Genomic DNA, 277,999 nt, shown 5'->3' with positions numbered 1-277,999 from the left:
AAATACCCCTGTAAAGCCTTGAACAGACTGTTGGGGCAAGTGCTGTTGGCGAGCACCTATGAAGGCCAGCACAGCACACGACGGGGTGGGTGGCAAACACCGTGGCTAGCCGCCTTTGTCTCCTCAGTGCTGATGTTTACACACTGCACCAGATACTGATTTGAGGCTGAATCGACCTCGATGAGGCCCAGGAGTGGTTAGAAATATTTGCCGTTATATGTCGTGAGTAGGAATCGAAATCGGGTTGCAGGGAATCGTAATGCAATGTGCTAACCACTACACTACCGCTTCCCAATCTGCAATACACACAACGCACACAAATTCACACACTCGTACACCTCACACACTCTGCAGGGTAGGGAGAGAACATACAAACTGCAACACGGAAAGGCGCCCAAGTCGGGAATGGAACCCAGGCCATCTTTGCTGCGCTACACAAGCGTTACCACTTTCAGGCCACTGCATACACCAGGAGGGTGAATGTCATTTTCTATCGCCTCCACGTCGCCGCTTCACTGACATCACGGCCCACACCTCCACAAAGACAGACACCTGGTGCACCTAACCGTGGCCCTGTGACCCAACGACTCCAGCGAGCTCTCACCTGACCCGCAGCCAAGAAGGGAGAGGGCGCGGGGCTGGCAGCACACCGCGGTGAGGATGCGTGTGACCTGCAGCACCGTGCTGGGAGGAGTCTTCACCGTGACGCAGCGCGCCAGCCGCCCGCTCCCCTCCAGCGCCAGCAGCAGGCTGCACCATCACACGGCAACATTAGCATGACGGCATCATCGCAGTCACATCACCATGCAGCTAAACATTATGATGATATGGCCATCATCTTGGCAACATCACAGAAACATTACCAGCGTCATGGCAACATCATAATCATGGCAATATCAGCCTATCCCGGCAATTCCCTCATGGCATTACTCCCTTCAAAGAATGATCACCGTCACAGTAGACCTGTGATCAGTTATAACTGCAAGTTCCAGCAGCACTGTTACAATTTCAATTATGTTTCTCTTGAAATTATTTACAAACTGCACATTTAGAGTAATTGACTGAAGACTTTATTTCAGCTGGCAAGGGCCATTGGAACTCCATATCAGACCCCAGGTCTGCCTGACAGCAGCACTGCCATCACAGCAACATGTCATCGTTCCCATCACAGCACCATCTGCATCACAGCCCTGGCACCATCTCCTCATTATTAGGAAAGTGGGTTGTTCGCGGTTGTGGTTCAAGGAAAGTGCGTGCGGTTAGGACCCTGTGGCGTCACCTCTCCGTGAGGTTGCCGTGGCGATTCTCTGCCAGCTGAGCCAGCACCCGCAGGACGGTGCAGACGATCGCCTCCCGCTGCCCTCGCCCGGGGCCCCCCAGCAGCCCCGCCCCCCCTCCCCTGCTCCGCACAGCCCCCGTTCGCTCCAAGCCATCGCCACACGGCTTCAGCACCTGCACCAGCCTCTTCAGCAGGGGGTGAGGTGCGCCTGGCTCCCCCACGATGTTTCCCAAGGCCCCCTTCCCCAGAACCGTCTCGGGTTCCTGAGGCAACGACGACAACTCCTTGGCGATGGGGGCGGGCGCGCCGGCGAGGAGGGCAAGGAGCGTCTTCAGCGCCGCCTCCGCCTCCTCCTCCAGCACCAACGCGTCCACCGCCGCAGCCGCTGCTGCCTCGGCGTCCGTTTCCATAGCAACCACGGCCGGCTCCTCGCCAGGCCTGGAGCGGGAGGTGATTCGGGCCAAGGCGGCATCGGCGTAGCGGCCCAGCCGCAGCTCGATGAGCGGCAGGAAGTGCGACAATGTTTCGGCCTCACGACCCACGATGCCCCACTCCAACAGGTCTCCCTCAATGCGACGCGGGCCGGTCGGTCCTGAGGTCCGAGATCTGCTGAGTGGACTGAGAGGGCCGGTGGGGTGCAGTAGCCGGGACAGGCCGTTCAGGGAGAGCACCATAGCGGAGCGGACATCGCCAGGGTTGTCATGACCAGCGGCATCGGCAGAGACCGCACCTCCTCCTCTCCTGGCGTAAAAAGGGTGGTGGTGAGAGGTTACACAAGCTATGTCGTGTACGTGCATTTATGTCTGCGTGTTTAAATGAAAACGTTAATTTGTATGCATGTGTGAGTGTGCGCCTGCATGTAAATGTCTGTGTGGGTGTATGCCTGGCCTACCACAAGTGCCGTGGTGACATCACCGCCACTTAGTAGCAAATGGCAGCTGTTGTTACGTATGTGTATGCATACACATACACGCACACATGTGGGGAGCGGTAGTGTAGCGGTTTTCGCATTGTGCTACGGATCCGACAACCTGAGTTCGATTTCCAATTATGTTGCGATGTATAAACGTCAACACTCGGGAGACAAAGGCGGCCGGGCATGGTGCTGGCCACCCATCCCCTTGTGTACCGTGCCGGCCTTCATAGGCATTCGCTAACAGCACTTGCCCCAACAGTCTGTTAAGGCAATTAGGCGGCTCTCTTTGTCTTTGTCTCACCGAGCAGCCGAGCTCACAGGGAGATGGGCACACACACCAGGCACGCGGAGAAGCTTATCCACCAGCAGCGCACCTGCACAAACAAATACAAGCAGGGTTCCAGCCAGACCTGGGGTCAATAATAATTACAATTATAGCTGCAATGTCAACTGAAACTACAATAACATTGTTGGTACAAGTCATTATGAATGGCGGCACTGCATCCCGATACCGTGTTTCGTTCCGGCAGTATTAAAACACCGTATTCCGGCACTACGTACCATTCTGTAATTGTGTTTTTAGCGCTACATTTCAGCACTGGGTCATCGTAGTCTGTTACCGTACTGTTCCAGGACTGTGTATTTTTATGGTACTCTGTTCTGCTGTAGCAATGTTCCATTTGTGTTCTGTTCCGACACTGTTAAATGTGGCACGTGGAATGCGGTCAGATGACGAAGGCTCACCCTGGCTCCATTGGCGCTTGATCACCCACGTGCCGCGCCCATCCTCCGAAGCCTGCGATTTCCCACAATCCTTGATCTGCTTCTTCTCTGCACACACAGATAAAAATTCAAGATTCCCCCATATATCCTGAACAGACTGTTGAAGAAAGTGCTCTTAGTGAGCACCTGTGAAGGCCAGAACAGCTCACGAGAGGGTGGTGTGGCTGAGCACCATGCCCGGCCGCCTTTGTCTCTCGAGTGGTAATCTTTACGCATCACACTAGGTACTCATTCAAGGTTGAGCTGTTTTAGGGGAGGCCAAGGACTAGTTCATATTTTTGTCACTGATGTTGGCTGCAGGTGGGAATTGAACTTCGGCCGCTGGATCAGGAGCACACACGCACATGCAAGCTCCATGGCCGTGAGTGGCACTGCTTGCAAAACAGGACAGATTGTGTTTAAAACCAGCGGAGATTGTGCTGGTGATGGTGACTGGCGACAGCAGCGTAAAGAAGGGATCACACGGGGGGTGGGGGTGTGGTGTACACAGTCAGCGGAGGAGAGCATATAGGGAGACAAACCTTCTGCTGCATCCGCCCGAGTGCCACGGCCAAGTGAGGAGTCTGCACACGGCGACGATGTGCCCACTCGTGGACTAAAGAAAAACAGAAATACACAGCGCACAGACTCAGCGATATTAGTGTAAAACACACACACGGTAGAGGCATGCTCAAGCAACACAACAACACACAGCACATATACACACTGCAGAAACATAACAATACAGTAGACAGCCACAAAAAGCAACAACAGGAAACAGTTGAGTCTCACACCAAGCAACGACAGCAGTACACACTCTCTGTACAGCAAGGCCGTAATCTCCATATGTGTCTGTTCAAAATGTTTAGCGTACTTCCCGACATGCCATGTGGGGGGGGGGGGTGCTCAATAATGCATATATTTTTTTTTGCACGGCAAATGAGCTGTGAAGTCAAATCTGTCATGTGACCCGCGCATGTGGAAGCGTAACGCATTGTAGTGTAGTGGTTAGCGCGCTGCGCTACGAACCCGGCGACCCGAGTTCGATTCCCGCTCACGGCCACCACCGGTGACGATTATTTTAACCGCTCCTGGGCCTCCCCTAGGTCGACTCAGCCTCAAACGAGTAACTGGTGTGGTGTGTGAATATCACCATTGGGGAGATAGGCGGCCGGGCGTCGTGAATCCAAGTCCTGGGCGAAGCCGGGTAGTCAAGCTAGTTATACATTTTATTGGGGGGGACACATCCCCCCCAATATTCAAATATGCTCAAAATGTCCCCCCCAATATATTGCTCTAAAAAATATTTTAAAAAATAATTGCGATGCTATGTAAATAAAAATAACAATTTGCTAAACCTTGGCCACAATATCTGGACTTGTCTTCATATGACAATGCATAGACTTCTGTTGATTGTGGTTATGGTTGTACTTTATGAATCCCTAATCTCCGCCATTACATACAATGAAACAAGAAAAGGTAAAAAAAGAACAGAGCAATGTAATACAAAACACTATTAGACATTATTGTAAAAAAATAAGAAAAAGTCCATCCCATGTGTTAGTGAATTTTTTAATATTTTAGGCAGGAAATTCGTTTTCAAATGTACATTTTTTTTTCTGGGGGGGGGACCCCAGACCCCCTGGAAGATTTGGTCCCCCCAATGCTAACTCCATGGCTACGTCCTTGCTGTACAGCAAGAAAACAAGGCACCAGAGTTGGGTGTCAAATATAATTACAATCACGGTTCTGGAGAGGACCAGGTGTCAGGCTGTAGAGGAAGGGGACTTATTTTAATTCCTTGCACAAGTGCTCATTCCAACCGCACGTTACCACCGACTAGAACAATACAACACACACATCAAAACCTATCTCACACGCAAGCACGGACGCACACAAACAGTCCCACATGCCTCGCGACGCCGCTTACCTGCCAGCGGTGAGGCCAGAGCCACCCCAGGGGGAACGCGGGCTCCGTGTGCCCCGCTCCAGCACGTACAGGCGGTTCTGCAGCGACTTCGTCTCGGCGTCTTTGAACTGCAACTGAGACTTCAAGCCCTCCACCTACACAGACAACATCGCCGTGGCATGGAAACGTCTGTGATTAGGGCTCTTGCGTGAGGTCAGCATAAGGGCTATGAACAAGTTAATGGTGGGAGCAGAGGTACAGCTGGTGTTAGCCTTCGGGTTAATGTAAGGGGCAGAGTTAGTGACAATTTTTAAGAGTCAGGGTTATTCTAAGTGGCACAATTTTAGTATCAAGGTCAGCGTTAGTGTCAGTGTAAGTGTCGGTGTCAGCTCGTGTCAAGTGTGGGGTGTATGTTAGTATCAGCACGTGGGTTCCCGCTGCGGCAGTGTCTGCATCTGTTCCGTCGTCCTTGTGTCATCACCATAGCTCACCTGCTTGCGGAGGTGGAGGTCCCGCTCACGCTGCTCCCGCTCACACTGGCCCGTGGCGAGGGTGGCGTCCCTTTCGAGTCTCTGTCGCTCGACGCGTTGCTCTTCCTGGGCGGCCTGCACCGCTTGCAGGGACTCGCGGAGTATCCGTACCTCTCCCTCGCGCATGTACAACTCCTCCTGCAGTCGTGCGCACTGCCGCATGCACGCAATCAACGGGGAGTGCAAGGCCAGTGTTAATTTAGTCAGCATTTTCTATTTTACTTTTTTAGTTTTCACAATGCTCTATAGCTTTCTTGTGTGTGTATATATATTTCTCCCAGATGTGTTTTAAATTGTTCAGTTTTCAGAGAAGCGACCGGCACGTAATAATATTTTGTTTTATATTGTGTCGATCATGCAAATTGCATCTCACAATCACTGAGGAACTACAGATAAGCTGGAAGGCAGCCAGTCGATAAGCCAACGCCAATAATTGCCCAAGCTATTAAGTTCTATATATATTAAGATGTTTTGAGCCAATTCATTATTATACGTGGAGCTTAACGATTACGCCAAACAACACGTGGTACAACCCGAAAAGACACGAGCCATTTTTTGTCATAGTCTCGTCGACCACAACCTGTGGAACATTAGTCAAGATTTCGGTCAATAAGGGTGGATTCAATTAGTCTCGCCGACTAAAGCGGTTAATGTTTATGGTGTTTCCCCAAGGCGGGGGGAGACATTGATATAACAGTATTTGTACCCTGGAGTTAAAATTAACAATTGTAAGGAGGCCAATATACAGAACGAGCTCACACCAATTGAAACCTGCCCCCGGGGCGACCGCGTCTCTCACCTTGTCCCTCCACGACCGTCCCTCCTGTCTCAGAGCCTCCACCTCCACGGGCCCTTGACCTTCCGAGGGGGCATCGGCCGCGGCCACCACCGCCGCCGCGGGCCGTGGCGGCCCAGGGACCGGCAGGGCCCAGGGCCCAGGACCCTGCGAGCCGCGTGTTGGCCCAGCGACGACCGGGCTCCGCAGCCGAGGGAAGGTCGCCGCGACCCGCGGTGGCTCTGGCTGCTGACTTGGCGCCTGCGAGTCCAGCAGATTCAGCTGCTCGAAGTCGGAGTCGGACAAGTTCAAGTCGTCCGGGAAGGGGTCGGTGGCCGTGGGGCCGCACGGCCGCTTGACGGGAGGGGGGCCCCCCTCCCGCGACGCGGGGGGCTCGCCGCCCCGAACCCTCGCAAAAGTCCCCCTCATGGCGCCAGGAGACGGGGTCCCCTCGGGGGGGGGGGGGTCCCCGCGAGGTCTCCGGTGAGGGAGCCTGAGCCCTGAGCCGGGTCCCAGCTCACAGGCGTCGGGTCACTTGTGACCTGTCGCACACGAGTACAGCGCGAACTGCATTGAGCGACAGTTCGCGTCGGTGTCGCCTCAGGCCGACGGTGTCCACTTGAGGCCGCCTCGAGTCGAGCGAGGCCGCCCCTGCCGACAGGGGGGGGCAGGGGGGGCTGGTGACGGGGGGGGGGGCTGGTGACGAGGGGGGGGCTGGTGACGGGGGGGGGCTGGTGACGGGGGGGGGGCTGGTGACGGGGGGGGGGCTGGTGACGGGGGGGGGGGCTGGTGACGGGGGGGGGGCTGGTGACGGGGGGGGTGACGGGGGGGGGGTGACGGGGGGGGGGCTGGTGACGGGGGGGGGTGACGGGGGGGGGGCTGGTGACGGGGGGACTGGTGACGGGGGGGGGGCTGGTGACGGGGGGGGGGGCTGGTGACGGGGGGGGTGACGGGGGGGGGGTGATGGGGGGGGGGCTGGTGACGGGGGGGGGGGTGACGGGGGGGGGGCTGGTGACGGGGGGGCTGGTGACGGGGGGGGGGCTGGTGACGGGGGGGGGGGGGGCTGGTGACGGGGGGGGGGCTGGTGACGGGGGGGCTGGTGACGGGGGGGGGGGGGCTGGTGACGGGGGGGGGCTGGTGACGGGGGGGGGGTGACGGGGGGGGGGCTGGTGACGGGGGGGGCATCTACCTGGTTGAGAGCGAGCAGGGGGTGAACTTCGCTCCTCCACCGGCCGCTCCACTCGCCCCACAACTCACCGCTCACCCCTCACTAACTCCACCACTCACCCCTCACTAACTCCACCACTCACTCGCCCCACCGCTCACCCCTCACGTACCCCTACACTCACTCACCCCTCACGCACCCCTACACTCACCCCTCACTCCTCACGCACCCCTACACTCACTCACCCCTCACGCACCCCTACACTCACCCCACCGCTCACCCTTCACTCCTCACTCACCCCTACACTCACTCACCCCTCACTCTCTCCACCACTCACCCCTCACTCTCTCCACCACTCACCCCTACACTCACCCCTCACTCCTCACTCACCATTCAAACCCAGCAGGCCGCGGCTCGCCTGCGATTGGCGGCGGGCTGGTCACGTGGTCTGAGGAGACGCGCCTCATTGGACAGAAAACTCAGCAAAACATGGAAACCAAAGAAACTTCAGCGCGCACTCAAACAACTCCAAATCTGACCTCCACAACGAATCAGAAACTTGCGCTTTTGTGTTCTAAACCCCAAGGGGTTTAACTGCGCCGTGTGTGCCTGACAAACAACACAAACACAAGAAACAGCAGTAACAAGAGTAATTCAATAAACTGGTTAAATTAAAGACTATAGCTTTCAAAGTTAATATTGACGTTTTGGGTTCGGCTACTTCATGGTCTGACCAATATCTGAAAATCATCAGCGTCGTTGTGGAGAATAAAAATGGCATAAACAAGCAGACTATCGCTTCCTCCATATATGTTATTATGTGTCTTCGCTAACACAAACAAACATATTTGTACACAACCCATGCAGCATTGATTCAGGACCAGCAAACCTTTGGACCGGTTTCAATCTGTTGTGTTTTTTTAATGACCCTCCACCACCTGACACGGCCAAACATGAAAATGTCACGTGGTCTAATTTGTTTTAGCTCACACCTGCTAATTTGAAGGACAATTCTCATACCTTTACAGTGCCCTACCTTATTACTGACCAATTCAGACCTTATTGGTTACCCCGTGCCCTTATACATCTGAACGTTCATCCAACAAAGTCCCATCACAAGGGAGAAACACAAACAAATAGACACAAACATTGTTGATCGTATTGAAACGGCTGTACACCGTATGGATCTTAAAACTAAATTTCCCTGTACAAGAATACGGGGTAAACCGTGTGGGTTGACAGCTATAAATTCTCAGTCTGACGATTAAAATAATCATGAAGAAACCACATAGACCCAAACAACTCATGAAATTACAATTTCAAGCCTGTCCATAAACCAAGAAAGTCATTAATCAGGTGGCTGCGTGGCCGAGCCATCACATTGAGAATCTGAGTTGGAATCCGGGGTTCGGCTGCCTGTGATTAGACCAGGATCTCAAGTGTCGTGAGTTCATAGTCTCAGCCTGGTCTCCATTGACTTGCATAGACTCACAGAGAGACCCACACACTTGTATAGACTCACAGAGAGACCCACAGACTTGTATAGACTCACAGACTCACAGGGAGACCCACACACTTGTATAGACTCACAGAGAGACCCACACACGTGCATAGACTCACAGAGAGACCCACACACTTGTATAGACTCACAGACTCACAGAGAGACCCACACACTTGCATAGACTCACAGAGAGACCCACACACTTGCATAGACTCACAGAGAGACCCACACACTTGTATAGACTCACAGAGAGACCCACACACTTGCATAGACCCACAGAGAGACCCACACACTTGCAAAGACTCACAGAGAGACCCACGCACTTGCATAGACCCACAGAGAGACCCACACACTTGCATAGACTCACAGAGAGACCCACACACTTGTATAGACTCACAGAGAGACCCACACACTTGCATAGACCCACAGAGAGACCCACACACTTGCATAGACTCACAGAGAGACCCACACACTTGCATAGACTCACAGAGAGACCCACACACTTGCATAGACTCACAGAGAGACCCACACACTTGTATAGACTCACAGAGAGACCCACACACTTGCATAGACTCACAGAGAGACCCACACACTTGCATAGACTCACAGAGAGACCCACACACTTGTATAGACTCACAGAGAGACACACACTTGCATAGACCGAGTTGTGATCAAACTGAGTTCTCAAGTGTCGTGAATTTATGGCCTCAGTCCGATCACAACTCCACACATGCAAAAACCACCACAATAAATTTGGCTAAATTCCAATTCTAATCTTTAAAAAATATATTAGTTTTATTGTCATGACATAACCATTACTGTACTCACCGATGACAGAGCAGCTGGGAAAGCGTGGCCACAAATGTGTGGACCAGATGTCACCTACATTTATCTCAGAAGTAGTTAAGTGACATCTACTTCCATGGGCCGTCCTCTAGCTAGCACAGCACGGAGGGTTCTTTGTGTGATGGGGCATTATGCAAATAACACCATAAAAATACAATCTTGGAAAACACAAGCATAAGATAACACGAATCTTATAAAACATAAATATAATAAAACATTGAAAAACAATGACAATGCATAAGGCATTCATTGTCGAAGTGCAAACTGGAAATGTCAGTAATTTATAACGTTTGAATACACCTGTATTTACGTGTTTGTTATGCACTTATTAGCCCAGTAAATATGCAACGTTGAGCCAACATTTGCATGTGATATATTTGTGCCAGAAAGGCGCGCCACTTATTTAAAAAAATGTTTTACTTGACTTGGTAGGAACCATTGGCCCAACGTTGGGCCAACGTACCATTTGTATTGGCAGTTGATACCTTGGGCACCCTTGCAAGCAAGAAGTGCCATCTCCAGGGCTTTTTTAAATAAGTAAAATGTTTTCACAAATAAATATGATACAACCTAAAACAATAAACCCTAGACATCCAATTGATCAGCTTCCGTTCAACCTAAGCTCTCTAAGCCACAGCATAATGGTTTTGGCACTTTCGAGGTTGTGTAGGTGGGGAGGGAGGGAGGTAGAAACTTCCACAGATTTCTGTCAATGGGTTTTCCTGATGCCGGGGGATTTCCACAGGGGTCCGTCCAATAACGGGGACCGGCGCCAGGGCGAGGGGGGGTAGAGACAGGGTTGAACCCCCAGTCTGCCCTAATGATTCTGATTTCCCCAACCGTTATCCTCCAGTCTTCTCTGCCAGTTCTGATCCTCCATTCTGATTCCTGATATACCCATGCTTGATTCCCCACCCCTCCAATTTGAACCCCCCATCCCTAAACCCCCAGTATTGATCCCCGAGTTTGATCAGTTATTCCGAACCACAAAGTCTTAATTCCCTATTCCCAATTCCCCAGTCGTGATGCTCAGGTCTGAACTTCCAGTCAGATCCCTCATTTGTGATGCCCCGTGGTGGCGAGATGTTAACTACCTCGCCTGGTATGCAGGAGCCCGTGGGTTCGATCCCGACCCCGACGCCTGCTGCGTATTTGGAGTTTGCATGTCTCCGGGTCCTCCGTTCCCCCCCCCCCCCCTGTGTTTAGAGTATTTGGCTGCTATAAATTTACACGTGATAAGCCACTCCATTGACCTATCATTTGTGGCCAGGTCGCTTCTAAAAAAAGAGTTATATAGCTACATGGGCCTTACCTGGTAAAATAAAAAGAGTTTACAGTTTAAAACCACCAGCATGATCACGGGTTCCTGACCTCCTACTAAAGCCATCAGGACCTCCTCCACAGATTTTGGACTCCATCTATCGAGCCTGTACCCAAATCCCCCTTTCCGGACCCCATGCCCGCACCTTATCTGTTTGCGCGCACAGCACCCTTCATCGCCCCGATCTCAGGGGTCATAGGGGGCAGTAGAAATCCGCGGCGGCACCTACGTAACTTACCGCCCGTATATCTAAGATAACGGGAGCCAAGTCAGCCAACCCCGTTGGGGGGGGGGGGGACTTCCGCGGATGTCTGCAGGGAGCGCGGGGATGGAGTAGGGGGGGGTCTCAATGGCTCCATTGTTGTAAATGCCCCCAGCCTCCCGCATTGCCTCTCGCATTGCCTCCCGCATTGCCTCTCGTCCCCTCCGTCTCTCCCGCATCTCTGCTCCATCTCTGCCGACCAGCGGCGACTCCTCCAGATCGACTCTCCGTCGACTGCGAAGTTACAGGTTCGATACGTGACACACACTCTCGCTCATTGGCACACCACACTACTGCTCTTCCCTGGATCCGTTACCAGCATGTGAGTTAGGGAAAGTGCTGTTAGCGAGTACCTATTAAGGCGCACGAAACCACACCGACCGCCTTTGTCTCCCCAGTGCTGAAGTTGACACAATGCTGAGTCAACTGCTTTGGATATCACGTCAATGATGTTAGCCGTGGCTAGGAATCGAACCTCGCTTATTTCGGGGCGTCGTGCGCGACTGACTTCTGATAGACACATAGACACACAGATACACACAGAAGACACACAGACACACATAAGACACACAGACACACAGAAGACACACAGACACACAGACACACATACACACAGATACACACAGACACACACATACACACAGATACACACAGACACACAGATACACACAGACACACACATACACACAGATACACACAGACACACAGATACAGAATAGGCACATTTGCATTGAAAACACACAAACACGCAAAAATACGCATATACTAAAAAAATGCAGACACAAACCCACATTCCTATTCTGTCCATCGCACACACTGACACATCGACACAGCACATGTGACAAAGACACGCACACACAAACTACGGCGGCGTGAGCGCCTGTTAAGCAGACAGAAATGTATAGATATTATTAAAATAGCTCCATTGTTCATTCGGTAAAGTCACGTAGAAAGAAATGTAATTAAATAATAGAATACGACGTTTCGATTGCAGCACAAGGAACCATCATCAGGTACAAATGGATGAGATTATGTTATATTTCCAAGTTTACCATGTTTATTTTCACATCCATTTGTACCTGATGATGGTGGCTTGTGTTGCAATCGAAACGTCGTATTCTATTATTTAGCGTCTTTCGACGTGACTTCACCGACAGACCCACAGAGTAACTCCTGCACTCACGAAAGCTTCGAATCCAGTTGTAGCTCCATTGTGTTCATGTCGTGGCAGGGCTCGCGTTAGACTATGGGGTTATAGATTACAGGGCTAGAATTACGGCTAAAGTTACGGGTTAAAATGTGTTAAGAGTATGGATGTGGCCTGTATGCATGTTGAACTTCTTTTGCACCGTACATAGCCAACCGTGCACATCGGAGGTGCGCAGGAAGGACAATGCACAGTGTTAGGAGTAGGGCTGGTGCGAGAGATAGTGGTAGGGCACGTGCTAGAGCACCTGTGAGTGTGGATATGGCTCGTGTTAAGGCACGTGTTAGAGTATGTGGGAGTATGGATATGGCTCGTGTTCGTGGTAGGGCACATGGTACGAGTGGAGTGGTTGTGGCTAGTGTAGGGGTGGTGCGAGTGATGTGGTTGTGGCTAGTGTAGGGGTGGTGCAAGTGGGGTGGTTGTGGCTAGTGTAGGGGTGGTGCGAGTGGTATGGTTGTGGCTAGTGTAGGGGTGGTGCGAGTGGTATGGTTGTGGCTAGTGTAGGGGTGGTACGAGTGGAGTAGTTGTGGCTAGTGTAGGGGTGGTGCGAGTGGTATGGTTGTGGCTAGTGTAGGGGTGGTGCGAGTGGAGTAGTTGTGGCTAGTGTAGGGGTGGTGCGAGTGATGTGGTTGTGGCTAGTGTAGGGGTGGTGCGAGTGGTATGGTTGTGGCTAGTGTAGGGGTGGTGCGAGTGGTATGGTTGTGGCTAGTGTAGGGGTGGTGCGAGTGGTATGGTTGTGGCTAGTGTAGGGGTGGTGCGAGTGATGTGGTTGTGGCTAGTGTAGGGGTGGTGCGAGTGATGTGGTTGTGGCTAGTGTAGGGGTGGTGCGAGTGGGGTGGTTGTGGCTAGTGTAGGGGTGGTGCGAGTGGTATGGTTGTGGCTAGTGTAGGGGTGGTGCGAGTGGTATGGTTGTGGCTAGTGTAGGGGTGGTACGAGTGGAGTAGTTGTGGCTAGTGTAGGGGTGGTGCGAGTGGTATGGTTGTGGCTAGTGTAGGGGTGGTGCGAGTGGAGTAGTTGTGGCTAGTGTAGGGGTGGTGCGAGTGATGTGGTTGTGGCTAGTGTAGGGGTGGTGCGAGTGGTATGGTTGTGGCTAGTGTAGGGGTGGTGCGAGTGGTATGGTTGTGGCTAGTGTAGGGGTGGTGCGAGTGGTATGGTTGTGGCTAGTGTAGGGGTGGTGCGAGTGATGTGGTTGTGGCTAGTGTAGGGGTGGTGCGAGTGATGTGGTTGTGGCTAGTGTAGGGGTGGTGCGAGTGGTATGGTTGTGGCTAGTGTAGGGGTGGTACGAGTGGTATGGTTGTGGCTAGTGTAGGGGTGGTGCGAGTGGTATGGTTGTGGCTAGTGTAGGGGTGGTACGAGTGGTATGGTTGTGGCTAGTGTAGGGGTGGTGCGAGTGGTATGGTTGTGGCTAGTGTAGGGGTGGTGTGAGTGATGTGGTTGTGGCTAGTGTAGGGGTGGTGCAAGTGGGGTGGTTGTGGCTAGTGTAGGGGTGGTGCGAGTGGGGTGGTTGTGGCTAGTGTAGGGGTGGTACGAGTGATGTGGTTGTGGCTAGTGTAGGGGTGGTACGAGTGTTGTGGTCGTGGCTAGTGTAGGGGTGGTACGAGTGATGTGGTTGTGGCTAGTGTAGGGGTGGTACGAGTGGGGTGGTTGTGGCTAGTGTAGGGGTGGTACGAGTGGAGTAGTTGTGGCTAGTGTAGGGGTGGTACGAGTGGGGTGGTTGTGGCTAGTGTAGGGGTGGTACGAGTGGAGTAGTTGTGGCTCGTGTAGGGGTGGTACGAGTGGGGTGGTTGTGGCGAGTGTAGGGGTGGTGCGAGTGGGGTGGTTGTGGCTAGTGTAGGGGTGGTGCGAGTGGTGTGGTTGTGGCTAGTGTAGGGGTGGTACGAGTGGTATGGTTGTGGCTAGTGTAGGGGTGGTACGAGTGGTATGGTTGTGGCGAGTGTAGGGGTGGTGCGAGTGGTGTGGTTGTGGCTAGTATAGGGGTGGTGCGAGTGGCAGGTCACATGGCTCGCGTTAGTGGTAGGGTTATGGATGGTCCATGGCCAATATGAGTGGCCAGGCTTGTGGCATTGTTTGGGCGTTGATGTGCTCCAGAGTTCACTGCACGCTCAGCGGTTGACCCCGCAGACAACAAAACACACACAGAGACAAAGCAAACAAACCCAAACCAACATCAAACACAAGTGGCGCGGGTTTGTGTTTGCAATGGACAAACACTGATGGGAGGCCCCGTGTCCTTTAATGTTACTGTCTCCCCAGTCCTTGTGTCCGCTGTCCCCTCCCGTCTCCTCCTTCTGTTCCCATGGCCTGATGCCTCAGTGTCTCCCTGTGTCTCCCTGTGTCCCCATGTCCTCTTTCAAAAATGCCACGCGTGGTGTGTCGTTGCTGGTGCTACTAGTAATCCAATGTCTCGCAATGACTCTCAGTGTCTCCTCGTGTCTCCTACGTCTCCCTGTGTCCCCATGTCATTCAAAAAGGCCAGGCGTGGTCGTTGCTGGCCCGCCCATACTGGACATCTGTGAAAAAAAAACTTCATAGCTCATCGGATTTCTCCAGTCTAAATCAAGATTCTGATTCTGTTGTTGCTGCTGCTGAATTGTTCTAGCTGTTTCTCCCTCGTGTTCCCTTATCTCTCTGCAGGCCCGGACTGGCCTTTGGGCAGTCCGGGCAAATGCCCTTTGGCCTGGTGCATTCCGAGGGCCGGTGGGCCGGTCTGTGTGGGGAAATTTCTAAAGTGATCAGAGTAAAAAAAATATTAATTGAAAATGTTTTGTTTATTTAAATATTTTATTATCTCAAATATATATTACTTATTTACGCTCTCAGTTGGCTCTAAGTCCCATCCAGCAGCCCTAAATATTCCTTCTCACCGGCTCATTTTTTTTTTGGACCAGCCCAAATGGCCCAATGCAAATTCCAAGTCAATTTGGGCCAGTGTGTTTACAAATGCCTGGGCTGATTTTTAGTCGCAGTCCGTCACTGTCTCTGTGCCTCTCTGTCTGTCCCCAGGGCACGCCTCCATTCAGGATGCCCGCCCTGGTGGTGTCGCCGCTAGTGCTGCTGGTAAAACACTTTCTCGCCGTGTCTCCCTTGACTCCCCTTGTCTCTGCGTCTCCCCGTCTGTCCCCTTGCCTCCCCGTGCGTCTCCGTTCAGGATGCGTCTCCTGATCGTGTCGGCGCTGGTGCTGCTGGCCGTGGTGCCGATCCTCGCGGCGCCCCCCAAGGAGAAGAAGGCCCGCAAGAAGCCGCGCCCCACGGAGCCACCGCCGCCGCCGCCGCCGGAGCCCGAATACGTTGTCGAGGCCCCACAGGACCCCGTGCCCGACCTCAGCAACTACGACGACCTCCTGAATTACGACACCGAACTGCTGGCGGAGCCCAAGGTTAGGGGTCTGGGCCAGGGGAGGGGGGCACAATATGGAGAGCGGGTACAGTTTGACCCCTGATCCAAACTCTGACCCAATCATTGACCTTAATATTGATCCTCACACAAATATAAATAGTGTTGCTCTCAAGACATGAACAGTAGCCCTCTAACCCCACTCGCAAGTCTGACCCAGAGACGGAACCTAACCCTGATCCCAATAAATGAACGCAGCTTTGACCCAGATGCTAAGGGTAACCCCAACCCTGATCCCAAGTCTGACCCTAACCCTGATCCCAACTCTGACCCTGAGACTGATCCCAACTCTGGCCATGACCCTCAACAGCCTCATCTCTGACCATCATCCTAAAACACTAATACTCAACTTTGACCCTAACCCTCACCATAATGGATGAAGAATGGCATCAGCCCTAAATATGAAATTGACCCTGGCCCTGATTCCTAACTCTAACCCTGCATTCTAACAGGCTAACATAAACACCTGACCATGATCCAAAAACCGACCCTAACTTGAACTATAATAGCAACACTCTGACCTGGCTGTTAACTGTGCTGTGAGGGCCCAAGGTGAAAGCATCAGGGCACTTGACATTCGGCCCTAACCCGGACTCTAACTTCTCCCCCGCTGTAGGAGGAGGCCGGGTTGCTCATCCCGAAGACGGAGGCACAGCCCAAGGCACCCGTGACCGAGAAGCCAAAGACCGCACCGCCCCCCGCCGCGGGTGGAGCAGGGGGAGCAGGGGGACCAGGGCTGTTTGGCCAGGAGGCACCAATAGGTAATTGTGAATCTCTGGTGTGGTGGTGGTGAAGGTGGTAGTGGTTGCGGCGATGGTGGTGATGATGGTGTTTGTGAAAGCGGTGTGGATGACGGTGGTTTGCGGTGATGGTGGTTTTTACAGTGATGGTGGTTGTGACGGTGATGATGGTGGTTGTGGTGATGATGGTTGTTACGGTGATGGTGGTTGTGGTGATGGTGGTTGTTACGGTGATGGTGGTTGCGGAGATGGTGGTTGTTACGGTGATGGTAGTTGCGGAGATGGTGGTGTAAAAGACACAAATCCCTGAACACAAACACAGCGCTCCTTCAACTCTAAACCCTGACGCACTCAACTCCTGTCGCCACCACCCCCATGATCCCTCTCTGTGCACCCCCCTGCCCTCTCTCTCCGTGCAACCCGTGTGCCGCCCCCGTGCCAGGCCTCCCCACGTGCCTGCTCTGTGTGTGCCTGCGTGGCTCCGTCTACTGCGACGACAACGACCTGGACGCCATCCCGTCGCTCCCTCGCGACACCTCCTACTTCTACGCGCGATACAACCGCATTGGCACCGTGCGGCTCGCCGACTTCCAGGGCCTGAGTGAGAGGACCGGGCCCGAACATAAGGGGGGGACGGTGGTGGTGGTGGGGGGCGACAGCGTAGGGCGCCAAAGCACAGGAGCACGCAGATATGGGGCAAAGACAAAGACCCCCTGTATAGCCTTAACAGACTGTTGGGGCAAGTGCTGTTAGCCGCTAGCACCTTTGAAGGCCGGCGCGGCGCACGAGGAGATGGGTGGCCAGCGCCACGTCTGGCCGCCTTTGTCTCTCTAGTGGCGATGTTTACACATCGCACCATTTGATGCTGAGTTGACTTAGGGGAGGCCCAGGACCGGTTCAAATATTCACTACTTTTATTGGTCGTGAGCAGAAACAAAACTCAGGTTACTGGGTTTGTAGCGCAGTGCGCTAACCGCTACACTACCGCGTCCCCCAACACAGAGACAACAACAACCGCCATCGCCTCGAAGTGGCGGTGATGTCAGGTACACGAGTTAAGATATCCTGGTGCCCAGATAAAAAAAAACAAAGATCCCCCATGTATAGCCTAAATAGATTGTTGGGGCACGTGCTGTTAGCGAGCACCTGTGAGGACCAGAACGCACACGAGGGGGTTGGTGGCCAGCCCCATGCCCGGCCGCCTTTGTCTCCCTAGTGGCGATGTTTACATACCCACCAGGTACTCATTTGAGGCTGAGTAGACCTAGGGGAGGCCCAGGACCGGTTCAGGTAACTGTCACTGGTGTTGGCCGTGAGCGGGAATGGAACTCGTGTCGCCAGGTTCGTAGTGCAGCTCGCTGACCGCTACAATACCACTCCCCACAGACACACACACAAACAGACACACAGACAGACACACACACACAAACATACACACAAACAGACACACACACAGACACACACAAACAGACACACACACACAAACAGACACACACACACAAACATACACACAAACAGACACACACACAGACACACACACACACAAACAGACACACACATATAAACAGACACACACACACACACACACACAAACAGACACACACACACAAACAGACACACACAAACAGACACACACACACAAACAGACACACACAAACAGACACACACACATAAACAGAGACACACCGACATGGCACCCTCAGACTCCTGACCCGTGATGACCGCCTCGATTTTCCTCTCCGTCCCCTCCGCCAACGCCGCCCCCCCCCCTCCAGCCCGTCTCAAGCGCATCGACCTGTCCAACAACGAGGTGGCCAGCGTGGAGACCGGCGCGCTGGTGGGGCTGGTGGCGCTGGAGGAGCTGAACCTCGGCAGCAACCGCCTGACGGCAATCCCGGCGCTGCCCTCCTCCCTGCGTCAGCTCGACCTGCAGCACAACCAGCTGGTCAACAGCGGCCTCCCCGTCGACGTCTTCAGGGTTGCGTCCCCCCCCCACCCACCCCCAACTCCTTCACAGACCCCCAGCTCCTGCACGGCTGCGTAACGCTTCCCCTAGCTCAGGGGTCGGCAACCAAAATAACAAAAAGAGCCATTTATTGTTCAAATTCGGTAAAAGAAAAACCTCAATACTATTTTCAAGAGCCGCAATGCATGTGGTCCTTAATAAATAACGTCACGAAGCAGTCCTTGAAGTGCCACACGCAGTTCAGAAGCTTCAGGTTGCTGACCCCCTGCCCTAGGTCGACTCAGCCTTGAATAACTACCCGGTGTGGTGTGTCGAGGTCGGCGTTGGGAAGACGACGGCGGTCGGGCGCGGTGCTGGCCACACCACCTTCCTCGTGCAGCGTGCGCGCTAACAGCACTTGCCTATCAGTCTGCAGTGCCCATACGGGGATCTTTGCCTCTTGTATATGTGCGTGTGGGCCTGTCTGCCTGGCACCAAGGACTGGCGTGAGTTGGCCGACGAGCCACATCACCACGTGGCACGCACCCAAGCACCACCGCGGCTAATGGGGGTGACCCCTGGTGGCCTCTTCCTCTGCTCTACGTTTCTTTCCACGGTACCATCGGGATAATTAATCAACATCAGCGTGTGCCAGCGGCCTCGAATGCACAGCTATCGATCCCAGTTTGAGCCAGACAAGTGCCTACTAGCCTGGTACAAGCGATGTGGTGATGTCACCGCCACTCAGTGTCAATGGTGGTCGCGATTGTTTGCTGTTGTGCACATAATTCTTCCAGATTTTAAAAATGTCACTGCGGCACAGTGGTTAGCGCACTGGGCTACAAGCCCTATGACCGTGCTCAAGGCTACCATCAGTGAGTCATGTCTCAACAGGTCCTGGGCCTTCACTCGGTCGACTTGTTATGTAGCGAGTACCGGGTGTGGCGCTTCATCGGTTATCACTAACAGCATTTGCCCCAACAGCATGCGTAGGCTACATGGGGGATCTTTGCCTTTTTGCAGGATATGAATCTGCTCACCTACCTCTACCTTGGCAACAACCGCCTCGACCACATTCCCGTGCCATTCCCCATGAGTCTCCGCGTGCTGCACTTGCAGGTACATGGGCACCTACACAGATACATGGGCACCTACACAGGTACATGGGTCCATGGGCAGGACATGGGTACGCAGATATATGGACACCTACACAGATACATGGACACCTACACAGGTACATGGGTCCATGGGCAAAACACGAGTACACATGGGCGAAAATACTCCGGTGCCCAAGCAAGGGGCACGTATCCCACCTTGGGCAGTTCCTAGAGGCGATCCAGCACGCCTGACAGCCCGCCACGCTTTGTCGCCCCCCCTCCCCAACACAACCCGCCATTTCTACCGCCCCCCCCCCCCCACAGTACAACAACGTGCAGGAGATCCGAGACGACACGTTCTGCAGCACCAAGCAACCGATTATGCGTCGCGTCCTGGAGGACATCCGCCTGGACGGCAACCCGGTCAACCTGAGCCGCACACCCAACGCCTACGTGTGCCTGCCTCGGCTGCCCACGGGCCGCACGTACTGACACCACCACCACCACAAGCACGACAACAAACATCAACAACGCAAGAACACAACAAACATCAACAGCACAACATCAACAACGCTCACGTGTATCTGCCGTGCCTGCCCACGGCCTCACACACTGACCAACACCACAACAAAAAGAACCACAACACGAGATGTTAACTGCCTCGCCAGGTATGCAGGAGGTCGTGGGCTCGACCCCGACCCTGTCGCCTGCTGTATATTTGGAGTTTGCATGTCTTTCCGCCCGTGGTCGCGTGGATTTTTCTCCGGGTCCTCCGGTTTTCCCCTCCACATTTAAAGTCGACGTGCATTTAGGGTATTTGGCTGCTATAAATGTCCACGTGATAAGCCCCTTTGTTGAGCTATCATTTGTGACCAGGTCGCATCTGAAAAAGAGCCATAGAGCTCAATGGGCTTGAACCTGGTAAAATAAAAATAAAAATTGTGATTTGAAAGTTTGTGTTGATTGTTCACATTTTGTTTGTTATTGCCTTTTTTATATACTGTACACAGTATTTGTGTATTGTATTTAAAAATGCAATTTAGATAAAGTTACAATGCTGTAAATGCTCGAAATTAGTTTCAATAGAAAACGGATGTACCAGTGTGTTGTCCCACAACCCCCGAATTAGGCCGGTGTTGTGACGGCACATTATATCAGGGCCAAGGCTCAAGATCACAAGGACCCACGATCCGCTAGCCATGCTCCTTCAAGCGGTGCTCCATGCCGTGTTGTGGTTCCGACCCTTGCCCAGTGGAGGGACATTTGGGTCACTTTCCAAGTTCCTTCACATGCTCCATGTCGTGTTTTATGGTGCACCCCTGGCAGAGAACACAAACCTCCCCTATCACTCGTCTGTCGCTGCTACTATACTACGTTGGCCACTCTTTCCGTGAGCTTCATCCGTTGATTCCTCCACACGCATTGAGGACTCGGTCAATTAGAGATTGGTTGAACAGAGTCGTGTGGACTCTGTAGGTCACAACAACACACCCACTCACCACACTTCAGATCACAACAACACTCACCCACTCACCACACTGCAGGTCACAACAACACTCACCACACTGCAGGTCACAACAACACTCACCCACTCACCACATTGCAGGTCACAACAACACTCACCCACTCACCACACTGCAGGTCACAACAACACTCACCCACTCACTACACTGCAGGTCACAACAACACACTCACCCACTCACCACACTGCAGCTCAAAACAACACACTCACCCACTCACCACACTGCAGGTCACAACAACACACTCACCCACTCACCACACTGCAGGTCACACCAACACACTCACCCACTCACTACACTGCAGGTCACAACAACACTCACCCACTCACTACACTGCAGGTCACAACAACAACACTCACCCACTCACCACACTGCAGCTCACAACACACTCACCCACTCACCACACTGCAGGTCACAACAACACACTCACCCACTCACCACACTGCAAGTCACAACAACACTCACCCACTCACTACACTGCAGGTTACAACAACACACCCACTCACCACACTGCAGGTCACAACAACACACCCACTCACCACACTGCAGGTCACAACAACACTCACCCACTCACTACACTGCAGGTCTCAACAACACACTCACCCACTCACCACACTGCAGGTCACACCAACACACTCACCCACTCACTACACTGCAGGTCACAACAACACTCACCCACTCACTACACTGCAGGTCACAACAACAACACTCACCCACTCACCACACTGCAGCTCACAACACACTCACCCACTCACCACACTGCAGGTCACAACAACACACTCACCCACTCACCACACTGCAAGTCACAACAACACTCACCCACTCACTACACTGCAGGTCACAACAACACACTCACCCACTCACCACACTGCAGGTCACAACAACACACTCACCCACTCACCACACTGCAGGTCACAACAACACTCACCCACTCACTACACTGCAGGTCGTAACTTCCCTTTCTGCTTCTTTCCTCGCACTAATCCATTGTGGAATTCCATCTGACATCATCATCATTGCCGTCGCCGCTATTCCCAAATTCTTACAATAACCTTGTCCAGTTCAAGAAACGGGTCACACTGTTTTCTTTAACAACTTTGGTAGTGCTGTTTATTACTGGGGGTTTTTTGTTGTTGTTGATGTTTCGGGCCTTTGGGCCTGCGCTCACCAATTGTGTTTATATAAACAACAACAACAACCATCACGTGAATTTCGCCCTGCAAGGCGCCACGGCCTCTGCGCCACGTTCCATCCAGTGCATTGTGTAGCAGTGGACGTGCTCTGCTCCATTCTTCTGTTAGGCAGGCGCCGTGTCGCCTTGCGGTGTGCGCCTGACACAAAAGTGTGGCTTGCGATCCGCTCCGCGTTCCGTCTAAGCTTGCGCTCCACGCCATGTTGTGTTGCGAGCTCTGCACGGTTGCACGGGGGACTTGCAGTGCCGGATTAAGCTCCTGCGGGGCCTGTAGCATATGATATAAAGGGGCCCTACATAAAAAAAAACATTTAAATATTAAAACACAATTTTTTTACTTGCACAATAAAGTAATTGTATTTTTCATTTGCTATACAGCCAGATAATACTGCAAATCGCTAACCTTAAACACCCAGTCGTTCATAGAAGTTGAAGGCGGTATAGTACTATAATAATAGAGCAAGTGCAGAATCACTGAACCGGAATTGATAGCCTGAAAGCCCGTAGCATATGTAGCTACTTTTGCGACTGTGATCATCCGGCACTGGGGAGTTGTGGGGCACAGGAACAGGCACTAGGCAGCAAAGATCAAAACCCGAATAAGGAAAGTCCAGAAGCGGACGATTGACAACCCGCATCTCTCACGCGTGGAGGTGCGCACATGTGGAACAGAGGGGCGGCTGTGCTTCAATACGTGCAGGGCATGAGATGCAAATCCTGGTTCAGATGACATGGGATTTGTTTTGTTTTGGCTTTAATATAAAAAACAGATTTTGATTTGTGTTTACCGTAGTACTGTACTCTTTAATGTGGTTGTAGTAATGCGGGCAGCAGAGGGCAGTGAAGTCAAATCCGGGTTGCGTGTGAGATGCCCTCATGCAGCAGAGGAATTACAAAAGACGAAACAGCTGAGTACATCTCACAGCGCGACCCTTACATCACGTTTCGAACGTCGTCAGGGGAACTTTTTAACGCCGGCCGCGAACCAAGACGGCGCGTTGTATTTGTGCGGTTTAACACACGGACCATAATTTTATTATGTTTTATTTTTATTATTTTATTATTTCCCTTCTACGTGACTTTACCGAAAGAACCAAGAAGACACGGACCATAATTTGCCAGGGGCGGCCTGCCACATATTCGAACCGCGAACCACCCTGCAACGAGCTGCGAACGCGCTACCGATGGGCCGTGTTCAATCTGCAATGCGTGCCGATCGCACACGCCTTTAAAACTGTCACATTAAACGTTAATTTGTCCCCTGTGGAAAAACCAGATCCCGTGTCCTTCATTTTGTCGTCATTAGTCGTCCTCTGGTGTCCCGACCTCTCGGCTGCAGCCGTCTCTCCAATCACAACGCCGCACGGAGTTGCCTTCCTGTGTGATGGGCAATGGGGTTCCTTGTGAGCAGCGGTAACCAAGAACACCAGCGCATGTCACCATTAACATGTTACTCAAATTGGCTCCAACCACCCCATACATTGGGATCTTCCGTGGGGGGCTAAAGACTGCCACCCACCAGAGTCTGCAATGTGAGGATGGGGGGCATACCCCCCCCCCCCGCTGCGCCCCTGCCAGTCCCCGCGTGGCCCAAGTGTCGTGGTGGTTGAATGGGGTCCGAAGGTCCCCCCCCCACCCCCTCCATTAGCACCCCATGTTCACGTGGTCCCAGACTTAACACCGCTCGAAGGGACTCGACCCCCCCCCCCCCCCCCGTAATCCCAATCATCCGTTGCCCTTCTCCTTCCGGGCATTCCAGCCCTGTGTGGGGGTCTGCGGGCTCCTTGAGATCTACGGGGGGTTTCGTGTGGGGTCCACGGACCCTGCTTAGAGTCTGTGCCGTAGCCCGCGGAGGTGCCGGCCACAATTGCCGACTCACACAGAGTCTGCCGCCCCAGTGGCGCGCTCCGCGTAAGTAAACATCCCAAGCCTCCCGTACACCACGTGACTTCTTGTGTGACCGCCCCCAACTCTGGATCCCTCCCCTCTCATCTACACGACTCGAGTCCCCGCCCCCTGTGAAAACAGACGCTGCTCCTCCGTGCAGCAGCGTCGAGGCCCCCATGTAGCCTCTCCCTCCGCGTCCCTCCTGACCCTGTGCTCCTGTTTCTCCATTCCTTTCCCATTCTCTTCTCCTTTCCCACACCTCACCCCCCCCCCCCCCCGACTCTACTCCCCTTCCCGCGGAGCGCCGCCAACGCGTACAAACAGTCGCTGGTTGATGTCAAAGCGACACATTCTTCTAGGACGAGGGCACGGCGCAGAGCTTGGGGTGTAAGGGCCCTGCACCACCTCCCTGGTGAGCGTGGGACACGTTGGCGAAGTTGGCCGAGGACGTAAGTCCAGGAATCCGTCGCGGGTTCCGTGTCAGCTCCCGTGCGCTTTAAAGGTAGCACGGTGAAGGCGGAGCCCTGCAATTACTTGTTCGCTACACTGCTAGCGGCAGTGGTTGGAGCCAAATATTGAGAGTGGTATTTGGCCTACTCTTCCACACGTAAAGTGTTGTCTCACGGCATTGTTGATGACATTACAGGGTCGATCTTGGTGAAGAATTTGAGTTTCGTTTGAAGACTCTGGCAGCTTTACGGGAAAGGCATTGCCGCATCGCCTGTGGGATTCTTGGCATCAGTCGGGGGGGGGTGTCTTCATGGGGGTCCGTGGCCCCTCCCTGTCGGGGGGGGGGGTCATGCGTGGTCCTGGTGAGAGCCTGTAGGGGTCCTCGTGATACATGGTCCCACTTGCTTGGGGGAGGCCTGCCGGGCTGTGGAAGAACCAGTTGGACTCGCGGACAGTGAGGTTCATAAGCCACTTTTATTGAATGAATATGGAACAACGACATCGCGCGGCGGTACAGGGGGTCATCGGCTTTACGTGGATTTATAATAAATCTGTTATAACTTTACTCACACAAGACCGCCCCCCCCCGCCCATATACCCCCATGGTCACACGTTTCTTTGTATGCAGGTGTGTATGTATACAAGTGTGTACGGTGGGGAGCGGTACACATAGTGGTTAGCGCGCTGCGCTACGAACCCAGTGACCCGAGTTACGATTCCCGCTAACTGCCAACGTCGGTGACTCAGCCTTAAATGAGTACCTGGTGCGGTGTGTAAACATCGCCACTGGGGAGACAAAGGCGGCCGGAAGTGGTGCTGGCCACCCACCCCCTCGGTGTGCCGTGTCGGCCTTCATAAGTGCTCGGTAACAGCACTTGCCCCTACAGTCTGTTAAGGCTATATGGGGAATCTTTGTATTTGTATATATTTGTATGCATACAGATGTGTGGATTGGAGTGGCAGGTGTACATATGTGTTCATCAGGAACACGTACAGGTGTACTGATCTATGTGTATGTACAGGTGCTGGAAAGCATGTATGCAGGTTCGTTGACACGTGCGTGCAAGTTTGTACACATGCATGCACAAATATTCAGAGGTGTGTGTGTGTGTGTGTAACACGGCTTCAACACTCAGTATTTCCCATCACCATCGTCATCCCCATCATCGTCATCATCACCAGCATCACAACCATCATCTCCACTGTCACGTGCTCACCAACTCACCCACCCAGACTCTCACCTGCTTCCCCCTCACCTTCCTCTCACCACCCTCACGTGCATCTGTGCCCCCTGCTCTCAACTGTTACGTGATCAGCTTCGGGGTCCCAGGTGTGACCGTCGCCCAGAGACCCCGGGGATCAGATCCCTCGTAGGTCCCAGGGCCCTTGGGGTAGGACGTACGGGTCCCCACGGCAGACCACAGGGTCCCCAAAATGGGGCTCCAACTCCTGGGGTCAGGATCTAATACCCTCTGTTCCACCGGCACCTGCGACCATAGCCGTGCCGGGGCCGTGTCGAGTCGGCTTGGTGCGGCTCAGGAAGTGCCAGGTTGTCTTTTCCACTGCGGAAGCCGAGCCGAGTCGTGCCACTGCCGTCGCATGCGATAAGCACGAGACATCAGCGCCTGCACGTTAGGCTGGATGGGACGCAGGGTACGCCGACAAGGATCAACCCCGCGCCTGGTGCTGCTTGGGGCACGAGCCTACGTTGATATGTCTCGCGAGGCCAGCGTGGCACGGTTTGGTTCCGGTCGGGTTCGGCAAATCACCGGTGGGAAAAAACAAAAACCCGTACCGTGAGAGCCCCACGCTGGCTCAGCTGTGCCAGTGGAAAAGGGGTATTTGGGTCACAGGACGAGGTTCGGGGGGGGGGGGGAGTGATGCTCGGGGTGGGACCCTGGGGTGGGACCTGCTTGCCTCCTGCGGTGGTTCTGGGATGGGTTTCCTGGGCCGGGCCCCCAGGCTGAGCCCCCCCCCCCGCCCTGCCCCCGCCGGCCCTCTGCGCCCCTCACCCCCACCTCTACTTGCGGAAATTCTGGCTGAACTGCACGGCAGAGCGGCTGGCCACGCAGCGGAAGGCAGAGGGCGGCACGTCCCAGTAGTTGACGGGGTTGTCGAACAGGGAGATGCCCGAGTAAAGGACTCGCTTGGGACTCGCGCCCTTGCTGCAGAAGTCGTCCGATTTCACGGCCGCGATCTTGTTGCTGTGCAGGTAGACCACCTGGCGGTGGAACAGGCGAGCACAAGGGAGACGAAATAGTGAAGGCGACAATGCGCCACGCAAATAAGAAAAGAAATTGGATTTTTATATGTTTTTGGGTGCATGCCACAGCCGCCCACACGCATAATTTCACCAACATTGATTTTCAGTGAAAGAAAAACTCTGGACTGGTTTTTACAATTCATTATCTCATCAGGAGAGTCAGACTCGCTGGTGAGCTGCCAGATGTTTATAGGCAAGACCGTGGGTCCGAGTTCGACGCACAATTCTACAACACAACACAATCATATCGAGTGTCGTAGTGGGTAATGTAAGTCCCAACACAGATAAGCACACACTACGTCTCCTTCACATATATGTCCCTCTGCGTGGGATAGGAATGGAGAACCCTCTGCAAAGGATCAGGAGAGACAAGGAGAGGAAGGGAGAGGCATCATGACGGCCTTGACACTGCTGCACGGAGGAGGAGCAGCGTCTGTTTTCCCAGCGGGCGGGGAGAGGGGAGGGGTTCAGAGTGGGGGTGGCCACGCACAAGTCACGTGGCTTACGGGAGCTGTTTTAGAGATGACGAGCAGCAGTCGGAGAGGACGTCACAGAGGAGATGGAGTGATGGAATCAGTTCAGGTCCTGGAAGGAGTGTTGCATCATACGATCACGAAAGATGGTTTTGGCTTTGCGAGGCCTTAATCCAGCAGTGGGTTGATCATGGCTGATGGTGATGATGGCTGATGGTGATGATGGCTGATGGTGATGATGGCTGATGGTGATGATGGCTGATGGTGATGATGGCTGATGGTGATGATGGCTGATGGTGATGATGGGTGAGGGCAGTAGTGGTTCTGGCTCACTGGGAGCCCACTGAATAAATAACTATTGTGCCTCCTCCCAGCTTTTAAAATGTTAAACTCCGAGTGAGATGAGAGAAAAAATGTAGACAACAGAGTTCGCTAGGTGAGAAAAGAGAGATTTAGACAAGATGGTGATGTGAGAGAGATGAGGGGTGAGGAAGTGGGAGGGTTTGTGAGTGAGCGGAGGGGTTAGGATCTGGGAGGGTTGGTGAGCGGAGGGGTGAGGGTGTGGGAGGGTGGGTGAGCGGAGGGGTGAGGGTGTGGGAGGGTGGGTGAGCGGAGGGGTGAGGGTGTTGGAGGGTGGGTGAGTGAGCAGAGGGGTGAGGATCTGGGAGGGTTGGTGAGCAGAGGGGTTAGGATCTGGGTGGGAGAGTGGGAGGGTGGATGGGTGGGACGGTGGGAGGGAGGGTGGATGGGTGGGAGGGTGGGAGGGAGGGTGGATGGGTGGGAGGGAGGGTGGATGGGTGGGAGGGTGGGAGGGTGGGTGAACGGAGGATTGAGAGTGTGGGAGGGTGGGTGAGCGGAGGGGTGAGGGTGAGGGAGGGTGAGGGAGGGTGGGTGAGACTCACCTGCAGGTGCTTGAGGAAGGCCAGGCCAGGGGGCACCTGCGTTAGGACGTTGCTGTCCAGGTGCAGCTCCCTCAGGTGTGGGCAGGTCTCCAGGCTTCCATTCTGAATCACCTTGATCTGGTTATAGCTCAAGCCCAACCTTCACGGTGGACACACGGGGAGAGATATCACTTCACACAGAGATACTCTCTCCACACAGATACTCCACGCGGTATGATGTGTGGTTTAGTGTATGACGTGTGGTCTAGTGCATGATGTGTGATTTATATTCTTTGGGTCTTTCAGTAAAGTCACGTAGATAGGTGTTTTGAACCTATCTACGTGACTTTACCGAACGACCCAAAGAATATGATTTCCTGCAGTCACGAAAGCTTTAAGTGAAGATGTTTGTGTGATTTGGTGCATGATGTGCGGTATGCGGTGGTACCGGTGAATGAGCGGGTATCGGATCAGATCCTCTTGCTCCAGAGCGGTGATCTGGTTGTGCTCCAAGTGCAGCTCCTGGATGGAGTTGGGCAGGTCTGAGGAGGGGGGGGGGGGCGGGGGGAGAGGAGACAGCGGAATGGGGGCCATGGGGTGGGTGGGAGACAATGGGAGGGGGGGGAGACAATGGGGTGGGTGGGAGACAATGGGGGGGGGGGCGTTGGGGGTTTGGTTGGGACAGTACAAGCTTCAGAAAGTCTGCTACTGGTGTGCTAAAGCTTTTATAAAAAATTCAAATTGTCTCCGGTTTAAAATGTTCTGAACTCATACACAACTCCTTATATGGGCACATGGCGGCGCTACCTTAGCAGTGGGCGGGGCTACCCGAGTAGTGGGTGGGGCTACCTTAGTGGGAGGGGCTACCTGCGTAGTGGGCGGGGCTATCTTAGTGGGAGGGGCTACCTGCGTATTGGGTGGGGCTACCTTAGTGGGAGGGGCTACCTGCGTAGTGGGTGGGGCTACCTGCGTAGTGGGTGGGGCTACCTTAGTGGGAGGGGCTACCTGCGTAGTGGGTGAGGCTACCTTAGTGGGAGGGGCTACCTGAGAAGTGGGCGGGGCTACCTGCGTAGTGGGCGGGGTATACATGAGTAGCGGGCGGGGCTACCTGCATAGTGGGCGGGCTTACCTGCGTAGTGGGCGGGGCTACCCGAGTAATGGGCGGGGCTACCTGCGTAGTGGGCGGGGCTATCTGCGTAGTGGGCGGGGTTACCTGCGTAGTGGGCGGGGTTACCTGCGTAGTGGGCGGGGCTACCCGAGTAATGGGCGGGGCTACCTGCGTAGTGGGCGGGGCTACCTGCGTAGTGTGCGGGGTTACCTGCGTAGTGGGCGGGGTTACCTGCGTAGTGGGCGGGGCTACCCGAGTAATGGGCGGGGCCTATAGGCAGTGAGCGGCATCAGACTCAGGAGGAGCGACGGAGTGAGAGAGGCGGCGAGAGAGAGAGGGAGGGAGGGGGGCTGCGGGCTCACTGCTGAGTGTCCCCCCATCCACCCCATGCTGAGTCTGGCGAGACGCGAGGCGCCGCTCACCTTTGGGGATGCGCGCGAGCTTCGAGTCGGACACGCGCACGTACACGAGGCGCTCCAGTCCCTCGAAGGCCCCCACCTCGATCCCTGTCGACTGCAGGGGGTTCCCTCCCATCTCTGCCAAAGGGGAAGGGGTGCGGGGATAAAGGTCGGAAGAGGTCAGGGCCAGAGTAGGTGGGAGGGTGGGAGGGGGTGGGGGGGCCCGAGGGGTGCGAGTGTACGGGAGGGGCCAATGCGAGATACAGGTGAGGCCCAGGTGATGTGTGAGAACCAGCTGAGATCAAGGTGAGGCCCAGGTGATGTGTGAGATCCAGCTGAGATCAAGGTGAGGCCCAGGTGATGTGTGAGATCCAGCTGAGATCAAGGTGAGGCCCAGGTGATGTGTGAGATCCAGCTGAGATACAGGTGAGGCCCAGGTGATGTGTGAGATCCAGCTGAGATCAAGGTGAGGCCCAGGTGATGTGTGAGATCCAGCTGAGATCAAGGTGAGGCCCAGGTGATGTGTGAGATCCAGCTGAGATCAAGGTGAGGCCCAGGTGATGTGTGAGATCCAGCTGAGATCAAGGTGAGGCCCAGGTGATGTGTGAGATCCAGCTGAGATACAGGTGAGGCCCAGGTGATGTGTGAGATCCAGCTGAGATCAAGGTGAGGCCCAGGTGATGTGTGAGATCCAGCTGAGATCAAGGTGAGGCCCAGGTGATGTGTGAGATCCAGCTGAGATCAAGGTTAGGCCCAGGTGATGTGTGAGATCCAGCTGAGATACAGGTGAGGCCCAGGTGATGTGTGAGATCCAGCTGAGATCAAGGTGAGGCCCAGGTGATGTGTGAGATCCAGCTGAGATCAAGGTGAGGCCCAGGTGATGTGTGAGATCCAGCTGAGATCAAGGTGAGGCCCAGGTGATGTGTGAGATCCAGCTGAGATCAAGGTGAGGCCCAGGTGATGTGTGAGATCCAGCTGAGATACAGGTGAGGCCCAGGTCGCTGGTGATATGCAGGTCATTTGCAGGTGAGTAAGGTACAGGTGGAGTTCAGGTGAAGTGCGTTTTACAGGTGAGATCTCAGTGACGTCGAGTAAAGGTGAGGTTCATGTGAGGAGACAGCAGAAGCGGGAGCAGCTGAGAGGTGAGGAGCAGGACAGAGGTGATGTTTCCGGTGAGGAGCAGGCGAGATGATGGTGAGGAGGTGAAGGCGACTCTATACCACACATCGTACACTCGACCAGGATGGCCAAACTCCCATCATGGCATCGAGGAGGGTGCTGTACCTTGGCTCGCCAGGAGACGGCGGTACAGCAAAATGCGGACTAATATCACCTGTCCCTTGTGTATGGGATCCAGTGTTGCCCTCTCGCACACGTGGGGCTTCTCCAGGTGCTCGCACGTGTGTACACATTCATTGGCTGAAAACGTCTTCATATCTAGAGGACCGCAGAGCTTGGGGCGATCACCGACAGCGCCGGCTCCGACCGGCTGGCTACTGTTGCTGCCTTCATCCCCGCCTCTGGTCCCTCGGCGAGTATGCGAGATGTGATTTGCACGAGCTACAACGACGCTGCTATGTAAAAAGAAACCCAAGAGAGGTCGGTGAGGAGCAGGAGAGGAGCAGGCGAGGAGCGGGGGAGGAGGAGGAGCGAGGCCTCACCGAGCGCGTGGAGTCTCTTCATGCCGGAGAACGCGTCCTTGGGGATCTTCTTGATGTTGTTTTCGTGGATGCGGAGCTCCACCAGGGAGGGCGGCATGGAGCCGGGCACCTCGGTCAGCTGGTTGTGCGAGATGTACAGCTTGTCCAGGCTCGAGAGCGGCGCAAACGCCTTGGGGTGCACCTTGCTGATGAGGTTGTTCACCAGGTACAGCGCCTACGGGCAGGAGGAAGGGGAGAGAGGGCGGGACGGCCCCGATTGCTCGATTACTCACCGCGATGCGGAGGTTCACATTCTCAAGCTGATTGTGTTTGGCACCAGTGGAGAACTCAAAGAGACCTCCAGGATGGAGACGTCTCATTTGCAAGAGTGAGCTGAGGCATCAGGCTACTGCCAATAGGAGGGCAACGATTGCTGCTGCTGCTGCTGCTGCTGCGTGTGTGTGTGATACCAAATGAGCAATTTGCGGTGTCATATTTTTTGAGATGGCAAATCTGGGACCATGACGCCGACAACGCAATAGCCTCCTACTCGTTTCGAATGACGTCATGGGGATCTTTAACGTCCACTGCGAGTGAAGCAGCATCACGGACACGGTCAATGCCACTCAACCGCAGAACTAACCAGGGAGGCCGCTAGATTCGAATTGCGACTCTCTGCAACAATGGCGAACGCAAACCTGTCAACCCATATGGTTTACCCCGTATTCTTGTACAGGGAAATAGAGTTCTCAGGTCCATACGGCGTACAGCCGATTCAATACGGAAAATACAATGTTTGTGTCTATTTGTTTGTGTTTCTCCCTTGTGATGGCACTTTGTAGGATGCACGATGAGATGTATAAGGGCACGGGGTGACCAATACGTTTAACACGTAGGCTTTCGCAACCAATATCATCCATAATAGAGGTTTTTTTGGGTTAGATCGCGTAAATATATACATTTCTTTCTTTGCTCGATGAATGAGCGTCTTAATAAGAGCAGATTTCTGTGCGGGGTGATGGTGTGGTTTAGATATGTGGATGACACATTGGTGGTCTGGCCATATGGCAAAGATACACTGAACGCATTTCTAAATCATCTCAACTCGCAAAACCCATCCATCCAGTCCACCAGGGAAGTGGAAGCTGACAGAAATCTGCTCTTATCCAGACGCTCATTCATCGAGCAGAGACGTGTCAGATGGTGACAGTCTGAGAAGTGAAATTCAACATGTTAAAGAAGCGCTGCAAATTAACAGTTACAATGATGCACAAATCAACAGGGCATTGAATACCAAAACCAAATCAAATAACGAGCATTGAAACTGGCCAAGTAGTTAAACGATCAAAATACCGTACATTGCGGGAGTAACTGATAAACTAGCCAGATGTTTGGAAAAACAAAACGTCCGAGTCAGATTTTGTACGGTACATAAAATACAGAATTTAATATCTGGTACAAAATATGTATTACCGAAGCTATCAACAGAAGATGTGTACAGGATTAACTGCACGAGTGGTAAACGTTATGTTGGGCAAACAGGACGAATGATCAGCACGAGACTCAAAGAACATCAGAGAAATATTAAATTATCCCAAATGCAACTATCAGCAGAAGGAGAATACGCGTGCCAACAAGGACACTCAATTAATTTTGATAATGTTGAAGTTTGTGCAAAACTAGCTACTACTGGCCAAGACTAATTAGAGAATCTATCGAAATTGAAAGAAATAAAAAAAACTTTAACCGTTCGGATAGCTACCGTCTTAGTGCTGCATGGAAGCGAATAATCAAATAATACATTATTTAAATGCATGCCTACAAAGGGCAGCGTACTTCAATAGGGATTACCGTTGGTAGGGCTATTTTAATAAACACAATAGACAGGAAGGACAAGTTCAAAGGGCTCGCATAATGCATAATGTACGCTGCTTCAGTAACCCCCCCCCCCCCATGACTGTGCAAGAGCGCAGAAGGGTGGTCAACACATCTACGCCTCGATATAAGGAACGAAATAGTTAAGACTTCTCCACAAATCTGGCTGTCGCCTGATGAAGCTAGTTGTAATTACTAGCGAAACGTCGTACTCAGATTGTAAACGTTGTTAGTGCTGTACTAGTGACAAATTGGCCACGTTCTGTTTACGTAACAACCCTTACTAGTTGGCTGTGTCGGGTGGTGGCGGGTTTTAACGACACATTTATATATGTACGCGATCTAACCCAAAAAAACTCTATTATGGATGAGCAATAAGGTCTGAACTGCTCTGTAATAAGGTAGGGCCGTGTTGAGTGCGGGGAGGGTGGGCAGTGGTGGCAGTCATGTTGGTAGGTGGTGGTGGTGAAGTGGTTGGTGGTGGCAGCTGTGGAGATGGTTGTGGTGTCGCGATGGAGGTGGGGATTGTAATGGCGGTGGTGATGGTGATGATGGGAATGGTCGTGTGGTGAGCACAGCGAGGTTAACAATGCGGTTTCAAGAGCCTCGGATATTGAAGCCTCCTCCCAAAAAATAAAGTGACCGTATATTCGATATTGCTCCATAATGGTTGAAAAGCTACGTTATAATCCTGAAGCACTGCCATCCAGCCTGGAGGCAAATTGTCCTTTAAATCCGTTGTATCGCTTGTGTGCATCGCTAGCAGTAATGTGACAACACTCAACCATTTGCTGCTCAGTGTTGGCCTCGGTGCGGTTGTGGTAGCCGAGTTTGTCGTGATGCACGTGGTGGTTGTGTGGCTGCGATGTTCATCATATCGTGGTCGCTGTTGTGGGTTTTTTTAAAATCGTGGTTGTGGAGCTCAGTATTGGTTCTGTGGTTGTGGCGGTTGCATAGTTGTGTGTGCTATGTGGTTGTGATGATGCGATGACTTTTAGGTGGTTACAATGTGCAGGTTTTTTTTCTGTGTTTATGGTGGCTGTGATGCTTGCGTTGGTTGTGATCGTCATGACGTTCGTAGTAGTTGGTGGTTGTGGTGGATGTTGTGGTCGTGCTGGGCATGTTGTTGTTGGAGACACTTGCATAGAGTTTATTGAGGCCCTTGAAGTCGTCCTGCTTGATCTCCGTGATCTTGTTGTTCTGCAGATCGAGGAGGCGGGCGTCCTTGGGGATGGCCTGGGGCACGGCGACGAGGCCTGGAGGGAGGTGGCGGCGGAACAGACACAGGGCCCACGTAAGGTAGGCCTCATCTCCCTCTGCTCCCTGCGGCTAGAGCCAGGGGGAGGGCAGTGAGGGATTCATAATGACGACGGTACATTCTCATGTCGATCTCCCCTCCTCCTGCCTCGTGAGATATTCTTCTCCTTCCCATGACACGTCCTGGAGACCCTATCCCTGGCCTGAGGTGTGGAGGCTTCAACTTGGCCCGCCCCTGCGGTGGATTCGTTGTCTTCATTGCGAGGCCCGCGGGCCACTGACGGCCCCTGGTGACCTTTCGTGCGGCCCCTGACGTGCGCCCCCCCCCCCGTCAATACACAAAAGGGGAACCCCCCCCCCCATCATCACCATCGTGGTGCTGTCAAACCCCAAATGGTTTCAAATGGGGCGGCCCTCACACTGATGATGCCTTCTCGGCAAAAGTGCCCCCCTCTGAAAGTTAGCGGAGAACAGCGCTCGTGGCCCTCAGGCCGGTCGCCAGCGTAACGAGGCCGTCGCTGCGGATCACCAGCCACGTGCAGCCAAGCGATGGGCTTCAAGGAGATGTGACATCAACATGACCCGACACCCTCACCCGATACCCCTCACCCGACACCCTCACCCGATACCCCTCACCCGATACCCTCACCCGATACCCCTCACCCGACACCCTCACCCGATACCCCTCACCCGATACCCTCACCCGATACCCTCACCCGACACCCCTCACCTGATACTCCTCACCCGATACCCCTCACCCAATACTCCTCACCCGATACCCTCACCCGACACCCCTCACCTGATACTCCTCACCCGATACCCCTCACCCAATACTCCTCACCCGATACCCTCACCCGACACCCCTCACCTGATACTCCTCACCCAATACTCCTCACCCAATACCCCTCACCCGATACTCCTCACCCAATACTCCTCACGCAATACTCCTCACCCAATACCTCTCACCCGATACCCCTCACCCAATACTCCTCACCCGATACCCCTCACCCAATACTCCTCACCCAATACTCCTCACCCAATACTCCTCACCCGATACTCCTCACCCAATACTCCTCACCCGACACCCTCACCCAATACCCCTCACCCAATACCCCTCACCCAATACCCCTCACCCAATACCCCTCACCCAACACCCCTCACCCAACACCCCTCACCCAATACTCCTCACCCGACACCCTCACCCGACACCCTCACTCTCTCACCGCACGCGCTCACCCAACACCCTGACGATCCCTCAACAATCCTAGCCCTCACCGCCCCCTTCCTCCTCACCCCCCCCCCCTCACCCAGGTCGGAGCACTGCACGACGCGCGCGCTGCACTGGCACCCGAAGGGGCAGCTCGCGTCGGGAGGTGGCGGCGGTGGCAGCGGCAACTTGGGCGGGGTGACGGGCCCGCGTCCCGACGGCTTCCCGCCGGTGGGCGGTTTGGGGCGGCCCGCTGAGGGCTGCTTGGGCGTGGGGGCCGGCACCGCAGAGTCGTCTCCCGAGAACTCGACGGCGTCGTCGGCCATCATGAAGTCGGTGAAGAACTGGCGCTGGGCGAACGGTTTGGAGGAGGTGGCCGCGGCCACCGACGAGGAGATGGAGGGGGAGGAGAGGGCGCAGACGAGGAGCAAAGCGCACACGCACAGCGCGGCCATGGTGGGGGGCTGTGGTGGTGTGGGGGGCACGGGGGTGAGGGGGGTGAGGGGGGGAGAGAGAGGTGTCACGCGGGTGGGGGGGGGGGGGCAGACACAGGTGTCGCAGGTTAACACAGGTGTCGCAGGTGTAACACAGGTGTCACAGGTGTTACAGGTGTCACAGGTGTTACAGGTGTAACACAGGTGTAACACAGGTGTAACACAGGTGTTACAGGTTAACACAGGTGTAACACAGGTCTTACAAGTTACACAGGTGTTACAGGTGTTACAGGTGTAACACAGGTGTTACAGATTAACACAGGTGTTATAGGTGTTACAGGTTACACAGGTGTTACAGGTGTAACACAGATGTAACACAGGTGTTACAGGTTAACACAGGTGTTACAGGTTAACACAGGCTATCACAGGTGTTACAGGTTAACACAGGTTAACAAGGTGTTACAGGTGTAACAGGTGTAACACAGGTGTTACAGGTTAACACAGGTGTCACAGGTTAACACAGGTGTCACGGATTAACACAGGTTAACACAGGTGTTACAGGTGTAACACAGGTGTAACACAGGTGTTACAGGTTAACACAGGTGTTACAGGTTAACACAGGTTAACACAGGTGTCACGGGTTAACACAGGTTAACACAGGTGTTACAGGTTAACACAGGTGTTACAGGTTAACACAGGTGTAACACAGGTGTTACAGGTTAACACAGGTGTAACACAGGTGTTACAGGTGTTACGTGTTACGCGCAGGCGTTATACACACAGGTGTCACACACACAGGTGTGACACACACAGTGTCACACACACACAGGTGACACACACACACAGCGTCACACACAAAGATCCCCCGTATAGCCTTAAGAGACTGTAGGGGCAAGTGCTGTTAGCGAGCACCTATGAAGGCCGGAACGGTACACGAGGGGGTGGGTGGCCAGGACCACGCGATGAACCCGGCGACCCGAGTTCGATTCCCGCTTACGGCCAACACCAGTGACGATTATCTGAACCGGTCCTGGGCCTCCCCTAGGTCGACTCAGCCTCAAATGAGTACCTGGTGAGGTGTGTAAACATCACCACTAGGGAGACAAAGGCGGTCGGGCGTGGTGCTGGCCACCCACCCCCTCGTGTGCCGTGCTGGCCTTCATAGGTGCTCGCTAACAGCGGGGGATCTCTTATCTTTGTGTCTCACCTGTGAGTGAGATCTGTGCGTGAGTGTGTGTCACACCTGTGTGTGTCACACCTGTGTGTGTGTCACACCTGTGTGTGTGTGAGTGTCTCACCTGTGTGTGTGACAGTGTGTGTGACACTGTGTGTGCGTGTCTCACCTGTGAGTGTGTGTGTGTCTCACCCGTGAGTGAGATCTGTGCGTGAGTGTGTGTGACACTGTGTGTGTGTCTCACCTGTTGTGGGGAGCGGTAGTGTAGCGGTTAGCGCGCTGCGCTATGAACCTGGCGACCCGGGTTCGATTCCCGCTCACGGCTAACACCAGTGACGATTATCTGAACCGGTCCTGGGCCTCCCCTAGGTCGACTCAGCCTTAAATGAGTACCTGGTGCGGTGTGTAAACATCGCCACTAGGGAGACAAAGGCGGTCGGGCGTGGTGCTGGCCACCCACCCCCTCGTGTACCGTTCCGGCCTTCATAGGTGCTCGCTAACAGCACTTGCCCCTACAGTCTGTTCAGGCTATACGGGGGATCTTTGTCTTTGTGTCTCACCTGTGAGTGTGTGCGTGTTTCACCTGTGAGTGAGATCTGTGCGTGAGTGTGTGTGACACGGTGTGTGTGTCTCACCTGTGAGTGTGTGCGTGTCTCACCTGTGAGTGAGATCTGTGCGTGAGTGTGTATGACACGGTGTGTGTGTCTCACCTGTGAGTGTGTGTGTGTGTCTCACCTGTGAGTGAGATCTGTGCGTGAGTGTGTGTGACACTGTGTGTGTGTCTCACCTGTGAGTGAGATCTGTGCGTGAGTGTGTGTGACACGGTGTGTGTGTGTCTCACCTGTGAGTGTGTGTGTGTGTCTCACCTGTGAGTGAGATCTGTGCGTGAGTGTGTGTGACACTGTGTGTGTGTCTCATCTGTGAGTGTGTGCGTGTCTCACCTGTGAGTGAGATCTGTGCGTGAGTGTGTGTGACACGGCGTGTGTGTCTCACCTGTGAGTGTGTGCGTGTCTCACCTGTGAGTGAGATCTGTGCGTGAGTGTGTGTGACACTGTGTGTGTGTCTCACCTGTGAGTGTGTGCGTGTCTCACCTGTGAGTGAGATCTGTGCGTGAGTGTGTGTGACACTGTGTGTGTGTCTCACCTGTGAGTGTGTGTGTGTGTCTCACCTGTGAGTGAGATCTGTGCGTGAGTGTGTGTGACACTGTGTGTGTGTCTCACCTGTGAGTGTGTGTGTGTGTCTCACCTGTGAGTGAGATCTGTGCGTGAGTGCTGGACGTGGACGGGAGTTGGAGTGGAGACGCCTTCGCTTTGCCGCCCGAGTCTCTGACTGCGGCCGCCGGAGAGAACGGAGCGGATGGTGGAGGGAGGGGGAGGGAGGGGGAGGGGGAGGGAGGGGGGAGGGGGAGAGAGGGGAGGGAGGGAGGGAGGGAGGGGGAGGGATAGATGGGGTTGGGGGGGAATAGGGGTCTGACTCAGACCCCTATTCGCAGCTTTGGGGCTGCATCGGATAGGGGGGGGGGTCCCTGGAGAAAGGGGTAGGCGGAGAGGGTTGGGGTGTAAGGGGGGGGGGATGGTTGGCGGGAAGGGGGAGATTTTGGGGTTGGTGGGGAGGTAGAGAGGGGGGTAGGGGAGGGAAACGGGCGGGAGATGTGGGGTGAGGTGACGGGTGAGCAAAAGGGAGGTGGAGTGTGTCGCCAAGTGGGGGTACGTGTCGGTGTGTGTGTGTCGGTGTGTGTGTAGGAACTCGCTCACAGCACTTGCCCCAAAAGTCTGTTAAGGCTATGCAGGTGATCTTTGTCTTTGTGTAGGTGCGTGGGTGTTCATCGGTGCTAGCTAAAAACACTTCCCCCAAATTATGTTAAGGCTATAAGGGGGACCTTTGTCTTTGTGTCTGTGCGCATAAGAGTGTACGTTTGCTCAGCGGTATGTGTGGGGAGCGGTGGTGCAGGACAACCCTCTGCGCTACGAACCCAACGACCCAATTTCGATTCGGTCTCTGGCCACGAGTGACATTTGGGGGGGGGCGATGCGACCCAGCGGAGAGGCGTTGTTGTCGTTGCAGAGGTTTCGCGGTTCGAATTCCACCCTAATAATTACCGCGGTTTGTTTTAACCGTAAATATATATGTACTTCTCGGAGCCGTCAGCTTTCAAAGTGGAATATTAAAGATCCCCGTGGCGTTCTCCGCAAGTTTAGGCCATTGTGTGATTGTGTGATTGTGTGCGGTCGTCGTGGTCTAAACACATTTTTAAAAATGTGCCCGCAAATTACTCAGTGGGCAAACATACGGCAATCATTGAAGACTCGGCAGGACCCTCCTGCAACAAAGACGGCGAGGCTTTCCTGGGCAAACGCGGGCAATACAAACAATCCTAGCGCGATGGTTGTGGAGTTGCGCGGAGGAGGAATGGCCCCAACCTGGGCAGCGTGCGTGTCGCCGGCTCCAGTTTGGAAGCAGAGGTTCTCACTTCGAATCAGTTTCGCGACATCGTCCTGCTATTTCAATCAGCTGCGTGGACGCTGTGTGGAAGCCGCCTGGCCTGTCGCTCCATGCGGAGGAGCTCCGTGTCTTCCCGGCCACCGTTATGCCACGGAAAAGGTGAAGGCACTCAAATGTAACATCTGTGCCGGCTTGAAACGTTTCGGCTGGCCTGACTATGATCCGTCCTGGGTTTAACCAGACAATATTTCGTGAGAAACTCACAGGCCCTTGAAAGATCTGGTCACGGTCCTATCATTAGGCTCCTCAGGAATGTGAGGATGCTTTGACTGGGTCATGTAGCCCACATGCCTAGCCACCACATGCCCAAGCAGCTTCTGTTTTGCTGGATAGAGGGGGCTTGACGGGCGCGGCATGGGCTAGAGAAGCGATGACTTGACGTGGTCCAGATGATTGCGGCTCTGAGTGGGCAGTTGGAGGCAGTCGCCAGCAATGGGGTGCAGAGGAGCAACGCTCACAACAACGTGAGGGAGCACCGGGGGGCTACATGGCACAGTGGGGAGGATCGTGGTTTCATCTGCCAGTCATCTCGTTCAGTCAATCCCATAGGACCTGTGCATGTCCCATGTTCCTCTGCCAGCAGCAAGCCTTGGCCATTGCACGTGGCCTCAAGGTGCACCGAGCTTGGTGCAAGCGCTGTTGTGACGTCACCGGATGCTGTTGTCGTGCCCAAAACATGGCCTGAATAACAGGCACGAGACAGACGGGAGAGAGAGACAGGGAGAGTGGAGACGGGGGAGAGTGGAGACGGGGGAGACAGGGAGAGAGGGAGACAGGGAGAGTGGGGAGAGTGGAGGCATGGAGAGAGTGGAGACGCGAGAGAAGAAGGGAGTCAGGATTCGGAGCCAGATTTCCGCATCTGGATTAAGTTAAGGGTTTCGCCTCGGTGGGGAGACGGGGGCGGGAGAGTCCGGGGACCCCGGGCTGCCCACGTCTTTGTTCTGTTTGTGTGTCTGTGTCTGTGCCAGTGTGTGTGTCAGTGTGTGTCTGTGTGTGTCAGTGTGTGTCTGTGCGAGTCTGTGTGTGTCAGTGTGTGTCTGTGTGTGTCTGTGCCAGTGTGTGTGTCTGTGTGTCAGTGTGTGTCTGTGTGTGTGTTAGTGTGTCAGTGTGTGTCTGTGTCTGTGCCAGTGCGTGTCTGTGTGTGTGTCAGTGTGTGTCTGTGTGTCAGTGTGTGTCTGTGCGAGTCTGTGTGTATCAGTGTGTGTCTGTGCTTGTCTGTGCGTTTGTCTGTGTGTGTCAGTGTGTGTCTGTGTGTGTGTTAGTGTGTGTCTGTGTGGCTGTGCGTGTCTGTGTGTGTGTGTGTTAGTGTGTGTCTGTGCGTGTCTGTGTGTGTGCGTGTCTGTGTGTGTGTCAGTGTGTGTGTCTGTGCGTGTGTCCGTGTGTGTCTGTGCGTGTGTCAGTGTGTGTCAGTGCGTGTCTCTGCGTGTGTCAGTGTGTGTCTGTGTGTCAGTGCGTGTCTGTGCGTGTGTCATTGTGTGTCTGTCTGTGTCGCGGTTAGCGCACCGCGCTCAAAAGTCAAGCGATCTGAGTTCTGCTCCCGATCACGAAAAATAACAAAAAAGTGAACATTTAAACGGGTCCTGGACCTCTCCTAGGTTGACTCAGCCTCAAATGAGTACCTGGTAAGGTTTGTAAATATCGCCACGAGGGAGACAAAAGCGGACCGGGCGTGGTGCTAGCCATCCACCCTCTCGTGGGCCGTGGAGGCGTTCATAGGTGCTACTCGCTCACAGCACTTGCCCCTAAAGTCTGTGCAGGCTATCGGGGTGATCTTTGTCTTTGTGTGTGCATGTCGAGGTCTCGTCGTGTGTACAATGCAACGTTGAGACGCACAAGGGCCTCAACACGAGGCTTTCTCTGGTCCACGTCTGTGTCCCTGTCTTTGTCTGTGTGTGTCTGTCTGTATGTGTCACAGTCTGTGTGTGTGTCCATGTGTATCTGTGTGTGTGTCTGTGTGTGAGTGTGTCTGTGTGTGTGTGTCTGTGTGTCTGTGTGTGTGTCTGTGTGTGTGTCTGTGTGAGTCTGTGTGTGTATCTGTGTGTGTGTCTGTCTGTGAGTGTGTCTGTGTGTGTGTGTCTGTGTGTGTCTGTGTGGGGTGCGGTAGTGTAGCGGTTATCGCGCTGCGCTACGAACCCGGCGACACGGGTTCGATTCCCGCTCACGGCCAACACCAGTGACGATTATATGAACCGGTCCTGGGCCTCCCCTAGGTCGACTCAGCCTCAAATGAGTACCTGGTACGGTGTGTAAACATCGCCACTAGGGAAACAAAGGCGGTCGGGCGTGGTGTTGGCCACCCACTCTCTCGTGTACCGTTCCGGCCTTCATAGGTGCTCGCTAACAGCACTTGCCCCTATAGTCTGTTAAGGCTATAAGGGGGATCTTTATCTTTGTGTGTGTGTGCGTGGTTTCTGAAACTCAGGGAGATTTTTTTCCTTCCTTTGGGGTTGGAGTGTAATGTTTATTTATTTATTTAGTCATTGTTGTTGTTGGTGGTGGGGGTGGTGGGGGTGGTGGTGGGTGGGGGAGTTGACTGTTTGTTTTGGCTTCAATCTCGCCCGTCCTCCTCCTCCCTCTCGGGCCGGGGATGTGAGGAAGAGCCCCTCCTCAGCTGCCGGGCCACGGTTCCATCCCTGGATGGGGGGGCCGTGGTCGTGCCCCCCCCCCTCGCCGTTCAGCGTCTGCGACGGGAGACCTGTGAAGGAATCAACCCGCTAGTTCGGTTGTCAGGAGTTCGGTCCTCCACCCATCCGCTCCCCCCCCCCCCCCCCAATTGAATCCTCCTAATCACCACCAACATCGTCGTCCTCGTAATGACGACGACAAAGATTGTGAAGCGAAACCAAGAATCATTCGGAGAGGTGGAGAGAGAGCGGGGAGGGTGGTCATAGAATAACAATGGGGATAATAAACAACGCGAATAATAACAATGGGGACAGTAACAATGGGGATATAACAATTGGAATAATAACAATGGGGATATTAACAATGGGGATAATAACAATGGGAATAATAACAATGGGGATAATAACAATGGGAATAATAACAATGGGGGATAATAACAATGTAAACCCAACATAAAATTATATAATTATATAAGTGTATAATTTAATGTTGAGTTTGTCTATGGCAGTGTACAGTACGGGGTATATCCGTGTGATGTAAGAAAAAAGTTTAGCTGGAGGCATATTATATATTTTGCGACATAGATTTGTAATGTATGACTTACTGTTAGTAGATCAGCTTATTGGAGAGTATATTGATGATATTGATGTAGTTTATATATATTTTTTTTTACGTGGTGGTTTGGCTGCTGCAGCTCCTTACTATTAAAATTCCCCTCCCTTTATGACTGCTAATCCTACTTCCTCCCTTTATGACTGCTAATCCTACATAATACACGAGCATAATATGACTTTGAGACCCCCCCCACCACCTACACATTCCACAAGTAGTGACTAATCCCATATCTGCATTTTCCATAAACATGCTAAATTCCTCTGTTGGTATGTAAATGTCTTTGTCAAGGCGCTCTCCTCCTCTAACCCAGCTTAAATATACGCTGCCAAGCTTGGTGGTGTTATTTCGAACAATGGGGATAATAGTAATGGTAACAATGACAATGGTAACAATGACAATGGGGGTAATAACAATGGGTATAATAACAATGGGGATAATAACAATGGGGGTATTAACAATGGGAACCACCACAACGCGAATAACAGTGGGACCTTGTTCCCAGTATCAAAGTATGCACAAACACATTGACAATAGGGGTTGCCAGAAAGGGTAAACGACCTATTCAACGACACCGGTGTGAACAACAACAGCAGCAGCAGCAGCCACAGCGGGCGAGTGGGGGCCGCAAGCACGTGGGAGTCATCACGGCCATGGGGGGGGGGTGGCTGTGCGCGGTTGACGCCACCGGAGTCGTGCCGGGGGGCGGGGCCGGTGCTGGGCCTCTGCCGCGACGCGGGCGGGCTGGTGGCGCGGCTTAGCCGGCCTGTAGACGACTTCCAGAAGCATTTTACATTTTAAACAGGATCACTCGAGACGTACGTTGCGTTAGAGAGATATGTGTGTGTGTGTAACTACTCTTGAGACACTCTTGACTGGCGAGGGTTTCTTTATTGAGAACACGATGTCTTCACGGCGACGAAGACACAGTGATGGCTTGAGGACACAGCGACGACAGCCACGACCCCGACTCCCACGGCAGCCCCGAACCTCGCTCCTCGCCCCCTTTTATCCCCTCCTGCCCCCCGCCCCCCGCCCCAGCGTGGCCCATCCCCCCGCCCCTGGCCACGCTCCTCTTCTCGAACTCTCTCGCAGCTTCCTGAAGATCCCAGATCGTCGTTCCCCTGTCTGCTGCCTGGCCTCGTGACCAGTCCCCTACAGTGTCTCTACACACCTGTAGTGACCACTCGTGGTGACCAGCCCCCTACAGTGTCTCTACACACGTGTAGTGACCACTCGTGGTGACCAGTCCCCTATAGGATCTCCACACACGTGTAGTGTCCACTCGTGGTGACCAGCCCCCTACAGTGTCTCTACACACACGTGTAGTGACCACTCGTGGTGACCAGTCCCCTATAGGATCTCCACACACCTGTAGTGTCCACTCGTGGTGACCAGCCCCCTACAGTGTCTCTACACACACGTGTAGTGACCACTCGTGGTGACCAGTTCCCTACAGTGTCTCTACACACGTGTAGTGACCACTCGTGGTGACCAGTCCCCTATAGGATCTCCACACACGTGTAGTGACCACTCGTGGTGACCAGTCCCCTACAGTGTCTCTACACACGTGTAGTGACCACTCGTGGTGACCAGTCCCCTATAGTGTCTCTACACACGTGTAGTGACCACTCGTGGTGACCAGTCCCCTATAGGATCTCCACACACGTGTAGTGACCACTCGTGGTGACCAGTCCCCTATAGTGTCTCTACACACGTGTAGTGACCACTCGTGGTGACCAGTCCCCTATAGGATCTCCACACACGTGTAGTGACCACGCGTGGTGACCAGTCCCCTCCAGTGACTCTACACACGTGTAGTGACCACGCGTGGCCGCTAGTCCACGCACTGTCTCTACAAATATAAACACACGCTGCACATGGGCGCCTTTGGGGCTCGTGAGCAGAGTGTGTTGGCTCGTTTCAGCGAGATGGCCACTTGGGTTGTTTGGTGGTGCAGAAAGACGATCAGGTTGATGTAACTAAAATGTTTAGATTTGTTTGTATCGTTAACAGTTCAGTGTCATCGCTGCCAACCCACACTGTTTACCCAGTATTCTTGTACAGGGAAATTGAGTTTTCAGGTGTACAGCCGATTAAACACGGGCAAAACAATGTTTGTGTCTATTTGTTTGTATTTCTCCCTTGTGATGGCACTTTGTAGGATGCACGTTGAGATTTATAAGGGCACGGGGTGACCAATAAGGTTTGTAAAAAGGTAGGGCACTGATAAGGGGTTGACAGGTATGCAATGTTCATATTTTTTCCGGTTAAAAAGTACAGTATTTGAATTGTATTACTACCTTTCTTCATCTGTCATTGCATACCCAGTAGACATGCCAACGTTAGTCCAACATGAGCTTGTGGTTGGCATGGATCGTAATGAAAGGGGAGAGTTAGGAGAGTGATTGTGAGCCCCTGCGGCTCTATTTAGAGTCGGTGGGGAGCGGTGGTGCCGCGGTTAGCGCGATGCGCTACAAACCCGGCGACCCAAGTTGGTTTCTCACTCACGGCCAACACTGATGACGATTATCTAAACCGAGTCAGGATCTCCCCCAGGCCGATTCAGCCTCACATTTCCACTGGGGAGACAAAGGCGGTCGGGCGTGTAGCTGGCCACCCACTCCCTCGTGTACCGTGCTGTCTTTCATAGGTGCTCGCTGACAGCACTTGCCCCAAAGTCTTTTAAGACTATACGGATGATTTTTGTCTTGTATTTGTCTATGTGAGTCTGTGTGCCTCTTAGTAATTCGAGGTCGTAATTATTTCACAGAATATTTTCCAGGCTGCTGGTCGACTTTAATCGTTGGCACATGTGCGAGAGAGAGAGAGAGCATATCAGCTACATTCACGGCGGCGGCGATGAGAGGCATACTCGATGTGGTGTGCTGCGCAAGTCAATATTTGCTGGCTCGTCAATCTGCGTGGGTGGACAGGGGTTGGTGGATCACGCAGAGATGCTGTGAAACTCCCTTCGCTTGGGCGTCGAGGGGGAGCCGTGCCGTGGATCGCCAGCAGAAGGAAGTACAGCGAGTGGACGACTTGCCATCTGTTTTCATCTGTACGGGTGGCAGGGGGGGGGATAGAGTGTTGCTTCCTCGCGCAAGGCGTGGGTTTTCTCCGGGTGCTCCGCTTTCCTCCTCTGACGCGCGTGTGTGAGAGAGAGATAAACACTCGTGAGAAATTGGCTGAAAACATCTTTTGGAAAGAAGGAAAAAAAGATGCAACGTGGTGGTAGGTTCCCTCCTGCAAGAGAGTCGTAGGACTCAGCCGTGGCGCGTGTCCCTCGCGTCGGCCTCGACCCGACTGGGGCCGCGTCCTCGGTGGCGGCGACATGGAGTCCGTGAATTCGAGTCCAGGTCTCGGGAAAGAAAAGGGGAGAGCCAACACGGACAGAAAGCGCGTTGCCGGGGGACACGCTTTGCCTCCGTAATCACGTGTTCTTTTTCCTGAAGTAGCTCCCGGCACGTGGGAGCGAAACGTCGGACCTCGTGCCGAACAACGCGCGTGCGTTATGACCCGTAAAAGTGCATCGGAGAGCCGAGGGCTTTTATAATCATTATTAATATTCGTATTATTTTGCTGCTGCTGCTGCTGCGGCTGCTCTTGTTTGCCTGGGAGTGTTGGCGGAAGGAATCTGACCACAATTACTACACAATTTCCTGTCGGGAGGACAAGGGAGACACGGGGAGGGGTGGGAGGGGAGAACGTGGATGGAGCGATCTTGGGGGTCGTGGCGACCTGGGGAAGACTACGGGCGCAGCGGTGGAAAGCAGAGACATACAGACATAGACATACCAAGACAAATACACCGCCCCCCCGTATATTGTAACAGACTGCTGGGGACCAAGAGCTGTTGGCGAGCACCTGTGAAGGCCGGCACGGCACACTACTCGTTTGAGGCTGAGTCGACCACAGAGCCCGATCTTGACACCGCTGGTACCAGTCCAGCAAGTTCAATCAGCTCCACATCCTCCCCTACCGCATCAGTCCGTCTCTTCTACAGCCCGCGTGTCGTGCCCGTTTAGCCTCCTCCTTGCGGCCAAACAGCAGCTGCTTGGGCATGCGGTGTGGCTGGGCATGCGGTGTGGCTGGGCATGCGGTGTGGCTGGGCATGCGGTGTGGCTGGGCATGCGGTGTGGCTGGGCATGCTGGCTCCATGGCCCAGCCAACGCAGCCTCGCTTGGCGGAGGAGCTCACCAATGAGGCGGTGCCCAGATATTTCAAGGATGTGTGAGCTCCTCACACAATCCCGTCTGGTTAAATCCAGGATTTATCGTCGGCGCAGATGTCCCTTCAGACGGGTGCAGGTTTCGCAAGTATAGAGAAGGGAGGGCATGGCTGTGGCCGAGAAGACGTGAAGCTTCAGATGGAGCGACAGGCCAAGAAGCTTCAGACCAAAGTCAAGGACAAAGATCCCCCGTGTAGTGGAGCAAGTGCTGTTAGCGAGCACCTATGAAGACCGGAAAGGCACACGAGGGGGTGGGTTGCCAGCACCACGCCCGGTCGCCCTCGTCTCGAGGGTGGCAATTATTACACATCGCACCAGGTACTCATTTGAGTCGTCCTACAGATACAACCACACACATGATCACACAGACACAATCGCCCATACAGGCATACACAGTACCACGCTCACCACGCAAAGAGCAGACACAAATACAAAGATCCGAAGACACAGGAACATTGATACATACAGACACACACAACCCACAGGAAAATATAACACAGACCACAAACGTGCACAGACACGCACGAAGGGGTTATACATACACCACAAACCACAGTCGCCACGCACGGAGAGGAAGCACACACAGAGATCCAAGACATCCACAATCGCCGCAGTTCGCTACGAAGTTGCAGTGAAGCCGCCTGGGCGCGTGTGCCAGGCCAGTTGCACTTCGACACTCTTTATTATGTAACCAGGTAAGGTCCACTGAGCTACAGGAGCTCTCTTTCAGAAGCGACCTGGCTATGACAAGCGACAGCTCAGCGAGGTGGGTTATCATCACGTGGAGGTGTCGAGCTGCAGCCGACGACTCGAAACGCGCGTGCGCCCTGGATACCGCAGCACCTCCTCCTCCTCCACCTCCACACGTGCCGCAGGGTCGGGATGGAACCCCCCAACTCCTCCTGCAGGCGAGCGAGTTCATATCACGGCGCCCAAGTCAGACACAAAAAGACACCGGTCACCCGTGTAGCCTTCACAGACTGCTGGGGCAAGTGCTGTTAGCGAGTAGCACCTATGAAGGTCGGAACGGTGCACGAAGGGGTGGGTGGCCAGCACCACGCCCGGCCGCCTTTGTCTCCCCAGTGGCGATGTTTACACTCCGCACCAGGTACCTATTGAAGGTTGAGTCGACCTAGGGGAGGCTCATGACCGGTTCAGATAATCGTCACTGGTGTTGGCCGTGAGTGGGAATGGAACTTGGGTAGCCGGGTTCGTAGCGGAGTACGCTAACCACTACGCTACCGATTACACACACACAGTACACACACAGTACACACACACACAGTACACACACAGTACACACAGAGTACACTCACAGTACACACACACAGTACACACGCACAGTACACACACAGTACACACAGTACACACACACAGTACGCACATACACAGAACACACACAGTACACACGCACAGTACACACACAGTACACACACGCACAGTACACACACACAGTACACACAGTACACACACAGAACACACAGTACACACGCACAGTACACAGTACACACACAGTACACACAGTACACACACAGTACACACTCACACAGTACACACTCACAGTACACACTCACAGTACACTCACCACCCAGGGCCCACAAGGCGCCCCAGACGTGACGAGGATGATTAAGCAAGTTGGTGGATGAGGGTTTGAAACCTCCCCTCCTCACCCCGCATCCCACCCCTCCCCTCCTCACCCCACATCCCACCCTCCCCTCGTCCCCATCCCACCCCTCCCCTCCCCCCTCATCCTCCCACCCCCGCTCACCTCCCCCCACCTCGTCCCCCGCTCTCCACGTGTAGAGCAATGCCCTTCGTCTGCTTCGTCTGTAACCGCACGTTGGGACGCCACTTTCAGACGGGGCCGTGAGTGGCAAGAGGCCCGCGCCTCCATCGCTGGGATTCTCATTCCACGTCCAACACAATCGTCTCTGCCCGTTCCGGGGGCTCTGACTCGTCACTCGGGGGGCTCCTGGAAGTGACTGCGATTCGCGTGCCTATTGAGCACATCCTGATCACCAGAAGACACGTGCACAACTGTCATTCAGAATGAGAATATTTATTCATGCTGCAGGAATCAGATGAGCTGCAAGGCTCTTTTTCACCATGGGTGGAAAAAACCCGATTTCTCCAGCGGCAGGCATCGGGTTTCTTATTTAATACAATTAAACCTGATTTCGGGGAATTACAACCTGGTTTAATGAATACGAAGCTCTGATCCAAGGCTTAGGCTGCTTCCTCGCCGGTGCTGCTATCATCGTACTCGGGGGGGGGGGGGGGGCGTCGGGCACTGGGTAGTCGTAGAATGCGGCGGGCAGGTTGGTCTTGGTGAACACGAGGAGCTTCTCCACAATCGTGGGCGCCAGTGAGTTCCTTCGCTTGGAATGGATGAAGCCCGTCGTTGGCGAAGTGCGGCTCTGCAATTAGAACCAACTAAACCGGATTTCTCCCAATCTCAGATGATCGGGTTTAATATAAAAAGACAATTAAACCCGATTGTAAAAACCCCGACTGTGCCACCCTTGTTTTGTCACATGCCCAGGAGGTCACAGGTGCTCAGTCGGGTTCTCACGAGGCGCCCAGGGGGTAATGTCCGCGTCACCTCTGTGACCACCCTATTTAGGTGCTTTGCAAAAGGGCCATTGCCCGAAACGTCACCTATTACTGTATATATTTCCCCCTGTTCAGGCCAGAGTGCTATCGACGACCGCGTTGAGCAGTGAGGTTGTTCACTCTTGCTTGTGCAGCTGCACCACCACCACTACCACCCCAAATCAATAATTTGTTTAACTTCGCAATCGCAGTGCGGCTGTTTCCCATTATTGTCGATGTGTTGCGTGCTGTGTTGGTATTTGGCATACGAAGTTTGGAATCTTGTTGTCACATCTGGAGCGTAGCATCCGGTTCCTTCCTCACTGCAGCGGGGATTGAATTAATCGCAAAGCAGCGGTCAGGGACGACTGATTGATGATCCACGGCCGATTCACTCTCTCGCTCGCTCAACGGCGACCTCCCTGCCACTCTTCTATCGCTACTGCTGCTGCCGCCGCCATGGTCGCTGTTCCCGTGAACTCCACTCGGTCATTCCTCCACCCGTGTTGAGGACTCGGTCTGTACCAACCACTCGCTGCTTCGTGTAATCACCACACTGCAGGTCACAACAACACACTCACCCACTCACCACACTGCAGGTCACAACACACTCACCCACTCACCACACTGCAGGTCACAACAACACTCACCCAGTCACCACACTGCAGGTCACAACAACACACTCACCCACTCACCACACTGCAGGTCACAACAACACTCACCCACTCACCACACTGCAGGTCACAACAACACACTCACCCACTCACCACACTGCAGGTCACATCAACACACTCACCCAGTCACCACACTGCAGGTCACAACAACACACTCACCCACTCACTACACTGCAGGTCACAACAACACTCACCCACTCACCACACTGCAGGTCACAACAACACACTCACCCACTCACCACACTGCAGGTCACATCAACACACTCACCCACTCACCACACTGCAGGTCACAACACACTCACCACTCAACCCACTCACCCCCACACTGCAGGTCACAACAACTACACTCACCCACTCAACCACCACACTGCAGGTCACAACAACACACTCACTCACTCACCACACTGCAGGTCACAACAACACACTCACTCACTCACCACACTGCAGGTCACAACACACTCACCCACTCACCACACTGCAGGTCACAACACACTCACCCACTCACCACACTGCAGGTCACATCAACACACTCACCCACTCACCACACTGCAGGTCACAACACACTCACCCACTCACCACACTGCAGGTAACAAACACACTCACCTCACTCACCACACTGCAGGTCACAACAACACACTCACTCACTCACCACACTGCAGGTCACAAACACACTCACCACTCACCACACTGCAGGTCACAACACACTCACCCACTCACCACACTGCAGGTCACAACACACTCACCCACTCACCACACTGCAGGTCACAACAACACACTCACCCACTCACCACACTGCAGGCTCACAACAACACTCACCCACTCACCACACTGCAGGTCACAACCACACACTCACCACACTCACCACACTGCAGGTCAACAACACACTCACCCACTCACCACACTGCAGGTCACAACAACACACTCACCCACTCACCACACTGCAGGTCAACAACACACTCACCCACTCACCACACTGCAGGTCCAACACACACTCACCCACTCACTACACTGCAGGTCACAACAACACTCACCCCACTCACTCACACTGCAGGTCACAACACACTCACCCACTCACCACACTGCAGGTCACAACAACACTCACCCACTCGCCACACTGCAGGTCACAACAACACACTCACCCACTCACCACACTGCAGGTCACAACAACACACTCACCCACTCACCACACTGCAGGTCTCAACAACACACTCACCCACTCACCACACTGCAGGTCACAACAACACTCACCCACTCACCACACTGCAGGTCACAACAACACACTCACCCACTCACCACACTGCAGGTCACATCAACACTCACAATCACTCACCCACTCACACACCACACACACCACACAAACCACACACACACACCACACATACTTGGCACACACCACACACACCTGCCACCCACCACACACCTACCAACCCCATATTAGTGCCCTACCTTGTTACAGACCAATCCAGACCTTATTGGTCACCCCGTGCCTTTATAAATCTCAACGTTCATCCTACAAAGTTCCATCACAAGGGAGAAACAGAAACAGACACAAACATTGTGTTGCCCGTATTGAAACGGCTGTACGCCGTATGGACCTGGAAACTCAATGTCCCCGTGCAAGAACACGGGGTAGTGAACCGTGACGGCTTCTGACAGCTATTAAACGGGGGGCTGAACCAACGCGGCGAGGCGGGCGAAAGGGGAGAATGCTGCGACGTGGGGGGGGGGGGGGGGGTCGACCGATTCCACCAAACTCGGAGTGAAAAGAGCCCCGCGGCTCGGGAGCCCAGACACGAGGTCCCAGTGGCGAGGACAATCTGACGACCCATCGAGCAAACTCCGCACAGAACAGACGGGGGGGGGGGGGGGGGGCTCCTGACGAACATTCTCGCCAGATGCTCGGCCGAATGTCGAATGCCCCCGTTGAGGTGTCGAGCGCGCCACTCACGGGGTTGACTTCGTATCGTGAAGCCGAAAGGTAACTTTAGATGGAGTGTTTGTTCGCTCTCGCACACTCTCTCTCTCCCCTTCCCTCGATCTCCTCACTCACTGCCCTATTACCTCCCTCTCACCCCACTCACTGCTTCCTCGTCTCCCTCTCACCCCACGCACCTCCCTCTCATCCCTCTCACCTCCCTCTATGACACCTCGCTCACTGCCCCCCACATCCTAAGTCACTCCACGCTCTCACCTCTCCCACTGCCCCTGCAGGGCGCTGTGATTGGGCCATCGTATGCGGAGGGGCACAGTGCGTTGTTTTAAAATAAATGTTTTTAAATATCCAGAGTTGGGGTTTGTTTTGAAGGACCTATTTGTCCTGACTAGTTGAGCTAAATATACCCCCAATGATAAATACGTGGCAACGCTATCATCACTGGAACTGCTGTAAGTTGCAACTAAATAACAGTGAGCTCAGTGGAAAGCCACTCCAGCGATGCACAAAACAGTGGAGTTTAGACCAGAGAGCAGCTTCTTGAAGATGCAACGTCTCCAACACGTGGCAAGTCGCATAAAGTGTTGACTCCTCTCGAGATGGCATGGAAAAGTCGCTCCCTTAAAGTGGGGGCCGACGTTGCATTGACGATGGAACGTGAGAAAGAGAGAGAGCTTGGCATCCCATCCCACTCACGTGGAGGCACACCACCACACTGGGAGGCACACACCAGCCTCACGCCGCCACCACGCGCGCGCACACCACTCCATGGGGAGACACCACACCATGAAGGCGTGAGTTGGTCTGTCTCGATCAGCACGGGTTGTTATGTGCGGTGTGATAGAAGTTCAACATAGATACGAGGAGTCACACCAAACTACGTTACAAAGCAGCACACCACAGACCACACACAGTAGATGAACACGCCACACGGGGAATCCAACAACCACGGAGGCACATTGCACCACGTGGGGGCACACCACACCACGTGGGAGCACACCACGTGGCGTGGAAACACACCACGTGGGGTCACACCACACCACGTGGCACCACACCACGTGGCGTGGAAACACACCACGTGGGGTCACACCACGTCACGTGGAAGCCATTGGCGCACACCTCAATCCATGGACCAGACGGAGGCTTGGCGCAGCTCAATGCTCAGGAATGCCGGGGGGGAGTGGGAAGGAATTGGGGGGGGGGGCGGGTGGAAGGATTCGTGGGGGGGTGGGCGTGAGGAGGGAGGGATGGGCGGGGTGAAAGAGCAGAAAGAGGGAGAGGAGAGTGTGGGATTCGAGGGAGGTGTGGAGGGATGGGGGTGGTGGCGGGTGTGTGAATGTGTGTGTGTGTGTACGTGGTGGCGGGTGTGTGAATGTGTGTGTGTATGTGGTGGCGGGTGTGTGAATGTGTGTGTGTACGTGGTGGAGGGTGGAGAATGGTGGTGTGTGTATGCACCACCAATAACAATGGAGAATATTTTAAACTGGTTCTGGGCCTCTCATAGGTCGACTCAGCCTTAAACGAGTACTTGGTGCGGCGTGTAAACATCAGCACTGGGGAGACAAAGGCGGCCGGGCGTGGTGTTGGCCACCCACCCCCACGCGTGTGTCGTGACCGCCTTCATAGGTGCTCGCTGAACGCACTTGCCCAAAAGTCTGTTCGGCTACACCGGACATCTTTGTCTTTGTACGTAGTGGTGGAAGAAGGAGGAGGAGGAGGCTTATGGATTTAGGAGGGGTCAGATGGTGGTGGAGGTGGGGTGTGGGATGGAGGAGAGAGGGTGTGTAGGTGGTGGTGCTGGAGGAGGAGGAGGGGTGGAGGAGAGAGGGTGTGTAGGTGGTGGTGCTGGAGGAGGAGGAGCCGCGAGCTCTCGGCGCGATGGACCCGTGAGCTACTAAGGCCCCAGCGGAGGACCGGGCCGGGTCGCATGGAGCTTCGTGAAGGGCGAGAGGAGCCATCATCATCATCATCATCGGACTTTCATCAACATCATCATCTACATGGGGACTAAATCATCATCATCGTCATCCACAATGGGCGTCCAGTGTCAGCACCATGAGCGCCCTCTTCATCGTCATGTCCTCCCCAAGCAGCCGTCGTCACGATCATCACCGAACCTCGTGACCGTCCTCACCCATCACCCAACATCATCAACATCACCGACCACCACCGTGATCGTCGTGGACACAAACACTTGCGCGGTGAAAACCTTCAACATCGCGCAGTCACTCGCTCGCTGCTGCCGTGCACACGCAACGCATTACGCACTCGTTTGTAGGCGCGCGTAAATCACACGAACCCCCCCCCCCAACACACGAACACACAGCCCTCTCCCCCCCCACACAGCTGGGATGACCCCCACGGGCCCGGGGTCAGCGTCAGCTGTTCTAGCGCCAGAGCACGCGGGCGGAAGCGCGGCTCAAACCCTGGCACCAATCGACCCCTCCTCCTCCTGCCATCCACGTACACATCACCATCACAGCACACACACACCACCATCATAGCACACACACACCACCATCATCATAGCATACACACACCACCATCATAGCACACACATATCACCATCATAGCACACACACACCACCATCATAGCACACACACACCACCATCATCATAGCATACACACACCACCATCATAGCACACACACATCACCATCATAGCACACACACACCACCATCATAGCACACACCACCATCATAGCATACACACACCACCATCATAGCACACACACATCACCATCATAGACACACACACCACCACCATAGCTTACACACACCACCATCATAGCACACACACACCACCACCATAACTTACACACACCACCATCATCATAGCATACACACCCCACCATCATAATAGCACACACACACCACCACCATAGCTTACACACACCACCATCATAGCCTTCACAGACTGTTGGGGCAAGTGCTGTTAGCGAGCACCTATGGAGGCCGGCACGGCACACGAGGGGGTGGGTGGCCGGCACCACGCCCGGCCGCCTTTGTCTCCCCGAGTGGGGATGTTTATCCATGGCACCAGGTCCTCATCGTCTAAGGCTGAGTGGACACAACAAGACTACCTCGATCCGTCAGTGGCGCCCGCCGTCTCACGCCACCCGCTTGGCCTGGTCCACGCATTAGCGCGCTCCCCCCACAAACACGGCGACACGCACAGGAGACCCCGAAAGTCACGCACAACAACAAGAAACCTCCTAGCTGTGAGGTCCCTGCCCGAAGGCCCTGGGGGAACACCGTCAACACGCCCGCTGGCCAGGCACTCGCCGCTGGCGCAACCATCGACCCGCATTGGGGCGTCACCCCGGCCCATGGCGGATTGGAAACTCAATCGGGCATTTCTTTAGAAAACTCATTGATAAAGAAATGAAACCCAAACTATGGACCCCACAGTAAGTCCACTGTAGTCTGCCCGTCGACGAGGGAGGAGGGACAGCAACACGACACAACTCCTCTCGTGGCGAGCACAGAACACCACTGCTACGAGCTCCTGAACATCCAGCTGCTACTGCTGCTGCTTCATGCGCAAGAAGAGACCAGCTGCGTCACAGGCCTTGCCCACCTCTCCCATCAACATCACCAGCCATGGTCTACCCACTGCCGGATGAAGGCTTTCCCAATCCGCAGCCATCTCTCTCACGGCCCCGTGATATACCGGGGAAAACCCCGACCTGGTTCCGGCAGGTGACCATCGCTCCGTCTCCTCGGCGCACGTCTTCTTGGGCGAGTGTGTGTTCTCTGATGGGATGTATGCTATGATGATGTGCCGACCTTCATAGGTGCTCGCCAACAGCACTTCCCCCACCCGTCTGTCAAGGTATGTGCAGGGGATCTTATCATTGTCCAATATTGATCGATGCCCAGATACGATCGATGGCTCCTTACCGGTTGACCACATGATGTAAGCAGACGACTCAGCCGTTGCTGCTGCCTCTGAGAAGGAATTGGAGACTCCGCTGCTGAACGTGGAGTGTGCCACCAAGAGGTGGGTGGGGGGGGGTGCCTTACCATCAGCCCCATTCACAAGCCCACACTGACCAGCGTGGTGAAGTATGGTCAAACAACCGCCACTACCGACAAAGCGCTGGCAGTCCTTCACCCAACGGCGCATTGACAAGGGGCTGCAGATTATAGAATCACTCTTGCACGTTTTAATGCACTGACGGAATATTAAAGGGCACATGTCACGCCGTAGCCATGAAACAAGAGCGTCCGCAGCGAGAGATCAGTGACAAGCAAAAGCAGAGCGGGCGTCTGGCAGGTACAGGCGGAATCCCCGAGCGGTGCGACGAATCACGCCGCTTGCGATCCGATGAACTCTCACGACTCAGCGATACAATGCAGACGCAAGTCACAGAAGTTGTGGCCATGAAATCAAAACTATGGAGCCCACGGTAAATCCACTGTCGTCTGCCCTTCAACGAAGGAGGAGGAGGAATCGCAGAACGACACAAACCCTGTCCTGAAGCCCTCCCGTCGTTCAAGCATTCCATCCAATCATTTATTTTAAAACAAACGCGGCGGTCGTAGCGGCCTCCGGCGGCTGCTGGGGCGACGTGCAACCCAGGTCGGAACGCGGCAGGGCCTGCGGAATGGCTGCAGCACGAGAGACGCGAAACGCCGAGGAATTCAAGAAGGCGAGCGCCACCGTGCGTGCGAATCCGTAGCGTCGCGCTCATCCCGTGGCCGCGCACGCGGTCGTCACCGCACATCATCATCCGGGGATTCTCATTGGCGGTGGCGGCGGTGGCGTCACAGTCGGCGCCATCGGCATCACTTCTCGTAGACGACGTTGCCCTGAGTGATCACGTGACTGATGATGTCGCCGTGGCAGCCCAGCTGGTAGATGATGTGCTCCCACCTGACGGGCATTGGCACGGAGGACACGCAGACGCGCATGAGCAGACACGCACGCAGGACTACACACGCACGCACGTAGCCCAAGACAAAGATCCCCGCTGTGGTCTCCAAAAGGCTGTTGGGTCAGGGCATGGAGACTGGTCACGGCGTACGACGGGGTGGTGTGGCCAGTAGCATGCGCAGCCGCCTTTGTCTCCCGAGTGGTGAGGTTTACACACCGCATCAGGTACTCAGAATCAGAATCTTTATTTATAGATGTCTAGAAGAGGCTGAGTCGACCTAGGGGAGGCTCAGTTTCGGTTCAGATAACTGTCACTGGTGTTCAAACTCAGGTTGGCAGGTTCGTAGCGCAGCACGCTTACCGCTGCACACGACGCGCACACGCACGCGCTCGCACGTGCCCCACGTAGCCGCGTACCTGGGCTCGGCGATGATGACCATGTCTCCCTGCTTGCCTGGCTCCAGGGAGCCGTGTCGCTCCTCGCAGCCCAGGGCGTAGGCCGCGTTGATGGTGGCGGCCACCAGCGCCTCCGGGAGCGACATGCGCAGGCGTACGCACGCCAAGTTCATCACCACCGGCTGCGCACACACACACACACAGGTGCACAAAGACAAAGACCCCCCCACCATATAGCCTCTAATAGACTGTTAGGGCAAGTGCTATTAGCGAGCATTAGCAGTACGCGCATACACACGCACGCACGGCAGCTTCACTACCGCACACGTACACGTACACAATTTCAGCCTTACCCTGACACGTGACAACACAGAAACGGTGACACACAAGCGCCGGGCGCGTTACCATGGCGATGCAGTAAGCGTTGGGGTTGAAGTCGCTCCCCAGCGCGACGATGACTCCCGCGTCGATCATGGCCCTCGCTCGCGGCTCTTTCAGCCTGGGGCGGAGGTCAAAGGGCGAGCGACAGAGTCAAGGGGGCAACTCGGGGTCAAATGTGTCATGACGTGTATTACCAGGTAAGGCCCAATTAGCTATAGAGCTCTTTTTCAGAAGCGACCTGACATCAAATGACAGCTCAACGAAGTGGCTTATCACGGGGAAAGTGAAAGCAGTAGCCAAATACTCTAAACGCGTGTTTCTAAATGTGGAGGGAAAACCCGGAGGACCCGGAGAAAAATCCACGTGACCACGGGGAGAACACGCAAACTCCAAATATAGAGCAGGCGTCCAATTCAAGATTGGACCTACGACCTCCTGTATACCAGGCAAGGTAATTAGCGTCTCGCCACTGTGGCACGGCTAGTCTCACTTCCCCGGGTTACGACCTGGAGATGCTCGGCGCAGTTTCAAGCGCTGCTAAATCCGGCGGTGAGAATCGCTCTTCAACTTAACTGCAAGAGACAGCTGAAAATTAGCTTTGCATGTTAAACGCTCGTACACGCGACGATTGGGTTTGATTGGCTGTGTCGGTTTGGTGGAGAGTTTCACGATGCAAATATGGCCGCATCATGACGTGCCCTCACCCAAAAGAATCTATGAACAAGCACGATACCGCCTGCGAACACCTACGAGTTAAGTTACGTGGAAAGGGGCGCTCACTCGTATTCATGACCCCACCTAACCTCGGTGACCCCACGTGACCTCGGTGACCCATCTGACCTCAGTACGTATGCGGTGGAGGGCAGCAGCACGGCAGCGCAGCGTGCCGTCGCCATGGCCGCGATGCCCTCGTCGCTCGTCTCCTCCAGGTGGCTCACGGCGCGAGCGCCCAACTCAGCGGCCAGCTGCAACGGCACGGCAACACGCGGCTTGCTGATAAGCACCACGGTTGCCAAGCAGCGTATCGTAACGTGCCCTGGGCCCCGCACCCTCCATACGGACGGCCCTTCGCGGTGGCACAGGCAGGCGAGCTTGCAGTCGACCCCGCCGGCGACGGGAAACCAGCGGAGGGAGCGGAGGGCTCGCGGCGACTGAAGATGACGCGGGGCAACCTGTGGGTCGAAGCGGACGGGGCGGCTCACCTCGCCGGCGCCCATGTCGGTGAACTCGTCGCCGTGGAAGTTGAGCAGGAAGCCGAGGTCGCGCGCGGCGCGCAGCACGGAGCGGGCGGCGTCCCGCTCGAACACGCCGCGCTCCAGGAACACGTCGGCCAGCTCCACGCGCAGCGAGCCGTCCTCCACGAGGCGCCGCACCGCCGGCAGATGCTCGCGCACCACCTCCTCCGTGTACCCGTCCGCATCGCGCCCTCTGGCGGGCGCGCCACGGGGGTCACGGGGGGTTGAGAGATACGGGGTCACGGGGGGTTGAGAGATACGGGGTCACGGGGGGTTGAGAGATACGGGGTCACGGGGGGTTGAGGGATACGGGGTCACGGGGGGTTGAGAGATACGGGGTCACGGGGGGTTGAGGGATACGGGGTCACGGGGGGTTGAGAGATACGGGGTCACGGGGGGTTGAGAGATACGGGGTCACGGGGGGTTGAGGGATACGGGGTCACGGGGGGTTGAGGGATACGGGGTCACGGGGGGTTGAGGGATACGGGGTCACGGGGGGTTGAGGGATACGGGGTCACGGGGGGCACGCAGGAACGGGGAAGGCGCGGGCGCTCTCGCCCGCCACCTCCTCCGCACGCCCTGCCGCGTCGCGCTCTCTCGCGGGGACAGTTGGACGCGCGCGGAGAGGACGCGGGGACGCCGCGGGCGTCCGCGACTCGCCTGGGCACGGCGTGCGCGCCGCAGTAGGAGCTGACGATCCTGAGCGGCACCAGCGCGCGCGCCCGCTCCAGCGTGCGCAGCATGCGCAGCTCGCTGGCGAGCTCCAGGCCGTAGCCGCTCTTGGCCTCCACGACCGTGGTGCCGGCGCGGAGGGCGCGGCGCAGGCGCTCGCACAGCGACGCCAGCAGCTGCGGCTCCCCGGCGGCGCGCGTGCTCTCCACCGTCGAGTGGATGCCCCCGCCCGCACGGTGCACGTCCAGGTACGAGGCTCCCGCCAACTGGGGGGGGGGGGGGGGGGGGGGGGGGGTAGCGGGGGGGGGTGAGGGCAGGAGGGAGAAAGAGGTGAGAGAGTGGGAGGGAGTGTGGAGAGGACGGCAAGAGAACGAGAGGGAAGAAGGTGGAGGGAGCAGTCTGACAGGGTGCAGAGATGAGGGAGGCGAGAGGGAGGAGGGTGAAAGAGGTGAGGCTGTTAGAGAGGTGATAGAGTGGATGGGAGAGAGAGAGGGGTGAGAGGGTGAGTGATGGGAAGGTGAGCAGTGAGAGGGTGAGCGGTAAAGTGGTGAGAGAGAGAGGTGAAAGGGAGAGTGACGGGGTGGGTGACCGCTGAGAGGGTCAGCTGTGAAACGGTGAGCATTGAGGAAGCTGAGTGGTAAAATGGTGGCAGGCAAAGGGTGAGTGTTTATAGGGTGAACAACACACTGGGTGAGTGTTGGCAGAGAGAGTGAGTGAGTGAGCGCGTGACCGTGCCAATGCCGAGAGGGTGAGCATCGCGGTGAGCAGTGGGCGCGTCGCTCACCTTCATGGCGAACTCGTGCACGCGGTCTCCCGCCCACACCGGGTGAGTGTGCGCGTCCACCAGACCTGGGCTCACCGGGTGAGGGAGCGTGATGGGACCGGGTCACAAAGAGGGCAGGGGTTCGTGAATCAGTGGGGGAGATGATTGAGAGGGAAGCTGTGAGTGAGAAGAGGGAGCTGCGAGGAGGGAGCTGGGGGAGGGAGCTGGGGGAGGGAGCTGAGGGAGGGAGGGGGCTGGGGGAGGGAGGGAGCTGGGGGAGGCGGGAGCTGGGCACCTGGGATCACGCTGTGTCCCTGCGCGTCGATGATCTGGTCGAAGGAGCAGCCCTCGAACTGCGCGGCGATCTCCTCCGCCGGCCCCACCGCCACCACGTCCCCATCTCTGCACGCCGCACGGCACCACAAACTCTCTTTGCTGAAGCCCTCTAATCATGGCCAGCAGGAGACCTCGACTTCGGCCTCTTAGCTGTGGAACTTCCTGCTGCTGCTGCTGCCACACGCAAGGATGGCGTAGAGAGAATTAACTCGTTTCGAGGGACGGTGCCAATTCCGCAGGAGTCTCAGCCGGGGGCTTGTGGCGAGCCGGCTGCCACAGCCATCCCTCTGCTCCAGTAACCGAGGGATTTCGTGTAAGTCCACAAGTCAACATTTGCTCCTCTGCAGCCCCCATTGTTTGGAATTCCCTGTCCCCTGCCACCAGTGCTGTTGCCTCCCTGCCCCCACCCATTCAAATCTCGGCTCAAGATGTAAATGTGTTAAGTCTGCCTGTTATAGATGCACACTCACACAGAGACCCAGAGACTCACACAGAGATCCATAGACTCACAGAGAGACCCAGAGACTTATCGAGACACACAGACTCACGCCTCTTTTTCTCTATAAAATGATGTTAGAATGCGTTCAGTGATATAAATCCACACGACTGTATCATTGCGTCGAACCGCGTTGGGCTGGGGACGGTGTTTAATCTCCACGATCGTGGTGACCAGCCTGCAACCCGACAGAATCAGATTGACTCATGCTGGAGGAATCCGATGAGCGACAAAGCTCTTCTTCACAGATCGTCTCCCACTGGGGGGCCCGGCCAAGTGTTCATTGCCACGTGACCCTGTCGATCCCAATTGTGACGACCACGACCGGCACCGGCCCGGCGTGACACCAACACCACCACTACCACCACCACCCCCCCACCCCACCACCACCCCCCCCCCCCTACCACCTCCACCACCACCACCCCACCACCAACATCACCACCCCACCACTAACACCACCACCACCACCCCCACCACTACCACCACAGTCTCACCGCACCTGCCGACCACCACGCTGCCGTTCGGGACGATGGCCACGTCTGCCATGTCCGCCCCGGCCAGGTAGCGCTGCCCGCCCCGGCAGACCACCACCACTTGCGCCGCTCCCCGCACCAGCAGCCGCTGGGCCACCCGCACCGCCACGCCGCCGCCGCCGTCGCTCATGATGCCGCCGTGCTGAGAGTGAGCGACGTCCCGGTGGCGAATGTTGAAGTGAGTGCCCGCGGGTCACCGGCCCTGGGAATCATTAACCCTGGTTTGGTCGCAGTTGAGAAGGCGGTGATGGGCACGTCCCTCCGCCTGTGCCAATCAGGCAGAACGCCGATACATACAAAGAGCCCCCCCCTGTGCTGCTCCCCCTGTGCTGCTCTGTGCTGCTCTCCCTGTGCTGCTCCCTGTGCTGCTCCCTGTGCTGCTCCCTGTGCTGCTCCCTGTGCTGCTCCCTGTGCTGCTCCCTGTGCTGCCCCCTGTGCTGCTCTGTGCTGCTCCCTGTGCTGCTCCCTGTGCTGCTCCTTGTGCTGCCCCCTGTGCTGCTCCCTGTGCTGCCCCCTGTGCTGCTCCCTGTGCTGCTCCCTGTGCTGCTCCCTGTGCTGCTCTCTGTGCTGCTCCCTGTGCTGCTCGCTCAGCGCTTCTTCTGCACACTGCACGGAACCGCGTCGGACGCTCTCGCTGTGTCGAGTGGCTGCCGTGACCTTTGGGGCGACTCTGGGGGTTGATGTTGTGCTCAGGGACAGTGCTCATTGGCACGAGCGTCATGTGCAATCTGTCGAGATTAAAACATCCTCATCATGGTCCCATGATGTAAAGTGCAATCCCTTGTTATCCACTCTTACCTCTCTATTGCTGCACTATGAAGAAGGCGCATTGCCAGAAATGTAACAATTTATAGTTATTAAGGCCAGTGTTATTAACTACCGTGTGGACTATGGTAGCTTAGTGTTTGATACGATGGTCCAATGTTGGTTCAGCCAATGGACTCTACGGCACAGACATCCAGATTCTCTGCTGAGGAGGTGTGAAGAGTGACCCAGAGCCTGAGACCGGCTAAAGCCAAGCAAATTCACTGCAGGCTGCCCTAGACGACATCATTACAATTGTCTGGGCAGCAGGATCGGTTCTTTTAAGAATGCAAGGATGCCCTGGTGATTGCAGCAACTACATCAACCTCTTCAGTGCGTGGCCGGGAGAGATCCTGGCAAATCTTATTCAATATCACCGCCTTGCCAGGCATGCCAAGGAGAAGCTCATGGAGAGACATTGCCGTTTCAGGCTGGGGCGGTCCTGCACGGGCACCCTGTTTTCTGTCCATCGGCTCCAGCAGGTGTTGGGAATTTCAAGGAGACCTCCATCTCTGCTTTAAGACCTACGATCCGAGTGTTACACGCCTAAACCTCGACTTGTGTCATTCTCACCAAACACAGACATTGCCCACGGACTGCAGGCCGAACTCAACAATGCAGCATATTTCGTCTCAAGTTTCTCAAGGCATATATTTATTACGCTTTACAAATTGTTCACATTTTTTCATCTCACGTGCTTCACCGATCCAATCACCTCCATACGATTGCTAAACCCCCCAAAAAACTATGAAAATAATAAAACCCCATTAAGGCGCTGCGACGTACGGAGTGGTATCTCCGTCCGCCCCGAATGTCCGTTCGTAACGGGGGCCACCGTTCACTCGGGGCTCCGGCAACGGCGCAGAATGCATTGGTGGGTGCTGCTGGTCCCGGCAGAGTCACCATAGCCACGCGCGGCAGGCAAGGCAGCAGAACCAGATAAGGCCAGTGAGGTGGGGGAGGTGTGTGGGGGGAGGGCGGAGCGAGACAGGGGGATGAAAGAGATGCGGGGGAGGTCGAGGGAGATGGGGAGAGGGCGGGAACCAGGGGGAGACCGGTGGAGGAAGGGAGAGGGAGGTTTGGCAACCTGTGAACCCCCACTCATAATGTGGGAGCAGTATTTGAGATGTGAGAGCAGCAGGGGTGGGGGGATGGTGGGGGAGGAGGGGGTAGGGGGGGTTCACATGTTGGGTGCGAGCCAGTTGAGGAACTTCATGGCAACCTCGAACCCCAGGAAGCACGCCTGCAGGGAAACACACAGCGTCAGGACGCTTCTCACCGACACCACAAAACACGTTGTCTTCACTCATTTGTCCTCTGTCCCGTCGCGAAACAAAGAGTCCACTGAGAATTCTCCCAGTGCAGTGCGGCAACCCGCCTGCTAGAGAGAATGGCCCACTGAACAAGACGTCGCAGACCTACTTCTGAGATCCCGTCAGGTGACCCCTTCCCACACACCCTGCTGCTACAGAGAGATTTGTTGCAGGGCGGGTAAAAGCAGCCTCTACATTTTTTTTATTCTCAGAATGAGTGTCTAAAGTAGAATGAAAACCGAAATGATAGATTTGACCTTAAAATCGCAACACAACCCATTTAATAATTACGGTTGAGCAGTTACAACCCAGATTCTCGCCCCCGATCTCCATCGGTGCCAGCTAGGCAACGCTCCGACCTCTGTGCCATCTGGGCACCTGCCACCAAGCGCATTTACAAAGGCAGCCATACTGGCACGAGTTACATTTAAATACAGGCCACACCCACCCACGCATGTGACCCACAGCAGGGGTTGGCGGATCACGCACACGTTTTTTTAACTACAAAACACTCGAGCTTGTTGCTGGGCTGTAAAGTGGCCAGGAGATAGATTTAAATCCATCTGTGCGGAGAGATTTGAGAGTACTACGAGCCCCTTGTTTTTCCACGTGCTCAGAGCTACAAGTTCAGTTCCTGAAGATGCTCCCAGCACGTGGTGTGAAACGTCAGACATCGTGCCAAACGCCTTGCGGTACAACCCGTCGCCTTATCCACCACACTGTGTTCAACCACCGCACTGCAGATCACAACACTCCTCTTTCTGCTTCTTCCCACGCACTGCTAAATATGCAATTCCCTCCTCCCACAATCTATTTTCTCTTATAATAATGCCCTTGCTGAATTCAAGAAGCGTGTTACACGCTCATCGACGACAGCTTTGATAATAGCGCTGGTCGTTCGTTGCTAGTCACTTGGCGTTTTGGACTTTTGGGTTTGTGCTTAGCAACTGTGATGTAAATAATACACAATGGAGAGCTGCTTCTTCTTTCGTACGGCTGATGTAGATGCAGAGCAACAACTAAAATTCCACATTCAGGTGGTCAAGCCAAATAACCGCGTGTGTATTGCCGTGATGTCTCCTTCGTATTTGTGTATCGGGCACTGCATTGTTGCCATTATCATGGGAAACGTGGCGGAGACGTGGTGGTGACTTGAGGACTGACATGAGGGTTAGCGGTGGGCGTCATGTGCGGCGCGGGTCTCACCGCATTGGCTGGGAATGCTCTCAGCATGACGGCCGTGAATCCCTTGTAGAGAGAGAGGACTCCCTCCTCCCGCACCAACTCCCTGAGCACGTCACGGAACCCGTGCGGGTACTTCCCCTCCGGTGCTGCGCAGCAACAACAACAACAACAGCCGCCATTCACCACTTACACTCCTACTTTTCCACTGGCACATCCGAGCCGAGTCAGCGCAGGGACCACTGGCTATTTGCCACACTGAGCCGGGAACCAAGAAGACATCTGAATCTGGCCCGGGACTATGCAGGGCCAGGGACAGGGCTGCTGATGACGCGTTTATTTTGTGCGACGTCAGCGGCACAACTCCGCTTCTGCAGTGGAAGAACAAGCGTGCGTGTCGTCACAATTCGCACGGGGCTGGACTCGGTACGGCCATGGCACGGCTTGGTTATACCACGGCGTTTGTGCCAGGCTCGGGTGCACTTCAGAGCCACAGCAACAACAATCGCAAGTCACCACTGAGCAACGATGTCACAACGGCACTTGTGCCAGGCCAAACGCACTTTAAGGCCATCATGTGAAGTTTCGGAGGCTTGCCGGCAGAGGTTAACAGACCGAGTTGACTGTTGTACACACACGCACATTGTGTCTACACATTCAGGGCACCTACAGTGAGGCAGTGAAGGAGAGTGAGTGTAGGGTCTCAAGAGGAAGTGACGGGGAGAGGGAGGGTGTCAGAGAGTGAGGCAGGTAACTAAGACACGAGAGAGGGAGTGACGGAGAGAGGGAGTGAAGAAATGAGCGAGTGGGCAACACAATGATTGGTGACCGAGTGTGGACCGAGTATCCGGATGGGTTGTACCGGTTTGGAAGCGAGACTTGAGGGTGTCAGGCGGGATCGCCACCGCCCAGTTGAAAATTCCAGCCATGCCTCCCGCAAACAGGATCTTAGGGACGCTCAGGTCAGACACACTGCACACACACGCACACAGAGAGATTCCGCATTCAGCCCGAGGGCAATCTCTGTCAGCAGGCTAAGTTACAGTACCGACGGGTGTGTTGAGTTTTAAGATTCAACAGAGCAGTGCAGCGGTGAGCATACTGCGCGACAGTGGGGTGCGGGCACGAGTGCGGGAGCCATGCCCACTGACCTGCCCCCCTCCGGCGTGAGGACGTTCTTGAGCCACTCGTACGTCATGAAATACATCCCGCTGGCTGGGACATCTGTACACGCGCAAACGCGCAAACGCACCAAGGTTAAAAATATTCACGTGCGAGACAACCCCACCACCACTGTACTCCCGATTCCCCAGTTAGAGAGGAAAGCCCTAACTGCCCAGGAGAGGGCGCTGTAGACGCCGTCCCTTGCAGCCTCGTGCGGGCAGCGATCTGGTGCCTGTCCCGAGAAATGTGGCTTTTGACCCAGAGCCCAAGGGTACAGGTGAGGGGTTAATCTCATTCCGTCAGGTTTGACGAAGCCCAGTCATTATCATTCCACTGTACAGATGGTGCATCCTTGTTATTATCATTGCTTGTTTACCCAGGAAAGTCTCACCGAGTCCCAAGACTCATTCTCAGAAGGTTGCTGCCATTCTTTTTGCGGTGGAAGGGTGGAGGGGGGTGATGTTGTCGCTGTGCGTGATCCAGTTTTTGAGCACTGGGATGTGTGGGCAATACCGGTGACAGTATTTGTTTTGTTTAGCCAAAGGGGAGAACATTGGAGAACCTGGAGGAAACCCATGCAGAACAGGGAGAGAACAAATACAACTCCACACAGATAGACACCAGGGTTGGGAATCAAACCTAGCGCATCTTGCTGTGGAGCACAAGCGTTACCACTGCCCCACCCTGGTGCCCAGCCTCACTCTGTTGAGGTGAAGGTGGCGGCGTGGTTTAGGTGTACAGCTTTAATTTCTCACTGTGACTCACTTTGTTCCATCACATTGGTTAATTTTTTTGGATTAGGATTAACAAATAGCATACATAAATGGTAGATCACCTATTCTTACACAATTTGCGTAAGAATAGGCGAGCACGTCCCATTTTAACACACGCTGTTTTGAGGAGCAGCTGCATTTAAACACGAAATATTAACCCTCAAGGTGAACGGAAAATCGTCCTGGCTGCGACGTCACGTCGACGATGACTGCTCCCACAAGTCGGTCGGTGGTTGAGTATCTGCGTGCGGCCGACGAGATTGGCGCGCGCGCCGCGAGCGCGTCACACAGCGGCGCACCGGCCACGTGACGCACGTGAAGCCCGGCCCGCAGCAGCTGCTGCTGGCGGCTGGTGCCAAGTTGCCCGTGGCCTTCCCCTTCTCCCACCACAGCCACAGTCACGTGTGTGACCGGCTGGCAGCAGGAATGGGAACCTGGGCTCCATTTCAGCCGGGTTTGACCGGGTCAGTGACCGGGATCATATGGCGGGTGACGTTTGCAGTCCTGTTTCAGAAGTTCGTGTTTCAAGCCCCCCGGCCGCCCTGATTAATATTGCTGCTGTGTTTGAACCGTAAATATTACGCGCTGTCTGCATCGCAGTGAGCATCTTAGATCCAATTAAGTTATTTGAAAGGGAGTATAATGTGTGTGCTGGTGTTCATGGCCTAAAAATGTGAAACAAAAACTACCGCAAATTAGTGGCCAGTGCTGTGTCACCTTGTAGGAGGGAGACCCCAGCCTAAAAAAAAAAATACCACTGGAAATTCGCATTATTGAGACGAGATGTGATGACGTAAGGCGATTTAGCATTATGGGGCAAATGTAAGCACCAAACAAATGCAAATCTTACTTCAGCACCCGGAAGCACCACGTTCAGTACAGGTCACGTGCCACCGTCCGGTCTACCAGCAACCCGGGAATAAATTCGGTGAGAAATTAATCCGTAAACAAACAAAGATCGCACCGCGCATGAGTGTGAGGGCGGTGCCCTTGTAGACGCCGCGGATGCCGGACTCGCGGTAGATCTGCTTGACGCAGTCCATGGGGCCCGCGTACTTAATGCCGCCCGTGTTGGCCTGCACCTGCAGGAGGCACTTGATGCGCTCGCCGGGCGCCATGATGACCGTGGTGAACACGCCGGACAGCATGCCGGCCTTGAAGAGCTGGATGTACCTGTGGGTCGGCACCGCGGGCACCGTTTAGCCTCCGTCCGGACTACCGCGAGAACTGTTGCACACACAGCCACGGCGAGCCGGTAACTACACCGCAGTGGGTTCGTGAATCGGATATGCAATGAATAGCCACTACGACCAGCACGCACACCGCACTCACTGCAATCACACACACACACCAGAGCCACTGCTAGCCTCCAACTACAATACCCGATGGCTTAGGTATGAGAAACGCGACACACGTGCACACTTGCCACAACCATCAGAGCCACCGTCAGCTACACGTTTAAGGCCTGTGCATTACAAATGCTAGAAACTGCCAATACATCATGCGTGCATGCACCGCACTTTCCACAACCACCGCCAACCTCAAACTACACTCCTGAGGGCTTGGAAACAATAACCAAGACACAACCGCTACACGCAACACAGCGCATCACCACACAAGATGACATCACGCTATCTCGTGCAACAAAGACGGACACAATGAAACACAACCACAACATACCACCAGACAAAACCGAAACACCGCCCCACACTACGAAACACCACTGCCACACTCGCAACCGGCAAACACAAGCCACAGAGATAGATTCCGTACACGGCCTTCACTCAACTACGCACGTCAGAGAGTCCTCGGGGTGCGTCTGCTGAAACTTCTTGCCGAGGCCGAATCCAAAGAAGCAAACGGCGAACATGGGCGCCACCCCCACCAGCGGCGCCGCCATGCCCTTGTAGAGCCCCCGCAGGCCCTGGCGAGACAAGCGACGGACGAGACGAGGTGGGACCAACACAAGCGGCCTGTGGTATCTGTAGGGACTGCAGGCGAAGGCCATTCACATCCATGTCTTGCCTCGTAAAGGCCACGATTCACCAAGGTAATTGAATGCGTGTTCACACGACGTGTTTTCCCAATAACACGGTTCTTCTAAAAGGGAACACTTTTTGCACAACGCGGAACGCGCCCGTTATAACGAGGTTCATGAGCGGTCATTGACGAACTACTTTCTTGAGCTACGCGGCCGAGCGGTACAGTGATACAGTACGCGGAACGATACAGTCACGTGGCGGCGTACCCTCAGCCAAGTTTTTTGTCCCACCAGGAGATGACTGCAGGCTGATTTTACCGTGCAGCAATTCCTCGCTTAACGTGACACAGTTCAGGAACGCATCTACTACCGCATAAAAATAGTAATGACTGTATATATGTTTATTTGAAAGATAACCCATACTTTACAATATTTACAATCACCAATTGATCTGGCTGTTCTCAACAAAAATGTCCTTTCTGGGCCTTTGTGTTTTGGGTTATAAAACTGCGACCTTTAACTCTCAGGAGATGGAATTTTTGGAAAATTAAGTGCAGAACCAAATTTAGCGTGACCTTTCTTTATGCGTGCAAGCCACTTACCTAGCCGAGCCCATAAACGTCCCACACCCGAGATCCCGGTTTTAATCACAGACGGCGGAAACTCGCATTCAAACCTCGGACCTCAGCAGTGCCAGCTCAGCACTCTGACCTCTGAGCTGCATCGGCCACCTCACAACACTCCGTACGTTGAACTCCTTTGGCACCGTACATAGCCAGCCAACCGTGCAAATCGTAGGTGCGGGCAGATACGGAGCGAGCTGGACGCACGCACCTCTTTGGCGAGGGTCTTGCGGCAGCAGTCGAAGGTGCCGGCATAGAGGGGAGACTCGCCGGGTAGCGGTCGGGGCTGGGTCTGGAGGCGAACCTGTGGGGTCACGCACAGCGCCCGCACGGACACCCACATTAGTGACAGCAGGTCGCTGGCAGTAGCCCAAGTCAAGTGAGGTTCATGTTATTGATAGCGAGTCAGTGGATTCGTCTAAAAGGAGCACAACACATGTTATTTTGAGCAAAAATAACTGCACTGTAATGAAACAGTCGTACATTAAATTTCACAATAAGGACAGTGAGGTACAACACCAACGAGGTAAAACAATCACAACAACCACACCACAATCATCACACAAACAACCACACCAGTCATCACACAAACAACCACACCACAATCATCACACAAACAACCACACGACATAAGACTGCTGTAACGCCTAACCACAATACTGCATCATACCACTCCACCCAACACCCTTAACCTTTGCCCTACAGCTGTAACCATACAACAGTAACACTGACCCAGCCCCAACCAAGTCCATATAACCCTAAATCCTAATGCGATAGCCCAAGTCCCCGTGACTGATAACACTGTGACCAAACTCCCAGGGCCGGTGGATGCAGAATCGGACTTCCAAATAAACGTTACGGGGAGAGAGGCAAACGCATCAACACACGCAGACCTGAGCCTCAGTTAATACAATAATCACGGCTCACCTTTAAGTTTTAAAATGCCAGGATTATTTTGTTTGGCCTGGCAGGAGAACTCAAAAAGGCCAGGATGGATTTTGTCAATTTTTGCAAGTGACACCTGGGCCACCATAATGGCAAAATGACAAAGGCAAAGCAAATAAAGCAGAGCAGTGACGTGAATAGAAATCAGCACAAAAGCAACTACACTACGCGTATCGTGCACATTTTAAAAGATTGTAACAAAGTAAAATATAACGTTACCCTGCAGTGAAAATCTGCTGAATGCAATGACATGTGCCTGCTGGTTTTTTTCACTAACATTTTCACGTATAAATGTGGTTTGCGGTCCATTTCACACAGTGGTTAAAGGACACGTGAAAAATACGAGTAGGTTTTACCCTTTCCGGCAATAAAACAGGAGGTGTTAAGATGTTCAAACACCAAATATGAACCTTTAGCAAGGGATCAAGTCCGCATCAACCACACGTACTTGTGGTGACCATGCAGACAGACTCGATAATGTGGCATTGACTTTGAGACTGTTAGGCCTACACCAGAGACAGCCTTCTTGACACACGTCTCAAAGGCAATGCGTAGATTATTAATGATCAGAGCACGTCTGTTTGCATGTCCACCGCAAGTACGTGCGGTTTGTGTAGTCTTCTATTCCTTGCCGAAGCGATCTGTTTGGTGTTTGAACGTCTGAACACCCGGGTCCCTATTGTAACTTTGATACTGGCAGCAGCAGCAGCACATGTTCTCGTGCAGGCCACGCGTGGGCGCCAGAGGGCTGTGAGATGAGAGTGAGATGAGAGTGAGGGGCCGGAGTCAGCCGTAGCCCGTGAGGCCCTAGCACATTAAACCCCCCTTGTCTCGTGTGCTGCATGTCTACACAGCACACACACACAGCACAAACACAGCACACACACACAGCACAGCACACAACACACACAGCACACACATCACACACGCAGCACACACACACCATAGCGCACACACCACACAGTACGCACACACACACAGCGCGCGCGCACACAGGGCACACAGCACACACACCACACACACACAGCACACACACCACACACACACACAGCACACACACACAGCACACACACACAGCACAGTCACAGCACACACACACAGCACAGTCACACCACACACACACACGTGCGTTGTGTGCACGTGGCGCCGTGTTGAAGGGCGGCAGATGATTCCGCTTGTGGCGATGAACGCCGCGCGAGGGGCAAGAGGAGCTCCCCGCGGGGGCGAAACACGGGGACGCGATTCGCCATCACCAACCAGGCCTCTCTACCCCGTCAGGGTATCTCCTGGACTCCTAAACCCCTAAACCCCTGCACCCCTGCACATCACCACCACCACCACCCCAAGCTACACCACCTGCATGGCAACTTACACCACGCTGCATCTGCAGGACCCCTCCACATATCCCCTTGCTACCCCCCTGCACCCTCCCTGGCAATCCCCTGCAAAACCCCTTCGCGCCCCGATAACCTGCACATCCCCTACAACCCCACGTCCCTTTACCCCCTCGCCTTCCCCTATCCCCCTGACCCCATAGACCCCGCTATGACCCCTAGACCCCGCTGTGACCCCTAGACCCCGCTGTGACCCCTAGACCCCGGGGGGGGGGGTACCTTGATGGTGTCGAGGGGGTGCCCGGTGAACACGAGGCAGACGCCGCCGAAGCCGCCGGCGAAGAAGTTCTTCACGGGGCTGATTCGCTGCTGTTCGGCCATGGCAAGAGGAGAGAGACAACAGGGGGGGACAGCAGACGAGAGGAGAGAGAGGAGACACACACAGAGGAGAGAGACAGAGGAGAGAGACAGAGGAGACACACACAGGGGAGAGAGACAGCGGCAAGGAGGCAAGGCCGGCACTGTCCCCCCTCACCTTTGCCCCAGTTAAGGAGGCGGAGGCGGCGGCGATGGCTCCTCCTCCTCCCCCTGCTGCTGCCTCCTCCTCCTTCCCCTCCTCCCCCCCGAGGCGGAGAAAGAGTCGCCTCCTCCTCCTCCTCGATGTGTCCGCCTCGTCTGCACTTTCCTCACCTCGTCTGACGTCATTACAACACCCGTCCCTCACCTCTGACTAGCACAGTGTCCTCCTGCGGAGGGAGCTGGTAGGAACGTCGGGCTGCTCGGTCAATGGCCTGCAGGGTCAACGGCGGCGTGGTGTATTCCGCACATATGCCCGACTGTGAGGGCGGGCACAAGCCGGCGTGAGTAGGTTCAACGTTGAGTTTTATAAGGGCACCACGGGGTGACCAGCCACTCCCCACCCAGCCCCTTTCATCCTTATCTCACCTCATTCAACTCACCATTTCCGTCACCTCTCATCTTATCCACCTTACCTTGTAACCTCCATCGTCTAATACCATCACATTCACCATCACTTTCACCATCACATTCACCATCACATTTACCATCACTTTCACCTCATCTCACCTCCCTACCTGACCGCACTATCTCCCATACCTCATTGCACCTCATCTCCCGGTGTATCTAACCTCAACATCTTAACTTGCCTAATGTTGTTTCCCTCATCTTATTTCCCTCTTTAAACATCACCTTATATCCCTTACTATCACCCCCATGCTTCACCTCACGTACTCATCTCATTTTACCTCGAATTACCATTTCCATAAACGCCTCTCATATTCATATCCCCATCTTCCATCACCTCGATCCTCTCGTATCCGTCTCTGCTCACTTTTCTCCCCTCATCATCCTCTCCCTTCCCCTCCTTGTGCCCTCACACTCCCACCCCTCCTCCTGCAGTCACCTCTATCCCTTCCCTACTATAGAGCAGCGTTAGTCCGACGGTTCCAACCATACGCCAATGCCAGCCCAACGGTGGTGGTCACCTCACCACCCCAGTTGCTAATGTAGCCGGTATGGGCTTAATGTGATGAATCACACGGAAAGTTTAATCAATGGGGTTAATGGTGATATTTGGAGCATTCCTAGCAGCGATTTCAGCCGCACCACCTCTAAATAACAAAAAGGCTCAGTCCCATTTACACGCACCTTTACATCATACGCACCTAGTCTACACAACAAAGGCTCATTCCTAACAGCGTGCTTCAGCCGCACCGAACCTCACAAAATAATATTCAGGGCCTACCTTGGCTCTTCCCACCCTCAACCAGCATATATACAAGGACTGTTTTCTTGGAATTTCTCTCACTTGATACAGCTATCGTGCTGTGACGGTCCCACCTGAAAACGGAAGCTAAACATTTTTACCTACGTGACTTTACCGAAAAAACCTAAGAATATGAATATTAATGATGACCATGGATTGGACCTATATACTCACGTGACTGCATAGTAGGTCACGTTCACCAGTGGAGTGATTAATTTCATGGCACAGGGCATCTATTCAGAATCGCATGGACGCTGGACAGGCATTGAGCAGTGAGTGGTTGTGTAACGTGGGGTCGATTGGTGTGCATCTAGTCATAATTACTCAGAAGAGCACTTTGAAATAAAGAGTTGCCGTTCCACAACCCTCTGGTGTCCCTCAGTGGCGGAGTCACTCGATCCTCAAGAGGGCGGCAGAACAACGCAGAGTATCTACTCATCGCCTCCGAACTCGTCCGTTATTGTCTCTATTAACCGGCCTGTCCCCTCGTTACGATCACTGGTAGGAGTGGGATAAGGCGAGCCGGTTACACTCGCAACGTCACACACCAGGGCAGACCGAACGCAGGCACACGCATCTCAATGCCACTGCGTCTCCACCACCTCGCACACAAACCGACCGGCTTGCAAAAGAACCTCACACACAGCAGCAATAGCAACAACGGCTAGACATTTGCCATCCAACCCGTTTATTCTATGTCAACAACACGTGAGAATGAACAAAAAATAAAACCAGGGCCCCCGCGTTTATGCTCGCCAAACACACGCAATTATAAACTCTCAGATACAAAAATAAGTGACGATGCTGAAACGTCTATCTAAACGAATCGACGCGCAACTATCTGATGCGGGCGGTGCATGCGTCGCGCTCGTGAGCTGTGTATTGGGGCCCGGAGGATTTCCGCATTGGCAGAAGGTGGAGGGCGGCTGTGGTGACGCCGAGCCAGGAGGCCTCAGTGGTAGTGGGACCTTGTCGGCCGACCTCGTCGTGTCGTCTGTAGACGACTCACTGGTTCAGCGCGAGGAGCATATCGTCCTCCAGGTCAGAGCTGTCGTCGTCGGCTGGAAAGGACGGGAGAGATTTAGGAACCGGCATCCAGAGGAGGATAATACGAAACGGAGTGGTGACATCGACAAACAGAATCGCATGCATCACAACAAACACCATCGCACACGTAGCACCATCACAACAAACACCATCACAACAAACAACATCGCACACGTAGCACCATCACAACAAACACCATCACAACAAACACCATAGCACATGCAGCACCATCACAACAAACACCATCGCACACGCAGCACCATCACAACAAACACCATCGCACACGCAGTAGCAGTACGTCACAAAAACCATCACAATCATCAGACGCAACAAGCACCACCAGGTGACTCCCCGGGTGCGTGCCGCAGCCGCGTGGTACTCACAGTCGTTGCTGTCGTCGCTCATCACGAGCTCCACTTCGTCATCCTCTCCATCCTCGTCATCATCTTCATCATCGGCCCCATCCCCTTCGGAGAGTCCCATCTCCTCCCCGTCCTCATTCTCCCTGCGCGTCTCCCCCACCTCCTCGTCCCCGTCCACCCCATCGCCCGCCTCCGCCCCCTCCTCGTCTTCGTCGTCGAGCTCAGAGTCGAACTCGTCCAGATCCAGCGCGTCGTCCTCGGAGTCATCCTCATCCTCCTCCTCATCCTCCTGGAAAACCACGGCCAAGGCTCAGCCACAACCACATACATACAAACATATACAAACACACAAAGATCTCTCACGTAGCCTTTAGAGGACAGCTGGGGCAAGCGTCGTTCGCAAGCACCGGTGAAGGCCAACACAGCACACGGGGGGGGGGGGGGGGATGATGTGCCAATGCCATGCCCGGCCACCTGTGGCGATGGTTAAACACCACACCAGGTACTCGCTTTTGAGGATGAGTCGACCTAGGGGATGCCCAGCACCAGTTCAGATAATCGTTACCGATGTTGGCCTTCAGCGGGCAACGAACCCGGGTTTATGGGCTCGCTCTCCGCAAACAACAGCAACCACTGTTCGCCACTCAGTGGTGGTGACGTCACCACAGCGCTTGTGCCAGGCTAGGTGCACTATAAGGCCACGTAAAGTGTTGAAGACTCGCGGACAGGTCACAGGATAAACCCAGCTGCCATGCGTTGACTGACCCAGGTGTTTTGTGGCCCCAGACCCAGGTGCTACAAACATAGACAAAGATTCCCCCTAATAACTTTAATATACTTTTTCGGCAAGTGCCGTTAGCGAGCACCTATGAAGGCCGGCACGGCACACGACAAACATCCACACACATACAAACACGCAATACCACACACAACCACGAATATGAGAAACACACACATATAGCCAAACAGCCACAACCACACGCGCACTCACAAATCCACATAGCCACAACAGCACACACAACAGCATAGCCAAAAGCACCTCCGATTAGCACTGTGCAAAAGAAGTTCAACATACATACATGTCAAAGTGAAAGTGTATATTTTGCCTGCAATAAAGCTGCTCGTGACCATGTTATTGTCTGACTATGTCGTTGCATTTAAGATTGCATGCCACAAGGGGGAAATAAAGTTGCATTTGGATGTGCAAACAGAGCAACTTTGTTCACACAGCTCGTGAAATGTGTTGCTGTTGCACGAGTAAGATAGGCTCTGTTTGGCTGGACTGGGTCATATGCTCAACATTTAAACCTGGTCCAACATGGCTGAATAGTTTATGCATATGGAAGCACAGGGATGTTTGATAATAAAACTCAATTTGCCTTAATTGCTTCTCTAAAATGCCTGGGTCTATTTTAACTATAGGCCGAGCAGCCACCTCTCCTTGCCTAAATGCCCTGCAGGGCTCTGTGGGCCGAGCCGCCCAGGCGAGTGGGGAGGGTGGGGGGGTCGGGCCTCCCAGTCTCGATCCCACACTGACATGAGAGTTTCATGGCTCAACCATGCAACCGTGTTGCAAAACAAAAGCAACGGATCTTCAGTGTTTAATACAGGCGTTGCTCAACATATGAAGAAACGAATTAAGTGCAGGAAAGTTGCACAATCTATAGGCAAACAAGATAAACACAACCACCCAGCTATAACAAAACAAAACGACACACACACACAGCTGCAACAAAACACAACCACAAAGCTACAACCACAGACACACACCAACAACCACACATTCAAATCTACACAACCAAACAGCTACAACCACAGGAAACACACCAATAACCACACATTCCAACGCGACAGATACATCTACCACAACCTTACCCATGCACCAACAACCACAGGAGCCACAACCACACACCAACAAGGCCAAAGCCAAACAGCCACCCCCCAACCGCACGGCCGCAACCGTAGACACGTCTCCGCCACGGTGCCGAGTCGTGGCGCCACTGCCACTCGCGAACAGAGGACCCCACCTGCTCCTCTTCCTCCTCCTCTTCCTCGGCCAGCCTCTGCCTGCCCACCTCGTAGAGGCGGCACACGCTGTCCATGGACAGGCTGTCCAGCCCTTTCTGGTTCTGTCGTCAGCGAGAGACACGCGCGAGCACGTTACTCATCCCCGTCGTCGTCGTGTCGTCGATGCCATCATCACCACCAAAACAAGACAAAGATTCACTCCGTATAGCCTGAACAGACTGTTGGGGCCATGCTCCGAGCGAGCACCTATGAAGGCCGGCACGGCACACGAGGGGGTGGACGGCCAGCACTCCCGTCCAGTCGCCGTTGTCTTCCCAGTGCCGATGTTTATTACACACCGCAACAGGTACTCATTTAAGGCCGAGTCGACCGAGAGGAAGCCCAGACCCTGGTTTGGATATCACTCGCCGATGATATCAGCCGTGGCTGGGAATCAATTGCGAGTCGCCGGGGTTGGTAGCACAGTGTATTAACCACTGTGCCACTGTCACCGAAGTACACAGACGCACGCACGCACTGCTCGGGCGGGCGGGCTCACCTCGATGACGGCGAGGTAGCAGTCCTTGGTGTCCGTGCACAGATCGAAGATGTTCTTCTTCACGTCGATCGTGGCTGCAATTCATTCACACAGCATCCACACGGGTGGAGACGACGATCGGCCACACCGCAACCACACAACCACTTGGACACACCACATCCCATGTGAATGTGAGCATAAGTGAATGTGAGACTGTGAGGATGCGAGTCCGAGAGTGTGCGTGAGCGTGTGGCGAGAGTGTGAGTGTGTGGGTATGAGAGTGCGAGTATGTGAATGTGAGTGTGTGGGTGTGAGAGTGTGTGGGTGTGAGAGTGTGTGATTGTGAGCAGTGTGGCGAGAGGGTGAGTGTGTGAGTGTGCGAGTGCTGCACTGACCAATGGGCTTGTAGTCGGTGGCGTTGAACGTGCGAAAGGACGATCCGAAGGGGCTCTTCATCTGCTCCTCCATCAGTTCATCTTCATCGTCCGGCTGGAGCATGGCTGCATGGATGGGTTGGGGATCACGCGTCACACCAGCGTCGCACCAGCGTCGTCACACACCCCATCAGCGCTCGGGGCGGCGCATGCCGTGTCACGCCCGACATGCCGTATGGTGGTGCGTGTGGTTGCGGAGCTGCCGAGTCTTTGGTTGCACGGCACTCGGTTAAAGCGCGAAACGTTTTGGAACGATTCACAAGTGTCATCGTCGTCATCATTAGCCATGATCAATCCACTGCTGGATTAAAGCCTCTCCCCCCCCACGGTCCTGCGATGTGACAATCCCGTCTATCGTCTAGCTCGTGCACACGGTGCAATTCCTGTTACGGGCGTAAAGATGCTCAATCGCTTCAAATCGATGGAGCCAAGGTTCACGATTGGTGGTTGAGTGGTGGTTGGCCGGTTGTCACATGGTGTCGGCCACTTTCGTGTCGTGTGCCTGGCGGTTGAGTGTTGTGTTCCGTGGTTTGTGTGGTGTGCCCGGGGAGTTCAGTGTCGTGTTCCGTGGCTGCGTGGTGTGCCTGGGGGGGGGGGGGGTTGGTGTGCGTGGTCCTCACCGCCGTAGATGACGGTGCCTGCGTGGTTGAACACCAGGCTGCAATGGTCGAGTGCGGGCACGGTGTGCAGGAGGTGGAACGTGCGCAGGTCCCACTGCCCAGGAGTCAAGGTCGACAGCGGAGGAGACAGACGGAGGCGAGCGTGCACGTGAAGGCGCTAGCTATGAAGACCGGTGGTGCAGTGGTTAGCACACTGCGCTACGAACCCGGCACGTGACGTTCGATTCCCGGCCATGGCTACCATCAGTGGCGTGTGGTATAAGAACCTATCTTGGGCCTCCCCTAGGTTGACTTAACCATAAATGAATATTTTCTGTCGCAGGTGAACACATTAGTGATTGAAGAAACATGTGGCCGGGTATGGTGCTGCTCACATCATCTGCTCAAGTGCCTGACCGGCCTGAACAGGCGCTCTCTATTTATTAGTCACGGTTTTCACATTTCCCTGCTTTCGTTTCAACGCCACCCCTGTAAACCCTCCCTTCCCAAGCAACTTGCTCATTACGTTGGCCGTGGTCGCCGTTGAGAGTGAGCTTCTTAGCCTCGACGGGCCTCGTTCGAACAACTAAACCTAACGGAACCGAGGCTTCGCGGGGGGAGACCCATGTCCCCACGTGCACGCACGAGCGAGGATACGATCTCGGTGTTGATGATGATCTCCAGGCCGTTGGGGTGGAACACACCGCTGATGTTCATGTTGAACTTGTCGAACTTGTGCACGGCTTGCGCCGAGCGCACGTCCCACAGCACGCCGTCGTTGAGCACCAGCTCGTCCGTCGGGCTGAACGTCGCGCAGTTCCGCTTGTAGTGGTTCGCCAGGTCGGCGTTGTACAGCGTCTCCGTGCGCACACCCGTCTGCACGTCGTAGATCTACGGCGAGAGCGGCGGCGGTGACAAAGACGTTCATTTAGGCGGCGCGAAATCGCTCGACCGGACGCCTGCGAGCGCCAACCGTGCGGATTGTAAGAGTACGGACTGGACGCTGGGCAATGGGAAAGGGACGACTAACGTTGGGGTGGGGGGGGTGGAAATCAACAGCGGCCGCCCTCGACCCTTGGCCTCGTGTCTAACCGCCGGGTGTCCCCCGTGCGTAGCGGCAGTGGTGCCGGCCCTCACCCGCGCCGTGTCGTTTTCGGTGCCGATGATGCGGTCCTGGCAGAGTTTACTGAACTCCACGTAGTGATCGTTGTCGAAGCCGTGCCTGCTCGAGCGGAAGGGGGGGTGGAGGGGGCAATGCCGCGGTCACCGGCAACCGCACACTCGCTCGCCACAACCGCACACTGGCATCGATGCCACTGTCACATCAACCACTAGCTCATCGTCATTACGCACGCCCCACAACCGCTGTCCAATCAGTAAGTACGTAGGGACATGGGTCAACGTCATGAAACCATGCGAGACGAGGAAGCACAGGGAGCTGGGTCGGGTCAGGGGTCAGCAGTGGGGGGCGTTGCTTAGAGGTTGATATGACGGGCGTGCATTAGGAGGCAGGAGAGAGTGTGCACGCATTTATATTCCGTGGGGTCAAAGTTGCCGTAAAGTGTCACCAGAGGTCACAATGTAAAAGGATGAGATTGTGTTACTTTAAGTCGAACACGTCCTTCATGCCCCACAGCGCGGAGAGAGGGCGGCTCATGTCGGAAGAGGTCAGCAGCAGCTGCCCGTCCTGCAACCGCAGCAGCAGCAGCACACGCTCCACCATCACTTGGGAATACATTTAACATAAATACATATTTTGGCGATTCTGCAACTGCAGCTGCTGCGTTGGCTGTGGTGCACACGGACAATCAACAACAGCGCTATTCGGCACATTCGTCAACAACACCACCTCCGTGTGTGTGTGAATATGACAGGCGACGTTTCGGGAAATGACCCTTCCTGTGGTATGAAGCGGAACGAACTTAACCAGTGGCTTAAGACTTTCACGACCGAACGTAATGACTTTTCACGACTCAATTTTACCTGTCAGGATGCGACAGCTACGTCGCCACGTATGAATATCTACCACCCTTGTAAACGTGACATTCTCGTCAGGGTTAATAAGAATAAGATTTTTTTCCATAAAGTGACTTAATACGTGGACCCAACGCAAAGGCCAAATCTGGACCGGTGCACTGGCTATGAAAACCACTCCCACTCCCTACTGGACTGTCTGTGAGAAAGAGCTCCATCGCTCATCGGACTTCCTCCAGTCCAAATAAGGATTCTGATTCTGACGCTCCCAGCCCTCGGTGTCCATCCCGACCTTCGTGGTCAACGGGCACCTTGTGGAGGGAGGGCGTCTCGAGCGACGGCTGTGGTGCCACACGACCCCTAATGTGTGGATTAGACTTTTGCAAATGTTTAATTCATTTTGAAATATACAGTACTTCATTTGACGGATGCCACCGATTTTTGCCCCTGATAGGCTCACTGTGATGACATCAGCTTGCTGATGTCATCACAATTCTGGAAAATCACCTGATGAAGTTGGTTGTAATCACCAGCAAAACTTCTCAATTGTAAATATTGTGGGTTTACTCTCCATCACACTGCTGTGCTAAAGTAATCACGAATCGGCACGTTTTGTTCACGTGAATAAACCTTACTGGTGGTGGGTTAGCGACACATTTATATTTATGCGATCTAACCCAAAAACCTTCAAGACGAATTAAACCGTTTTCGCTTATTAATCACCCCTTGCGAGGAACACTCCGTCGTTCTCGTTATTTCCGCTTGTTTTACCCCGGCCAGCCTCGGAGAATATTTTGTCTCACGACGGGTCCTACCTACCACGTGTGATCGCGAGCGAGAACACTGCGGTGTGATTTCCTTTCAAACGCGGCGGCCTTCCTCTCGCCGAAAAAACGTCACGTGAAACTTTTGCAGGGTTAGCGCGCGGTGGTGCCGGGGAGGGACGCACCCGCGACGGCTCGCAGTGCGTGACGGGCGAGGAGTGGCAGGCGTAGCTAGCCTCTTCCTGGCCCGTGTACAGGTTGTATAGCTTCAGCTCCCCCGTGTAGGTGCCCAGCATGAGGAAGCGCTCGCGCGCCGAGAACGCGCAGCACGTGAAGCAGCTGCCGTCCTCATCCGACTCGCGGAACACGGAGAGCGGCCGGAACCTGCGGTGGCGGTGGCGGCGAGAGCAGCGAACACGGAGCGCGGTAATCGGCACGCGCGGTGACACACGGTGCGAGGAGACACGGCACACGGAGACACGGCAGCACAGGGGGAGAACATACACACCACACATACTCACTCGCACTCACTCTGCAGGACAGGGAGAGAACATACAAGTACAGAACAACGCCCGAGTCGGGAAAGGAACCCAGGCCGCGCTTGGCACGCGACGCCCCCCAGTCCTGGTGTAGCACCTGCTAACCTGCTAAAGATGAGCTGCCGATCGCACGACGCCCCCTCGGTGCCGCCGAACATGGGGAAGTGGGCTCGCCGCGTGAGCCGCGACGTGAAGTTGAACGGCGCCAGCTGCCGCTGCTTGGGCTCGGGGCACTGGTGGGGCGTGAAGAGCGAGAAGGGCGGGCACGTGACGATCGGGTTCTTGCAGCGCGAGTGCTGCTCGCGCAGGTACTCCGTGATGATGCCGTCGAGCGCCGGGGGCGACGGCGCCGGCCGCCCGTCCAGCTCCTTGCGGAAGGCCGGCGACTGCACGTACGCGCCGCAGTCCGCCTTCTGCATCAGCACGCGCGCCGCCTTCCGCTGGGCCGAGCCGGCGCAGGGAGACAGCCGCTCCTTGCTGAAGCTGATGCGGCCCAGGGCGCCGCCGGCGCCGGAGGGCGTCCCGGGCAGCGCCCCGTGCGAGGGCCCCCCCCCCGGCGACGACAGCAGCCCCCCCGCCGTCGCCGCGGCGCCGCTCTGCGACGACGAGGGCGGCGGCGGCGCCGTGGCCTGCGACGGGCCGAGGCCGGAAGACGACGACGCCGCCGGCGCCCGGGTCCCGCCGGCCGTGGCGCGGCCCGCCAGCCCGTTGACGAGGCGCGGCGCGCGCGGCAGGCAGGCCCCGCCCCCCGGCGGCAGCAGCCATCGCCGCCGGGGAGAACGACGCCGGCTGCGGCGGCGCCGTCAGCGCCGTCGGCGTTGGCGGCGGCGGCAGCGGCGGCGGCGGCAGCGGCCCGCGGGGGAGGTCCGCCTCTCGCGTGAGCGCGGCGGCCGATTCCGGCAGGCCGTGCGTCTGCAGGTGGTTGCGGATGAGCAGCAGAAGCTCCTTGCCCGGGAAGGTGATGCGGGTCTGAGCGACCACGTCGGCCCTCTGCAGCCGCGCCAGCGACACGTCGCCGCCCGCCGACATGGGCTTGCCCGACACGCGCTCCAGCAGCTGCGAGGCGAAGCGGCAGAAGCGCACGTGCTCCTGCCGCTTGTCCTGCAGCACGGGCTCGCGCATAAGCATCTGCATGTGGCCGCCACAGAACAGCGGCAGCTTGCTGATGATCTGCCGCACGGTGGCGCTGCGCGAAAGGCCCACGAGCGCGCGGCACGCCAGCGCCCGGATCTGGTCGGCGTCCGTGATGGGCGCCTTCACCGACAGCAGCGCCAGCAGCACCTTGATGCCGTTATTGGCGCGCACCACGCCCCACATCTTGCTCAGGACGTTGTCGGTGGCGGAGGTGGAGGCGGAGCGGGAGCCCTGCTGCTGCTGCTGAGCGGTGCGCCGGCGCGGAGTGCCGCCCACGAAGCGGCCCAGGCTCGGCGGGCGCCGGTCGGGGCCGCACACGCAGTTGATGACGACCTGCAGCGCCGATTTCTGAATCTCGGCCTCGTTTAGAAACACCTCGCCCTCCGCCACCTTCAGCACGATGTTCATGCCTGGACGAAAACGCGCAGGAGGCAGGATAAGGTGGGGGGGGGGCAGGTGGCACACACGGGGTGGGGGGTAGGTGGGGGGGAGAGGTCGCTGGTGGTGCCGGGGGTAGTGGGCGTGTGTGTGGAATGATACAGTGGTGCGCGGTGTGATGTGGTTGTGTGCGGTGCGGGCGCGGTTGCTGTGCAGTTGCGGTGTGGTTGCGCACCGATGGTCTTGATGGGTGGCCCGATCTCGTTGAGGACATCGATGGGCTCAGCAAGGACGACCTGCGTCTTGGGGACCACGGTGAGGATGGCGAGGACGTCCAGCGCAGAGCGCACCGTCTCGCTCCTACACACAACCACCACCGCAACCACCACCACCACAATCACCACCGCAACCACCACATAAGCATCACCACAGCCAACAGCAACAACCGCCATCACCACGTGACATCACCACTGCGCTTGTGCCAGGCTATGTGAACGCCCGCTGGCAGGTCACGGGACAGACCCAGGTGCCATGAATTGACTAAACGAGATTACTGGCCGATGCACCACAACGAGTTAGCGAATCCTCTTCCTCCCCGATTGGACACAAGGCCGCAAACGAGTTCCCTCCACTTCTTCCTGTCCTCGGCAACTTGTCGAGGAAAATGCAGCTGAGGCTGCATTTGAGGCAATGCAGCCTCAGCAGGGGTCATCTCCCTTATGCCCTATGATATTTTCTGAACTGAGGGATTTCCCCTCCCCCAAGATTCTCACCAAACCTGAAAACCTGTTCCTCGGGGTCAGAGGTCAAATCACCTTTCTGGTAACATGTGGCACTGCAAGTTACTTTTTTGGTGGCATTGAGTGATTTGTGATCGCGGGTTACCGAGGCAAATTCCATCTCCTCAGCAACTCACAACCAACAGTCAGCCTTGCAGCACGGCACAGATCTCCGCGCTAATACTCCTCATTGACCAAGTTGGGATGCTGTCGACAATGGGAGTGGGGCCTGTCCTTTTTGTCAGCCAGCCAAAACAATACCTCCGTCAGCCAGGGTCTCTGGGGAAGAAGTTTGGACTGCATATCCAAAGCAGCCATTGCAGCTGCATGAGCCACAGTCCTCAACCTCGCCCATTTCTCGGCATCAGGAGGGGGGGGGGGACGATGCCAACCACCACAACAGTCACCACAACAGTCACCACAACCGCCACCACAACCACCACAACCACCACCGCAACGACCACACAACCAACGCCGCGTTCACGGTGTATACGGCTTTCCGACATGCGTGGCGGTGCGTTGTGCGTTGTGCGCCGCCGCTCTCTCGCGCTGCATGCTGCCCCACCGGCCATAGTAGGTGCGCCACTCGGCGGCGAACGAGACGAGCTGCAGCAGGAGGGGCACCCCGCCCAGTCGGTGCAGCGCCTCGGCTGCCTCCCAGTAGAGCCGCGTGGGTCCGCACGCCACCAGAAACTCCTGCAGCTCCAACACTTGCTGGTGGCTCAGCACCAGCGCCTGTGGTGGGGCGGGCGGGCGGAGAAGGGGGGTGGCGGTTATTGGGCACCGTGGTGGCGAAATCTTAACTGCCTCGCCTGGTCTACAGGAGGTCGTGGGTGCGATCCTGAACTTGGCGCCTGTTGTATATTTGGAGTTTGCGTGTCTCTCTCCTCGTGGTTGTGGGGATCTTTCTCCGGGTCGTCCGGTTTTTCCCTCCACATTTAGAAACACGCGTTCAGAGGATTTGGCTGCTATAAATGTCCACGTGATGAACCACTTCATTGAGCTAGAATTAGTGGCCAGGTCGCTTCTGAAAAAGAGCTCAATGGGCCTTAGCTTGTAAAATAGAAGGGTAGGGTGTGGGGGGGTGATTGAGTGCAGGCCAACCCACACAAACACAGGAGAGACAACAGGCTGTTGCGGAAAATTCCGTTAGCGAGTAACGTCTATGAAGGCCGGCATGGTGCACGAGGGGGTGGGTGGTCAGTACCACGCCCGGCCGCCTTTGTCTGCCCAAGTGCTGATGCTTTATACGCATGGCACCAGGTACTCGTATAAGCCGAGTCGACCGAGGGGATGCCCAGGACCGGTTCAGATATTCGTCACCGACGTTGGCCGCTAACGGCACTTTCCCCAACGGTCTGTGAGGACTACACGGAAGATCTTTGTCTTTGCATGAGCGTGCCTTGTAGGGTGGCTGGGGGGGGATGACGGGCCCGCCGTCCGTCCGCTGCAGCGAGCGCCGCACCGACTCGCCCTTGAGCGCCAGGTGCGCCTGGAAGTAGCGGCGCAGCGCCAGGCAGGTGTGCCGCGCCGTCTGGCGGCTCGCGAAGATCTCGTCGTCACTCAGGAGCGCTCCCTGGTCCTCCAGGTTCAGGATCTCCAGCGTGCTAACCTGGCGGTCGGCACAGCGACAGTCACGTGAGCTCTCCCGGGGGCAGGCGAGTGGGGGGAGAAAAGGGTGGCGGGTGAGTGGGTGGGAAGACAGGGCAGATAGGCGAGCGGGGGAATAGGTGGGAGAAAGCGTGGCAGGTGAGCGGGCAGGACACAGGGCAGAGGGCAGATAGGTGAGCGGGTGAGAAAAAGTGAGAGGGACAAAGGGTAGGGAAGCAAGTGGGCGGGCGGGCGGACAGGTGGGTGGGTGAGTGGGTGGGTGAGTGGGTGGGCGAGTGGGTGGGCGAGTGGGTGGGCGAGTGGGTGGGTGAGCGGTCCCGTCGGGCACTCACGAGGTTGATGAGGCGGCGGAGGCCGTCGCGCGAGTCAAAGAGGTCGAGGACGGTGCGGAAGGAGAAGGAGATGGAGAAGAACATGGTGGCGTGGCAGCGGCCCGACTCGTGGGAGCACTCGAGCAGCCACAGCGCGTAGCTCACGAGGTCCGAGAGCACCGCGTCCGGCAGCGTGCACACCTGCACACAAGGGCAAAGGTCCCCCGCGTAGCCTTCAACACACCGGTGGGGCAAGTGGTGTTTACGAGCACCGTCCACGAAGGCCGGCACGGCACTCCAAGGGGTAGGTGGGAAACATCGCGCTCGGCCGCTTTTGTCTCCCGAGTGGAGGTGTTTACACATCGCACCAGCTACTTATTTTAAGGCTGAGTCGACCTAAAGGAGGCCCAGGACCAGTTCAAATAACCGCCGGAATGGAAGTCGGGTCGCCGGGTTCATAGCGCAGCGCGCTAACCTCTGCGCCATTGCTCCCCACGCATGCACAGACACACACGGGCATGCAGACACACGCACGCAGACACACGCACGCACACACGGGCACACACACACACGCAAGCAGCCACGCGCGCATGGGCAAGCGCATGCGTGTGCGCGGGTGCCGGGAGGCCAGCGCCAGGGCCTACCCGCTCCATGGCGTCCTGGTTGTAGGCCAGGTAGTAGAGGCAGAGTGAGACGCCCGTGGCTGCCATGGACGGCCGCGGCACCTCCAACAGCTTCTGGACGCCATCCTCCGCCACAAACTCCGCGGCAAACTTCTTGTGCAGCAGCAGCGACGCCAGGTACTGTGGGACACCACACGGCACCGTCGTCACACCGTCGTGCCGTCACACCGGCGCACCGTCACACCACACCATCACACTGTACCGCAGCGTCGCACGAGTGCGGTGCGCTCACCTTGAGAGCCTCGTACGTGAGCTGCGTGTCGTTGGTCTCGCGCAGGTCGATGTAGTGCATGAGCAGCTCCCGCGCGCCCAGCTGCATGAACATGGCCAGCAGCTGCACTCCGCACAGTGGCACATGGCACGCGACACGTGGCACACGGTAAGTGACACTCAATTGACCGGTGAACTGATCCATGAACTCGCTGCCCTTGAGAACCCGGATGAAGCACACCTCGGTCAATGTGAGCCAATGGGTCTCCATGCAAGTCTATGGGTATGTACGTAAGACGACCAACTCTCCGCACTTAAGACGACTCAGGTTGAATTGCGGGCGGTGGATGAAACTGGGACTCAGCGGAGCCGTTTCAGTGTCTCTTGACCTCCAGGCGCCGGCCAACGCCGCCAAGCGCCGGCCAACGCGGCGCGAGCCGGTGCCTCCCGTCGGCCGCGAAGCCCTCACCTCCTGGTACTCTCCGAGCGGCGTCAGGTACTGGAAAATGACCCTCTGCTGCACGCTGGCAGTGAGCGGTAGCAGCCGGTAGCTGGTGCCGATGACCCACGGCGACGTCTCGGACCAGCTGCTGTTGGACAGCTCGTTGAGGCTGCGCTCCGTCTCGAACGGCGAGAAACTGGTTCGCTGCTTGTGCCCGGCGTGCGCCGACGGCGTCCTGTGTGCCAGCACGAACGGCGGCCGCGGCAGCAGCTCGCAGTCCTCCTCCTCCTCCGCCGCCAGGGCACCCTCCACCACGGCGTTCTCGTCGAAGGGCAGCTCGCCGGCGCGAGGCCCGCCGGTGCCGGCGCTCGCGAGGCGCTTGGCGGTCGTCTCCGCCAAGCTAGAGCGACGGGGCGCCGGCGCCGCTGCCCCCCTGGCGCCCGCCGCGTCCTCCGTCGCCGACGCGAGCACGCCGCCGCCGCTGCTGCACAGCTCCCTGAGCCTCGTCAGCGCCAGTGGAACCTGCGGGGGGAGGAGGTCACGAGGGTCAAGTGGCAGAGATGGGACTCGGTGGCGCACGAGTTGAAGAGTCGGAGGCAAGGTGGCCGGGGGAGGGGGTCGGAGGTCGCGCTGCGAAGCTGCCGCCGCTGAGAGCCCGGGATCGAATCTGGGTTTGAGCCACTGCCTGTGATTGAACCGGGTGAGTCGATAGTCTCAGCCCGGTCACCAATAACCACATTAAGAAAACGAAAACCCAGATAACGTGAAATTTGGTTCTGTGCTAAATTTGCTCTGTAAAATTTACTGTCCTGAGGCTGTGATCGCGACCTACAGTGCGCGCACGCACGCACACACGCACACACGCACGCACGCACGCACACACGCACACACGCACGCACACACGCATGCACGCACGCACGCACACACGCACGCACGCACGCACACACGCACGCACACACGCACGCACGCACGCACGCACACACGCACGCACGCACACACGCACACACGCACGCATCCACGGCAGGAGGGACGGCGACCGTGCGGAACCGCACCATCCGGCAGTTGTCGTCGCGGTAGTTTGCGGCGATGTCCTGGATCTCCATGGCGGCGGCGAGGAGGCCCATGGCGTAGCTGCGCAGGGGCTCGGCCGCGTCGCGCGCCCACTTGAACAGGTTCTCCACGATGCCCTCCTGTGTGACGGCGGTGGCAGCAGCGGTGCCACAAGCGCAGCGTTAGCCACAGGGAGAGAGGGAAAAGAGCCGAGTCGTCCCGCTCCGCTCGGAGAGCCAGCAAACATCTCCACACCCGGCGGCACAGGACGTCCACGACGGTTGTGCTCGTCACGTGCCTTCTGACTCCAGCCAATCAGAGAATACGAAGCCTTTCACTGACACACGGACCCCATGGGGAGGGGGGAGAGGAGGGGATGGTGGGGGGAGAGGGGAGGTTGATGGGGGGAGGGTGATGGGGGGGGAGGGTTATGGGGGGGTTGATGGGGGGGGAGGGGTGATGGAGGGGGGTGATGGAGGGGGGGTGATGAGGGGGGTGTGGCCACACCTTCTCCTGGAAGACCACGGAGGTCTCCAGGCCAGGCAAGATGTTGAGCAGCAGGCGGCAAGCCGCCGTGTTCAACGGAGGCTCCCGGCTCGTCATCATGTACGCGTTCACCAGCTGCGCACGCGCACCCACAACCAAGACAAAGATCCCCCGTGTAGCCTTAACAGACTGTTGGGGCAAGTGCTGTGGGTGAACAGCGCTTATGAAAATTCAGCATGAGAGGGTGGGAAGCCGGCACCACGCTTTTGCAGATTGCACCACGCTTGTATGTACATTGAACTTCTTTTGCACCGTATGCAGCCAACCACACTAATCGCACACACACGCACGTACACATGCAAGCACGGACGCAGCAATGCTCACCGCGTTCATGAAGTCATCGCTTTTGAAGAGCATTTTGAGTAGGTGTCCCAGCATGCACTCTGGGTCTGCCCGACCTGAGACGCACACAACAGCCAACGTTAAACATGGCAACAGCAGCAGCGGCGACAGCGTCAGCAACAGTGGCAGCACCAACAGCAGCAGCAAGAACAGCAGCAGCAGTAGCAGCAGCGGCGGCTGTAGCAGTGGCGGTAGCAGCGGCAATAGCAGCACAAGCAGCAGGAACAGCAAAAGTGGCAGCAGCAACAGCAGCAACATCAGCACTAGCAGGAACAGCAATAGCAACAGGAACAGCAGTAACAACAGCACAGTTGCCCACCAACTCACTTTCTGGGAAGAATTCAGGCCAACTCGAGAGGTCAATAACCACCACGGCCCGCCCAGCATGGGGAGGCCATCATCCAGCAGTGGATTGCAAAACAGGCTGTAAGTGAAACGTGTAAAGAGTCCAGGCTCAGACCCTCCCCCTCCTCTCTCTTGTGGTCTGGCCTACGCTGCCTGGATGAATCAACTGTAGCGCTGGGAGAATCCGGGGCGCATCGAGTTGGCAGCTGTCGCTGGAACCAAGGTGGGTTGGTGGGTTGGTCGGTCGGTCTATTCCAGGCGAGCCCCGTGTTGAGCTAAGAAACTCTAGCAATAGAAACCTGCTAGAAGGGAGCCCTGGCCAGCAGAGCGTCGCACTGGCACGGGGAAGGGGTGACCCCTTTACCTGGGTGGCGGTCGTCGAAGGGGTCGGGGTCGGCCTTGTGGTACTCCTCAGTCTCCCGCTCGATCAGATCCGAGATCCTGCACACATGCACGGACGGGCAACCGCACGCACGTACGTGAGTGAACACGTGTATACCAGTGACGTGCGGTGAGGTCAATGGCTGGGGAGGCACTGGCTGGTATCAGAGCCAGATTCACACACTGAGGGGGGCGTGTCCTCACTGAGGGAGGCGTGTCCTCACTGAGGGGGGCGTGTTAGATACGTCCCCCTCAGTGAGGCAGATGTGATAGCTGCCTCCCCTGGTGCTTTTTCATTGCAGTTTCATGACAAGACCAGCGAGCCTAAATATCTTTATACACATACGTGAAATAAGTTACCTGGAGTATGGAAGGCGAGGACATGAAATGAAGGGGTCTACAAACATTACATTGGTGACACACAGAGATAGTAACAGGCACTCACTTATTGCCCGCGCTCCATCCAGTTACTGAGGGGTTGTGCAATCAGAGGGGAAGCTGAGCTCGTCGCTGCCTCACCTCTCGTTTCTCCGTGTATTGGCAGCGGAGCTCCGTAAATTTGGCGATTTTGACGATAAAAAATATTGGAATCGTACACAAATGACATTTATAACAGAGATCAATGGAAAATTTTTTAATTTTCGTAACAACTATTTTCATTGGAGTATGGCAGGTGAGGCTGTGCCTCCCCTGCCTCCCCTGACCGCATGTCCCTGGTGTATACTGTACCTACGTAGACGCATGCATGCACACACAGAGCCCCACACGTAATAAAGATGCAAACACACACACAAGTTGCTGGTTCCAGTGGGTAGTGGGTGCTGGCAAGTGCCGGTGGGTGTTAGCCAGTGTTCGGTGTCGTTAAGTGCTGGTGAGCGATGGTGATCTCTGGGTGTCGGCGAGTGCTGGTGAGGAGTTGCCGGCCGCCCTCACTGTGAGAGTAGAGGGATGGGATCGGCTCCTGTCCCCTTCTCGCGCTCCCACTGCTCCAGCAGCAGCCCCAGCTCAGCCTTGGAATCCACCGTCGACGCAATTGCCGCCGCCGCAGTCGCCGCCGCCGCAGTCGCCGCCGCAGTCGCCGCCGCAGCCGCCGCAGCCGCCGCAGCCGCCATCACGAACGAGAGGTGGGGGGGGGGCGGCGCAATCAACGCCAATGCTGCCGAGAGATAGCCACGAGAGACCACTCACGACGGGGCGGTAGCCGAGGTGGGCGAGCGGTGGCGTGCTCACCGCTCGTTGCAGGGGTTTGTGGTTCGACTCCGGCGGCCGCCCCGGTTAACACTGCGTGTGTAATCACCGAAATGATACTCCACGCCGTCTGTTTCACGGTGGGCGCATGTACGTTGAACTTATTTCGCACCATACGTAGCCAACCGTGCTAATCTCACGTTAAAGAACCCGTGATGTAAATCACAAGAGCAGGTCGTCGTGAGCAACCGGTGTCAAGGGCCAACTTTGCCAAGTTTTTTAAACTGCATTGCTCACAGTTTGAATTACAGATGCAGCAACGACCATTGCCCCCCCCCCTCCCCCCCAATGTGAAAACTTGCCAGGACCCTCCTGAAAATGAGTCATGAGACCGAGCGAGACCTTCCTGGGTGGACAAGGGCAACAAAAATGATAATCATCCATCCAGCGCTGGATGAAGGCCTCCCCCCCCAAGCCATCTCTAGCTCTCACGGTCGGGCGGTGCGACGACTCGCACGGGCGCCTGCTGCACGAGCCCATTGCGCCGCTGCTCCGTCTCCACGGCGGACGCTCCCTCCCCTGGCTGCCGCTCTGCTCTTAGCCCCGACCCTCGCTCGGCCAACATCACTTCCAGCCGTGCGTGTCCTGCACAAGCCCATTTGCTTTACCGAGCGGGTTGAATTGATTGATTTAACCACCGTTGGTTCTCTCATCTGCCCGTTTCTCTTTCCCGTCTGTCGGTGAAACTCCACGCTGCGCGTGCACCTCCCCACTGCTTGTTTGCGCACTCTGCTCACAGCTCGTTCCCGTTTCCTTTGTCGGTGTCCGTGTTCCTACTGCACGCTACGGCTGGAGATAACCCACCAACAGCAAACGCAATTCTCTAGGCAGTGTTGTGGTTTATTTTCATCAAGTTAAGTGTTTTTTTTTTAAACCTCTCACTCCCACCAGCTGTCTGTTCATTGTAACATTCTGTTCCCAAAACATCTTTCAAGAACAATGTGTCGTTATATAATGAAAGGCTAACGACAATAATGAAGTACATTTATGTAAACTCTGACGCCTCTATTTTTGGAGTTTCCATGTTCTCTCCGTGGTCGTGTGGATTTTTCTCCAGGTCCTCCGGTTTTCCCCTCCGCATTTAGAAACACGCGTTTATGGTGTTTGGCTGCTCTACATTTCCACGTGATAAGCCACTTCGTTGAGCTATCATTTGCGGCCAGGTCGCTTCTGAAAAAGAGCTATCTAGATCGGTGAGCCTTGCGTGGTACAATTAAAAATAGTATTGTTTAGTTTAGCACCATATGTGTAAGGGACCAAAACACTGTGAGAGAGAGACCACATAGACAAGATAAAGCACTAGAGAGAGAGACAACGACTTGCTTGCATCTTCAGCTCATGATGCATCTAACATTCAAATCAGTTTCATCAACACATTTTCAACAACAGCAGAATTATTGAGATTTTAAACTTTCTGTGCTGTGCTGTTCGAGCAGCTGCCCCCCAACTCTTTGGTGATGTCAAAAGGTAAACTCGTTGACCTGCTCCGGGAGTAAATAGCGTTTCACGCCGGGAAGGGCAACAGCGGCCACTGCCTCTTCCAACAGGTGCAACACCTGCAACCCGCATTCTCATCTCAACACCAATCACGAGTTCGCTTTGCAGGAGCCTGCGCAGAGTATTCATACAATCATCGCTCCAGCATCTCCCGTCTCAAACCCGCCATCTGCGAACTACTGGAACCTGTGAAAAAGCGCTTCATAGCTCATCGGATTCCTCCAGTATAAGTACACACTCTGATTCTCTTCCCACTTTTCTCTCCCCTATCCTTTCGCAAGTCTTTTGTGGTGTCGCCAAATGCGTTCTGTCGTGAGCTCTTTAACCCCTGCCCTTAACGCAACTATCCACTAGAAGCAGCCCGAACACTGAGCCCAGAGGCCACGCGGCAAGCGCCTCGAGTCTTCTCGTGAGAGCTGCAAGCCGCGTCCAGGACCCGGCTAAAGATAGCAGCAGCAGCGCTCCCTCCCGTCTCCTATCCCTCGCCTATCACCTCGTCTTCCTCCACACAGCTCTCTCCACCCCCTCCTCATCTTACCCCTCCTCATGTCTCTTCCTTGAAATGGTGCAAGTTAAGGGGGGTGGGGTGGGGTGGGGGGGGGTCCAGGCAACGTTACTCCCCTGGCCCAGGTCCCCGACCCTCGCGTGCCATCAAGTCGCTTGACACTGCTCAGGTAGAATGCGCCGAGTTCGTCACCACATCCTGATCGCCCTCACCCCCCACCACCACCGCCACCTCCCCAGTCGCCGTTACTTCAGACCCCGTTACCTCCGTCAGCTCCACGCCGCCGCTGCTGCTGCCGCCGCGGGCCCCGGCGGCTCCAGTGGCCACCTCGGCGAAGGGCTTCCCCGAGCTGTCCACAAGCCCCGAGCCCTCCCCAAGCGAGACCCGAGCCCCGAGCCGCACCGGCCTCGCGTCGCCAGCCCCAGCCACGCCAACTCGCCGCAGCCTCAACGCGGCTCCAGCCTCGGCATCGGCGTCCCGCGCGCTGCGCCTCCGCGCCGCGAGCCTCGACTCGCGCCTAGAGTCGCGGCTTCGTCGTCGTCGTCGTGGTTGTTGTCGTTGTTGTTTCACTCCGCCCGACTCCCCCCACCAGCAGCGTCTCGCCCACCCCGCGCCGGACGACTCCGCCGCAGCCCGGGATCGAACCTCGCGCACGGCGCGAACCACCTCCCCGCTGCTGGAGCCGATGGAGGCCCGGGCCCGCACGTGCTCGGGGTCACGACCCCGGGGCGCCGCCCCCCGCCCCCCTAGCCCCCACCCCCCCTAGCCCCCCTCCCTCGCTCAGCCACCCCCACCACTACCCACCGGTCCCCGCGCGCGGCTACGGGAAGCGCGTGCGGACGAAACGCGGAAGAGCGGTAGCGGTTGAGACATTAAAAAAACGCGAAACACGTGGCGCACGGGGATGTCCGTCGCCGGCGGTTGTTGGCGCGGTGTAGTAGCGAGTGACTTCGTATCCACGTCGAACGCGAGAACCGGCTCGTTCGGCAATGACGCTGCGCGTGTGTTTCCCTGCGTTGTGTGGAGAGCGGTGGTGTAGCGGTTAGCGCTGCTGCGCTACGGACGACGGCCACCCGAGTTCGATTCCCGCTTACGGCAAAACACCGGTGACGATTCTCAACCGGTTATGGGCCCCCTCTCGGTAGACTCGGCCTTAAATGAGTACCTGGTGTGTAAACATCACATACGGGGAGACAAAGGCGGCCAGGCGTGGTGTTGACCACCCATCCCCTCGCCATGCTGACCTTCATAGGTGCTAATCGCTGACAGCACTTGCCCCAACAGTCTGTGAAGGCCATTACGGGGGATCTTTGCCTTTGTGTTCAAGGGAAACCTTATATTCACATCAATTGTCGACGTTTCGGGCAATGACCCTTTATAACGCAAACCATTCATTGCGTTATGAAGGGTCATTGTCAAAAACGTCGCCAGTTATATAATTTGTTATCTTAAAGCGACGCACTTTTGATAATTGGTTCTTTACCCTTCTATCTGGCAACAAAACTGACACCTTTTTGCAAGGAGTCATGTTTGCATAGACCGCAATACCTGCAGTCATAAATACAAACAAAAGACATAACTCTGATAATGTGCACTGTCCCTGAAGTTGATTGGTCCACACCCGAGACAGCTTTCCTTCGAGCCTAGTCTCATATGGGTTGGACCAGATGACGCCAAAAGGCGCGACCAGATGACGCCTTTTGGCGTCATCTGGTCCAACCCATATGAGACTAGGCTCGAAGGAAAGCTGTCTCGGGTGTGGACCAATCAACTTCAGGGACAGTGCACATTATCAGAGTTATGTCTTTTGTTTGTATTTATGACTGCAGGTATTGCGGTCTATGCAAACATGACTCCTTGCAAAAAGGTGTCAGTTTTGTTGCCAGATAGAAGGGTAAAGAACCAATTATCATATTTTTACTGGCAAATGAGGTCCCCATAGCGACGCACTTTTATTGAGTAATTTTAGTTTTTTTGTGCTTGTGCGTCACCGCGGCAGTCACTACGACTTGCGACGCATTGGAAGTCTTCTCGGGTGCGTTCGCTCCTTCGGCTGCCGCTCGGTCGTTAAGTCTCCACCATCGGCCATCGTCCATTCCAGCAGCGTATGGGCTGCCCAAAGCCAACTCGGTGTTCTTGGTCAATGCAACGTCTCTCGCCTTTGCGCGTTTTCTGATCCACGCGTTCTTCTTGTGTCAGTGTCATTTCCAGCTTGCGCGTATCCCCATGCTTTCGCCGTCTTCGTTCTATCGACTGCCGCTTAACGATCAAAGTGATGTCTCTAACCTGTGCGTGTTTTCTGATCCACGTGTGCCTCCGTCTCTCGGTGCAATTCCTCGCGTGCTCCTCTCCACGCTGCTTTGCGCACTTGTCAGTTTTGAGTTCCGTGCTTTTCATGACTGAACGTGGTGGTTCTGAAACCCGCTTCATATTGGAGCACCAAACTGGAGCAAGCCACGCTGTTCTACGAGTGCAACTCAATTGCGTTTGCACCTCTTGTCAATGTACATACCTCCCTGTGCCGGCCATTGCTTTGAGGCATGTGGAGATGCAGTTGCATTTAGATGCTTGAAGAATTTGTATTGCTGTATATTCCTGTCCACGCACTCCCCTATCTGTGCGCTCCCATCTCACTCTACTCCCCTCCATACACACTCCTCTCCCATCCTACTCTACTCCCTTCCACGTACTCGCCTCTCTCGCACCGTCTAACTCTACTCCGCTCCACACACTCCAGCCTCTCGACTTTCTCTTATCCTACACCTATGAACCTGTGACAAACTGATTCTAATAAAAACTTCCTACGGATTCTGCAACAGCTTCTTGAGATGCGGTTGCTGTATGAACCCCAGATCCGACCGTAATGCAGTGGCGTTGTATCTTCTCCCACTGGAGGAGTCCTCGCACACAGAACTCACCTGATACCCACGCGTAATAAACTCGCACGCAAAAAAAACCACACCAAGAACCGCATGTGAAGAACTACGCACGTTGTAATTTCACTCAACACTACAACAAATCAGCTCAGTGAGGTCAATCTGACCCCACCCGACCCCGATGTGACCCGACCCATACCCATGCATTCCGATCCCCGAATCGGTCCCGAAGGGCCATCAAGGTCACCAAAATGGTGAAAAGATTAAAACGTTTTTTTTGTCTTTTTCTCCCCAATTTTATTCTAACCGTGCTACCGGGGTCATGTGATACGAGAAGAAATGTACGTTCGGAACTCTCCGCCCTAAGCAGCGCCGTCACATGGTGTGCGAGGAACGGCCCGCGGGGGATGAGGAGGAGGAGGCGGTGGAGGCCCTATCCGTGCTGCACCCCGAACCACAGCGCCGTGTTGACAAAGGCGTCGGCCTCGGCCTCCACTTTGGAGAGCGCGTGGTTGTTGTCCGGGTACGACAGCAGCCTGCAGATACAACGGACACGCGGGGGACACGCGGGGGACACGCGGGGGACACGTGAACGCAGGGACACTCGGGGATGCACGTGACGTCTGTCGTGATGCATGTGTCGTCATGCGTGTGTTGTGATGCGTGTGTTGTGACGCGTGTGTTGTGATGCGTGTGTTGTGACGCGTGATGCGTGTGTCGTGACGCGTGATGCGTGTGTCGTGACGCGTGATGCCATACCGCACGGGGATCCCGCGTGCTCGCAGCGCCCGCTCCAGCTCGTGTCCCTGTTGCGGCGGCACGCGGCGGTCGCCCTCGCCCAGCAGGATCAGCGCTGGGGTGCGAACCTGTTACCACGGCAACCGTGTCAAACACATTTGAGAGGCAGGCTCCACCTGCTTTGCCAAAGCTCTGCCGCCTCGTTCATTGTAACCCAGGATCACAATTGCACAATCCCACGCTCGCACACACCTGTGTTGCTGCTTGTGCAAGGGTGAGCAACTCGGGAAGTGTGAGGTCACGTTAGTGTGCAGTGTTGGGCGAGACCTCAATGGGTGCTCGCTAACTAAAAGCATTTGCCCCTCCAACAACCTGCGCAGGCGATACAGGAGATCTGTCTGTACTGGTGGGTGAGTGTGTAGAGGCGAGTATAAAGTTGTGTGGAAAGCGGTAGTAACTTGATGACCCGAGTTCGATTCCCGCTCATGACCAATCACACTGGTGTTGTTCTGAACCTGTCTCGGGCCTCCCCAAGGTCTTAAATGAGTAGCTGGTGCGGTGTGTAAAACAGCTGCCCTGGAGAGACAAAGGCTGCAGGACATGTTGTTGGCCACCCACCGTGCCGTCCTTAATAGGTGCTCAGTAACAGCACTTGCCCCAACAGCATGTTAAAGGCTATATGGGGGATCTTTGGATAATGGTGTGTGAAAATGAGTAGAGGTGAGAGTGAGTAGTGAGAGTACATGTGTGAGTAGGGGAGTGAGTAGGGGAGTGAGTAGAAGTGAGAGTGAGTAGAGGAGTAGAGAGGTGTGAGTAGAAGTGAGAGTAGATAGAGGAGTACAGGTGTGAGTAGGGGAGTGAGTAGAAGTGAGAGTGAGTAGAGGAGTACAGGTGTGAGTAGGGGAGTGAGTAGAAGTGAGAGTGAGTAGAAGTGAGATTAGAAGTGAGAGTGAGTAGAGGTGTGATTAGAGGTGTGAGCGTGAGTAGAGGAGTACAGGTGTGAGTAGAGGTGAGAGTGAGTAGAGGAGTAGAGGTGTGATTAGAGGTGAGAGTAGAAGTGAGAGTGAGTAGAGGAGTAAGGTGTGCGTACCTTTGCGATGTGCACGATGGGCGAGCGCTTGAGCATCGCGGCCAGCATCTCCGCGGTGGGAATCTGGGTTGCGCTGTATTCACCTAAACCAGCCTCCACCACGCACCTACGAAGACAAAATATCCCCCGTGTAGCCTTAACAGACTCATGAGACACGTGTTGTTAGTGAGTACCTATGAAGACGTCAAGTGGCTATGTTTACACACTGCACCAGGTGCTCATTTGAGGCTGGGTCGGCCTAGGGCAGGGGTCGGCAACCTACGGCTCCGGAGCCGCATGCGGCTCTTTACGGGCTGCTTCTTGACGATATGTACGTATGTACAGTATGTACTCAGATGCATTGCGGCTCTTGAAATACTGAATTTTGTACCGAATTGGAAAGAAATGGCTCTTCTTGTTATTTTGGTTGCCGACCCCTGGCCTAGGGGAAGCCCAGGACCAGTTCAGATAATCGTCACTGGCGTTGACCGTAAGCATCGAACTCGGGTCGCCGGGTTTGGAGAGCGGTGTGGTCAACTCGGTCATAAACGAGTACCTGCTGCAGTGGGTATGAAACATCAGCAATGGGGAGATAAAGGCGGTCGGGCATGGTGCTGGCCATGCCACCGGCCCGTGTGCTGGGCCCGGCCTTCACAGGTGCTACTGACGAACAGCACTTGCCTCCAACAGCCTGTTAGAGGTTAGACGGGGAACCCTTTGTCTTGTGTGCGTGCGTGAGGGCCCCCCCCCACTCACCAGTCTGGGATGTCGGAGGCCCCGACCATGCTGGCGATGTTGATGACGGGGTTGCGCAGGGCGCACGCCTGGTAGAAGCCCGGGAACTGTCCAATCAGGTGCGCCGACAGGAACCCTCCGTGCGAGCCGCCCACAAGGAACACATGGGCCGGGTCGCCCACACCAGACGCCAGCACTGTCGTGACAGCGTGCTGCGTGGCGCAAGAGCAAGTGTGTGACGCGCAAGTGTGTGACGCATGCTGGCGTAAACTACGCAGACGGCGAACGTGCGCGCACACGTGTAGTGCCACCGGCACAAAGACACGCATATACTCGCACGCACGCACACAGACAGACACGCTTTCAGATACACACGAACACAAAGACACATGCATACACAAAGAGATGCACGCACACACATAGGGACATACACAAAACAAAGACAGACATAGATGCATACAGACGCACACACAGGCACACACAGGTACACACACAGGTACACACACACATAACACCTCTACGTTTCTCTAGCCTACAGGCAGCGTATTTCCACATCCACCTTCTCCAGCTACACTCCACCATTCCTGACCTAACCCTGCAACCCAAACCGCAACCTGATCCCTGACCCAATCTCTCACCGGCCCTGAAACCCAACCTCACCTGCGGTCCAACTCCCTTGACCCCAACCAATCCCGACCCATGACCTGAGCCATCGACCCAATACCATGACCCGACCGTCGACCCGACCGTCGACCCGACCGACGACCCGACCGTCGACCCGACCGTCGACCCGACCGTCGACCCGACCGTCGACCCGACCGTCGACCCGACCGTCGACCCGACCGACGACCCGACCGACGACCCGACCGACGACCCGTCCACTGACCTGCATGTCCTGCACGTCCTGCATCCCCACGTTGCCCGGGAGGGAGCGGATGCTGTTCTGGCCGAATCCGCTGGATCCGCGGTAGTTAACTGGGGCGGCACAGGGGGACGCGCCCCGCGGGGGGCAGAGAGGCGCGTCACACAGAGAGGTTGAGAGAGTGGGTGGGTGGGTGAGGGGTTGAGAGAGTGGGTGGGTGGGTGGGTTAGTGGGTACGTGATTGATTAAATGGGTGGGTGAGCGAGCGGGTGAGCGAGCGAGCACTTGAGTTGCTACTCACCAAGGAGGACGCCCATGCCGAGTTTGACCAGCGCAGCTGTGTTGAGGCTCCACTCGGCAACAAACGCGGAGTGCGGACCTCCTGTGGCGGAGAACCGAGACACGGGGATACGTGGAGACGCATGGAGAGCACCAAGACGCTGAGACACAAGCGACACGCAGATACGCACAGCCAGCAACCCTCGTCCACATACCACACGCACACACCATGGATACACAGTCACGCCCCTCCGTGTGCCACATACCACGTGCTTACACACAGACACCGTGTGTGCGCACAAATGGTACACGCCACGCCGCGTACCGTGAGGACACACGACCAGGGGAACCTTCTTGTTGGTCACCTCCACTCCGGGCTTCCAGGGACAGACGAGGATGGCTTCATAGTCCAGCTCGGCTGCGTGGGAAAAACAAAGATTCCACAGAGTCTATCGTGCCAGACACTGTGCACCAGCCACCCCACAACCATAAAAGCAACTTCATCGTGATGGTTGGCGTAGGTTGGTGAAGGCGGGGAGCGCAGCCGTGGCGGCATAGAAGGACGCCAAGTCCTCGCTTAACGTGCGGTGTTCACGCAGCGCGTTTTCACGTTAACACGCTTCTTCTATTTGGGAACACTTTTCGCACAACGTGGTTTCTGTGCAATCGACAAACTACTTTATGAGATGAGACCCATAAACCACCTATAGACTCGTACAGACTCACACAGAGAGGACAGACTCGCACAGACCCAGAGACTCGCACAGAGACCGTCAACTCGAATGTGATTCTACTAGATTCACGTGTGCTGCTGCTTGTGCTGTGACGTATCTGCGGTCCTCCATTCCACTGCGCTTTCCTCAATTCCGTTGGCTCTTCTGGAATACTTGTTTTGTCCTTGGCTGGGGTGCGATCTCAAGGAACAGATGATGATGACTGGAGCCCAATAAACCATGGTAACTCACGGAATTCCTTGTTCCGCTGCTCGGCAGGCGGGGTTAACCTCAGCACACTCCAGCTGACGTCCGCCAGGCCCGGTGGCGGCACCAGGAGAGGGGGCAGCCCATGGTCACATGACACGGCCGCGGCGTCACACGGTGCAGCAGCAGCGGTCGTGTCCAGCGACGCCCAGAGGACGGGGGAGTCGGGGGAGCGCGCGGGGAGGAACCCGGCGACCTGGAGCACACCTCGCCCACCTTATCAACCCTCATCGCACAGCGGCAACGTCAACCTCGCCACATTCACGTGCGTGCGAGTGAAGCTCACCAGGTGAGAAGGGCAGCTGGGCGAGGAGCGTGCGACCACCATGAGATCCTGAGCATCAATGTCCAGCAGCTTCCAGCAGCCAGCAGACTGGTCTCCCTCTACGCATACACAACAACACAAAGATCCCCATATAGACAATCAGGCTGCTAGAGCAAGTGCTGTTAGTACGCACCTATGAAGGCCAACATTGCACGCGAGGGCATGGTGTGGCATGCACCAAGCCCTGGCCACCTGTTTCCCCCAAGTTTTTTTACACATGGCACCAGGTACTAATTTAATGAGGCCCAAGAACATTTGAGGTATCGCTCGACGCTATGGGATCAGTGCTGTAGGATTGGTGCCATGGGACCGGTACCTGCGGTGATGGGAGTAACGTCGCCATGTTCCGTGTCGACCACCACCAGCTCCTGCAGACACGCACACGTGCACACGTCAGCGTGGCGTTTGGTTAACTCTAGGACTCTTGGAACGTGGCACACGGGACACAGGGAGTCTGGAACACCGGGACACTGAAACACTGGAAAACCAGGATGGCAGGGCACTGATATTTGGAAAAACCAGGATGCCAGAATACCCGCACAGTGGAATAGTTGGATACCAGGACGCCAGACCAGAGGGACACAAAATCACTGTGATGCCAAACGCCGGGATGCCAGGAGATGGGAACGCCGGGATGCCAAGAGATGGGAACGCCGGGATGGCCACGGATGTCCTCACCTGGCGGCTCCTCCATGCCGTGGCCAGCACCACCCTCTGGCTGTCAGAGGCCCAGCAGCGAGTTGGCAGCTCGGCGCAGTACAGGCCCGGGAAGGCGTCCGCTGAACGGCAGCACGGCACACACGGTGGGAACACTTGACCACGCGCTACAGTGGCGCTACAGTGGCGCGAGTGGCTATGTCGCACGTGGCCTGTAACTCAACACTGTGGAGGCAGCGAGGGTTGGTGGATCGCACACACAATCGAGAAACTCCTTTCCCAACCTGCGGGTGTCAAGGTCACCGTATCCTTGTTTTGGCCAGAGTACGATGGCAATTCAGCAAGTGGGTTTTCTCTGGGTACTCCGGTTTTCTCCCGTGTGTGTACACACTCGTTGATGGAGTTGGCCGAGCATGCCGATATTGGACCGCAGAGCTTGGGCAATTGTTTGGAGCCAGTTCTGGTTGCCGTCCACTTTGTGCTTCCCCGTGCCTCGAAATCTTTCCCTCTTAGAAGAATCAGTAAAAAACTACTTTGTAGCACGTTACAAAATTCTAAACTCGTATGAACATTGATACTCACACGGCACGAGTAACATGCACGGAACACACATATAACTGGATACACAGCATGAAACATGTGATACGTGCGATGCACGTGCACTTGGGACGCTTGATGTTCATGGGACACACGACGCACACGTGGGAACACGGGACAGGACGAGCAGCCGAGACATGCGACACGCACAGAACATGCAGCACGCAGGATGCCCAGTGCAGTATCAGCGGCCGTTGTGGCGTCACATGGCGAGGCACGGGCAGTGTCACGTGACACTCACCGGACTCCGGGGCAGCCACGATATCCACCACCACGCGCGTCTGCTTCGTGTACCAGTCGTACTGCACACACACAAAGACAAATATCACCCACGTAGCCTTTAATAGGCTGCTTGGGGTAAGTGCTCTGAGCAAGCACCTTTGAAGGCCGGAACGACAGCATGTCCGGCCACGTTTGAGTCTCCAGTGCTGATGGTGGGGGTGGGGAGGCGGGGATCACGCACCACGCGGAGCTGGCTGCATTGGTGGTGGGGGCCCCCCGCTGGATTCTGTAGATACACCACGCGGCACTGGTCCGGGCTGAGCCGTGGCGACCACACGCACGTCTCATCCTCCTGGCCCTCGGACAGCCGCACTGCAACACACAAAGAAGCCCCCTGCAGCCTTAACAACGTTAGGGCAAGTGCCGTGAGCGAGCAGCGCGGAGGGAGGCCAGCACGGCGCACTAGAGGGTGTTGTGGCCAGCACCACGCCTGGCAGCCTTTGTCTCCCTCGTGGTGATGTTTATACACACTGTACCAGGTACTGAGGCCGAGGCGACTGAGGGAAGGCCCAGGACCGGGTCAGATAAACATCAACGATGTTGGCCATGGGCAGGAATCAAACTGGAGTGGCCGTATTTGTGGCAGTGTCCTAACCACATCAAACCACTCTGCCCCCGAAAATACAATGCACAACACACACACACTGCACAACACACATATATACCACGCACACTGCTCACCACACTGGGCTCCGGAGAGGTCGATGTAGTAGAGCGCTGAGCGGCGGTTCGTGCAGTACGTGATGCCCAGGCGGCCCGGTGCGGAGCTCCAGCCCACAAACAGCACCCCCGTGTCCGCCGGTGCCCACAGCGCCTGCACGCACACAAAGACAAAGATTCCACGATAGCCTCAATAAACTGTTGGGGCAAGTGCTGTTAGCAGAGTACTTATTCAGGCCGGCACACGGCAAGATAGGGTGGTGGTGGCCAGCACAACTCCCGGCCGCCTTTGTCTCCCTATTGCTGAATACTACACACCGCATCAACCGTGATACGAGTAAGAATTTTCAGGGATGTGCCTTTACCTTTATACGTCATAAAAATAATAATAATAAATACGAACTATAGCGAGTGCAGATTTTGCGCAGCGAGTCAATGACGCTAATCGGGAGCGGTGTGTTGAGTGGGGTGGTGAGCATCGTGTACATGTGTTGAGTGAGGTGGTGAGCATCGTGTACATGTGTTGAGTGGGGTGGTGAGCATCGTGTGCATGTGCTGAGTGAGGTGGTGAGCATCGTGTACATGTGTTGAGTGAGGTGGTGAGCATCGTGTACATGTGTTGAGTGAGGTGGTGAGCATCATGTACATGTGTTGAGTGGGGTGGTGAGCATCGTGTGCATGTGCTGAGTGGGGTGGTGAGCATCGTGTACATGTGCTGAGTGGGGTGGTGAGCATCGTGTACATGTGTTGAGTGAGGTGGTGAGCATCGTGTGCATGTGCTGAGTGAGGTGGTGAGCATCGTGTACATGTGTTGAGTGAGGTGGTGAGCATCATGTACATGTGTTGAGTGGGGTGGTGAGCATCGTGTGCATGTGCTGAGTGGGGTGGTGAGCATCGTGTACATGTGCTGAGTGGGGTGGTGAGCATCGTGTACATGTGTTGAGTGAGGTGGTGAGCATCGTGTACATGTGCTGAGTGGGGTGGTGAGCATCGTGTGCATGTGCTGAGTGGGGTGGTGAGCATCGTGTACATGTGCCGAGTGGCTCACCTGCCCCGGGCTGATGTTCGGTGGGAGCCCGTCTAGCACGCTCACGGTGCCGCTCACCACGTCCAGGATGCACAGCACGGGTTCGCTCTTGTTCACCAGCGCCTCTCCCCAATCCTCGCGGAACAGGAACTTGTCTCCCTAGCACCACACGCACACAGCGGAGACATGACGCACACACACACACAAGGGGGACATCACACACTCAAACAGCAGAGAAATCACACACACACACATAGTGGAGACATGACGCGCACGCACACACACGGGGGACATCACACACTCAAACAGCAGAGACATACACAGGAGCGAGACACCACACACACACAGCGGAGACATCACATATACACAGACACACAGAGGAAACATTACACATATACAGGGGTAGTACGACACACACACACGGGGGTGGAGACACCACACACACACAGAGGAAACATTACACATATACAGGGGTGGTACGACACACACACACACATGGGGGAGACACCACACATACACGCACATACGGTGGGACACCACACACACACACATAGCAGACATCACGCACACACGGGGGGATTCACCAGACACGCACACATGCGCATGTAGAGCAGCCGCAAACTCAACATTTATGCAGAATAATACTTTAGCTTTTTGTCGGTCTGTGGTACCAGGGTCTGTACTAAGGGGGTCTGTGTGAAGGAGGTGTGTGTTACCGGGGCGTCTGTCTGGGCGGTGTTGGCGCTGGGTGGGCGACTCTGGAAAAACGTTGTCCCCTTGGGGCGTTTCTTCTCGGCCACGTAGAGAAGATGCGACTCCGAGTTGGACCAGGCCAGCACACCAAACTGCCCTGCGTGCGGCACGAGTCACACCACACCTCCCACGGGTCACGCTGCACCCCCCACTGCACGCACGCACGCACGGTCTCCCCTCGCCACACTCCTCGTGTTCTCACCGTCATCGTAGAACTTCCCGTGCTGCTCCAGAGCCTCCAGGTCGATGTTCTTCTCCTTGAGGTTCCCATTCCAGATCTACGGCACACGACGGCACAACGACCACGGTGAGATGCTAACGGCACGCGACGGCGATGTCTCGTGTGTGGTGCAACACGGTAAGGTATTTGGTGTAATGCTACGTGGCGTAACGCAGCGTAACGCAGCGTAACGCAGCGTAACGCAGCGTAACGCAGCGTAACGCAGCGTAACGCCGTGCGGTGACAATCACTGCCATCACCTCGAGGAACTGCTTCTCCTCTGCGCCGCCTTTTCCCCCAATCTTGCGCAGAATGGCGGTTAGAGTCCCTGACGGGGACACGCTGCGCTTCAACCTTCACACACACAAAGACAAAGGTCTCTCGTTTAGCCTTAGTCAACGGTTCAGGCAAGAACTGTTAGTGAGCCGGCATGGCACACGAGGCGGTGGGTGGTCAGCACCATGCCCAGTCGCTTTTGTTTCCCAAGTGATGTTGACATGCCGCACCAGGTACTCATTTGAGGCTGAGTCCAAAGAGGGGAAATACCGGACTGGTTCAGATAATCGTCACTGGTGTTGGTGGCTGTGAGCGGAAATCAACCTCGGGTCACACACGCACACAAACACACACAAATGACGCAGTCTGTGAATGGCAGACTGGTCCAACGCAGTGTGAATGAGACGAAACGGTGTCTAATAGTTCGAGTCATTAACGTGGGTGGCGGAATAATTGAGTGAAGTTCTAAGGGCAAGCCTGCCAGGCGGTTGACACATTCACCTGGGTGTGACTTCTATGGCGTGCGGTGTCAGACATTTTCCGACAACTATTTTCGTCGTATTATCCACTCAGTCGAAGGAATTTAACCCTTTCCTCGAGCATGCGGTCCCTCTACCGATTGCCACTTCGATTACTCGACTTAGATCAGAGAGTACGAAAACAGGGAAAAAGTTTCACGTCTGTTCCCCACGTGTGCCGCTGGGAGGGGCTTGGCGATGTCATCAGCGTCACAGTCGTGCTGGGCGTGGCTTGTGGGGGTTTCCCGCCTTCGCGAGGCAGGGTGCAGAAGCGGCTTCCATTCTCACAGGGGGCCCGAGTAGTCGAGCGAAAGAAAAGTAATCGATTAGAATGTAGAGTTGATTAACAACTAACTTAATTGGCCAATCCACTCAGCTCGAGCCCCTCCCTCGTGGGGAGCGCCCCCCCACACTCACTCCGCGTGCATCTCCGTGGGCCCCCCCGCTGGGCTGGTGTCCACAATGGTCGCCCCATCGCGGAACACGCTGTAGCTGAGGCTGCAGACCACGGACTCGGCGCGCTCCACGTCCCGGTAGGACCACTCTGTCGCACACAACGGAGGGGCGGTGGGGGTGCCGGGCAGCGGGTATGAGATTTGGGCGAGGTCACAGGTTGGCGAGGTCACAGGTTGGCGAGGTCACAGATTGGCAAGGTCACAGGTTGGCGAGGTGAGGGTGATGTGTAGTGATGCGTTCTGACAGCTGGTGAGGTGCGGTGAGACCTGGGAGGGCCCGGGCTGGTGATGTGTGCGCGAGTCAGGTAGTGCGACCGAGCTGCGGTGCGGGTGAGTAAACGAGGGCTGGGCGATGCGAGTGCGCGTGGGTGAGTCGAGGCTGGCGGGGTTAGGGCGACGCTCTCACCGGTGTGCACCAGGCTGTAAGCCCCCCCGTGGCGAGACCTCATCTGGGGACCAATCCTGGCGCGCAGAGCGACCGGCTGCTTCGCCACGTCTCTGAACGCGGCCATCACCACCTTCACGTGCTTTAGATTCTGAGAGGCACAGAGAGACACTCACCAGGGCCACTCGCCACACACCACAGACAATTCCCACGGCTTGGAGCCCTGCATCCGGGCTGAAGCACCCAGTTCCTACTGTACCTCACTGCACCAGCGGATAGAATTCAACGCAAAGCGGTCGGGGTGATTGATGATCCAGCATTCCCCGATTCACTCTCCAGTCGCTCACTCACCGGCGATCAGTCACCTCCGTATCACTCTGCTAACGCTACTAGCATGGTTACCGCTCCTCTGAACTTCACTCAATTATTCCGCCACCCACGTTAATGACTCGAACTATTAGACACCGTTTCGTCTCATTCACACTGCGTTGGACCGCCACACTAGGTCACAACAACAATTAAGACAAAGATCCCCTTAAATACTTAACAGACTTTTGGGGCAGGTTCTGACCACACCACGAGGGGATGGTGTGGCCAGCATCACGCCCGGCCACCTTTGTCTCCGCAGTGCTGTTTACACCCCGCACCGGCTACTCGTTTGAGGCCGAGTCGATCTAGGGAGGCCCAGACCGGTTCAGATAATGGTCACTGGCGTTGACCGTGAGTGCAAATGGAACTCCGGTTGCCTGGTTCGTAGTGCAGCGTGCTAACCGCTGCACCACCGCTCCACACTGCAGGACACAAACGGCTCCACTTTGGAATTCGCTCTCCCGTCATCATCTTCGTCCTCTTAGGTTTTTTCGGTAAAGTCACGTAGGGAAAAATAAATAATAAATATATCATGTTCGTCGTCTCTATTCCACAAGCTCTGACAATATTAGCCTTGCTCAATTCACAAATCGTGTTCCACTTCTCTATTTCACCCTCAAAAGTGCTGTTTGTTGCTGGCTGATCACTGCCTTAGGCCTATGCTCAGCAACTTTGATTTTTTTTTTAAGTGAACCGAAAGTAATGTTTTCACTCGGCAACCAAAACGATCGTGAAAAGGAAATTAGAGTAACCGGTTTGAGAATTCTGCACTGCACTGTACACCCATTAGGTAATAAGGCGAAGCTGCTTTTATCTTGCTTGCTCCTCTATCCTGGTCACAAAAAAACCAACTGCAGCCCTGTAATTGCCACGCTAATTGCCACGGCGACGTTTACAACACCAATCGGCGCGGCCACTAACGAGCTGTCACCGCGTCAGCTGTGGCCACTCCTCCCCGCGCTGCTGCTGCGCTCAGCGGGCACGGGTGGACGCGGGCACGGGTGGACGCGGGCACGGGTGGACGCGGGCACGGGTGGACGCGGGCACGGGTGGACGCGGGCACGGGTGGACGCGGGCACGGGTGGACGCGGGCACGGGTGGACGCGGGCACAGTCAGTAGGACAGGGCACGGGTTGAGACACGCAATCATTGGCGGACATCGGACACAGGTGGGCACGCAAGCCACAGGTGGATACGGACGAGAGGTGGACAAGGCTAAAGATGGACAAACACACAGGTGGACAATGACACAGGTGGGCACGCAAGCCACAGGTGGATACGGACGAGAGGTGGACACGGGCATAGGTTGACACAAAGGTGGACACGAAGCCACAGGTGGATACGGACGAGAGGCCGACAAGGCTAAAGATGGACACACACACACAGGTGGACAATGGCACAGGTGGGCATCGACAATAAACGACAGGACGAGTGGTGGACGAGGCTCTAAAGGTCACGAACACAAGGGGGACAGGTGGATACCGCCACAGCCGCCACGGCTGGCGAGTGTTCGTGTGTGGGCCCCACCGCCTACCTCCATCGCTTCCGAGTCGCCCGCTCCGACTCCGCCGACGTCGCCCGCCAGGAGGCGTCACGGGGCCGACGGTCGCCACCCTCGCACGCGCATCGCGGACGCCATCTTGGTAAGGGAGCGAGCGGCTGCGACGTCTTGATGACGTCACACAGGGGGCTGTAACCATGGCGACATTCCCGTAGCAACATGGCCGCGCCTGGGCCCACGTGACCACACACCCCCCCCCTTCCACCGAGTGCTCATTTAAATAGGCGCGCACCAATTAAGTTGTCCGTGCCTCCCGGAAAACCGTCGTGGGTCTTTCGTTCCGGCTTCCGCCCGAGTTCCGGGCCGCACGTGGAAAGGCGGCGCTGCTCGAGGTCTCCACGCGCGCCGCTTTGGACCTCCCGCGAGGGCCTCCACCCCCGACACGATGGGCGAGCAGCCGCTGGGCTTGTATCCTTCCCCCGCTTGGGCAGTGGCGAGTACGAGAGAGAGAGCGGTGGTTGCCAATCCACTGCTGGATGAGGGCCTCTTCCCTCCTCCCACGCCTGTGCGGCGGCTAGCTGAGCGCGCCTCGCCACGAGCGTCGTTGCGAGTTTTGCAGCAGGGGGAGCCTAGAAGTAGATGACAACAGTCTGTTATATATATATCATAGTGCGGCACAGACTGCCGTCCCCGGCCCGCAGTGTAGAGGTGATGTACCCCAGTGAGCACAGGGCATGGATCCGGCATCACCCCAGTGAGCACAGGGAGAGATGGCACGGGGCAATTGGTCGCACGCGCATAGCGAGAGGAGTTTTCCTCGACGTGGTGTGCCGGGTGGTGGGAGTACGGGGTGGTCCTTCAAACAGCACGTGTACAGGGTGGTGCTTTAAACAGCACGTGTACAGGGTGGTGCTTCAAGAAACACGTGTACAGGGTGGTGCTTCAAGAAACACGTGTAAACACTTCTCAGGATGTGCAACGATAACACAAGAAGTGTGCCCTCTGGGCTCTGGAGAGACCACCTGTAGAAGATTCCAGGCCCGCGTTGACAATGATGGCGAGAACAAGTGGGGACTCGTGACTTTTTGAAGCTATTAACATCACATTCATGACGATAGTCATATTTGTGTCTAAAACATTGAAGCACTCTTCTGTATGTTCAGAGTGTGCAGACCCGGCTAGAAGCCAGCCCCGAATCTAGAAGTCGCAGGAACGCGCGCGCGCCACCTTCGAATTTCGACGTCGTCTGGCAGAAGGAAGGAAGCGATGGCTTCACATTAGCAGCACTCGTCTGTGAGGAGTGAGTTAACTTTACACCAGGAGCGCAACTCGCGTGGGGGCAGGGAGAGGGGGTCCCTTGGTGGCCAAAGCAATGAGTCGGGGAGGGCGCTTGACAACCACCGTGAAATGTGTTCTCAACAAGAGTGTGAACTAACGACACGTGTGTAAACTAACACGTGTGTAGGATAACAACACGTGTGTAAACTAACACGTGTAAACAGGTGAGTAGACTAACAACACGTGTGTAGACTAACAAGAGTGTAAACTAACAACACGTGTGTAAACTAACACGTGTGTAGACTAACACCACGTGTGTAAACTAACACGTGTGTAAACACGTGTGTGTGTGTAACGATGTGATTAGGGCAGGAGGCGGCCGCGGTATAGAATAATAGCAGCTGCCCAATGTGCGACCGTGCGAGACATGAAATATTGGGACCCCGAGCTGATGTTGTTGTTCCCAACACCGCCTTTGTCTCTCTCGCCCCCCCCACCCCCCCACTGGCGCAACCTTACCGCACCTTAACGCGAGGCCTCCAGCGAGCTGGAGGTGCCGTTCCCGTCGGCCCGCGAGGCGCGCATCGCCTGTGCGGCCCTGAGCGCCGACCCCGAGCCGCGCGGCCGCGGCGTCTCCCGCGTGGAGGAGCTGCGCCTTGGAGGGGCCACCCTGGGCGTGTGGGTGCCGCTCGGGGGTCCGAGTGGGTCGGAAAAGGGTTCTAGTGGGGGTCCTAAAGTGTTCATAGGGGGGGTCCTAAAGTGTTCATAGGGGGGGGGGTCCTAAAGTGTTCCTAGGGGGGTCCTAAAGGGGTTCTAGTGGGGGTCGTAAAGGGGTTCTAGGGAGGTCCTAAAGTGTTCATAGGGGTGGGGGGGTCCTAAAGTATTCATAGGGGGTCCTAAAGTTCCTAGTGGGGGTCCTAAAGTGTTCCTAGTGGGGGTCGTAAAGTGTTCCTAGTGGGGGTCGTAAAGGGGTTCTAGTGGGGGTCCTAAAGTGTTCATAGAGGGTCCTAAAGTGTTCCTAGGGGAGGTCCTAAAGGGGTTCTAGGGGGGGTCGTAAAGGGGTTCTAGTGGGTGTCCTAAAGTGTTCCTAGTGGGGGTCGTAAAGGGGTTCTAGTGGGTGTCCTAAAGTGTTCCTAGTGGGGGTCGTAAAGGGGTTCTAGTGGGTGTCCTAAAGTGGTTCTAGTGGGTGTCCTAAAGTGTTCCTAGGGGAGGTCCTAAAAGGGTTCTAGTGGGGGTCCTAAAGTGTTTCTCGGGGGGGGGGGGGGGGTCCAGGGGAAGAGTGCCGGGCAAATCAGGCGGCCTGTTGTTGTTGTGGTTCTTGGATGTCCCCTGCAAGGAGCAATCGGCAGTCGCGAACTTCTGCTCCGTGTGCTCCGCGCCCCACGGAGTATGGAGCCAAACGCCCGAATCGGTGGTGCCGGGGGAAGGACAACAAACTAACACACAAGTGGTTGTAAAGAAATTAATTTCCAATCTAAATTTAAACGTGTCTAGCTCCATTGGCTTCCTGATACAAATCTGTCAACCCGTAATTTAGTTTACAGGTCCATAGTTTTCAGGTCCATAGGGCGTACAGCCGTTTCAACACGGGCAAAATAATGTTTGTGTCCATTTGTGTTTTTCTCCCTTGTGATGGCACTTTGTAGGATGAACGTTGAGATTTATAAAAGCACGGGGTGACCAATACGGTCTGAATTGGTCTAACAAGGTAGGGCACTGGTAAGGGGTGGACGGGTGCGCTCATATAGAAAGAGGATTCCAGACGGCGCATCTGAACGCGCGAGATGCGGCGACCACCGTCTTTGTTGGATGGCGAGACAAGCCGCGACTGCGAGGATGACCGCGTGATGGTTTACGCTAAACGAGATGTGCGTGTGCCTTTGGGCGATGTGTTCTGTACTGTTGTGGTCCATATTGTGTTGGGTGTCGTGAACTGTCGTATATACGGTGTCGTTTTGTGCTGTGCGCTCTGTACACTGCGATCTATGCTAAGCTGTGTTCTGATGTGTAGTTTTCTACCTGTGCTGAGCTTTACTGCGATGTGCTCTGTATCGTATGTGTGTACTGTGTTGGCTTGTGCCCTACACGTGCTGCGAGTTCAGTGACCCGCTCTCTGTCTGCTGTGTGCGTGTGCTGGCGTGTACTGGCTTGTACTGCGTATTCAGTGGCCCGCTCTGTCTGTTGTGTGCGTGTGCTGGATTGTGCTGGCTTGTGCTGGCGTGTGCTGGCTTGTACTGCGTATTCAGTGGCCCGCTCTGTCTGCTGTGTGCGTGTGCTGTATTGTGCTGGCTTGTGCTGGCGTGTGCTGGCGTATTCAGTGGCCCGCTGTGTGCTGGCTTGTGCTGGCGTGTGCTGGCTTGTACTGCGTATTCAGTGGCCCGCTCTGTCTGCTGTGTGCGTGTGCTGTATTGTGCTGGCGTGTGCTGGCGTGTGCTGGTGTGTGCTGGCGTGTGCTGGCGTGTGCTGCGTATTCAGTGGCCCGCTCTGTCTGCTGTGCTGGCGTATGCTGGCGTGTGCTGGCTTGTGCTTGCTTGTGCTGCGTATTCAGTGGCCCGCTCTGTCTGCTGTGTGTGTGTGCTGTATTGTGCTGGTGTGTGCTGGCGTGTGCTGTGTATTCAGTGGCCCGCTCTTTCTCCGCTGTGTGGTTAGCCGCTGGAGCGCTGCAGAGGCGCGGATCTTGCGCGTCTCCGTCTCCTCGTACCTTGACCACCTCGGCCTCGTGCTGCGCACCATGGACGCGTTCGGCCCACCCCAGCCTGGATCGGCCCAAAACAACTCAGCCCAAAACAACTCTGCCTAGCGCGGGGCTCCCACAACCACTCGCAAGCTCAGCCGTCTTCCCTGCCGGCCCAGGAATAGCCCCGGGGCCTTCCACCTGGGCTGGGATCAGCGTACTCCACCAACACCACCACCACCATACTCTGTTGGCTTAGCCCCTCCCTGCTCCATCTTCCCCTCGCTTCCCCACCATCCTTTATCACTCGAAAGATTTACGTTTACATAATATTGCACGTAGGCATGGGTGAGGTTATCCCAAGCCAACGTAAATAAAGGGTGACCCAGTTATAAACACCCCGCTAAAATATGAAGGTGTTATAGAGATGATCATCTCAAAATTTCGACACGTCTCACACCTATCTCCATCAATGCTACCACTTTCCTACTCTGTTCAACCGTAACAGCTTGCTTCCACAATACTTAGTCACCAGTTGAGAAGAGGGATCATTAGAAACAATGGGGTAGCTATGAATGGATCGCCATGTAATTCCTTTTTTGCACTGGCCTGGTCCACTCATGGAAATACCGCCCAGACTTAGCGCAGTCCAAGCCGGTCCATATACACCTCAGCCCCGCAGTCGAACTAACTACTTTATCACAGATTAGCCCAGCCACACCTGGCAGACAGAGTAACCTCCGCTCAACGCCCAGTTAAACACAGGTAGCACATGGGGGTGCGATTGTCAGGTTTAAACGTCTCCATGTTTCACAGCTGGGATGTGTGCGTGTGTGACCGACGAATTTAAATAAATGACGTGTTACACGTGAATCTGTCCATGCTGCCGCCTTACTATCAGGCGCAGCCGTGTGTCCCTTAAGTACACTTTCCTCTTCGCAATTAAAGGCACGCGTCCTTAAAAAACGTCCGTCCATTTCCCAACATCCTATGTACAAGCGCCCACATATGACCACGCAGATGCACAACACACACGCTCCCCTATACCATCATCTTCGCGTTCTGTACACTTTGTAAACTTGCTCCGTGGAGGTAACCTCTCCACGGGAAGCCCCTTCGCACTTCCCAAGTCCTCTGGGAAGGCAAGCGGCAGGCCTGTGAAGCCCAGACTCGTCGTCGCCCGCCCCACGGGTCTCGTCGGGCGATGCTCTCAGCCTCAAGCGCTGCAGCCGAAGCTCGGCTGACCGCTGTGACGGTGGGTGTCGCCGTGCACTCGGGGTGGGGGGCTGTAGCTGTCGGGTCCGATGGAAGTGATCGAGGGTCTACTCGAGGTCCTGGAGGTTGATGGTGCTTCCCGGAAACTGCGAGCTGCCCGGGTGAATGAGGCCAAAGTCGCCCACCTCCTCGCCTGCAGCGCACGACGCCTGTTCCTGGAATGAGGGGAATACGCACGCTGCATTGGCGCGTGGCCAGCGAGTGTGCAAGGAGTGCAACTGCACCGGGGTCCGTGAAAGTAAACCCAGGCACCGCTGCTGTGAAAAGGGGAGATTTGACGGGGGGGGGGAAGGGGGGGAAGGGGGGACGCTCTCCTCCCTCCCCCCACCATTTTATTTTCTATGTCGGGGCCCATGCCCACCGCACTGACATATCACTGTTCAAACATTGGCAAACGTGTGACCCCCTCCTGTCAACACGGCACCCACATGGCAACGACGTACGTGCACCACCAACGTGAACGTGATCGCTCAAACGCACGTGGCATCCACATCTCTGCCCAAGCGCAGCGGTATCAACTTGACCCCGTCTACAACGCCAACGGGCCCCACCGTGCCCCGCCGCGGTTTCGGCGAGGGTGGCCTCACCTGCAGGATGTGCACGGGGAGGTCCGTGGAGTGCGACGAGTGCGGGCCTTGCGAGCCCAGCCCAAACGACAGGTCCCCCTCGCCGCCTGCCTCGTCCTGCACACATCGCGAGCAGCACCGCACCAACCATGAACGCCACAATACCGTGAGCACCGCCACAATACCGTGAGCACCGCCGCACCACGAGCGTGACAGAACGCGTAGCCGATATGCGTGCCGCGTGCCGCGTGCCATACCTGCAGTATCTGCACCTGCAGGTAGTGCGCGCCGGTGCTACCCGGGTCCTGCAGCGCCAGCGCGCTCGAGTAAGCACCAGTAACCCCGGCCGTGACAGCCCTACTTGACTTGCTCTTCTTCTTGCCAGAAGCCCCTGCCAAGATGTCCCACCGTTGGTATCATCACCAGTGTCATCATCACCACCATCATTGGTGATTGTCAACACGATCATCATTGTCATCATTAATAGCCATCATTGTCATCATTAATATCCATTATCATAAAGTTTATGATGTGTAATTCATTATACGAGAGTGCGGTGGTCTGGCACTTTGCACACTGCGCTATGAACCCAGCGACCTGGGTTCGTGTCCCAGCCAAGGTCAACATCAGCGGCACCCTACTACTGGAAAATAAAGAGGCGTGAATCTGAATCACCATGAAAAAACAAGACCGCAGGTCTGCCTGCAGCGGCACGATCGTGGTTTTAAAGACGCGACATAGGAGACCAAGTTGAGACTGAAATTGTTCTGCTGGGCGACATGGATGTAGCTACACAGGGCGACGATGCAGCCCATGTGCAAGCATCGAGACACAGAACAGCGGTGCCAGGTGCGGTACCAGTGCTGTAGGGGGCGGCACCGATCTTGCGCTTCCTGTGCTTGGCCAACTGCACGGAACGGTAGTCGGTGCGCGCAGAGCCCCCGCTCTCCTGAGCGGACGGACGAGCACACGAGGGCAACACGGACGGACACGTGAGGGCAACGTATAACAATTTTCCACTAGCAAATCCAAGCTGTGCCGGCGAGGTGCTCTTTGCGGAAGGAAGCCAGAACCAAACTGGTCAAACTCTGGGGCCGCAGAAAAAAGTATCAAAAAATAACACACGCGGCCTCACCAGCAGCGCTTGCACCGATGCCAGCGCCACGTCCACCTCCCCTGGACTCAGCGATCCCAGGCCGCAGAACGCCGGTGCGAGTGCCTTGGCCTGCTCCCCCCCTCCCCCCAGCGGCGTCAGCAGCCCCAGCGCTTGGGCTTCGGCGCAAGCGGCGGGAGGCAGCGATGACGGCAGCATCTCGAGGCTCAGCGGCGTGTGGGACAGCGCCACCGAGGATTGGCGCATGGCACACGTGTCGTGGCCGCCCGCCGCCAAAACGGTGCCGGTCTCTGCACCGGCAAAAGAAGGCGGGGGACTCGGCAACTCCGCGCCGAGCGTGGCAGTGGACTCCAGCTTCATGCACAAGCTTCCCAGCAGGCCCGGGCAAATGACACCGGTCGTCTCTGTGCTGGCGGTGGCGGCGGCGGCACCACTTGAGGGCGACGAGGAGACCGCTGGGATCAATCCCTGGTCCTCCACTCCGTGCTGCTGCTGGTGCTGCCGGCGCCGTTCTGCCGGCGCGGCACCGCCCTGTGCCAGGCCCTGCCCAGCCGGTGAACCGCTTCCTCCCGCGCCCCCTCGCTTGGTATCTTGCGGCGAGGTCCGGCACAGGCGCCCGCGAGCACCGCCGCCAATCGCTGTGCCGTCCACCGTGAGTACGTCGTCCCCGTAGCTCGGCGGCGACCCCCCGCCGCTCAGGGGGTCGGAGGTTGCGGTCAGGCAGGAAGAGGAGAGGTCGGACGTCAGCAGCTTGGGGTCGACACTGCCGCCACTGGGGTCATCGTCCGGGTCGCAGGCCGGGACGAGGCAACCGGACTGCTCGAGGAGAGCGAACTGGGCTGTGGGAGTTTGGGACGGGCACACGCGTGGCGACGCCTCATCAATTCACCGCCGGATGAAGGCCTCGCCGCGCCGTGCCGGGTTATGAGGGTGGTTGACTGCACGTCGCCACACTGGGTAGTGCCGGTTGGTCAAGGTTTGAACCCAGGACCAGATATGATTTCACTCGCCACTGAGTCATGGCGAGGACTGGAAGCGAGATCGCCGGGTTTAGAGTAGAGCGCGTTAACCACTGCGCCACCACTCCACCCATCATCGGCCATGGCCAACCCACTGCTGGATCAAGGGTTCCCAAAATCTTGGCCACCTCTCACAATCAAAATATATAATTTAGTTAATCCATATATCTGAAAGTAATAAAACATAACCGTAAAAAATGTGAAATGCGTGCTCGGCTGTGTTGCTACTAATTCAAACATTTTGACGCGTGTATCTCTAACGCAACAACCAATTCCAACGGGAGATTTAACGCAACGCCCGACAGCGCCGACGGCACCCGGTCCCCGGCAAGTCCCGCCGGCGGCGGCACGGGGTGCCCGGTGAGGTGACGCAACGGCGCACAGCGCGCCGCCCTACCTCCACTCACCGGGGCTCACGTTGTGTAGCTTCATCATGTGCGCCTTGACGCTGTGCACGGAAGCGAAGAGCTTTCCGCACGTGGCCACGGGGCACTGCGAGCGCAGCCCTTCGCCGCCCTCGCCGTCGCCGCCGGCACCGTGCTTGCGCGAGTGGACGTAGAGGCTGCTGCGTGCGGAGAAACGGGCGCCGCAGCCTGCGGGGTGGAAAAGACAACACGGCGCGGAGGCACGCCCACTCCAGTCACTCGCTCGCTCGCCAGTGGTCAGTCGCCTCCTTTTCACGCTTCTATAGCTACTACTACCATGGCTACTGTAGCTCATTGATTTCTCCACTTGTAGTTGAGGACACGGTCTCTACCGGACAATTGACCGATTTGTCTCATTATCCTTGCTGCGTTCAATCACCACACTGAAGGTCACAACAACTCACTCACTCATCCACTCACTCGCCCAACCATTCAATCATTCACCCGCTCACTCACCCCTTACTCAACCACTCACTCGCCCAACCATTCACTCATTCACCTACTCGCCCAACCATTCATTCATTCACCTACTCACAAACCCACCCTCTCACCACACTGCGAGTCTTTCTGCTTCTTCCCACGCACTGCCCCACTTTGGAATTCCCCACCCCCATCATCTCTTTTCTCAAACTCTTATAACCTTGCTCCACAGTACAATTACAAAGTTACAGAAACGTTCAACACACGTAGGGCGACTATGGCAGGAACACGTGAACCCTCACCCTGCACGTCGCAGGTGAAGGGCCGCGTGCCCGAGTGGGTGATGGTGTGGCCCTTGAGGTGCTCGGCCCTCGTGAAGGTCTTGCCGCAACCCGGCTCCCGGCACGCGAACCTCCGCTCGTCGGCGTGCTTCCTGGTGACGCACGCCGGGGGACGGTGGGGTGGGGGACGGTGGGGTGGGGGACGGTGGGCGGGCAGCATGCGCTCGGGCTGTCGTGACGTGGTAATGCGACGACGACACGCAGACCCCATCCAAATCCAACGCTTTGTGCCAACGATGAGAAAAGCTACCACACCAGAAAAACGCGGGCGGGCTGGAAAACAAATCGAACGACGGACAGCAAAGGGTGCCGAAACATTTGAAAGAAAGATGCGCACCCACCTCTTGTGACGCAGCAGCTTGGACATGCAGGTGAACGTCCATCCACAGCCCTCGTGCTCACAGGTGAACGGGCGCTCACCTGAACAACAACAACAGGTGAGGTTAGCGATGTGATGTACAGAATCAAAACATTTATACTAGAAGGAAGCCGATGAAGCACTTTTTTTACAGATGTCCAGTAGTGCTGCGTTCTCAAGCGTGGTGTTGGTGACGCCATTGCCGGTGCTGCTGCCGATGCTGCCGGTGCTGTTGGTGGTTTGGCGTGCCCCCCACCAACCCACCCCACCGTGCGCCGGCGCTCACCGGTGTGGCTGCGCAGATGCAGCGTGAGGCGGCACGCCTTGTCGTACGTCTTCCCGCAGCCCGGGTAGGAACACACAAAGAGCTCGCGCGCGCGTGCATGCGAGCGCCGGTGCGCGCCCAGTGCGTTCGCCGTCGAGAAGGTCTTCTCGCAGCCTGCCGGGGCAATGGACACCACGTGGTTAAGACGTGGTCGAGGGGGAGCCGGCTGCCCCGTATCCCTCGGCCACACTGGCCGGCTAACGCCACATGCATACTCCGATAGCCACATCTACGGCCACACCATCGGCTACATTGTCACCTTCACAAACACTGGCAGAGCACGTGAGCGACAGCGCCAAAAGCCACACAACCAACTACATAGCACGTGCACACCACTGACTACACACCTGTCACACACAGCAGACATTCCCGCAGGCATACGCCATCAACCACTCCCTCTTCCGGGCTCACCGTGCCGACAATTGCCTCCCAGTCCCTCATTGGCCACACTGTCACCCACATATCCCAAGCCACAGCGGCCGCACTTCCCTCTGACCACACCACACTGGCCGTCTCGCCGTCGCACCGGGGAAGTCGCACAGGTGCGGGCGGCGAGGCTCGGCGTGGACGCGTTGGTGAGCAGCGAGGCGTGCCGGCGTCGCGAAGGCGGCGCCGCAGAGGAGGCAGGCGGGCGCGCCGGTGACCCCGGCGCCGTGCGCGCGCCGGTGTGCCTTGAGGTTGTAGACGGTGGAGAAGCGCTTGCCGCAGTCGGCCTCCTCGCACACGAACGGACGCTGCTTCTCATGTGAGACGAAGTGCCGCTTCAGCTTGTACGATGAGGTGAAGGACCAGCCACAGTCGTCCCACGTGCACCTGCGTTGTGGATGGTTTGACGGGCGCATGAATTAGAACAGGAAAGGAACTCATCCTTTTGTGCATTATGCAACAAAAACAATAACCCTCCAGTATTTCATAAAGCACTGCATTGTAGTCCTCACCGCGTTAAGTTTTTAGCGATTTTAGAATTTTCCGCCCACACTTTTGTTGACAGGCCGTGTTAAGCGACAATAATTGTATTGACATAAACCGAGATCAACCGAAATGAATTGACGCGCCGCTCTGTGGGCGAGCTGCCGACTCGTGGCGGCACTGACCTGTAGGGGCGCCCGTAAGTGTGCGCCATCATGTGCACCTGCAGCTTGCGCATGCTGCTGTATACGCTGTGGCAGCAGTCGACGGTACACGGGAACTCCTGGCCATTACAGTGCTCGTCATCCTCCTCCTCTTCCACCTCCGCTGCGTCTCCCCGACCTGCACATAGCAGAACCACAATGACAAAGATCCCCCGTATAGTCTTCACAGACTATTGGGGCGAGTGCTGTTAGCAAGTAGCACCTATGAAGGCCGGCACAGCATATGAGGGGGTGGGTGGCCAGCACTAGGCCCTTTGTCGCCCTCTTGGAGATGTTTAGTACACACTCCACCAGGTACTCATTTGAGGTTGAGTCGACCTAGTAGAGGCCCAGGACCGGTTCAGATAATGATCAGCGGTGTGGGTGGCTGTGAACGGGAATGGAACTCGGGTCGCTGGGTCTGTAGCGCACCAGGCTAACCGCTGCTTCCACTGCAGGATGTGTGTAATCCAAATTGTATAATGGAGAGGTCCTTTTTAAGCATTTTTTCAGCATCACTGGCAAATAGCAGTTATGTTGCATGACTTGTGGTCGTGTCGGGACTTGCTGCATACAATTTGCGTTATAAATCAAACTTAAATCATTAACTTTTTTCAGCTTTGGGGTAGAACATAATACCCAACGGTGTAGAGAAAGGCGCTCAAGTTCGGAATCGAACCCAGGCCCTTCTTTTGCTGCGAGGCTGAAGTGTTACCACTGCATCACCCTACCGCCCCACGTCATGATCGCTGTTATCTCCTGATGGACACATGACAGGCTCAGAGTGTGAAGGGTGACCCGCGTGGACACGCTGCCTGTGGGTTCCCACGAAGCAGATCCACGTGGTCTTGTGCTACAACCGAGCCTGGAACTCATGCCCAATCAATGGTATGGGCAACTTCATGTGACTTTAACCTCCCCTCCCCCGACGACACCTTGACCCCAATCCTCCTCACTCCTTGAACTCAGTCCTGAATGCTGGACACCAAACCTGGATCCTTAACTCTCTAATCCTGTCTACTTGACCTCAGCCCTGGATCCTTCACCTCAGTGCTGGACCGGCTGACCCCAGAACTTCAGCCCCGTAGCCCCGTCGCGCGATCCAGACCCCTGCACTTGCCGAGGGTCCCACAAATCCCCTACCCGTCACGGCGAGCGTGCAGTCTCCGTCAGCAGCCAGGCGGCAGTCGGGTGAACGACCGAGGCGCTCTCCCCCGTCCGCAGGGTCAACCAGGCCGCCCGGCGGCCCCTTGGGGACCCCGTCACTCCCTCCATTAGCGGGCCGCGAGCCCCCTTCACTGTCCTGCCGCATGGCCTCGGCGCCGCTGCTCCCGCCGCCCCTGTCGGCGGCCGCGTCCAGGTCGACGATGAGGCACGCGTCTCCCACCACGGCGAACAGCGCCTTGTCCTCCTCCCCCACGGGGGCCCCCCCCTGCGGCGGTGGCTCCCCCTCCGCCACCCCAGCATCGACCAAAGCCAGGGTCGGGTCTGAACCCGGGTGGCCGAACGGCGCGGCGGAGGCCGCGGAAACGACGCCCGCCACTCTGGCCTCGTCCGACGGCCAGACGGGGTGAGGCACAACATCGCCACCACTGGGGTCGCAGTTTGCCGGGTCTCGAACACAGGTGGTCCCGTCCGTGGCATAGGGCGTGGGGATCACGCTGCTACTGATAACACTGCTGTCGGTGAGGCCGATCATGCCGCTACAGCTGCTGCTGAATGTGTTGACCCCCGTCCATGGGTGCGCCGCTGTGTTGGAGCTGTCAGGTGACACGGATCCACGGAAGAGAAGGGAACCAACCCTCTCCACTCCCTCTGCTCGTTCCACCTCCACACTCTCCGCTCTCTCCAATCCACGCACTCCATCCTCCGTGCTCTCCACTCCAAAATCTTCCATTCTCAGTTCCGCTACTTTCTCTGCTCCATCCCCCTCAATCCTCCCCATTCCCTCTAGCTGGACCATGCCGTCCAAGCCCTCCTCTATTCCTACTCCGTCTCCTCCTCTCACTTCCACACCCTCAGTTCCCACCCCTTCCAACCCCAACCCATCCACTCCCTCCAATCCAACACCGGCCATTCCTTCCGCTCCCTCCACTCCCCCCCTCTCCAATTCCAATCTGTCCACCCCCTCCCCTTCGTCCACTCCCCCGACTCCCTCCAGCAGCAGTGGTCCTCCCAGCTCGAGCCCGGGGCCCATCTCGTCCGCACTGGGTCCCACGATGCTGAGAACCACGTACAGCTGCTGCTGGTGGTGCTGCTGCTGGTGGTGCTGCTGGTGCTGCTGGTGCTGGTGATGATCCCCCGCCTCAGCTCCCTCTTGGGACCCGTCCTGGGACGCCGCCTGGTCTCCGAGGACTCCCAGATCGTCCCCTCCATCGCACTCGCCGACCCGGGTGCCGCACAGCTCGGCGCTGATGATCACCGGAAGGCTGATGGTGCCGGAGGCCGGGCCGAACACGGAGGGCACGGCCAGCATGAGGGGTCCCGAGGAGGGGCAGGGGGACACGGGGAGACACGGAGACAGCGGAGGACGCGGCGGGGACGCGGGTGGAAACGGGGACCTGGAGGAGGGACACGGAGACACGGGCGGGCCCGGGAGACACGGGGACATGGGGGTACACGGGGACATGGGGGTGCCGGGGAGACAAGGGGATGCGTAGGGACAGGGGGACTTGGGGGATCCCAGGGGACACGATGATCCAGAGGGGCACGGAGACACCGGGGGACCGGGGAGACACGGAGACAGGGAGGCGCACGGGGATACGGGTGGACCGGGGAGACACGGAGATACGGGGGGACACGGGGACATGGGGGGACACGGAGACACGGGGGGACACGGGGACATGGGGGGACACGGAGACATGGGGAGACACGGGGACATGGGGAGACACGGGGACATGGGGGTACACGGAGACGCAGGGAGACAAGGAGACACTGGGGGGCAGTTAGATACAGAAAGACATGGAGACACGGGGAGACACGGGGACACTGGGAGACACGGCGACGCGGGGGGGCAGTGAGACATGGAGGGACAGTGAGACGCGGGGGGGCAGTGAGACGCGGGGAGACACGGAGACACTGGGAGACAAGGCGAAGCGGGGGGACACTGAGACACGGGGGAACACGGGGACAGGGGGAGGCACTGAGACACGGGGAGGTCCGGGGACATGGGGAGACACTGCGAGACAGGAAAACACTGTGAGACAGGGGGACAGGGGGAGACAGAGAGACACTGAGACACGGGGGGACAGGGGGAGACAGGGAGACACTGGGAGACAGGGAGACACTGAGACACGGGGGGACACTGAGACACGGGGGGACACTGGGAGACAGGGAGACACTGAGACACGGGGGGACACTGAGACACGGGGGGACAGGGGGAGACAGGGAGACACTGAGACACGGGGGGACACTGAGACACGGGGGGACAGGGGGAGACAGGGAGACACTGAGACACGGGGGGACACTGAGACACGGGGGGACACTGAGACACGGGGGGACAGGGGGAGACAGGGAGACACTGAGACACGGGGGGACACTGAGACACGGGGGGAGAGGGGGAGACAGGGAGACACTGAGACACGGGGTGACACTGAGACACGGGGGGACACTGAGACACGGGGGGACAGGGGGAGACAGGGAGACACTGAGACACGGGGGGACAGGGGGAGACAGGGAGACACTGAGACACGGGGGGACACTGAGACACGGGGGGACAGGGGGAGACAGGGAGACACTGAGACACGGGGGGACACTGAGACACGGGGGGACAGGGGGAAGTCACGCAGCGCCGCCCCGAAGCCCAGGGCTCCCCGTGCGCCTCCATCTTGGGCTCCCGCTTGCGAAACCCGGAATGGGTTCCACGGCGCGGATCCTGGATCGTGCGCGGATCCTGGGCTGGACGTGGAACTCGGACCGGAGTGCGGACTGGAGCGCGGTGCAGACTCGGGGCTTTGTGCAGATTGGTGCAAGTGTCGTGACGACGCCGTCGCCACACGTGGGTCTCGCGGGGCTTTGATCAGGACGCGAGCCGAGCTCGAGGCCCGCGGGCTTCGTTCTTGATGCGTGAACTCGTCCCCTCCCCCTTGTGCTTATCCCCTTTTATACCTTCCGAGCCAGCCCTCTCTCGTGCCCGTCAACCCCTTGTCAGTGCCCTACCTGATTACAGACCAATTCAGACATTAATGGTCACCCCGTGCCCTTTATAAATCTCAACGTCCATCCTACAAAGTCCCATCACAAGCGAGAAACACAAATAAATAGACACAAACATTGTTTTGCGTGTATTGAAACGGCTGTACGCCGTATGGACCTGAAAACTCAAATTCCCTGTACAAGAATACGGGGTAAACCGTGTGGGTTGACGGGTCTCTTGTCTGGAAGCTCTGATCACCCCACTTCATCCAATCCTCGACCTCCTCGTCTAACGGTTATCAACCGTCCTCCATAAAGTCCACCCTCGCTTCCCGCTTTTACGTTTTTAATCTCTCCTCCAATCGCTTCTAAACCTCGCCTCCCCACCAATCACTATTGAGGCCTCCATGCGCCAATCGGAGGCCTTGTTTGACTTCCTGACTGTCCGTTTGCACGTACTGTACACTTGTGTTAGGTGAGTGGTCTGTTGTTTCGGTCATTACATTACCCCCCCCCCCCCCCCCGGGAGGGAAATGATCAACCCAACAGACCAGGAAAAGCCAAGGGGAAATCAACCCACCAAAACTTGATGATGTTTTTACAATGTGTCCTTGTGTGGTGTGAGCATTTTTGCTGCACGGATTATGCACCTCCTACATTTAGTAAATAACAGCAACAACAGATTATGGGAACAATGGGGTGCAACAATCCCCTGCTCCGTCCAGGAACAGTGTCAGTACCATCGTGCGCATCTTTCGCAGGTCCCAACCTGAGGTTAGTCTTTGGGTCCTTCTCTCCCAGGACGTTCTGGAGAAGGACTTCCTCGTCGTCGGACGTCATCGGATGGGTTCCTTTTTTCGGCCTGGGCGCGACATCTTTATTCAACCCCACTTCTGACACCAGTTGTAGTGACACCAACACACGTTGTTACTATGCACATTTATTAGACAAAACTCTAACTCAAGGGCCGGGCTTCGTTCTTGATGCTTGAACTTGTACTCTCTCTTCCCTGTGTGCAGAGTCACTGAGTGCGAAGATGCTGTGTGCGGAGACGCTGTGTGCGGAGACGCTGTGTGTGAGACGCTGTGTGTAGAGCTGCCGAGGGCAGGATAAGTGAGGTGTAACGTAGATACGAGTGGGAAGAAGTTAGATCTAAGTGACCGTACAGATAGCCCTAGGAGTGCCTACAACTGGTGCAAGAATAGGTCAATAAAGTGTAAGCAGGTGACTGGTTACAACATGTCAGTCTGAGTGATTATTGAAGGCGCTACACAATCATGCGGTTGGTATAGCTGAGTGAGGAGAGGGTGACGTGAGCTCGGGGTGAGATGAGGATGAGGTGAGGTGATCGTTAGGTGTTGGTGAGGTGAGATGATGTTTAGAGTGAAGTAAGATTATGGTTAGATTGAGGTGGTAATGGATAAAGGTGAGGCTTAGGTGATGTTGAGGTAAGAATGACATGCCCAATGATAGCGAGGTGATGTTGAGAGTTCAATGTGAGGGTTAGAATGGTGGCAAAGGTGAGGTGATCAGAGTAAGGCTTAGTGAGGTATGTGTATTTATGTTGAACTTCTTTCGCACCGTACGTAGCCAACCGTGCAAATCGGAGGTACGGGTGAAGGAGTTTGATAGCTTTGGTAAGGATGAAGGTGCGGGTTAGAATGAGATGAGGTGATGCTGGTGAGGTTTCGATGAGGACTGGGTGATTATGGTGATGGTTATGGGTGACGTAACGCTGATAAAGTTTCAGGCGATGTGATTACGGTGAGTGTATGGGATAATGATGGGGGTTTTGTGTGTTTATTTTGGCCAAGGTAAACACCATTAGGGAATCGGAGTCTTTGTTTATCCCGGAAAAATCCGATGAGCTATGAAGCTCTTGTTCACAGATGTCCAGTTGGGGCGGGTCATAAAGTTACAAGCGCAAACAACACAACACGATTTGAGTGCAAAGTATAGGAAAGGTTAGCAAATCACTAAAAATAAACACGTAAAATATATCAAGTTTATTTGTTCAAACTGCATGAGAGCACCAATTCCCAAGCAGCAAAACAGAAACCCATTTCCAGACCCCACACCGACACAGCACGTGGGAGCTCTGTAATTAATTTTTACTCTCGATACACCGGGGTAAGGATGAAAGTTACTCATCACATTTTGTAAATTCAGTTGTATGATGACGCACCAAATATTCTGCTTTATACATATTTTAGGGGAAGATTTACGATGTTAAGAGAAGAACCAAACGTTGGTGCCCACTGAATGCTCATTGTTGATGGTGGTGGGGGGTGGGGGACTCCGACTCCATTCCGCACTTGACGCTGCCCCGCTCCAGGTTTTCGTTCCGCCTCCGCGGCTCTCCTCCGCGCCGCAGTACCGCGCGCCGTGATTGGCTAACCCCGGCGTCGCGCCGCGCGCCAACCAATCGGCGCGCGCGTCTCTGCGCCGCGCGCCGATTGGTCGCCGGGGGGAGGCCCAGGCGCCCGGGACGCGGAGTCGCGTTTTGTGCGCGAAGCGGATCCCGGCGCGGGGCTTCAACGCGGGACCATCAAGGGGGTCATCAAGGGGGGCCCGCCGAGGGGATAGCGGAGCGGAGGGGGTCCGGGCTGCGTGTGCGGGTAACGCGGCGGGGGTCTGGGTGGCGGGTGGGGAGCGGGTCGAGGTGAAACGAGGCGAGAGAATCCAAAGACGAGAGGGGATCTAGCGGGCGAGGGGGCTCAAAGGGATTTCGTTTGGCGAGGGGATGCGAGTGGAAGGGCAGGGAGAGGGGGCATCAAGGGTGGTGGCGGGGGTCGGGTAAAGGGGATGAGCGGGGTCGTGATGGTGAGAGGGGGTGGGGGGCAAGAGCGTGGTGTGGGAATCGAGGGGGGGCAAGGCGGTGGGGGGGGGGGGGGTGTAACGGGGTCGAGCGTGGTTTGGTTGAGATGAGATGATGAGGATGATGAGAGAGGGGTGATGGGGGTACAATGCGAGGGGAATGAAAGGGAGTCCAGGAAGAGGGGCTAACAGGGGACGGGGTGAGGGGTAGAGAGGTCATGGCGAGGGGCTCCGGCGAGGGGGTCTAAAGGGGTCGATGGCATCCGAGGGATGAGGGAGATGCGTGGGGCGATCCACGGGGTTCTGGTTTGGAGGGATAAAGGCGACAACGGTGAGGGGGGTTCTCAAGATGCTCGGAAAGAGGGGATCGATGGAATGGGGAGAAGGGGGTCTATTGTGAGGGGATCTGGGGGATTCAGGGGACCAGGGGGATGGGTGACATCGGGTAGAGAGACTGAGGCCCATTGTGACAAAGGATTGAGGGGGTCAGGACTGAGGGGTCCCAGGAACCCGGGAGAATTCACTTTTACATGGAGATTGAGAACTTGTTTTGATTAAGAAACTGCTTTTTTGTTTGGTTTGGTGTCCTTCCCCCACACATCCGATTCGCACGACTGGCTACGTACGGTGCTAAAGAAGTTCTACACAAATACACATACACACATAAGGGGACTTAAGCGGCACAGGGAGACGTGGGGAAATGGAGGCTTGGATAGATCGGGGTCCTGTGGCTTTGTTCATAAACAAAAGGAGCGATGTGAGGAGGGGGGGGAACCCGTTAGTCCTGGCACCCGAGTCAACCACACTCGTGGGGGGACTTTTCCCTACTCAGCGCTGATTTTCAAATAGCTTTGACGGGCAGCCCACACATTGGTTGACACGAAGCTTTGTGTACGGCTGGAACTGTTTACATTGACTTTGTGCTCAGAACTACTTGATCGACAGCAGGTGACCGAGATCGCTAAAATTATCAGCGTGGCAAGTCTAAAACGTTGCAGGTCTTTCCCCTCTAGTAGCCGATGCTTTGCTTTCGGTCTGGTTCCGTGAGCCATATAATTCCACCTTTGTTATTTAAAAAAACGTAGCTTTGAAGTTGACTGAAGCAAGCATGACACAGCTAAGAGCGGTCAGAGGCAGGAGTATTTACAGAGTCACTTAATCACAAACTCCCCCCCCCCCCTTACAGGCAACACGGCCAGTGAGGAGGGCACCCCTACTGTTTGGCAGCACCGGCGGCAACCACTGCTGGGTGAGGCGCGCTTGTGCGCGTGCCGGTGCGGGGCATGGATCGCTGCCGCCACGTGTGGAGACTCAAGCTTTCTCAGAACCACTCGATACTCAACCCAGACAAGTGGGCGTGCGTGGACTGCGCCGGCTGCTGCGCAGTACGGAAGACCAATGACGGTGGTGCGTGCAACGGCGAGGGCGGAGGCCTGCCCGTGGACGGCGGAGATGAAGGTGGCGCCGGCGGCGGTGGTCATACCGGCGGTGCGGTTTGTAACCACGCGTGCGGTGGCGGCGGAGCGGTTTGCGAGCCGCACGACGTGTCAGGTTTTGCCTCTTGCGGTACCGCCACCACGGCCGCCACCTTCTGCGACGACGGCGCCTGCGATTGCGCCTCCTCGGTGTGGGCCTGCCTGACGTGCCCCCACGTGGCGTGCGGGCGTGACGTGGCCGCTCACGCCGACCGGCACGCCGCGATGACGCGGCACCCGCTCGCCATGCACGTGGCGGAGCTCTACGTGTTCTGCTTCGCGTGCGACGACTACGTCCTCAACGACAACGCGCAGGGCGACCTTAAGCTGCTGCGGGGGGCCCTGGGCACCGTGCGGGCGAGAAGAGGCGGTCCCCCGGGGGGGCTGCTGCGCGGCGGTGGTGGCGGAAGTTCAGGCGGTGGGGGCCGTGCCCTGCGATCGGCAGGGGGTAGTGGGGAGGCGTGCACGTGGAATCGCGCTGGTGAGGCGCGGGCCCGTGCCAACGACCGCCTGCTCACAGCACTCAAGCTTCGCCGGTGAGGATGGCAAGCGACCGCTGCGTAGTTACCGAGTCATTAGCCCGTCACGCAGTGACTGTTACCTTCTTATAGAGTCTCATGCTCAGTAACAGGGTAACCGTTGCCCTCTTTCAGTCTCCTTTAACCTCTCACACCTTTAATTGGACGCGTGTGCAGTCGTATGTGTGTGTGTATGCTCGTGTTTGGCTAGTGTGTCTGTAGCTGTCCGTGCGTATTCATGAAAGTGGTGTGCAGCTAGTAGCACGTGTGGATAGCATGTGGGAGTAGCAGCGCAACTCCACCCCAGTGAGGTTAATGGCTGGCCACGATTAACATCAGTGGCGACCGATATCAGAACCAGGCCTGGGCCAGGTTAATTTATCCAGCCTTAAAATATTAATTCTTGGCCACACCACCTCCTTATGTGCCGTGCCGGCCTGAATCGGCAATCACTAACAGCACTTTCCCCAGCAGGCAATAAACACAACGTGTATTTGTGTGCACCTCAGCCTCCGGCGTTTGCGGCGCGCATTTGGCGCCTGGTTTGGCGAAACGGGGAGCGGACGTGCCCGGCTCGAGGAGGGGCGCCGGCAGGAGGAGGCGGAACGCCGGCGCGAGGCCCAGCGTGCCCGCCGAGCTGAGCACAAGCGCCAGCTGCGCGAGGAGATGTCCGCCCAGCCGCCGCGTAAGAGCGCCCGCCTCGCCACCCGCGCTCACTACGCCATCGGCGGCGGGGACGGCGACGGCGCCAGGCCCGGCGGCGGCGGCACGAGCCGCGCGTGGCGCAGCCGGCAGCTGGAGCGTGCCATGGCAGCGCTAAAGCGGCAGAGCTCGATGCTGACCCCCGGCGTCACTGGGCTGCGCAACCTGGGCAATACGTGCTACATGAACTCCATCCTGCAGGTGCTCAGCCACCTGCACAAGTTCCGCGAGTGCTTCCTGGCGCTCGACATGAGCGAGGGCGACGCTCCGCCAGCGCCGCCGCCGCCGTCCCCGGCTCACGGCGGCGGTGAGACGCGGGGTCCCTTCCCCCTCATCCCGTCGGCGCCGCCGTCGTCGGCCGGGCCGCTCGGCGACCTCCTGGACCGCGCGGCGTCGGCGGGGCGGCTGGCGCGAGTATCGACGCGCAGCGTGCACAAGCTGCTGCAGGCGCGGCGTGCGGCCGGCATCGTGGGGCGCGCACCGGGGCAGACGGCGCGCGAGCCGGCGGGCCCCGCGGGGCTGGGCGGCGGAGGGAGCGGGTCGGCGCGCAGTTTGCGCTTGCTGCAGAGCCCCGTGGGCTGCCCCGGGCCGCTGTCGCTGTGCCGCGAGCTGCACACGCTCTTCCGCGTCATGTGGTCGGGGAAGTGGGCACTGGTGTCGCCCTTCGCCATGCTGCACTCGGTGTGGAGGCTCATCCCCGCGTTCAAGGTGCCTTTGGGATTGCGCTGCGGCTTTGCGTTCGATGTTTCGCTCTACATGATGGGAGCTTCTTCAGGGAGAAAGCAGCCCGAAAACGCAGTGGGGAGCTGTACCGCACAACCGCAATAACCCCGAGCACGTTCATGAATTGGATGTGTCGGTCTGTAACGGGGACATAACACTCTCAAAGGTTATCCAATCTGAACGCGCCATGCGGTTTGACTGTTGGCGCGTGCCAATCTGTTTAATAGCGACTGGACATTATACTGGATTCGAATATCAATTATAAATATAAACCCAACTTTATTATGAAGCTGTGTTGCTGTAAGGCAATTACCCAATTAAAAACCGGCCACACTGATTAAATGGTCGCCTCAACGCCATTGTGAAAACAGTTCACAAAACCCGTGTGCATGCCTTGCTGATGACGGCACGGTATCCATAATGACCATCTCTTCCTTCTCCCCCCCCGCCGCCGCCACGTGCCGTCGCTGCTCTGCAGGGCTACGGGCAGCAGGATGCGCAGGAGTTTCTCTGTGAGCTGCTCGACCGCGTGCAGAGGGAGCTGGAGGGGGCGGGGGGCCGTGGCCCCCCACTCCTAATACCCTTAGCCCAGCGCACGCTGCTGAGGCACGTGCTGCAGGTCGTCAACACCATCTTCCAGGGCCAGCTGCTCAGCCAGGTGAGGCACCGTGCGCTTGAGACCGACCGTGACTGCCTTCGCAATTCCCGGTGCTGATGTCAAACTAAGGACCACCGGTTTGAGATACGCCACACTGCCGGTGTTAGACGTGGCCGTGAATCGGACTCCGGATTTGTAGCGCAGCTTGCCAATGAATCCCATTACCGTTTTCCACACACATGCTGGTACACAACAACAACCGCCATTCGCCACAAAGTGGCAGTATCGTCGCCACGTGATGTACACCACAGCAGCCATGCAGCATAGAGAGAGGGGCATGTTCTTCATCTTAATGGGAGTTACTATTAAATTATAAACACATTTTTATTTTACCAGGTAAGGCCTACTGAGCTTCATAGCTCTTCTTCAGAAGCGACCTGGCCAGAAATGATAGTTCAGTGAAGTGGTTTATCATGTGGAAATGAATAATATCCAAATATTCTTGACGCGTGTTGATTCAAAATATGAGGGGAAAACCCGGAGGGCGCAGAGAAAAATATATACGACTGCGGGGAGAGAGTCATGCAAACTCCAAATATTACAGGCGTTGGGTTCGGGATCCAACCCACAACCTCCTGTATACCAGGCGAGGTAGTTAACATCTCGCCACCGCGTGTACCAGCAGAGAGAGAGAGAGAGGGGCGTGTACTCCATCTTGATGGGAGTCGGCCTTCCTGCGTCCGCAGGTCACCTGCATGTCATGCCTGCACAAGTCCGACACGGTGGAGCCCTTCTGGGACCTGTCGCTGGAGTTCCCCGCGCGCTACCACTGCGTGCGCAAGCGCGCCGGGGCGCACGGGCGCTCGCATGCGCGCGCTCGCGCCCACCACCCGGACGCCGACTGCTCGCTCACCGAGATGCTGAGCAAGTTCACCGAGACTGAGGCGCTAGAGGGCAAAATCTACGCTTGCAGCTTCTGCAACAGTACGTGGTTGGCTGCGCCACCCGCTGGGGTCTACCGACTCGGCGACCGGGGTTTCTTCGATTCGTTAAGATTCACGGTCCCGTTTTGATTTACAAAATCGATTTTTATTGTTTCTTTTCACATTCTTGGATTGTCTCGTTTTCCATTTGCGGCTGTAAAGCTGAACGGAAGCTAAGTGGGGAGTTGGGCCTGGTTAGTGTTGATTGGATGCCTGGACCGCCTAACTGTGTACGATGGATCAGCAGAGGGCACTGCAGAAAAATCCATTGCTGTACTGTGCCTCTTTGCTTCCCGCCTTCACCAACCCACACTGACCAGAGTGGGGAGGCGTGGTTAAAAATAACCCACACGAGGCGGCCAAAACGCCAAGCGGCCAGCAACGTTCGGCAATATTGAGACGTTCTAATATTTGAGCAAGCTTCTAAGAACTTAACAAGCAAAATAATGACGTATTTCTGAGAGTTTGAGGCGTATCAGCACTGTGACACGTTCCATTGCTTACACTGCCAACGTTGCACCTCGTTGTGCCCAGGCAAGCAGCGGGGTGGCGCCTCCAAGCCCTTGGTTCTAACAGAAGCCAGGAAGCAGCTGCTGGTGTGCCGTCTGCCCCAAGTTCTGCGGCTGCACCTCAAGCGCTTCCGGTACACACACTACATGACGGTATACCGGTGCACTCACACATCCAGCGAACACACAACAACAACAACAGCCGCCATTCGCCACTTATGCCAGGCGATGTGCACTTTGAGGCCACATGATGTGTCAAAGGGCAGTTCACGGAACAGACAAAGGTGCCATTGGTTGACTGACTGATATGACTGGTAGATGCACCACCTGTACCCCCTACTGTATGAGCTATGTATTTTAACCGCTGGGCACTGTCCGTTGTTGTGAGTGTTGTTCTGCTGCTGTGGCGGCAGCGGTGGCAGGCGCCAGCGTCTGCACCGCACAAGGATGATCGCCCGCTGGGCAACGTGTGGTGTGGCGCGAGCAGGTGGTCCGGGCGTAACCAGCGCGAGAAGATCGGCGTCCACGTGGCATTCGCACGCGAGCTCAGCATGAGGGCCTTCTGCAGCCGCAGCGGCGCGCGGCTGGGCGGACGCGAGGGCCTGGTGTACGACCTGTCGGCCGTCGTCATGCACCACGGGCGTGGCTTCGGCTCCGGGCACTACACGGCCTACGTCTACAATACTGAGGGTGGTGAGTGTGAGCGAGCGAGAGGGTGAGTGAGAGCGACAGAGAGTGAGTAAGTGTAGGAAGGGGGTTGGAGGAGAGTTGGCCGCACGCCTCGGGCGCAGTAATGGCCGCACAGGAAGTAGAGCGTTGCCCGTGTGATTGCCCGCTTGTGGGTGTTTGTCTCCTGCCCGTGTATGTTCATTTGTGTGTTGGTATGAGTATCCGTGCGTGTGTGTACATGCGTGTGGACCTGTGTGTGTGGGTGTGTGTGCGGCAAAAACCCCTACCACATCCTCGTGCTAGGAGCTTCTTGAGGGGTCAAATGCCTTCTATGACCTCCTGTCACAGTTGCGAGCTAAAGTGGCCCCTTGGGAGCCATTCCCTGTTCACCTTTGGGTGCGACAGGGATGTCCTCTGGCTCCCACATTATTTAACATCTATTTCGACCACTTAGTTCGTGAAGCCTTCAATAGCTGCACGGGAGGAATTTCCACCTGGTACAGATACAATGGGAGGTTGATCGATGCCCGGGTGCGGTCAAGGGATGGCTCCCTATTGCTCAACCATGTTATGTATGCCGATGATCTGGTAATTGCTGCTCACTCAGAGGAGGAGTTGGAGGCGCTGCTGCTGAACCTGGAGCTTGCCAAATAAGAGGTGGGGCCTTACCATCAGCCCCACCAAAACGAAGCACCTGCCTGGGTATTTTGTACCATCGGATACTCCACCCCCACAACTCCCAATTGGTGATAGGGCAGTTGTGGAGAGTGGTGATGTCGTCGCCACTTAGTGGCGAATAGCGGTTGTTGTTGTGGGTGAGGAGCGGTAATGCAGCGGTTAGTGCGCTTGTGAAGGCTCTGTGGGGTCTATTTGTCTTGTGTGTCTGCAGGCTTCTGGGTTCACTGCAACGACTCGGAGATGAGCGTGTGCAGCGTGGAGGAGGTGTGCCGCGCCCAGGCCTACATCCTCTTCTACTCGCAGCGCAAGTCACCCGACGATCGAATCTGCGCCACGGCAACGGCGGTGCCGGAAACACGGGTGTTGCCCCCCGCGTCGGCCCCGGTCGCCCCCACCCTGGCCCCCCCCACCTCTTCCCCTACGCCCCCAGCCTCCCCAAAACCCTCCGGCCCCGAGGCGCCGTTTTCTTTGGATCGCAGGGCGGCCGAGTCGTTTGCGCTCCCCGCACGTTCGCCAGCCGCCGACGGGGAGCGCTGCGAACCGCAGGCGACACCCTTCACCCCGCCGGCACCGCCGCCGCTGGACACGCAGCCCCGGGGAGGCCTGCGCGGCGACGACGAACAGGACCTTGCCGCCGGCACGCCCGACGCCCGGAGTAGCTCGCTCCCCGACAGCGACGCCGGCGTAAGGACGCTGTCGCTTCACCCGCAGGTGTCCGAGCGGCCGTCGCCACCACTCGGACACTCCGTCCCGGGTTTTGGAAATCTCCCGGATTCCGTTGGCGAGCGAGCCGAGCCGGCGTTGCCCGCGCCCACGCTGGCCTCCGCCGAGCCGCACCAGACATCCGCGGGTTTCTGGCTCGAAGCGCAAGCTTGCGGCGGCGGCGGCGCCGTTGAGCCTGGCCCGCTCGTCGCGACCGCCGGACCGGCGGAAGGAGGTTGCGGCGTCACCAGCGAGTTTGGCGCGGCCGCGGAGCACAGCTGATTGTCGACGCGGCGGCGGGTAGTGCTGCTCCACGCGCTCCACGCTCTCCACGCTCGTGCTAAGCGGTCTCCTGATGAAGAACTGACAGCGCTTGCATCGGCCGTATCGTGGCGGCGACAGCATTAAAAGAACAGCCGGTACCCTAGCTACATGTGGTTTTAAAAATCGACGCGGGTTTTCGGTCCAGTTGATGGCAACTTCACGCTCGGTTACCTCGAGCCAGGCTAAAGAGTGCGGGCGTCAACTTGCGTTTGATAATGCGCAAGTCGCCGCGCCACCGCCGGTTTGGGTTCACAGGAGCCACAGCGCCGGCGCGCGTCGTTCTCCTCGGCTCGGTGTGCCCGGGGCGTCGGTCGACGCCAGTCTCCGTTCATTCCCGGAGAAAACCAGGATCTTCACTTTGGCCTCTGTTTTTACACCAGCACTTCCGCGTTCACTCTCAACAGCTTAAAAAAGAAAAGGCCTTGTAATTCACTACTACTCAGGCAGCATCGCAATGTGGGGGTGCAAGCAGGGAAAGATGGACATGGGGGGCGGGGCCAGTGTCCGTGAGGGGGCCACTGTTCCCCTTTCATGATTTGGGGTGGGGGGGGGAGGCCCCCCCCTGCACCACCTCGCTTGCGCCACCCCTGGCGTGTACCACACGCACACATCGCGTGGCCCACGTGTACACCATGCGGTGCACCACATGTAACCTCATGCGGCCGGTGTTTGCACATCAGCCCAACGACAGCTCAGGTAGCTTTTTTGGAAAAATCAACACTAACACACGCGCATATATTGACACGCGTACGTACATATGGGTACATACAAAGCGCACGCACGTATACTGGTACGCACTGAGACGCAAATGCAGTCTTTGTGCACGCATAAATACATCTACAGTACACGCATTAACATACAGTTATGTGCGCACGAATGCATATACAATACTTGCATTCACGAACAGTCATGCACCCACATGCTATCACGCACACATGCATGCATAGACGCAAGCGCGCCCACAGTGATACAACTACACATCACATAGACTTAAGCGCACGGACATACTTGCATTCCTGTACCGTACACACGCAGACACACGTGCACTCTAGGAACTGCCAGTCCTTTCCTCGGCACTGTGAGAACAACACTGGTGTGTGAATTTGTACAGAACCGCACACTTTGCTGGGGTGGGCTAGGGGGTGAGTACTGATTGGTTAGGGGGTGTGCAAGTACTGCTGGGTTATGGGTGGGTAGGGAGGGAAGTAATAATGGGGTTTGTCTAAGGTCCGTGTTTGCAGCAGGTGGTGTTCTGCAAGAGACCCTTAAAATACTCGGTTGTATTTTCCGAGTGGAAATGTTCGCGCGGATGTTCGCGCCTGTCTGTACGCACAGACACGCACGCTCGTGTGCGAGTACGTGATCGCATAGGCACTCGTGCAAGGTACACCGCGCGTGCGTGCGTGCAAGAGTTTGCCGGGTCGCTCGGCACGGCACACGGAGCCGTGCGTGGGGTGGAAGCGGATGGGGTCCTCGCGAAGGTTGTGGCCCGAGGCGCTGCAGCGCTTGTGCGCACGCACTCGCGCGTCTGCCGCACGTGCAAGTCGTGGAAGAAACGGGCGTGCGCGCGTGTGTACGTGAAGCGAGCGTTTCGCGATCGGACGTGGTCCACGGTGCTGCTGTCGGCAAGAGACGTGGGGGTTTTTTCCCCACGGTTTTTCAGAGGATGTCGTCGTACGTTGCTCGTCCTGCGGTGTGGGGCCTTGCCTCGCATGCCGGCGGCCCCCCGTGTCTCTCGGTGAGTAGAGTTAGAGCTACTTGTCACGTGTAGTGGGCCCCCGAGCGGCGGCCTAGGATGTGTGGTGGTTTTGAAATAGTTTTTTTGTATTCGTGTCTAAATTATCCTGTACGCAACAAACTCGTGGCACCTCGCCTCGGGGTGAGCCGTGAAATTGTTGGGTGTTTAGCGTTAAAACGTTTCGTGAGCAATAGAGATTCTGATCGTTGACCTTGGGTTGTGCAGCGGACGGTGGGGACCAGTTTGGCTAGCGTTAGTGCAGTATTAAGAGTAGGCGTAGCGTTTGCGTCAGTGTCAGCGTTGGGTTGTTTACGCTTAAAACTGCTTTACGTTGTGGGGTTGGGTGTGGTAGATTGAATGTTTGTCCAGCAAATTATGGAGTCGGTGAGGCTCGCAGGACACAACCGGGATCACGGTCGGGGTCTGAATTAGGGGTCGGGGTCAGCATCGATCAGGGTGAGAAGCCATTCGGGGACGCTGTGACGGCAACAACCACAGCAGCTGTTCCGTACAGGATGGTTTGACACTGAATATTTCTCCTCCCTGTGCACTGTGCCCACACCCAGCCCTCCCAGTTGAAACCGTGTTGGCCTTGTTCTTGGCCCAGGCAGGATCCTTAGCCTTCCCGCGAAAACTATTTTTATGTAATTTTAAAAGTGGTAAACGCCTGTATTTTTTTTTATTTCGTCTCAACACCCAAGAACCGTTATTTTAAAAAATGGAATGAAGTTAGTCATGAATTAATGCGCCGTATTTTTTTAAAGCAACGTCGTAACAAGCCGTGCCAGGAGCTGGTGCTCTCTGCGGCTCTTAAGCTCCGGTCCCCGGGGCGGTGTCCACTGCCGCCCTGCGTCTCGGCCCACCGGTCGCGAGGGCGGATTGGCGACCTGGGACGAGGAGAGTGGCTCGGTCGAGACGCAGGACGACACCAGACCTCTGGAATCGCCCCGCTCGCTGTAAACCTCGGAGCATAGCAGCTTCTTTGTCTGCCATCTGTGATCGATACACACATATCCCTCCAAGTGGACTTTATTGCTAGCGATGCAAAAGACGAGATAATTCTATTATATCACCGGTTTTTAAACCATGTCAAGCGCCTTGAGTGAAGGTGGTCTTTAAATGTAAAATTATTAATTACGCCTCAACAATTTGATGATCCATCACAACTTGGTTAATAAGTATCTCATTTGTATTGTCTGCTAGTTCGTACTGTGTCACATGTCTTGTTATTCTACAATCTGCTCCCGTTGTATTTTCTGTCCCGTTAATTCCATAGCCTTCATGTGCAACAACTCTTAAACACGAGCGAACTAACACATTTCGGCCCAGTGGTCAACGTGGTGTAACCTCGTCTCGGCGACCTTCAGCCCGCCGTCTGGGAACAATAATTAAAGTTGATTGATAGGATGCCCATTGCGTGAAGCGACATGGAGAAGCCCTTGGCTGCAGGAAATGGTGGTAGAGATGGTAACGTAAGAAAAAAATGAAATTAATAATTATTTTCCTTTTTTACCTTCGTGACTTTACCGAAAGAACTAAGAGTGAATCCTTGCAGTCACGAAAGCTTCAAATCTAGAATTAGGTAGAGATGAGTTTGGGAGTCTGCTGGGTGGGTCCTGCCGAGAGTTGGTTGGCGTGTGGAGCACAATGCATGCTGGGTAAGTTGCACTCGCTGTGCCAGTGTAAAGAAGGCGTGAGGATTTTGTTGTTTCGAGTTCGTGTTGCTGTGATTTTGTCGAGAAAAGTGTCTACGTTAGTTTCAAACTGTTTACGATTTCTTTTTATATATATATAGAGTTTGTGATAAATACATTTTTTTCTAAATGCCTTATCTCTCGTAGTTATTGACTCGCGTTTCCATTCAATCGTCATCCTTGGGATTTTTGTTTTGCCGAAGGAAAACACTTTATTATGATTTCACAACATTTTACACTGACTGGTCCACGAGGGCTTGGGGGGTTGTCGGGCAATAGGAACAGCTCCAGAGAAGGTGCGATGGATCTGGAAAACAAGTGGGGAGGGAGGAGTTAGCCACATCCCCTGCAGCACAACGGAAACATAAAATACTGGCCGCACCACAGAACATTTGCCGCACCACAGAACATTTGCTGCACCACAGGACATTTGCCGCACCGTCCGCCACGACCAACCCGCTACCCCCCCCCCCCTCCAAAATCTGTCACCAGCTCACCGCTAATCCGCAATGTTCTCGAGACGCGCACACACACAGCTCTCTCTCCCTTACAGCTTCCACTCCCGTCCTTAGTCATCACTTCTTGCCGTGCCCATCACCTCCCGTCCACCGAAACACGTGGGGAGAACAGAGATGACCCCGACCCCAAAGTCAACTACAGCCTATTCACGTGATCCGATTCGTCGAGTAATCGCGACAGCCCCAGCGTCTTGAGGGGAGGAGGCTGCCCCTGCCCGGCGCGGTACCTCTACGGGAGTGGCGCGGGAGCCATGAGGTCCAGGTCGGCGACGTTTCGCGCCACCCACACCCCCGCGGCGAAGAGGGCCACGTTCACCAGCAGGTTCCTGCACCACACGCAACCCAGGGCCGGCGACTGATCAAGCACCGTACTTCTGATTGTGAAATATTACACACACATCACGTGGCACTGACACTGCGCGTCTCTGTGATTGTCCGTCGTTGTGGCCGTGTCATTCTATTCGTGTCGCTCCATCTCTCCCCGTGTGTCTCATCTGCCTCTGTGCGTGTCTCTCATCTGCCTCTGTGCGTCTCGCTCCGTGTCCCTCGTTTCCTCGCGAGGCCTTCACGGCGCGAATCTCCCTGGAGTCGTCCCCCTCCACCATCTCGCTCTTCCCGTCTCCCCGTGTCTCCGCCCCTGCGTCTCCCTGTGTCTCCGCCATCTCTTCCTCCTCTTCCCGTCTCCCCGTGTCACCGCCCCTGCGTCCCCCTCTCATCGTCACTCCAGGCCCGCACATCGGCGGGGTACGACCACTATCCTCCATTCGGAGCCTTGCCGGCAAAATCCACCAACATCCAATCCCCCGCGTGTCGCTGTCTATCCGTGTCTCCCTCCAAATGTCTCCCCCTCTCCATGCATCCTCGTGTCTACCCAGTGCCACCCTCCTGGTGTCTCCCCATGTCTCACCCTGTCTCGTCTCCACATCTCACTTCTCGTGTCTGTCCCCTCTGTCACGGCGTCCTCCCCGCGTCCTCAATGCGTCCCCGTGTCCCACCCCTCTCTTTGTGTCTCTCCCCTATCTCGTCTCCCCACTGTCCACGCCTTCTTGTGTCTCCGCCACTCTTCCTCCGCGCCGTCTCGCACCTCTTGAAGTCTGTGCGGTCCGAGATGAAGCCCACAGCCGCCCGCGCCATCGCCACGACCCCGCGAGCTTTGGGAGCCATGCTGCTGCTGCTGCCCTGCTGCTGCTGCACGTGCCGGAAACGGATATGACGTCACGTGGGTGGGGGGCGGGGCTAAACTAAAGGGGGCGGGGCTAGATTTGAAGCTTTCGTGACTGCAAGGAATCGCACTTTTAGGTTTTTTCGGTAAAGTCACCACGTCGGTAGAAAACAACACAAGTCTCCGTCTTCAGGTGGGACCGTCACAGCTACCACACTCAGATAAGCTCCTCCCCCCCCTAACTTGTATTTAAGAACTTGTATCTTGACATTTGTTTGCATCACTTGAGACAGTGAATCTGGCTGTGACGGTCCCACCTGATGACGGAGACTTGTGTTGCCTCCGAAACGTCGTGATTTTTATTATTTTATTTCTATTATTACTTTTAATTTATTTTTTACCTACGTGACTTTACGGCAAAAACCAAAGAGTAGGGGCGGGGTTAACGTTGACAAGGGGTCACCTGAGGTCAGAGCCAAGAGGGCGTTTCACGTGAGTCTGTATTCTGTATATTGAACTTCTTTTGCGCCGTACGTGGCCAACCGTGATAATCGGAGGTGCAGGGTGTCCTGGCTCCGTCCTGTGGTAGGGGTGACCGCTTAAATTGGAAGGCATCTGTTCTCAGTTGCTCTGTACCAGTCTCAGGTAGCTCGTTGTAATTCTGCTAATGTATACGTCCCTTCTGTGCCACTTTCCGCGCCGATTAAAATATCCTCGATACATGGTGGGGGGGCATACACATTGAAGGTAAAACATGGGAATACAATGTAACCTCTCACTTGCTGATGCTCGAAAAGCGAAACGTGAAGCAAAGCCGCTTTTCTGACGGCTGCGTCTCCACGCTGAAACGTCAAATACCAGGAGGCCCCCACTTGGGTTCCGTACTCCACACCCCACACAAACTCCTGTGGCACTGCAACGTGCGTTCCACAAATGGCTTGGGATTTTCAGTGGATTCGGTGTTTAACACGTTTCTTTTATATTGATTTTATACTTCCTAATGTCATATAAAAAGTTAAATAATGACATTACAGGCTGTGAACATTTAGTCTTTGTGGAAATAACTGAGATGACCCTGCCCGTGAATTAGCGCCTACGTCAAGAACACATCTGAACAAATGACTCGGGACATGGTAATCATTGTTGCATATTTTTTTGTCGTTTTTAAATAAAGTATGAAAACAAAGCACACAAAAAGCACAAACCAATAACAAATAATGCCGCATAAAGTAAAAAGAATCCACCGAGAACTCCCGAGTTGACACAAAACACGAGGGACCTATGACAATGGTTATCAGCTTGTGGCTGGAGGGGTTGGAATGACTTCCCCCTCCGCCCATTCGATGGGTGATCACCGATTCACGGTTACGATTTGAATCGTACAGAAATGTTTTGGGTATTTTTTGTAACGCTGCGGTGAACGGTAGCAGCATCCAATTGGCTGCGTGGGTCACGTGAACACGGAACACCGGTACAGTACATTCGCACGCACAGGGCCTCTTGTTGATCCACTGCTGGATGAGCGGCTCCACCACGGTCGTGCGGGTCGCGTTGGGGGTTACCGTGACCACACCTCGCGCTCCTCGGCACGGTACGATAATAAATGTTGCTGCGCCGTCTCCTTCTGCCCACCAGGTAGCCCCACAGTAGCCGATGAGCTGATTTATGCAAGGAGGTCGCTCAGCAAAGTCCTATGCAGGGTCAGCGCTTAGTTTTTGACATCTGACTTGATCAACAGGTACATTTTGGGTGATTTAGTCTGAGGCGTATACAACACGTGACTGCAACAGTATCAGTTTAGATGCGAGGATCAATGCGTGCATCGCGAGCCCTAGATTCGATATTAATCGACATTCATAGTTCCACCCAGGGATTCATTTCAGCCGGGTCCGTCCCGGGTAGGCGACCTTGAAAATGTTTACGTGCCCGGCACACCACATCAAGTATACCACTTGCACTGACTGTGGCTACTCGTGCCACCTGCTCCAGTTTTCAAGCGACCCAGGAAATATTCAAAGAAGTAACCAGCCCCCCCCCCTCGCCGACCCACGGTTTAGCAGGACCCCCCGAGTTGTGGCGCCGTCAATGAGGAATTCCGCGGGACGATGCGAAAGGCACAATCTTGCTCGCGGTGGCGAGGATCAGAAGAGGTGTGAGCACATGCCTGGAGAGCAGCAGTCGGGAATCCTGTCCCTGAGAGCAAAGCAGGCCTTTCAAATATCGGGCGACAGCACATGAACACACACACACCCAAACGTGGAGAATAAAATCGTTTCCTTTGTGCGACTGCAGCTAAGAACATAGAACCACGGAGAACATAACTTTGCCACTGCCGCAAATATAAACTTTCAGACGGTTTGTCTGCAATTTACCGACTACCAGACAATGTAACTCAATGGCTCAATCACTTGCAACTGAATTTGGATTACAGGTTTCCCTCGCTTTACACGGTCGATTAATTCCAAAAAAAGGGGCGCACAAAGCATAATCCCAAAGCACGGACCGCAGTCAGCCAACCCGCAATGAAGCGCACGAGACAGCTGCTTGCCCACGTCTGAATAGCCGTCGCACTAGTGAATTAAAATCGCACAGAGCGAATTTTGGGTAGAAATAGGTTTGCCGCATTTCCAACGCGAAGTTGCACAAACCGAACACATGTAGAGTGAGAAAGACCAACAGTCGCTCTTCATGGGCCATACAAAACCATCAACACACACACCTCATAGTCAGGCCAGTGCAGTGACAGAAGTCACCGATCGTGCTATGTTGCCAGGTTTGAAACATTCCCCTCCAGCAGATGATGAGCGTGGGCTAATTATCATCTGCTGGACGTTTCCAAGTGGCGATCCTCGTTCGGCCGTGGGCCACGTCACACGAAGAAAATCCGCAAATTAAGTGGAGTTGAGGGGCCCGAGTGTGGGCCACGCGCCGGTGGGGGGGGGGGGGGGTCCCACTCCTTCCTCTAGAGCTTCTCGAAGGGGAACAGGTGAGAGTTCTGGCCCTGGCGATCACGCCGCCCCACCCCCTGGTTTCGTTTGACAGACGACCGCACCCGCTCTTCCAAGTCTGGCCAGGCCACTGCCAGGTCGTTGGCGGGGGTGACCCCCGGGGTTTCGGCCGCCTGGCTCGTGCCTTCCTCGCCCTGCGTTGTCTGTGTGGAGCCGGGATCCTGGAGGACGGAAAAAAGACGACGACGTCGCGTGAACGTCACGCGAACGTCACGTGGCCACCCCGTTTCAGGATGAAAGGAGCTCACCGCTTGATTAGACAAAGGGCTTAGAGCGAGAGGAAACAAATGAGATGGAGAGTACAAACGAAATAGGTTAAAGCAATGCAAAGGAGACAACGAGACAATACGAATGGGAGAGTACAGAGGCAGAATGAGACAATGCAGACAAGGACGCTACACCGAGCCAGACTCCGTGCGATGTAGCGAACATGGTGAGTGTGGTGAGCGTGATGAGCATGGTGAGAGAGGTGAGCATGGCCAGTGTGGTGAGCATGGTGAGTGAGGTGACTGCAGCGAGGTGGCTGTGGTGAGTATGATGATTGCGGTAAGATGACTGCGCTGAGCGTGGCGAGTGCGGCGAGTGTGGTGAGGCGAGTGCGGCGTGAGCCGACGTACGTTAGCCGAGTAACGCAGCTTTAACCGCTCCCTGATGAGCAGTCCCCTGGTCAGCAGCTTCCAGTTTCCAAAAGCGCGATTCTCTCTCTTCTGTACGACACAAAGCGTGGACGGCGACGACGACGACAACTGATTGAATCGCCATTTCCAGACTTCTCACGTGCACCGCGTGAGCACGACGCCATCGCCCCAACACTCCGATCGCCCCACCGCCTCCCAATCTCATCTCGGATCAATCTCAGGCATTTATGCATCGATTTTACCTGTCCCCCGTCCATTCATTCATCTGTCCCTAATGGGGAGGCAACGATATTGCCCGTATGTGGGACTACAACTGCTCGTCTGCAAGAGTCTACACTCATTTGCTTGGCTCCAACTCGCCGAACAGTGAGTAGCATCGGCCTCAACAGACCCCAACAGACGCCGTCTACGATCCGTAGCCCACGGCGATCGGCCGCTACCGCTGCTGCTTCTGCCGCTGGCTTGACCCGCGCAGCGCAAACTCTACGCAGCGATACGGCCGACGCAGCGTCACCGGGCTCTCCAGCCCGAAGGCCTTGACCCGGTTACCGCCAGCGGCAGATGTCGGGTTCCCATCCTTGAGTCTGAGCCAGTTTGTGCAGCGGACTTACAACGGTGAGGTTCCAAGAGCTTATTATCTGTGATCCGTGCGCACTCCTGATGGACTGGACAATGGGAGAGAACTCCCACGTTGCGAGGAAACGGAGGAGCAAGGTAACTGCAGAGTCTCTGACGAGGGAGGCTCCTCAACAGGCCGGGGTGAACGGCCTCGGTGCTGGGCAACGTCTGGGTCTCACCTCTCTCTCTTTCTTTTCCACCTCCTCCTGCGCTCTCTCCCAAGCGGCCAGCAGGGTGTCCTTCACCTCCTCGCACACCACAAAGCCGTCGGTACTGCCAAAGACAAAGATCCCCCGTATAGCCTTAACAGACTGTTGGGGCAAGTTTAGTTAGCGAGCACCTATGAAGACCCGCACGGCACACGAGGGGGTGGGTGGCCAGCACCAGGCCCGGCCGGCTTTGTCTCCCTCGTGGTGATGTTTACACACCGCACCAGGTACTCGTTTGAGTCGTGCACATGCACACGCCTACACAGACAATGGCGTAAACACACACAGGCGTACACACGCGTGCACATAAACACTCACACATACACACATGTACACACACACGTGCGTCGCTTACACGGCGTGCGAGTATCCTGCGTGGAAGTCGAATCCCGTGACCGCCGGCGCGCAGTCCACGCCGATGGAGCGCGCCACGCGGTTCAGGCCCGGCGCGTGGAGGTGCACGCAGCCCACGGGGAGCATACTCGGCCGGAACAGGTACACGTTGCCATAGTCATTCCGGGGAACCTGGCGTGGCACAAGGCAGTTCACGTGGCACGGCGCAGTCAGCATCTAGAATCAGAATCTGTATCTATGCCGGAGGAATCCGATGAGCTATAAAGCTCTTTTTCACAGATCCAGTGGTTTGTGCAGATGTCCAGTTGGCCACGTAGCGCCCGGCGGTCGCGAGGTCTCCCAGCTTCCAGTGACGCGGCCCGGCAGGAGGGCCGTTTAGCGCCGCTGGAGAGGTTTCGCGGTTCGAGTCCAGTGGCCGCCCTGGTTAATACCGCGTGTGTATTTAGCGTTCAATAATCGCCACCTGCTTCCGGCGGACGTAAATGATCCCGTGACATGTCACGGTCCATATTTGCCAAATTTTATAAATTACTCACAAAGTGCTACATCGGGAAAAGAACCGCGTGGCAAGGGACTGATGCCCACTTGCAGGCCAGTGCCGTGTAGACATCGCGCCGCGTAGGGGCAGCTGCCAAGCGGGGCACTGGAACACTTGAGATGATGTGATGTGAAGCGCTCCGGGTTGTCGAGGTATTTGAGCGCTGTTTCCACGAGGACCCTAATCCTTACCCACGTTTTTTCCCACCCCAGCAGTGATGTCCAGCATGGAGAGGCGTCACCTGGGATGCGGATGGAGTTGCAGTGGCAACTTGGAGAGGCGGTGGGATGCAGCGGTAAGTGCGCTGCGCTACGAACCCAGAGACACGAGTCTGATTCCCACTAACGGCCACCAACACCAGCGATGATTATCTGAACTGGTCTTGGACATCGCCTAGTTCGTCTCAGCCTCAACGAGTACCTGGCGCTATTTGTAAACATCGCCATTGGGAAGGCAAACGCAGTCGGACGTGATGCTGGCCACCGACCCCCTTATGCATCGTGCCGGATAAGAGCTTGCTAACAGCACTTGCCCCAAAAGTCTGTGTAGCCTACACGGGGGATCTTTGTCTTTGGTGGAGGCGGTGACGTCGTGGCCGTTACCTTGCCGTCCACCGCCACGGGCGGCTGGTATTCCTCGGTTTGCCACAGGCCGAACAGCGCCAGGTCAGGCTTGTCGCGGCTCTCCGGGTCCGCCATGCGCAGCTTGCGCGAGCGGTTGGACTGACCCTTCACCATCTGACGGTGGGGGGGATGGGGAAGGGGGGGGCAAAGGTCACGCGGCACCATTGTGGCATAACCGTGGTATAAACGCTCATTAACTGCTCGTATGTGGTTCCTCGACGACATGAGATACAAAACTAAACATGATTATTATTACTGCAGCTGACAGAAGGCTTGCTGTAATTCACCACCATCCCGGCTCGCGCCAGCGATTATGAGAATTCAGGTGTCCCGGAAAAAAAACCCAACTTGTACTTTTTAACGCTATCTAACGAGCGATCGCGCCCCCGCGTGCTGCAAAAACGGCACCTTATAGGGGACCTCTCCCAGCCGCACCACACGCGCCTGCTTGAGCCACGTGTCGCACGAATGCAGGGTGTGGACGCACTCCCTGCGGGCAGACGAACATCGGTGGAGGAACATCGTGGGGGCAGTTGAACCGACGTCGCCAGGTTCGTAGCGAACTGCACTGACCGCTGCGCCACCACTCCACCCCACCTCGCGGCTCGTGCGTTCTCACACTCGTACAGTTGCACGTCAGGCTTTTACAGCTGGCAGCAGACAGTCAGGCAGGGCCGCCGAGACCTCTCGGAGCGGCCCGCCGAGAGATGAAGAGATACAGGAGAGTGCCGAGTGTCGACCCCGCCCCCTCGTGCTGGGTTTTCTCCAGGTTCTCCGGTCCCCTCGCACACGAAGCCAGACTCTCGTTACTAATGGGATTCGTGGCCAAACATCTCAATGTAGCAGGGCCCTCCTGAAGACAAGAATCTATGCTAAGCCTTGCGACAAGGCCCCGCTCCCATTCTGGCGCCGGTGCCTCAGTACCTGGCGTAGACCGGTTCTCCGCGGCAGGTGCCCAGCACCGCAGCACCGGGCGGGTAGATGGCCTCGTACTTGAGCAGGTGGCGTGGCAGCGCGTACAGCGGATGGCTCTTAAACTCCGACACGGAGCTTGGCATAGGGCGGATCAGCAGCCCCGCCTCTAACTGATAAGACACCACCATCACCACCGTCACCACCACCAATTTCACCAGCACCGCAATCGCAGCCACCAGCTGATCGCGCAACCACCGCCATTGCCACCATCACCGCCATCAATATAACCAGCACCACCAACAACGCCACCAGTTTATAGACAACCACCACCACTACCAATAACAGCCGCTATTCACCACCACAGCACTTTAGGCCAGGCTAGGTGCACTGAGGCTGCCACGTGAAGTGTCGATACATCTCTGGCAGGAGGTCACAGGATGTTCATGAGCTGAGACGACTGCAGATTCACCACCTGTGCTGGCTACTGTATGTATGTACGCTGAACTTCTTTCGCACCGTACGTAGCCAACCGTGTTAATTGGAGCTGCGGGGGGAAGGACAACAAACTAAACACAAACAGCAGTTCTAAAGAATAGTTCCCAGTGGCTTCTTAATAAGCGGCTCTTCCCGATCGCTCCCGAGGCCGCCGCCGTCGCCCGCAGCGCCACCTCTCACCTGCTCGTCCTCCTGCTGCTCGCGGCGCGTGTGGGGGCTCTCGAACGGGAAGAGCGCCGCCTGCCACCACTCGGTGTCCACGCGCAGCCGCCGCGTGTACGTGAGCCACGCGGGGTCGTACCTGCACGGCACGCGCGGATTCCCGGTGACGGCCCTGGAGAACGCACGTCGGGATCGCTCGCCAGACGGAGAAATTGGGTCTCTACAAGTCTATGAGAATGTATGCGTCGCTACAAGTCTATGGGAATTTATGAGAATCTATGGGTCTCCGTGCGAGGCTATTGGACTCTGTGACCTGGGAGGGACTCGGCTGTAATTAATCCCTGAGTGGAACTATGAATGTCGATCAATACGGATACTCGGGCTCACGATGCACGCGTCGATCCTCGCGTGTAACGACCGACGCTGAACTAGTCACGCGTTGTATACGCCTATGACCAATTAAGCGAGAACGCACCCGCTGCAGTGCGGCATACGTGGTGGGCAGCATGAGGCAGCACAGCAACATTTATTATTGTACCATACTCCTGCGGTCTCCCATGTCTGTGCTCATCTTCACAAACCCGCGCCAAGCGCGAAAACTGTGGTCACGGTAACCCCCACCGCGACCTGCGAGGGAGCAGAGGAGGCGCTCACGGAGGAGGCCCTCGCGTGCGATGACAGTGGACACATTTTTCCCGGGACATCGACCGAGGATACAGGCCTGGCCCCCCCCGTCCTTCACTTGCCTGCGGGTGATGTCCTTCATGCACCCATCGTCATCGAAGGCCACAACGTACGCCAGGGGCCGTGTGGCCCGTCGCGCGCACGCCTCCGGCCGGTCGGCCTGCGCGCCGGCGACCTCCACGCACACCCAGCGCCCGCCGGCGGCAGCGGCACCCACCGGCGCCCATCCGTGCGGGCCCTCGTCCAGCAAGAGAACCTCCACCCACGCGTCGCAAGGGGCCAACGCCGTCGATGTTGCCCCAGGCTTCCACGCAGCTTTAGGCTGTGAAATGGCACAGCGGGAAAGGTACAATTTTTGAGAATTAGAAAAACAAGTCGTAAATGAGCCACATCGCAAGGTGTTTATCTCCTGCAACGTGCACTATTTTTCGTGCACAGGCCAAGACGCACAATGCCCCAACCTCTCAGCAATCTCTCCCCAAGGCCTCAACACCCCCTCGCCGATCCCTTACATGGCTCGGTGACTTTCTCTGCATCTTGGCGCGCTTGTGTTTCGCCCGTCCGGTTGTCGTGGTGGCGACAAAATCATCGCTGTCGCTGTCGCCCGCAAGCTCCGGCTCCTTCTCTCCCTTAGGCCTCTTCCCGGCCGCTCCTCGCTGTTGCGAGGATGGCCTCTTCCTCGACTTCCCCGACCTCCTCCTCCTCCCTCCACCCTCGTCTGAATCTGAGACCTCGTCGGATGAGTCACCGGAGTTCGGGGAGAATTCCGAGTCCTCGTCACTGCCGCTGCCGTCGCTGCCGCTCGCCGCGACTCGGTAGCGCCCTGGTGAAACAAACGCACACGGCAGCAGAACTGCAATGTCGTCGTTGGCCACGATCTATCCACTGCTGGATGAAGGCCTCCCAACACAATGGCAGTCGTAAAGGTTTGACGACCACACTTCATCACGCTAGTCGGTATGGGTTTGTCAAGGGACTGCAATTTACAACTACGACCAAAACCACCAGCGTCAGTTAGTTGACTAACGTTGGTTTGGAAGTGGACGATACATGCATTGAATTGCACGTGTAAGACTCAATGTGATAAAAGTTGTATCCATGGCACGCCACAGGAAGCAGAGTAAAGATAAGATTGTGATGCATGGAAAGAGAAAAAGGTCAGGGAAGAGAAAAGATAAAGAATGGGAAATAAAAAGGGGAGCAAGCGTAACGGAGCTGCACGGAAGCTGCACGGAGCAGCGTCTGTTCTCAAGAGGGGGAGGTGAAAGGGGAGGGGATTCAGAGTGTGGGGTGGCAACGCAGAAGCTACGTGATTTACAAGAGGCTTGTGCCAATTTAAATATGAGATGCGAACTTTACAGCCACTCGGGGCGCTACCATCCACCGCCCGACCCTGTGGCCGGGAGATGGCATTGCCGAGTGTTACCGCCTTTCATGTCGTGGTGGGTTTTCTCCGTGTTCCTCCCATATGAAGCCGAACGCTTATTAACTGCGGCATAACCACACGTGTCATTTCCGGGGGTGTTGGTCTACGTCCGGTCCGACGCAGCTACCGAACATCCCGGCCTATCAGAGAGACTGTCCCGGCATCGCAAACTATTTGTACAATTCGAAATTCAGCGGAGTCGGACGGCACTTCTAGTACGGTACCTGCTTGCGGCTTCGAGCTTTGTTGGGCGGATACTCTCGGAGACCGTCTCTTTCCCTCGTTCTCTCCAGCACCTTGACGCTTTCTAATCTTCCCATCATCCTCCTCCTCTTCCTCCACCTTCTCGCCCTTCCCTTCCTCCTTAATCCTCTCCGCCTTGGAGACGTCTCCACTCTGGGAGGTGGTGGTGGAGGAGGACTTCTTCCGAGCCTCTCCACGTTTCCCTCGCTCCACCCTCGCACTTCCATCACCACCGCCTACGAAGTCGCCGGGCCCCTGGCGAGCGGATTCTTGCCGTTTCGAGGTTCCCTTGCGCGTCTTGGTTTGGGCCGACCTGCCAACCTGGGGTGAAGCGTGGACGTTGTTGGTTATGGGGCCGTGAAGTCACGAGACGAAGGGACCTTGCCCCTTCTGGAGCAACGTTTGACAGCGAGCAGCGCACCACCCCCCGTGTCGGAGAGTGGCTACGAGAAATTGACGTCACAAAACTAGCTCCGAAGTAACAGGCCCCTTTATCCACACGAGCGGAAAGACTTTCATATGACTTGCGAAGAGTGTTGGTCACGTAATCAATTGAAATAAGTCGAATGGAGAAAGTTAATTTCATATTCAAGTAGTTTTTTTTTGGTACAGTCATTTCAATAACTCACGACACTAACCAGTGTGTCTGTGTGTGTGCACTACGAGCCTGGCGACCCGGGCTTGATTCTTGCTCATGGCCGACACCAGTGGCAATTATCTAAACCGGTCCTGGGCCTACCCTAGGTCGACTCAGCCTCAAATGAGTACCTGGTGCAATATGTAAACATCGCAACTAGGCAGACAAAGGCGGCTGGACGTGGTGCTGACCACCCACCCCCTCGTGTGCCATTCCGGCCTTCATAGGTGCTCACGAACAGCACTTGCCCCAACAGTCTGTTAAAGCTATACAGGGATCTTTGTGGTAATCAAAGTGCACCTAACCTGGCACAGGAGCTGTGGGAACGTCACCGTAACTTAGTGGCGATTGGCAGGTATTGGTTGGTGTTAGTATTGGTGGTAATGATTGGGTGGGAAGCGGTGGCGCAGCAGTTAGTGCACTGCGCTACGAACCCGGCGACCCGAGTTCAATTTCCACTCACGGCGAATACGAGTGTCAACGCTTATTTATTACAACTTTGATGGTGCCGTTTTTTGCTGGCCGCTTGATATTTGGGGCCTTTGAGCCTGCTGTGCTCAGAAACTTTATTTTCCCCCTAAAAAAATTTGTCCAAAACTATTGCGTCATTCTGTATCGGAAAAAATTTGCCGATTTAAACCATTGACTTAATCGGCGCCCAACGTGCCACGGGGCGTCGGAGCGAGCCGCGCCACCGACGGAGAAGCCGCAGTGAATACCTTGGGTTCGGCGGCGGCGGCCTTGAGCGGCAGCGGCTGCAGGGACAGCACCAGGCGCGAGGTGATGCCCAGCGCTCGCACCACGACCAGGAACAACTGCACACATGCGCGAATAGAAAAACCACGGGACCACGTACGGGGGGGGGGGGGGGGGCAGAGGACAGCAGAGCAAAAGGCACAGGACAACCCAGAGGATAGCATACGAGAGTGCGGACAGCACAGAGGATAACAGAGGACAACACAAAGGAGAGGCCGGACAGCACAGAGGAGAGGTCAGTAGACTAACACAGTGACACAAGCTAGTTTAGTGCGTGAATTGCCAGACTTGTGATGATTCAAATAATTAGCAGACCGTTCACAAGTTATGCCAATGATGCAAACGAGTCGTGCTCGCTTGCCGAGTCTGCTGTGCTGTGCGTGGCATGTGCTGCGAATGTGTGTGCCTTCTCGTGCATGTGCCTGAGCGTGCACCCGAGTGTGCTCTACGGTATATGCGCCATGCGCTGTTGCGTGTGGCGTAAGCACGCGTGTGCCGCGGTGCACGCTGCTACCCACGTGCGACAGCTCCTCAGCCGAGCGTGCCGTTCGCTACTGAACCTCGCGGTGAGGACCTCCGTCATCAGGGCCCCCTGCGCCGTCCCTCCTTGCACCTCCTCCTCCTCCTCGTCCACCCGGAACATGAAGTTGAACCTGCGCTCAATCACACAGGGGAGGAAGAAGCACGCGCACGCATGGATTCTGCAATGCTTTCCTAAAGACTCACATCAGAGATCCAGACTTACATATAAAGCCAGAGATTCATATAGACACATAGACTGACAGAGATCCATAGATTCTCAGATTTCATATTGATATAGGAGAAAAGACCTGCAGATGTAACACTGTAGTATTCTAATTCCTGCTCTCATTCATAATTCTAGCTGTCATTATTTTTTTTCAATACAGATCCCGTTTTTTTAAATACATCTTTTTTCCATAACGCTAACAGCAACACAACTTTAACATTGGATCACCGCCATGAGCGATATCACGACCTCCTCCCATGACAAAGAGAAGGACGGAGCCAACGCATTCACGCTTTGGTCTTGCAGCGAGTGGCGCGGGGGGTGGGATGCAGCTCCATGGAGGTGGCGCCACAGCCTCTCACCACGTGAGGAGTCGAGCGAGGAAGGCGAGGTCGTGATTGGTGGATGGCGAAGACGCCAACTGCGTGGGCAGCAGCGACAGCGCCAGCGCTCGCAGGGCGGGGGAACTGCAGATGGCGCTCCGGTGCATCCCGTTCGCCAGCAGGCACAGCAGGTGCACCTGACGGGACACGCAACACGCGACACGTGTGTCCGCGGCTCAAATGGGGCCATTCCCTCACTTGTGAAGCGGAGCGGGAAGCCGCCCGCGCACACCTGAGCTCTCGGCAGGAGGAACGCGTAACTGAGGAACCGATTCGGTTCCTGAGGAAGCTCCCAACGGTCGGGAGTGAATTTGCTGGACATCGTTTCGAACGACACGCGGTACGGCCCAAAAACACTTCGGCGGACGACACAACACGATTACGTGAACCTACGCCGGAGTTGGAGGAGTCTCTCACACACACACACACACACGTGTGGAGGTCGGGGTGCAGCACCTTGTGCAAGTCGAGCTGCACTTCCTTCTTGTGGCGATTTGCCATGCGGCGCACCCAGACCTCAAACAACTTCTTGCGCTTCTCCCTGGTCGGGAGCAGACACGGACACACGGTGGCGCAGAGTGTAAAACATCAGAACTGGGGAGATTAAGACGAACGGCGTGGTGATGATCACAGTGTCACCCCCTTGGTGCGCCGTGCCGGCCTTCAAAGGGCCCTCGCTAAGAGCACTTGCCCCGATGGTCTGTTAAGGCTATACGGAAGATCTTTGTCTTTGTGCTGCAGCAAAGGGAGCGGCGACGCAGTGGTTGGTGCACTACGCTGGGAACCCGGAGGCCAGAGTTAGATTCTCGCAGACGGCCAACATCGGTGATGAATATCTGAAGCGGTCCTGGGCCTCCCCTAGATCGAGTTCAGCCTTAAATCACATCTCAACGTGGTGTGTAGTGTGCATACAGCACTGGAGAAACAAAGGCAACCAGGCATGGTGCTGACCACCCACCCACTCATGCGTCGTGTTGGCCTTCATAGGTGCTCACTGACAGCACTTGCCCCAAAAGCCTGTGTAGGCTACAAGGGGAACCTTTGACTGTGTGTTGTCGGCGCTCTCTTACTTGCGAGCACGCAGTTTTGCCATCTCCGGCGTCTCTATCTCGATCTGCACGGCCTGCCCGATGCTCACGATGCCGGCTGCTGAGCTTGTGGCGCCCACCTCCTCTTCTGCCGGAAGCTCTGGAGGGAGACGGCGCAGCCACAAAGGTGGCGCTTAGCAGCGGGCGGTGAGCGCCTGTGTGCGTGCGTTTGATGTTTCAACGCTCGCTGATGTGATGCCTACGGTGATTTCCATTACGACGATTGTTATTAGGATGATTGCTGAAACGATTACCGTCATGATTCTTGCTATATTGAATGCTGCTACGATGCATGCCATTACGATGATTGACATTACGATGATTGCTGTTATGATGCATGCCATTACGATGATTGCCGTTACGATTATTGCTTTGAGGATGCTTGCCGTTAAAATGCATGCTGTTACGATGACTGCTGTCACGAATACGAACTCTGCTGTGCTTTAACCTCTTGCACTTGCAGCACCACAGAGCCACTTATATGCCTATATCGAATTGGGCAAGTAGCACACACACACACATTGCTTCCACTAGGCACATACATATCACTTAGACAAAGATCATTTAGCACACACACACACTCACCACTGATACTATGCACAGACAAAAGGCAGTTACCCTACCGTCCACCTCCTGCCACTCTCCTTCACTCTCCGAGTCGGACGAGGAGTCCTCTTCGTCGGACTTTCCTTCCAGGTCATTCTCCTCGCTGTCGCTCTCACTCGCGGCTCTTTTCCTTCGCAACAAACGCACGGGGTAGCCGCATGCAGATTATGGAAACGCGGATGCACGAGATGAGTGACAAACAAGGGATGGAGACGTGGAGCGCCGGGCAAGAGACAGAGATGAACGATCGCGTGGTCAGACGTTGCGACGTCGCGATGCCACGCGACCCCGTGACGGACATGTCACGTGGCTCGCCAGCGCATCAAATTTTATTCCAATGTGGTTCGCCAGAAAGTAACAGCCCGAGAACTGTAGAGGAGAGGTTGTCACCTTAACACATAAAGCCACGGTCTGTTACATGACTTGTAGTGCGTGTTTGTCCCCCCCCCCCCCACCAGCAGTTTCGGTCCCTTTTCCTCAAAAGCCATCAATGCGTTGTACTGGGCTTATGCGGTTACCACAATAAACATATTTAAAAACCAGTCCGAGATCCGTGCTACCATTGGGGGATTGGGGGACCTTCGTCTTGATCACGGAACTCGCGCGCGTGACTGCAGCGTGACCAACGCCTCACCTGCCCGAGCCCTCTGCCGTCACGCGGTCGCCGGCCCTTGCCGCCTCGCGCTGCCCCCCGTCCCGAGAGGCTGCCCTCTCCTCCCGAGAGGCTGCCCTCTCCTTCCACACGCCGCCCGCTTCGCCCTCGCTCGCCGCGCCGCCCTGCGCTGCTCCCCGCTGGCTCGTGGTCGCCACCGAGTCTCGGGCCTCTCCATGTTTGGCGGGCTCAACGCGGCCCCCTCGCGCTCCGCCGCGTCGGCCCCTCGCCGTGCGCGAGATCCTCTTGCTCGCCCGCTTCTGGGCCGCACCGTCAGCATCGTCGCAGCCGCGGGTCCTGCTGCCTGCACGTCCGTTGTAAACGCATTCAGGTGCGCAGACGTAGCACAAGAAACGGGGCAGTAAACCGTGCGGGTCGACAGGTTTGGGTTATGCAGAACCTTCTAACGAGGTAAACTCACGCGCTTCTTCACACGCAGTACAGCACGAACTAAATGAAGTCGTGGAGTGTATCGTGTGTACTCTTAGTTCTTTCGGTAAAGTCACGTAGGTAAAACATGAAATTAAAATGAATAAAATTAATATTATTATTTTTTAATTAATTGTATTAATTTTAATTAAATTTTTTACATACGTGACTTTACCGAAAGAACTAAGAGTATGAATCCTTGCAGTCACGAAAGCTTCAAATCTAGAACGTATCGTGTGTGTAGAGTGTCAACCACGAGCACTCCGCCCCCCCCCCCCCTGTCATCACCCCGCTGGGTGGCGCCGAGAGCGCGTTACATCACAGAGACTCACTGCCGGGCAGAGATGCCTCCTACTAATAAATAGACGTCTTCGTTCATTCCCCAGACGTCTTTCATTCACCAGACGTCTTTCATTCCCCAGACGTCTTTCATTCTCCAGACGTCTTTCATTCCCCAGACGTCTTTCATTCACCAGACGTCTTTCATTCCCCAGACGTCTTTCATTCCCCAGACGTCTTTCATTCTCCAGACGTCTTTCATTCTCCAGACGTCTTTCATTCTCCAGACGTCTTTCATTCACCAGACGTCTTTCATTCTCCAGACGTCTTTCATTCTCCAGACGTCTTTCATTCCCCAGACGTCTTTCATTCACCAGACGTCTTTCATTCCCCAGACGTCTTTCATTCCCCAGACGTCTTTCATTCCCCAGACGTCTTTCATTCTCCAGACGTCGTTCATTCCCCAGGCGTCGTTCATTCTCCAAACGCGACCAACAGAGACGACTGTGATGGTTGTTATCGCCATGGTGGTGGCGGTGTGAGTAATGATGATGTTGTGTTGATGAAACAGCGATCTGGTGGTGGTGCTGCGTTGGCAGAGGTGCACAAACATGAAGACATTCGAAACATAGGCGACGTTTCGGCCAATGGCCCTTCTTCACAACTGACAGAGTCAGTGGTGTAGAGTGCAGTCTCCTCACGCTTATCCACCCTCCTATGAAGGCCACACGCGCTGTTGTTGACGAATGTGCTCAGCTTCGTGCGATGGCTGCTGCTGCTGCTGCTAGTCCGGATGTTAGCGATGGGATTGTGGTGGTAATGCGAGTCGTGATGTCAGCAATGATGGCGGTGCTAGTGACGATGTTGTTAGTAAACACGATGTTGTTAATGATAACGATGTTGTTGTTGTTGTTAATAACGATGACGATGATGATGTAACTGCCTCCTCACCACGCGTGCCGCTGTCCGCCTTTCTCTTCGCCATGGTCACGTGGTCGCGGGCCTGTGGGGGCGTGGCCAGGCGACGGGGGGGCGGGGCCATCGAGGAGGGGCGTGGCCAGGCGACGGAGGGGCGGGGCCATCAAGGAGGGGGCGTGACCAGGCACGGGGGGCGGGGCCATCGAGGAGGGGCGTGGCCATGCACGGGGGGGCGGGGCCATCGAGGAGGGGGCGTGGTCGCACAGAAGTGGGCGGGCCATGAACAAGGAGGCGGAGTCACCGGGTCGTGGGTCAAAGGGCGTCACGCCGCGGTCACGTGGCTCGGCGGGAAGATGGCGGACGACGTGGAGGCGGTGAGCGGAGAGTGGCACGCAGAGCGGCGGGAAACGGAGAGACGCAGAGAGAGAGAGGCACACAGAGGCAGAGAGAGAGAGACGCAGAGAGAGAGGCACAGAGAGAGAGGCAGAGAGAGAGAGGCTCAGAGAGAGAGAGGCAGAGGGAGAGAGGCAGAGGGAGAGAGGCAGAGGGAGAGAGGCAGAGAGAGTGAAGGAGCGTGCGGTGGGGAGTGTGAGAGAGGCAGAGAGAGTGAAGGAGCGTGCGGTGGGGAGAGAGTACAGGGCCGAAGAGCAGCGATGGGGAACCTAACGCACGCGGGCAGAGCCGTCCCTAGAATACAGCGGATCCGGGCGACTGCCCCGGGCCCCGCGCTTTGGGGCGGCCACATCGCGATCTGCCCCGGGCCCCGCACCCTACGGGCGGCCCCGCACGCGGGACACACGCGACCCCGCGTGGCGGCTTTGGCTCCGTGTTGTGGGGCAGGGGGAGACCGGAGAAGCCGGTGATTGAGCCCCAGCTCGGCACTGCTGCTGTGTAACACACGAGGGGGTGACACTCGGAACTTCCATCTCCTGGCTCGCACCTCACTGCAGCCCCACGCCTGCAACCCAGCCGACAGATCTACAGAGCAGACCGGAGAGACAAGGACATCGTATACCAGAGGGGGGAGAGTACAGATGTAATAACCCAGTTCGCCCGTGCAATCGAGGCAAATGTTTTAATGTGTCTGGGTTTATTTGCTCTCTTGGTTAAATAAAATATGCAACAACATACCGTAGCAAAGAAGCAGGGGAGAGAGTGCAGGTGTGGAGAGACGGTACAGCAGAGGGGAGAGAGTTCCCTCAGCGCCACCGGTGGCCCATGTAGTAACATTGCGCGTGACCCCCCCCTGCCCCCGCATCCCCACAGCCCCAAACGGGAAACACGGTGGAGGAGCCTCTGGATCTCATCCGCCTGAGTCTGGACGAGCGAATCTACGTGAAGATGCGTAACGAGCGGGAGCTGCGCGGCCGCCTCCACGTGCGTCGACTCGTTCGTTCCCCGCACAAGATCCCGCCCGCTCTCGCGCCTGCGTCTCGCCGCGTTCTCAGAGCTGCTGCTGATGCTCGTCGTAATGGCAATTACTTACACGTTAGCAGAGCCGCGCTGAAGTCTCAAGACTTTTTCAGGAGGGGCTCTTCAAATTTTTCGCAGGAGCGAGCAATGATTCGTTGTTTCCCAATTCAGTTATTTTGCGAGGTTTTTCATATTTGCACAATGACGCCAGTGGCGTCACGGGATCTCTCACGGCTGCTTTGAGGCAGAAGATGCGGAGTATTGTATGATTAATATACCCCTCGGTATTAACTAGAGCCGTCTGCCAGATTCAAGCGGCGAAGCTCTGCAACAAGCGGTGTGGTGCCACTACTGGGCCGTGTCAACATCCCTCAATGAGGAAACCCACGCATATGAGAGCATAACACTTGAAGCTCAGTTAAATATATTCCCCTGATAGGCTCAGTAAATGCTACTGGGTATCTATGAAAAAGAGCTTTATAGCTAGCTCATCCTATTCCTCCAGTATAAATAAATGATTCTGAAATGTTTGTTTGTGGGCTGAGCTCATTGGTGTACTGTCATCTCCAGCCAACCTCACAGCCTCAACCCCGGGCATGCCTCCTCCAGTGGTCATCCATTCAGATCCGAACCTGTGTCAGGCCTGCTGGTCTTATACCTGACAAGATCGGTAACATTCACGGCCGTTTGGTCACGTGCTTTTCCGCGGGGAGAGCGAGAGCGTCCCCCTCCATCATGATGTAGAAGTGGAGTAAGCTCTTAATGGCAAGCCGTTTTTGTGCGCTCGTGCCTCGCAGGCCTACGACCAGCACTTGAACATGATCCTGGGCGACGTAGAGGAGACGGTGACGACCGTGGAGATTGACGAAGAGACCTACGAGGAGATTTACAAGGTAGAGACGCGACAGTGCAGTGCCCGAGCATTGGCGGCACCGGTGTGACCTCGTAATTTGATCCCTGTCTCATTTTGACCCCGGGTGGGGGGGGGAGGGATCCTGTCCGTTCGCTCACCACGTTCTGTCGCGTTTACCCTCGCAGTCCACCAAGCGGAACATCCCGATGCTGTTCGTGCGAGGCGACGGGGTCATTCTGGTGGCGCCGCCCCTGCGTGTCGGCTGACGAGGGCAGCTGAGGGCAGGACAGGAAATGGTCACGGTGGTGGCAACACCAACGCTATGCATCGGCAACAAGTTTTCCTGGTCTGTGGCTGGAAATGTTAAAGTCGTGCCTAATGCCACGGAATTCCAGCCATCGACGTCATCACATCGAGACGGGCGATCGTTTTTTTTTATTTTCATTCGTTGTGGAGCGAGTGTCTGTTGAACGCTTGTTTTTTTATTTAAAAAAAAATGTTCATGAAAAAGCAAATAAAAGAGGACTGTGCAGCTATGGGATTTACCATCGTTGTAAACGTTATTTTTACATGGTTTCAATCCCACAAAATCCCAAGCTGACATCACCGTTTCAGTTAAGTTTATTTTGTTTATAACCAGGTGAGCACCTGAGACCAAGGATGAGTCTCGTGTCCAAGTGTGGCTTGGGTCATTGTCTGACGGTGGGCACTGTTGAGACGTTCTTTTTTTTACTGATTTCATTTTTTACAGATTTCATTTTTTACAATGACATCGTTGGGAATGTATTGAAAAATAAAAGCAACGCAACGCATTTTTAAACATTTTATAATGGAATAATTATTGTTTGCGAACTTAATTTACACCACGCACACACCTTCTTCAGCCGCAAGGTATGAAGCCTGCAGGTGGCGCTATGTAATTGGCCTGCCACCACATTCCTACGGTTGTCTAGTATTGGGCACACAAGGCCAGCAGTGGATAGACCATGGCACGTGAGGATGTGGCCCAGTCTCGCTCTGACAAGGCCCTCCAGGTCAGGATATGCTCCCATGGTCTGTTGTTACAATCCTTTTGTCAATCCACTGCGAGATGATTTCCCTCCACACCATACCGGTCATGAGGGTTATTTGACCATTGAACCTGACCGAGTTCGATACCCACTCACAACCAATAACAGTGGCGAATACTTCAACCGGTGCTGGGCCTCCCCTAGGTCGACTGAGACTTGAACGAAAGCCAGGTGCGATGTCTCAACGTCACCACTGGGGAGATGTCGGCTTTCATTGGCCCTTGCTAACAGCACTTGCCTCACCAGCCTGTTCAAGACTATACGGGTGATCTTGGTCTTTGTCCGTCGGCATTCTTGCACCGCCTGAGCTCACGTCCATCACCGACTGGGCCACTGATCAAAGTTTCCCGTGTGTGTGGGCAAGGCGGTTTGCGTCCAGAGGTCAGGAGATCAAAGCTCTTGTCTTCACCGACTGCTGCCACTGTTGGTGCAGCTGCCTGTGGGATGATGGGTGATGATGAGTGATCCTGACGATGATGAGCGTTTATGGTCGCCAATGTTCGTTACATAACAATCAGCGCTACCAATTACAAAATCATAATGTTAACCGTGACTATCATAATTGAAAACTGAACACGTTCGTCAATAATGCTGTGACCTACACAGGAAAAAGATAACGTTTCGTGCATAGAAGAAGGTCCATTGACATTTTTAAATGTTAGCAATTAAAGGGAGCCTATTATACATTTTTATTTTAAGGCCACTTATAAACGAATGTGCTGAGTTGTATTGTTGACTGTGCTTGTGCACGACTGCCAACACAGCAGCAGCATCACCAATTATCTTAAAGATTGGATCGACCACTGGATCGCAAGTCGATCGCGCTAACCATTATAGCACGGTAGTTGCGATGAATGCAGTACTAAGCACAGTAAGTTCGCGCTCAACGCGTTTCTCACACAACGCGTTTCCTTAAAACGTGGCTCTTCCCGTTATAACGCGGTTTGTCTGAGTGGTCGACGACGAACTACTTTCTTGATCTGTGTGGCCGAGCGGAATGATACATACATTGCTGTGACAGTAACGCGGCTACGTACCCTCCGTTCTGCAATCTCAGTGCGTGGTGTGTGTACTTGTGCATCCTTTCTCGCCAAACTTAATCGTTACATTATGCTGAAATCGGTTTCGCTTAACGCGTTTTTCGCCACGTTAAGCGAGGATTTGCCGTACAATAAAGTTCAAATGATGACACCGCCGATTTGAGGGCCAAGACTGGTGGACATTTTCACAATTGTGGCGAGCTGATGATGCTCGCTGCGACTGCCAGCGAAACGTCCCCGGACCAATTTGTCAAACGGCGTCGTGAGATCGCTCCCACACACCACCCACAGTGGTGCCGCTACTGCAGCGGTCACACATTGGCCGCGTTTGTTTCTCACCTGACAATTGCGACACACATTTCACTGACGTGGCAGCGATCTGAGCAACCCCCCCCCCCCCCCCCCAAAAAAAAATAAACATTTAAATAAGTTCTGGGTGCTTCAAAAAAAATGTTAACACTTACATGGGACTATCTTTTTAATGGGAAAAAAACGTATAATAATACACTATGACATGATGACAAATTTATGTAAATAGTTTTTAAAAGTTAAAGAGTTGTCCACTTGTTCACCATCGTTGTCAACGCGTGCCTGGAATCTGCTCCATCAGCGCACATTTCTTGTGGCGTTGTTGCATATTCTCAGAAGTGTGAACACATTTCTGTGAAGCACCCTGTATAATTATTAGCAGTGCCGGATTAAGCTAGAGCGGGGCCTGTAGCATATGTTTGAAAGGGCCTCCAAATAAACAATAAAAACACATTTTTGTTACTTGAATAGTGAAGTAATTGTATGTTTTCATTCGCTATACAGCCAGATAATACGACAAATCGCTAACCTTAGACACCCAGTCGTTCATAGAAGTTGAAGGCGGTATAGTACTATAGTAATAGAGCAAGTGCAGAATCACTGAACCGGAGTTGATAGCTTGACATCATTTAGCGCGGGGCCCTTGAAAGTGAGGGGCCCGTGGCAACATGTGCAGCTACTTTTGTTCCTGTGATCATTCGGCACTGATTATATTATTAGTCAGGCGAACTACTGTCGATAGTAATGCTTTATAAACGTAGGAAGTGCGTACACCAGCTCGCCGGCTGTGGTCAGCATGTCAAAGTGGATGCATGACTGCACTGTGTGCTCCTTGGTTCCATATATAGAGAGAGGCATGGGAGCGAGTGGGCTGACCGGGCCTGTGATGTCAGTTTCACGGCCGAGACGTCTTCGCCACCTCCTTAAAGAAAGGAAACTTGTTGACTCGGGGAGTCAATGAAGCCCCCTGTCACGTACCCGCAATGACGAGCGCGGTGAAGTATGGTCAAATAGCTCGCCCCGCGCCTCGAACGGTGTTGGGGGGGGGGGACCGCTCATCCAGCAGTGGGTTCGCAACAGAGGGTGTGCGTGTGTGTACACGTGTTTGTACACACGTGTACAAACACGTGTGTCTCACCAAGGCCGTAGCCATGGAGTCAACATTGGGGGGGGACCAAATCTTCCAGGGTTGCTGGGGGTCCCCCCCCCAGAATTATTTTAAATTTGAAAACGAATTTCCTGCCTAAAATATAAAAAATTCACTAACACATAGGATGGACTTTTTTTACAATAATGTCTAATAGTGTATTGTATTACATTGCCCTGTTTTTTTCTTTTTTTACCTTTTCTTGTTTCATCGTAAGTAACGGCAGAGATTAGGGATTAATAAAGTACAACCGTAACCACAATCATATAAACAGAAAGCTATTTTATAGCGATATATTTGGGGGGGACATTTAGAGTATATTATATTATAACTACGAGAGAACGTGAGAATGAAATTGTTGTCGTCTGAGCGTCTGCGCATGAATGGAGGAGGGCAGTGCGAGTGAGCGGTGAGCCAGAGGAAGATGAATCTCCATTCGCTGACAGATATTTGTATCACGAAATTAGCGGACGGAAAATAAATTCCATAAAGTGCAGGAATAGAAATCTCGGGGAAAACAACTGCGTCACAGGTTAAATCGAACATTGCACAAACACAAATGAATGGTGAATATTAATAATATATCCCCGGGTCGTCCTGATGACGACCGCTTGTGTTGCGATCGAAACGTCGTAGTTTTTTGTTATTTTCTGTGAACACGTCTCCGTGACTTTACCGAAAGACCCAAAGAATAATGTATTCCCTGCGGTGCGTATCAAACATCAGCACTGGGGAGACAAAGGCGGCCGGGCGTGGTGCTGGCCGACCCCAATAGGTGCTCGCTGACAGCACTTGCCCCTTCAGCCTGTGACAGACTACACGGGGGATCTCTGCCTTTAGTTCTCTTCCACGTGGCGTATACAGCCACAAAGACAAAGATCCCCCGTGTAGCCTTAACATACCGTGTGGGGCAAGTGCTGTTAGCGAGCACCTATGAAGGACGTCACGGCGCACGAGGGGGTGGGTGGCCAGCACCACGCCCGCCCGGCCGCCTTTGTCTCCCTGGTGGCGTTGTTTACACACCGCACCAATTACTCATTCGAGGCTAAGTAGACCTAGGGGAGGCCCAGCACCGGCTCAGATATTCACCACCGATGTTGACCGTGAGCGAGAATATAACTCGGGTGGGACCCCAATGGGACACAAACACAAGAAAAGTTGAACGGTCGCCAAGTTAAGGTGGGGGTGGGTGGGGGGTGTTTACCAATCATCGGGCTTGGGCAGCGTGTAATGACGTACGCGATATATTAATATATAGACATCAGCGCAGGAGTCTGGTGGACGTGGTAAGACGCACCGGGGTTAGGCCACGAGAAGTTGGTGGTGAAGCACGGGGGCAGGCGGGAACCCCACTGACAATGAATGAATCACACCAACTACTGCCACCACCAGCAGCCACCACCAACAGCCACCACCACCAGCCACTGCCACCACCACCACCAGCTACTGCCACCACCACCGCCACCACCAGCAGCCACCACCAGCAGCCACCACCACCAGCATCACTGCCACCACCTCCTCCACCACCACCAGCAGCCACTGCCACCACCACCAGCCACCACCACCAGCACCACCACTGCCACCACCACCAGCCACCACCAGCCACTGCCACCACCACCACCATCCTCCCGCTGCCCACATCGCTCCGGCAATGGCTATGAATAGCCAGGCGGGATGGATTAGTTGGCGGGAGGGGGGGAGGGTTATGGTGATAATCAGTCCATTTTCGTCGGTCTCAGTCAGCCACTAAGTTTAGCCTCCCTCTGTAAACAATAAAAAGCCAGTGGCTAGGGGCCCCTTACCTCGGCTACATCTTGAGCGGAGACCCCAGCAGCAGCATCAGCAGCAGCATAGAGCTGAGCGCGAGAGAGAGAGAGAGAGCTGTCTCATCCAGCAGTGGCCGCCGCCCTCGGTTGAAGAAGAGAAGAGCAGAGACCAACCATGCAGCAGGTAGAGAGACCGAGAGAGGCACTGTGTGTGCTTGATTTGTGTGGTGCCGAGATGCAGCGTTGTGTTGTGTTTGTGTGTGAGCGGTGGCGCAGCGAAATACAGTCACCCGAGTTCGATTCCCGCTCACGGTCAACATCAGTAATCGCGATTATATGAACTGGTCCTGGGCTTCCCCTAGGTCGACTCAGCCTCAAACGAGTTCGTGGTGTGAAAAAAAACATTGTCTCTAGGGAGACAAACACTTCGTGTGCCGTTCCGGTCTTCATAGGTGCTCGCTAACAGCACTTGCCCCAACAGTCTGTTAAGGCTATACGGGGGGATCTTTGTATAAATGCACCCAGCCTGGCACAAGTGATGCGGTGACGTCACCGTCAAATGTCAGCTGTTGTAATCTGCAACTCATGAGCATGCGCTTCTAGTGATGTGAATATTTGATGCATAACTGCGGTGTCAACATATCGGTACGATATAAACTATTGTTGTTGTTGTTGTTGTTGAAATAGTTTATGGGAATTTAATGATGATGATGCTGAAAGTGTAATGATGAAGTGCAGTTTGAATGGGAACAACCACAGTCCCATCGGGAGGTCGCGTGCATGCGTGGGGTGAGTAAGTGTGGCTACTCCCACCTCTACCAAGAGTCGCTGGCCAACAGGGAAGAGTAGGCCAAGCCAGAGGATACCACCCTCGAAATAAGGGCGACTCTCTTATTATAGCTGCCTCTGGTGGAGGCCATTACATATTCATTTAGTCGCTTGCCGATCGATATTTGTATTTGACACAACTGACACTTTTCTCTGAATGAATCAGTTGTATTTCCGATCTAGTAAAGCCCGGAGAGCGAAGAAGCTCTTCGGCAGTTAACATCGAAGCATTCCGCAATTACAGATTTGAAAACACAAACTTAATTAAAACAATGTTGAAATAAGAAATTACGTTAAAAAAATATCCACCAGAGCAAATACATTGATGGGGTCTTTTTAAAATTGTTATTAAGTATTATTAATGTTCGGCCCTATATATAAAAAAAAGTTTCAACATTCCAGGAGCGCACTTTGCAAAACGTTCCAGATCTGCCTCTGGCGTGAGCACGCGCACTTGCAGGGCCGCGCCTTCACCCACACCTCGCCCCGCAGGAACCCTCGGTGGTGGTGAAGAAGAAGAAGAGACCCGTGGTGAAGGAGGAGGACCTCCAGGGGGCGAGGAGTCGCCTCGGAAAGAACGCGGAGCCTCGGCAGATGACCTACCGAGTGATGGCCGAGTGCGGTGAGTGGGGGGAACGACGACTTCGCGTCGGCATCGCCGCCACCGGCATCGTCATTAGTCACGGTCCGTCCGCTGCTGGATGAGGTTGCTCTTCCGATGGTCTCGCCGGTGCGTTTGACGTTGACCCCGTGCCGAGCAGGCAGCGGCGTTCGCCCGCTCGTTTGTTGCAGAGGATTGCGGTTCGAGACGCACCCCCCCACCCCCCACGGCCGCCCTGGTTAACACTGCGCCGAGCGTTGATCACCGAAACTATTGCGACTGCCACGCGCCGCCTGCTTCACAGCGGACGTCAAAGATCCTCGGCATGCGCTGCCACGCGTGCCGGCGTCACGGTAGAAAAATTCCCAAATGTTATCAATTACAGTGCAGTACTCACCAATTACTTAATTGATCAGGGGGGGGGGTGGAAGCCACAAAGCAACATCGCCATCGCCCCCCCCCCTCACTTGTGGGCGCTGGTGCGTTCGCCTCGTGCCGAACAGAGACAGCTGCCACCGGGGGCACCCCCTGCGGCAGGGACGCCTCGGGATGATGATGATGATGATGTAACTGCTGCGTGAGAGGCGCGGTGTCAATATTGAGTGGCGATGAAGGCTCCCGGAATACGAGTTGATTTCATCACTCCGTCTCCTGCCTGGTGGGCGTCTTCTCAGGCGGGTTCCTCCGTTTGGCTTTCGGGGAGCATTATTTTGGCAAAATCGTTCTTTTTTTTAATGCTTGTTAAAAAAGCAAAGTTCCACTCAAATGGCGCTATTCGCGTCGTGAATACAAACGTGCTATCATGTTCAAGGCTGCGATAACTCATTCAGTGAACAGGTGCCACTGAGTCAAACCACCGCTGCACCCCAGCCCCACCAACCCCAAACATAGCGCGGTTATTCTGGGTCTGAATACAGCTGCAGCTGTGATTGTGGCCAGACAGACAGACAGCTGTTTCCCATGTCATCCACGTAGTCCTGCCTCTCTGCCCCTCTCCTCCCTGCGTCTCACTCGCAACAATAATACACTCCGTTTTCTCGAGCGCAATTCACACAAAGCATCAAAGTACACTTTGCACAAAGCTCAAGTTGAGTGGGGGAGAACGCCTCTATACGAGGAGGTGAGTTTGATAGGCGAGATTTAGAAAGTGTAACAGACTCAAGATTCTCAAATGGACCGAGGAGGAAAGGAAACTCCACAGTCGCGGAGCCTGGCGGCGACAAAAGCTGTCTACCGTGCAACAAAGTCCGGTCTTTGTAAATCACAACGAGTCGATCAGAATCAGCAGATACACATTTTCGCAGGGGGAATATAAAACGCAAGCATATCAGTGAGATATTTAGGAGCCAGTTCACGCAAGGCCTTAAAAGTGGGAATCCTGAAGTCGATTATGTTACTCTACAGAGAGCCAGCGCATGGAGGAAAGGCTATTGGAGTCGCATGGTCTCGCGATGTCGACCATCGAAGACGATGCACGCCCTCACTGCTTTGCAGATGTTGCGTGGTAGAGGTCGGCTGACGTGTGGTTCAGAAGTCCAAGCGCTGAGCTGGCACCGTTGGGGAACCTACGGCTCGGATCTGAGTTTCAGCCGCAACCACACTGATTAAACCGGGTCCTCAAATGTCGATGGTCTCAGCCCGATCACTCATGACGTACTTCGTCTCTGTGAGTCTACAGGTCTCCATGTAGTTTTATAGGTCTCTATGTGAGTCTATGGGTCTCTATGTGAGTCTATGGGTCTCTATGTGAGTGGTTGGTGACCGGGCTAAGACCATCAAACTCGCAACACTTGAGAACCCGGCTTCGTCACAACTCAGTCTATGCGAGTTTAAAGGGCTCTATGTAAGCCTGCGGGTCTCTCTATATGAGTATATGGATAGCTATGTATTAATATGCGAGTCTATAGGTCTCGGTAGAAGTCATTGATCAGAATCAGAATATGTATTTATTACTGGAGGAGGAATCTGATGAGCTATGAAGCTCTTTTTTACAGATGTCCAGTAGGGGAGGGTGAGAACGTTACAACAACAAATAGTACAAAACACGACAGGAGTGCAAAGTATAGGAAAGGTAAACAAATCAGTAAAACATACAGATACAACAAAACTATTTTTTATTTCACCAGGTAAGGTCCACTTAGCTATTAGCTTCTTTTTTCAGAAGCGTCCTGGCCACAAATGATAGCTCAACAAAGTGGCTTATCACGTGGAGAAGCCGGTTTAATGATATGCAGCCTAAACCTGGATCAAACTTTGGATCTTGTGGATGCCAGCTCAGCAATTTGACCTCCTACCCACCCGTTTAAACAATCAAAATATGGCAACCGATCAAATCCCTCCGAAATGTTATTTTTACCCAGCTATCGTTAAAAGCAAAAAACTCAGTATTTATTTTTATCTGTGGGATTTTGACTTAAAGCTTGTTCCGTGTGGTGTTATTATTTGAAAATGACTCGTAACAAAAAATAAAGCCATCTCCCTTGCGATGTAATTTTAAAAGGGGCTCTGGAAATGCCACGCATGCCGTGTAAACACAAAACCCCCAAAACCCTTCGCCATAATGGGCATGGAAACACACGAAGGAGGGAAAACAAGACACACGGCCACAGTAATAACCACATATGGACTCGGACCCACACAGAGAGAGAGAGAGGGCCCAAACAAGGACTCGGGTACTGGTTCAGAGACGGAATGAATGGAGACAGATTTACGATGCAGACCCCAGATGATACAGGGTGGCCCAAAGTCAGGACACACACACGTAGTTATTATCTAGACCAGTGGATCCCAACTTTTACTGCAGCCTGCACTCCTTTGTTTGTCAATCGTTACTACATGTATCATGTTAATACATACACAGGTGTGATGGAAAAAAAGTAGTTGTAGTTAATTTGTGTTTCAGTGATTCACCTTCTAAAAAATCTGGCCATGTGTCGCACCCCCAGAAAGGCTAAGGACCGCTGGCATAGATTGAAAGCGAATGTCTTTAGCGCTGCTGTTTGTGTTTAGTTTGCTCTTCCCCCACATCTCCGATTAGCACGGTTGGCTATGTACGATGCGAAAGAAGTTCAACATACACGTATTTATTTAAACATTGGCATTAAAACATGTTAATAGTTTCTTCTTTAAGTTCATATTTTATCTCATCTATTATTATTATTACCTATTTTACTCCTTCCTTTTCGGGTGGCATTTAAGCATGGAAAGAGCATTGACTGCATTGAGACGATAGATAATTGGACGAATGTTCAAAGATTACACCTGTAATCTTAAAAACGTCCTAAATTAATTTCAAGAGAATCAATGCGTCACCCATTCAAGTTAATGGGAGACAGTTTGAACATTTGTAAAAAAAAAGGAATAATCCTTTGAGGTTTGTTAAAATAAATATAACCCTGTGTTCTGACTTTTGGGTCTTCCTGTATTTTCCATTAGTGGCTCCGCCCCAGGGTTATTTGTGCTATAAAATGTCTTTGCCTTGCACCCCGGGCCTACCTTGCAAGAGAGGTAATTTGTCTCAAAGGCTTCTCACCCGGTTAAACGTTAGATAGATAAGCGATCTTTATTTAAAACCAAAATACATCGGCACACGAGACGTTTCCTCCACACACTCTCTGTCTCTCTCTCTGTCTCTCTACAGTAAAATAAACATCACAAAGTACTTGTGGCACAACCTAAACAAGCCGCACGGCCTTCAACAGCATTGATTCAAGACGAGAAATACCTCTCATCATCAGCGGAGTCAGGCTCGCTTGAATCAATGCTGGTGAGCTGCCGATCTTACAATCAGATCAACCAGATCAGAGGACATTGATGGATGAGGACGTGGCTCAAAAGCTTTTGGGGGGATGGGGGGGGGGCAGCGATTCACACATTGTGCGCTATGGACCTTGCTGACCCGAGTTCTATTCCGGGCCCGTGGCTAGCGTGAGCGATGAGCGACATCCGAGGCGAGGCAGCGCCTCCCGCCAGGGCGACTCGCACCGCCACTTGAGAAGCGCGTTCACGCGCGCCCCGTCCGCCAAAGGTGCACAGCAAGTCTTCGTCTAACGCGGCGGATGCGTTCCTGAACAGCGCCGCGTCAAGCAAAAAACCCCTTTAGGGAAAATAATTTCTCCATAAGGAATGTAATGATAAAGTTTGGCGACATACGATGTACAACTACGCACACGCACGGAGAGATGGCGGGACAAACAGCTGAGGGCACGCCACCGCGTCGCCGTATCGTTACCGAATCGTGCCGCTCAGCACCCGCGCTATAACGGGGCGCGTTGTTCTGGGTCGTAACGGTTGCGCGAACAGTGTTCTCTCGGGGCAGAACCGCGTTATAGCGACGACGCGGAGTGACGTGAATGCCGCCGCGCGTTCAGCGTAATTGCAAGTTGTGTTCCCATTTAGGGAGAACTCCCCACACGTCCCGCACGTGAGGTGAGCGGCGAGTGATTTCGTTTCCCTGGGCGTCTGTGCTCCCGTTGTCTTTTTTCAGAGAAAGCTGGGATGGCCGCGCCGTCCGTGTTCAGCGGCGCTCGCACAGGCAAGGAGACGGTGTTCACGCCGCCGCCATCCAGCAGCGACAGCCAGTAGGCCCTCCACCTGGCAGCCAGTTGACCCTCCACCTGGCAGCCAGTAGGCCCTCTCCACCCCACAGCCAGTAGGCCCTCCACCCCACAGCCAGTAGGTCCTCCACGTGACAGCCAGTAAGCCCTCCACCTGGCAGCCAGTAGGCCCTCTCCACCCCACAGCCAGTAGGCCCTCCACCCCACAGCCAGTAGGCCCTCCACCCCACATCCAGTAGGCCCTCCACCCCACACCCAGTAGGCCCTCCACCTGGCAGCCAGTAGGCCCTCTCCACCCCACAGCCAGTAGGCCCTCCACCTGGCAGCCAGTAGGCCCTCCACCTGGCAGCCAGTAGGCCCTCCACCTGGCAGCCAGTAGGCCCTCTACCCCACAGCCAGTAGGCCCTCCACCTGGCAGCCAGTAGGCCCTCCACCTGGCAGCCAGTAGGCCCTCCACCTGGCAGCCAGTAGGCCCTCCACGTGACAGTCAGTAAGCCCTCCACCTGGTAGCCAGTAGGTCCTCCACCCCACAACCAGTAGGCCCTCCACCTGGCAGCCAGTAGGCCCTCCACGTGACAGCCAGTAAGCCCTCCACCTGGTAGCCAGTAGGTCCTCCACCCCACAACCAGTAGGCCCTCCACCCCACAGCCAGTAGGTCCTCCACGTGACAGCCAGTAGGCCCTCCACCATCATCGTGCTGTCAAACCCCAAATGGTTTGGTGACTGACCCACTGATGATGTCTGAACGGCGACAGTGTACCCCCCCCCTCCCCCCCTCTGAAGATGAGTGAAGAAGACTGCACTCGTCTTCAGTGTGATGCGAGTTTTAGATTATTGTACTGTACCGCGGTTTTAATTTGTACAATTATATACGGATGGCTACGTCTTAAAATGTTTAACTAGCATTGTAGTTTATGCCGTGTGCGTGTTTTTTTTAAACGAAACCGTAGCGTTTAGTTGCGCGAGACCGGTGATGGAACGCCAGCCAAAGGAGGGATCGCACCATAGAGCGCGACCGCCATGGAGACGGAAGGATGGCAACGTTTTATTGTGAACGCCTTCATCCAGCAGTGGATCGAGCACGGCTCATGATGTTGATAATATAGAGGCCTTCACGCAGCGGGGGATGATAGATCGTGCCTCAACGGTGTTGGGGAGACCACGCAACAGTGGATAGAGCAAGGCTAGTGATGTTGATGATGATGGTGGTAGGTGATGGTGAGTGTTGACAGATTGTGATTATCGCTGGGTAGATTGCACGCTTGTATCGGCGGGGCCCTGCATGTACTGTCGTTGAAACCGATAGGAACTTTTAAGTAGAAACGTCTAAGTAGGAGGTAAATGCAGAATATGTGTGTAGAGGGGAGAGCGGGGCTTGTGGTTCTTACGTTTGAGAAATGTTAGCGGTAAATCGGGAATAAAATGTCAACAACAAAAAATAAGAAAACGATGGAACCCAAACATTGTATGTTTTTTTTCCTTCGGAGCTGTGAGCTTTCAAAGAGCCCGACACAAATACTCGGTGCGAAGTGTAAACATCCACACCACCCCCCCTCAGGTGCCATGTCAGCCTCGAAAGGTGCCTCCTAACAGCACTTGCCCCAATAGGCTGTTAAAGCTATACGGGTGATCTTTATCTTTAAACTGCCAGAGGACAGACAACAGGGCGGCCTGGCTTTCATTTGGCTAAGAAGGTGGAAAATCTGACATCACCACGAGAGTGTTTTCAAAGGCTTTTTTTAGAGTTTCCAAGGGTCCCATCACAAAACCCCAACCCCCCAGGGCAGCTCCAAGGAGCCCCGGGGGCGGCTCACAGGAGCCTCGGGGGCGGCTCACAGGAGCCCCGGGGTGGCTCCAAGGAGCCCCCAGGGCAGCTCCAAGGAGCCCCCAGGGAAGCTCCAAGGAGCCCCGGGGGCGGCTCACAGGAGCCCCGGGGTGGCTCCAAGGAGCCCCAGGGGCGGCTCGTGGACTTCAGCTCCAGTTGGCGAAGTGACGTTCGCTGAGCGAGCTGCGAGGAGCCTACGCTGGTGTCGAACGACACATTGACCACGGAGGAGCGCGCGCGCGTGAGAAAGAGACGTAAACACGGAGTATTTGTAACATTCATTTATAGTCCCTTGCAAAGAATACAAAACAACCCACAACATTACAAATATAGAATTGAAATCTCACACGAGCACCAAAATCTACATTCATCTCCAAACAAAAACACATTCCACCCCCACTGTTTTCGCACGGGTATGTTTTGACCAGTCGGTCGATCGGCAGGTCGCGTCGTGGTGGGGCAAAGTGTGGGTAACTCACACCCCTCTCCGAGATGTATTGGCCTACGTGGAATAATCGGTGAAAAATTCCCTCTCGTGGGGCTGTGTGTAGCGCCCTCTAGTGGAGAGGACCCTTCCGCCAGCAGTGGCACGAGCAACCGATTGCAGGGCTGAACCTTTACCTAATTTAACCAATGTTCATTCATATAGCCATTTGACAAACAATAAAAATAAACACCTGCTTCGTATTGGAAATCCAGGCCCTGGGCTTGAACCCAGGACTTCAGCAATGCTGGCTCGGTGCTTTAACATGGCCGTCATGAACTCCTCTGAAGAGACACACCCAACCCCTGGACATTAGCCAACCTCCGATTAGCACAGTTGGCTACATATCGTGGGAAAGCAGTTCAACATACGTACATAAAACCGATACTAATTGGATGGATAACAAAACTAAACAGAAAAGGCAGTTCTCAAGAAATGAGTTTTCAATCTAGATTTAAAAGAACCTACATCAGGCAAAATTCCCGTCGTCTTCGTTGTAATCTTCACCGTAACTTTCACCACAATCACCGCCGCCGCCGGAGCGGAAGTCGTAGAGGTCGCAGGCCACGTAGTCGGCGTAGCAGCCCTGGACGAGGCCGCGCGCGTTGCTCCGCGCGAACCAGCAGGCCACGTCGTGCGGCCCGCCGCTGCCGTGCGTCCGGCGGACCCTCGCCGTCACCGGCAGGCGCCGGCCGCCGATGTTCAGCGTCGCCGGCGACGCCGCGCCGTCGGCCGGGACCGCCGGCGTGGCGGTCGCCGAGAGTCCCGGCGCCGTAGCCGTGGCTCCCGCGCGTTCTTCCCGGTCCTCCTCTTCCGTCTCTCCCTCCTCTTCTGTTTCATCCCGATTGCCGGTGCCGGCCACTGTTGTGGTGGCCCCCGCCACCACCGTAGCTGCAGCCGGTGCCGGGGTCTCCGCCACCACCACGGTGGCGCGAGCGTGGAGGAATTGTCCTGCCCGACACCCAACGCAGACATAAAAAAAAGGTCAAATCGACAGCGTGACATCACATAACAGACCCGCTGGGGACAGAGGTACGGGCGGATGAGTGCAGTGTCGTGCACAAACAGTGATTTTCAGTTGAGATTTGTCTCAAGGCAAGAAGTTAGATCTCCCGGCATGGCAGTTAAAAGAGCGGTGGTAAGTTTCTGGAATACCACCCCACCCACCACCCTCGCACCACCTCGGTCTCCCCAGCAGTGTAAACCGATCCACCACCACAGTTGGGCGATCGGCAGACCGCGATGCGGCGGGGTAAAGTGTGGGTAACTCCCAGCTCTTCCAAGACCTCCGGCGAGAGTGGGCCAGACGCCGTCTGAGAGAGCGCTCTCTCGCGCTGCCTCGAGTGCAGGGCCCTTCTGCCGGCAGTAGCATGAGCGAGAAATTTCAGGGCTGCGCCTTTGCCCCCCTTTTTCACCGTCCAATCACGCGCAAGAAGAAGCGAGCGGCGTGCGGTAACGACGGTTCGTTCCTCGCTCCGAGACACGCAGAGCGGCTGACCCCCGGCAACTCCGTAACCCCGAGGTGACCTACCCAGCAGGCCATGCGTGTGGGGCGATAGCGACCCCCCAGAGAGGATGTAGACACCCAGGTGGTCCCTCTGGAAGGACTCCGGACGCTTGTAGAGGTGCAGCTGAATGACGAACGTGATGTTACCTGCGGCACATTTGGAAAAGTCACGCACGGAACCCCCCCCCCGCCCGCCTGGGCACGGTGGGGGCGAAGAGTGGCAGCAGCTTGCTGCCAAGATTAGTCAGGGACAAGCAGGGTGTGTGGCCGGAACCGTCTGATTCGTAATGCCCGGAAGTAACAGCAGCAGCTCCAGCAACATCACCATTAGCATCAGCAGCAGCACCTGCAGCACCACCATTAGCATCAGCAGTAGCACTAGCACCACTAGTAGCACCACCATTAGCAGCAGCAGCACCACCTGCAGCACCACCATTAGCAGCAGCACCACTAGTAGCACCACCACCAGCAGCAGCAGCACCACTAGTAGCACCACCACCACCATTAGCAGCAGCAGCAGCACCTGCAGCAGCACTGGCAGCAGCATCGAGAACGACGCCGTCCTCACCGAGGAGCGTCACCGTCACGCTGGTGCCTGCCGCCACGGCGACCGCGAGCCCGTCCCGCCGCGCGCTGGCGCTGCGGTCGCAGGGCAGCACCAGCCGCTCGGCGCCATCCAGCACGACGCGCGTCGGCGTCACCAGCACGTAGGCCCGGCGCGGGTGCTCCGACACCAGCGCCACGGTGCCGAAGTACGTGCGGCGTCGCTTGCGGGAGCCCGGCGGAGCCGGAGAGCCCACGAGCTGCCCGTTCACCGTCACGCCTGGGCCGGTGGGGGAGGGAGGGGTGGGTGGATCGGGTGGAGAGATGCGCGCCGCGTGCGGGGAGCTACGGTCAAAATTCGGTCACAATTTCGCAAAAGAGCAGTTGACATTTGATCTTTTTTCTCAAACGGAAGGTGGCTGATGGAAATGGATTGATGTTCCCACGAAAGTGCATTGAATACAATCGCACGAGTAGAGAGACAAACCGACAATTCGGCAGATAGACACAATGACTGACCAAAAGACGAATCAAAAGGCACACAGCCTGACCGACCAGTAGACAGTCCAAAAGACAAGACAGAGTGGCAGACAGACGACCTGAATGGCCGGCAGAGCGACAGAGCGGAGGGGCGTGCGTGGAGTGGATACCGGAGTGGCCGTGGTCGTCCACCAGACGCAGCACGTGGCCCGGCTCTCCGTCGATGTTGAAGCACACGGTGAGGCCGCTACGTGGCAGCTCCACCACGAAGTGCGGGTCCCCGTCAGCTTCACCGCACGCACACGAGCACAGACACAAGCACAGACACAAGTACGCACGCACACAAGTACGCACACACGCGCATGCACACACACAAAGATACACACACGCACGCGGACAGCCAAACTTCTCCCATCCCTCCGCCTGCACCCAATCCCAGCCAGCCCCCCACTGGTGGTTGCGGTCGCCGCGTCGTCGCGTACCCGACAACTTAGCCGGCTTGGCGCCCGCTCGCGCACCGCTCTCCGCTGCCGCCGCCGCCTCCTCCTCCTCGGTGGCGAGGTACGCCGCCGGCAGCGCTGCCAACGACACAGGTCAACCAGTCCGCCACCACCGCCGCCACCACCATCATCACCACCACGCTCATTCATCATTGAGCCTTCCGTGCGGTCCGACCTCAAAGCAGGGGACCCCCCCGTGGCAGCGGTCTCTGTGCAGCACACGGTGAAGGCAGCAGCGGCCTCCCAAGTGGGCGCTAGTCTGCCGTAGGGTGGGGGGCGGGGCGATGTTGCCGTGTGGCTCCCCGACTAAGTACTTTGCAAGAAGTTGGGCAGTGACGCCGGCACACACTGGCCGACTACTCTTTCATTTTGAACGCCCCCTGTGCAGCAGACGGTACGCAGCAATTATGGTTAACACACCCGTGGTATTAACTAGGGAGGCTACTGTGCTCAAACCGCAAACATCTGCCATAAACTAGGTAAGGCCCACTGAGCTATGAGACTCTTTCAGAGACACAGCCTGGCCACAGACGATAGCCTAATGAAGTGGCTTATCACGTGGACATTTATAGCAGCCAAACGCCCCACACCGAGCCACACCAAGTCGTGCGACGCGTCCCTCTCCACCCCCCTACCGAACTGCGTCCCGTCCAGCCCTCCAACATCCTCCGGTCCCTCCTCCTCCGCCTCCTCTTCATCTTCCTCCTCAACTTTATTCTGCCCGTTGCCATCCCGGGTCCTCTCCTCCCCAGCACCTGCCTCGTCAGCCTCCTCCTCCTCCCCCTCGTCAGCCTCCTCCTGCTCCTCCTCCTGCCCCTCGTCCTCCTCCTCCATCACGAGCGAGGTCACGGGCGTGAGGAAGTGGTGCTGGAGCGAGAGGTCCATCGCTCGCTGGGTAGCGTCGAGCGGCGACCGTGGCGGCGCGGCCGCCCCGCCCGTGCCCGCCGTGGAGCCGTTGCCACGCAGCGGGTCCCTCAGCCGCGTCTTCAGCAGCTCCTTGATGGTGAGGAAGGCCCAGAGGCGAGGAGTCAGAGGCTCGCGCGCCTCCTCCTCCTCCGTCCCGTTGCCGTGGCCGGTGCCGGTGCCGCCCGGCGCTGAAGGTTTCTGCGGCAAGGAAGATACGGCGATGGGAATCGGGCGAGGTTCGCCCGATGAACTGCGGCCTCTCGGAGTAGGCGAGAGATATTTATTTTGTGGTGGGTGGCCGGGTGGCACAGCGAGTAGGAAAGTGTTGCCCACTACTGCGGGGAAACAGAGCTCATTTAAGGGGTTTCAGAAGTGGTTCCGTGACACCCGCTTCCGTGGGCCGCTCTCTAACACGACTGTGCCGTGAGTGCCCCGAATTCATCCGACGACAATCGGGATCCGATTGGGAGAAAGAAAAACAATCGAGTTATTTTTACTCTTTGGCCTCTTTTAAAATGTTATTCCACGTGTGATGTCGTAGTGAAGTCATGAGATGAAGACTGAATATGCGACGTGCGCATCGTTAGTGTGCACACTCCCACGCTGCGACGTCCTGTGACTGCCGCCACTGCCGACGAAGGTCCTGGGCTGTGGTCGCCGTGGTAACAGAGCCGCTTGCCTCAACGGGCCTTGCCAGCTGAGATAATGAAGCCTGAGTCTGTGAATCTCTATGTACCTCTGCGGATCTCTATGGAACTCTGTGTATCCCTACAGTCACTCTGCGTAACTCCCATGTCCTGCAACTGCTGCAGCTGCCGACGGTCTCAGGCCTGTGGCCGTCCGTCCAACGGAGTCGTTTTAGCTCAACGTGCCTCACCATCCACCGCTCAACGAACCGGTGGCATCGGCCCGGCCACGGTAAGTTGTCCGCGGCTGCACCGCACGGCTCCGCCAAAGGACAAATCGGAGAGGGGCCCGGCCGCCCGCGCGCTCCCGGCTCATCACGCCCGCCCCACCGAGACCACCGCTCGCCGCTCTCCACCCCGCACCACCCTGAGCACCTGCAGCGCGACGTCGCCCTCCACGCGGAGCCGGTTCCCCGCGGCCCGCGCCGACACCTGCACCCTGAGCGCGTCGCCGGAAAACGGCGCAGCGCCACCGCCGCTCCTGTTCCCCGCCAGCCGGCCGGCCACCACCAGCTCGGAGCCGTTGAAGTAGTTGGCGAAGACGCTCTGGGTGAGGTCCCGCACGCCGCCGTCGGGGTACGCCACCCGCACGTCCGTCAGCACCGGCGTGCCGATCTCGTCGTAGAAGCCTGGCGCAGGTGGCGGAGGTGGCGGTGAGGGGAGTCGCGTTCGGTGATACGTCTGAGCTCGGCGCCGCATCTCCTCGCCGAGTGCGTTGCAGGCTGCTGCTAGGCTGCAGTAGCAGTCGCCGCAGCCGTAGGGAGAGGTATTCATGGATGTGGTGTGCCGGGCGCAGAGATGTTTTCTGGGTGACAGTGCCGGATTATCGTAGTAGCAAAAGTAGCTACACTTGTAGCTACTACTCGTGTCGTAGCTACACATGTTGCTACGGGCCCCACACTTTCAAAGCCCCGCGCTAAATGCTTTCAAGCTATCAATTCCGGTGCAGTGATTCTGCACTTGTTCTATTACTATAGTACTATACTGCCTTCAACTTTTATGAACGACTGGGTGTTAAAGATTAGCGATGTGTTTTAATATTTACGTGTTTTTTTATTTATTTAAGGCCCCTTTATAACATATGCTACAGGTCCCGCACTCGCTTAATCTGCCACTACTCGGTGGTCGACCTGGACAGACCCTGATCTGAGGCCGTCGTGTCCGCGAGTCCGAATCCACTCCCGCTCGCTCCCGTACTCACACCGACTCACACGTCAAGTGTCAAAGGCTCTCTGCTGGCAGGAGGTCACGGGACAGACCCAGGTGCCATGGGTTGACTGACTTGCAGATGCACCACTTGGTGCCCCCTACCATGCCAATTCGCTGCGGGGTTTTTCCGCCCGGCGCTCCGCTCGTTGTTGCGAGCTTCGCGTCCCCGCTGTTATCGAGGGGCGACTGCCTCCGACTGCCCAGTAGCGCCCGTTCATGAACCTCCTCCACAGCGGCCGATCTTTACAACGCTGGTATCGCGGTCGTCGCCAAAATCGACACACCTCCACATCCTCCTGTAGCTGCATCAGTCCATCTCTTCTCCAGGCCGTGTCGTGCCCGTTTGCCCCCCCCCACCCCCCCGTGCGGGCCACACTCACCCACGCGCTCCTTGACCCCCCACTCACCCACGCGCTCCTTGACCCCCCACTCACCCACGCGCTCCTTGACCCCCCACCAAACCCCGCGACGCTCACCCTTGAGCTGCGCGCTGGCGTCGGCGCCGTCGTAGACGCGCCGCGCCACCCCGCAGCTGCCGGCCGCCAGCGCGTCTAGCAGCGCGAAGTCGGCGTCGGCGCCGAAGCCCAGGCTGAAGATGCAGAAGCGTCCCTGGGCGGCGGCGGCGCGCGCCTGCGTCACGATGGCCACGCGGTCCGTGTCGCCGGCCGTCGGCTGCCCGTCCGTCAGGAACACCAGCAGCGACACGCGGTCGTCCGCCGGCGCCGCGGGGCGTGCCAGGAGCCTGGCGCCGGTCAGCAGCGCGGCGTTGATGTTCGTGCCTGTGAGGGACGACGGAGAGAGAGAGAGAGAGGGGAGAGAGACACGCGGCAGCAGTGGATAGGTCCTGGCCGACAGCGATGGTGACCGCGATGACGGCGGCGGCGTGCGTGCGGGGACCGCAAGTGGACAGAAAGTAGAACTCAGTTTAGGGTAGCGCCATTCACACGAGGCCTCACAGCGCTTTACCATGCAATCCCACTAAAAACCCTTAAGATCAACGTTTTAAGGAAAACCACTCTTAACACAGACGGATATGCAAGGGGAAATAAATGCGTCCCTAATGGACCGGGGCAAGACGTTCCACAAGCGAGGCGCCTGACGACTGAACGCTCGGTCACCCGTTGAATGCAGATTTGTCCTCAGTACGCTCATGCGTACCGTGGAGCTCTCCTCTAATCTGTGGCGATGGCTTAGAGGAGGCGCCTAAACTAGAACAATATGAAACAAATGTTTTTATTTTACCAGGTAAGGTCCACTGAGCTATGTAGCTCTTTTTCAGAAGTGACCTGGCCGCAAATGATACCTCAACGAAGTGGCTCATCATCACTTGGACATTTATAGCTGTAACCAAATACTCGAAGCGCACGTTGATTCTAAATGTGGAGGGAACAAAACGGAAGGACCCGGAGAAAAATCAACGCAAACACGGGCAGAACTTGCAAACTCCAGATATACATACAGCAGGCATCAGAGTCGGGATCGACCCCATGACCTCCTGCATACCAGGCGAGGTAGTTAACATCTCCTAGCCATCGTGGCGCGCTCCATCCAGCAGCGGAGCGGTGTCGGGTGAGACGTACCTCCCGCGGGCGAGGCGAGGTAGATGTACTTGCGAGCGTCACGCACGGCGTCGCGCGTCACTTCCACCATGCGGCCCGGCCTCCACACCCGCACCCTCTCCGAGAAGGTGACCACGTTAAAACGATCGCCCGTGCGCAGCTCCTTCAGGATCGTCTGCATGGCGTCCTTGGTCTAAGGGGCGGACGGAATGGATCGGTGCGGTCACCGTCAGTGCGGTGGTGGTCGCTACGCCGCACCACGTGGTGCCTGTAGTGATCCTGCGCTGTGGAGGCAGCAGCAAGGGTTGGTGGTTCACGCACAGATGTTGTGAAACTCCCGTCTCGTGGGTGGGCGCCGAGGAGGTGCCAGGAGAAGGCTGTACAACAAGTGGATTCATCGCCATCTGCTTCCGTCCGTGCGGGGGATAGAGCGTTGCCCCCTCGCCCAACGCGTGGGTTGTCTTCGGGTGCTCTGGTTTAATCTCGACCCGTGTGCACACTCGTCGTTTGTTGGTGGAAACTTCTTAAAATAAAAACCTCATCTCGAGTCCCACGACTCGGTGTGGGTGTCCTGGATGAATAAATGAATAATGATATCATCATGACGTTAGAACCAGATTAAACCAATGCTGGAACATTTACTCGCAAATTACTTGATGGTGATTACTCACATCGGTGAGGCTTGCCGGGGTAAACTAACGTAGTGATAAAATAAAGTTGAATGGGGAGGGGAAGGCTCGTGGTTGGTATAGTATTGGGGTGCTCCCCCCCCCCCCACTACTATAACATGGGTGGCGCCTCCACCACCCATGCCTGATGATGCAAACCTCTCCGCCGAGTCGACCTAGGAGAGGCCCAGGACCGGTTGAGACTCTCGTCACCGCTGGTGGTGGTGGTGGCCGTGAGCGGGACTCGAACTCGGGTCTCTGCCGTGTTCGTAGCGCGGCACACGAGGGCGGCCAGCACCACGTCCCGGCCGCCTTTGTCTCCCCAGTGGCAATGTTTACCCACCACACCTGGCACGGCCATCCATAGGGGGGTGTGCGGGGAAAACCCCACTGTGTGTGCCCCCCCCCCCCACGCCTTCAAACTAAACCGGACGTATTACATCTGACACCGTGACGTGGACGCGCCCCCCAAAGCGCGGGGCCCTGGGCGGCTCTGACACCAGGTACTCTGAGGCTGAATCGACCATGGGTTGACACAAACACACAAGTACACACCGACCCCCACCCTTCGCGTCCCCTCCCGTGCCACTCCCCCTCCACCCCCACCCCCGCCACGCTACCTGCCCGATCTTGGTGCCGATCATGGAGCCGCTGGTGTCGATGACAAACACCACGTCCTTGGGCACGGCCGGCAGGTCCGTGGGCGCAAAGTAGTGCACAAAGTAACCGTCACGCACCTGTGGGGGGCAGGGCGGAGACAGGGGACACGTGCTCTCACAGTCGCGCACATATATGGCACGCGTGTAGCAATGCGTTAGCCCTAATGCCTGTTTTAATGATCACCTGTGTATATCTCTGCCACAGCCATGATGGCTAAGGATCAACCAAAGGCCGTGGCCCATATTGTCGATGAGTAAACAAGCGTCAAGGACCAAGGATGGCAACAATATCGCGCAATACTCCCACGCGAATAAATTGTTAAAATAAAATATCGACTTGTAACGCTGCGCGACCGCACGGACTCGCAGAGAGCAACTCCATCAGACGATGAACTCCATCCCCCACCTCCAGCACTTCCCCGCGGGCTCACGGACACTGTGATTGCTGTACATATCATCGGTGGCCAACTGGCGTCTCCCGAGCTGCAATGCGGCTCTTTAATCCACCACCACGTGCGGCTCTATCGAAGGAGCAGAACGCAGAACGCGATATCACAGTAGCAGAGAATAATGAATGTCTTCCGTACTGTGCCGAAACTGCCAATATATACTCGTCTATATACACACACGTGGCTCTGTGCAGAACTCATGGGTCTTTCACAAGTTGGCCACCCCTAAAATATATATAAACAAAGATCCCCCGTATAGCCTGAACAGACTCTCGGGGCAAGTGCTGGTACCGCCACGGCACACGAGGGGGTGGGTGGCCAGCACTACGCTCGCCCGGTCGCCTTTGTCTCCCCAGTGGTGACGTTTCTACATCGCACCGGGTATGCATTTGAGGCTGAGTCGACCTAGGCAAGACCCAGGACCGGTTGAGATGATCGTCACTGGAGTTGGTGGTGGTGGCCTTGACCGGGAATCGACCTCGGGTCGCTGTTGGCTTCATGGCGCAGCGCGCTAACCACTGTGCCACCGCTCCCAACATGATTATATACACACACATACATTTCTATTTTTGTTGTTGAAACAGACATAATCCAGAAAATTCGCTCCTCGGCAAAAAAAAGTAATCCTCAAGACAGCAGCAGTTGCTGAAGCAGCAGTTTCAATAAAGCGTCGAGACACTGCTTCTCTGTCCGTCACTCGGCCGGGCCCTCGTCTCTGCAGCGCTCCGAGTGAGATGGAGACAGGGGGCGGTCCTCGCCCCGGGCGCGGATTACGGCTGCCGGGCTGGAGGAGGAGGCTGCTGAGAGCGACAACGGCCGTGGAAATTAACAGAAATGGGGGGGAGGTTGGGAAAAAAAACCCCTAAATGTTTGACAGGACAAAAAGAAACGTCGACTTGGCGGCGGGGGGAGGGGAGCTGTAGGCCCAAGTCACTGTGCGTGCTGCGCCCAACCTGTTCGGGACTCTAAGCCGTGCTCTTCACGAGGAATTTTAACCTGCGAGGAAAATTGGGAGTAAATTACTCGCCCAGGGTATAAGAGGTCACGCGCGCGTGTAGCGTATACACACCGAGAGCGCGCGTGTAGCGTATACACACCGAGAGCGCACGTGCGTGCGTGCGTGGGGAGCGGTGGCGCAGCGGTTAGCGCTGCGCTGCGCTACGAACGGCCGCTCGCGGCCAACACCGGTCACGATAATCTGCACCGGTCCTGGACCTCCCATAGGTAGGCTCAGCCTCAAACGAGTACAGGGTGCGATGTGTGAACGTTGCCACTGGGGAGACAAAGGTGGTTGAGCGTGGTGCTGGCCACCCGCCCCCTCGTGTGCCGTGCCGGCCTTCGTAGGTGCTCGCTAACAGCACTTGCACCGACAGTCTGTTCAGGCTATACGGGGGATCTTTTCTACATCGTGGGGAGCGGTGGTGCAGTGGTTTAGCATTATTATTCTACGACCTGAGTTTGGATTCTCAGCCACAGTTTACTAACAAAACTAAATATTCGGAAGTATTCAATCAGCAGCACGTAATAACTTATTAGCAGCACGGAATAGCGAATTAGCAGCACGGAATCTCCAAAAGAAAGCATGTAGGCAATGCTTTGATCGATGAGTCCGGTTTTCCTAAGAGCGAGTCCCCAATGGCAACGCAACTTCACAGGGGAGTTTTTATTCCTATCGGATCATCTTGACGGGGGAAGTCAACGTGCCCTGGTCCCCGTTACGGGACGGACGGATGGGACGTCGCTAACGGCTTCACTTTTCTCAACCTCTGTTGTAAATCGCCGTGCGAGCGCGTGCGAGCGAGTGAGCGCCGTCACCTGTATGTCCCCCACGCCGAGGTGTCGCGAGACGTCGTACCACACGACGAACTCGCCCAGCCGCTCGGCTGCCGAGAGCCCGCTCCGCTGCTGGACCGTGGGCTCGTAGCGGACCCGCGCCCGGGTCGCCGAGCGCTCCACTGCCGTGCCCTCGGGGGCCTGCCCCGTGTCTGCCGCGTCACACACGTCGAGGTCGAGGAGGTCGAGAAGGTCGAGGTCAGAGCCGTCGTCACAAATGTGGCGCCGCGATTACAAACGGCGACGTTCACCGAGGCGAGAGCCGTCACTCGGTGAATGTCAACATCGACGGCGACGGTGCCGTCTCAGTGTCATTCGTTTGGGGGGTCTCTGCATTTGTCCCGGGAATGTGACCGAATACCCCCGGACTGGGCCCACTCAAGACAGATGGCAGAAGCCAGGCAGGGGTGAGCCTGGGCAGCCAGGTGATGAGGAGCCTCAGGCGAATGGTATGGACTACTGGACATCTGTTGTGAAAAAGAGCTTCATAGCTCTTTGGATACATCCACAACACATATTCTGATTTTGGATTACATGTTGCAATGTTTTTTTACGTGGTCATCAAGGCAAATCCGTCAACCATAAATCACTCCTTTCTTCAAACAAACAAAACACGTATTTACTAGCTTTAAACGTCGGAGGCAAAGTCACGAACGCCGTCAGCGTAATTCAAAGACAAATAAGTAATATAAAAAAAAATTAACACGTGCCCAATTACAGCAAACGTCAGTTGACCGTGGATAATTAGACCCAAGCCGAAACATAACATGTAAAAAATAATGTTACTTTTTTTTATGATAGAATATAGTATTGTCATCAGTATGACATAAGTATACCAAGTTTGCAGTCGATACCACATTGGGAAGTGGGTTAAAATTAAGTTACAAGATTTGAGGATACAACAACAACGGCAACAACAACAACAGACAGAGTGAGTTAAATAAAAGCGCGTAACAAAAACAGATGCCCGGCTGTGACACTTGCCGTGCCGACGCGCCGCCGTTGTCTGCCCCGCGGCCGGCCTCAGCGGCAGCACCGTGAGCTCCGAGATCCCGGCGCTCTCCGCCAGCTCCACGTGGAGGCGCAGGGAGCGCGCCGCGACGCCCGGCCGCATGCTCAGCGCCACCTCGTAGCGGCCCAGCCGCCGCTGCAGCAGCGCCTCGTGGGTGATTGCCAGCACGGCACGGGCCCCGGCCGGCACGGGCACCGAGGCGCGCAGCACGTGCCAGCCACGCGGACTTGCGGGGGTCACGCGGGGTCACGCGGGGTCACGCGCGGGTGGAGGGGCGGGGGGTCGCGCCGGAGAGTGGGCACGGCGGAGGGGGGCAGAGGGGTTAGGGTTGGTTAACATTGGGGTTATGGTCGGGTCACGGTTGGTGTTACTGTTAGGGTTGGGATTAAGGCTCGGGTTGGGTTCAGCTTGGGATTAGTTATTTGTAGAGTTAGGATTGGCGTCGTCTATGGCTGGGCTTAGAGGTTGGTTGGGGTTGTGGTTTTGATTTTGATTGAGAGTATAGGGTTAATGTGCAAAACTCGGGTTGGAGTTGGGTAGGGTTTGGAATTGGGGTTTCATTTGGTGTTATGGCTGGGATTAGGGGTTGGGCTGTAGTTAAGGTTGTGATCGTGAACCAGTCCTGGGCCTCCCCTAGGTCAACTCAGCCTCAAATGAGGAACCTCGTGTGCCGTGCCGACCTTTATAGCTGCTCGCAAACAGCACTTGCCCCAAAAGTATGTTAAGGCTATACGGAGGATCTTTGTCGTGTGTGTGTGTGGACTGCTATTGTTGGAATCTGTGCTCACCCGGTATCATTGTAGCTGTGTTTGTGTACAGCGGCCTTCTGCTGTGCCCTCTCCCGTACCCTGCTGACATAGGTCTTGTTACCTACAACCCTGCACACACACACTCACACGCACACAGATTCCCATTAAGAATTAGACTGTTGGGACAAGTCTTGTTAGTGTTGAAGCCGCTCACAAGGCAGACGAGGGAGCGGTGTGGCCAGCACCACGCCCAGCTGCCTTTGTCTCCTCAGTGCTGATGTTTACATCCCGCACCAGGTACTCATTCTTTAAAGGCTGAGTCGACCCAGGGGAGGCCCAGGTCCGGCTCGGATAATCGTCACTAGTGTTCAGATCAGATCAGAAGATCAGATTCTTTATTTAGTCTGGAGAAATCCGATGAGCTATGAAGCTCTTTTTCACAAATGTCCAGTGTTGGTGGCCATGAGCGGGAATCGAACTTGGGTGGCCAGGTTCGTAGCACGGCGCACTAACCACGACACTACCGCTGCGCACACACTCGCAAGGACACGCAGACACACACACACCGGTAGTCGCAGCTACACCACGATAACAAAGCTTCGTTGTGCGTGACGACAGCAGCTCTGACGGTTCCTCTCTCCACGTGTTGACTTCGCTGGCGGGCAGCAGGAGCAGCAGAAGGCCGCGTGGGAAGACGACGGAGAGAGACTTACGTCACACGGCTGCACCGTGGAGGATTTTGTCCACAGGTGCGAGGGAGAGACAGTAACAAAGAGACCGATGACAAACGCAGACGCGAGACGATGACAAACGCGCGCAAGATCAACGCGTCCGGCAGCCCGAGTCGAGGAATTGTCGGGCGTCAAATTCTCTCCTCCCCTCCGTCTCCTTTCTTGCCGCCGCCGCTTGATCCGCCGCGCGCTGCCCGTGTTTGTTTCGCCGTCTCCAGGTCTCAGGTGGAACGGCGACAGTAACCACCTCCTCCTCCTCCCACCAAATCTCTCTCGATCCCCGTGACGAGTGATGGCTGACAGACACCCAACCCTCGGCCGCGAATGTTCACCTGCCCGACTGTGCCCCTCTGTGCACGTGTGTCAGGTCACTCGCTCTTGCAAACGGGCCTCATCCTGGCCCACTGAGTTCTCAGCTTGTTAAACATAATCGACTTGAAACTGAAGACCACTGCATGTATCTGCTCCAGATTTCTGGAACCTGCCTCTGACGCCGCCTGTATGATGCTGCTGCCTGGAACGACCGGTGAAGCGTCCGTACCCAATAGAGTCACGCTGTGCACGTGTCGATCGTTCTCCAGCAACACCGGCGCTGCTGCCGCAGCGGTAAGGAATTGGCCACGTTTGGTCACCACAGTGGCAACTTTATAGATTGGCCGTGTCGGGTGGAGGAGGGTTTAACGACGCAACAATTTTACTTACGCGACGGTCGGACCACAACAATCTATTGCGAATCGCAAATGAGCTCGACGCCCGCGATTTAAGACAGCGGTTTTGGCACGCGGTAAGATTCGGCGACATTCCCAGCCAAGGAGAGCTGCCGTGGGGGTCGTTGTGACGTCACGACGGGTCAAAAGTCAAGCAGCACTCGGCACGAGCTCAATCAGCCACGAGGGGTCACGGGGATGCTGCGCGATGTCCTTGGAAGCCTCAAGAGAGGCGGATGAAGGTAGACTTACCCCGCGGGCCACCAGGCAGAGTAGACCTCTGCCTCCCCCCCCACCGGCTTCCCCCCCCGCCCTAACTCCCCCCCCCCGCCCACGCGAACCCACCGCCCCTCACGAATCCCAAATCTGGCCCTGACTTTTAACCCAATGCAGGGAGAGGTCAGTGTTTCTACCCTCACAGCAACGCAGAGCCCCAATCATTCTTTTCGACAAATTTTTTTACGAGCTGCGGTGGCGCCTAGCTCATTGCCCCCCAACCCCCCAATGCCGAGTGCGATGGCAGAAGAGATATCGACGAGAGACAGAGATTGAGGCGAGGTTGAGGCAAGAGCCCAGTCGTGAGAGGAGAGAGACATCTGCACGAAGGTGACGCAGTCGTGTGACCAGGGGAGAGATCCACGCACGCGACAGAACGGTGAGATGAGATGCAGACAAGAGACAAAGGGTCGGTGAGAGAACAGGATGCAGATCAGATGGGGATTGTATGTTTCACATTTTAATCAACCTGTTATGTGCATTAGGATCTACATTTAAGACACTAATTCGTTTTTGTTCGCAATGAATGCGGGGCTGCTTGAGCTACCTGGGAGCCCCGTGCTTTTTACTTAAATTTCTTAATCCGAGGACCATCTCCCTGACATTTTTTCTCCCTGTTTCCCACGCCAAAAAAAAAACGATTGATTTGAGAATAAAATAACAATCGTCCTGAACAAGAAAGGAAAGTCTCTGGGGTTGTTTTTCTTCTTCTGTATGTTCGACAGCGCCATCAATCCACGTAACGCATCCGGGCCAAACTGCTCGTTACACGGCTTTTAGCACTCCTTGTTTTGAGACGCTTTGCTTCAAAATGCCCATCACATGGGGAGAAGGGCTCTCTGAACGGCGAACAGCGTTTAAGAATTTTTACCATTTTTTTCCTCTCTCTGAAAGCAAAATTGGCCCCCAACAGAATTTGAAACGATAAATCGTGTCGCTTTTAAAAACCCGTCCGTCTTGGGCTTTCCAAAATAATGGGGTGAGGGGGGGTCATGGTGGAAGTAATAAATAAATAAATAACGGATAGACGAGAGAGAGGAGGGAGATTGAGATGCGACCCCCGCCCCGTGCGCGCTGTTTTGACATTCCGCGTGCCAGTCGTGGGCCCTCTTGTGGCGCCGTCGCCGGGGCAACCACAGCGCACCTGCGGGGAGGCGTGACCCCAACGCAGGGGTTCACCACGACTCCAACAACACCACCAGCACCACCAACAACAACACCACCACCAACACCATCCATCCATGTAGCCACCGCCAGGAGCTTTCCACGCCGCAGTTAATCTCTCAACCGTCTCTCTCTCTCACTCTCTCTCTCTTTCACACTCTCTCTCACACATTCACTCTCTCTCTCTCACCCTCTCTCTCACACTCTCTCTCACTCTCTCACTCTCACACTCTCTCACTCTCTCTCACACTCACTCTCTCGCCCTCGTTAAATCTCTCGCGGTCCTTGGGCCAAAGCAGAAATTGACGTCCGGCGAGGTTCTGAAAACGCGAACGTACGAACGAGCTCCTGTGTAGTTTTTTCCCCGCTGATTTTCGCTTCCCACGTCGCGACGGAGAAAGGAGCAGCGATCGCCACACGAAAGAGCAACTTTAGATTAGTTTTTGTTGTTGTCCTGTGCTCATGGCGGCACGGATCCCCCCTTAGCAAGATAGCTGGGTAACTGGCTACACGGGTCTCTCCGCTTAACAAATACAACTTCCCATGTACATGAAGCAGTCCCCCTCCTTAGCATCCTTACGTTCCTCTCTTAAAGCCTCACCTCTTCTCCACGGCCCATTCCCTTCCTCTTCCGTCTCCTGGCCCCTCCACTCCGTCACGTCCCTCCCCATTAGCCCTTCTGTGACCCCCACGTGTCCTCTGTTACGGTCATTCGGTCCTCGGCCCTTGCCACGCCCCTTGCCATCTAAATCACTCTAGTTTTTGTTAACCGCTTTTAAACATCGTTATCGAGCGCCTTGAGCGAAGACGCTCTACAAATATAAAATAAGATCGATCGATCGATGGATGAGATGAGCTGTGAACGAGATGGGATGACGGCGGCCCCCGCGAGCGCGCCACTCACACGCTGAAGTTGGAGACGAAGGCCGACGCCGGCACGGGCAGCTGCAGCGGCACGAGGCGGCGGGCCGCACCCGCGTTGACCACCTCGAGTCGGGCCCAGGTGCGCGCGTAGCGAGACTCCACCAGGCACCTCACCGAGTACTCGCTCACCTCCACGCCAGCCTCACCAGCCTGCAAAAGAGACCAAGGGCAACAGACCCCCCTCCCCCCCACCGTGTGACCTTAAGTGCCGTCAGCGAGCACCTAGAACGGCCGCCACGGCCAGCATCCCGCCCGGCCGCCTTTGTCACCCCAAGTGGCAACGTTTAAACATTGTGTAGAGGTGTTACGGGAGGGCGAACAAACACACCGGGGGTGGTTATGCCCGCACGCGGAAGGATGCTTACATCCACGTCCGCACCGTTTAGCCTGGGGGGTTAAAACGGCGCTGGGATCCCCCACGGCCCCACCCCTTGGTGGGGGAGTTGCTATATAAGGCGGTGAGCCGGTGGGCTCGGGGTTCAGTGTTTAGCTTAAACCAGCGAAGAAAGAAGACCGGCTAGATAGGCCCTGGGACTCCCCTGGATCGCCGTCCTTCTAAGGACCGACCAGGGCAATCGAAATTGAATACGAGATGCTTACTTACATGTGTGTCTGGTGGCGAAGCGTCTGGCCGTCGAGTTCCCCGCTTTTCTCGCTGTCACAGACGAATTAAGGGAATTACATCCAAGTTACTTGGCAGTGGCCCACAAGCACTGCTAACAACAAAACAGACCCAAAAGCCAGGACACATAGGGTTATTATACAGGGTAGCCCAAAAGTATTGATTACAAAGGATGAGGAGAGAAACCTATACTACCCCAAACAAAAAGACCTCAACGACTTGATCAGAGATCTTGGTCTCACCAAGTCCAATGCCGAGCTTTTGACGTCTAGGCTCAAGCAGTGGAACTTGTTGGATGAAAGTGTGCAAGTCGCAGATCAGGGGAAGTGTCACCAACCTTTTTGCATATTTTTCACTCGTCAAGATGGGCTCTGTTTCTGCCACAATGTGACCAGTCTGTTCGAGGCAATCGGAATCGCCTGTAACCTGAATGAGTGGCGCCTCTTCGTTGACAGCTCATCCAGGAGCCTCAAAGCCGTGCTGCTCCATAATGATAACAAGTTCCCATCTCTTCCCCTGGCTCACTCGGTGCACCTCAAAAAGGATTACAACAGCATCAAGACCTTGCTGGATGCCTTGAAGTATGATGAGTACGGCTGGGAGGTCATCGGAGACTTCAAAATGGTGGCATTCCTGATGGGTCTCCAAGGCGGTTTTACCAAGTTTCCCTGCTATCTTTGCCTTCGGGACAGCAGGGACACCAAGGCACACTACCACAGGCGGGACTGGCCACAGCGGACCGAGTTCTCTGTGGGGAGGAACAATGTCAAGTGGGAGCCACTGGTGGACCCCCGGAAGGTGCTGATGACACCACTGCACATCAAATTGGGCCTTATGAAACAATTTGTCAGAGCTGTAGATAAGGAGTCGGCAGCCTTCAAGTACCTTCAAGACTTCTTCCCTAAGCTGTCTGAAGCAAAGATCAAAGCCGGTGTCTTCGTCGGACCACAGATAAAGAAGATCCTGGATTGCAATGAATTCTCAAAGAAGCTCACTAGTAAGGAGAAAACGGCTTGGGACAGCTTTGTCGCAATGGTTCGTGGCTTCCTGGGCAATACAAGGTCGAAAACGATGTGGAGCTGGTTGAGACTGGTGAAAAACTCCGGCACAATGGGTTATAGGATGTCCCTCAAAGTCCATATCCTTGATGCTCATCTTGATAAATTCAAGGAGAACATGGGAGCGTACTCGGAGGAGCAAGGCGAGCGCTTCCACCATGATATACTGGACTTTGAACGCCACCACCAAGGACAATATAACGAGAACATGATGGGAGACTACATTTGGGGGCTGATTCGTGAAAGTGATTTACAGTATAATCGTAAATCTAGAAAAACTACTCACTTATACATCTTTTGTAGTCATTTTTGTATTACTTTAGTATGAATACATGTTAATTTTGATTCGTATGTTGTTTTTTTCTGCCTTTGTGTGAACGAAAGACAAAAATTTGCCCGTTTTCTAATTGAAAATAGGTACATTTTAAAATATCACTGTCCAGGTCACAAAAAGCAAAGTTTCAGGGGAATAACAGCCATTTTCTATACGTTTTTGGCATAAGCAATTACGAAATAACACTTAGTACCCAGGAACAAAAATTGCGTTACATAGTATAATTGTTATTACTGCATTACATTTTCACGCTATTTTAAAACTCATTTTACATCTCCTACGCAAGCGCTTGCAGCACCCGATACAAAGCAACTCACAATGCAAACAACAAAGCGATGAATTCATTAATGGTTTCTTTGATTAATTGCTCACGGATGTTTGAGCCTCAGACACCTGGACGATTGCCACGACGCAGCGCTAAAATTGCCCCGCGTTCTCGGTTCAACGAGGTGGTCATTGTGAACCTAGTAATTAATGTATCAATAAGCCCGAAACCATTTCTCTATTCGGAGATAACCTTTGCGAACTCGCAAAGCCCACGCACACGAAACGATCTGTTAACAAGTTTGACTCATTAACCAATTAACTGTAGGCGTTAATAAGCCGTGGTTCGTTTTCCCTTCCACACGAGCTGGCCATTGTGAATGCATGAACGAATTAACTTACGAACGAATTCCCCGCGAATTAAATTGATCCCAGAACATTCCTCCGGAAGAGCTGGCCATTGTGAACGATCAAAAATCCTCCTCCCCCCTCCACAGACAGATTAATAAATCAATCGTGTGATGAAATATTTAGTCCGATCATTGTGTTATTTATTAACTAGGAACCGATTCACCCCACACCGTTCTCTACAAGAGCTGGACTTTGTGAATGAATCTCGAGAATGGATGTCTCCGGCAATGAATGGGCCCGCGAACTTGGCCAGAATGAACTCACGAAGCTGACGTGCACGTGGGTGGCATCGGAGGAGATGGGCAGCAGGACGGAGGCGATGGCGGTGACGAAGACGAGAAGTCCAGCGGTGGGAATCAAACTCGTACACATGGCCCCGCAGCCCAGGTGGGGGTCCGTGTGCGCAAAGACACAGGCAGGGCTGGACTTTTTGAATGTCTCTGTGTGTCAGCGTGTGTGAGTGTGTGTGTCTGTGGGTGGGTCAGGCTGTGTGTGTGTCTGTGGGTGGGTCAGGGTGTGTGTGTGTGTGTCTGTGGGTGGGTCAGGGTGTGTCTGTGGGTGGGTCAGGGTGTGAGTGTGTGTATCTGTGGGTGGGTCAGGGTGTGTGTCTGTGGGTGGGTCAGGGTGTGTGTCTGTGTGTCTGTGGGTGGGTCAGGGTGTGAGGGTGTGTGTCTGTGGGTGGGTCAGGGTGTGTCTGTGGGTGGGTCAGGGTGTGAGTGTGTGTCTGTGGGTGGGTCAGGGTGTGTCTGTGGGTGGGTCATGGTCTGAGTGTGTGTGTCTGTGGGTGGGTCAGGGTGTGTATCTGTGGGTGGAGAGCGCTAGTGTAGTGGTTAGCGCGCTGCGCTATGAACCCGGGGTCGCAAGTTCCATTCCCGCTCAACCTCCAACACCATCAGTGACGATTATCAGAACCGGTCCTGGGCCTCGCCTAGGTCGACTCAGCCTCAAATGCGTTGTGTAAACATCTCCACTCGGGAGACAAAGGCGGCCGAGCGTGGTGCTGGCTACCCACACCCTCGTGTGCCGTGAAGGCCTTCACAGGTGCTCGCTAACAGCACTTGCCCCGACAGTCTTTGAAGGCTATACGTGGGGTCTTTATCTTTGGGTGTGGATGTCAGTTTGTAGATCGGCACGTGGGTGTGTTTTTTGCAGAGGTGGGACAAAGTCATTGTTATGCAAGTCCAAGTCGAGTCTCAAGTCATCAAATTCATGACTCGAGTCTGACTCGAGTCCAAGTCACATGACTCGAGTTCACACCTCAGAGGTGGGACAAAGTCATTGTTATGCAAGTCCAAGTCGAGTCTCAAGTCATCAAATTCATGACTCGAGTCTGACTCGAGTCCAAGTCACATGACTCGAGTCCACACCTCTGGTTTTTTGTGTCAGGCGCGTAGGTGTACAAACGTGGGCAATACCTGGCGAGATGTAATGTTGAATGATGTGTGGAGGTGTCGGCATCAATTCGCGCTCCGAGACTTCTCGCACACCTACCCAGCCACTTCATCATCCAGGCACTATCCAGGCGCAACGCTGCTTAGCTTCTGAGACCTGGTGAGATCGGGCGCGTTCCAGGTGATTCGGTCAGAGGCGTGCGTTGACACCACATCGATATTAAAATGCCCCCCCTCCCAATATATTGCTATAAATAAATGATTGCTATGCTATGTAAATAAAAAACAATTTGCTAAACCTTGGCCACAATATCTGGACTTGTCTTTATATAAATCAATGCATAGATTTATGTTTATATCATTGTGGTTATGGTTGTACTTTATTAATCCCTAATCTCTGTCATTACATACAATGAAACAAGAAATGGTAAAAAAGTAAGAACAGAGCAATGTAATACAATACACTATTAGACATTTAAAAAATTAATAAAAGTCCATCCCATGTGTTAGTGAATTTCCTAATATTTTAGGCGGGAAATGAGTTTTAAAATTTATATTTTTTTCTGGGTTGGGACCCCCAGAGACCCTGGAAGATTTGGTCCGCCCCAATGTTGACTCCATGGCTACGGCCTTGCAATTGAGGCACAATCACGCATCAGTCAGTCAGGCGGAGTGAGGGTCCAGACAGGCAGGGCGGGCAGACAGCACGCGGGAGAGAGACAAAGGCCACACACAACGTGACACACGCCGTCAATGGTGAGTGCGGTGTTTGTCGGTGACGGAGCTGCCAAAGTGTTTCCCGCTCGCGACCCACGGCGTGACACGAGATAAAGGACAGACGTAGTGATGCGTAAGTTTGTAGATTTTATTTGTATATGGTCACTTCGTTCACGTGCACAAATACCCTGCTATTACATTCCATTTGTATCGTCAGCGGGGGGGAATTTTTTTTTAAATGCTGCACCTGCAATCGAGCAATGCAATGTTGTATTTGTTCCACGATACGTCCCCGTGTAGCCAGTTACCCAGCTAGCTTGCTAAGCTGGGTTCGTGGTGCCATCAGCACGGGACAGAAACACCGCCAGAGCGGTCCTTGCGCAGGACACAGAGCGCGTCGGAGGTGCAGGCACAAGTAGCGGATAAAGAACCAACATTCAACTATTTTAGCGCCTTAACAATGTGGCGATTGCTAAAAAAAGATAAAGGTGCAGCCCTGAAATGTCACACTCAGGCCACTGCTGGCGGAAAGGCTCTTCTTCACTTAGACTCTTAAACTAAATGAACGTGATATAATTGTTCAAATCAAGATATTATTGTACCCGTACCGTGTCCACACAGTTACACCGCGCACAATAACGAAACGCATTTCGCCGAACGATTTTTCTGTAGTAACCGCGGGGCGCTCCGTAGCCTGCGCTGACTCGACCAATCAGAGCGCTGCTCTGCCAGACGAAGCTCCGCCCCCCCCTCTACCCCTAGGCAACATGGCCGGTGCGCTCAAGAAGGTGACCGCATCTCCGTGCATCACATCCTCCACCTCGCTCTCTCGTCTCTCTCTGTCTTCTTGTTTACCTCGAATCATTCCCCCCTCTCTCGCCGTCTTCTCGCCATCTCCTGGCGCCGAGAGACTCCGGCGAGACGCGGGGCGAGGCGGGGACGGTTCGCGTCACTCCGTGCCGCCTTGGGCCTTGTGTGGGCTCGGCTCTTGCGGCGTTTGGTGGTTGCCCTTGACCCTGGATGAGATCGGTCGCTCGGAGCTGGGAAATTAGCCTGAATTATACTTAATTCAATCACGTTTACGTCGCTTGAGTTGCGTCTGTTAATTTAAGTCACCTGAGTCTGTGTGTTTGAGATACGTAGAATATGAACATTTATGATTGAGGAATCCGATGAGCGATAAAGCTCTTTTTTGGGTTAGATCGCGTAAATATATAAATGTGTCGTTAAAACTCGCCACCATCCGGCACAGCCAACTAGTAAGAGTTGTCACGTTAACAGAACACGACAATTTGTCACTAGTACAGCACACCGGCGTGTTGGAGAGCCAAGCCACAACATTTACAATCTGAGTTCGACGTTTTCACCAGTAATTTCTCCAGAAGCTCTTTTTCACAGTAAGGGCGGGTCAGAACGTTACAACAATAAACGATAGAAAACACGAGAAGAGTGAAAAGTATAGGAAAGATAAACAAATAACGTTTTAAGAATAGGCAAATAAAACTAAACTACGGTTTTTTTTTATCTTACCAGACAAAGCCCACTGAGATATTACATTATTTTTCAGAGGCGGCAAGGTGGCTGATGTGGAAATTTATATCAGTAAATATTCTAAATACACGTTTCACTTAAATCGCTAAGGTTAAGTACAGTACATCACTTAGTCTTGAGGTGTACTGTGAGGTGGTGGAGTGGGAGCGGTGGCGCAATGGGTCGGGCTGGTTTTTCTGCAGGAGGGAACATGAATTGTCGCATCGCGAGACGAAGGGATCACAACGACTTGGGGAGGCCTTCATCCAGCAGTGGATAGATCATCATGGCTGATGATCTCGGATGTAGCCGATGGGTGGAGCGGTGGCGGGAAGGTTTTACCTGCCCCACTGCCTACATGATTACATTCCCGGCCACGGTTAGCATCGATGGCGAGTGAGAGAGATCGGAATCAGGCCTGGGCCACCCTACTCCAACCCCGTCGCCAACGCATAGTGACCATCGTGGTGAAGTATGGTCAAATCCACCAAGAGCGACATGGCATTGGGACACCTTCATCCGGCAGTGGACTGACAAAGTGCTTTACATGAATAGTGTGTTTTTGGAACCTAGCATGAGTGAATTTGTTACATAAAGTGTCACCGGTTAACTGTTTAAAACCCCTTCAATTGGCTATGTTACCAGCAGCAGAGGGCAATTCTGCAAAGACGTTGCACACGAACTGTACATATGCTCTCATATCTATGCTCCTCGACATCACACACCTGCACTAACCAGCGTGAATTGTGGTGAGATAACTCCACAACACGTGCACAACGTGGGGAAGCAGTTGTCCAGAAGTGTATTCACAAAAAGGCTAGTTTTTATGTACAAAGACAATTTGCACTAGATTGTGAAAGTTTCTCATCCCAAGGTGTAGAACAGGGTCGCACAACAGCATACTTTGCACTTGTCAAAGCCATTCCAATCCACATGTTCAACTTCGTATGTTTATCCAAAGTAAAATTATCAATAAACACTTGCCATGGAAACACAGCCATAGGTTCCCGCATGTCATTGCATTTAATGTTGATAAATTGACTTGGGTTAAGGGCGACATTTGTTTCTAAATTTCCAACTTGTAAGTGACTGCACAAGTCGCCTAGGGCTAAAACATTGTTGGGAAAGGAGCGTGCCTCTGCGCTTGCAATGGTAGTTCTGGATTTTTTTAAACAAAATGTTTACCTAGCGAGGTGGCCGGGTTCTTCAAAGGTCAGAGCCCTGAGCTGGTGTCGTTGCTGAGATCGTGGATTACAACCCAGGCTGAAACCCGTATTCCAACCCAGCACCTCAGTGGTGCTGGCTTCGTGTCTCCAACTCCGTTATCAGCCCACTTAGTCACCTCATCCACTTTTTTCAGGGTTTGTTAATCCACTGCTGGATGAATGCTTCCCCATGCTGTGTCGGTCGCAGGAGTTGTTTTGACTGGTCAGTACAGGTTGGTGAAGGGGGGAGCACAGGACTTGTTATTTTGAAATGTCAAGTTATTGTTATGCCTAACATGCACATATTTTGAGCAATACAGTACCCTCTTGACTGTGTTATTTATGGATGTTTGTTTTTACCAGACGACTGGGCTAGTGGGACTTGCTGTCTCCAAGAACCCTCATGAGGTTAGTGTCTTAAGTTACCACAGTGGATACCACAACCCCTCACTTCTGTGTTTTAGGACCTATGATCAATTTACCCGCAATGCGCATGATCTTGTCAGATCATACACTGAGCAGGGTTAATCCTGGATAGTGCCTGGATGGGTCGACCACCATGCACAGTGGGTTGTTATAGGCTGCTACAGGGCTAAGTAATGGGTCGCAGAGTGCATTGCAGCAAAATACATTTTTGTTTTGTGATTCTTTGCTCTCAAATGTAATGTAATATTCTGCTGTCATTGGTGGCCAGGCTGAGACCATCAAACCTGCTAAGCTGGAGAACCCAGTTTCATCACAAGTGGCTGAAGCCTTAATTTGATTCCAGGATTTTAGTAGTGCCGGCTTGTAGCCTTGATCTTCGGAACCACTTGGGCCCACTCAAAGAATCGACGCTTGAAATCAAGTCACGATCTTAAATTATGATCATGGTAGGAAAGTTGTGGGGGGAAGTGGTTAAATGCGTTGCATTCGCCGTGTCCCCACAGCACCTGAACGCTCTTTACATCAAGATCATCGGCGTGTTGCAGACGGTCCCAAAGGATGCCGCGTACAGGAAATACACGGAACAGATCATCAATGAGCGCCAGCATCACGTCCAGACGGTAGCTCCCAGTTGCGACACTCATCTCCGCTATGTGGCATCTGATGTGAAGTGAAATGTGGGTCGTAGTGTTTAACACCAAGATGTTTGGATCGATTACAGTTGTAATTGGGACCTTGGATCCGCTGTAATTGTGCCGGCTTGGCATCTTCACATTAAGAGCCCCACGGCCACATCAAGAATCGATCCTGTCTTAAAAAAGTTTTGCTTAATTTCAGCTCAAATTTGTAAATCGGCGATCATTGCTGCTTATGATTGTAATGTTCGTTGACTCCAGGTCTGCTTGGTGCACTGTGCTATGAATCTAGTGACCAGAAATAGATTCATGGCCACTGCTAACATCGGCGGCTTCTGACATCTCAAGCAGTTCTGGGCGCAACCCCAAACTTAACCAACACGTACTGACCAGTCACGTGCGGTCAGGGGAGGCAGTGGAGGCAGAGCCTCACCTGCCATGCTCCAATGAAAATAGCTGTTACGAAAAGTAAAAAAAATATTAAGATTTTTCTACTGATCTGTGTTATAAATATAATTTATGTACGATACGATTCCAATCATTTTTATAGTCAAAATCGCCAAATTTGCGGAACTCCGCTGCAAATACAGGAAGAGACGAGAGGTGAGGCAGCGACGAGCTAAGCCTCCCCTCTGATTGCGCAACCCCTCAGAAACTGGATGGAGCGCGGGCAATAAGCGCGTGCCTGTCACTATGTCTCTGTATGTTACCAATGTAATGGTTGGAGATCCCTTCATTACATGTCCTCGCCTTCCATACTCCAGGTAACTTGTTTCACGGATGTGTATAAAGATATTTAGGCTCGCTGGTCTCGCCATAAAACTGCAATGAAAAAGCACCAGGGGAGGCAGCCGTCACATCTGCCTCACTGAAGGGGGCGTGTCTTAGCCAGTGCCTCCCCAGCCATCGACCTCACCGCACGTCACTGGTACTGACCATTGTGGTGAAATAGGATCAAACAACCCTTATGAGCGGCATGGCGTAGGGAAGCATTCCATTAGCGGTGGATTCATGAGAGGCTGTAAATTTAATTAATAGCTCATAAAGTTAAGGTTAGTTAAGTCACAATGAAAAATAACCTTTACCCTTTGTGGAACAACTAACGTTTGTCAATGTCCACATTTACAGGAGCCCGATATTGAGAAGCTGGAGAAAAAGATAAATTGTGGACAGATCGAAGAAGTGATCCGACAGGTACGTTCCGTGGCATCACCACCTGCCGTTCTTAGCTTTGGTTCCCAGATATTTTCGTTTACACACTCAGTTGGCTGAACTAGGCTCTACAGTTTTTTCCAGTGTTGCGTGTTTCGTTTGTTGTCCTTCCCCTGCACCTCCGATCAGCATTGGCGAGCGACACTGCGTCGTGATGTCCTAACACTGTAGATGACACAATAATTGGAGACTTGTGTTGCTAATTCATTCGAAATGTACAGTCGTCAATATATTACCTAAACGTGTGTGCGTGAATCATTCTTCACCAGGCCGAGAAGGAGCTCTCCCTGGCGAGGAAGATGCAGGAGTGGAAGCCTTGGGAACCACTCATTGAGGAGCCACCTCCCAACCAGTGGAAGTGGCCCATCTAAACCTCGCCCCATCTGGTTCCGTCTGCATCTCCTGTCCGAGCAAGACTGTGACCCGCGATATCATTAACGTAAACGTGTAGCGCGCTTCTGGTTTGGTTATTGACAATAAAAGTCACCAATCAATGAACGAGTGTCCCTGCGTACCGCTGTTTTATCAATCGGGTACGTTTGTACATGTGCATGGATAGATAGTTTAGACAGATTTTATTTATATCAGCAGGAAGGGCCCAATGAGCTGCTAGGTTCTCTCTTGTGGGTGTCCTGCGACAGTCCAGATGGAGGAGCCCCTTGTAGACCACCTCCCCTTTTGCTGTATGATGATGACCCCTCACTGTGCGAGTCATGATGTGTTACAAACTAATGCAGTGTGTCATTTGTTGGAGTATGGGCAAGAAGAGCCGTCGCTTTTAGGTCATGTACATTGGTGAAAATGCTAAGAAGATATAATTAATTATAACATCCTTTCCTTTGTTAATCCACTACTAAATCAATGTCACCACATGCCATGTTGATCATGGAGGGTTGTTTGACCATACTTCACCATGTTGGTCAGTGCATTTTGGAAAAGAGGTGTTGAGGGAGAGTCCTACGATTGGTTTTAGATATTGTCACCGATGTTAGCCTTGGCCAGGAATCCAACCTGGGCCGCATGGTACATCACTTCATGTGTCAACCACTGCGCTGCTTTACCCATAACACGGAAAAGAAAGTCAGAAATGGCACCATGTAGGCTGCAGCTGTGGTATTGTCATAGTGCGCCATCTGCTGTGTTGCAAATTACATTGCATGGGTTTGGATTTATATTTCCACGTGAGCAGACTTCAGAATGGCATTCATTACAAATCCTGAGCGACAATGAACCTCAACGGGCTCGCGCGTGGTGAAATGAAGGATGTCAATTACCTACTAGAATCACCACGAAATGTCTGTCCGTCCCGCGCATGACGTCACTCCACATGAGGCCCACCCCCCTAATTAATATTCATGAGTGGGTGGATTTCTACACTAACGCAGAGGCAGGTCGAGCTGAATTAAATAATTTATTACGCAAAGGCGCTTCAAATACGATGTTTCTTTACAGAAAGTGACGGTAAAAAATAAATCTACGCAGCACAGTGTTACATCCGTACGTGACATCACTGCAAAAGAGCCCCCCCCCCCTCATTCATATTCATGCCCGCGTGGAAATTTACACACCGCACAAGAATAATGAGCGAGTGACGTCACTCCACATGCCGCACCCCTCCCCAATAATCATTAGCCGGTGACGTCACTCCACATGGGGCAACCCCCCCCCCCTCATTGCTAATCATGAGCTGAACAATTTTTCTATAGAATATTTCAGATTTACTGCAATATACACCTGTCCTCCTTGGACGGGCAAAAAGCGAGTTCTAAGAGACTGTGAATCTCAATGTAGCTCTAATGGTTATGCAAAGTACGTCAATCACAATGACTCACATGATTCAAAGTTACTCCAACGTAGTGAATCTTAATGGGCTCATGGTTATAAAGGAAGGCAAGACCAACTCAGATGACTCACATGGTAGAATAGAGAAATAAGGTGGTTAAGTTGTCACCCTATATTTGTATCTCCGGATGAAACATTTAGGTAGATTTTGCCAACGTTCGCTTGTTTGCTGGGCAATCATTCGTGTCGTGAGAATGAGCAACGCAACCCTCTACGTTATACGTGGAGAGACAGATCAGGGGAAGGCAACGCACGGTGGCATGAGATGTTGACTGCCTCGCCTGGTATACAAGATGTCGCGGGTTCGATCCCGACCCTGTCGCCTGCTGTACATTTTAACTTTGCGTGTCTCTTTCTCTCTCTCGGCCCGTGGTCGCGTGGATTTCCCCCCGGGTCCTCCGCTTTTTCGTCCTCCACATTTAGAATGAACATCACGAGTTGTAGAGTTGTAGAGTATTTGGCTGCTATTCATTTCCACGTCGTTGAGCTATCATTTGTGATAGCCAGGTCGCTTCTGACAAAAAATAGCTCCAAAGCTCCCGTGCGGCCTTTCCTGGTGAAATAAAAAATAATTTTTGTATTTTGATTTAAAGCTTTCGTGACTGCAGGGATTCATATTTTTGGTTCTTTCGGTAAAGTCACGTAGAAGGGAAATAATAAAATATTACAAATATAAAACATATTTAAAACATTTTTGTATTATTTTATTACTTCCCTTCTACGTGACTACGTGATTTTACCGAAAGAACCAAGAATATGAATCCCTGCAGTCACGAAAGCTTTAAATCAAAATACTAAAATTAACTAAAACTATTTATTTCACTAGAAAAGGCCACACGGGAGATATGTAGCTATTTATGTAGCTATATATAAAACATATTTGTATTATTTTATTACTTCTCTTCTACGTGAATATTATTTTTTTCTACCAAGAATATTAATTTTAGTAATTAAAATCCGCGTGTAAACAACAGCGGTCGCCACGGCAACGGCGCAGCATCAACAACAGCCCCACGTGGTGACCGCCTCCTCGTCCGCCAATGGGAAGCCGCGTCTGGGATCACGTGACCCGCACGTGACCCGCGTTGCCATGGAGCCGGAGGACGCTCACTAGGCCGGGCCGAGGGAGGGTGGCGATCGGAAACGTCGTTTACGGATTAATTTTGGTTTAAAGTTTATCGGTTTTGTTGTTGTTAATTGATCAAATTAACTCACGACTCAATCGTCGCGCGCGGGGGTTGTTTAATTTGTGTATTTTTAAAGAGGTGATTCTGCGACCCAAAGGTGCGTGGATTCAACAAACAACGCTCACACGACAACGCGGCCGCGCGCGGTGTTTACATTATAACTCATATTACAACTTATATTATAATTTATATTATAACTTATATTATAACTTCATAAGACGCGTGTGTATAGAATCCGTCACAGGTGTGACTGCGTTCACCGAAGGGGCAACACTGGTTGAGTGACTAGTTATTTAAAACTCGTTAAGGGGGCGGGGGGGGGGTGTACAATATTCATGGTGACCATTATGTCGATGTATAACAGCAGCTATGAACCATTGTTTACAGAAGTGCAGAAGTGTGATGGATCATCGAGAAACACAGACCACCCCAGACAGATCGGCTCAGGGCAGACGACAACGCGACAGTGAAGTTGACAGTGAAGTGGACGCCGACCCAGAGCCAACAACTCGGGACCTAGAAGACGACGAACCACCACCAAGTTCTCGACAAGCAACCACGGAAGCTGCCACAGCCCACGATGTCGATCCTGCAGACACACACAACGTGTCGCCTGCAGAGACAGAGCACGCGGAAGACCCGAACAACACCCAGAACGTGGATCCTGCAGAAACACCGGGCTTGCTTCCAGCAGAAACACGGGATACCGAGCTCTACCCAGACTCAGCGGAGGAGGAGCGGTCAGACACTGAGGAAGGAGGTGACACAAAAATAAATCCTGCGGAGCAAACCGAAGGCGGCATTGTGGAGAACGACGATGCTCACCGTCAGGCGAGTGACATTGCGTTTGCGGGGGCTGTGGAAAATCCCGCTCCAGCTGAAGTCTCAGCGCACATGAACATCTCGGTGCAGGTGCAGTACGCTGCAGGTGGCGATGACGATCAGAGGCAGGCTGTGGAGGAGGAGCATGAGCAAGGTGCGTCGTTGAATGAGAAATATCCGACGGAGGAGAAAGATGGCTCCGTGGCGGGGCAGTCAGAGGTGGAAGAACTCCGGGAGGAGTCTGATGGAGTGCCGGGATCAGCGGAGCTCGTGCCATCTTCCCCCGAGCAGGAAGATGCCACGGCAACAGGTTCAAGTCTCACGTGCGGCACGGTTTCTCTACCAGATTATGTTTTGTTATCATGTGGCTGTGTGGCTTAAGAGGTCAAAGCACTGGGCTAGCTAGCACTGCTTGGATTTGAAGCTGGCTGTCAGCTACCTTTGTTTAAACTGGGTTCTCAAGTGTAGTGAGTTTAATAGCGGCAGCTTGGTCACCAATATTTCATGCCTTTTTCCAATATTTGTGCTTTACAGTGTCAGGTCATGAGGTGGAAGTATTAATTCAGATCTTTTGCAGAGCAGTGCAACCCTTTATGTTAGATATCACACAACTGCTGCCATCCCACTCACTTTGTCACTGATATTAGTGTTCGTCGCATGACAGTCACGTGCATTTATTGTTTTAATTCCCAAAACCAGAATTAAACTATATTGCGTACAAAGTGAAATGCACTATCCTCGGTGTCAAGGTAATAATGCTCTCTCTCGATCCACAGTAAAAATTTTGCTGACGCCAGGGGGTCAAGTTATGACGATGGCGACAGCTCTAAGCCAGACCGCCGGCAGCCTCAAGGAACATTTCGCGACAGAGATGAAGGTGCCCAGCCAAGTTATACTCATCTCCTTTGAAGGTTGGTCTTCCTTTCAAGATTTTCATCACGAGGGTCCACCATTGGGCTGCTTGGCCATTACCATTAATGTGAGTATTTGAATCGGACTCTCCACGACAGAAGGCGAAGGTCGAACAAATATAATAATACTCTGTCATGGACATCAAACCTCAGTTGAGGGTGACTTTTGACAGCTAGTCCATGTGCAATATATATTAACACACACACACGCGATATCCCCCAGTGTGTTGCATCTTCCTTCAAACGGTGTGCAGACAGCTCTTGGTGATACTACTGTCGCGCCCGCTCGCAGGAAGCACCGTGGACAACACGCAGAGCCTGCGCATGCTGGGGGTGAAGCCTCACGGCACCGTGCAGCTGGAGATGTGCTCCACGGAGCCTGACACGTACCCGCTGAGGCCCATCAAGTTGCGGCACGAGTACAGCATGCCCGATGTCATCACAGTGCGCGTGCAGACCGGTGCGTACTCACCGCATTGGCGCCGTTCATTAACGCGTTGCAGCCAAAGGTTCAGAGCGTTCGTGTTTTCGACCTTCTCTCATAAAGCAGTGCAACCCGTGGTGTTGGAGAACGGTCTACAGAAGTGGATATCACAGACCTACATCTGAGGTATCTTCAATTTAACTGTGTTCAACACAGAGGTCCAGCTGAAGGTCGATGTACAGGAGAGATTTTTAGTTTTTATTTGTTATAAATTGCAGACGGGCCATTGCCCCACTTTCTGTACTGCCACCTACACCCACGAAACTTTTCTGCTGGCTTGGAGATCACGGCTGATGAGGATGAGGAAGAGGAATAGGTGATAGCTTTATGGATGCCCTATATGACGAATTTAATATTGTTTTGCAACTGAACGCACGTGTCACTGCCACACAAATTTCCTCCAGGATCAGGAACGCTGGAGGACGTCGTGGTGGAGATCGAGAGGGCGACGCGGCAAAACCCGTTTCTAGGTGGCTTCAGGCACCGGTTGACAGGCACCGAATTCCACCACGCCGGCACTCAAACACTGCCCAAACGACGGCCTGACACTGGAATAAAGCGATTCTGCCGGAACACCCAGGTGTGCCAGAGCATCGCAAGAGACGCCTTACAAAATTCTGTTCTGTTCCCCCACTCTCGGCCAATACCAGTGATGATTATCTAAACTGGTCCTGAGCCTCCTCGAGGTCGCCTCAGCCTCAAATGAGTACCTGGTGTGGTTTGTAAACATCGCTACTGGGGAAACAAAGGTAGTCGGGTGTGGTGCTATCCACCCACCTCCCCGTGTGCCATTCTGGCCTTCATCGGTGCTCGTTAACAGGACTTTCACCCAAAAAAATCTGTTAATGCTATATGGGGGATCTTTGTCTTTATTGTCTGGCAGACTGTGTCGGAGAAGCAACACTACCAGCAGACGCACAACACCACGGCGACGCAGATGACCAAGATTGGCTGCTACATAACCAGCACCACGGACCGGCTCCTGGCGCCGCGGGCCTACGTCACGGCCAAGGAGTACCACGAGCGTCGCCGCAGAGCCGTGAGTCAGCGCCGCACCGCACCACGCCACTTCGCACCACGCCACCCCGCACCACGCCACATCGCACCACGCGACATCGCACCACGCCACCCCGCACCGCGCTGCACTGCACCACGCCACACCACGGACGAGCGCCTGAACCTGCCAAAAATCCAATTCACTCACACGCAGGGTTACACGCCTACGTGCCTCACTCACTTCACTCGCACACAACCAAAAATACTCTTGGCCACGAGTGGTTGAGTGACTTGGATTGACTAGTTCGTATGGATTCGAGCTCAAGCTCGTACGAGGGCTCTTATTAATAACTTACTTGGTGATGCTGCATTGGCAGTGATGCACAAGCACAAATAGCAGCATTCTGTCGCTGGCATTTACTTTTCTACCAAATGCAATGAAGTCTCCACGTGTAGACAGGGCTTAATTTCCCCCTCACACCAGTCTACCAGTGGTCTGGAAAATAGTACGTAGCACATACCTATTATCCACAGCCATATCAAGAAGTATACTGGATGTGGTGTGCAAGATACATGTTTTTACAGGTCGCTGACTCTGACAGATCTGACTGAAATGAAGCCCTGCACACAGTAGGCATGCAGCAGTACAGAACACCACCTCCACCGCCACCGCCACCACCACGTTGTCATTGAACAGTGCCGGTGTGTACTTCTGCCTCTCTTTTGCGACGCAGGTAATCGTACTGCAGAGCTACCTACGCCGGTGGCTTGCCAAGGACGCGGTGCAGAGGCTGAGGGAGGCCAAGGCCCTGCGCCTGGATTGGGAGCGGCAGGAGGAGGAGCGGCGGCGCCAGGAGAAGGAGGAGAGGAGACGCAGAGACTACGAGCGTCGCGTCAACCCCAGATCCAAAGAGGACTTTGATCTGCTTTACGCTGCGGTGGAAAGTGAGGGCGCAGTTTGGTGGTACAGAATGTCTCGAAGGTTCAGAATGCTCATAGGTAATGAGACGTTGAAGCTTGGACATTAGTAAGGTTTGATTCATCTTTATTAGAGTTATTGTCTGCCCTCCCCCCCTCGTGACTGACATATGGACAGACAGATACATCGATAGACACAGACAGGAGGTAATGCATAATTACTGTTAACCTTTGACGGAAAACATTAAACAGCAAAAATGCAGGCAACTGCCTTTGATTAAAGTGGGTTTTCAAGTATAGCGAGTTAATGTTTTGAGCCCCGTCACTGAAACCATTACATAAAAATTGGTTCTGCGCTTAATTTGTAAAAAAAATAACCCCTCTGAACGTGCAACCCCTCGGCTGCGCGGTCTAGAGGATACCTGAACGGACGGTCAGATATGTCTCTCTCCAATATCGGCTTCCGCGGGCCGTCCTCTGATGCGAAGAGCTTGTCCCCGCCCGGTGCGCCGCACAGAGTGGCGCAAGGAGGAGGTGGCGCGGATCGACGGCGAGCTGAGCGGTGACGAGAGGAAGGCCGCCCTGTGCACGCTGCTGGAGCAGGAGACACAACTGCTCGCGTCCATCGGCCGGCACAAGCTCATCGCGGACGGAGTGAACCGCGAGAAGGCCGTGCGGCAGCTGCTCCAGAAGGTGGGCGGTTGCTGGCTGTGGGTGGGCAGGCTAAGATCTGCATCACGAGTGGGGTTGTCCATTTTGTTGTTTTGTTTTGCATTACCAGTAGCAGTGTGACAAAATATGTTAAAAGTTGATGACTGACGAGTGGCGTTATGCAAGTAAATATCTTATGACGATAGGGCGAGAATTATGCGAGCGTGGCCATAGGATGGGCTGCCCACCAGTTATGTATAATCTATTTATATAAATTATAGAATTCGTATGAATATAAACACTCCACGCATATGAATGTGCAATCATTATTTGCGCACACAATTCCATCGGTGTGTCACTTGCAAAAACATGCAATTTAAAATCTCCGGCGGCTCATTCACGTCTCTACTTGATCACGGAATATGACAACACCGATTCTCCCGTTTCCAATTCCTTTTCTTGCTCCCGTGACCCCAGAGTGCTAGCCCCAAGTGCTGGAAAGCGTTTGACGGCAAGACGACGGCGATGCACACACCAGCCAGCCTCCTTGCCAAGGAGCTGCAGGACATCTACAGCAGCATCAGCATGCCCAGCCTGAGCCAGGAGGAGAGACTGGATGCCTTGCGCACCCTAAAGGACAAGGTCAAGGTACTCTCGTGCAGAGCACGGACGATTATACAAGTCGATTAAATAGACCTGAATTTGTAAATCAATCACTGGCCGGACGAAGGCTTCTACACGCCGTGCACCGTCGCCTAAAGTTGAAACGTTGTCGACGCGCGCCCTTTCCCCTCCCCGTGTCAGGACAATGACTGCAAGCTGACGCGGGAGATAGCGGAGCTGGTGGACCGGGAGACGGACCTGCTCACACGCTCCATCAAGGAGGCGAACCTGGAGGGACTGCGCAAGAGGATCTGCACGCTCTTCCTGCAGTACATCAAGACGCCTGCCTTCAACCCCGCCGTGGCCAAGCTGCTCAAGGTGACCCAAGAAAAATCGCGACAGCTCTCCGATGCGGTTTTTAGTTTTTTCTGGCATGTGCTGTTGAGATGACGTCCACCGCGGGAGATGAAGCTATGAGGTCGGCTCGAGTACGGGAGCCAGACGAATTGTTGCATTGCAAGACTGCAACGAGGCCTTTATCTAGCAGTGGATAGATCCTCGCCGATGATTGATGAGGATGACGACGACGATGATCGTCATCTGTAGGTGCCCCAGGACCCGACGGAGCTGCGCAAGAATGTCTACTTCTGCTCGGGCTGCCGCGACCACCTTCCCGCATCGGAGTTCTGGCTGGCGTCGGACAGCCGGGGCCTGGGCCGCTGCCGGCGCTGCTGTCAGGTGGATAACGCGGCGCGGCGCCGGGAGGAGATGTCCGAGTACCGCGCCATGCTCCGCCGCCTGTGCCACACCGAGGAGGGCTACAGCGACGGGTCACGAGCGCCGTTCCTTATCCAGGCAAGTCCACCACTGGCAGCGCCGGGTTCAAGTGAAGGGATATCACCGCTCGCTCTGTGATTTGCGCTTCTGTGGGCCGTTCTCTAATATGGGGGGGGGGGGGGATTTGCAATGCTCTGCGAGAGATCTGAATTGTTGGGTGTGGTGCTGGCAGGCCACACAGTGTAAGTGTTGTCATCTCACTAATCTATCTCTTTATGACTCTGGGAGCCATATCTCTCAACTGGTCATATTTTGGTGGATCACTCCATGAACCTTCTGGCCCACGGGCCGCCAGTTAAAGAACCCCAAATGGAACCGTAAGTCAAGACGCCGTTCAGAGACAGCGGGCATATTTATTGTGTCGATAGAGAATAGAGGCAGTCTGTTATTAGGCAGTAAAGGTGTAATCCATCAATTGCTTGCTCAGGCCACTACCGGTTGAACGGCTTTCACTTGAGGGAGCTCTAGAGAGCTCCTTGGTATCGGCAGAGGGTGAAAGTACCAATGTCTTGAGAAGGTGGGAGTCGAGAGCATCAATGGCTGGGCACGGGGAAAATCTCCCTATCCAATCAAACAAATAATAATCGGTCGTGTGATTATTTAAATACATTGATTACCCCAGCCCTACAGCCCGCTACTATTTCACCAGCATGTTTCAACTTGTGTGTTGCGTCACGTTGCTGGCCGCCCACGGATTGTCCGTGTGCAGGAGCAGGACCTTCAATTCCTCGTGGACAGAGTGTGGGGGGCACAGTCGGCCCTGAGCGCGTTCACCGGCCTGGCAGAGATGGAGCTGGTGCGGTGGGACAAGCGGGAGGCCTGGTCTCCCTGGAACTGCATTCTGCTGACGCGGGATGAAGCGAAATATCACCTGCAGCTGGAGGACATCGACAAGGTCTGTAGACTGTGTGCCCCAGCCCCATCGATATGCTGGGCTTTCATCAAAGCTTTCGCATTTCTGGGAGGCTCAACCAGAACACATCACTCGCTCATGCAAATAGGATAATGAAGTTGGATGAGAATGAATTTGTGTTCAACCATTTTAAAAAATGATGATGATTTTTTTGTTACTTTTTTTGAGCCTAGGTTCTGCACTGCTCTGCCAGAGCTATCAATTAATTCTTCATCTCATAAAAGAACACTGATAGCACCAGGGCCAGAGGCTTAATTTCATATGGGCCCATCCAGCTCAGCAATCTCGTATAACGCATCCACGATACCTCTCACTATGGCTGTGGCTGAGAGTCACGTGTCACTACTCTTGTTTACCAGCAACCTGTAAAATATTGAGTGAGCAATTATTATTTTAGTATTATCATTCCGCTCGTTTACCTAGGAAAGCTTCACTGAGCCTCGTGAGTAATTTTCAGGATGATCCTGCCAAGGTTTTTTGTTGTAGGGAATGCTGTTGCTATGTGTAATCCCAATTGAGTACTTTACAGGTCATTTTTCAGCATTGGCATGTTTGGCCAATACCAAGAATATTTCTTTTTTTTACTATGAAAGATAACTGGTGAATCTAGAGGAAATGCATGCAGAACAGAGCGAGAACATACAAACTCCACACAGAAAGTTGGGAATCGAACCCTGGACCATCTTGCTGTGTTACCGCTACTCAGCCCTGACACCCAAATTAAGCTCTGGATAGCAAAATTGGGATAAAGTGTACAAAAATAAGTTTTGTTACGACTACATTGACACTACAGTCAGAAAAGCGATGGTGGCACTTGTGTCTATCTGTGCGGCATCCGAACAGGCGTACGAGCGTGCGTTCGTGCAGAGAGTGGAGCAGCGGCAAGCCCTGGCTCGAGGTTACTTCTCACGCCTGCCCGGGATGGCCCAACAGCTGGAGTTTCCTCCGGCCCCACCGCCGCCGGGTCTCAAGATCCTACGGCCACGCACAACCACGGCCTCCGCCACCGGGAATGCCACATAGGGGTGCACTCGCACGCACGTGGGTGCATTCTGAATCAAAATCCATATTTATCCTGCAAGAATCCGTTGAGCTGCGAAGCTCTTTTCACGCATATACAGAAGTTTTAAGGATGTCCAGTAAGAGCTTCATTTCAGCTAACTCAGACCAGCTTGGGGACCCGGAAAATATTTCCGCATTAAGCATTTCTAGGGTTGCCGTCGGTCCGGGAATTGGCATCTGCGTTCGGGTGGCAGGAATTGATTTGGATCGAGAACAGTTGGTATTGTATTTAACTTTATCACAGCCTACTGCACAGTTTTGATCATAGACCTAGGCTGACTGAGGTGCAGGTTTGACACAGGTTTGGTCTGTGGATCAGGTGGTAAGCCTAGACGATCGACGTCCATATTACTTCTTGCTGTGTGGTTGTGGATATTGCTCATGTGCCTACTCCTGTCTCCCAGAAACCATGAACATATTGAGAAATTAAGCCCCGAATGTAATTAAATATATTCAACAAAACATGATCTGGGTATGTAAAAGTGCCTTTGATTTTTTACAACTCTTTGGCAAAAAAACGCTTCTTTGAAGCCAAAAGTCTTATTACGTATTTGGGGTGTGTGGCTACGACGTCTTTTTCCATGTAGATCTGTTTAATGGCTGTCAATCCAACTGCTCTGAGAACTGAGAGTTAAACGTGTAATCGTTCTTAATGAACGTTGTGTACAAGAGGCTGTGTGAGGGGGTATAGCTCAGTGGTAGAGCATTTGACTGCAGATCAAGAGGTCCCCGGTTCAAATCCGAGTGCCCCCTAGAATTTTTATTTAAAAATGAATTATACACTTTGGGTACTGGAAACATTTTTTTTTATTCAATCGTACATATTCGATGTGTCATTTGAGTCTGAATAAAGATACCGTAGAAAACTATCCGTTTAAAAAAATGCTGCTTTCAGGGACTTGTGTAAAAACTATGTTGTGTGAATTTAGCAAATAAACAGTAATGCGTGCACAAATTAAGTCATTTAATTGCAAATCCGTGACTGAAATATCTGGGTGTATGTAGATATTTTTTTGTGAACTGTGTAGAGATGTAATCATTCATGCCGAACCATATGAGTGCATTGGCATTCATAGGCATTGACATTATACCTTATTTGACATGCACGTTATGTACTTAAGCGATTACGCTCACACAGCAACCTGTGGGGGTATAGCTCAGTGGTAGAGCATTTGACTGCAGATCAAGAGGTCCCCGGTTCAAATCCGAGTGCCCCCTCAAAGCTTTTTTTAATATAACACCTCGTTTTTAAAAAAAAACCCACTTGTGTCACGTCGGTGTATTGTTTTTACTTTAAATCTTTCAATTCCTAAACCAACATCTCTTTTCTAGGTACGACTAAGATGTTTTAAAATATGCACTGTAGTCTCTTTGAATGATTTAACAATGGTGTTGAGTGGCAGCCCCGATGACGACATCAAGGATGTCAAGTGGTTGTGCCGGTGTTGTAATCCTGGTCATCGATCTTGACAAAGGGGACCCTGGATCCGGATGCTGTAAAACACCACCTGCTTTGTTGTCCACCCCATGTTCCACACCTTTAAATCCACTCCATGTTTCCTCTACAAACTACTTTGTTTTCATACTCTTTGGTTCTTTCGGTAAAGTCATGTTTTCCCCTACAGCCCATTGCCAATCTATTGTCGGATGAATGCCTCCCCACGCCATGTCGGGCATGGGTGTTATTCGGCAATACTCTAATACGCTGAATCTTGGCTTAAAGCTTTCGTGAATGTAGGAATTCATATTCTTTGGGTCTTTCGGTAAAGTCACGTAGATCGGTTCAAAGAAAATAACAAAAAAACTACGACGTTTCGATCGCAACACAAGTGGTCGTCTTCAGGAAAAAGGAGACGACCACTTGTGTTGCGATCGAAACGTCGTAGTTTTTTGTTTTTGTTATTTTCTTTAAACCTATCTACGTGACTTTACCGAAAGGCCCAAAGAATATATAATGCGCTGGTCAATGTGGTTTGACAAAGGAAGCCCTTACGACCCTGAGCCAGTAGTAGATATTCCACATTCCTAAGCCTGGGTGGAGAACGACTTCAACACGAAGGTCCATACTCGTACGAAAGGTAATCCACTCACTGGCTATCTCACCGAGTAAGAGCTCATTGATTGAGATATGTCTCTTTGGTATAGTGACCTGGGTCTGCTTGTGATGACAGAAACAGTGCAATTACAGACATGCCATTTAGAGCTAATAGAGATCCAGAGAGACATTTAATTACATAGGGAGTTAAACACAATTGCCAAAGCAAGCAGAACATGACAGTAGAAAACGTATCACGACAAAGCTATCAACTTAATCCTTCCTGTAAGTATTCCCACTTATGCTCTGCGTTCTTACTCCTCTTTCTCAACTCACTCCAATCCTGAGCCATCATCTGTACATCCACTCCACAGTCCTTCACTACCTGGCTCACCACTTGAAGCCACTTCTGTCTGGGCCTGCCTCTCGTTCTCCGCCCCAGTGAATCCATGTTCATCGGCTTTCTTCATCCTTCGTCGGGTTCCCTCTTTTCCTAAGACGTGTCACTCAAGCCATCCGATTTCGTTTAATCTCAGCTTGTCTGAGATGGGTATCACTCTTACCTTCTTCCTCATCTCTTGTCAATTAAAGGTTTGATTTTAATCAATGTTTGATCACCAAAACTGATAAACGTTCCATAAATAAAACAAAAAATGAAAATAAATTTGTAGTAGGTGACGTTTGGGGCAATGGCTCTTATTTATAGCAGACGTGGAACCATGCAAAAATAATGCAAATATTAAATGGAGGTACCTAGCATGATATAAGAGAATTTCAATTCAATGTTTATTTGTGACACGAAAAATCCTGTTTAGCCAGTTAGCCAGTTTGCAAAGAAGATTCGTGGTGCATCAACAAAGAACAATATCCAAGTTATACTTATCGAAGGATATGACATCAGAACAGAATTCGCAAAGAACAAAGATTAACAGGCATATTGTACCAACAATCATACAAATGACTCATACTCTCTCCTGTTGGTGGTGGTTGGTGGTTGGAACAGACTTATGGTCAGAGGGACTGCTGAGGTTGGATTTTGTCCCATTTTTCCCATGATGCTCTACAGCCTGATCAATGGTGAGTTGTCTGCTTGCAATTAAGTTGTGTTTAGTTTGTTGTCTTTCCCCCGCACCACCGATTACATAATGTAACACAATTTTAGTTCCTGTGTATTAAGTGTTATTTCGTAATTGCTTATGCCTAAAAAGTACAGAAAATGGCTAATATTTTCCACAAACTTAGCTTTTGTGACCAGGACAGTGATATTTTGAAATGTATCTATTTCAATGAGAAAACGGGCGAATTTGTGTCTTTTCGTTCACATCAAGTCAGAAAAAAATAACATATGAATCAAAATTAACATGTATTTATACTAAAGTAATACAAAAAATTACTAGGAAAGATTTGGAAGTGAGTAGTTTTTCGAGATTTACGATTATACTGTAAATCACTTTCACGAATCAGCCCCCAAATGTAGTCTCCCATCATCTTGGAATATTTTGATACTGGCAGGTAAGGTATTGCCACTATGCTAATGAGTGCATAAATCAGCATATATTAGCATAATGATCCGTCTCACTTCGCCAATGTATACATTTCACATATGCTAATGAGTGCATATATGAGGATACATTAGCATACTGTAAGGTCTCACTTCACCAATGTCGGCATTTCCACTATGCTAATGAATGCATACATCAGCCGACATTAGCATAATGAGCCATCCCACTTTGCAAATGTCTACATTGCCTATATGCAAGTGAGTGCATACATGAGGATACATTAGCATAATGTAAGGTCTCACTTTGCCAATGTCGGCATTTCCATTATGCTATTGAATGCATAAATCAGCATACATTAGCATAATGAGCAGTCTCACTTCGCTAATGTCTGCATTGCACATATGCTAATGAGTGCATACATTAGGGTACATTAGCATAATAGCAGGTCTCACTTCGCCAATGTCGGCATTGCCACTATGCTAATGAGTGCACACATGAGGATACATTAGCATAATGATCCGTCTCACTTCGGGCGCCTCCCCGATTGGCCAGCGAGAGCGCGCGCCGGGCCCCGTCGCTCGCCGCCTTCCCATTGGACGGCGATCGCAACGCCGCGCGCTCGTCGACCAATGGCGCGCGTCGTCAACGCCCCCCCCTCCCCCCCCCCGCGATCGCCTTCGTGCGCTCCGGGCGATTTGCAAGGCGACGTTGGACGCAATGGAGGCGACGTGGCCACGCTCGTTCCTGCGCCGCGGCGGCGCCGTCGCCGTCGCCCTCCTCGCGGCGATGAGCGTCGCGGCGGCCGTGGACCAGGTCCCCGTGCTGCTGTGGACCTCGGACGCGTGAGTTGCCGCCCGCCCGCGACGGATGCGAATGGGGCCCGGTCGGTCTCGCGTCGCTAGGGGCAACCGCCATTGCGGGCCGGGGGAATGACGAAAAGGAACCCCTCGGGCAACCCACCACTCGCCAATAACATTAACATCGAATAATATAATATCGACAACAATTATATCTTTTGATTTAAAGCTTTCGTGACTGCAGAGATTCATATTCTTGGTTCGTTCGGTAAAGTCACGTAGAAAGGAAATAATAAAATAATAAAAATATAAAACAAAACAATTATCTTCTTGATTCTTTCGGTAAAGTCACGTAGAAGGGAAGTAATACAATAATAAAAATAAAACATGAAACAATTGTATCGTTCGTGATTTGTGTTTAATGCGGCAGTCTGGTGCATCGTACGCGGTGTACAGCGGAGGTCTCTCGCAGCACCGTGCCAACAACAACCCCATTGACGCGCGGCGGCCACTGCAGTCGCCACGACAGTCGACACTGCAGTCGAATGTTGCGTGAATGGGGCCAGGCGATCGGCACCATTCGCCGTCGTCGTTGTTGTTGTTGTTGTACCGCCCGCCTGGTGGCTGACGAGGTTGTTGTGCACGAGTTGCGGGAGCGAGCAGAAGGAAGGAAGCGATGGCGCGCAGACCCCGATTCGCATTTCCCCCGAGGACTGCGCTGCCGTCCCATCTGTGCGTGGGCGACGATTCATGATGCCACCATCTGCTTGCAATGCCACAATATCGATACCCAATGTTAGTCCTAATGTAACGGTGGTCACATTACACCGATGCGTATTTTCGGCACAGATTATCTTTACTGACAGCAGACGTGGGGGGGGGGGGGGGGGGGCTCTTATTGGCAATAAAATTGAGCACCGTCAGCCTTGTAGTAGTAACCCACCAGCACAGGAATAGGCGGTAAACAATGTAGCAGTGGAGAAAGTCCCGGCTGCTCAGGTGAGTGCACTGAGCTGGCAAGAGATCCTGGTTCCCATCCAGGCTGCCTTCTGATTAAATCGAGCCCTCGAGTTGTTGGGAGTCGAGCTGGGTTTGCATTAAATGTAGCTTTATTACAGTTCTGGGAGTATAAATACATCGTGTTGACGGTCATGCAAGGTGCTGCCCCCCCACTAGATTGTGGCACACAGATCCCTGGAGAGGCTCCAGGAGATCGCTCCGATACGCACTTCTGCTGCCCCCTCTTCTTCACGGTGCTGCTGCTGCGCTCTGTGCACTAGGAGGGGGGTAGCTTGATGTGACGGCTCATGCGGAACAAGATTGTGGGGGGGGAGGAGCACGGTACTGTATTTTGAAACCTTCGCCTGTAATGTAACGCAAAACGATGCCCCACTGACAATTGTGATGGCCGTGCACCGACGCTAGGAGTCGCTAGACTACCAAGACTGCGGCTCGTGCTTCTTTAATGCCGGAGCCAACACAAATGCCAAGAAACAAAGGACAAAACCTACAGCCACTGCACTGCTTTAGTTAAAAAAACACATTCTAATATCTTCTCCAAATCATTAATTGCGCCACAATTTTACCGCCGCTGAATTCTCTCCTCTCTCCCTGCTGCTGGTGCCGCTGCTGCTGGTGCCGCTGCTGCTGCCGCCGCCAGCTCCCTGTGGGGTCCGGCGACCTCCCCGCACTCGGGTCACATCGTGACGGCAAAGGAGCTGCACGGATACCTGAAGCCAGCCCTGCAGATGCCCGACAAAAACCTGGTGCTCTTTCTTCAGGACAAAGTGAGCTGCGTTATTACTGCGTTGTTACATGGTGGCAGGGGGGGTGGTGGTGGCTGCTCCATCATTAGGGGGCCGGGGGGGCCCTGAAAAGAGAAAATTAAAAGAACATTGCTTACTGACCCACACGTGCGCTGGCCAGTTGCTATACTTAGAAATGGGATTCATGCCCCCCCCCATTCCTCCCCCACCCTTCCTGCCCCCCTTCCCCCTTTCCCCCCCCCACTCCTCCCATCCTCCCATCCTGTCGAGCTTCCATGCCCCCACTAATAAATTTACTCGCTGGCCAGCACTGAGCAGGGGTTATCAACTCCCAACTGTTCCCTCTGCTACCAAGCTCTGTGTAAATAATTCACGAACACTCTGACCTGTGATGGATAATTAAATAGAGAGCTAATACATAGTGCATGATCCTTCATTCAGCGTAGTCCCTCTGTAAGCTTGCTCGGGCTCGAGTTAGTGGGGGGTGTGGGGTGGGGTTGGGCAAACGAGAACATTTACTTTCAACGCGTGTCATGTGATGGTTGCATGTTTTTTTATACCAGAAAATCACGAGACGGCTCCGTGACACTGACGACTTCCTCTTATTGAAACAAAAAATATATTATCGTCACAGCTGCCAGGGCATCACTAAATGAGTCATGGATGGGTGAGACTGCCGACAGCTGATTCCACAGTCGGTGAAGTCCCGATTATCTTCGTTTGGTATAATCGCTGGGATGGGCCCAACATTCCATCTGGCTCCTGCACGAGCTGATTGCATCGCACCATGTCTGTGTGGTGGACGTCTTCTTGGGTGCGTTCTCTCCTTCGACTTCCGCTCCGTTATTTTCCTCGACAAATGGCCATCAGCCCGTCCTGCCCAAGCCCATTTACTCTTCTTAGCATAAATTTAGATGTATCAAAATTGTGTAGGGTCTCTAATCCACGTGTTCCTCTTCCTGTCTTGCAGTATAATTTCAAGCTTGGATCTCCTGGTGCTTCATTGCACTATTCCGCTTTCATTTCATATTCATTGCCAGTGTTCATGTTTCTAGTCCATCCTGTACTTGTGACCCCTAATCCCGACCTCCTGTCACAGGGTTGCTCATCTCTCTCTTGTTTACCGGTTTTAATCTCCCTAATCTTTATATCGTGTCTACAGCTCTCTTGCTTGTATCTCTTTCATCTCTGTGGTCTCCTCATCTCTTGGTAGGCCACTCCCAGTGGCCCATGGGCTACCAATCACAGAACCCTGACATACAACATGTAATAATTTTATCAATCGTGATCAGTATTCATCGGCATATCATTGCACCCCTACCACCTTGACAACTACATGATGAGAGCTGTTTGTGGTCTTGTGTGGACCTTGAAGGCTAACTGAGTACTGTAATTCTATTGAGACATTCTATGTGACTGGTAGCTTAACGCATTCTCTACTGCCTGGCACATGTCTGCCTTCGTCGAACAGAAAGAATGTGCCTTTTAAATTCTCTAGCTCACTGGGCATTTTAATGGCACTTTTTAGAGTGTAAGCCTCTTAGAGACAGACATGCTAATGCATGTCAGAACACGCACGAGTTTCTTTTTATGGACTTAGACCGTTGGATTCAAATGCACGTGATCCATCCGGATTTAGATAGGCCTGACGTCCAATTTTAGTTACAAAGATAAATTTATCCCCATGAACCGTGGCGTACCAGACACCGACTTATTTAACGCTCCTTTTACGTTAATTTACATGCCGCTGCCAAATATGAAATGTGTTTATGTATACTTGCCAAATGTCTGATTATCATTTAAACAGCCATAAGTCTTGTATAATTATGTAGCCTGGTGGAACATCTGTCGGAGCCATTGAGCCGCCAGCGTTGATTAAACCGCGTTAAAGGTCTCATTAAATTTGTATTTTTTATTTGGTTTATTTTGGCTGTCAATTAAAAAAAATTGTTTTGATGGATAAGCGATGAACGCTTTGAAGGGCACTTAAAATTACTGTCCGCCTAGTTTAGACAAAGAGGCTTAGCATTGTAGCAACTTCAGAAGTTGTTCGGTGACATCTCACAGGGGGGTTTGAAAACAGTACTGTACTGTTCACTGTGAGAGTTCACAATGGAAATGCCTTAGTCTCATAATCATCAACCATAATCCACTGCCGGTCTTGTGATGTGATAATCCACCCTTTCACTCTCACGTGATGGGTTGTCTTCACTCCATCTCTGCTATGAACATCTCCTCCTTGGCCAACGTGTTGTATATATATTTGTTTTTCAGCTGAGCGTTGATGACTTCACGCACTATGGGAGAGCCGACGGAGATAATGCATTTTCCAACATTCAGGTAAATATTTCAGTTACAAAATAAAATATAAATGTTACCTTTACGCTGCAAAAACAACTTAAAGTATATTTTCTAAGGCTGTGAAGCAGAACGCATGTTTCAAACCCAATGCATGTTTGTCTTTTTATAAAGGACAATTGCTTCATAACTTATTCTGTACATCTACAAATTAGTTTTGTGATATTTTTAATTGAGATCCATCTTGTCATTTTGAAGGTGATGATGATGGTGATGCGATGATATTTTCAGCCCTTTCTCAGTTCCTTGTTTGACATATGTCTGCACACTCTGTGTCAGCAACGGGGGGGGGGGGGGGGAGTTTGACCCAATGTTGCACCACGCCGATCAGTCCTGGTTGGTGAAGTGAGGTGGTAGGGAGGTGAGACTCGGGATGGGGGGGGACTTACACGTTACATACTGCTCGCGCGGCTGTGTCGCAGAGAGCTCTGGCATCGGCTCCGTCCTCCCTGGTGCTTCCGTCAGTCGACTGGCGCTCGGCCGGGAACCTTCCGGCGTTCTTACGCGACCGGCTCGCGGCCGGACGCAGTGTCCGGGAGCTGAGACTGGGGCGCTCGCCTTCGCAGGAGCCCATCCTGGACCCCACGCGGCCCAACTTGCTGCTCGTCAACCTGCCTCGCACAAGCAGGTGCAGCCCGTCCCTGCCCTGCACTGTTGGGCCGAATTTGTTTGTCCGTTTAAGTCAGGGCCCGGGTTTCCCTAATGTGTGGTCATGACCGCTTCTCTGAGTATTTTTTTGTTTTGTTATTCATACCCAGAGTTTGCGAGTAAAAACAAATTTCACTAGAATTTCATAATTGGGTAAACCACATAGCAACGTCTCTCCATAATGGCAGATTGTACCCGTCTGTGAAATATAATGCTTTTCGTGATTGCCTTGATCTATAAATAAGAACAGTGCAAATGCCAAATGTACAAAATTATGTCTCGTACTTTTATGGCTGTCATGCAATGAACATTACTCACAGACAGAGCAAATGAGAAAGTGGTGCTCTCTGCTGCATGGACCGGAGGCCACTTGAAGGGATCCCATAGGTAGCTCTGTAATATCCACTTCAGTGGGCTGTTCTCTAAAACAAATGGTGCACTGTTTTGCAATGGTTCTAAATGGATTCTTTGTTTCGCAACAACTATAGTACAATCGGAATACATGTGGGGGGAAAGGCAAAGGAAAGACAACCGTGGTGATCTTAGGAGTTTCAAGCTGCAGTGGATGATGGTTTGTTCCCTTTGCTTTACCAGCCCTGACGTGTCGTCGCCCAAAGAGGCCTTGGAGAGAAACGGTACGTAAAATGTATACGTTTAACAAATATCTGTAATCATCACTCTCTGTGTCTCTAAATCCGCTCAAGCCTCTTGTAAGCCAAGTGACTTCTGTGTGGTCAACGCCACTCTGAATCCCTCCGGTCTCCCCGCTGCTCCCTGTGAAAACAGACACCGCTCTGTGCAGCTCATTTCTGCTCGCTCCTTCTCTCTCGCTCCCTGTCTTCTTCCCTCCCCTATTATCATCACCCTCTCATCATCCCCAACATCTTGGCCCGGTCAGTCCTTCTCTGCCTCCTCCCCTTCCTGCCCAGTGCTCCTTCCTGCTGCCCATCTTGAGCCATGCCTTCCTTGTCTTGGGGACTTTCGTCCCAACATCCCTTTCCTTTGCTATTCGCTCTGTTTCAATACATTTTATCCTTGACTTTACTCCCGTTCCTATGGTGAATCACAAGTAAAAATGTTTTATTATCATCAGACATCATTGATCCACTCTGTGTCGAAAGCCTGCCCACTCCATCTCTGTCTCAATGACACGCTCTGTCTTGCTTGTGTAGACGAACTAATGTCGTCTGTTGATCCCTGTGGTGGTGGTGGTTCTCTCCTTGGCTGCGATTGTATCACCATTGTATCATTGGCCATCATCTTTTCTAGTGATGTGTCCTCCTTCAGCTCACTTACGTGTCTGTACGGTCGAGATAGCGTGTACTATTTGCATTTGTTAGCTGATCTGTACATTCTCAGTGTAACTCTGCGCGCTTCTCTGCACACTTGTCAGCTTTCGGTTTGTTTGGGGCACACGTTAACCTTTTTACGTCTCCTCCCTCTGCAGATGAAATCATCAGAGAAGTCACCGAGCAACTGAACAAAAGCGGATTTCCCTTTACTGCAATTTACACAGCATCAAGGCCTTCTCGGGTGAGTGACCATCTCGCAAAACGTCGCCCGTTAGGCCGTAGTTCCCGCACGTAACTCCCATTGCATGTGCCCTGCCATGGTTCAGCTTGCCTTGTCTCACCAACCTTCAGTAGTAGGTTTCTACCCTTTTAAACTGGTACAAAACTGACACCTTTATTCAAGGCATCATGTTTGCAATAACCACAACACAAGTAGTCCAAAAAGCAAACAAAAAGAAGCAACTCTGATAATGATAATAATATGCACTGTCCTTGAAGTTGATTGGTCCAGTTTAAAAGGGTAAAAACCTACTACTATATTTTGCCACTGGTAAAAGAGATCTCATAGTGTAAATGCTTACCCCGAGCTCTCAAGACTCTGATATTGCACTGTGTTTGAGTTGTACGCCTTCTGGTGTCATCTGGTCCAACACCAATGGGGACTAGGCTCTAAAGAAAGCCGTCTCGGGTGTGGACCAATCAACTTCAAGGACATTGCATATTATTATCATTATCAGAGTTGCTTCTTTTTGTTTGCTTTTTTGACTACTTGTGTTGTGGTTATTGCAAACATGATGCCTTGAATAAAGGTGTCAGTTTTGTACCAGTTTAAAAGGGTAAAAACCTACTACTATATTTTGCCACTGGTGAAAGAGATCTCATAGTGTTACCAACCTTCATTAACGCAGTTGCTGCATTGCGTATTTGGGTGTTGGGAGCGAACCAAATCTCAGTGAACCACCAACCCTTGCCTCGAAACTAAAGCCGGGTTGCTCAAAAACTCGTTATTGATACTGCAGAGGGTCTGATTCATCGCACCTCTAACGTAGCTGCGCTCACGCGCAGGTCATCCGCGAGATTTACCAGGCCGCTGCTGGCACCGGCAGGAAGCTGATGCAGGCGGAATCGTCGGCGTCATCGGCGCCGTCAACGGCGGCGGTGGGGGTGGGCCTGTACCCGCCGGTGACGTTCAGGAACAAGACGAGCGACTGCATATTCATGTGGGCATCGCGCGTCATGCTGCGCATCGGCCAGGTCAGCTACGATGCCACGGAGGCCACGTTTAGTGAGCAGGTGGACACAAGCGCCTCGAGCTGCTCGCCCGACAACGCCACGTGAGTCACCTCGAACAGCAACATAAACTAAAACACCACACAACGAATCACACGTATGCAGGGATTTTGTTACACTCTCAAAAAAGTCAGTTTAACACTTAGGCTTTTACGACTAATATTATTCATAATAAAGGTTTTTGGGTTAGATCACGTAAGTATAAATGTGTCGTAACCTTCCAACACCCGACACAGCCAGTAAGGTTTGTCACGTAATCAATTAGTTACTACCTCAGCCCACTGGTGTGTTGGAGAGTAAATCCACAACATTTACAATTTGAGTAGTACGACGTTTCGCTGGTAATTACATCAACCAGCATCATCGGGCGATTTTCCATGAATAGTGAAGCAATTCACCTGCTTCCGGTCTTAAATACTACAACAAAAAATGTTCACACTGCATAATCTTTACAAGAGTTGTCGTGCCCCCCTGTTGGCGGCAGAAGAATGAAGAGAATGCATGAACCCCTTTAACCTTTGTTGATAATAATAATAAAACATGCAAGGCGAGTGGCTCACAGGTCAGAGTGATGAGCTGGCACTGCTGAGATCCTGGGTTCACGTGTAATTTAGCCAAGTTAAATTTGGTTCTGCACTTAATTTGGATAAATTGCAGTCCTAAGAATGAACGGTTATAGGTTTTACTCCAATGTGACGAACCGTGGTAGGGCAGGTGGAAAAGTGATGCACCTAATGTAGGGACCAGAGGTCACTTGTGGGGCTCTTAGAGGTAGCTCTGTGGTATCCACGTATGTGGGCCGTCCACTTACACGAAGGGTCACACTGCGCTGTGAGGGTTATAAAAGGATGACGTGACCCCTAGCACTATTGGGATAAAACTGGGGGAAATGGACAAATATTAACAAATGCCACTCAATTAATTCACTTGTGCATCACAAAATGACAAAGGACCTTGATAAAAAAAATGCCTTCTGTCGCTTTAACGCTGCCACACAAGAGGACCCACGCTGACAAGTTTTTTGCGGTCATTCTTTCTTTCAGGCTGTCTTTGCAGTTCTCCAAGAGTAGGACCCCCACTCTGCCGGTCCAGAGATTAACCATCAGGTGGGCACTCATGCTGGCATGGAGTTGCTGCAATTGTTATTGAAAAAAAAATGTCTGCATGAATGTCAAATGGATGCTCCTTCTTACGATGTGATAGAGCAATCGGGATAAAACTGGGAGGAAAATCCCAAGACATTTTAATTAAAAGGAAAAATATATTTTGTGCCATAGTTTCTGTCATGCTCGCTATCGTTGCCGTGTTGTCTTAAGTCAAAAAAGTTTCATTTGGAACTCCTTGCAGCGAGCGGCGCACCGTATTGTACCCCATGTGCATGTAAGAAAAGGACCAACTGGACTTGGCACAACCGCCCTTGAACAGCGTTGTCGTTGGTGCCGCAGGTTCTCCATGTCCAACCGCCTGTACCCGGTGTCGGCCGAGCGCTGGTTTACGCTTGACAAGGTGGCGGTCGCCTATGCCAACAGCAGCGCCGGTGCCGCCGGCGCCGAGTTCAACGTCAGCTCCGTGTACGCGCCGGCGATATATTCGTACCGCTGCCAGGTCGTGAGCACCAGCCCCGACTCGGGCGCCCGCCTCGTGCCCGTGTCACCAATCTCCGCGCACGTTCACGTGTCCCTCAAGGACTTCCAGGTGAGAGGTGTTTCCGGCGATGCTGCGTCGTCCGGCACTGGTTGCGATGTCAGAAGGTGACGACGACGTAGTTGGGAGAGTAAGGAGAGGCGAGCGATGGAACCGATAAATCGGCAGAGCAATCTTCTTCTTTCACATTCAGGTTGTCACGCCAGAATGTGAAATTGTAGTTGTTGCTCTGCATCTACATCGGCTTGACCTCCCTTCTCTGACCCCAACCCTGACCACGAACCCCCCCCCCCCCCCCCACCAGATCCAGGCCTTTAACGTACGCGATGGGAAGTTCGCGTACGCGAGCGACTGCGCCTCCTTCTTCACGCCAGCCGTGTGGATGGGCCTGGTGGTGGGCTTCATCCTGCTGCTGGTGCTCACCTACGGCGTGCACATGGTGCTGCAGCTCAAGACCATGGACCGCTTCGACGACCCCAAGGGGCCCACCATCTCTGTGCCGCAGACCGACTGAACGACGAAGACACGAGAGGAGACATCGGCAGCAGTAGGGGCTTTCCCGTTCCCTCTTTTCGTCTCCGTTTCCTCTTCTTTCCTGCTCTTCACCGCACCGTCCTTGTTTAAAGCAGAGGTGGGCAATCCATAGTTGGAAATGTTCTGTAAAGCTTACAAGGCGTAAACATAGCGTCTTCCCGATAGCCTTTGTGCTATGAGAATTGCGCAAATACCAAGCTTTCCTTACAGAGAGCTAAATTGGATGTTCAATACCTCTGGCTGGCCAAATCCTAACACACTGTAATGTCTGAGCACACCAAAAAATTACCGGGTCAAAAATATTCTGCCCCCACAAGGTGCTTGGTAGATCTCATGTGGCCGTTGCGTCAAGCGAAATTAAGTCGCCGGCTCTAGGTTTCCCACCTCTGGCTCGTCGGCTTGTCAGCTTTGAGTGGGCTCCGTGTCGTTCCGTTGGGGCGTGGCGCAGGTTTTTCTGACTGCGCCGGATCCTCGTTCCCATGATGCGTGCTAGAGAATTGGTTACGTAAGTCACGTGCAATGTTGTTACCTTCTCTCTACAGTCGCATGCCGCCGGGCTTTATTTCTTATTTCCCGCTTGCGAAGGTCGTCGCGGGCAGCTCTGCCCGTGAGACGTGAGGGTTCGAATTTGCGTCATCCATTCCTTTTGTAAATGTACGTGAATCCTGACTGGACATCCCATCTGGTTTTAAAAGGTATACACAACCCAAAAACCAGGTCGCTCTTATACCCTGTTTGTACATGACCTCGGCCTATGTGTCCAGGGTCATCCGATAGAGCGTGGAGTTTAAAGTCCACTCACGTTATGGTGAAGCACGCTTGCCATAGCGCGCCAGTGACGTTGCCGCCATCTCACCACCTGGCTGCGGTCTTCCCACCTGTCTGGTTCCTCAGTGATAGTGAGATGCGATTTGCATGAACGACCACACTACAAAACTACACTTTGTTATTTTTTTTTTATTTACATCTTGACACTGACGTATGAAACGCGTGGCAGAAATGTAACTCATGCACTGCTCTAATGACGCACTGGACAGTGATGTTAGTCTGGGTGTGTTTCTGAAAAGTGTGCTTAAAGGTACCTGGTATAACATAAATTGGCTGCTAACATGTATTTATTTCAATTGTTATTTATTGCTATAATGGGGTCGTTTTCTGACGTTATTTTGTACGGCACTTGAACTGCGACAGACCGAGTTGAGAACTGTGTACGAGTCTGGCGTCTGGGGTCACCAGATGGATTCTGTTTGCACATCTTGCATGAGCGTTTACCGTTGGACAATGGTCGGTGATGTCTGCAACAGTTTGCACATCAACGCGATCGCAGCTCGACTCCCATAGACTAGGCTCACACGGAGACCCACAAACTCGGGAGTCCCATACACTCGCGTTAGACCCATTCACTCAGCATTGTGCACAATCGCCGAGCCATGCGGTAGCATCCTCAGTGGCCACTTGTGGATCTCTTGGAGACCTCCGCTGAACTTAGTCACAGCTGCTGTTTGGTTTATCATAAAGATCTCAGTGGTGGAGGTTGGCTGTGCAGAGTTCTTGCCCTATGTGGAACCTGTTCAACAAGGCCCACTGACCGTGTGGCAGGTTGAAGCCAGCTGGACAGACTGACTCATACGGGGACCCACAGCACTAGAATTCACTTTGCGCCAGTCACAATTGGGCCATGATTCCGCATTCGCGGAGGAAGAAGGCAGTTGTAGCTCCCGCAGTGCTGTCGCGACACCACGCGGGAGCCAGGTGGCTTCTTTGTTGGATCGACAGTAATTGTCTCATTAGGGACATTGCAGCCTTTGCCACGTATCCATAACAGCTGTTTACAATTTAGTGTCGTTTCCTGTAAACCTTGTTATTATTGCACACTCCGTGGTCGGTGCTGTGGGTGTACCTGTTTCGTGGAGTCATGCATGTCACATTTCAGCAACTGTGTGCTACGCCAAAAGCACCGGATGCCCTGTGTTTATTTTTTATTTTTTAAACCCCATCCCCGTTCCTGTTGGGTGTGAGCCAAGCAAGGACAGACCCGGCGAGGGCAACTCACGCTCAGCCCCCCCTACCCCTTGTGCACGCTGCAGTCCAACGGTGCGACGTGCGATGTACAGGCCCAACTCGGAGGTAGCAAATTGAATGGATTCGTTCTCAGGCAAATTCATGGACACTGAGAGGCTGAAGACAGATGCAGGGTTTGTTTTGCAATCAATTCCCCGGGCCCCGCCGTGGTCGTTACACCTTTTCACTTTTACCAATTTTCACCTCCATTAAAAGGCAGAATAGGTGGTTACGTGAAACTCGTGACCTAACGATTGCCGACTGTGCCCCACGTGACGTAGAGAGCCGATTTGAATGAAGGTGGCTGGAGACCTTGTGTGTTCACGTACGATGGAGAGAGTGCCGATTCAATTGAATGAATAGGATAACGGTGGATCAGACCAGATCTCTTATCTCAGTTTAATTTGGCACTCCTGCATCATTTTAGACACACGGCCACCCCCCACACACGTGCAAAGATCGTCATCTTAATTTGAATCGGTCCTGTGTGTCGCACGTGCGGCACGCGTACACACACAGGAGGTGTATCTTCAGGGGAAACAGTTCTGGGTTGAGCAATCGTCGGGCAGGTGGAAATGACAGTTGCACGTGAACAGGTCGATCACGTGGAGGGGGCAGGAGCGGTGGTGCGGTGGTTGGTGCACTGCACGGCAGACCCATGGGCCTAAATACGATTCCTGGCCACGGCTCGCAATGAGTGGCGAGTGATACCTGAACTGGTCCTGGGTCCACCACCCTTCACTGACCGGTGTAGTTAAGTACAACGTGGTCAAACAACACCCATGTTCAGCACAGTGTGGTTAAGACCTTCACCCAGCCTCGGGTTGATACACTCCGGAAGACGGATTGAGTCGTGAGGATTAGAGATGGAGAAGCTCTGATGTTAAGAAGTTTATTCTTTACGTAATAGAACGGAACGTGTTGGAGATGGAGCTGTGAGGTGTTACCCAGCAAGATGAGGAGCGGCGGCGGCTTGGGGAGGGCTTCATCCAGCAGTGGATTGGCCACGCTCGATGACAACAACACGGCCTTATCAATCCACTTGTCGCAGGTGATGACCACGAGTCACACTCGTGCTGACTCTCCCCCTCCACGTGTCTGTCCTTGTGTTATGTCACGATGCATTCCCCGTCGTTATCGCTATTCCAACAAGACTTGTGTGCATGTACAAATGACTGCTGCCGTTCTTCTGTCTTTCGACGTGGCTGGCGCCGTGTTTGCAGAGCTGAAAGATTGACGGTTGTTGAGCTACCTTTGGGCACAGGATGAACCGCGTTTTGAAATCGAATTACTTCAAAATCAAATATACTTCTCGCTGCTCTCTAGGATTTTAACAAGCAAGCACTGTAAATCTGTGGCATGCGTGTGTGCGTGTGTGCGTGTGAGCGTTGTGGTAAACAGATACAAGGCTTGTTGGGGAAGCTGTTACTCGTGGGTCAGTTTGACCCGAGCTTATGTGGTGTATTTAAATAGTGAATTTGACAACTAAAATATGTGTAAAACATTACTAGTATTTAACTGTTGTAGGTGATTGTTGTTGTGTGCGTAAGCAGTGGTTTACGTTTTATTTATTTGTTGCTTGTATAGAATTGCTTACATCGATATTAACTATTTAAAAACGTATCTATTTAAGTATAATCCCCCCTGGTCAAATTTTCCAGAAGCTTTCCGAGCAAGCACGCAGAGTTATCCGCTGTCGGATTAAACATCCACCCCTTCTGATTTGACCACCAAGTGAAATCCTCTCCGGTGTGTTTCGGATTGTGCCGTGCACGGTGTCCGATGTTTCGCTCCACGTGCTGTGCAGTGCGACCGCGAACACCGAAGGAAAAGTCTGAAATCAGTGTTGTGCAATAAAAACGAACTTTGTTTCCAGATGAACTTGCCTCTTTAATCCAAGGCACTGTGACAACATCGTGCGATCCTGCACACTTTTTTTCCCCGAACGAAACGGTTAAAAAAAATCAAATCGTATTAAATAAACATCAGAGTACGGTGACAGGCGAGCACAAGCGCAGGGTGATGCACGCTGGCTCGTGTGTGTGAGCTGTGCTGCTGCTGCTGCGGCCTCGCGCTCGCCTGCAAAATATGGAATTCTCTACAAAAAAGTAGAGCATTTACAGTACAGAGTCGAGCACCTATGTAATATCTAAAAAGGTTTAAAACAAACATCCTGTTCACATTTTACACGTCATTTAAACGGCTGTACTGTTGGATGCCTGCCCGCTCGTGCTAAACGTACCACATGTAAACCTTCGAGCACAAAAAACATGGAAAACATCTTTCGTCGAAAACCACTCGCCATCGCAATATTTACATCCCCGAGCAAGACGCAAGACCACATTCAGGGGGTTCACAATCACTTGGGCCCACGTTCCGCATGACACGGCCACCAAGGCACAACCGGGACTCTGTATTTTGGTGCGCGAAGAAAATCTTAATCGTGTCCCGGCTCACCAAAGCATGGGCCTGATCCACAAACCATCGTTTTGTCCATTTGAGAGTCGCAGCTTGATTATTGAAGAAAAAGATTTGCCAAAAGCAAAGCAATTTGGATTTTTTTCTTTTATCTCCGCTTTTCTACGCTATTGGAAACTTCTCCTTGGACGACACCGCCACCGCTGTCACCACGAGTCCTAAGAACCAGCGGTGCTGCGGCACTACTCGATCGAGTTGTCCTCCGAATCTGGCGAGGCCGAACGGCTGCCGAGCCAGTCTGACTTATTGTCGGGCGTCTCGTCTCCCCGGCTCGTGGGCGTGAGGGGCCCGAAGCAATCTGCGGCGGTGCCCTGCGGCGGCACCGTCGTCGGCACGGAGAAACCGGGGCAGAAGAACGGCATGGGCCCCGGGTACCAGCCCTTCTTGCCGGCGAGCGCCGAGGGATCCAGCATCGGCAGGTAGGCCGCGGCGACCGAGGCCGCCTCTCCCGACGGCGACGGGAAGAAGTAGAGCGGCACGCAGAAGGGCGGCACCTGCGGCGCTGCGCCGGCGGATCGTGGCGGCGGCGGTGGCTGCTGCTCGCCCGGCTCCACCTTGATTTTCTTCCTCTGCGGTTCGTCCGTCTCGTCGTCGCCGGCGGCGGCGGCGGTGTCGGCGTCGATGGCTTTGGGGCGCCTCGCGCCGCCCTCCCGCCGCTTCGGCTCGGTGCCGTCGCCGTCGAGGTCCTCGGCCGAGCGGTTGCGCTGGATGACGGAGACGCAGTTGCCCACGTCCTCGTCTTTGACGTCGCCGGAAGAGGCGGCCAGGCCAAGCGAGCTCGCCTTGCTCTGGAGGTGCTGCAGCAGGCGGGAGTAGCGGTCGTCGCGCGCGCCGCACCGCTCGTGCTGCTGCAGGTAGCTCAGCGTCTGCTTCATGCAGGCGTGGAAGCCCAGCTTGAACGAGTTGCCCTGCTTGAACGAGTCGCCCTGCTCCACGCCGCTCGCCTGCTTGTTCACGGCAGACGCTGCTGCGGGAACGAGAAAGACGAACGTTGATGTTAGCCGCGTGACCAGTGGAGGTGCGGTGGCATGTTTTCTTATCGAGGAGTGAGACGTTTCGGTCGCAGCGAAGAAAAATGGTGCGGCTGTGATTGGCACCCCTGCCACTGCGCTGAAACGCTCCTCGTACTGCAGGCCGTGCTGAGCCGTGCTGAGTCGGCTCGGCCCGGCTCAGGAGGCACCAAATTATTAGATTTTCCGCTCAGAATTTGGGCTGTGCTACTTCTGTCGTACGCGACGAGTGGGTCGCTACACGCCATTAAAATGATTAATACCGCCTCTGGCCAGCTTTGGATGCAGATTTATCATGAGGCCAGAGTTTCACAGACTGGGTTTTTGCTGAACCGAACGTAGAACCAGTGAAAAAACCATCCGTACGCCGCGAGGGCCCCACGATCGTTCGGCTCCGTTGTGCAAGTGGAAGCGGGTTATGAGTGCGCCAACGTGGCCTTAATGGCCCTCGCTAGCCTGCCGCGAGTTAACAGAGCGCCGTGCGGTCTCCCGCCCCGGTACCCACCGGTGGGGCCGGCGCCGGCTCCGTGCTGCAGGGAGTGGATGCGCTGGCGCTGCTGCTCGGCGAGCGCGTGCAGCTCCTGCATGTACTTGAGCGTGAGCTCCAGCACCACCGCCTTCTCCAGGTGGCCCAGGGTCTGCACACGCACGGCGGTCACAGACAGAACGTTAAAAAACCCTGCGCTTTTATACGACGCTGAGAAATAAGAAACGTAATTTGTTGGTCACAGCTCTCGCTTGAGTTAGTTTTCATCTCGGGAGCAACGGTTAGTTTCGACCGAAAGGAATAGAGGACTTGTGGTATTGCTGGCGAGCTGTGAATGACTTGGATCCAGGTGGGGAAAAAAACACCATGGCCAACAAATGTTTTTTTACGACGCGAATCGCAAGGAGTGCACAGAGCGCGGTATTGCTCCCAGTGTACAAGGTGATTACGTGATGGTGATCACGTGGTGGCCGCACAGCCCAACAGAGAAGCCTGAGGTCTGCTCATCCCGTGCAGTATTATTAAACGTCATTTAGAAAAAAAACCCCAGAACAAACCACTCAGTCCATGACATGGGCCCGTGGTGGGCTCTGCGGCACGGTGAAGCCGCTTGACCCGCGATCAGCAGCGCACGGGGTCAATTCCTAGCTCGGGTTCGACTCGGCACAACTTCCCTCCAAGCTCGATAACTTAACGGCGTAGCACTCCAGGGTTTCTTTCGGAATTCATATTTTTTTGTGGCCGATTAATCGACGCAATCGACGGAGCGTCCCGGCTGCAGCCTCGCGGCGCAGGCGCTCGCTGGCAGCGTGAGCGCGGAGGAGACGGAATTTCCCGCTGCCGTGACCGCTCTCTCACCGTCTGCTTCAGGTGGTCGGGGAGGAGCTCCTTGAGCTGGGAGATGCACTCGTTGATGCGGTCGCGCCGCTTCTTCTCGATGAGGCGGTGCGGCAGCTTGTAGAGGTCCTGGGAGGGGGAGACAACGTGGGGCGCCGTCAGCACGGCGGTGGTGCGTCTGCCAGCCATCTCAACATCGGTCAACTCCGCGGTGGTACCTGGGTCTGTCCCGTGACCTGCCAGCGGGCGTTTGACACTTCACGTGGCCTAAAAGTGCACTTCGCCTAGCACGAGCGCCGTGGTGACGTCACTGGCACTTGGTGGCGAATGGCGGTTGTTGTGTGTGATTCCGGTGCCCCATGTTCAATTCTCACTGACGGCCAACACCAGTGACGATTATGATTATAACTGGTCCTGGGCCTCAAATGAGTTCATGGTACATTGTGTAAACATCACCACTAGGGAGACTAAGGCAGCCGGGCATGATTCTGGCCACCCACCCCCTCGTGTGCCTTGTCGGCCTTCATAGGTGCTCGCTAACAGCACTTGCCCCAACAGTCTCTGAAGGCTATATAGGGGGGGGAATCTTTGTCTTGTGTGTGGGTGTCCAGGTGTGCTCAGTCACGCACCTGCAGGTCTTCTGATCCTCTTCTCAACCCCCGCCGAGCTTGGCCGACGATGAGGCCTGAGTAATGCAACCTGAAAAGACAGACAACATCACAGTTTTTATTCCAGTTTTCGTCATCAGCATTGCTATCACCATATTCAGGTTGCACCACGTGTTGTTCGGCATGTTGTCCGACGTTTCGCTCCGCGTGCTAAAGAAGCTCCAAGCGATGAATTTATAAACACACGACTGGTGCTGCCAGTTGGAAATATTCCGCCCTCTCGTGCCCGATTAGTGCCGCTAAGACGGTGGCGGTCACGTGTCGCCTGCGGGCTGAGTCGCAGTGGAAAGTCGCCTCGTGACTGTGGGCTGTGGTTATTTATTTAATTAGTTTGCTTACCCAGGAAAGCCTCACCGAGTCTCATGACTCTTTTTCAGGAGGGTCCTGCCAAGTTTTCACAGTCGCGGGGTGGGGGGGGGGGGTAGAGGCGGCAATATTTGCGACGTCTACTCCCAAACAGAGTCATTGGCGGTGTCATTTGGAACAGTGACGCCGGACGGCGGCACCTCTTGCCAACGACGCCACCGGGATCTTTAACGTCCACCGCGTGCGGCGTGCCGGCGCTTATTTCATTTTGTCACGCGGTTAAAATCCCACACCGCCGCAGTATTCACCGGGGCGGCCTGCCGGAGTCGAACCGCGAAGCTCCGCAACAACAACAACAAGCGGGCGAGTTCCCCGACCGCTGGGCCGCGTGGAAATTAATTCGGGCGGATTGAGGTGGGGGGGCAAGGTGAGCCAAAGTCGTCCGCCCTCCCGGCGGGGTGCGGCGTTCCAAGCCGACGGAGAAGCCCCCGCTGCGTGCGAGATGCTCCAGGGCGGCGAGACGGTGGCTGAGGGCTGACAGCCAATCGCCCTCCACGCCCGCTCACGCGGTGTGCTGCCTATCAATAGACACGCGCTCGGCCAAGCCAGACGCGTGCCCCAGCGTGGCCTCATCGACTGCGCCCAGAGCCTCTACCGCCCACCACCACCACCACCCTCTTGCCAACAACTCCCTTGTCATCAACACCACCACCACCAGCACCACAAACGGTCTCTCCTCCTCCCCCACTCGCTGCGCAACAGTCCTTCCCACGCTGACCCGCCCGTCACCTGCCCTCTTCCTCCCCTTACCCACCCCAGCCTCTGGTTCACCACCGCCACCGTCATCATCATCATCCACCAACCATCCAACCCCCCCACCATTCCCCCCCGTCATCCACCCCCCACTGAACCTATCCCGCTGCCACCCTCCCCCCTCGCCCGCACGCGGCTGCCGTCACGCGCGCGTGCACGTGCTCCGGCTGATGACGCCGCTGCCGCTGCTGCTGCTGACACGCGGCGCGTGCCCCGAGGCGCGTGCTCGCCTCGCGTGACGCCGCGTGGGGGTGGGGGTGGCCCCAGTGCGCACAGACTCAGAGATACTCAGAGATACACAGATATACATAGAGATACACAGAGATACATAGAGATACACAGGTACTCAGAAATACACAGACATACAGAGATATACATAGACATACACAGAGATACACAGAGATACATAGACATACATATACATAAATAGAGATACCCAGAGATACATAGAGATACATAGACGTACATAGACGTACATAGAGATACACAGAGATACATAGAGATACACAGAGATACATAGAGATACACAGAGATACATAGAGATACACAGAGATACATAGCGATACACAGAGGTACATCCCGACACGATAGAAAGCTGAAGTTTGGTACGTGGGTAGCTTCGAGGACACACACAACAGGGACATCAGAAAATCCGAGATGTTTCATGTTCAAGGCTCCCAAATCTCGATTGAAAGTGCCCCGTGAACGTGTTTGTGTGCTTCATTAAGAAACCCTTCAAAGTGTAAATTGCTGTTGTTTTCGTTTGATAAAGCATTAGACAGCATTTACAATTAAAGCGACAACCATTCTATATATGTATTTTAGATATTTCGGGTTCAAACGGTTTTGATCGAATAAATACGTATTTTTTCACGTTGAAATCTGAATCATTCTAAAACTGTAAAAGATAGGAGCTTCCCGTCATAGAGTATAAAGTTAATTAATTATTTGATTTAAAGCTTTCGTGACTGCAGGGATTCATCTTCTTGGTTCTTTCGGTAAAGTCACGTAGAAGGGAAGTAATAAAATAATAAAAATAAAACATAATAAAATTATTCTCACGACGTTTCGGCCACAACGCAAGCAGCCGTCCTCAGGTGAAAACCAGGTCCGTCGAGGCGACAGTCTGAATGACGGCTGCTTGCGTTGTGGCCGAAACGTCGTGAGAATAATTTTATTATGTTTTATTTTTATTATTTTATTACTTCCCTTCTACGTGACTTTACCGAAAGAACCAAGAAGATAATTAATTATTGTCCTTTCTCATAAAAAAAGAACGGAATCTTTAAATTGAGCGGTTTCCGATGGATACGTCTTTAAATATGAGCTGCATGTCCATCCATGGCCTTAGCTGGAACAACAAAACTACTAGTTTAGTAAACTCGTTGAGAGTTCCACGGGGTTAGTGTGGACTCCGTGAAGAGGTGGCGGGGGGGGGGGTATCGTGGGGGGCCGCGGGGGGGGGGGTCGCTGTTATTTTTGGACGCTGACCGCTCTGCAGCATCACGCGCCACTCGCAACAACAACATCAGCAGCATCATCAGCATCAGCATCATCAGCAGCAGCGACAGCATCAGCAGCGACAGCATCTATGAAGGGAAGCTGCAAGTCTCTGGGTGACCTTCTGCCTGGAGCTGGGACGACTGGCAGGACTCGGTGAAGTCGGCTCATTGTTCTGTTCCTCTCTACGGCCAGGCAGTGTCATTGACGAACCACACGTGTGTTTAATAAGCAGATTCACATGTAAATATCAATTATAAGAATACCAAGAGGAGAGCGACATGGGCCTGGCCAGGACTCGCCGCGGCTATAAGGAGTGGCGAAGGCCCGATGGTCGAGAGTAACAATGGAATGGTAGCCAAGGGATGCAATGGATGCGAGGGGATGGTCAACCGAGGGAGATGGAGCGGATAAAAGCAGCTCATGCTCAGGTGCTGTGCGGATTGTTACTCCGCAGGATCGAATCGTAAGAGATGGCAGCGGTGGCTTGGGGAGGCTCTCATCCAGCAGTGGATTGATGGTGACTGATGATGACGATGTTAATGACTGGGACCCCAACCAGGTGGTGGTGGTGGCTACGCTGCTGCACGTGGCTGCCTGTAACCCGGCCATGTGGAGGAAGCAGCGAGGGTTTGTGGATTCAACACTGATGTTGTGAAACTCCCTTCCCGTCGGTGTCCAGGACGAGCTATTCTCTTGGCTCGCCAGCAGAAGGCAGAACATCAAGTGGACTAATCGCCATCTGTTTCCGTCTGTATGGGGATAGTGTTTCCCCCTCACGCAGAGTGTGGGGTTTCTCTGGTTTCCTCCCACTCGTATAAACAGCTCACATTATATTCTTATTATTTCCCTTCTGCGTGACTTTACCGAAAGAACCCTGCAGCCACGAAAGCTTTAAATCAAAGCTCGCAAATTGGCAAAAAAAAATCCCAAGATAAAAACCCAATGTAGCAGCAGCAGAACCTTCCTGAAAAAGAGTCCTATACGACTCAGCGTGGCTTTGCTGGATAAAAAAGAAGGTAAATTATCATTATTATTCAATGCCACTGGGTAGGCACTCGCCACGGTGGAATTGAGGACAAGCGGAGGCCAGTCGGGCTGCACGTGTCCACGGCGTGACACGCGGCGGCTCCGTCTGGCGGATTTCGAGATAAAACCCCGGGCCACCGATGCTGCCTTAAGCCTCTAAAAGCTTAAAAGGCCCATAACGAGACACCAGACACTCCGAATCATTACCCACCACGCCAACCCTCGCTCACCCCTCTCATCGTCCCACTCATCATCTCCCTTTCACCTGTCCTCCACGCCAGCAAAACAAAGCCCTTCTGCCCCCTCGCTGTACACTCCGAAGGTCGCTCCTGGTCAGCTGCTGTTCCCAATGCCTAGATTCTCATTTACCATGGTCCGTCCCATCTACTAAGATTAGTTGCCGGGTGAAATAATTCGAATTGCTTAGTTTTCTACGATAAACAGCAGGGACAGGGTTAACAAAAACAAATGCATTTAAATATGCTTTTAAGGCAAGCGGACATTGGATAATTTCAACCAGCGTAGGGGACCCACGAAATATGTCCTGCCCCGGGGCCAGCACGTGCAGGAGAGGTCCTGCTGTGGCTACGTCGACGAGGTCACCCTTCTGCCGTCGTGATGTGGCATGATCATTTGCAGCCGTTTGCTAATCCACCACCGAATGAATGAATGCCCTCATTGAGACTTCCCGGTACCAATATCATCGTATTGTATTTTTACGAAGAACATTATTTGCATGATTATTAATCTTATAAATACGTGGTCTAGACGAGATGCGACTTTTATGGTATTTGGCCATTTTCAAGTATTTGGCAATTCCTGTCGCGTAAACATCCCAATGCGGTCACCTTAACCGCCGTAGACACGTGATCATGCTGGCACTCTCGGCACGTGATCATAATTGGCACGAGATAAACAAAGGTAATTGTGATCTTTTAGTGGCCTTTTACCAAAAAACTGCTCTGTAATTGGTGGTAAATAACCACACACACACGCTACTCTCCTTGCACAACTTACCTTGCAGCCCATTGCCACAACCAGAGGGTTACATTATTAATCTTGAGCCCCCTGTCCGTCAATCAGCTGCTGCCATGTAAGTCATGAGAGATGTTGACTAACACCCCCTAACACCCCCCCCCCCCCCCCCCAGTGGTGAAGTATGGTCAAACAACCGCTAAGACCGATACGGCGTGCGGGTGGAATTCATCCATCAGTGGGTTGACACAATGCATTATTATTATTTTGTACACAACCAACGTGTACCACATACATCATGTATCTTTTTGGAGGGGGTTAGATTGCGTAAATATAAATGTGTCGTTAAACCTGCCACCACCCGATACAGCCAATTCATAAGGTTCGTTACGTAAACAGAACGTGCCAATTCGTCACTAGTACAGCACTAGTGTATAGTGTAGTGTATAGTAGTGTAGTGTATAGTGTATAATGCAGTGTATAGTGTAGTATACTAGTACAGCACTAACCGGTGTGTTGGAGAGCCAAGCCACAACATTTACAATCTGAGTACGACGTTTCGCCAGGAATTACAACCAGCTTCCTCGCGTGCGTATACAGCTCACCGATCGAACTCGTTGCCAATTATTGTAACTTTGATTCGTTATTTCTCCCGAGGCCAACTTGGCCTCCTCGACTGTGAGGTTCCCCTCGCATCTCCCGAAGCTGTTTCCCACGACCTCACGGCACTCGTCAGCAAACGATTGGGATAAGGTTGGCAGAGGCCTTCATCCAGCAGTGGATTATCAAGAGTACCGTGACTCACAACACGAAGCACTCCGACGCGACAACAAGCAGCAGACAGCATTATATTATTGTGTAAAGAAGGGACATTACCCGAAACGTCGCTGACGATATTTTTTCTTAAAAGAGTTTTTGTACCGTGCTTGTGCACAACTGACAACGCAGCAGCAGCAGCATCACCAGACTTTCGTTTGGCCGTATTGCGTGAATTATAAGACGCTCCGGAAAGTAAGACGCACCCCAAATGTGTGACATGTGTCACTTAAAGTCACGCAACTCTGGCGACTCGCGCACACGCAGCTACCGGATCACAAGACGCAGACGTCAACATCCTAGCGCGTACAGAGGGGAGGAGGGAGTGCGTCTTGCAATGGGGACAATACGGCAGTAGTATACCGTAGACACCGTCGTCGTCTCGTGGGGACAGAAGGAGATGGTCATCAGCTCACCCAGAGAAGTCCCTGTTCTCGAGCTCGTAGTCCTCCATGGCAGAGCACAGGTTGGGCTGAATGTTCAGCAGGCAGCGGTCCATCGCAGGCAGGCGGCAGGAGGAGAGCCGAGCGCGTGACTTGTGTGTGTGCGAAGTGTAGACCCGCACGCACACAGCGACTGCGTCTCACTGCCTGCGTGTGTGCGCGTGTGAGGCTATGCCGGGGAGGGATCCTGGTTGTGCGAGCGTGAGTTGATGTATGCGTGTGTTGACAGCACTTGTCCCAAGTCTTTTGAGGGCTATAAGGGGGATCTTTGTCTCTGTAGGATGGACGTGTGTGCTCCCACACCGGCTGAGCACTGACTGTGCGTGTCTGCCTCTGTGTGTCTACACTACACCGACTTGATATGCGCAGCTATTGAACTCCCCTCCTCCTCCTTCCTCTCTCTGCCACCTCCCCCTTCTAAGGCAGCCAACACAAGCCAGACTCTATCCACTGCTACCTTAGTCGCGTGGTAGTGGCAGATGCACAACGTGGATACGACAGATACTATGGATAGAATCCTATAATACAGAAGCTGTAGGTGAGGCTATTAGTGTGATGTAAACTACGTGCTATAGCCTGAGCCAGTGTCTTGCTGTCACACGATATTACATATAATCAGTTGTTAGTTTCTTACTGATTATCTCTGGAAGCTAAGCAGAAGTCGAGCCTGGCTAGTATATACATTGTTACCAATACAAATCCGGTTGAACGTGAGAATAACGTTGAGTATTGATCAAATACGCGCTATAGCGTCAAACCTAGAGACGCTGCATGGACTGTGATATATTACACGAATGACAATAATAAAATGAACCCGCCGAATTGAACTTAGATCTCAAGACACTGTAAGACACTCCACTCCTACTTTATATCAGCAGCAGCGGCAGCAGCAGCAGCACTTAGAAGCCGTTCGCAGTGTTACCCCACACACGCACTCAGAGAGAGAGAGATGCTCAGGGAGTCGGAGCCCGTGCGTGTGTGCGGCAGGAGGGGAGATGCGGGGGCGAGATAAGGCCTCGTCTGCCGGGGACTGATTGGTGCCGAGGACACGCGGCTTGCGGGGTCACGCGACGGCCTCGCACGCACGCACGCAGCGCGCACGTGTGCCCGCTACACGTGTGCCTGGAGAGTCACGGGGAGAGAGAGGGGGGGGGGAGACACGCGGAGCAGGGAGAGCCATGGGGGGGGAGGTAGGGGGAGGGACGCCACACGGAGTGGCAGAGCCACGGGATGAGAGAGGAGGGGAGAGGCAGGGTGACATGCGGAGCAGGCAGAGGCACGGGGACGAGAGAGAGAGAGAGGGTGGGGAGTGACCTCAGACTGGGCTGCTGCTGCTGCTGCTGGTGGTGTGTGTCGAGGCAGTGTGTGGGTGTGTGGGTAGTGTGTGGTGTGTGGGTGTAGGTAGTGTGGTGTGTGTGTGTGTGGGGGTAGTGTGTAGAGGCAGTGTGTGGGTGTGTGGGTGTGTGTGTGTGGGGTGTATGTGTGGGTAGTGTGTGTGTGGGTGTGTGTGTGGTGTGTGTGTGGGGGGGTGTGTAGAGGCAGTAAGTGTGTGTGTGGGTAGTGTGGGTGTGTGGTGTGTGTGTGGGGGGTGTAGTGTACTTTGTGTGTGTGTGGGTAGTGTTTGTGTGGGTGCCTGGGTATTTTGTACCATCAGACACTCCACCCCCACAACTCCCAATCGGTGATGGGGCAGTTGTGGAGAGAGTGGAGAGTTCCCCATACCTGGGCAGTGTGCTCATGACCGGCTCTGGTTTGGCAGCGGAGGTCTCACTCCGAATCAGTCGAGCGGCGATATCTTTTCATCGGTTGCGTAACGCTGTGTGGAAGCTGCCTGGTCTGTCGCTCCGCACGAAGCTTCGGGTCTTCTCGGCCACAGTCATTCCCTCCCTTCTCTACGCTTGCGAAACGTGGACCCCCCTAATGGAGCATCTTCGCCGGTTGGAAACATTTAGGCTGGCCTGCCTACGATCCATCTGGGTTTAACCAGGCTGGATTGTGTGAGGAGCTCACAAATTCTTTAAAGATCTGGGCAAAGTCCCATCGGTGAGCTCCTCCGGCAGGCAAGGCTGCGTTGGCTGGGTCATGTAGCCCGCATGCCCAGCCACCGCATGCCTAAACAGCTTTTGTTCGGCCGAATCGAGGGGGCTAAACGGGCGCGGCACGGGCTAGAGAAGAGATGGAGTGATGTGGTACAGGAGGACGTGGAGGTGAGTGGACTTGCCGATGACTGGTACCAGCGGTGTCAAAATCGGCCTCTGTGGAGGAGGCTCGTGAAGGACGCTACTGGGCAGTTGGAGGCAGTCGCCCTCCAACAACAACGGAGGGCGGAGGAGCGACGCTCACAACAACGAGCGGAGCGCCGGGTGGCTAAAGCACAGCAAGTTGGCACAATAGGGGGCACAGGTGGTGCATCAGCCAGTCATCTCGGTCATCTCAGTTAGTCGACCCGTGGCACCTGGGTCTGCCCCGTGACCTCCTGCCAGCGGGCGTTAGACACTTCACGTGGCCTCAAGGTGCACATGGCCTGGCACAAGCGTCGTGGTGACGTCACCGCCACTTAGTGGCGAATGGCGGTTGTTGTTGTTGTTGTGTGTGTGTCTGTGTGTGTGTCTGTGTGGGGTGGGTGTGTGGGGTGTGTGTGGGGTGTGGGTGTGTGGGGTGTGTAGAGGCAGTGTGTGTGTATGAGTGTGTGTGGGGGGTGTGTGTGGGGGATGTGTGTGGGGGGTGTGTGTGGGGTGTGTGTGTGGGGTGTGTGTGTGTCTGTGTGTGTGGGTGTGTGTGGGGTGTGTGTGTGGGGTGTGTGTGTGTCTGTGTGCGTGGGGTGTGTGTGTGGGGTGTGTGTATGTGTGTGTGTGTGGGTGTGTGTGTGGGTGTGTGTGTGGGGTGTGTGTGTGTGGGGTGTGTGTGGGGTGTGTGTATGTGTGTGTCTGTGTGTGTGGGGTGTGTGTCTGTGTGTGGGGGTGGTGTAGCGGTTAGCGCGCTGCGCAACGAACCCGGCGACCCGAGTTTCGATTTCCCGCTCAAGGCCAACACCGGTGACGATTATCTGCACCGATCCTGGGTCTCCCCTAGATAGACTCGGCCTCAAATGAACGCCCGGTTCGGTGTAAACATCGTCGCTGAGGGAGACAAAGGCGGCCGGGCGTGGTGCTGGCCACCCACCCTCTCGTGTGCCGTGTCGGCCTTCATAGGCGGTGCGACTCGCTAACAGCACTTGCCCCTGCAGTCTGTGAAGGCTACACGGGGGATCTTTATTGGATAGTTGGTGGGACAGCCGGAGTCCAGATGAGACTCGGGACCAGGACAGACACCCCTCGATATAACTGGAAATGATATAATAGGCGACGTTTCGGGCAATGGCCCTTCTGAAGAAAATCGTTATTGACGAAAGTGTTGAGTCTGTTGTTGACTGCTTGTGTGCCACTTCCATCGCAGCAGCAGCAGCACCAACCCTGTTTAGCCAGCGAGGTTTCACGAAGTCTCAACAACTCGTTCAGGAGGTGTTCCTGAATCGAAGCTCTCCCACCACCGACTGAGTTCTCCCTTGAACTGCACGCCGCCTGTGCCGCCGTGCCGCGTTCTCTGCTGCCAACGTCCCAGACTCGGAAGTCTCTCTCCTCGCGCCCGATGGCAGAGCCAGAAACAAAACGTGGGTCTCAATGTCGAGCACGCTCCGACTCTGGCAACGCACGGTGGCGAAAGACGCGCAGAAGGGTCATTGCCGCGAAACGTCGCGTACATCGGCCTCCCCTTGTCAAGCCACACACTGTTGTTGTAGACGAACGTGCCGAGTCGATGTTACTTGTGCGCCACTGCCAAACAACGCAGCAGCATCAGCAGCGATGTCACCGCATCACGAGGAGTCATCGCTGCGACTCAACGGACGTCGAGAAACTCGCGAGCGCTTCCCCCCCCGACCCCGCCCCGCCCCCCTCCGTGCGCGCGCGGGGGGAGGGGTGGAGGTTTTGGGGGGGGGGGGATTATCGCCCATTGACGTCACGGCCTCACGCACGAGGCCGCGTGCTGACCCCGGGAGCCCCCCCCCCAGCCTCAACGTGCGGCGCGCGCTCGCTCCGAGTCGTCATGTGGCGGTGCCAGTGGGGCACCACGTGACACAGGGTGGGGGGGGGGGGTGGTGGGGGGGGGGCACAACGTGACACAGGGTGGGGGGGGGGGCACAACGTGACTCGGGTGGGGGGGGGAGGTGGGGGAGAGGTGGTGGGGGGGGAGGTGGTGGGGGGGGGCACAACGTGACTCGGGTGGGGGGGGAGGTGGGGGGGAGGTGGTGGGGGGGGAGGTGGTGGGGGGGCACAACGTGACACAGGGTGGGGGGGGAGGTGGGGGGGAGGTGGTGGAGGGGGCACAACGTGACTCGGGTGGGGGGGGGAGGTGGGAGGGAGGTGGTGGGGGGGGGGCACAACGTGACTCGGTGGGGGGGGAGGTGGTGGGGGGGGCACAACGTGACTCGGGTGGTGGGGGGGGTGAAACGCTCTCAGATTTCTAAAAGTCCGATTACGGACGCGCGTGATATATTTTCTTAATCGCAGTGTTCATTGGAGCTGTGGTGATTCGTGGGGGAGTGGTGGTGGTGGTGGTTGGGTTGTTGGTGGTGGTTGTGGAGAGGGTGGGAGCGGTCGTGTCGCGCTACGCTGCGCTACGAGACCCGAGTTCGATTCCCGCTCACGGCCAACACCGGTGACGATTATCTGAACCGGTCCCGGGCCTCCCCTAGGTCGACTCAGCCTCAAATGAGTACCTGGTGTGGTGTGTAAACATCGCCGCTGGGGAGACAAAGGCGGTCGGGCGTGGTGCCACCCACCCCCTCGTGTGCCGTACCGGGCTACATAGGCGCTAATTGCTAACAGCACTTGGACCCAACAGCCTGTTCAGGCTATCTTTGTTGTGGAGATAGTAAAACAAAACTTGTGTTAAATGGCGTGATCCTCGTGGCGTTGCTGGTGTTGGTGCTGGTGTTGGTGCTGGTGTTGGTGCTGGTCAGTCTGAGTTGTGATTGTGGCGGTGGTAGAGATCCATGCCTGTCCGTGTGACGTGGTGATCGTGGTGGTGTTGGTGGTTGCAGTGGTAGTTGGGATTGTGGTATTCTTACTCCACGTGGTCCATCGTGTACATAGAGCGCCCCTTACCACCGACAAACACCACAGCAGCAGCAGCATTTGTTAACGAGACGATTCTGCTGATGAGACCCAGAGGGCACACACACACACCTGCCACACACACACACCTTCCCCACCCACACACACACCTGCCACACACACACACCTGCCACACACACACCTGCAAAAGTCTAAACACCACTCGCACATCGCGACTGTGTGCCCTCTCGCCTTTCTACTTGGCCAGCGGCTGACCCTCACCGGCGCCCCCTTTGAGAAGTCGTCGAACAAACCCGTGACCTTGCCGCCAGCGGTGTGGAAATCGTCGTCAAACCCAGCCACTGTGACCTCGGCTCTCCCAGAAAGAGAGGGAGAGACCGGTCCTTACCGGACAGGGCCTGCCACGAGGAGAGCCCCGACAGCTTTCCGCGGGTCCCGTAAATCGGCCACACAGTTGGCACGGAACGAACGGATTTGTTTTGTGTATACCACGTACGCTTGGCTTGAGCTTAAAAAAAAACCCACCGTGAAATGTCACGATGTTAAGTCGCCACTATCGAAGACTACATTGTATATAGCTGGGAAGAATAATACTGTAATACTATTTCTGTTTTATGAACGGTCTTTCATCGAGCATCTCAGAGCGCTGTGCAAGAACGCGGCAAACATTCGTCATCACAATGACTGATGAAACGCAAACACGAAGAAACGGCAGAACAATAACACAAACACTCAAAGCAATGCGTTGATTTGCCTCAACGGTGAATCGGTGTACAGTCAACAATACGTATTAATACGAGCTTTACCAAGTCCACAGGATTTCGTGGATTGTGAGATCTCAGGGGGAGAGAGTTCAAGTTCTGGGTGGGGTCCTCATAACGGCTCGGTTGCCCCAAACTCTGTGGGGCCTGGGAACGCAGAGGAGACCCGCGTCCCCACATCGTAGACTCAATTGAAGGGGACATGCGGGTCGCAGCCGCGTGTGTCCGAAGCAGGCCTGCGGCAAGGTAGCTTTAGATCCGTGTAGGTTAGCAAGCGGATTTTGAGGCCAGTCCCCTTATGCGAGACTTGAAGTCAGTTGCAGGGAGGCAAACCGTGCGCGTTATGTAATCCGAGCGTGCTCCGGATGACCACCCCATGCAGCAGACGCGTTTTGAACAAGACGCGGAACGTTTAGCACCTTCTCAGCTAAGCCTTGGAGCAAACAAGAGAGTGGAATTCATAATAAAGGGGTTGGGGTGAGATCGCGTAAGTATAAATGTGTCGTAACCCTCCACCACCCGACACAGCCAATTAGTAAGGGATTTGTCACGTAATCAAAACGCCAAATAGTTACTACTTCAGCCCACCGGTGTGTTGGAGAGTAAATCAATTTGTAAATGTTGTGGATTTACTCTCCAACACACCGGTGGGCTGAAGTAGTAACTATTTGGCGTTTTGTTTACATGACAAATCCCCTACTAATTGGCTGTGTCGGGTGGTGGAGGGTTACCACACAACATTTATACTTACGCAATCTAACCCCAAAACCTTTATTATGACTAATATTGGTCGCGAAAGAAGCCTGCTGCTGCGTGTTAAAGCGAGTGGAAGTAGTAGTCGATGCGAGGTCCTGACGTGCAGGCGCGGGCCGAGCTTGTCTGCATCTCCGAAGCGGAGAGAAGGAGAACGGGGCATCGGACACGGGAGATATTCTTTGTGATATTTTGCGAAAATATCTATGAAGATAATGCGAGCCTCGAAGGACAGCGTGGGGTCATGGATGGCCACTTGATTTCTCACTTTGCTGTTGCAGAACCGATGATTTCAAGGTCGTCGTAACGTTCAAGAGGATAGCTTTTTGAAGTTGTTGGGGATAGCTGGTTGGGTATCGCCGTACAGCTGGAGGAGGAAGTCGTGTTGCGTCCAGCTGCTGACGGAAGCCAGCGTCCAAGTGAGAGTGGAGACAGCGGCGGAGGAAGGAGCGAGGTCTGGCTCGGTATCGACAAGAGAAACTTGAGTGTCGTCCGCATCGCAATGAACCTCGAGTGCAGTGCTGGATTATCCTGGCAGCACAAGTAGCTACACATGTGTAGCAGCTACACATGTAGTAGTAGCTGCTACACGTGTAGTAGCTGCTACACGTGTAGTAGCTGCTACACGTGTAGTAGCTGTACATGTTGCTACGGGCCCCGCACTTTCAAGGGCCCCGCGCTAAATGCTTTCAAGCTATCAATTCCGGTTCAGTGATTCTGCACTTGCTCTATTACTATAGTACTAGACTGCCTTCAACTTATATGAACGACTGGGCGTTTAAGGTTAGCGATTTGTCATATTATCTGGCTGTATAACAAATGAAAAAATACAATTACTTTACTATGCAAGTAAAAAAATTGTGTTCATATTTCAGTTTTTATTTTATTTAGGGCCCCTTTATAACATATGCAACATATGATCCGGCACTGTGTCTAATCAGATGACCCGGCGGGACCATGGCAAGAGTCCCAGCAACAACAGATCCCGAAAGGAACCCCACACGAAATGGTGCCGGATCAGATCTACAACCTCAGACGCCTGTGGGTTCTCATGATGTCTCCAACTTTGATCGTAGCCACTCTCGCACAAACCACTCTACATGAATCATTCTGTCTCAGCCGTATCCACTCGACATTATCCAAGCTTATCCACAATGATTGAGAACGTTGTGATGAAGCGACTGCAGAATAGGACATCGATCACATTAGACGCGTCGTTTGAAGCTGTGGCTGAGAAGAGAAAACGACCAACGTGCAACAACACCATGGGGGGTTCAGCTAACAACGCCACTCGGCTGAGATACAATTGAACGGCAATATAACAGAGAATATGCCAGCGGGTCATGGGCCAGCTCTGGTCATATGAGCGTTGCGTTGTTGCCAGACAACTCACGCGCACACCCCACTTCGACAAAGATCGCCCCTGTGTAGCCTCAACAGACTGTCGGGGCAAGTTGCTGTCAGCGAGAAGCACCTATGAAGGCCGGCACGGCACACGAGGGGGAGGGTGGCCAACACCACGCCCGGCCGCCTTTGTCTTCCTCACCGACAATGTTTACACACCGCACCAGGCGTTCATTTGAGGCCGAGTCAACCTAGGGGAGGCCCAGGATCGGTTCAGATAATCGTCACCGGTGTTGGCCGTGAGCGATAATTATCGAACTCGGGTCGCCAGGTTCGTAGCGCAGCGCGCTAACATCCCCCCCACTCAGGCACTTGCACAAACAACACATTCACGTGGGAAGTCGGGCGGGCAGGGGAGCGTGGGTGGGTGGGGAACTTCTGTGCCGCTCGCACTCCCATTGGCCCATTGGCCCAGCGGCAGGGATCGTTGATTCGTGATGGGCCCCCCCTCCACGCATGCAGAGGCCACGTGCGCGCTCCCGACACCACGTGACAGACTCCGCCGTGAGACCTCGCTGCTCGTGGTACCAGCGGTAGCAGCGCCCCCCCCCACACAGCCCCACAGCCCCCCTCCCACACAGCCCCACCCCCACACAGCCCCACAGCCCCCCCCCCACACAGCCCCACCCCCCTTACAGCCCCACCCCCCACACAGCACCCCCCGTCCCCATGGACGAAAACGTGACGGCCTCATGACTTGGGTGATGCAGCTGACAAAACAGGAGCGCCATACACATGATATACACACACACGTGACAGGCACACGCACGTGACAGACACACACACGTGACAGACACACACACGTGACATACACACACGCGCGCTCTCACCGCGCGCACAGAAACAAAAAAACACAACGATCCCCGTGTAGCCGAAACAGACTTTTGGGGCAAGTGCTGTTAGCGAGCACCTTTCAAGGCCGGCACGGCACACGAGGGGGTCGGTGGCCAACAACACGCCCGACCGCCTTTCTCTCCCCACTGGCGATGTTTACACACCGAACCAGATACTGATTTGAGGCTGAGTCGACCTAACGGAGACTCAGGATCGGTTCAGATAATCGTCACTGGTGTTGGCCGTGAGCGGGAATCGAACTCGGGTCGCCAGGTTCGTAGCGTAGCGTAGCGCTACCCACGACACTACCGCTCCCCACGCTGACGCACACACACCAAGCACACACACACACCTAGCACACACACAGCACACACACACACCTAGCACACACACACACCTAGCACACACACACCTAGCACACACACACACACACCTAGCACACACACCTAGCACACACACCCTAGCACACACACACCAAGGACGCACACACACAGCACACACACACCTAGCACACACACACACACCTAGCACACACACACACACCTAGCACACACACCTAGCACACACACCCGAGCACACACACACCTTGCACACACACACACACCTAGCACAAACACCTAGCACACATACCTAGCATACAAACACACCTAGCACACACACACACACCTGGCACACACACACCTGGCACACACACACAGCACACACACACAACACACACCTAGCACACACACAGCACACACACACACACCTGGCACACACACACACACGCCTAGCACACACACACCTAGCACACACACACACAGCACACACACACACAGCACACACACACACGCCACGGATGGCTTCTCTTGGACGCCCACGGGAAGGGAGTTCCACGCGAGCTGCGTGATCCACCAACTCTCGCCGCCGCCTCCGCAGTGTTGGGTTAGAGGTCACGTGCGGAGCCGCCGCCGCCCGGCTAAAGAAAGAAAAGGCGACGTTTCGGGCAATGACCCCACTAAACACCAATGGAGTATGCAGCGGTTCTCAAAGTGGTTCGCCCGTGGTTATGCAGTCTCCAAATCGTAACCACGACACCTCGCTACGGCCTCTGTGATGTGCCACGAAGGAGGGCCATTTCTGAAAGCGTCGCTCATTTTCTATAATTTTTGTTCAAGGCCACACACACACACCCCGTGCTATTGTGGCGTCCACGGACGCAGCATTTAACGAGACACGCGGTGCCCGGCATCACGGGGCTTAGCAGCTGAACGGGGGCCCCGATTAAATCCCACGGCACCCCCCCTCCCTCCGCTCCACAGCCCACTGCCCCAGCCCAACAAAACACAATACAGAGATCACGTGCACGCCACACGACACAGGCGCCTCACCCTGATCAACGGCGGTGTGAGCAGGGCACGCGGTTCGTGTTACACAGTGCCGTGCTTTGTCGCCACAGCCTGACGGCCAACCTTCTTCCGTGCACATTCCAAACTTCTCCCGCACGGTATCCGTGCCGCAGCCCGAGTTTGTCATTTCCTGACAATCGTCGTGAATTCCAGACAACGACGTGACCCTCTCACCCCCCCCCCCCCCCACGATTCGACGACGCGCGCATCGTAAGCATCGCGAGTCCACGAGATCCCCGTGCCCACTGCACCCACAAACCATCGGCGCCGTCCCGAGACCAAGGCCCCTGCAGTGGGTGCACCAACCACGTGCGTTACAGAAGGGCCCAAGGCAGCAGCAGGCATCACAGACCTGTCTCCGAAGATCCCTTCAAGTGACCTCGGCACGGAACGGTGCAGTACCTTGTGTGTGATTGCCCACCCGACAGACAGAGAGAGAGAGTATTTAGTTTAAATCACAGGTGGAAGTAAACTCACTCTTTTGGACGTTGTATCTAGAGGAGGGGGGGGGGTGGTTGCTTGCTGTTCCCACTGTGATGGTGTAGGGGTCAGCACACGGGGGACTCCCCCCCCCCCTCTCCTCGCCTCTGTCCACCCGACAATGTAGACGGGTGCCAGCAGTGAGTTGAAGGGCTGAGTCGCGTGTGGGGTGGGGTAACGCGTGGGGAACTCCCACCTCTTCCAACGCGCACTGGACAGCGTGGACGAGCAGGGCAACACACGCGCACATCTGCAGAAAGTGCCATTGCAGGACTGCGCCTTTAACTCGCTATATTTATTCAACGACTTCTCTGGGCCGGCGAGCCCCGTGACGCCTGGCACGTCCTCCACAGGCCCCGCTGCGAGAGCCCCCCCACTCCCTCTTAAGACTCCGTGTGTACCGATCTTAATGTTTTATTACTATTCTTGGGCGTTGGACAAATTGTCGTATTGATGCGACCGCGTGACCGACCACCGCAGCGGTCGCTCGGCTTCAGTTCCGGCCGACCCCCCCCCGCCCCCCCCGCTGAAAAGCCACGGTCCTGGGCCAAGCTGCGTCCGCAAAGCCCAACCAACCCGATCCCCGTTTCTCCCTACGAGCCACATTCGCTCGAAGCAGGCTGCCGGCTGAGTGTAGAATTCAGCTGCGGTGGGGGTGGGGGTGGAATCTTCTTGTTTTTCTCAACGGCCCGCAGAAGTGGATATCGTAGAGATCGCTCCGAGGCCCCTCGGTGTGACCTCTGGCTCCACGCAGTCGACGGCGGTAACTTTCGCATCCACTCTGCGGATTGAGAGCAATGTTCAGGCAGCCGGAATTTTGCCAAAGTGCATAAACAAAGTTATTTTCACCGTGTTGTGTGTGTGTGCATTCATTTAATCATTGAAAACAAGGGTTCAAACTAGTTTACCGGCTCTCTGGTTATTTAAGAACTACTCAGTCGAGCAGTCATCGGTTTTATTGCTCGGCCAATTGGATGACACGAAGATAGTTTGGGGGTTTGGAAAAAAAAGTAGCATCTCTCTTCTCAAGTGTGCCGCTGGACGGGAGGTGAGGGACATTGCTCGTTGACATCATCGGCATCAGCAACATCATCAGCTACGTCGCGCTGGGAGTGGCTAAAGGGGGTTTCCTGCCTTCGGGAGGGCAGGATGAGTGGGCGACTACCATTTTTAAAGAGGCCCGATGGACCGATCACAAAGCAGAAGCCGATAACAAATTATTGATCGGTGAATCGAGGAAGTGGGACGGTGGTTGTTGTGGCCTCGCTGCACGCGGCAGCTGTGATCCAGCGCTGTGGCGGCGGCAGCGGCAGCGGGGTTTGGTGGAGGTGTCGTACCCTGCCTCCACCAGAAGATATTACAGCAAGTACGTGGACTCCACCTGTTCCGTCTCCATGGGATAGAGTGTTTCCCCCTCGCACGCGTGTTTTTTTGGGTGTTTCGGTTTCCTGCCACTCAATAAATTGGTTGATAGCAGCTTAGTATATAGAAGACTGCAGAACTTGGGCAATTGTTGGTGCAAGCTGCCTTCCCGCTCGTCTGTGGTTCCTCCTCGCCACTGAGTCGTCCCCTCTGAGTCGTCCCCTCTGAGTCGTCCCCTCTCTCTCTCCGAGAGCGCGGAGCGGATACTTTGCGGGCGTGGCGCGTTAGAAGTTGCCATCATTATTATAATATTCAGCCAATCGCCCCAGAACTAATGAAAACACAACGCATCCAAGTAACCAAAGCTGACGTGGGCATCGCTTTATTAATATTATTTGTTAAAAGAGAATGCCCTCCCGAAACACATACACAAGATCAAACTGATATTGTAATGTAGACTTCCACACATCAAATGAACTTCCGAACGCTAAAAACAAAACACACATACACACGCGAAGTACAAATTCCAGTCTTAAGAAAAACAAAACAAAATGTGGTGGCGATGTTGAGAGTAAAATAAAAGTTTGGCATTATTCTCAAATCCCACCGCGCCACGGGGCGTGCACGCGGCTGCTGCCGCACGGCTCGTTCCCAGGCGATTCTTCCCGAGGTCGTACCACGCGCGCTTCGTTGTCCGACGTTTCGCTCCGCGTGCCGTGAGCGGAGCTTCTCGAGTGGCCCCAGTTTCAAGAGGAGAGTCTCAAAGCACAACGCACCACGCGCGCTCGGCAGGACAAACCCCGCAACAAACAATCAACACACACATCGGAGATCACCGTTGTCGTAAAATGTTTGGTCCTACAGATGTTAGAACAATTCCAGTTTGCATAACATCCACCCCGACACCAGTCCCCTTCCCGACCGTTAAAACGCGAAACGCGGATTCTTTTTTCGTGTTAAAAACTACAGCGGACCACTCCGAACCCATATACTGTACACACACAACTCCGACAAAACGATTACAGCAAAAAGAGAGAGAGGCGTTACAACGCGCGTGGCGAAATCACCCTCCCCGCGTCGCGCAATTACTGCGAATTCACGTGATTATTTTATACCCCCCACCCCCCATTGTGATTCATCAGCAGTCGCATTGTCACTCACCCACCCACTATAATTGGGCTCTGACATGGGCGGCGGTTAACCGGGGGGGGGCTAACGCGGCGCGCAATCAGCCCTCCCCAAGGCTCCCCCCCCCCGTGCTAACCTACTTCGCCCGAGCTTGCGTCCTTTGAACCACGAGGGCCTCTCATCCACAGGAGGCAAGACCCGGCAGGCTCCCTGGACAGCGCCCCAAGGTTCGACACCTCGCCCTGGCGGTGCACGTGGAGCGGCAGCTATCAACCATCGGTGACCCCCCCCTCCCCCGAGTGCAATCTCATTTTGTTTGAATGATGAACATTATTATTGTTGTTATAGAATGTAACGTCCACAAGGACAAGACAGCGCAAGGTTCGACACCCATCGCGGGCGGAGCCCGTGGATGAGCCACGCGATCATCGCTGACCCCCCCCCCACATCCTCCTCCCCGTGCCCCTTGGGCGCGGTCGTTTCCCAGTCGCTCTGCCAGCGGCCAGCCTCGGTGACCGCTTGTTCTTTTTAGACATTTATTTTCACCCAAAAAAACATCTCGTTATCTAAATAGATATGTCAGCCTGCCCTCCCCCACCACCCACCACCAATGACCTACGGATGAAACGCGCCTTACAAATGTCAATGATTACAAGAGCCGGCTGGCTCGAGGCCAGATCCGCGCCGGGGCTTTTAAAACTCCCCCGGCACGCGTGGGCCACTGGTAGATGACGGCGGGGAATTCTCACGCAGAACCACGCGCCCGAGGTCACGTTCTTGCATGGACGGAGAGACCACGTTGACTGCGGAATATTTGTTTGGGGGGCGGTGGGGGGGGGAATGGGCCAAACATCGTCGTCGTCGTCGTTTTTCTGCCAAACATCCGCAAGATGTTTGGCGCCTCTCGATTGCCCGGCGGATCGCTCCAACCCGCGGGCGAACGGGGAGGGCCTCGCTCGCTCCTCACCCAACATCTCTCGGCTCGCCGGCCCCCGGGGGAAATGAAGCCCCCGGTAGCGGGGGGCAGACGGCAGCCCCTGCCCAGCAGCTGTGGAGGTGTGGCGGTCACGCTGTGTGCGTTCTCGAGTGGTGCCATGCACGGTGGCAAGTTGTCCGACGTTTAACGGGGTGGGACCCGCGGCTCCCTCCGGGTTACCCCGGTACCCTCCGCAGACACAAACCAAGACATCGGCACGCTGGACGGCCCCAACCGCGATAGACGGAGACCGAGGGAGCAAAGCTGTGCCGGAAGAAGCTCCCGTGCAGCGAAACGTCGGGCAACGAATGCCGAACGACCGCGCGGCACGACCCGGACACGCATGGGCGACCTGTACCCCCCCCCGCTCCTCCACTCCCTGCTGGGGGTGGCGCCTCGACGAAGATTTCCCTTCGCCTCTCCAGAGTCGAGTCGGTGTCCACTTCGTTCAGCCGTCACCTCCCGTCACCCCCCGCCACCACCACCACCATTGGCCTCTCCGGGGTGAGTGCGAAGTCTACAAAAAAGTCGCGACGCATCGTAGGTGGCGTTTCCCGGAGATGGCGGCGACTGCCTGCCAAAGAACACAGACCCGCGGGGGGCTCCCACGCGGGGGTCACCCCATGCACGACGACTCGGGGCGTCCTTCACGACCCTCGCCATTCCCCGCGGCGACGGTGACGGCGGCGGAGGATTTCACTTCGGCCACCGCTCCCGGCCACGTTCCTCGCGAAGGCTCACGGAGCCGCTCACGGGGAGGGTGTCGCGGTTCGCATGAACTCCCCAACAACAACGACGACGACGCGAAGAATAAATCCCACACCCCCCACCACCCCCCACCACACCCGACCACATGCCGGGTGGCGTGCAACGCGCGCGTGACAATTCACGCCACCCCCCCCCCCCCCACGATTGTGGGGAGGGATTACGGTCCAATTCACAAATCGGTTCCATCGTCTCTGCGTGTGTCACGTGTGTCACGTGTGCCGCGGCTGGACGGGTCAACGTGGTCACTTCGCTTCAGCGTTGAAGGCGCTCACAAGCCGGCGAGCCACCACCACCCCCCCCCCCCCCCCCAAGAAACAGCCGCGTGTGGCCGTCGCCCGGACGTCCGCACGCGGCACGTGCGTGCGGAATGATACAGGGCACCCCCCCCCCCCCCATCGCAAACCATCACAGCAGCAGCGCGCAAACAAAGTTTGAGACGGGAAACAAGAAGCGAGGAAACTTGAGCGTCTACAGAGCCCCCCCCCCCCAGAGAGATCCGCCACAGCGACCGTGGCAGTATGGCGCTTGTGGTGGCAGTGAGGGGGGGGGGGGCTCGCTCCTCAAGAGGGGGGTTCTGACACACGGAGGACGTTTGGGCCGATTCCAGCAACGGGGAGTTTGGCTTCGCGCGGCGAGGGAACGCCGTGGAGCCAAAGAGCCGTGGCGCTGGCTACGAGGCACTCAAAGGTGTTGCTCATTCATCACGAATCCCTCTCTCTATACCCACCTCTCTCTCTTTCTCTCTACCCACCTCTCTCTCTATACCCACCTCTCTCTCTACCCACCTCTCTCTCTCTCTCTCTACCCACCTCTCTCTCTCTCCGCTGCCCATTTATCGATTGGCACACCTGGACGAGTCGCCTCACAGCGGGGAAACCCGGGCTGCGGGTTTGTAATTTTCCCTGAACCTGGAGCCACAAAGCCACGCCGCTTTTGTCAAGACAAAAAAAAAACAAATAAAGAATTACAAATCAGCAGTGTGAGGTTTTCCTTCTTCAAACAAGAATCGCGACGCTCAGCGGAAGCGTGCGGGCACGCAGCTCACGCACCTTCACAAAGACAAAGCCACGCCGTGTAGCCCTGCAGACTCTTGAGGCAAGCCATGGCACAGCGAGCACCGATCGAGGTCAGCACCACACAAGGCGGCATTTGTCTCCCCACGTCCACACGCCACTCCATCACGGAGGCCGGAGACGGGATCTGACTTTCACTCCGCCGGTGATAGCCGCCGACTTTGCAGCACAGTGCTCCAACCAGTGCACCACCACTCCCCACAACGGCAGCCCACGCGAGCAAGCGACGGCGATTCACCACAGCGCTTGTGCCAGGCTAGGTGCACTCTTGAGGTCACGTGAGGTGTCGTAGGCTCGCTGCCGGCAGGAGGTTACGGCACAGACCCACGGCGTTGTGGGTCACCTGACGGAGATGACGCACGATTCCCCACACCACGCACGTGCGCTCACACCACCCGCGTGCTCACACCACCCACGTGCGCTCACACCACCCACGTGCGCGCTTGCATGCACGCACCAGAGGAGGGTACTGGCAGCTGTACAAGATCTCAGAAGTTACATCAATCATCCTCCTCCTCCTCCTCGTCGTCATCGTACCGGATGTTGCAAACATTCCTGAGGTCCGAGAGCCGGGGAATTCACGCCGACGGTGACGCCGCCGGAACGTGGCTGGGGATTCTGGCACGCGATCCGCTTTGGGCTCGGGGGAGGGGAGGGGGCTTTTGACGATTCATCAGCACCGTTTGCTTTTTATCTGCACCCAAAATCGCTTCGTGACAAGTTAAAAGGTGCGGTCGGGTGATACGGAGGGTGGGGGGTGGTGGAGGAGGAGTGGAGCGGTGGGGAGGGGAGAGGGGGGAGTTCGGTTTAGGCACAGGCCGCGCGGTGGCACGCGGCCCACGCGGTGCCGGTGATGCTGGCGAGGGCCCGCGCCTGCCGCCCGGTGGGGACGGCGCTCGCCGCCCATCTCGGCCGTGGCCGGTCGTGGAACTCGCGACGCCGGCGGGTGAGCGGTGCGGTGCTGTGCGGTGCGGTGCTCCAACCGCCAACAACCGCCACCCCCTGATGTGAGCGCTCATCCAAGAGATGATGCAAGCGATGAAGACAAGAGGCGGAGGTGCAGAGAGACGAGAGAAGCGTGGACTGAAGATAATTGTGGCGGAAATGAGTTTGAGAAGATCGAGACAGACGAGACAGAGATCCATGAGCTTGGTATACTAATTGGCACGTTTCGTTCATCAGCTCTTGAATTTGAGCTGGTGTTTGGTTTCACCCGTTTATGATGTTCATGAACCTTGGCGCACCTCGAGCCGCTTGGGGCCCGCTGAGCTCTTGCCAAGCCTCTCTCTGGCGGTGCCATCACCGCCACAGCCCGCGCGATGGCCGCATCGGCAAACCGCGATCTCGCCCACAAAACCCACCGGTCGGAAAAAACACGATACGCACCCGAGAGAACGCTGTCACGCGCACACAAACACGCGCCGCCGCCGTCGCACGCACGCACGGCGTGAACTCATCAACGCGCCGACGGTGGCCAGATGGCATGACGTGGACAAGAGGGAATGTCGTGGCCACTGCACCGGCGATGATGCACGCGTTGAGGATTTTTTATGCGTGGGTCAGGAGGCGTCCCAACCTTGCTGCTCTATACGACCTCCAGACGGGAACCCCCCCCCCCCCCGCCTCCCCCCCCCCCCGCCTCCCCCCCCCCCGCCTCCCCCCCCACAGCGTCGTGGCAGTGCCGGGCACGTTGCCGCTCGACGGAGCCGAATCGTCCACTCGGAGACTCCCCTTGAGGCTGCCCCCTTGTTTGTGTATTTGCGGTTGCGGTACCGCTGCTGCTGCTACTCGTCGTGTCGGCGGTAGCGGTTGTTGTGGTTGTTGTTGTGGTTGTTGGTGTGGTTGCCGATGGTTGTTGTTGGTGGGGGCGATGGTCGTGCCGGTGCTGGCGATAGTGTTGATGGTGCTGGTGCTGGTAGTGGTGGCACGGTGGCAGTGGTTCCTATATAGCGCCGGTGGCTAGTGCCGTCGCCGCCGCCGGCGACGCCGACAATGGCGCTGCCCTGGTGGTGCCGGCACCGGCTGAGATCTCACGCCGCCATCTGCGCGCTCTCGCCGGGGTTCATGTGGGGACTGTTCGTGATGAAGCCGATCCTCTGCTTGTGCTTTCTCTGCTCCGTCATCTGCACAGAGACAAAGATCCCCCGTATAGCCTCAACAGACTGTAAGGGCGAGTTCTCTTCGCGAGCGGCACCATCACCTGCCAGCACCACCATCGCCAGCGGCACCATCATCATCATCACCATGAGCATTCTCATCAGCGGCAGCACTGTCATCGTCATCATCAGCAGCAGCAACACCACCACCATCATCGTTCAGTAAATGTAGTGGCCACTGCCGACTGTTGTCTAAAGCTCGGCTGAGCGCTTAAAACGCACGGACACCACCAACGCCTAGTCCCCTACCAGCACCGCCGCCTAATCACCGACACAACATACCAGAGGTGGGACAAAGTCATTGTTATGCAAGTCCAAGTCGAGTCTCAAGTCATCAAATTCATGACTCGAGTCTGACTCGAGTCCAAGTCACATGACTCGAGTCCACACCTCAGAGGTGGGACAAAGTCATTGTTATGCAAGTCCAAGTCGAGTCTCAAGTCATCAAATTCATGACTCGAGTCTGACTCGAGTCCAAGTCACATGACTCGAGTCCACACCTCTGCAACATACCCACTCAGCTAAATACCCAACCGTCTACCAACACATTTACCCACCCACATACGCACACACACACCCTAAACACCCTAAACACCGACCACAAAGACAAAGATCCCCCGTATAGCCTTCAACAGACTGTAGGGGCGAGTGCTGTTCGCTAGTCACACCTATGAAGGCCGGCACGGCGCACAATGGGGTGGGTGGTCAGCACCGTGCCCGGCCGCTTTCGTCCCCCTAGTGACGATGTTTACACACCGCACCAGGAACTTATTTAGAGTTTATGCTGAGTGGCCCTGGGGGAGGCCCAGAACCGGTTCAGATAATCGTCACCGGTGTTAGATGCGAGCGGAAATCAAACTCGGGTCGCCGGGTTCGTAGCGCGGCGCGCTAACCGCCGGATTCCCAGACACACACACGTGCACCCAATACCCACACACTCACTCACCCACCCTCTACCCACCCACACACCTCCTGCCAACGCGACCACCCCCCCCCCCCGCCGCCGCTCACCTGCTCCTTGAGCTCGGACAGCTGGCTGGAGAGGTAGGAGACGAGCTTCATGGTGCAGTCGAGTTTGTCCTGCAGGCCACGCAGCTCGTTCTGCTCACCCTCGCCGTCGCTGCTCACCAGCGACATGGCGCGCATCCGCGGGAACCAGTCCAGGTTCTGCTCCTGTGGGGTGCACGCACGCACACGCACGCACACGCACGCGCACGCACGCGCACGCACGCACACGCACGCGCACGCACGCGCGCACATACAGACGCATGGGCATACAAATGAGCACAAAAGACACATAGACACTCACACGCATTCATAGAGACAGACCCCCGTGTAGCCTCAGCGGACATTTGGAGCAAGTGTTCTTAGCACGCAGCGCCTATGAAAGCCGGCATGACACACGAGGGGGTGGGTATCCAGAACCACGCACGGCCGTCTTTGTTTATTACATCACACCAAGTACGTATTTAAGGCTGAGTCGACCTAGGGGAGGCCCATGACCAGTTCAGATATTCGTCACCGATGTTGACCTCGAGCGAGATTCCAACTGGGGCCGCCGGGTTCGTCGTACAATGCGCTCACCGCTGCGCCGCCGCTCACCATGCAAACCACGTACAAAAACACGCACGCACGCGCTGAGGCCACGTGAGGCATCGAAAGCTCGCCGGGACACGCACAGGTGTTACGAGTTAAGCGACCGAGATTACTGGCAGACGTATACACGCGCGCGCACGCACCACGCACGCACGTGTCGGCGATGGCGAACACACGAGGCCACTCACCGTGCCCCGCGCACCAATCCTATTACGCGTAATCTCACGGGAATGGCCGAGTGATGGTATTGGTGTCAGCGGCGGCGAGGCACGCCGCCCGGCACAAAGTCCCCAACAACGGCCTCTCCAGTGTCCCGCGTCGCAGTTGTAATCCCGGCGGAATCCGACCTCCGCACCACCGCCACCACCACCACCGCCACCACCACCACCACCACCACCACCGCCACCACCACCACCACCGCCACCACCACCGCCACCACCACCACCACCACCGTCATGACCACCACCACCGTCGCTACCACCACCACCACCACCACCGTCATCACCACCGCCGCCACCACCGTCACTCTCGCCGCCACTACCATCACTACCACCACCGCCGCCGCCACCGCCACCACCACCACCGCCGCCACCACCACCACCAAAGCCGCCACCACCACCTCCATCGCCTCCTCCACCATCGCCTCCACCATCGCCTCCACCACCGCTTCCACCATCGCTTCCACCACCACAGCCACCACCGCCGCCACCACCACCACCACCACCGTCATCACCACCGCCGCCACCACCGTCACTCCCGCCGCCACTACCATCACCACCACCACCACCACCGCCACCGCCACTGCCACCACCACCAAAGCCGCCACCACCGCCTCTACCACCGCCTCCACCATCGCCTCCACCACCGCTTCCACCATCGCTTCCACCACCATAGCCACCGCCGCCACCACCACCACCTCCACCACCACCACCGCCGCCACCACCACCACTACCTCGAACTTCAACTCAAAATCTCAACCCTCTGTCGACAGAATCTCCGACATGGTCATTCTGAACTGCACCAGGGACAGGGAGCATCACAGACCTGGGGTTCAACCTCAGGACTTCTGGTGTCTTTAGCTATTACGACATATTTACTTAATTTACTCAAATATTTCACCTGCAATTTAATCTCACGAGACCAAAGCGCGGTCGTCCTACGGCTGTTCAATCGCAGAATCGGATCCATGCCACCCCCGTGTCTCCGATACCGCCAACGTGTGCACCAACAAGAGACAAAGCAACAAACTTAGACCCAGCGTTGGTTGACTTCATCACCAAGATTACGATTCATAATTAGTTAGATCCCTCGTGTCGGTATAAAGTCGATTGTCTAACAACAGTCATCAACCACGCGACAGACCGGTCCATGCCACCTCGCCAACAGAGTTGTGGAGGGTCTCAGTTCAAAACTGTCATCGCAAACCCACACGGACGACGTAACCCGAGAGAAACTGATAACGAAGAATCACGTGACCCACACCGGGGCCGCAATGTCAGAACCTCAGCCGGTGCCACCCCCCCCCCCCCCCATTCTTGCAACGAGGCCGTGACACTGCACCGCCTCTCTAACTCGGGAGCCTCTCCCTGAACTTTGACCCACGCCATCACCGGCTCGCCCCCCCCCCCCCGTCCAAATCGGCCGTCATCCGGCATCGCACGTCCCGGCATTCCGCCCACCAGCGCCGACGCCCGCACCAGCGGCCGCCCGCCCGGCGCTTCTCACCGCGATCATGTCGGCGACGTAACTCTCGGGGCCCGTGTACTCGGTGGGGTCCTTGACGCGTGCCAGCACGATGAAGTAGAGGTAGTGCCACATGTTGTGCTCCACCTTCACGTGCTCCTCAAACGACACCGTCTTGTTGTCGAACTTGTCCCGCTCCAGTCCTGCTTCGCCACAAAGTCGCAGGCAGGGAGGGAGGGGGGCGGGCAGGCGGGGAGAGGCGGTGGTGAGCGGACGCCGAGAGGAGGGTGGCGGCAGGGGGGGGGGGTCACAGTCCGGACTGAGGGTGACCGGCGAACAAACGGGACACGTTTGGTCCTCAAAATTCCAGAGGCTGCCCAGAAAAAAGTACGTTATTTTAATTGTTTTATAATACACAAAGCAGGACTGTTTATCACATTATTATCATCAGCTATGTTCAGTCCACTGCTGGATGAAGGCGTCCCTGAACCGCCACCATCTCTCACTGTCCTGCAAAGTAATAGTTGACCCATCACCACCTGCACACGAGCCGATTTAAATCGCTCCATCTCTCCTCATTGGACGCACACTCGGGTGCATTCTGTTCGCCGCCACTCCGATTCCTGCCCTACGACGATCGTTGCTCCGAGCGACGTCGTCTTGCCCAGGCCCAACTACTTTTTCCTTAATCGTCGTCGTCATCGTCGCCGCTCGATATCGAGACCGCGCCTCTCACGCAGCGGCGCACCTCGCGGCACCCAGCAGGGGACCCCCCCCTCCCCAGTGGCAGCTGTCCCTGCGTGGAACACAGCAGCGGCGGCCGGAGCAAGTTGGCGTCGGTCTGCCAGTAGTGCGGGCGCTGGGGTGCAAGACGCCGCTACGTGCAGCCTTCTCACTCGGGGGGCCGGTGACACCGGCAGACATGGCCCTACCCTCCTCCGGGAGGCCGCCGGGTCGTGACGTGAGAACCGTGAGAAGTGGCCGGGCCTTCCAGAGGGCCGGCGGCGCCGAGGTCGTGCGGACCGGCTCCAAGTTGCGGCCGCCGCCCGCGATCGCGCCGGCTCGTCGTGCCGTGCGCCGAGCCGCCGGTCTCGGCCATCAGCTCGCCGCATCGGGAGCTCCGTCGACGGCGCAAAGAACCGCGGAGAGCGAGCGAGGGCGCTCCGTTCACGGCGCTCGGGAGGGGGGGGCGGGCGGTGGGGGGGGGGGGCGTCGCCGACTCTCACCGCAGATGAAGCAGCTGTTCTTGAGCACCTCCTCCTTGTTCTGCTTCTCGCTGCGGAGGTCGGCGAACGTGTCGATGATGACGCCGAAGATGAGGTTGAGGACGATGATGATGACGACGAAGTAGAAGAGGAGGTCGTAGATGATTCTGGCGGCGAACAGGGGCTCCTGGGGGGGGCGGGGGGAGGTCAGTGCCATCACAGTCACTCTGGAGTCTGTTCCGTGCAAGGCGTCTGCATGTGACAGGCTCTCAAGACGCTGTACAGACACAGTGGACGTAGTTATGAAGCCACGCAAAGGTCCCTGTGTGACCACGTGGATTTCTGTGCAACTTTACGCTCGTCTGTGTGACTCTGCGGCTCAATGTGCGAGTCTACGGCGTCTCTATGCGAGTCCGCACACAATGCGGTATTGATGTACGCAGCGTCTCGTAAATGGGGCCGTCTCCAACACGCTGCAGAGTGATGGTGGCCAGCTCTTAGTCGACACGTTGAGGGCTGCAATGCCGTGGTGAGGCCGTGATGAGGATGTGGTGAGGTCATGGTGAGGTCATGGTGAGGCTGTGGTGAGGCTGTGGTGAGGTCATGGTGAAGCTGTGGTGAGGCTGTGGTGAGGTCATGGTGAAGCCGTGGTGAAGCTGTGGTGAGGCTGTGGTGAAGCCGTGGTGAGGCTGTGGTGAGGATGTGGTGAGGTCATGGTGAGGTCATGGTGAGGCTGTGGTGAGGCCGTGGTGAGGCCGTGGTGAGGATGTGGTGAGGTCATGGTGAAGCTGTGGTGAGGCTGTGGTGAAGATGTGGTGAGGATGTGGTGAGGTCATGGTGAGGCCGTGGTGAGGCTGTGGTGAGGCTGTGGTGAGGCCGTGGTGAAGCCATGGTGAGGTCATGGTGAGGCTGTGGTGAGGCTGTGGTGAGGCCGTGGTGAAGCCGTGGTGAGGTCATGGTGAGGCCGTGGTGAGGCTGTGGTTAGGCCATGGTGAGGCTGTGGTGAGGCCGTGGTGAGGCTGTGGTGAGGTCATGGTGAAGCTGTGGTGAGGCTGTGGTGAGGTCATGGTGAGGTCATGGTGAGGCTGTGGTGAGGCTGTGGTGAGGCCGTGGTGAGGTCATGGTGAGGCCGTGGTGAGGCTGTGGTGAGGCCGTGGTGAGGCTGTGATGAGGTCATGGTGAAGCTGTGGTGAGGCCGTGGTGAGGCTGTGGTGAGGTCATGGTGAAGCTGTGGTGAGGCTGTGGTGAGGTCATGGTGAGGTCATGGTGAGGCTGTGGTGAGGCTGTGGTGAGGCCGTGGTGAGGCTGTGGTGAGGTCATGGTGAAGCTGTGGTGAGGCTGTGGTGAGGTCATGGTGAGGTCATGGTGAGGCTGTGGTGAGGCCGTGCCTCCTTGGAGGGCTTGCGGAGGACGTCCCCGACGCCGCCGCCGTTGCGCAGGCCGTGGTTGAGCACCGTGACGATGCACATGATGAGGGTCTCGCACGACTTCTCCGTCTCCCCCCCCTCCTCCTCCTTGGTACCGCCGTCTCGTGCTGACCAACGGGGAATGGCGGGGGGGGCGGGGGGGCAGCAGTGTGGTTCAAGTTAAACGCGAGCGCGGTGGCACAGACTGGATTCTCGGCGGAAGCGTACACGCGTGAATCCCACATCTCTACAAACAGTAACGTCGTCGTCGTCAGCCATGATCTATCCACTGCTGGAGGAAGGCCTCCCCCCAAGCCGCCGCCATCTCTCACGGACCTGAGACGTAAACGTCAGCCTCGTTAAACGAATCTTTTTTTCAGCGACAAGTTTCTCCTCCTGGATTTATCGACGTGGCACCGGCCTTCTCTCGGCGGCACAACTCCCCGCTCGAGTCTCGTTCACTTAGGAACGACCTTACGCTCGCCGGCCGCCCGCACCCCCCCCCCCTCCCCTGTTACGGACGGAGCCGGACGGAGCCGGACGCACGGACGCTGCTCTCCCACAGCAGCCGGGAAGCGCTCACAAATCATCTCCGGAGCCGTGAGCCGCACGCACCTTCAAAGAGACGGCCTCCTGCTCCTCCTTCTCGCTGGTGGGCGCCGGCCACCACGCAGGACTCGTCCGTCGCGTCACAGAACTCGGACATGAACCTCGATGACGAGTCTCCTAGGATAGACGGGACACGCGCGGGACACGCGGGACACGCACGCGGAACACGCACGCGGGGACAGTGAGATAAAGATCCCCCGTATAGCCTGAATAGAGTGTTGGGGCAAGTGCTGTTAGCGAGTAGCATCTAAGAAGGCCGGCACGGCACACTAAGGGGTGGGTGGCCAGCACCACGCCCGGCCGCCTTTGTCTCCCCAGTGGCGATATTTACTACAGACCACACCAGGTACTCATTTGAGGCTGAGTCGACCTAGGAGAGGCCCAGGTACCGGTTCGTAGCGCAGCACGCTAACTGCGACACCACACGCGGGGACACATGCAGGACACACGCGGGGACACGTGGGAAAAACCACTGTGGACCTCGCAAAGCTGTGCCAGTTTTATAGCCCCCCCCTCCCTGCGGAGGATGATGATGATGATGGTGATGATGATCGGCCGAATCGACCGCTGACATTCGTTGTCGTCCCCCGGCACGCCATCGGCGGAGCAACCCGGGGCGGATCAAGAAACTCCCCAGATTGGGGGGTGCGGGGTAGAAGGGGGGCGGGGAGTGGGAAGGTCTCTTTAAATGTCAAGCTTTTAAATAGGGGCCCTACATTACTAATAACAATAATTATTTTAAAAACATCACTTCTCTGGTAATATCAACAAAATAAATATTTTCGAAATCTTTAGGTGGGGGAAAGGGGGGTGCGGTGGGGGGGGGGGGGCAATCACCACTAACGCTCCCCCACCACCCCCACCGGATTCCACCACCGGCAGAAATGGAATGGAATGGAACTTGGGGGAGAAAAGGGGGCGACGCTTTTCTGTTCAAAGTCTCCCTCCGGGCGGCGGAGGACGGAGCGAGACGTGGAGAGGGGGGGGTGTGGGCGGACTGACCGGCTGGTGGCTTGGCCTCCGCCAGCTTATCCACGTCCAGGATGAAGTCGTCCTTGAGGAACTGGAACCCGACGATGGAGAAGAGGTAGATGAGGATGAGGCCGAGCACGGCGGTGAGCACGATGGAGCGGCCGTTGCGCGTCACGCTCTTGATCACGTTCAGCAGCGTCTCCTCGCGGTACACCACGTCAAACAGCTGCCGGCGAGACCACGGGGGCGGCGGCAGCAGCAGCAGGTAGGAGGAGGGGGCAGGGGAGGGGCGGGAGAATGAGTTCGGTTCCCGGCAAACTGGCCGACACCGTTGCGTTCGTGCGTGGCGGCGCGCGGTCGTTTGAGCATCGCGCTACAAAACAGAAAACCGCGAGTTCCATTCCCGCTCACGGCCAACATCTGGAGACGAATATCTGAACCGGTCCTGAGCCTCCCCTAGGTCGACTCAGCCTTAATAAGCACCCCGGTAACGGTGCGGCGACATCAGCACCGGGGAGACAAAAGCGGCCGGGCGCGGCACTGTCCACGCGTCCCCTTCGACGGGCGTGCCTCGTAACAGGCGCTCGCTAACAGCGCGTCGACGGCCGCACGGGCGATCGCCGTGGCCGTTGCGTGCGCACCAGCAGGCTGAAGAAGAAGGGGTGGGCGAGCAGGCCGAGCACGCAGATGAGGAGGTAGGCGACGTGGTAGAGCAGCTCCACGTCCAGCATGACGGCGCGGTAGCCGCCCGCGAAGCGGCCCCGGTTGCCCACGAAGCTGGCGAGGAAGACCAGCTTGTTGCACACCTGGCGTGCCGGCACAACAACAACAACGACGACGACGACCACCGGTGAGACCGGCCATGCCGGCATGGGATAACAACCACAAGCACAATCACGTTGAGTGCCGCCCCCCCCCACCACAAGGGCGTGTACACACGTGGGAGAGTTTCGCGACCGTGCGTGTGCGTGATCCGCCAACCCTCGCTGCCCCCGCAGTCATCCGCTCGGGTTTGACGGTGAAGTCAGCCCTCCGATCCGGTCGCGACGGACGCGTCGCGACGGACGCGTCGTGTCGGAGGTCGGGGTTGGGCGGGGGGCGGGGGGGGACTCACGTTGGCCGAGCCCAGGAGGATGACGGTGGCCTCGAGGCCGAGTGTGAAGATGAAGAAGGCGATGGCCGGCACGCTGAGCAGCCGCAGCGCCTTGCGGGAGGGGAAGGCCGCGACGCCGACGGCGAGCGCCGCGGCGGTGGCGGCGAGGAGGGGGACGGGCCAGGACTCCAGCGTCCCTGGCGACATCGTCGTCGACATCATCGCCATCACCGATGACAACATCACCATCACCGATGACATCATCATCATCACCGATGACATCATCATCAGCGACGACATCATCATCAGCAACGACATCATCATCATCACCGATGACATCATCACCATCACCGATGACATCACCATCACTGATGACATCATCACCATCACCGACGACATCATCGTCACCATCACCGACGACATCATCACCATCACCATCACCGACAACAACAACAACATCATCATCACCGTCACAGACATCATCATCACAATCGTCAGCATCATCACTGTCGGTTTAGTGGTTTACGCGAACCCCACCGTCATCGTCGTCGCCATCATGGTCGTAGTCATCGGCGCCGCCTGTGACGCCACAACGCGACGTCACACCCCAAGACGTCACACCCCAAGACGTCACACCCCAAGACGTCACACACCAAGACGTCACACACCAAGACGTCACACCCCAAGACGTCGCACCGCGGCCACCTCTCACATTTGCTGCCGTCGAAGGGGAAGAAGAAGGCGACGAGCAGGTTGATGATGACGGCGAGGTTGAACGAGATGCTGCTCCACAGCGTCATGTTCTTGGAGATCCACGAGAGGTACTTCTTGGCTGTGGAGGTGACGATGTCACAACGGCCGCCGTGTCAGTTTTTTGCCGTCACTCGGCGATCGAGTTTCACGTTCTTTGGGGTTTTTGCGCTTTGCCGTAATTGCTCAGTGCTAACCGATTACTTTAAAGGCTGTCACAGGCCTTCTAATCGTTGCAACGTTACAATCGGCGACGATTACGAATGCACACGCTCAGTTGCACAAGAAGCAATTCAATCGTTAAAAGAGCTTTGGAAATGGTGATGTCCATTACTCCGAAGCTTTATCACCGTTATTCGACTCTCTCTGCCCTTCATATCTCCATTTACAATCATTACTGTTTACGTTTTTAGAAGAATGTATTTGGTACCTTAATAATTCCGTTCTTTTATTGCGTAAAAACGAAAAACTTCAGCGGCAAATAAAAATTACTTTTGTTCAAAAGTAAAACGGTCGACGACGACGACGATGCGACGGTGACAACACAGACGCGACACGATCATCGCCGTCTTAATATCGCGCGACCGACACGGCAGCATCGCCACACTGTACGCACTGGCGGCACAGCCCCGACCGGGCATCTGCGACAAAGAGCTTTACGGCTCATGGGATTCCTCCGGTCTACATACAGATCCAGATTCTGATAATCCAGCGCCGTGAAGGGGAGGGTGTCGATGGATCACCCACAAATGCCGTGACGCTTACAATCAAACCCTCTGGGCACCGGGCGTCGCCATCTCCCGGTAGTATAGCAAGTGGGTTCACGTGAGGGTTAGCACCCATCGCGAGTGTTAGCACCCATCGCGAGTGTGGGCTTTCTCCTCGCGCTCCTCCTAGCTGGGTATGAAACGCTCGTCAGTGGAGCAAACATCCCAACGTCGGGCCACAGAGCTTGGCGCAAGGCGTTGGCGAGCGCCGGCTCCGGCTGACGCTCGTCTGCGGCTTCCCGCGCCTCTGGATCTCGAGAAATGCTCTTTGTGTTTCGTTTGTTGTCCTTCCCGCGCAACCTCCGATTGGCACGGTCGGCAGCGTACGGTGCGAAAGAAAGAAGTTCAACGTACACGCGTACGTAACGGAAACCCGCGCCGAAAACTTGCTTAGTAACGATTAAACAAAAAGAAGAAGAATCGTCCTTGCCTTCGAGCTTCTTCTGCCACTCCATCTCGCGGTAGAGCTCCTCCCACACCTGGAAGAAGCCGTTGATCTTGCTGCCCTGCTCGTCGCGCTCCGTCGAGCTGTACACGCGCGCCTTCGACTCCCGCGTCAGGTAGTGGCAGATCCCCGGCACGGGGAACACGATCTGCTCCATCGTGCGGTCCTGACGCACGATCTGTCGCAACGTCCGGCAAACGTCAAGCGAGCGCGCCGTGGTGGGGGCGTTGGGGGGGGGGTGAGGCGGGGTGCGGCGCCGTGGTACCGCGCAAGCCGCTTGTTGCAAAGGTTCGCGGTTCAGATTTGGCAGGCCGTCCTGGTTATTACTGCGGTTGTGTGTTACTGTACCGACAGCAACCTCGCCCCGCCCCCTCCACCGTGAGACGACTGGTGGCCTCGCAAAATAATGACAGCGCGAATAATAAGAAGTTACGATGGGAGGGAATTCCAGAGTGGAGTAGTGCGAGGGAAGGAGCAGAAAGATAATTGAGGTGACCTGCAGTGTGGTGAGTGGGTGAGTGTGTTGTGACCTGCAGTGTGGTGAGTGGGTGAGTGTGTTGTTGTGACCTGCAGTGTGGTGAGTGGGTGAGTGTGTTGTTGAGACCTGCAGTGTGGTGAGTGGGTGAGTGTGTTGTTGTGACTTGCAGTGTGGTGAGTGGGTGAGTCTGTTGTTGTGACCTGCAGTGTGGTGAGTGGGTGAGTGTGTTGTGACCTGCAGTGTGGTGAGTGGGTGAGTGTGTTGTTGTGACCTGCAGTGTGGTGAGTGGGTGAGTGTGTTGTTGTGACCTGCAGTGTGGTGAGTGGGTGAGTGTGTTGTGACCTGCAGTGTGGTGAGTGGGTGAGTGTTGTTGTTGTGACCTGCAGTGTTGTGATTACACGAAGCAGCGAGTGCCTGGTACAGACGGAGTTCTCAACACGGGTGCAGGAATCAACGAGTGACGTTCACGGGAACAGCGACCATGGTAGAAGCGTTCGAGTGATGAGTAGGCGACCGACTGCCGGTGAGTGAGCGAGTGACTGGAGAGTGAATCACTGAGTGCTGGATCATCAAACACCCCGACGACTGCTAGAAGATTCATTCTATCCAGTGACGTAGCGAGGCAGAAGCGGGGTGCTGCAACCCGATTGTGACGACAGGGTTCCAAAGCCGTGGAAATTGACTGCCGTGAGTGGGCAGTGGAGTGTACGGTGAGTGCGGTGAATGTGCGGTGAGTGTGCGGTGAGTGCAATGAGTGGCGGCGAGTGGTGTGGCGGCGTGTGGTGAGTGCGGAGTGTGCGGTGAGTGTGCGGCGAGTGCGGTGAGTGTGTGGCGAGTGCGGAGTGTGCGGTGAGTGTGCGGTGAGTGTGCGGCGAGTGTGGTGGAGTGTGTGGTGAGTAGCCCTGGCGAGGGTCTCCCCGTGCGCCGGCTGCGCCGTCGTGGGAGCGGCGGGCACCTCGATCTGGGCGGTGTTGGTGGCGTAGTACGAGAGGGGGTCGTCCTCTCCGGCGGCGCCGTCCACCGGGGCCTTCAGCATCGCCTGCAGCTCCTTGTTGTGCCGCGCCAGCTGCCGGGACGCAAGGTGGGGTCAGGGCGGCGGCGGTGGGCGCGCTCGACTCGGCCTCAGATGAGTAGCCGGCGCGGTGTGTGGTAAACATCGCCACGAGGGAGACAAAGGCGGCCGGGCGTGGCGCTGCCGGAGTCTACGGATTCCAACGAGGCGTTAAATAAACGTCTAAAAACACTACAATGCCGACGAGCTTAGCACTCGTGGCTTTCACTCGAGGGTCCTGCTGCTTTGCAACGGGCTAACAAACGCCTTTAAATTACGTTATAAAAAATGATTTTATCCGTTACTAAATAACCATCGTTCATGATATATTCCCTGCCGGATGAAGGCCTCAGGCCGTTGCTCTCTCTCACCGTCCTGCGATATAACAATCCGCCTGGCACCCGGCACACAAGCCGATTCCATCCCTCCATCTCCACGGCAGTCGTTCCCTTGTGCAGCGCCCCCCCCGCCCACCTCCCTCCCTCCCTCGCCACCTCTTCCTCCTCCTCCCCACATCGTCGAACCGAAACAATGTGGTGGGTGGTGCTGGGCTCCAAGCGGGGGCCTCCGCGCTCACCTGGTGAGCCAGGATGTAGATGTTGTGGCCGACCTCCTTGGGGGACACCGTGTCTTCCTGGCCCGGGTAGATCTCCTCCTCCTGGTTGAACGCATTGCGGATCACGTCCACCTGCGGCCGGGGCGGGCAAGGGAGCGGAAGGGATGACGGTGCCGCGCCCCCATCGCTCAAGTGAAGCGTCACCCTTGACGCCGACACCAAATGTAAGTGCCGCCCCTATGCTCGTCTCAAGTGCTACCCTCCCCCGCCCCCTTTACAAAAGCCACGTGCCATCCCGACATTGAAATAGAAGTGCCGCCCCACCTTGCCCAACACGTGTGCCGCCCACCAGGAAACCAAAGTGCCGCCCCGTTGCACAACTCAAGGGCTGTCCCCAGCTAACTTTTAGTGCCCCTCCCTAAGAAACCCGAGGACTGCCTTCCTATGAAACGTAGGTGCCGCCACCCCCCCATGAAACCTCATTGCCCCCCACCCCCTGGACGCCCCCCTGCCCCCCCTCGATGCCCTTTAACCCCGGCTCACCAGCTCCTTGCCGCCACCCCCCCATGAAACCTCATTGCCCCCTACCCCCTGGACGCCCCCCTGCCCCCCCCCGATGCCCTTTAACCCCGGCTCACCAGCTCCTTGGGCCGCATGTTGTAGAGGATGCGCTCAGCATTCTCGCTGTCCCGTCTGCTCTCCATGATGGCGAGCAGCAGCTTGGACGCATTGTTCTGCACACACACGTGATTGCGCCAGACGTTCATGTCAGCCTCGTCACCGCCACCACCACCACCACCACAATAATTATAATAGGGGCACCACAGTGGCGAGATGTTAACTCCCTCGCCTGGTAAACAGGAGGACGTGGGTTCGATCCCGACCCTGACCCGGACCCTGACACCTGAATATTTGGAGTTTGCGTGTCTCTCTCCACACGGTCACGTTTAGACGATTTGGCTGCCATAACTTTCCACATGATGAGAAGCCACTTCTTCTTCGAGCTTTGGCCAGGTCACTTCTGAATAAGAGCTCCATAGCTCGGTGGGCCTTACCTATTAAAAAATATAGTTTTACAGTTTCAATAGTTTTAATATTTACACCGCACTCCTCCCACGCGGTGCACCTCCACACGCCCTGGGGCGGGAGCGGCCGTCTCGCTCCGGGGGACTCACGGCGGCAACTGCCCCCGGCCCGCAAGTCGACGCCCGCCTGCCCGGCGACGGTGGGCAGTCAACGGCAGAACGGGACAAACGACGACGTGACGAGCACTCGCGTGTGCCGCAGTGCGATGCCCGGGAGAGAGAGCGTCGCTCTTATCCCGACCGTGTAAGCATCACGCCAATTGGTCATCCTAAACGCGGCTGAATCGCAAGCGGTGGCTGGAGCCCAAACTCAAACCCAGGATCTCAGGGGGTGCCTGAGATCCTGGGTTTTCATGACGGTTAAAAAGGGACACAGCGTGAGCTCCGTTCCTTCTGTCGACAACACGGGGGACAACACGACAAGGCTCGAGTAAAGGAATATACGTATGTATATTTATATAATTCAGCTTGAGTTTGCGTGCAGATTTGTCGCTGAACGAGCCACAACCACCAAGCTGCAATGCTTGGCAACTCCATTTTTTATTGTGGGCGACCGAAAGCCGAAACCTTTGGAGCAAGCGACATTTGGCGAGCGACGACTAGGGCCAGCGGAGCAACATGAGCGGGAGGTCACGGAGGTCGGGCCGGACGGCACGACGCACGCCCGGCCACCTTCGTCTCCCCGTCCCACCCGCGGCCGACGAGTGTCCCCAGAATGTAGCGAATCTTGCGCTGTGGAGGCCTCCCCTGACCTTGAGCTCCAGCACCAGGTCCATCTGCTTGGTGCCCAGTGGGTTGATGTCGTTCAGGATGAGCGCCGTGATGATGTCGATTCCGTTGGACTCGTGCGTGGCGATGGCGTTCTGCGCACGGAAGGAATAAAAAAATAAAGTAAAAGTCACGCAAACGCACGGGAGGACACGCGGGTTAACGCTGTCCAACGCGCCCTTGTCCTCAGATGTATTCGAATCAGAATCTGAATATTTAGACTGCAGCAGGAGGAATCCGATGAGCTCTCAAGCTCTTTTTCACAGCTGTCCAGTAGGGGGCGGGTCAACAAGTTGCAACAACAAACAACACACAAACAACAACAAATAAAATAAAATATTTTGCGGTACGCAAGCTGACAGGGGTAGCTGTCAAGGAAAAAATGTCTTTGCATGATTACAAAGTATTTTTTTTTGCTTTGGTTTGTGTCCTCAAATATTTGGCATCCCCCACTTTGATCAATGTTGCTGGTTTTCTCCAGTCCCGAATGGCAACGCTAAAGTTGCGCTTGTTTTGGATCATCTGCATGAGAGTTTTTTTTTGTATCAGTGCTTGCTGTTGTGTTGGTAGTGATGCGCTTAAGTAGCGTCACCAGATAATTTGTTCAATTTAGGAAACTAAGGTTGACTGGGAAGGTGTGGCTCAGACAGGATAGGTTACTGAGGGCATGGGAAGATCGTCGGGAAGGGGGGGGTGGAGTGAGTGAAGGATGAGTCGGGGCAGTTTCACAGACTATAAAATCACCACCATCGTCACAACGTCACACTCGGGTGTAGCAGGAGCGATGGTGGACTGTTGCATCGCGTGTAACCGTGAAAAACGGCGACGGCTCACGCAAGCCTCCATCCAGCAGTGGGTAGAGCACAGCCCACGACGGTATCGCATCGCGGCGCGGGGCCCACCTGGTTGTCGTGGCAGGGCCCCTGGCAGTACTCGGTGAGGCTCTGCAGCGTCTGGTTGATGAGGCCTACGTTGCGCTCGTTGATGTAGAGGCCCAGCAGGCCCAGGCCGCCCGTGGTGCTGCCGCAGATGCAGTCGAGGAACTGCAGCGTCTCGCACACCAGGTTGTAGTTGGTCTTGTTGCTCTGGTGCCGCAAGAAGTTCTGCGGGGGCGACAGCACCGCCGCCACACAGGACGCGAGAATAACAACGATTATCGCTCTCTCACCGTTTGACGCGTTCGGTGTTCGCGCTGCCGTTCTTGGAGCGCAAGGCTTACCGCGGAGAAAGGCGCTCCCCTGGTGTGTCGCAGACACGGGCCGCAGTAGTTTCACAGTAGGGAGGGCGATGTTTCTGCAATGTGTGTGTCCGTAATCCCAATTGGCTCATTTTGCCGCCAGCAGCACGCAAGGGCCGACTCTTGCAACTGACATCGTGGAATCTGTTAATCGTTCGCCGTGAAGCGGGCGGTGAGTAGTATGTTACAGTTAACGCAACCGCGGCGATATTCGAACCGCGAACCTCTGCTGACGGGCCGTGTCACTGCCCCAAACGATACGCGCGCGAGTTGGTTCATCCACTGCACTGGCTACCTGTGCAGAATGGAGGCACAGGCCGTAGAATTCGTGTTCGCGGCCACGTGAGTCGCGGACCGTCGACGAGTGAGGAGCAGCAGGTAATTGACCGATGAGCTCGTAATCATTCAGTCACCGGTAAGCCGGAGCTACCACCGGCTCCCCTACGCGAGAGAACTTCGGTTTAAATGATAGCACAGGTCGTCGAACCCTGGGTCGACCGCAGGACCTCAGGCCGCGCCGGGCCCGGCGTCTGCGTTCTCCCGAGCCACGGGGCCGCCACGCCTCCCGTCCGCCCGTCACCTGCAGCTCGTGGTTGTGATTCTCGCACAGCAGCTGCAGCAGGCGCAGGATGGGCTGCATGATGGCGATGGCCGCACTCATCTCCGCCTCTCCTCCCACTCCGCCGCCTCCGCCGCCGCCGCCCCCTCCGTCGCTGCCGCCGCCGCCGCCCCCGCCCCCTCCCTCGCCCGGCCCGGCGTCGGTGCTGCTGTTGGTGCTGCCGCCGATCCCGGTGGCGGCGGCGGCGGCCGCCTCCTCCGCGTCGGCACGGCGCACGGCTTGAAAGGCGCCGCGCGTGGCCACGGCCGCCTCTTCCAGCTGATTGCGGGCACGGTCGGACATCTGGGACTTGTGCTGCCCCCGCACTGGTGGGGCGGAGAGAGAGAGAGAGAGAGCGGGACGGAGAGACGTCGTGTGAACCGGCAGCCTCGGCTCAAAGTCACCGCAGGGACTGGTGTCGGCAAGAGCGACTGGGAGGCACGGTGGATCACCGATCTCAGTTGTTGGCTACGCAACTAAATCATTTGGTGTGCGTTAAATGACACGACCGCGAATGTGCTCGGTCAATGGTGAACGTTCCGGATCACAGCGACGCGAGGAAGCCAAGCAGCATTGAGAACCCAGTCCTTGGGCACAGAATGATCAATTGGTCATCTCGGCCTCTGGGCGAAATTTATTGCGAATCCCATGAGACTGTGGGTGCCAGACAGGGCGGGGGAAGGAGGGGGGTGGGGGGGAGCGAGGTGGTGGGAGGAACCGGTGTACGGGTGTAGGCCGTCCTCACCTCGAGCCCTGCTGCGAGCGGGCATGATCTGGGTCCCATTGCCACCACCAATGCTACTGCCGCCACCGCCGCCACCGCCTTCCTCGTCGGTCCTCTGGCCCAGCTCTGACGTGTTCATGGTGACGAGCACCTTGATCTCCAGCTGCGCGGCGCGCATGTGCTCGTGGAAGCGCTGGAAGAATTTCTCCGAGCGGTTCTGCTGCGTCAGCAGGCAGTAGAAGGAGTGCTGCTCGCCAGCACGGAGGCACGGAGGGGGAGAGCGGAAGGAGTTTGGAAACGATCGAATGGAACGTTAAATCGGTGACGGGACCGCAGTCGCCACTGTCGCGTAGCCTCGGCCGAGTGCAACTCCCGCAGCAACGTGTCCATTGAGGAAGGGAAGGAATGATTCGGATCGTTCGATATAAACTGCCCCGCTTGAAGTCGTACGGTAGCTGAATAATTGTTACCCTTTCCAAATACGAAATTCGATTTCTCCAACTCGTGTCGTGTGCTGCAATTTAAGCATTGTTTTTTGCGGTCACGCAGGACTGTCTGTGATTGGATGGAATCCTGATGATGACGACAACGACGATGATGATGAAAAAGACTATGATGACTGACGATGACAATGACGTTTGCTGATGACAAAGACAGTAAAACCAATGACGACGACGATTTCTGCCGATGACAACGATCACCGTCGTGCCCCTCACCTGCAGCACGGTGTTGCCACCCTCGAGCAGCGCGATGCCCAGCACGATGCTCTCCTGGAAGATGCGCTGGCTCTTGGTGCTCATGATGAGGTCGATGACGAGGTCGGAGGCGCCCTGCTTGTCCAGGTGAACCTGCACCTTGGCCAAGGTCTTGTGGGCCCTCACCTGTGGCACCGTGGGGCCTGCACACGGGGGGATCGGCGTGATGCCCCCTCCCGCTTCACCCTCCCACACACACGTCCCGCTCCTCCACGACCGCCACATCCACCTCCTGCTCATGCTCCGCCCACCCCCCCTCCTCCTGCATCACTAACATGTGTATGTTGAACTTCTTTCGCACCGTACGTAGCCAACCTTGCTAATCGGAGGTGCGGGGGGAAGGACAAAAAAAACAAACACAAAAAGCAGCTCCACCAGCGTTCCCGCACCTCCGATCAGCACAGTGTGCTACGTACGGTGCAATAGAAGTTCAACATTTGCACATACGTGCACATCACCCAAGCACCGTTCAGCTCAGCGTTTCATTTCGACAGCGTGCACGTTGTCACCGTGAGTCGCGCTGTGGGGCACGCCGCTGCTCGTGACGCCGTGCGGTTCGAGCCGGCCACGGCTAACGTCGGCGGCCGGTGAAATCTGAAACGGATCCCGCGCGCCCCACTGACCAACGCGCAATGACCAGCGTGGGGAACGCATGGTCAGACTACCCCCCCACGACTGAAAATCATGGGCGAGCCTTCACATGTTTCAATGAATGAAAGTCACATTACTATCATCAGTAATAATTTTATTACGATTACAATTATTAGGGGGCAGCAGAGGGCAACCCACCAGCTTGACTGCCCGTCTTCTCCCCGTAGTAGCAAGCGAGCAGTCCCTCTCTCAGCTCCTCTCCCTGCTCACGCACAGTCAGTCGCAAACAAACGGCGCCATCACCACGGGCGCGCAGGCGCCGGCTTTGGGCGACGCCGGCATTTGCCGAGGGGCGGTGGCGGATCGTCAGGGGACGGCAAGGGGGACGGGGCGGAAGCGATGAGTTTACGCGGCCGTGCGTCTCGCGGCGCCACGGGGAGTCCCGCTGGCGAACTCGGCACTCACCCGTTTCTGGTCCTCCTGGTGCTTGCGGCTCAAGCTGCAGTAAGCCTCCTGATGGTCCACAAACAGACGGGAGGATTAAACGCGGCAAAAGGTGAGGATCGCCGTAGAGCCTTAGCCACGCCCCCTGACCCCCTGACCCCCTGACCCCCACCCCCGCCACGCCACGCGGCCCGCTGGCACGGAGGACGCCGGCTCACCTGGGCAGCGGCGGCGCAGGCGTCGGCGCCTCCGCTAGGCATCATGTCCTGCAGCGTGTGCAAGATCTTGATGCACAGGTCTTCGTTCTCGCGGTGCAGCTGCTTCGTGTGTCTAATGAGCCTGGAAGGGAGGGGAGGGAGGGATGTTGATGACACCGATAATGAGGAGGAAGATTAAGATGATGACAACTGTGATGCTGATAATAATGACGACGCTTGTGATGATGATGATGATGACACTGAAAACGATGCTGGCAAGGATGACACTGATGATTATGACGTCGCCGAAGACTGTGTTGTCGACTCTCCTGGTGATAAACGACGACGATGACGATGAAGACGATGACGATGATGACGACGACACAGCTGACGACCGCCCCGTACTTGCAGATGAAGCCGCCGTTGCCGATTCGCTGGAAAGCTTCGGAGCCCTCGGGGAAGAGCAGCTCCGGCTGGTGCAGCACGTCCACCAGCACCGACGTCTCCGCCTGGATCAGCGAGCGCATGCGGCTCTGCAGCGACTGCACGATGTCCTGCTCACGGCGACGGCGAAAAGGGAGCAGGGGTGACGGGGGAGGTGGCGGTGGGGGGGCGTTGGCGAGGGACGAATGTGCTAATCGGCGGTGCGCGAGCGCGTGTGAGTGTACGAGGATTCCTTGATTTAAAAAGTATTCTCTTTTGTAATTCGTTTACGTGTGTGTCGACTAACTGGCAATCACAACAAAAACACAGGTCCCATAAACATGAAGCAGATCGGTCCGCACGACAGCCACCATTCAGCACGGGGCGCTCACACCAGGCCAGGTGCGCTTTGAGGCTGTCATGCCAAGTGCCGAAGGCTCGCCGACAGGAGGTCACGGGACAGGCCCGGCAGGTGCCACCGGTTCACGGTAGACCCCACAGACACACGCGGACACGCGGAGCGCACGGACGACTCGCCAACCGGTGCTCCCGCGCCCGTCCGCACCTGCAAGCGCTCGATGACCTGCCGGTAGTCCCGGTTGGAGGTGGAGAGCAGAGACTCCTTGCGGGTGCCCGTCCGCGCACTGTTGCGCCAGCTCATGGCCGTCTTGTGCACCAACGCCTGTGGGTTGGGATGCACCACCTGGGCGATCTGCGCCTCCAGGTCCACGGGGATGGCGATGGAGCGATTCTTGGCTGCGGCGACGACGGCGATGTTGGCGCGACGTTTGCACGCGGCACATGCGACCCCGGTAAAAACACGGTAAGAAAAAAAGGTACGGGGCTTCAACAGAGGGAATCGTAACTTGAGCCCAATTTGTCCGGTTCGCAAAAAAAACCTGGGCCGGCAAGCGTGGCGATGGCGCCGTGGATCGTGACGGAGCTCATAAACTATAAAAAAAAACTGTTAAACTATTTTTATTTTACCAGGTAAGGCCCCCACTGAGCTATAGTTTTTTTTTTCAAAAGTGACCTGGCCACAAATGGATATCTCAATAAAGTGGCTTCCCACGTGGATTTTTTTACAGCAGCCAAAAACTCTGAACGCACATCTATTCTAAATGTAGAGGGGAAAACCCGAATAAAAATCCACGTGACCACGGGCAGAGAGAACAACGCCAAATAATCAACAGGCGTCAGGGTTGGGATCTAACTCATGACCTCCTGTATACCAGGCGAGGTAGTTAACATCTCGCCGACGTGGGCACCCCGTTCACTGAACCGGCACGAGCCGCGAGTGACATCACAATGACCCGCGGCAGCATCTCGCCATCGCCAGCCCGTCTGTCACCACCCGCTCGGAGGGGCAGCACTTGGGCGCTTCGTAGGAGGGGCGGTACTTAAGTTGAGCAAGTGGGGGGCAATGAGGTTTCATGGGGGGGTGGCGGCACCTACGTTTCATAGAAAGGCAGTCCTCGGGTTTCTTAGGGAGGGGCACTAAAAGTTAACAGGGGACAGCCCTTGGGTTGCGCAACGGGGCGGCACTTTGGTTTCGTAGTGGGCGGCACACGTGTTGGGCAAGCGGGGCAAATACTCAGGTTGGGCAAGGGGGGGATGCGGCACTGTCCTTAAATGTCGGGTGGCACAGCAGCGGCCCCCGTCACGTGCTCGTGTGTGGGGGGGGAGGGGGGAGGGGGTTCCGTACCGACGACGGAGAGCGTTCGGATGCAGGTCTCCACGGCGGGCTTCTGCTGCGACGTCAGCCAGGGGCAGCTGAACACGCGGAACGACTTCTGCAGCAGCTGCACGAACATGGGCTGCCGCGTCTGCATCGTGCACGTTGGTAGGGGGGGGGGGTGAGAGGGATGGAGGTTAAGGTGGTAGTGACGGTGGTGCTGACCCTAAATCCCCAATTAAACGGAGGCTCCCTCACTGGACTGGTGCGCCAGCTTGTTTGTACTTTACACAATCGTGGCAGTGGTGGCGGTAGGCAGAGATAGCGTTAGGGTCAGGTTGGCTAGATAGGATAGAGGTAGTGTTCAGTGAGGGAAAATGTTGGCTTATTAATGGTTAGAAGTAGGGCTGGTGTTGGGTCTGGTCAGGTAGTGAGGGTAGAGGGAGGGTTAGTGTGAGGGTCTGGATGGCGAGCGAGGTTAGGACCCAACTGGAAGAATCCGATGAGCTACGAAGCCCTTGTTCACCGTTGTGCAGCCGGGACGGCTCAGCGAGTTACATGGGGAGGAGATCGCTTTGCCCGTGGCACAAAAACCGGACGTGTACGGTGCCACCTCAATCTGAAAAAAGAGCTTTATAGCTCATCGGATTCCTCCAGCGTAAATAAAGATTCTGTTTACATCGGACCGCCGTTGGTGTCCGCGGCCGCGGTGCGACGGCTCCCACGCTTCACCGGAACGTCGCCCCCCCCCCCAGCCCCCCTCCCCCGCCCCCCCCCCCCCCACCCACCTGTATTCTCGTCGCCTGCACGGAGAAGGGCGAGCTGAAGAAGGCGGTGACGATGTTCATGATGACGTCGATGACGTACTTCTCCAGGGCCGTGTTGGCGTGCCGCCTGTCCGGCACCATGTTGCACACCTGGAAAATCCGCACGCGCAAAATGTCACGACGACAACGATCTTTTTGTTCACCAGGGGAGACGCACTGAGCTGTGTAGCTCTTTGGCGGGAGCAACCTGGCCACAAATGACAGCTCACCCAAGTGGATTATCATCACGTGGAAATGTATAACGACTAAATACTCTCAACACGCGATGTTGTTGATTCTAAACGTGGAGAGAAAAATCGGAGGACCCAGAGAAAAATCCGTGCCACCACCGCCGCCGCCGGGCTCACTATCAGCTTCTACTTTAAGGGGG

At 55.0% G+C, this 277,999-nt stretch overlaps 21 protein-coding genes across 26 annotated transcripts in view; 9 read left to right on the top strand and 12 right to left on the bottom strand.

Moving 5' to 3' along the window:
- The window catches only part of ATRIP (ATR interacting protein), an 11,298-nt gene extending 3,758 nt beyond the window's left edge, over positions 1-7,540 (bottom strand). The window contains exons 1-9 of one of the 2 annotated variants that reach the window (XM_061574074.1): positions 7,361-7,540; positions 6,196-6,713; positions 5,358-5,549; positions 4,888-5,021; positions 3,500-3,573; positions 2,940-3,026; positions 2,497-2,569; positions 1,280-2,020; positions 605-750 (exon numbers count right to left, since the gene is read on the bottom strand). In XM_061574074.1, the coding sequence (XP_061430058.1) occupies positions 605-750; positions 1,280-2,020; positions 2,497-2,569; positions 2,940-3,026; positions 3,500-3,573; positions 4,888-5,021; positions 5,358-5,549; positions 6,196-6,600 (1,852 nt within the window). In that variant the 5' untranslated portion in view covers positions 6,601-6,713; positions 7,361-7,540. Of the gene's footprint in view, positions 1-604; positions 751-1,279; positions 2,021-2,496; positions 2,570-2,939; positions 3,027-3,499; positions 3,574-4,887; positions 5,022-5,357; positions 5,550-6,195; positions 6,830-7,360 lie in introns of those variants that run through there. The other variant, XM_061574075.1, reaches the window with a different exon arrangement.
- A 3,815-nt stretch (positions 7,541-11,355) lies between these two features.
- LOC133356540 (opticin-like) lies at positions 11,356-20,601 on the top strand. Its single transcript, XM_061574103.1, has 7 exons — positions 11,356-11,514; positions 15,622-15,850; positions 16,484-16,628; positions 17,050-17,208; positions 18,383-18,585; positions 19,576-19,671; positions 19,974-20,601. Exons 1-7 carry the CDS (start codon positions 11,372-11,374, stop codon positions 20,139-20,141), a joined length of 1,143 nt encoding a protein of 380 aa, XP_061430087.1. The 5' UTR covers positions 11,356-11,371; the 3' UTR covers positions 20,142-20,601.
- A 247-nt stretch (positions 20,602-20,848) lies between these two features.
- LOC133356481 (mucin-3A-like) lies at positions 20,849-23,636 on the top strand. The gene is made up of 4 exons (XM_061574011.1): positions 20,849-20,863; positions 21,092-21,325; positions 21,509-22,043; positions 22,081-23,636. Exons 1-4 carry the CDS (start codon positions 20,849-20,851, stop codon positions 22,218-22,220), a joined length of 924 nt encoding a protein of 307 aa, XP_061429995.1. The 3' UTR covers positions 22,221-23,636.
- Positions 23,637-25,153: 1,517 nt separating this feature from the next.
- On the bottom strand, positions 25,154-38,781 carry LOC133356537 (biglycan-like). 2 transcript variants are annotated; one of them, XM_061574096.1, is made up of 8 exons: positions 38,654-38,781; positions 35,901-36,264; positions 34,480-34,592; positions 31,483-31,696; positions 29,846-29,959; positions 28,764-28,857; positions 28,337-28,475; positions 25,154-26,919 (listed from the first exon to the last, which is right to left on the bottom strand). In XM_061574096.1, the coding sequence occupies exons 2-8, from the start codon at positions 36,253-36,255 to the stop codon at positions 26,719-26,721; spliced, it is 1,230 nt and encodes a 409-aa protein (XP_061430080.1). In that variant the 5' UTR covers positions 36,256-36,264; positions 38,654-38,781; the 3' UTR covers positions 25,154-26,718. The 2 variants fall into 2 exon arrangements, with proteins under 2 accessions (XP_061430080.1, XP_061430081.1); XM_061574097.1 differs by lacking the exon at positions 38,654-38,781 and adding an exon at positions 37,442-37,461.
- A 17,948-nt stretch (positions 38,782-56,729) lies between these two features.
- On the bottom strand, positions 56,730-62,582 carry AMDHD1 (amidohydrolase domain containing 1). The gene is made up of 9 exons (XM_061574095.1): positions 62,235-62,582; positions 61,199-61,305; positions 60,925-60,989; positions 60,129-60,406; positions 59,436-59,661; positions 59,074-59,198; positions 58,258-58,351; positions 57,874-58,034; positions 56,730-57,456 (listed from the first exon to the last, which is right to left on the bottom strand). Exons 1-9 carry the CDS (start codon positions 62,396-62,398, stop codon positions 57,369-57,371), a joined length of 1,308 nt encoding a protein of 435 aa, XP_061430079.1. The 5' UTR covers positions 62,399-62,582; the 3' UTR covers positions 56,730-57,368.
- A 1,115-nt stretch (positions 62,583-63,697) lies between these two features.
- Positions 63,698-72,966, bottom strand: SLC25A20 (solute carrier family 25 member 20). The gene is made up of 8 exons (XM_061574115.1): positions 72,667-72,966; positions 70,320-70,412; positions 69,301-69,428; positions 68,469-68,677; positions 66,719-66,791; positions 66,430-66,539; positions 65,592-65,716; positions 63,698-64,315 (listed from the first exon to the last, which is right to left on the bottom strand). Exons 1-8 carry the CDS (start codon positions 72,766-72,768, stop codon positions 64,253-64,255), a joined length of 903 nt encoding a protein of 300 aa, XP_061430099.1. The 5' UTR covers positions 72,769-72,966; the 3' UTR covers positions 63,698-64,252.
- A 1,860-nt stretch (positions 72,967-74,826) lies between these two features.
- DCAF1 (DDB1 and CUL4 associated factor 1) lies at positions 74,827-94,404 on the bottom strand. Its single transcript, XM_061574059.1, is given in 25 exon segments — positions 74,827-75,234; positions 75,604-75,871; positions 77,610-77,711; positions 78,149-78,222; positions 78,523-78,627; positions 79,182-79,275; positions 79,818-80,051; positions 80,298-80,382; positions 80,765-80,847; positions 82,084-82,282; positions 82,543-83,195; positions 83,197-83,981; positions 84,185-84,309; positions 85,294-85,463; positions 86,131-86,340; positions 86,672-86,851; positions 87,295-87,453; positions 87,566-87,667; positions 88,013-88,507; positions 89,038-89,175; positions 89,543-89,656; positions 89,906-89,979; positions 90,633-90,709; positions 91,583-91,805; positions 94,164-94,404. Coding segments are annotated over 24 exon segments (4,761 nt in total). The 5' UTR covers positions 91,762-91,805; positions 94,164-94,404; the 3' UTR covers positions 74,827-75,178.
- A 2,470-nt stretch (positions 94,405-96,874) lies between these two features.
- Positions 96,875-109,654, bottom strand: APEH (acylaminoacyl-peptide hydrolase). Its single transcript, XM_061574081.1, has 21 exons — positions 109,497-109,654; positions 107,615-107,744; positions 107,171-107,297; positions 106,220-106,313; positions 105,942-106,017; positions 105,703-105,836; positions 105,008-105,145; positions 103,981-104,113; positions 103,481-103,611; positions 103,259-103,319; positions 102,442-102,542; positions 102,080-102,131; positions 101,725-101,822; positions 101,424-101,634; positions 100,784-100,876; positions 100,481-100,561; positions 100,204-100,292; positions 99,339-99,529; positions 98,604-98,709; positions 97,535-97,641; positions 96,875-97,311 (listed from the first exon to the last, which is right to left on the bottom strand). The coding sequence occupies exons 1-21, from the start codon at positions 109,500-109,502 to the stop codon at positions 97,209-97,211; spliced, it is 2,262 nt and encodes a 753-aa protein (XP_061430065.1). The 5' UTR covers positions 109,503-109,654; the 3' UTR covers positions 96,875-97,208.
- A 113-nt stretch (positions 109,655-109,767) lies between these two features.
- On the top strand, positions 109,768-114,288 carry LAGE3 (L antigen family member 3). Its single transcript, XM_061574122.1, has 3 exons — positions 109,768-109,931; positions 111,285-111,419; positions 113,391-114,288. The coding sequence occupies exons 1-3, from the start codon at positions 109,909-109,911 to the stop codon at positions 113,539-113,541; spliced, it is 309 nt and encodes a 102-aa protein (XP_061430106.1). The 5' UTR covers positions 109,768-109,908; the 3' UTR covers positions 113,542-114,288.
- A 157-nt stretch (positions 114,289-114,445) lies between these two features.
- On the bottom strand, positions 114,446-122,378 carry LOC133356522 (zinc finger protein ZXDC-like). Its single transcript, XM_061574067.1, has 12 exons — positions 121,514-122,378; positions 120,353-120,509; positions 119,785-120,071; positions 119,220-119,372; positions 118,917-118,995; positions 118,537-118,667; positions 117,797-117,982; positions 116,392-117,209; positions 116,115-116,205; positions 115,514-115,647; positions 115,278-115,373; positions 114,446-114,845 (listed from the first exon to the last, which is right to left on the bottom strand). The coding sequence occupies exons 1-12, from the start codon at positions 122,331-122,333 to the stop codon at positions 114,738-114,740; spliced, it is 3,060 nt and encodes a 1,019-aa protein (XP_061430051.1). The 5' UTR covers positions 122,334-122,378; the 3' UTR covers positions 114,446-114,737.
- Positions 122,379-126,982: 4,604 nt separating this feature from the next.
- LOC133356520 (ubiquitin carboxyl-terminal hydrolase 49-like) lies at positions 126,983-136,403 on the top strand. The gene is made up of 8 exons (XM_061574065.1): positions 126,983-127,122; positions 128,508-129,332; positions 129,824-130,724; positions 131,218-131,397; positions 132,084-132,321; positions 132,855-132,963; positions 133,317-133,522; positions 134,388-136,403. The coding sequence occupies exons 2-8, from the start codon at positions 128,605-128,607 to the stop codon at positions 135,158-135,160; spliced, it is 3,135 nt and encodes a 1,044-aa protein (XP_061430049.1). The 5' UTR covers positions 126,983-127,122; positions 128,508-128,604; the 3' UTR covers positions 135,161-136,403.
- A 2,410-nt stretch (positions 136,404-138,813) lies between these two features.
- On the bottom strand, positions 138,814-140,376 carry TOMM6 (translocase of outer mitochondrial membrane 6). 2 transcript variants are annotated; one of them, XM_061574125.1, is made up of 3 exons: positions 140,237-140,376; positions 139,380-139,478; positions 138,814-138,941 (listed from the first exon to the last, which is right to left on the bottom strand). In XM_061574125.1, exons 1-2 carry the CDS (start codon positions 140,314-140,316, stop codon positions 139,382-139,384), a joined length of 177 nt encoding a protein of 58 aa, XP_061430109.1. In that variant the 5' UTR covers positions 140,317-140,376; the 3' UTR covers positions 138,814-138,941; positions 139,380-139,381. The 2 variants fall into 2 exon arrangements, with proteins under 2 accessions (XP_061430109.1, XP_061430110.1); XM_061574126.1 differs by having other exon boundaries at positions 138,814-138,980; positions 140,237-140,349.
- A 1,078-nt stretch (positions 140,377-141,454) lies between these two features.
- XPC (XPC complex subunit, DNA damage recognition and repair factor) lies at positions 141,455-156,863 on the bottom strand. The gene is given in 20 exon segments (XM_061574066.1): positions 141,455-143,483; positions 143,940-144,029; positions 144,758-144,851; positions 145,143-145,312; positions 146,282-146,416; positions 146,711-146,792; positions 147,227-147,387; positions 147,893-148,013; positions 148,621-148,880; positions 149,071-149,381; positions 150,209-150,548; positions 151,584-151,679; positions 152,139-152,173; positions 152,176-152,273; positions 152,731-152,888; positions 153,208-153,292; positions 153,822-153,939; positions 154,463-154,575; positions 155,080-155,401; positions 156,757-156,863. Coding segments are annotated over 20 exon segments (3,087 nt in total). The 5' UTR covers positions 156,848-156,863; the 3' UTR covers positions 141,455-143,276.
- Positions 156,864-157,002: 139 nt separating this feature from the next.
- LSM3 (LSM3 homolog, U6 small nuclear RNA and mRNA degradation associated) lies at positions 157,003-159,801 on the top strand. The gene is made up of 4 exons (XM_061574121.1): positions 157,003-157,097; positions 157,990-158,100; positions 158,934-159,029; positions 159,175-159,801. The coding sequence occupies exons 1-4, from the start codon at positions 157,077-157,079 to the stop codon at positions 159,253-159,255; spliced, it is 309 nt and encodes a 102-aa protein (XP_061430105.1). The 5' UTR covers positions 157,003-157,076; the 3' UTR covers positions 159,256-159,801.
- Positions 159,802-164,340: 4,539 nt separating this feature from the next.
- On the top strand, positions 164,341-171,767 carry MUSTN1 (musculoskeletal, embryonic nuclear protein 1). The gene is made up of 3 exons (XM_061574123.1): positions 164,341-164,505; positions 165,642-165,771; positions 170,237-171,767. Exons 1-3 carry the CDS (start codon positions 164,497-164,499, stop codon positions 170,332-170,334), a joined length of 237 nt encoding a protein of 78 aa, XP_061430107.1. The 5' UTR covers positions 164,341-164,496; the 3' UTR covers positions 170,335-171,767.
- A 657-nt stretch (positions 171,768-172,424) lies between these two features.
- ITIH5 (inter-alpha-trypsin inhibitor heavy chain 5) lies at positions 172,425-192,446 on the bottom strand. Its single transcript, XM_061574064.1, has 16 exons — positions 192,131-192,446; positions 189,782-189,832; positions 189,158-189,327; positions 185,415-185,504; positions 184,599-184,852; positions 183,597-183,766; positions 181,294-181,410; positions 180,027-180,198; positions 178,923-179,225; positions 177,613-177,866; positions 176,281-176,749; positions 175,628-175,723; positions 175,316-175,432; positions 174,691-174,945; positions 174,147-174,269; positions 172,425-173,566 (listed from the first exon to the last, which is right to left on the bottom strand). The coding sequence occupies exons 1-16, from the start codon at positions 192,236-192,238 to the stop codon at positions 173,085-173,087; spliced, it is 3,231 nt and encodes a 1,076-aa protein (XP_061430048.1). The 5' UTR covers positions 192,239-192,446; the 3' UTR covers positions 172,425-173,084.
- Positions 192,447-194,655: 2,209 nt separating this feature from the next.
- Positions 194,656-199,480, top strand: NDUFA5 (NADH:ubiquinone oxidoreductase subunit A5). The gene is made up of 5 exons (XM_061574117.1): positions 194,656-194,762; positions 197,073-197,117; positions 197,639-197,755; positions 198,899-198,964; positions 199,252-199,480. The coding sequence occupies exons 1-5, from the start codon at positions 194,742-194,744 to the stop codon at positions 199,351-199,353; spliced, it is 351 nt and encodes a 116-aa protein (XP_061430101.1). The 5' UTR covers positions 194,656-194,741; the 3' UTR covers positions 199,354-199,480.
- Positions 199,481-201,913: 2,433 nt separating this feature from the next.
- Positions 201,914-211,077, top strand: IQUB (IQ motif and ubiquitin domain containing). Of its 2 annotated transcripts, XM_061574072.1 has the most exons (14): positions 201,914-202,108; positions 202,399-202,842; positions 202,924-203,143; positions 203,610-203,744; positions 204,037-204,204; positions 204,633-204,808; positions 205,112-205,267; positions 205,959-206,169; positions 206,660-206,835; positions 207,271-207,441; positions 207,598-207,774; positions 208,003-208,251; positions 208,943-209,128; positions 209,990-211,077. In XM_061574072.1, the coding sequence occupies exons 2-14, from the start codon at positions 202,414-202,416 to the stop codon at positions 210,167-210,169; spliced, it is 2,634 nt and encodes an 877-aa protein (XP_061430056.1). In that variant the 5' UTR covers positions 201,914-202,108; positions 202,399-202,413; the 3' UTR covers positions 210,170-211,077. The 2 variants fall into 2 exon arrangements, with proteins under 2 accessions (XP_061430056.1, XP_061430055.1); XM_061574071.1 differs by having other exon boundaries at positions 202,399-203,143.
- Positions 211,078-214,374: 3,297 nt separating this feature from the next.
- ATP6AP1 (ATPase H+ transporting accessory protein 1) lies at positions 214,375-225,186 on the top strand. Its single transcript, XM_061574093.1, is given in 11 exon segments — positions 214,375-214,407; positions 214,409-214,587; positions 216,203-216,329; positions 218,583-218,648; positions 219,089-219,294; positions 219,909-219,949; positions 220,762-220,847; positions 221,672-221,940; positions 222,940-223,002; positions 223,342-223,591; positions 223,845-225,186. Coding segments are annotated over 11 exon segments (1,530 nt in total). The 3' UTR covers positions 224,055-225,186.
- A 3,545-nt stretch (positions 225,187-228,731) lies between these two features.
- LOC133356539 (class E basic helix-loop-helix protein 41-like) lies at positions 228,732-238,772 on the bottom strand. 2 transcript variants are annotated; one of them, XM_061574102.1, is made up of 5 exons: positions 237,471-238,772; positions 231,577-231,646; positions 230,969-231,076; positions 230,129-230,261; positions 228,732-229,577 (listed from the first exon to the last, which is right to left on the bottom strand). In XM_061574102.1, exons 1-5 carry the CDS (start codon positions 237,551-237,553, stop codon positions 228,796-228,798), a joined length of 1,176 nt encoding a protein of 391 aa, XP_061430086.1. In that variant the 5' UTR covers positions 237,554-238,772; the 3' UTR covers positions 228,732-228,795. The 2 variants fall into 2 exon arrangements, with proteins under 2 accessions (XP_061430086.1, XP_061430085.1); XM_061574101.1 differs by having other exon boundaries at positions 228,732-229,580; positions 237,471-238,768.
- Positions 238,773-255,201: 16,429 nt separating this feature from the next.
- LOC133356515 (inositol 1,4,5-trisphosphate receptor type 1-like) overlaps positions 255,202-277,999 on the bottom strand; it is a 75,130-nt gene continuing 52,332 nt past the window's right edge. Inside the window, exons 33-58 of the mRNA XM_061574058.1 lie at positions 277,591-277,719; positions 276,833-276,953; positions 275,693-275,883; positions 275,110-275,258; positions 274,726-274,846; positions 274,529-274,576; positions 274,262-274,325; positions 273,434-273,615; positions 272,739-272,964; positions 271,976-272,319; positions 271,061-271,261; positions 270,143-270,253; positions 268,944-269,039; positions 268,327-268,437; positions 267,654-267,764; positions 266,206-266,398; positions 264,971-265,090; positions 264,280-264,455; positions 263,807-263,971; positions 263,196-263,391; positions 262,200-262,310; positions 261,567-261,712; positions 260,200-260,365; positions 259,016-259,176; positions 256,706-256,867; positions 255,202-255,661 (exon numbers count right to left, since the gene is read on the bottom strand). Coding sequence (XP_061430042.1) covers positions 255,569-255,661; positions 256,706-256,867; positions 259,016-259,176; positions 260,200-260,365; positions 261,567-261,712; positions 262,200-262,310; positions 263,196-263,391; positions 263,807-263,971; positions 264,280-264,455; positions 264,971-265,090; positions 266,206-266,398; positions 267,654-267,764; positions 268,327-268,437; positions 268,944-269,039; positions 270,143-270,253; positions 271,061-271,261; positions 271,976-272,319; positions 272,739-272,964; positions 273,434-273,615; positions 274,262-274,325; positions 274,529-274,576; positions 274,726-274,846; positions 275,110-275,258; positions 275,693-275,883; positions 276,833-276,953; positions 277,591-277,719 — 3,894 coding nt within the window. The 3' untranslated portion in view covers positions 255,202-255,568. The remainder of the gene's footprint in view (positions 255,662-256,705; positions 256,868-259,015; positions 259,177-260,199; positions 260,366-261,566; positions 261,713-262,199; positions 262,311-263,195; positions 263,392-263,806; positions 263,972-264,279; positions 264,456-264,970; positions 265,091-266,205; positions 266,399-267,653; positions 267,765-268,326; positions 268,438-268,943; positions 269,040-270,142; positions 270,254-271,060; positions 271,262-271,975; positions 272,320-272,738; positions 272,965-273,433; positions 273,616-274,261; positions 274,326-274,528; positions 274,577-274,725; positions 274,847-275,109; positions 275,259-275,692; positions 275,884-276,832; positions 276,954-277,590; positions 277,720-277,999) is intronic.

The sequence above is a fragment of the Lethenteron reissneri genome, chromosome 54, assembly GCF_015708825.2.
Source record: "Lethenteron reissneri isolate LAM-NWPU_2019-01 chromosome 54, ASM1570882v1, whole genome shotgun sequence".
NCBI lineage: Eukaryota > Metazoa > Chordata > Hyperoartia > Petromyzontiformes > Petromyzontidae > Lethenteron > Lethenteron reissneri.
This window is presented reverse-complemented; position numbering and strand designations above follow the sequence as displayed.

What these genes read in the sequence shown, in the direction of transcription:
- NDUFA5 (XM_061574117.1), top strand. Translation starts at nt 194,742, where the DNA reads ATGGCCGGTGCGCTCAAGAAG. An exon ending in TCTCCAAGAACCCTCATGAG is followed by an intron (nt 197,118 to 197,638) that starts GTTAGTGTCTTA and finishes GTGTCCCCACAG; the next exon opens with CACCTGAACGCTCTTTACAT. An exon ending in TCGAAGAAGTGATCCGACAG is followed by an intron (nt 198,965 to 199,251) that starts GTACGTTCCGTG and finishes ATTCTTCACCAG; the next exon opens with GCCGAGAAGGAGCTCTCCCT.
- LOC133356522 (XM_061574067.1), bottom strand. Translation starts at nt 122,333, where the DNA reads ATGGTCCAGCTAGAGGGAATGGGGAGGATTGAGGGGGATGGAGCAGAG. An exon ending in CTGCACGCTCGCCGTGACGG is followed by an intron (nt 120,510 to 121,513) that starts GTAGGGGATTTG and finishes TGCTATGTGCAG; the next exon opens with GTCGGGGAGACGCAGCGGAG. An exon ending in TGCCGCCCCCTACAGCACTG is followed by an intron (nt 115,648 to 116,114) that starts GTACCGCACCTG and finishes ACATCTTGGCAG; the next exon opens with GGGCTTCTGGCAAGAAGAAG.
- SLC25A20 (XM_061574115.1), bottom strand. Translation starts at nt 72,768, where the DNA reads ATGGCCGAACAGCAGCGAATCAGCCCCGTGAAGAACTTCTTCGCCGGC. An exon ending in GCAAGACCCTCGCCAAAGAG is followed by an intron (nt 69,429 to 70,319) that starts GTGCGTGCGTCC and finishes TTGTCTCGCCAG; the next exon opens with GGCCTGCGGGGGCTCTACAA. An exon ending in CTCACGCCGGAGGGGGGCAG is followed by an intron (nt 66,540 to 66,718) that starts GTCAGTGGGCAT and finishes GTGTGTGTGCAG; the next exon opens with TGTGTCTGACCTGAGCGTCC.
- IQUB (XM_061574071.1), top strand. Translation starts at nt 202,414, where the DNA reads ATGGATCATCGAGAAACACAGACCACCCCAGACAGATCGGCTCAGGGC. An exon ending in GCTTTACGCTGCGGTGGAAA is followed by an intron (nt 206,170 to 206,659) that starts GTGAGGGCGCAG and finishes TGCGCCGCACAG; the next exon opens with AGTGGCGCAAGGAGGAGGTG. An exon ending in AGCTGGAGGACATCGACAAG is followed by an intron (nt 209,129 to 209,989) that starts GTCTGTAGACTG and finishes GCATCCGAACAG; the next exon opens with GCGTACGAGCGTGCGTTCGT.
- LOC133356537 (XM_061574096.1), bottom strand. Translation starts at nt 36,255, where the DNA reads ATGGCCGCGCTGTGCGTGTGCGCTTTGCTCCTCGTCTGCGCCCTCTCC. An exon ending in GCTCGCGCGCATCCCCAAAG is followed by an intron (nt 28,858 to 29,845) that starts GTGAGCGGCGCC and finishes CCCCCTCCTCAG; the next exon opens with ACCTGCCCAACTCCATCCAG. An exon ending in CCTTCCTCAAGCACCTGCAG is followed by an intron (nt 26,920 to 28,336) that starts GTGAGTCTCACC and finishes TTCCACCGCCAG; the next exon opens with GTGGTCTACCTGCACAGCAA.
- LOC133356539 (XM_061574101.1), bottom strand. Translation starts at nt 237,553, where the DNA reads ATGGACCGCTGCCTGCTGAACATTCAGCCCAACCTGTGCTCTGCCATG. An exon ending in GAGAACAGGGACTTCTCTGG is followed by an intron (nt 231,647 to 237,470) that starts GTGAGCTGATGA and finishes CTGTCTTTTCAG; the next exon opens with GTTGCATTACTCAGGCCTCA. An exon ending in CCGACCACCTGAAGCAGACG is followed by an intron (nt 230,262 to 230,968) that starts GTGAGAGAGCGG and finishes GTGCGTGTGCAG; the next exon opens with ACCCTGGGCCACCTGGAGAA.
- LOC133356520 (XM_061574065.1), top strand. Translation starts at nt 128,605, where the DNA reads ATGGATCGCTGCCGCCACGTGTGGAGACTCAAGCTTTCTCAGAACCAC. An exon ending in ACAGCACTCAAGCTTCGCCG is followed by an intron (nt 129,333 to 129,823) that starts GTGAGGATGGCA and finishes TGTGCACCTCAG; the next exon opens with CCTCCGGCGTTTGCGGCGCG. An exon ending in AGGGCCAGCTGCTCAGCCAG is followed by an intron (nt 131,398 to 132,083) that starts GTGAGGCACCGT and finishes CTGCGTCCGCAG; the next exon opens with GTCACCTGCATGTCATGCCT.
- LOC133356481 (XM_061574011.1), top strand. An exon ending in ACCCACTCACTACACTGCAG is followed by an intron (nt 21,326 to 21,508) that starts GTCACAACAACA and finishes ACTACACTGCAG; the next exon opens with GTCACAACAACAACACTCAC. An exon ending in ACCCACTCACCACACTGCAG is followed by an intron (nt 22,044 to 22,080) that starts GTCACAACAACA and finishes ACCACACTGCAG; the next exon opens with GTCACAACAACACTCACCCA.
- AMDHD1 (XM_061574095.1), bottom strand. Translation starts at nt 62,398, where the DNA reads ATGAGCGACGGCGGCGGCGGCGTGGCGGTGCGGGTGGCCCAGCGGCTG. An exon ending in GGCGCGCACGCCGTGCCCAG is followed by an intron (nt 59,662 to 60,128) that starts GCGAGTCGCGGA and finishes CGCGCCCGCCAG; the next exon opens with AGGGCGCGATGCGGACGGGT. An exon ending in CCGACATGGGCGCCGGCGAG is followed by an intron (nt 59,199 to 59,435) that starts GTGAGCCGCCCC and finishes GTGCCGTTGCAG; the next exon opens with CTGGCCGCTGAGTTGGGCGC.
- LSM3 (XM_061574121.1), top strand. Translation starts at nt 157,077, where the DNA reads ATGGCGGACGACGTGGAGGCG. An exon ending in TGGCGGACGACGTGGAGGCG is followed by an intron (nt 157,098 to 157,989) that starts GTGAGCGGAGAG and finishes GCATCCCCACAG; the next exon opens with CCCCAAACGGGAAACACGGT. An exon ending in AGCTGCGCGGCCGCCTCCAC is followed by an intron (nt 158,101 to 158,933) that starts GTGCGTCGACTC and finishes CGTGCCTCGCAG; the next exon opens with GCCTACGACCAGCACTTGAA.
- MUSTN1 (XM_061574123.1), top strand. An exon ending in CCGAGTGATGGCCGAGTGCG is followed by an intron (nt 165,772 to 170,236) that starts GTGAGTGGGGGG and finishes GTCTTTTTTCAG; the next exon opens with AGAAAGCTGGGATGGCCGCG.
- LOC133356540 (XM_061574103.1), top strand. Translation starts at nt 11,372, where the DNA reads ATGCCCCCAGCCTCCCGCATTGCCTCTCGCATTGCCTCCCGCATTGCC. An exon ending in CGCCGACTTCCAGGGCCTGA is followed by an intron (nt 17,209 to 18,382) that starts GTGAGAGGACCG and finishes CCCCCCCTCCAG; the next exon opens with CCCGTCTCAAGCGCATCGAC. An exon ending in TCCGCGTGCTGCACTTGCAG is followed by an intron (nt 19,672 to 19,973) that starts GTACATGGGCAC and finishes CCCCCCCCACAG; the next exon opens with TACAACAACGTGCAGGAGAT.
- APEH (XM_061574081.1), bottom strand. An exon ending in CCAGCTGCCCTTCTCACCTG is followed by an intron (nt 101,635 to 101,724) that starts GTGAGCTTCACT and finishes GGTGTGCTCCAG; the next exon opens with GTCGCCGGGTTCCTCCCCGC. An exon ending in CGGCATGGGCGTCCTCCTTG is followed by an intron (nt 100,293 to 100,480) that starts GTGAGTAGCAAC and finishes GTGCCGCCCCAG; the next exon opens with TTAACTACCGCGGATCCAGC.
- TOMM6 (XM_061574125.1), bottom strand. Translation starts at nt 140,316, where the DNA reads ATGGCTCCCAAAGCTCGCGGGGTCGTGGCGATGGCGCGGGCGGCTGTG. An exon ending in GACCGCACAGACTTCAAGAG is followed by an intron (nt 139,479 to 140,236) that starts GTGCGAGACGGC and finishes CGTGTGGTGCAG; the next exon opens with GAACCTGCTGGTGAACGTGG.
- ITIH5 (XM_061574064.1), bottom strand. Translation starts at nt 192,238, where the DNA reads ATGTGTACGAGTTTGATTCCCACCGCTGGACTTCTCGTCTTCGTCACC. An exon ending in TTCGTCTCCAACTTCAGCGT is followed by an intron (nt 185,505 to 189,157) that starts GTGAGTGGCGCG and finishes GTGTGTGTGCAG; the next exon opens with GGTTGTAGGTAACAAGACCT. An exon ending in GCTGGACGGGACGCAGTTCG is followed by an intron (nt 175,724 to 176,280) that starts GTAGGGGGGTGG and finishes TGTCGTTGGCAG; the next exon opens with CGCTGCCGGCGGCGTACCTC.
- LAGE3 (XM_061574122.1), top strand. Translation starts at nt 109,909, where the DNA reads ATGGGCGAGCAGCCGCTGGGCTT. An exon ending in GGCGAGCAGCCGCTGGGCTT is followed by an intron (nt 109,932 to 111,284) that starts GTATCCTTCCCC and finishes CGAGGCCTCCAG; the next exon opens with CGAGCTGGAGGTGCCGTTCC. An exon ending in GGAGGGGCCACCCTGGGCGT is followed by an intron (nt 111,420 to 113,390) that starts GTGGGTGCCGCT and finishes CTGTGTGGTTAG; the next exon opens with CCGCTGGAGCGCTGCAGAGG.